This window comes from Myxine glutinosa, chromosome 4 (assembly GCF_964187855.1).
Source record: "Myxine glutinosa chromosome 4, kmMyxGlut1.1, whole genome shotgun sequence".
In the NCBI taxonomy this organism is placed as follows: Eukaryota; Metazoa; Chordata; class Myxini; order Myxiniformes; family Myxinidae; genus Myxine; species Myxine glutinosa.
In genome coordinates, this window is record NC_136264.1 from 198,077,918 (window position 1) to 198,353,316 (window position 275,399).

At 44.6% G+C, this 275,399-nt stretch overlaps 5 protein-coding genes across 13 annotated transcripts in view; 3 read left to right on the top strand and 2 right to left on the bottom strand.

Moving 5' to 3' along the window:
• The first annotated feature begins 22,903 nt into the window (after positions 1-22,903).
• KBTBD12 (kelch repeat and BTB domain containing 12) lies at positions 22,904-47,120 on the top strand. Of its 5 annotated transcripts, none has more exons than XM_068114225.2 (9): positions 22,904-22,992; positions 35,830-36,363; positions 37,983-38,174; positions 38,607-38,759; positions 39,033-39,241; positions 39,565-39,835; positions 43,409-43,559; positions 44,508-44,705; positions 45,083-47,120. In XM_068114225.2, the coding sequence occupies exons 2-9, from the start codon at positions 35,845-35,847 to the stop codon at positions 45,250-45,252; spliced, it is 1,863 nt and encodes a 620-aa protein (XP_067970326.1). In that variant the 5' UTR covers positions 22,904-22,992; positions 35,830-35,844; the 3' UTR covers positions 45,253-47,120. The 5 variants fall into 5 exon arrangements, with proteins under 5 accessions (XP_067970326.1, XP_078632986.1, XP_078632983.1 ...); XM_078776860.1 differs by having other exon boundaries at positions 37,983-38,141; XM_078776857.1 differs by having other exon boundaries at positions 22,909-22,957.
• Positions 47,121-59,840: 12,720 nt separating this feature from the next.
• On the bottom strand, positions 59,841-85,857 carry RUVBL1 (RuvB like AAA ATPase 1). Its single transcript, XM_068114223.2, has 11 exons — positions 85,385-85,857; positions 75,102-75,188; positions 74,664-74,796; positions 74,255-74,406; positions 73,613-73,702; positions 73,311-73,460; positions 71,316-71,379; positions 70,850-71,048; positions 67,617-67,719; positions 60,524-60,615; positions 59,841-60,384 (listed from the first exon to the last, which is right to left on the bottom strand). Exons 1-11 carry the CDS (start codon positions 85,523-85,525, stop codon positions 60,225-60,227), a joined length of 1,371 nt encoding a protein of 456 aa, XP_067970324.1. The 5' UTR covers positions 85,526-85,857; the 3' UTR covers positions 59,841-60,224.
• A 177-nt stretch (positions 85,858-86,034) lies between these two features.
• Positions 86,035-152,015, top strand: EEFSEC (eukaryotic elongation factor, selenocysteine-tRNA specific). 4 transcript variants are annotated; one of them, XM_068114227.2, is made up of 9 exons: positions 86,035-86,353; positions 88,885-89,175; positions 106,136-106,343; positions 106,446-106,542; positions 116,322-116,486; positions 120,919-121,296; positions 124,419-124,679; positions 137,888-138,044; positions 147,037-152,015. In XM_068114227.2, exons 2-9 carry the CDS (start codon positions 88,896-88,898, stop codon positions 147,204-147,206), a joined length of 1,716 nt encoding a protein of 571 aa, XP_067970328.2. In that variant the 5' UTR covers positions 86,035-86,353; positions 88,885-88,895; the 3' UTR covers positions 147,207-152,015. The 4 variants fall into 4 exon arrangements, with proteins under 4 accessions (XP_067970328.2, XP_067970331.2, XP_067970330.2 ...); XM_068114230.2 differs by lacking the exon at positions 147,037-152,015 and adding an exon at positions 136,911-137,025 and having other exon boundaries at positions 137,888-138,023; XM_068114229.2 differs by lacking the exon at positions 116,322-116,486.
• A 20,221-nt stretch (positions 152,016-172,236) lies between these two features.
• Positions 172,237-176,774, top strand: LOC144891671 (protein FAM200C-like). Its single transcript, XM_078775348.1, has 2 exons — positions 172,237-173,107; positions 176,722-176,774. The coding sequence occupies exons 1-2, from the start codon at positions 172,354-172,356 to the stop codon at positions 176,772-176,774; spliced, it is 807 nt and encodes a 268-aa protein (XP_078631474.1). The 5' UTR covers positions 172,237-172,353.
• Positions 176,775-267,223: 90,449 nt separating this feature from the next.
• The window catches only part of LOC137425626 (GATA-binding factor 2), a 73,719-nt gene continuing 65,543 nt past the window's right edge, over positions 267,224-275,399 (bottom strand). For both annotated transcript variants that reach the window (XM_068114232.2, XM_068114231.2), the window contains exon 6: positions 267,224-273,935. In XM_068114232.2, the coding sequence (XP_067970333.1) occupies positions 273,636-273,935 (300 nt within the window). In that variant the 3' untranslated portion in view covers positions 267,224-273,635. The remainder of the gene's footprint in view (positions 273,936-275,399) is intronic.

The following is a 275,399-nucleotide window of genomic DNA, read 5'->3' on the forward strand; positions in this document are numbered from 1 at the left end:
AGGAGAGAGAGGTGCTGGCTCTGCAGTTGTGAGCCTGCACTTTCGCTGCTTGCTGCCGGGATCGATACACCATATGGACCGCAATTTTTGTGGCCGCCCACCATGGACCGCAGTCTTTTGCGGGCAAGCACCACCCGTTGATGGACCTCTGGGTCAACGTGGCACCTATGCCATACAGGTGAACCACTTATAGTTGGCCCCCTGACGGCCACAATTCAGAAATGGACGCGATTGGCGCCTTTCTTTATTTTTGAAAGAAGCCAGAAGGCCAAGTACACCACATGAAGGCAAGACCAGCGGCAGAACATCGGCCGGCTGCGACACCACCGGTGATTATTGAACACTTTATTGGTGCACCGGATGGTGCTGACTGTATGTATGGGGTGGTGCTTTTGGTGCTTGGATGGGGTGCTCTGCACATTATTAAAGGCCGTAGGGCCACAGGGCACTCGTGGGTTGGTGTATCGATGCTGGCATGCGTGCTCTCTCTCTATGCATAACATCTGCATGTGTTCCTCAAAGAACAGGTCCTGGATCGTAGTGTAAATATCAGTGTAGTCTTGTGTAAATAATGCTCCCTACCGGCTGTATGTTTAGTTTGAGGATTCTTTCCGCGATTCGGTTATCCTGTGGGTGTGTTTCTGTGAGGAGAAGGGTGCAACGTCGCAGGGGGACATATTTACTCATTTGTGAACATCTGTAAAACTGTCGCACTCAGGGTTGAGTTAATAGTAGAGGGAACTACATCTGAGTGCCACACTAAAGTAAGTAAAAATTTATCGGGTCGGGCCGCCCCGAGGTAGAGAAGGGTGCAATGTTGCGGATATGGGATTTACATCCATCCATATCCGCTTGTAAATATTCCCCTATTTCCCCAATACTTCCCAACTATCCCCAATCCCCCATTCCCTAGTCCCATTTTCTGTAAACAACACTCTGTAGCCCCGACCTTCCCCTATTTCCCCCATTAAATGTCGCATCCAGGTCCACCGCCTCTCACGTAGACAACTATAGGACATCTTGCTAGTTATTCTTAGTCTATGTCAGTTAAGGACTCGTTTCCATTAATTCTGACTCTTCGTTGCACCAGAATGTGATTGTATGGCACCGTTAGAAAGTTTAGGACCTCCCAATACCTCCCCGCAGCTCTTCCTCATGGTACTACAACAACAACAACAACAACAACAGCGGCGGCGGCGCCGGGAGTGTGCGTCCTCACTCCGGCTTGGTTAGCCGCCATTGAACATGTGCTCCGACGGGGTTACCACGCAGGGGCTCGCTGTCAGCTCCTCGTCAAGGGCGGAGCCCGGTAACCCCCCGCACCCAATAGAAGCGGCGGACCGATTCCATCTGGGGCGGAGCTAACGAGCCGAGGGCGTGTCACTCCCCACTGGGCATGCGCAGGAAGAGGGAGGTGACGTCAGATGCGCGCTGGACTTGAAGGAAGAGAGACGCCACCAACCGAGCGCTGAAATACCTCCCCGCATCTCTGGACCGGACCGTGTTGATTCTGCCCCTGAGCCAAGGTGCACCTTGAGCTATCGACTGCCTGTCCTTCCCTGCCATCAATCCCCGTGTAAGTCAGTCTTGTCCCGTTTGTCTGTGGTCTGTCGGGGATAGATAAGACTGTGTTTAAGTGCCCATCTTTCTGTGCTTTACCTCTTACCGTGTAATCTACCCGTTTCTGCATCACCAATTATATCCTCCTCCGGAGGTCTTGAGAACTGTACCCCTTGTGTCGTTGCATTAATCCCAGCCGTTGTGTCCTTTCCTTCATTGATTTAGCATAGCGCGATTTGGTCAACGTTCGAGTGGAATCGGGTGAGTTGGGGAAGAATCGGGTAAACTGTGCGAACACGGCGGCCATTCCGCTCGGTCAAGCAACATCTTAAGTCGTGTCCGTAACAATATTGTTACAGACACGACTTTGATGTTAAAGTGGGCCGAGCGGAATGGCCGTCGTGTCCGCACAAATTACCCGACTATACTCGACGTTGACGAAGTCGCGCGATGCTGGCTCAATAAGAAAAAGAAGACACCCGGCTGGATTACAATAACACAATACGACACCAGGGGTTCAGTTCTCAAGACCTCCGGAGGAGGTTATATTAAGGCGGAAGGTTAGATTACAACTACAAGAGGGACAGCATAGAAAGACAAGCACTTAGACACAATCTTATATTATTCCCAACAGACGACAGATAAACGGGACAAAGCTGACTCACACGGGGATTGATGGAAAGGACAGGCGGGTAGCGATGGCTCCAGGTGCACCTGGGCTCAAAGGTCAGAATCGACTCGGTCCGGTCCAGAGATGCGGGGAGGTCGCAGCGCTCGGATGGCGTCTTGTCTGCTCAAGCTGGGGGCGCATCTGACGTCACATCCGGCGCGGGGCCGCGTATATCCGGCGGGGAGTGACACGCCCTCGGCTCGTTAGCTCCGCCTCGTGGAATCGGCACGTTGCTTCTCATTGGGTGCGTGCGGGGGGTTTACCAGGCTCCGCCCTTGACGAGGAGCTGACAAGGAGCCCCTTCGTGGTAACCCCGTGGAGCGCATGGTCTATGGCGCTAATCGAGCCGGTGTGAGGACGCATCCTCCCCCGCTCCGCCGCCATCTCCTCTGTTGTTGTTGTAATTGTTGGGGAAGAAGATGGAAGGAGGTATGGGAAAGGTCCTAAACTCACTACTGATGCCATATAATCACATTCTGGTGCAACGAAGAGTCATAATTAATGGAGACGAGGCCTTAACTGACATAGAATAAGAATAACTAGGAAGATGTCCGAAAGTTGTCTACGTGTGGTGCGGTGGACCTGGGCACGACATTTAATGGGGGAATAAGGGGAAGGTCGGCTCTACTGATTGTTATTTACATGCAATGGGACTAGGGAATGGGGGATCGGGGAAAGTTGGGGAGTATTGGAGAAAATAGGGAAATATTTACAAGCGGATATGGAGGCCAAATTCCATATTCGCAACATTGCACCCTTCTCTACCCTCGGGGCGTCCCGACCCGATAAATTTTTACCTACTTTAGTGTGGCACGCAATGTAGTTCCCTCTACTATTAACTCTACCCTGAGTGCGACAGTTTTACAGATATTCACAAATGAGTAAATATGTCCCCCTGCGACGTTGCACCCTTCTCCTCACAGAAACACACCCACAGGATAACCGAATCCGGAAAGAATTCTCAAACTAAACATACAGCCGGTAGGGAGCATTATTTACAAGACTACGCTGCTATTTACACTACGATCCAGGACCTGTTTTTGGAGGAACACATGCAGATGTTATGCATAGAGAGAGAGCGCGCTTGCCAACATCGATACACCAACCCACGAGTGCTCTGTGGCCGACGGCCTTTAATAACGTGCAGAGCACCCTTCCCGAGCATCAACAGCACCACCCCACCACCAATCGGTGCAGTCACCATTGTTCATTGGAATAAAAATAAATTCGACAACCCCAAACCCTGCAGGTGTCTCTTGCTCTTCTTGTGGTGCACTTGGTGGTGTTAACTATTAGTGGTTCACCTGTATGGCATAGGTGCCACGTTGATCCATAGGTCCATCCCCGGGTGGTGCTTGGCCGCAAACGAACTGCGGTCCATTGTGGGTGGCCACAAACATTGCGGTCCATATGGTGTATCGATCCCGGCAGCAAACAGCGAAAGTGCAGGCCCACAACTGCGCAGCCAGCACCTCTCTCTCCTCTCTCTCTACCCCAAAGCCAGATCCTCGGAGGTGGGAGACAAAAGAAGAAACAAGTGAGTAAGGTGGTAAGGGCGCAAAAGTGCACGCAATGTAAGGTGATGCACACTGGGGGCACATGGGAACCAGGTGAGACAGGTACGTTCCTATCGTACGCCCCCCCCCCCCCCACCAGGTAACCTACATGGCCCCTCCCTTACCCCTTACTGTATCCACACAACACAACACTACCCATAAACATCTACTTTACAAATCAACAAACATCCCTACTGTCTTCCCCGTTCCTCCCATATACCAAATTCGTCTTCTCTCCCTCCTAACCAATCAAATTTGCCATTTTCAACTCTCATCAAAATTTGCCATCTCCAACTCAACATCAAAATTTGCCATCACCAATTCATCATCAGTCCCTCCTAGGGAGGGAGAGATGGAATCACCCCAATGTCTCATCCACGTCGTGATGCGTCTCACAAATCCAACAGCAATTCTCATTTCTGCAACACAAACAAAGAAAACACAGGTGTGGAGTCATCATCATCACCACAGGTAAGTGGCTGCGTATGGTGCGACAGGTTCTTCAATCCTAACTATTTCCTAAATGACTTTAACAACTTTACACTACCCGGGGTCTTTCTCCGGCCAAACCATTGGCCCTCTTACTCTATGGGTTCTAAAAACCAATTCCCATTGGCCAACCTGTGGTGCTTTTCAATTTGGGGTCTCACTCCCCCGATTCATCTCCCGGTGCCCTCGCACAATTTCTGGGCTGCGGCGTGTACCTCTCCCAGTGGGTCTACCCACCTGCACACCTCCACCACTGCAGTTGCCTCCGAGCTTACCTGCTCCTTACCCTAACCTAACTACCTGGGGAAGGCCCTCTGGCTCTCTCCCCACTCCGTGCCCTCTCTGGCACTGGGCTGCCCGATCCACACCCGGGATCCTCAGGCACCCACTCACAACTACCGGCTCCCAGAGCCCACCTGCGGCCTCACCTGGCCGACATCCTCACAGTGGTGGAGTGCCCAACCAACTACACACACTAACAGGCTACACGCCCAGCCATTTCCACAACACTAATGCACCCATTCACAACACCATTCTGCAACCGCACCACAAATGCCAATATCCAACCACAATTTACCTGCACCCTCTACCTAACACTTACACTACCCGCCCCGGGTACTCGTGAAAGGGGTCCACTCTTCCCCCATCCACACCTTCGCACCATGCACACCACTCCGTACCACTCACTCCAACTCTCTCCACACACCTGTACCTGCACACCTGTGCTCTCACACCTGGTGCCACCTGCACCCTTCTCTCCCCAAGCGCATTCGCGCTGATCCACAACACTCACTACTCATACACTGCTCCACACACCTGTCCAGTTGCACACCTGTGCAATCACACCTGTTCAATTCTTACACACACAGCATCATCTCAGCTAACTACTCCCTTCTGAAACTTGCGCTTCCCAGTCGTCCCTTTAAACTATTGCGCTCCCACGTCATTAGCATCCATACTAATCTACCTGCGTCCCCACTACAGGTATCAGTCACTAACTAAACTTAACGTTACCTAATGTCATCTTCTCTAGATCCCTACACACAATATCCTAACCCACCCGGGCTAGTTTTCACTGCCATACACCCCATAAACTATTGCTCCTTTGCCCCCCACATGGGAAGGGTGGCAGGGATGCCACCCTCTCCCACCGGGCCTATCGCTCCTCAATCCCCCAGTCCTCTGGCACTAATAAGCCCCCCTTATTCAGAGGTACTGGGTCCCGCCTCGGCATCTAAAGCCGAGGCAATCCACGGGGGCGCCTGCTCGCCGGTGTAAGGTCTTATCCGGTCGGCGTGGACGATCCGAGGAAGGGCTCGTGGCCCCATTTTGATCTTAAAGACCACGTCACAGATTTGCGACAGGACGACTCCTGGGCCTTGCCAGGGGGAGGTGAGTTTTGGGCACCTTCCCTTCCGCCTCCGGGGATTAAAGAACCAAATCTTCATCCCCGGAGCGTATTGACTCCCCTGGCTCCGGTCGTCGTACCTGCGCTTCATCTTTTCCCCCGCCAGATGGAGTTGGCGGCGGGCGAAGGCATGGACTAGCTCCATGCCTTCCTCTAGGTGACGTGCGTACCCCTCCCTCGGCGGGTTAACCACTGTGTCTGGCACGGGACCGCATAGCAAGTCGGCGGGAGCCCGTAACTCCCGCCCATACATAAGCAACGCTGGACTGCATGCGGTGGCCCCGTGCTGGCTGGTTCGGTAGGCCATGAGCAAGTAAGGGAGATGTTCGTCCCAGTCATCCTGACGGGTGGTGGTGAACAGTGCCAGTTGTTGGATTAGAGTTCGATTGAATCTTTCCACCATCCCGTCAGATTGAGGTCTTAAAGGCGTTGTTCTGGTTTTCCGAATTGACAGGAGACTGCACACATCTTTTAGCAATTTGCTCTCAAAATTTCGTCCCTGGTCAGTGTGCAACTCCTGTGGAATCCCATGCCGGCACACAAATCCTTCCACGAAGGCCTGCGCTACCACCCCTGCTTCTTGGTTGGGGAGGGCGTAGGCCTCCGGCCACTTGGTGAAATAGTCCATTACAACGAGGATATACTTATTACCTTGGCGGGTGCGGGGCAGCGGTCCTAGAATATCCATAGCCACCCGCTCAAGGGGGGCCCCCACCTGATGTAATTGAAGGGGGGCCCTCATCCTCCGTGCTGGTCCCTTTTTGGCAGAACAGGCGTCGCATCTCCGACACCAGTCCTGTATGTCGCGCCCCATATTCACCCAATAGAACCTCCGGCGGACCCGAGATATTGTCTTTGTCCTGCCCAAATGGCCGCCGGAGCGGGTACCATGCACCTGTTGCAATATGACGTTCTTGAATTTGTCAGGGACTATCACCAGCCAGGAAGTTCGATCAGAGGGAACCTCCACCCACTTGCGATACAAGATGTTGCCTTTCAATTCCAGGGTCTGCCACTGAGCCCAATATGCCTTTGTTTGTGCCCCGAGGGGGGTGACCTCTTCCCCCTTTGGTCTTTGCCCCAATTTGACCCATTGGAACACCGGCCCCAGAACAGGATCCTCCTGCTGGGCCGTGCTCCAAGCCAACTCTCCAAATTCCTCGTCCGCGGTTAGTGGCAAAATTGGCCCTCTCACCCGGGTTGCCCGGACGACGAGAATCGGGGCGGAATCGCCCAATTGCTCCCTCTCCTCGTGTCTCGCACAAAATTTACAGTTTTCCCCCAGACAAGGACGCCGAGAGAGTGCGTCCGCATTACCATGGGCCTTCCCGGCCCTATGGGCCACATCAAAATCGTACTGCTGCAACTTTTCCAACCACCTTGCAATTTGGCCCTCCGGTTCCTTGAACCGAAGGAGCCATTGCAAGGAGGAATGGTCAGTTCTAACCAAAAATTTCCGCCCGTACAAGTACGGGTGGAAATGGTTCATGGCAGCCAGCATAGCCAATAACTCTTTGCGAGTGACGCAATAATTTCTCTCGGGCCTACTTAAGGCCCGACTATAATAACCAATCACTCTCTCCACGCCCTCCTGTGTCTGAGACAAAACTGCGCCCAATCCTTCCTGGCTCGCATCCGTGTCCAGGGTAAATGTCCCGTCACCAGTGGGGTAAGCTAGAAGGGGTGCGGATGTTAGACACCCCTTCAATTTTTGGAAGGCCTCGTGGCACTCCCGTGTCCAATTAAATCGCGTCCCCTTCTCCGTAAGCCGGTGGAGGGGACGGGCCAACTCCGCAAATTTCGCCACAAAGCGCCGGTAGTAGGAGCAGAGTCCCAAAAATCCCCGCACCTCTTTGATGGTACGTGGTGCGGGCCACTCCTCTACCGCTTTAATTTTGTCTGGGTCTGTTTTTACCCCCTCGCGGCCAATCACGTGACCTAGATAGGCCACCTCTCTTGCAAACAAAGTGCACTTACTCGGGTTCAGCTTCAACCCTGCCTGTCTGAGGCACCCGAACACCTGGTCCAAATTAGCTAGTGCCTGGGGGAACGTTTGGGCATGTACCAGGACGTCATCCAGGTACACCAGGCATGATTGCCATGGCATGCCGCCTAGTACATGCTCCATCAATCTCTCAAAGGTGGCGGGGGCGTTACACAAACCAAACGGCATCACAGTAAACTGATACAGTCCCTTACCTGTGGAAAATGCCGTTTTCTCCTTCCCTGCCCTATCCATCTCCACCTGCCAATACCCACTCTTGAGGTCCAAAGTTGTGAACCAATTTGAGCCCGCAACGGCATCGAGGGTGTCATCAATCCTTGGCAGGGGATATGAGTCCTTGAGTGTCACGTTGTTTAGCTGGCGATAGTCCACGCAGAACCGCGTGGTCCCATCCTTCTTTTTGACCAGCACAACAGGTGACATCCAAGGACTTCCCGAGGGCTCGATCACACCTGCGTCGAGCATTTTTGCAACCTGCTCGTCAGCTTCCGCCCTCTTGCTCCAAGGGAGCCGTCGGGCGGCCTGACGAATAGGCCGGGCCTCACCGGTGTGGATCTGATGTTTCACCAGGCCCGTACGTCCAATATCCTCGGTGGACAGGGAGAAGAGGTCCAAATGGGACCCAACCAGTTTGTGTAAGGCCTCCCTCTGGGTACCTCCCAACTCTACGCTGCTACGATTTACCATCTCGCAAATGGGATCGGGCCAATTCCTACTTGTTATTGAAGGCTCCCCCCGGGGTCGGCTCGGCTGGACGTTCTCGCCCCTCACTGTCGCGACTTCCTCAACGGGGGTGCAGCCAGCTACCCTCGTGCCCCTTACTATAGTGCGTGGTTCTGTACTCATATTTATTACTCGGACGGCCACTACCGGTCCGTCCGTTTTTACAAGGGTGCGGCCCACGATTAAACCCGGTATGGACTGCGCTGCCACCGGTTCGACCAGGCCGCAGGACTCCTGCCATGTTGGGCGAGCTGCCCATCGGGCCGGCACTATCGCCTCGGCCCTTGGGGGGATGGTCACGGCCTCGGAAGCCTCCAGCTCCGCTCTCTCGGCCGTGCTCACTCCCCCTAACGGCAGCTCTTCTACTCCCACCTGCAGGATCCCCCGGCACAAGTCGATTTTACAACCGCTGGCAGTCAACAGGTCCAACCCTATTAAACATGGGTCGCACACCTCCGCCACCCAAACATCTATCTCCCTCCTTACCGACCCTAACTTGAGGGTCACAGAACCACGCCCTATGATCGGGGCCGTTACCCCGGTAGCAAGCTGCAAACTATAATTTTGCAGGCGCTGGATCTTATCCCAGCCACCTGCGCTCGAATCAAGGACCACAGGGCTGATGATCGTGGCGCTAGCTCCTGTGTCCACTACGGCGTCTACCCCCACGCCGGCAATTTTGCATCTAATTGTCAGGCTACCGGTTCCAATTTGGCCACAATAAATGACCTGTCGCGTCAATGAGGGCTCTCCTCCATCCTCTGCTGCCGAACACCGCCCTACGTGCCCGACACCTTCTAGTTTCCCGGGGTCTGGCGGGGGGGTGTCTGGGGTCGGCTAACCCGCTCCCCCCTGGGCGGAGTTGAGGACCTCAACTGCCGGGGATCATCCCGGCGCGCGTTTCGACAGTGCCGCGCCAGGTGACCCAGGCGGTTGCAGGTATAGCACCTCACCTGGTAAGGTGCTTGCCTCCGGAATTCCAAATTCCCCCCCCTGTAGGTCCGAATTGGATTACCCGCTCGTGGTCCACCGCGGGCCACCTCCGGGGCCGCCTGCCATGGTCCAGGTCCTGCCAGGCGCTGGTCCACCAGCCTCCGGACCATGCCCGCCAGGTCAGGACCCACGTCGGGGGCGGGCCCCCTAAGGGGTCCGCCCTCCATCGGGGGTCCCATCTGGCGGACCGCCATTGCGAGACGCTCGCCCCCCCGGGCCAGGGGCCTCGCTGCTTCCCAACGGGCCGCAGCGTCAGCCGCCTGGCTCAGAGTCTGCGGGCGCCACATGGCGAGCTGTTGCCGGAGCTCAATATCCGGGAGGGCCTGGATAAAATGGTCCAGCGCCAGGCTTTCCCGGGAATCCGCTGCCATGCTAGCATGTGCGATCCCCACTGCGCGGCGAATGTCGTGGGCAAGTTCCCCGATGGCTTCCTGGGGCTTGCGCTTTCGCAGCGCGAGCTGAGCTTTAACAAGCTCGCTCTGCTGTTCTATTCCAAATCGATTAATTAGGGCGTCGCGGAGGGCTGGCAGGGTGAGAGCACCCGCTGGTAATGCCGTCAGCACCTCCGCCGCCGCGCCGCGCAATGCGGCCACCAGGTGTACTCCACCTTCGTCCTCACCCCAACCGTTGCCCTTACACACACAGTCGAACTGCGCCAGGTACGCGCGTAGATCACTCTTGCCGTCATACGGCGCGAGTGGGACCTTGTGGGACCACCTCATATGTGAGTCGTTGCCCGCCTGCCGGACCCCGTGCGTCGCCCCTTGCGGGGTCAGCGCGGGGCCGAACCGGCCGGGCCCCCACAGTACACTACCCCCAAGGGGCTCTCGTGCCTCCCCGGTCCCTCCAACAACTACCCCTGTTGGTGTTGATGCATGGGTCACACCTCCGCAACCCGCTACCCATTCCATACCACCACCACCACAACCTTGCTCACCCACACCTCGCACCTCTCGTTCCATACCCTCCGGACCAGCCATACACCTCACTCTTGGCCTCTCACGAACATCCGGGTCTATCTCGACCCCCAAGCTTATTAAATCACCTGGCGCATCATACGCACGACCATATTGGTCACCACTTACACCGGGTCCTCTTTCTCTTCGCTTCTCCTCCATCACCTGCGAATCCCTCATCCGGTTAATGAGCACATCATCACGATCCGAACACAGACTTTGGACCAATTCTTTTACTTCCTCCTTTATCTCTTTCTTATCCTCTCTCCGTCGCTTCTTAATTTCGCTCACCCCTTCTTCCACTTCTTCTAATTTTTGCTTCATCCCCTTCATCTCTTCATGCGCCCCTTTAAGTTCTTCCTCTAACTCCACTTTATTTTTTTCTATGTGCTCCCGCACCTCCCGCTCTTTAACCTCCATTACCTCTACCACCTTGTCCATTTTCCTCGTCAGGTCCTCATGTACCGTCTGACACTCTTTTTTAATTACCCCTACGTCCTTTTTCATCTCCTTCTGTGTCGATTTTAAACCCTCTATTACCGCTGTGTTCTTCTTTACCTGGTCCCCCAACTCCTTTTGTCCCACTGTCAGTTGTTCTACTCCCAGCGTCAACTCCTCTATACCACCTTGCAATTTTACAGTCCCCTTTCTCACCTCTTTCTCCATGCGCTCCTTACAGTGCCTCACCTCCTCGCGCACTCCTCCGACCTCCTCACTCACTCCTCTTCTGATCTCCTCTCCCATCACTTGCATCTCCTGCCCAGATGCCACCCTCATCTGCTCCATTTCCTCCCTGTGAGCATCCAGTTTGGTTTCTACCCCCATTCTGACCCCCTCTATCTGCTGCTCCATTTGTTTAACTTCCCTTTCCGCTTGGTCCCTCATGTCCCTCAATTTGCCTTCCATACTGTTTTCTAACCCCTCTAACCCATTTTTCACTCCCTCTATCTGATTCTCTTGAGCGGCCATTCTGTTTTCTACCCCCGTTAACCCCTCCTGTATTTCCCCTAATCTATCGTCTAATTTCCCAAATTTCATGTCTAATCCCTTAAAATTATTGTCTAATCCCTTAAAATTATTGTCTAATCCCTTAAAATTATTGTCTAATCCCTTAAAATTATTGTCTAATTTCCCAATTTTCTTGTCTAACTCCTCAAAATTATTGTCTAACTTCTCACCGGTACCCCTCGCTTCGTCCCTCATTACCCCCAATTGCTCACTCCGAGCCCTCGCTTCGTCCCTCATTACCCCCATTTGGTTTTCCAATCGCTCACCCTGAGCATCCATCCGGTTTCCCAACCGCTCATTATCAGCCCTCGTTTCCTCCCTCATTTTCTCGCTATTCTGGGCCATAAGGGCCTTCATTTGTATGAAAAAAAGGCCCCAATCCATCGGGGGCGCTGCCACGGTCGCTGGCGCGGTGATCAGCGAGGCGCCATTTTGCGCGCCCGCTTCTTCGTGCGTGACGGCGCTATTTTGCGAACCTGCCGCCCTCACTGCTTCGCTCTCCTCCTGTCCCTCATTTTGGTCCTGGATCGACCCTACCTCACTCTCCTTTACCGGACCCCAGCCGTCTTGACCCGCCATAGCGCGACTTTCAAAATTCGAGTTTCGTAAAACAAATACAAATTTCGCCGTTATAATTTCGCGCGGGAAACGCGCTCCGAATCGATTCTACTTGTTACCAATTTGGGCCTAATAAATTTAGTCCCGGGTTCGAATTCCACTCCTCGACACCAATTGTTACAGACACGACTTTGATGTTAAAGTGGGCCGAGCGGAATGGCCGTCGTGTCCGCACAAATTACCCGACTATACTCGACGTTGACGAAGTCGCGCGATGCTGGCTCAATAAGAAAAAGAAGACACCCGGCTGGATTACAATAACACAATACGACACCAGGGGTTCAGTTCTCAAGACCTCCGGAGGAGGTTATATTAAGGCGGAAGGTTAGATTACAACTACAAGAGGGACAGCATAGAAAGACAAGCACTTAGACACAATCTTATATTATTCCCAACAGACGACAGATAAACGGGACAAAGCTGACTCACACGGGGATTGATGGAAAGGACAGGCGGGTAGCGATGGCTCCAGGTGCACCTGGGCTCAAAGGTCAGAATCGACTCGGTCCGGTCCAGAGATGCGGGGAGGTCGCAGCGCTCGGATGGCGTCTTGTCTGCTCAAGCTGGGGGCGCATCTGACGTCACATCCGGCGCGGGGCCGCGTATATCCGGCGGGGAGTGACACGCCCTCGGCTCGTTAGCTCCGCCTCGTGGAATCGGCACGTTGCTTCTCATTGGGTGCGTGCGGGGGGTTTACCAGGCTCCGCCCTTGACGAGGAGCTGACAAGGAGCCCCTTCGTGGTAACCCCGTGGAGCGCATGGTCTATGGCGCTAATCGAGCCGGTGTGAGGACGCATCCTCCCCCGCTCCGCCGCCATCTCCTCTGTTGTTGTTGTAATTGTTGGGGAAGAAGATGGAAGGAGGTATGGGAAAGGTCCTAAACTCACTACTGATGCCATATAATCACATTCTGGTGCAACGAAGAGTCATAATTAATGGAGACGAGGCCTTAACTGACATAGAATAAGAATAACTAGGAAGATGTCCGAAAGTTGTCTACGTGTGGTGCGGTGGACCTGGGCACGACATTTAATGGGGGAATAAGGGGAAGGTCGGCTCTACTGATTGTTATTTACATGCAATGGGACTAGGGAATGGGGGATCGGGGAAAGTTGGGGAGTATTGGAGAAAATAGGGAAATATTTACAAGCGGATATGGAGGCCAAATTCCATATTCGCAACAATATGTTTAGTTTGACAAATTCCGGATTCGGTTCATTGTGGGCGTGATTCTGTTAGAGTAGCTACTCAACCCAATAGGTGGGACATATTCAGTGTTATAAAACTATCACATACACGGGTTAGAGTAAATGTTAGAGGGAACCACATCTATATGTCACATGTAAAAGTAAAAGTTAATTCCCAGATCCTTCTCAAAACCGGTTGTTCCAATTTTTGTAGGTTCGACTCGGGGACGAGTCTGACGAGGGAGAGGGGTAGTGTTGGGGTTTTGAGTTTTGGTAACAGTGAGTATAATAAAGGTTAAATTTCCCCCTCATAGTTAGTCACACAAACAACACGTAGCCTCGCGATAGTTCAGTTATCTCTTAGTATTTGTGAGAATCGTCCTTTTCCTGTGTTAGTTCTGCGTTGAGTAGAGTAAGGAGAATAGGTCCTTTCAGCGCTTCCATTGTCCGATGCCGCCTCCATCGCCTTACGTCTCTTAGTGCTGCCTTTGGCTTTTTGGCCAAATATATATATATATATACAACAACAACAACAACATGCATTTTAAAGGCCATTTTCCCTGCTAGAGCGGGGGTTAGCCTTGCGGTCCCCATGACAATCTTCTCCATTTTGCCCTATTTTCTGCATCTCTCCTTGTTAACCCCCTTGCCCGCATTTCTTCTTCCACCATCTTTAGCCAAGTCTTTCTTGGTCTTCCCCGTCCGCTACTTCCTTCTACCTTCATTTCCATCACTCTTCTCAACCAGTCACTTTCATCCTTCCTCAACACATGACCAAACCATCTCAACCTGTTTCTCTTCACAGCATCCATCACAGGCTCTATTCCCATCATCTTTCGCAATTCATCATTTGTCTTCCTCTCTCTCAACGATACTCCGCACATCCATCGAACCATTCGCATTTCCACCCTTTCCAACCTTCGTTGCTGCTCTACGTTCATTACCTATGTCTCGCTCCCATAAATCATAACACTTCTCACACATGCAGCATACACCTTTCCCTTCAGCTTCAACGACACTCCCCTCCTCATCAGCACGCCACTCAGTTCCCGAAACTTCTTCCATGCACATCTCACTCTAGAAACCATTGCCAAGTCTGATCCACCTTCTCCATTCAGCACGTCTCCGAGGTAGCAAAATGTTTTCACACCTTCCAGCTTCACGCTGTCTCCAAGATCCAACAACATTTCCTCCATCTGCAGCTCCATTTGTGCACACCTTACATTTGAATGTAGCTGCCACACTGGTTAATGATCCTCTCAGAACACTACATTTTTGATGAACCCACTCAGCGCACATTGTACATTGAATGGAGTTCACTCAGACACCCTTCCTACACACAGCACAGGGCCACTTCCCAGTTCTTTCCACCTCACCACATACTTTACCACTTGCCATCACCTTCGTCTTTCCGATATTCACCTTCAGACCTTTTGTCTCCATACATTCCTTCCACTTGTTCATCTTTTCCTTCAGTCCATCCATACTTTCCGCAATCAACACCAGATCATCTGCATGCAACAACTCCCACGGTAAACCCTCATTTATGTTCTGAGCCAGCACCTCCATCACAGCTACAAATAGTAGTGGACTTAGTACTGACCCCTGATGCACTCCCTCCTTCACCTCAAACTCACCACTGTCCCCGTCGTTCGTCCTTACAGCTGTGCGCGCTCTTTTGTACATTGCCATCACTACTCTGATCAACCATTCCTCCACTCCTAACTTCCTCAATGCCCATGTCAATACTTTGCGTGGAACCCTATCGAATGCTTTCTCCAGATCAACAAACCCAAGAAACAACTTCTTCCTCTTCTCCATGTACTTCTCCTGCAACTGCCTCACAATGAAAAGCGTGTCTGTCGTTCCTCTTCCTGGCATAAATCCAAACTGCATTTCGTCGATCTTCACCTTCTTCCTTATCGTCCTCTCCAACACCCTTTCCAATACCTTCATTCCATGCTCCAATAACTTTATCGCTCGGTACGAGCCACACTCCAGAGGGTCACCTTTGCCCTTGTATAGAGGGACGAGAGTACTCAGTTCACAATCCACTGGAATGCGGCCTTCTTTCACCACCAGATTACAGATCTCTGTCATTCTCTTCACACCCCAACTTCCTGCTGCCTTCAACATATCTCCCACAACTCCCGTCGGCCCTCCCGCTTTTCTACTCTTCATTGCTTTTATCGCTTCCTCAACTTCCTTCTCAGTTATCTTCTCTGCCGGTCCTAAAACTGGGTTACTCTCTATGTTGCCATCCCATTCATTCTCTGTATTCAACAGCATTTCCATATATCTTTTCCATCTTCCTTTAATTCCATCTGGGTCGACAACGATTTGTCCCACTTCATCCTTTAAGCAACTCACCCCCATCACATCACACCTCTCTTTCGCTATCTGCTTTGCAATCCTGAATACTGCTCTCTGACCCTCTTCCGAATCCAAGCGTTCTCCGAACATTTTCCTACATGCCTCCTGCGCCTTTGCTACCTCTTCCTTTGCAGCCTTCTTGGCTGCCTTATAACTTTCATGCTCTGCTGTTTCTGCTCCCATACCCTTCGCCCTCTGCCACTCCTTGAACTTCTTCCTCTTTCCAACTTCATCATCCCACCACCATGTTTCCGAGTGCCTCGGTGGTCCTTTTGTCCATCCACATACCTCACCAACGGCTCCCAACAGACTAGCTTTCATTGACATCCAACCACTTTCAAGCTCAACCACATCATCCTCTACCCTACTCAGCCTCTCTTTTAATGCCTCTGTCACTGTCACCTCTTTCAACCTCCACACCTTCATTCTCGGTTGGTACTTCGCCCGCCGAGCTCTCCTCGCACCTTTCACCCTTATGTCGCAGACAAGCAAGTGGTGCTGTGAAACAGCCTCCTCCCCCGGGATCACCTTTGTGTCCCGGAGGTGCTCCCTATCTCGCCTACGCACCATCAGGTAGTCAACGGTTGGCGTCGACCCACCTGACGTGTATGTAACAAGCTTATTATCCTCTTTCTGGAACTGAGTATTACAAATCAACAAATCAGCTCCATCAGCAAACTCCAAAATCCTTTCACCTTCTCCATTTCTCACACCATATCCGTAACCCCCATGAGCTCCCTCAAAACCATCCATACTCCTTCCCACATGTCCATTTAGGTCTCCTCCTACCACAACAACTTCCTTATCTTTCACGTTTTCCATCAGCTTCTCTATCGCACACCAGAACTTGTCCTTCTCTTCATCGCTCCAACCAACCTGCGGAGCATATCCCGTGATGACGTTCACCAAGAGCTTTCCAATCATCATTTTCACCATCATCAACCTATCACTCACTCTAGTCACACTCACCACACTGTCTACAAACTCCTCAGAAAACAGGACACCAACACCATTCATGCCCTCCAGGCACCCTTGCCACATAAACATCCTCAGATGTGCATATATACAGACTTGGCATTTAATATGGAATATTTTTTTGGTGGGGGTGAACTTACTTTTCAAGATGACTTAGAACCAAAAGTTCATTGGAATTATGTTGAAATTATTCTAGATTTTGTTAATGTGACCTTTTAAAGAAATAAAAACCACATTTGACATTTCGAAGCAAATAAATTGATCCTTGAAAGTGATGTAAACTGATATCAAACTCCATTCATGGACAGTACTGTGTTAAACTTCTGTACGTTTTCCAGAAGTATTTCTTTATTTTGCACATTAGCCAAAAAATTTTTAAACAAAAACAAAAGTTAAATTATGACTGGGATTACGGACAGTAAAATTACAGTTCAGTACTTCGTGTAACCCCCACGAGCATTCAGGAGAGCACGTACACGTTGAGGCATGGTGTTCACGAGATTTGCCAAGGTTTGGACAGGAATCGCCTGCCATGCAGTGACAATAGCCTGCTGCAATTCACGCACAGAGGTTGGCTGCTGGTCCAAGTGGTCGATTTGACACGTTAATTCTGCCCACAAGTTCTCTATCGGATTCATATCCAGGGACATGCCAGGCCACTCCACATGCTCCACACCATAGGCAGCAAGAAAGTGTTGGATCATGCGAGCATGATGAGGCCGTGCATTGTCATCTTGGAAGACAAAGTTTCCTCGAAAGGCTGCACGAGCCAATGGAAGCAATGTTTCTTCCAGAATGGCCCTGTACTTGAACTGGTTCAGGTTTCCATTCAGAATAACCACGTCAGTTTTTCCCCCTGCATGAAAAGAAGCCCAAACGGTCACCCCACCACCTCCAGCTTGGAATCTTGGCACTATACAATCTTCGTTGTAGGCTTCATGCACTTGTCTGCGCACTCGGATGCGGCCATCTTGACGATAGACCAGAAATCTAGACTCGTCACTGAAGATCACGTGATTCCAGTGTCCTGGCTGCCATTGACGGTGCTCTCTGGCCCACTGCAATCGGCGCTGGCCGTGTTGTCTGGTCAGGCATGGCTTTCTCAGGGGATGCCTGGCATGATAGCCTGCTTGAACCAGTCATTGGTTGACTAGCCTTCTGGATACAGGCACATTTGTCAGTTGCTGCCACTCAGCCCTAAGCCGATTAGCTGACTTGGTACGGCCATTGCGGACTAGCTCAACTGGCAATTTGGCCTCAACAGCGGTGCAGCTGGCAATCATCCCTCCTTGTGGTTCTGCGGGGACGTCCTGGCCTCGCTATTGGAGTAAGGACACCCCTCTGAGCATTTCGTTTCAGGATCTTTGACACCTGACGTTGAGTGATGCCATACTCCCGAGCAATAGCACGCTGTTTCATGCCGGAATTTCGTAAAGCCACCACTCCATTACAAACAGCATTGTCGAGTTGACGGACCATCTTTTTTTTTTTTTTTTTTTTTTTTTTTGTATACAAGATCGAGGCTCGTGAAAGAGCTAACATTAATCACACAAAAAGACAAACCAACACACAAAACACAAAAAACAAGGGGAGCGGCAGACAAGATGGGGAGAGAGGGGGAAGGACACAAAAGAGAGGGGGAAGAGGGTGAAGGACACAAACACAACATTTGAGAGCAGGGACATCGGGAGGACTTGGGGGGAGGTGGGAGAGGAATAAAACATATGAACACTGCAAGGACTCTGGGGTGAATTACCGGGGGTAGAAAAGATCAAGGTTTTCGATGGGGGAAGATAAGAGATGGTGGTGAACAGCTGTTTTAAAGACCTGGAGGGAGGAGTGGGATTGAAGGGAGTGGGGGAGTTTGTTCCAGAGGCGGGAGAAAAGGGGAATGAAAGAGTGAAGGTGAGCAGAGAGCCTACACTTTGGCAGTTTAACCATAAGAGGGTTGCAGGCAGATCTTGTGCGACCTGAAGGAATATTGGGGGGACAGAGCACAGAGAGAGCTGGGGGAGCAAGGCCGGAGAGGAGTAGGTAGAAGACAGAAAGACCACCAACCTGCCTGCGGTGAGTGAGTGAAAGGCCCTCGGTGTTGACTACATCGCAGGAGATTCCAATGATTCTGAAAGCTTTGGCCTCAACAGCGTGAAGCCAAGCAAGGTGTGAGGCAGGAGCACCAGCCCAGAGGGGGGAACAGTATTCCATTGAGCTGCGGATGAAAGCCTTGTATGTGGTGAGGAGCTCAGGTGTGCCAAGGAAGGACTTCGCACGACGGAGGATGCCCAGTCGGCGACTGGCTTTGGAGGCCAGCTTGGAAATGTGGTTTTCCCAAGAAAGATCATGGCAGATAGTGAGACCCAAAAGCTTGAGCGACAGAACTTCTTGGAGAGGATTGTTGAGAAAGTAGATGGGAGGGCTGTCCAGTCGGTCCTTTCAGAGAGACATTGTAAGAGTGTGAGATTTGTCAGGATTGAAAGACATGTTCCACTTGTTTGACCAGTCTGTGATTTTGTCCAGGTCTACAGAGAGTGAGGAGGCTGCAGACTGCCGATCTGAGGGATGAGGAATGGAGCGACAGAGAGTAGAGTCGTCAGCAAAGAGATAGAGAGGATTTTCAAGAGAGTCAGAGAGATCATTGATGAAGACCAGAAAAAGAACAGGGCCCAGAACACTACCTTGGGGAACTCCAGCCTGAACAGGAAGAGGAGATGAGAGAAACCCATTCAGGGCCTCACGTTGACTACGACCAGAGAGGAAGTCCGCCAGCCATGCGTGGAGATTTCCATGGATACCAAAGGAGGAGAGTTTGGTGAGCAGAGCAGGGTGCCAGACCGTATCGAAGGCATGTGAAATGTCAAGGGAGACAGCTCTAATTTCCTGTTTGGCGTTGAGGACCTCCATCCATTGTTGAGAAAGCAGAAGCAGCATGTCCAGAGTAGAGTGACCAGGTCTGAAACCAAATTGATGATCAGAGATCAAGCCATTGGAGAAGAAGAAAGATTTCATATCTGAAGCAATGATGGAATCCATGACTTTGCTGATAATTGGGAGAAGGCTGATTGGTCTGGAGTTGCTGGGATCTGTTTTTGCACCTTTTTTGTGCAAACCGGTGATGTTGGCTGATTTCCAAGCAGATGGCAGATGACCTTGAGCAAAAGAGAGGGTGAAGAGAACAGAAAGAGGGAGTGAAAGAGCAGAAGAACATGATTTTAGGACCCGTGGGCTGATGCCGTCAGGACCAGTTGCAGAATCAGAGTCGAGGGTTGACAGAAACTTTTCCACCTTGTCAGGAGGAAAGGGCACAGAGTCCAGGAGCAGCTGGGTACGACTGGGTACGGTGGGTACAGAGAGGGATGGGTTTGGGACACAAGATTTAGAGGCAAACACAGAGTTGAGGCATTCAGCTTTTTCACGTGCGGAGTCAGCCGTTAAGCCGTTTGAGGTGAGGGAGGGGATGGAGGGGGAACAAACACCAGAAACAGATTTGACCAGATGCCACCAGGATTTGGAAGAGGGAGACAGATAAGAGAGTTCGGTCTTGAGAATGGTGAGATATTGTTTCCTGGCTCTCCTGAGGGTGGACACACACTTGTTTTGGGCTTTGTGAAAGGAAATGAGATTTCCTTCCGTTGGATTTGCTTTCCAGGAGACGAAAGCAAGTTGTTTCAGGGCAACAGCCTCACCACAAGATTCCGTGTACCATGGACGGGAGGAAGGGGATGACAACTGAAGACGAGATGGTATAAATCTGTGCATGAGAGAGAGCAATTTACTTTGAAAGAATTCCCAGGATGAGTTGATGTCAGAGGCGGTAGAGATGGGAGACCAGTCCAGATCATTGATGGCTGCTTGAAGACCGTGCCAGTTGGCCTGAGTGAAATGGCAGACTCGTCGACGCTGAGGAGGCTCTCTGAGAATGGTCAGAGAGATGTCCACTTTGACAAGCACATGATCAGATGAGCCGATTGGAGCAGAAGAAGAGCAGCAGACATTTTCAGGGAAGTTTGTCATAACCAAATCCAGAAGCGAAGATGCTCCGTTGACTGAGATCCGGGTTGGGAAATTGACAGATTGTGTCAGTCCCAGTGAGTCGCAGAAGTCCTTTGCTGAAGAGCCATGGCTGGTGAGAGAGGTACCCACACCCAGCCAACTGGCATGGTGACAATTGAAATCACCACATATGAGGAAGAGAGAGTTGGGATGGGTAGATAGAAGTTGGTCCATATTATCAGACAGTGAGATGTAGATGGAGTCGTCGCTGTTTGGTGGACGGTACAATACACATATGAACAAAAGGTGGGAGCGAAGGGGAAGCCGTAGCCAAAGGTATTCCTGGGGGTGAGGTGGAGAGAGGGCAGTGGAGGGCGAGTGAGGAAGAGAGTTTTTTATAAAGATAGCAACCCCACCTCCAGGACGAGGCTCAGGTCTATCATACCGGAGGAGGGAGTAACCTGGGAGAGATACCAAGGCATCAGAGACATCATGAAGGAGGAAAGTTTCTGTTAAGCAGATCACATCTGGTTTGTCAGAAGCAACCTGTATGGAGAGGTCAGTCAAGTTTGAGCGAAGGCCCCGGATGTTTGAGGTCCATACCGTTAATGAAGAGGAAGGGGGAGCATCGGGTCCAGAACAGGGGGGGGGAGGGGTAGGGTAAGATGTGGAAGAGGAGGAAGAGGTAGGGAGAGCTGTTGAAGGTGTGTCAGAGATTTCAGAGATTTCAGAATAGCTTGGAGAAAGGGAAGAATGGGGCAGACAAAAGGTTTGATGGAGATTGGGTGAGGCACAGTGAGGTGTTATTTGAGGAGGGGGAAGAGCGAGGCAGAAGGTTTGGGGAGATGAAGGTGAAAGTTGGAAGGGGGAAGAAGCAGGGAGGATGCTTTGAGGAGGAGGGGTGAGAGGGGAGTCTAGGAGGGGAGGAGCGAGGGAGAGTCTCGGAGGGGAGGGGTGTGGGGGGAGTTTAGGAGGGAGGGGAGGGAAGGGGCAAGGGGGGAGATTTGAAAGGGATGGGTGATGGGGAGGATTTGGAGGGGAGGGGTGAGATTGGATTTTGAAAAGTGTACGATTCATGGGAAACGAACATTTTTTGCAAAATGAGTTTGAGACCTTCGAGTCAAAAATACGTTTGAGGACACTGGAGGAGGGGTGGAGTTTCTGGATAGTTTAGGGAATGTAGAAAGGAGGAACTGTAAGAGATGGTATTATATATATTTTTTGGAATGAATAGATTTGGTGAGCAAGACGAAAGCATCCTTTTGTAGGAAAAGAAGAAAAGGGTGTTATAATATATGAGAGAAAATAGTTGTTCAGGGGAGAGATTATACATTTCTAACCGCGTGATCGCAAACGAAGAACGAACGAACAAAAAGAACAACAAATAAACGAATAAGACCTGGGAAGGAAATATTTTTTGGGGGTTTTTTTTTTTTTTTTTTGTGAGTACAGATATTAAACAAGGAGGTACGGGGTGAACGACTGGTACGAAACAGAGAACGAAAATAATTTCAGCGCATTCGACGAATCGCTGAGAGAAAAACAAAGCCACAAGGTCGGAGACGGTACGGTAGTCTAAGCCTACGAGTACTAGGCCGCAGAATACTCGATACCATTAATCGACGATTGTGTATACATGTACGAAAAATGAGCACCGAAAATTTTCCAAAAGATACGCTTTAGGTACACACACCGAAAGATAGATACAGTCTCGACAAAAACACGATTGTGATAGATCACTTAGCTTCGAGAGCGTGAGCGCATGGAGCAGCTTCGAAAAGACGTGACCTCGCCGTCCCCCAAAAGACGTGATCTCCAGAGGAAGCGGCAATAACTTTTGTAGACATGCAGCAGTTGTTTTCCACTAATACAGAACGCAACAACCCTTATATACCCGATTGTGAAGCCAATCGTCAAATGTACCTGTCCGTACATTTTGGCATGCCACCTGTGATATAATCCTGTTATTGACTTCTTGCTGTGACAGACAATCAGTGACATGGTTCTTTTCACAAAGAAATCACCGAAGTGTAAAATAAACTCACCAGATTGATATACTGAGTTCAGAAAGTAAACCTAAGTCAAGAAAAGAAAAATATTCCATATTAAACGCCAAGTCTGTATATATATATATATATATATATATATATATATATATATATATATATATATATATATATAATATATTATAAATATATATATTATATATATTTTATACACACACACACACACACACACACACACACACACACACACACACACACACACACACACACACACACACACGTTTCTAATTCCAGTAAAAGTGCTCGGTCCTGGTTGGATATTGTCCAGCCTTGCCTCTTGGTGTCATTGACCGTTATCTGAACCACCCTTGTCGTCCAATAATAGCAGTTCAGACTACATACAGTTCGCACTGCATAGACACAGATTTCAGGCCTTACAGGTGACATGACAACATTGCCTGTCCTCTACTTTGAGGTGTGTTTTCCAAATTATCTTCTGTGACATTGGAAGGTTCATTTCTTATAAAATGCCAAACTACAACTTCCAGCTCTTCGAAATGGAAGTTGTGTTGAGTCGACAAACGTCAAATGGCTGTGCTTGTAATCTTTTAAATCGACTGAGTTGATGTGTGAAAGCATGTATGTATGTATGTATGTATGTATGTGATAATAATGGACGACTTTAATGAGACGTCTCTAACATGACCTAAGTCCCTGTATAGTTTACTTAAGTTGTTAAGTTGGTTCTGTAGTTTCACTGAAGTTGACCTACGTCCCTGTATGGTATACTTAAGTTGTTGTTAAGTTGGTTCTGTAGTTTAACTTAAGTTGATCTTAGTCCCTGTATAGAATACTTAAATTGCTGTTAAGTTGTTTCTGTAGTTTAAATTAAGTTGATATTAGTCCCTGTATAGAATACTTAAGTTGTTGTTAAGTTGGTTCTGTAGTTTCACTTAAGTTGACCTACGTCCCTGTATGGTATACTTAAGTTGCTGTTAAGTTGGTTCTGTAATTTCACTTAAGCTGAACTAGAATGGTGCACTAGAATTCATTATTCTCGTGCAGAAACGTGTGTCCTTCCTGAAATAGTGTATATTTAGCTTGTACACAGCAAAATAACACATATTTCACAAGAAACCTTTGTCGTGCAAATGCTATCTTTGTTGCCCAATAGAAGCAGTTTGGACACAAAAGTGCACATTTTTGGTTGCAAATCACTATTCTAGCACAGAAACGTGTGAGCTTCCTCAAATAGTGTATATTTACCTTGTGCACAGTATTTGGTGTTCCTCCCCGAACCCCGGTTACGGTGCACCTCAGAGTCTCGAGAGGGAACGCGGCAGAAAGATTTGTTATTTTGCGTGTTCTAATAAACCATGGTAAAACCACACCAATGCAATTGTAGAACAAAACAAGTAACTGTATTAAGAACTCTCACATACACAATAATAACACTATTAAAGAAAGTACAATGAAAATGTCACTTGCATCAAACGAACAATACATGTGATAGTACTATCATTCCCCCAATGCTCTCAAGGCAATAAACTCACGATACGACAAATGCAAATGGAATGTAACATTCCCCAAAGTCCGTGCACTAATTCTCACCCTGGTTGAAGCCGTGCAGAACGACGAGAGCAGGCAGGCATCGGCACGGCGGCGGACGAGGAGGTACGAGGTGAGAGGTTGATTTGCGAATTGAGCCGATATGTAAACCAATGGCGCTCCACACGGTGAGGATGATATGGGAATCCCAATGACAAAACAAGATGCACCAAGCAGACAGCCTCTTCGAGGACAAAATAGTGTATCAGCCTGTAATGGAGGCGCTTGATTTCTCTCCAACAATAACTCACACTTGGTGATAAAAGCTCTTACATTTAGCTCTTACACAAGCCTCGATCTTGTATACCAAAAAAAATAAAAAAGCCTGAGACGCAGGTTTCATTGCAATTGCAATATAGGACGATATCGCGGGCAATCCCTCCCCCGGGAAACCTCAACTCATTCGCGACCAATATCAAAAAAGTCGGCTCGCAGCCCCGATGCGACTTTACGGCTGTATCTCTCTCATCGCCATCTCCTCCTCTCTCTTCTCTTCTCTTATAGTTCCTTTGCCGCGTTTTCCTTTTTCCTTCACAAACATTTATTTTTACCTTTAACTCAAGTCATCTCCATTTCACACAAATATCTTAACAACAATATTACCTGAAACTAAAAATATTCTACAAGTATATAATAACAACAAAGGCGGAAGTGACGGATCCGTATCACTCCCCGCCTTCAAGGAAGAAAGTTTGAACACGGTGAAAACTTTCTTTCCATACAAAAGTATCTTTAACAACCAAAAGTAATACTCACCCCCAACAACTACAAATCAAAACTTTGGCTGATCAAGTCCCTTGAGCAACAAAAATTCCAAACAACGCACAGGAATCCTTAAGGTTAATTCAATCTGGATGAACATCCTGCTGGAGATATTTCATCTTAACAGGGTTCATCCGTTAGGGGTGTTGTTTCACGGGAATGGCCTCCCCCACATCAATATCATGACATACCAGATCGGTACGACCAGGTACATCTGTGAACAAATGCGCAAACTCAGAAATTAGGGTGGATAATAATTGTCCTTGTTGTTCCCTCGGCAAATGACCTAATTTCTGGTCTAGGTTCCTTAACACTTCGGTGTTCATCAATCTGGGGCAAACCTGGTCATCAATGGTATCAAACTTCACACTGGCCTCAAACTCTGGTTTCTCTTGCACACCCACTACAGGTATGACAGGTGAGACAGGAGCCATTTTTTCCACAGGCTTCCTCTCATAATATTTCTTGAGTCGGTTCATGTGACACAGCTGCCGCTTTTTCCGTCGGTTGAGAGTTGTCACCACATAATCCGTTTCATTGACCCTCCTTTCGATGGCAAAGGGACCAAAATACCTAGCCTGTAGCAGCTTTTTTTTTTTTTTTTTTTTTTTTTGTATACAAGATCGAGGCTCGTGAAAGAGCAAACATTAATCACACAAAAAGACAAACCGACACACAAAACACAAAAAACAAGGGGAGCGGCAGACAAGATGGGGAGAGAGGGGGGAGGACACAAAAGAGAGGGGGAAGAAGGGGAAGGACACAAACACAACATTTGAGAGCAGGGACATCGGGAGGACTTGGGGGGAGGTGGGAGAGGATTAAAACATATGAACACTGCAAGGACTCTGGGGTGAATTACCGGGGGTAGAAAAGATCAAGGTTTTCGATGGGGGAAGATAAGAGATGGTGGTGAACAGCTGTTTTAAAGACCTGGAGGGAGGAGTGGGATTGAAGGGAGTGGGGGAGTTTGTTCCAGAGGCGGGAGAAAAGGGGAATGAAAGAGTGAAGGTGAGCAGAGAGCCTAGACTTTGGCAGTTTAACCATAAGAGGGTTGCAGGCAGATCTTGTGCGACCTGAAGGAATATTGGGGGGACAGAGCACAGAGAGAGCTGGGGGAGCAAGGCCGGAGAGGAGTCGGTAGAAGACAGAAAGACCACCAACCTGCCTGCGGTGAGTGAGTGAAAGGCCCTCGGCGTTGACTACATCGCAGGAGATTCCAATGATTCTGAAAAGCTGACCTGGAACTGGAAGCAACACTAGCACTCGGTCATCAGGAGTAAAATTTCTTATCTGAGAATTATTGTCATGTCTCACTTTCATTTTGTCCTGTGCTGCTTTCTAGTTTCCTCTCGCTACTTCACAGGCCTTAGCCAATCTGTGCCTAACAGCTATCACATACTCTGACACAGTTGACTGCGACTCCTCCTGTAGCCACTGTTCCTTCACCAGTTTCAAAGGTCCTCGAACTGCGTGTCCAAACATGAGTTCAAAAGGACTGAATTCCAATGACTCCTGAGCAGACTCCCTCGTAGCAAACAGCAATACGGGTATTCCCTCGTCCCAATCCTTGTCACATTCAAAGCAGTAAGTTCCGATCATAATTCTTTAATGTCTGGTAAAACCTTTCCAAGGCCCCTTGGCTCTGGGGATGGTAAGTACTTGACCTCACTTGCTTCACTAACTCACAGATGCACCACTCGCTGAAAAAGCTTCGACATGAAGTTGGAACCCTGATCAGACTGGATGACCTTAGGTAGGCCAACCAAGGTGAAAAATTGAATCAAGGCCTTCACAATAACTGTCGTAGTAATTTTCCTCAGAGGCACCGTTTCTGGGAACCTCGTGGAAGTGCAAATGATGGTCAGCAAATACTGATGTCCAGCCTTAGTTTAAGGTAAAGGACCTACACAGTCAATAATGACCCGGCTGAAAGGTTCTTCAAAAGCTGGAATCGGTTTTAAAGGCACTGAAGGGGTTTTCTGATTAGGTTTGCCCACCAGTTGACAAGAATGACAAGATTTACAGAATTCCGCCACATCACGTCGCAATCCTAGCCAGAAAAAATGTGCCAGAATTATTTCACGTCTTGTTCACTCCAAGGTGCCCGGCTAAAGATGTTGTCTCATGTGCCAAACTCAATATATCCTTCCAGTACAGTTGTGGCACCACAATTTGGAAATGGACTTTCCACTCGTCATTCGCTGGTACCTCCGGTGGTCTCCATTTTCTCATAAGTATTTTCCCTTTCATGAAGCAACCAACAGACACCTTCATAGCCTCTTCCTCTGTAATGGCTTTCCCAATCAGACTCCGGAGTTCAGAATCTCTGTGCTGCTCTTCAACAAGTCTCTTTCAGACAAGCACCGCTTTTGCAGCCTCGTTCCCAGATGTCTCCGACAGACACTCCATTTTATCGTTTGGTCCAGATGAAACCTTATCATCAGGTTCCTTGGTGTGACTCCCTTTACTACCGTGTCTCCCAGACCTTTCCTCCAATATCTCTATGGAACCCAAATCCACATCACCTTCCTTCTCATTCTCTTCAGAGCGCTTCCTACCCAAAGCACGAGTCACCGCAAATGATGGAAAGATTCCCAGAACCTCCGGCTCCAACTGTGCTGTGTCACCTTCCACACTGGGCTTCTCAACCAACACTGGACTACCCGAAACTCGACCACCGGCCAAATCATTTCCGATAATAAAATAAATTCCCTCCACAGGAGGAGTGGCTTGTTTCCTGACACCAAGTGAAAAGAAGTCTACGGTGGCCGGTCCTGACACCAACTCAGACTTTAAATGGATCACATGAAGAGGAGCTTTAACTAAGCCACCAACCCCCTGGAAGAGGACACTAACCCCAGTTGCAGTTTTTCCAGACAATGGCAAAATGCCCTCGAGCATCAAAGATTGATGTGCTCCCATGTCCCTCAATAGCCTAACAAGTCTCTGGTTAGTTAAGTCCTTATCCAGTGACACAAACCCCTCGGAAATGAAAGGTTTGTAACCCTCTTGGACAAGGTCATTCTCTGATGCAGTAAGTTTGGCACAGGGACCTTCACAATTCACTGCCCTCCAAGGACGATTTCTCGCACTGGCCAACACATTCGGAGTTTAACAAGCCTGACTCCGATCCTGATTTCTGTCTTCTACCGACTCCTCTCCGGCCTTGCTCCCCCTGCTCTGTCTGTGCTCTGTCCCCCAAATATTCCTACAGGATGCACAATATCTGCTAGCAACCCTCTTCTGGTGAAACTGGAAAAATCAAGACTCTCTGCTCACCTTCACTCTTTCATTCCTCTTTTCTCCCACCTCTGGAACAAACTCCCTCACTCTCTTCAATCCCACTCCTCCCTCCAGGTCTTTAAAACAGCTGTTCACCACCATCTCTTATCTTCCCCCATCCAAAACCTTAATCTTTTCTACCCCCGTTAAAATACCCAAAATTCACCTCTTTCAATCCCCAACTTCTTTTCTGAAATTCCTCGAAGTGTTCATTTGCTTTACTAGTACACCCACTGATTAAAGGAGTGGCAGGGAGGGTCATTCCTCTTTGGGGTATATATATTACAGTAGATCTATGGTCGGGTCTCAAGAACATTGGGTGTGTGTTCATTTACCAAGTTTGTTGTGGAGAGATCACCAAATGGTTTAAGCATTCGAGCAAGCACTCCATTCAAAACCGTTAAGAATGGCTGGCTTGGAAAGCGCTAGCTAGCTGCTTGGTAAAGGAGCACAACCCGAGCTTCTCCCTTTCAGTTTCGTATCAAACAGCAGGAGCGAGTTTCAAAAGTTCGTGATGAAAAATGCCACGGGGGCGGCAGAATGGGCCATGTTTTTAACCCAACATTTGTGGGTTATATAGAGTACAGAAGATCTTCGCTCAGTTCTGTAAGTAAACCTTACTTCACGGATGTCGGTATTCCTCCAAATTTCTTCATTTAGTGTTATAAAGAGCATTAGCGACTGTTAAAAATGCTAAGCATACGTGTTTGTGGTTTATAATATTTTTACTTCGTGGAGAAGCCGTTGCTCCCATGGAAACGCCATTATTACTATAAGCTATTTATACATGTTATAACTGCAGGAAAAACGCCTTGGGGAAGTGGGACATTATTAGTATTAATATTGTTTTGTAATAGCATTAACAATATGCGATTATCATTAATTTTGTTATTAAATTATATCTGTGAATTTAAGTTCTTTCCTTCACTGTATTGCTTATTTCTTAGATTTTCTCTTCTCCCCCTAACTTCCCCGAACATTGACCACTTGTCTAACGTTTTAAATATCTTCACGTCTCTTCTCGTCACGTCACGTCACGCCTCTTCAAAGCTGTCCATGCGCGCACGCTTTCGAAGTTAAGTAACCTTTCAAAATTGTGTTTTTGTCGAAACTGTATCTTTCTTTCGGTGTGTGTAACTATTGGTGCGTCTTTAATAGTATTCTTGGTGTTGATTTTTCATACCTGTGTACAGAATCGTCGGTTAGTTTGTGTCACGTATTCTGAGGCCTAGTGTAGTACAAGTAGGCTACCGTGTCTGACCTTGGCTTGAGGCTTTGTTTCTGTCTCAGCGGTTCTTCGATTGCGCTCGCAATTACTTCCGGTCTCAATTTTTCACGTTTCACGTTCGGTCTCTGTCTCTGTTTTCATCTGAACTCAAAAAAAAAATAAAAAAAAATAAATATTCCCTTCGCTGTTCTTATCCGTTGTTCGTTCTTATTTGTTCGTTCGTTCTTCGACCACGTTGTTCGTGATCACGTGTTCACGTCGTTAAAAAATGTTTCAACTGTCCCCTGAAGAACTGTATTCTGTCATATACTATAACACCTTTTTCTTCTTCTTCTATAAAAGGATGCTTTCGACTTGCTCACCAAATCGATTCATTCCAAAAAAAAATTCCATCTCTTACAGTTACAGTGCCTCTTTCATACATTCCCTAAACTCTCCAGAACTCCACCCATCCTTCAGCGTCCTCAAACGTATTTTTGACTCGAAGGTCTCAAGAAACTCATTTTGCAAGAAATGTTCGTTTCCCATTAATCGTACATTTTTCAAAATCCAATCTCACCCCTCCCCTCCAAAACTTCCCTATCACCCCTTCCCTCAAAAACTTCCCCATACCCCTCCCCTACAAAACTTGCCCATCACCCCTCCCCTCCAAATCCACCCCCTTGCCCCTCCCCTCCAAATCTTCCCCATCACCCATCCCTTTCAAATCTTCCCCCTTGCCCCTCCCCTCCAAATCTTCCCCATCACCCATCCCTTTCAGATCTCCCCCCTTGCCCCTTCCCTCCTAAACTCCCCCCACACCCATCCCCTCTGAGACTCTCCCTCACTCCTCCCCTCCTAGACTCCCCTCTCACCCCTCCTCCTCAAAGCATCCTCCCCGCTTCTTCCCCCTTCCAACTTTCACCTTCATCTTCCTCAACATTCTGCCTCACTCTTCCCCCTCCTCAAATAACACCTCACTGCGCCTCACCCAATCACCATCAAACTTTTTGTCCACCCCATTCTTCCCTTTCTTCAAGCTATTCTGAAATCTCTGACACACCTTCAACAGCTCTCCCTACCTCTTCCTCCTCTTCCACATCTTACCCTACCGCCCCCCCGCCCCCTGTTCTGTATCCGATGCTCCCCCTTCCTCTTCTTCAACAGAATGGACCTCAAACATCCGGGGCCTTCGCTCAAACTTGACTGATCTCTCCATACAGGTTGCTTCTGACAAACCAGACGTGATCTGCTTAACATAAACTTTCCTCCTTCATGATGTCTCTGATTCCTTGGTATCTCTCCCAGGTTACTCCCTCCTCCGGTATGATAGACCTGAGCCTCGTCCTGGAGGGGGGGGGGGGGGGGGGGGTTGCCATCTTTATAAAAAACTCTCTTCCTCACTCGCCCTGCACTGCCCTCTCTCCACCTCACCACCAGAAATACCTTTGGCTACGGCTTCCCCTTTGCTCCCACCTTTTGTTCATATGTGTGTTGTACCGTCCACCAAACAGTGATGACTCCATCTACATCCCGCTGTCTGATAATATGGACCAACTTCTATCTACCCATCCCAACTCTCTATTCCTCATATGTGGTGATTTCAATTGTCACCATGCCAGTTGGCTGGGTGTGGGTACCTCTCTCACCAGCCATGGCTCTTCAGCAAAGGACTTCTGTGACTCACTGGGACTGACACAATCTGTCAATTTCCCGACCCGGATCTCAGTCAACGGAGCATCTTCTCTTCTGGACTTGGTTATGACTAACTTCCCTGAAAATGTCTGCTGCTCTTCTTCTGCTCCAATCGGCTCATCTGATCATGTGCTTGTTAAAGTGGACATCTCTCTGACCATTGTCAGAGAGCCTCCTCAGCGTCGACGAGTCTGGCATTTCACTCAGGCCAACTGGCACTGTCTTCAAGCAGCCATCAATCATCTGGACTGGTCTCCCATCTCTACCGCCTCTGACATCAACTCATCCTGGGAATTCTTCCAAAGTAAATTGCTCTCTCTCATGCACAGATTTATCCCATCTCGTCTTCAGTTGTCATACCCTTCCTCCCGTCCATGGTACACGGAATCTTGTGGTGAGGCTATTGCCCAGAAACAACTTGCTTTCGTCTCCTGGAAAGCAAATCCAACGGAAGGAAATCTCATTTCCTTTCACAAAGCCCGAAACAAGTGTGTGTCCACCCTCAGGAGAGCCAGGAAACAATATCTCTCCGTTCTCAGGACAGAACTCTCTTATCTGTCTCCCTCTTCCAAATCCTGGTGGCGTCTAGTCAAATCTGTTTCTGGTGTTTGTTCCCCCTCCATCCCCTCCCTCACCTCAAACGGCCACACGGCTGACTCCACACATGAAAAAGCTGAATGCCTCAACTCTGTGTTTGCCTCTAAATCTTGTGTCCCAAACCTATCCCTCTCTGTACCCACCGTACCCAGTCGTACCCAGCTGCTCCTGGACTCTGTGTCCTTTCCTCCTGACAAGGTGGAAAAGTTTCTGTCAACCCTCGACTCTGATTCTGCAACTGGACCTGACGGCATCAGCCCACGGGTCGTAAAATCCTGTTCTTCCGCTCTTTCACTCCCTCTCCCTGTTCTCTTCACCCTCTCTTTTGCTCAAGGTCATCTGCCATCTGCTTGGAAATCTGCCAACATCACCGCTTTGCACAAAAAAGTTGCAAAAACAGATCCCAGCAACTACAGACCAATCAGCCTTCTCCCAATTATCAGCAAAGTCATGGAATCCATCATTGCTTCAGATATGAAATCTTTCTTCTTCTCCAATGGCTTGATCTCTGATCATCAATTTGGTTTCAGACCTGGTCACTCTACTCTGGACATGCTGCTTCTGCTTTCTCAACAATGGATGGAGGTCCTCAATGTCAAACAGGAAATTAGAGCTGTCTCCCTCGACATATCACGTGCCTTCGATACGGTCTGACACCCCGCTCTGCTCACCAAACTCTCCTCTTTTGGTATCCATGGAAATCTCCACGCATGGCTGGCGGACTTCCTCTCTAGTCGTAGTCAACGTGTGGCCCTGAATGGGTTTCTCTCATCTCCTCTTCCTGTTCAGGCTGGAGTTCCCCAAGGCAGTGTTCTGGGCCCTGTGCTTTTTCTGGTCTTCATCAATGATCTCTCTGACTCTCTTGAAAATCCTCTCTATCTCTTTGCTGATGACTCTACTCTCTGTCGCTCCATTCTTCATCCCTCAGATCGGCAGTCTGCAGCCTCCTCACTCTCTGCAGACCTGGACAAAATCAAAGACTGGGCAAACAAGTGGAACATGTCTTTCAATCCTGACAAATCTCACACTCTTACGATGTCTCTCTGAAAAGAACGACTGGACAACCCTCCCATCCACTTTCTGAATAATCCTCTCCAAGAAGTTCTGTCACTCAAGCTTTTGGGTCTCACTATCTGCCATGATCTTTCCTGGGAAAACCACATTTCAAATCTGGCCTCCAAAGCCAGTCGCCGACTGGGCATCCTCTGTCGTGCGAAGTCCTTCCTTGGCACACCTGAGCTCCTCACCACATACAAGGCTTTCATCCGCAGCTCAATGGAATACTGCTCTCCCCTCTGGGCTGGTGCTCCTGCCTCACACCTAGCTCGTCTTCACGCTGCTGAAACGAAAGCATTCAGAATCATTGGAATCTCCCGCGATGAAGCTAACTCCAAGGGCCTCTCACTCACTCACCGCAGGCAGGTTGGTGGTCTTTCCGTCTTCTACCGACTCCTCTCTGGCCTTGCCCCCCCGGCTCTCTCTGGGCTCTGTCCCACAAATATTCCTACAGGTCGCACAAAATCTGCCTGCAACCCTCTTATGGTTAAACTGCCAAAATCAAGACTCTCTGCTCACCTTCACTCCTTCATTCCTCTTTTCTCCCACCTCTGGAACAAACTCCCTCACTCTCTTCAATCCCACTCCACCCTCTAGGTCTTTAAAACAGCTGTTCACCACGTATCTTCCCCCATCCAAAACCTTGATCTTTTCTATCCGCGCTAATTTCACCCCAATTCCACTTTTTTGAAATACCAACTTCTGTCCTGGAAGTCCTTGGTGTCCTTGTGTTTTATACTTCCCCCACCCCCCCCCCCCTTCCCACGCCTCCTCCCGCCAATCCCTCTCCCTCCCACACATCTCCCTGCTCTTAAATGTTGTGTGCTCTCAAGTGTTTGTGTGCTTCCCCTTCTCTTGTCTTCCGCTCCCTCTTTTTATATATTTTGTTTGTCTGGTTGATTTGTTTGTGAAGTAAATGTCAGCTCTTTCACGAGCCTCGATTCAGTATACAAGAAACGAAGAAAAAAGAAAAAAAAGAAGAAAAAAAAAGCGTCTTTTGAAAAACGCCACGATAAATCTTCTTCTTTGGACAAACGCCACGATAAAGCTAACTTAATATTGCTATACACCTCAACACGCAATCCATTGACGGCAATGATGGGGAAAACCCGCTCGGGGGAGAAAACCCCTTTTGGGGAGGGGGGGGGGAGGCAAATGAATGTGCTACATCCTTCATTATGTAACCCTTGGTCATCTTGTCAAGTTTGGTTGAGATTGGATAAGTAAGGACGGAATGTATTTGGCATCAAAAATTCATCAGACAGACGGACAGACACAAATGGCGTATTTTAGTATGATACCGTGTACCCCTCCCTCCTCCCCCAGCCCTCTCCCTTCCACAGATCTACCGACGTCCCTGTTCTCTGCTGTTGTTGTGCTTGTGTGCTTCCCTCTCTCTCCCCCTCTTGTCTCCCGCTCCCTTCATTGTAGGTTTATGTGTCTGTGCACGTTTTCTTGTGCAATGTGTTAGGTCTTACACGAGCCTCGACTCTGTATACAAAAAAAATAAATATCCATATACCTGTGCCACCTTCAGTCGAACTTCAGACATGGACAGCCAGTTTGTGAAGGACTTGCAGAAAAAAACTTACCCAGTCTGAATGTTTTGTTACGGGGTCCTCCCCTATCCTCTGGTCTCGGTAAACCTCCGAACCCCGAGAGGGTCCCCGGCAGAAAGATATGTTATCCTTGGTTGAAATCAATCAAATCAATAATGAAACCACACCAAGGGTTATGAACAAACAATAATATATTATAAATCACACCGGAATCACGACATAAATAATAATAACAATTCGCCCTACAATCACTATTTTAAAGATGGTACCACCTTATCTTGTCCTTTAACCCAAACTTACAGTACTCCCCCAATGTCTCTGTACCCCTCCAAGGCGAGGTCGATTTGCTCCAGCGATCGTTGGATCAATGTCCGATCACAATCAATTGAGGCGTGGATGATCGAAGCAACCCACAGGTCACGTGGTCCAACACCTAGCACAATAGCGGTGGAATAGGAAACCTCCCAAAGACGCGCTCCGACGTACACGTTTGCGGTTCAATCAGCGAGTCTCCGTATAATCCTCAAAAGCCACTTTCTTGCACAGCCGTCCCCGGAAACCCACCGGGGAATAATGCCCGGCCGACGCGACAAAAACCTGTTCACTGCAGGTTGCACGCGTGGCGAAAATGGCGGACGGTTTTCACTCGAACCGGGGCTTTGAGGCAAGGATACTCCGGAACCTCAATGGGGATACCCGACTACGCAGGCTCCACAGCACTCCGGCGATATCTCCTATCGCACGAACTTCCTTTCAAGGACGCAAGGTTCACTCGCACTGTACGCTCGACCGCTTGGTCCGGAGCTTCAACCAAAAACGTCCTTTCACGATCTCCTCCCGCCTCTTCTTCTTCGCACCCTTTCCTTCCGGGTCACGATCCGATTTCCGGCCACATTTTACCAGGAGCGTTTTAAATCTATTAACCACAATAACCCTTTCCCTTAAGCCACAGTAAGCATCATATCTAGAACCAACAATGATAACAATAACAACCATAATTAGGGCCGAATCCGTAACAGTTTCTACATCCAGTCAATGGCGAATCTGCATATGTCGAATCCGTGAATGTCACGGTTAGAAAGTAGAAACCCTTTCCTCATTCATATTTAAACTCAACATCTCTATTTTCATTCCAAACAGCATCAATCCAATAATACATTAATACTATAACAAAATACTATGTTAAATCACAATTGTATTGAGATATTATTAAACCAGCCTATTGTCGTCATCTATTCATTTCCGGATTCGGGAGCAGGTCCATGTGGATTTAATTTCAAAATCACAATTTTATTGAGGACTTATGAAAGCTCCTACCTACCTACCTTACAACATCCGCTGGGACCCCAAAACTGGATACCCAACTCACAAGTGCTGCTTAACCTCATTGACGTTTACCTAGGTCTAACAGAAACGACTTCACTGAGGAGCAATTTGTGCTCCAGCAATGGACAATCAGGAAATGAAGGCTGCAGGAGAAAGACTTCAAACATTGCACTTGATTGCTCTGTGACGAACCATTTGACGGTGTGCCCGTGTACAGGTAGCCTGATGAAGAATGACCTCCTCGGTGGGAATAGCATTCCCGAAAGGCTGCAGCCATGCGGACTGGCTACTGAAACATCTATGCAGCATGCGGGATGCCTCGGAGCTCACAGACGTCACGCTGCTCGCTGGAGAATCTTCCTTCAACTGCCACAAGCCTGTTCTCGCCGCCTTCAGCCCATACTTCCGTGCTATGTTCACGTGTGGTCTCTCTGAAAGCCACAGCAACACGGTTTCTCTGCCTGATGTTCCAGCTGAGAGTTTGAGCCTACTCTTGCACTACATGTACTCCGGATACCTGGACATTTCTGCCTGCACCGTGCAAGATGTCGCCACAGCCGCCTTCCTCTTCCAGATGGATGGGGCTTTTGAGGTGTGTATGCAGTTCGTCGTGGACAACATGGACGCCTCCAACTGCGTCGGCATTCTACACTTTGCAAGGCATATCGGGGCAGAAGACCTCGAGGACAAAGCTCGGATATTCCTCCATAGACACTTCGTTGAGGCTTGTCGGCATGATGAAATCATGGAGGTAATAATCTGAAGGCCTTGCTTAACTATGGTAAATATAGACCTACCACTACCAGTAATACTGCTTTTATACCTCATTGCTGCTATGCTTGGGGGATGACACTTGGTATTCACAATTGGTAACTCTTCCAGCGGATATTCCTCCATAGAGACTTCATGGAGGCTTGTCGGCATGATGAAATCATGGAGGTAATAATCTAAAGGCCTTGCTTAACTATGGTAAATATAGACCTACCACTACCAGTAATACTGCTTTTATACCTCATTGCTGCTGTGCTTGGGGGATGACACTTGGTATTCACAATTGGTAAGTCTTCCAGCGGATATTCCTCCATAGACACTTCATGGAGGCTTGTCGGCATGATGAAATCATGGAGGTAGTAATCTGAAGGCCTTGCTTAACTATGGTAAATATAGACCTACCACTACCAGTAATACTGCTTTTATACCTCATTGCTGCTATGCTTAGGCAATGACACTTGGTATTCACAATTGGTAACTCTTCTAGTGGATATTCCTCCATAGAGACTTCATGGAGGCTTGTCGGCATGATGAAATCATGGAAGTAATAATCTGAAGGCCTTGCTTAACTATGGTAAATATAGACCTACCACTACCAGTAATACTGCTTTTATACCTCATTGCTGCTATGCTTAGGCAATGACACTTGGTATTCACAATTGGTAACTCTTCTAGTGGATATTCCTCCATAGAGACTTCATGGAGGCTTGTCGGCATGATGAAATCATGGAGGTAATAATCTGAAGGCCTTGCTTAACTATGGTGAATATAGACTTACAACTACCAGTAATACTGCTTTTATACCTCATTGCTGCTATGCTTAGGGGATGACACTTGGCATTCACAATTGGTAAGTCTTCCAGCGGATATTCCTCCATAGAGACTTCATGGAGGCTTGTCGGCATGATGAAATCATGGAGGTAATAATCTAAAGGCCTTGCTTAACTATGGTAAATATAGACCTACCACTACCAGTAATACTGCTTTTATACCTCATTGCTGCTGTGCTTGGGGGATGACACTTGGTATTCACAATTGGTAAGTCTTCCAGCGGATATTCCTCCATAGACACTTCATGGAGGCTTGTCGGCATGATGAAATCATGGAGGTAGTAATCTGAAGGCCTTGCTTAACTATGGTAAATATAGACCTACCACTACCAGTAATACTGCGTTTATACCTCATTGCTGCTATGCTTAGGCAATGACACTTGGTATTCACAATTGGTAACTCTTCTAGTGGATATTCCTCCATAGAGACTTCATGGAGGTTTGTCGGCATGATGAAATCATGGAGGTAATAATCTGAAGGCCTTGCTTAACTATGGTGAATATAGACTTACAACTACCAGTAATACTGCTTTTATACCTCATTGCTGCTATGCTTAGGGGATGACACTTGGCATTCACAATTGGTAAGTCTTCCAGCTATGGTACAACATGCTGTAAATTTATGATGGCGGAGCGTGATGCCTGATAGCCAATTGTGGAAGAAAGATCGAAATTGAACATACCATGTGTTGCTTACCTATCAAGAGAGCACTTATAACTTTGCTCGACTGTTCGCCTAGTAGGAGAATAACCAGGTACGTGCTGCTAGGTAACAGCTGCGCAGTTGGAAAAGCTTATAAGCTGCGATGACTTAGATGTACATCGAGAGGAACCGGTGCTGGACGTCGTACTGCGCTGGGCTGCGAGAGATCACTGCAGCCGTTTACCGCATCTCCCCGGCCTACTGCGTCACGTCCGTCTTCCTCTAGTGAGTCCGGCATTCCTGAGGGAGAGCCTTAAGGTGAGTGTTCTATGTTTAAACAAACACGTATAAGCTTTTTTGATTTACCCTCAAGTTTTGTTTGCTACATTTGCTGACATTTTTATGTCTAAGGCTGACCAGACGGGTAAAGCACTTCTGGATGTTTCTTTTTGAACATTCATGTGGACTATGGGGTTAGTTTGATTTTGTGGCATGTTCACCTACCTTTGAGCTGTTTCTGCGTTCAATTCCTGTTGAATTTGGATCTTAACATACTGCCATCTATTCCAATACAGGTAAGGAGAGCTGCATAATGGAGAATAGCATCCTAAGAGGCCGACACCGTCAAGAAAACCAAATCCTGACCACTGTGCCAATTTAGGACTCCTCCTGGTGTATAACTGCATCTTTATGTATGGTGAGCCACCATTGGAGATCAGGTCCCATATGCATGCATGTGTGTATGTACAGAGAAGCACAGCGTTGCTGTGTGATGCTGAGAGCAGTAGTATGGTGGAGGAGGTGCTGGTTTCTGTAGAGAAGTCTCATGGAGAGAGAGGTCCACTGCTGCGTTACGGCATGGAGCACACGGAGGTCATATTGTGTGTTGGAAATGACCCCAGTGTAAGCTTTTACTTATTGCATTTTCATTTAACACCGACACAAAAGGTTATGTCTGAGGCTCTAGTTAAAAAAAGGAAGTTGAATGAATAAGCAGACTCAAATTCACCAAGCATTCTTCATCTGCATTAATTGGGTCAGATTTTGAACTTTCATGTCCTTCATATCAGGTCAGAACTTTCATGGCTGTACCTGTATACATCCCAGAATTGACACAAGTGTGATAAGAGCATTTGCAGGTATGGTTTGGGCTGACACGTCCCTTCTTCCAATCAGGGGATCCGAACGCGGTCAGGAAGTTTCACTGAAGCGAGTTTCTGTCTCGTACCCTCAAGTGGGAAAATCTGTTACATCCAATCTCCTCGATTTGGACGTGTTCTCACGAGCATATCCACTGGCATCGTGTGCACAGACGGCAACATCGTGCTGGCCGGACAGCGCCAAAGGAGGCACGAAGATCCTGAGCAGAACATTCATCTCGTGCGGTGAGGCTTCCATGGATGAGCATCACTTTCCTGTGATTGTGCTGTGCCAAATACATGGCCAGAGACAGAAATTAGTGGTTTCTAAAAGAAGCTTTTAAGACTGTATGGTGTCCTTTATCCAATGTTATTCCAACGGGAACAAACTTGCAAAAGCCACTCTGAGGAATTTGCTGCATGAAGGCTCCAAGATGAGATGCAATCATCCATTTCATGGAAAAAAAAAACTTTGGAGTAAATCCTGCATCACATTAAGGTTTAAAATGTTTGTAGATGAGCTAAAAGATCACTCCTAACAGATTGGCGTTCTATCGCCGAACTTCCAGGTACCAACCGAAGGCCGGCCAGGCATGGGAGCACTTCTGCACAGCTCCGTACAGAGAGTTGTATGCGCTTGCCCAACTTGCTGGCTCCCTCTACTTGCTTGGTGGTCAGGCCAAGGAAAAGCATCGTTTTGCCATCTCGGCCTCCGTGGATCGCTGGATGCCCGAGGCTGCCACCTGGCGACCGGCTATGCCACTCCCTGTGCCCTTGGCATGCCATGCTGCAGTGCGTGTGCGGGACCGTCTATTTGTAATGGGAGGATGGAAACCACAGGTGATTTTTCATGTTTAAAAACACTCAGATACCTGTGATAGAGTACCAGTTAGCGATGAGATTTTTTTTTTTTGCATTGTACATCGATTTTCAACCAGGCAGGACCAGGTTTGTTTTCACTCAAGTGCTTCTGCACTGGCTTTGGGGTGATGCATCATCATTACACCAAAGCTGGGCCATAATTACCTCCACCACCAAAGGTGAACAGAGGTTGTGTTTTCACCCCTGTTTGTCTGTCTGTGAGCATGATATCTCGGGTTGGTGTGTGTGTCAAGGACGAATTGATTAAACGTTGGTGAAGATCTCGATAAAATAATTTTTGAAGTGATTCTTCGCCATTGGGAGATAGGACCAAAACGATATACAGTGGCCTGCAAAAGTATTCACCACCTACCAAAAATGCCAAATTTAGATGAATTAGGAATTATGTAGAATTTTTTTTGCAAATGAACTTTTTTATTCACAACTGAAGAGATTAAACTAAACACTTTTATAGTTGAAGGAGGTTACATGAGGAATACCAACAAAAAACATACATGAACAAATCAAAATTCACTGGTTGCAAAAGTATTCAGCCCCACAATTAGGTGCGTACTATATTTGGTGTATCACCTTTTACAACAATGACTGCGATGAGTCTTTTCCGGTTGGTCTCAACCAGCTCTGTAAACAATGAGATGGTGAAATCTTTGTGCATTATTCATATGATAATTGCTCTGGTTCTGCCAAGGTTGATGGGGATCGTCGATGGACCGCAATCTTCAAGTCTCGCCATAAATGTTCAATTGGGTTAAAGTCAGGACTTTGATTGAGCCACTCAAGAACATTTATTTTCTTCTTATTCAGCCACTCCAGTGTGGCCTTAGCTTTATGCTTCGGATCATTGTCCTGCTGAAATGTGAATCTTCTACCCAGTTTCAGATTCATCGCTGACTCAAGCAGGTTTTCATCAACGATTTTTGTATTTTGCATCTTCCATTGTCCCTTCTATCCTGACAAGCTTGCCAGTCCCTACTGATGAAAAGCAGCCCCATAACATGATGCTGCCTCCACCATGCTTGACAGTAGGGATCGTGTTGACTGGGTGATATGCAATGTTGGGCTTACACCAGATATAACACTTTTAATTCAGACAAAAAGTTCAATTTTTGTTTCGTTTGACCACAAAACCTTTCTCCACATACCTGCTGTATCATCAAGATGCTTTTTCACAAACTCTATACGAGCTTTCAGATGCATATTTTTCAGTAATGTCTTCTTTCTTGCCACCTATCTATAGAGGCCAGCTTTGTGATGGGAACAGGATATTGTTGATTGATGAACACTGACCCCCATCTCAGATATAGAGCCTTGTAGATCTTTCAATGTCATTGTTGGATTTACAGTGACATCCCGCACCAGTTTCCTGCTTGCCCGGCTGCTGAGTTTGGATGGTCGACCTGATCTGGGTAGAGGCTGGTGGTATGAAACGTCTTCCACTTCATAATGATGAATTTCACCGTACTCAAGGGGATAATGAGTGACTTTGAAATCTTCTTATAACCCTCTCCTGAATGGTGCTTCTCCACCACTTTATGGCTGACTTCTTTGGAAAGCTTCTTGGTCTTCATGCTTGCCTTGTTGGTTGATTATACATACAGGTGAAACCTATTACACTTATTTTGTCACCTTTCAAACAAATAATTTGCTCCTGAAGTCATTTAGGGTTAATTAGACAAAGGGATTGAATACCTATGCAACTAAGAATCATCTGCTTTTCTCTATTAATCTAACTTATTCACATTGTATCTGCAATTTCTAGTTTTATAACCCTAGAGTATTCTTCAAATGTCACATAAAGGTTCAGTCGTTTGTGAAGCCTCAATATTGTCGCGTGACTCCCCTTGGTTAATACCGGGGAATCACGGATAGCAAATCGAGCGTTAATTCGAGCCGTTCGGTTCAATAGCGGATTTTATATCTACTCGCTGGAGGAAGAAAGAAGAAGCTGGAAGCTTTTACATGACGCGATCTCGCTGATGTCTTCACCCTGCGAAAAGTAAACGGGAACGGGTTAAAATGTACAGAGAAAAATAATACAAGGATTTATTTTACGGAAACCGATAACAATGAAACGTGCCGGTTAAATAAATGTCCTAAAATGGAGCGCTCCCACACCAGACTTATAACACACGAGGGGAGAATTTAAATGAAAATAAACATTGTGTGTGTGCGCGCTTAGCTCAACCACTCGGGGTCTCGTTGGCTCGTCCGGTCCATTGGTGGAAACCGCCCGGTCGTTGGCGGGAAGTAGGCCTCGGTCCACCTCGTTCGTGCGCTGCCAGGCCTCCGTTCCATCGTGTGCTCGCGGCACGTCCGCGCCCCCTCCAGGCAGGTCGCGTGAGTGAGCGAACGAGCCGCAGCTCCCCTTGTTCCGACCACAGGTCACGTCCCGCACACCCTCGCTCGCCAATGTCCGGAACCAAAAGGAGAGAGTCGATGGCAGAGGGATGCGCGAGGGCCAAGCGAGAGAGAAGGCAAGAGAGTCCAAGGCAAGGAGAAGAACGACGTCCGGGAGCGAAGGGATCCACAAAACGAGAGGGGCAAAATGCCGGCCAGCCGTGGTTTTTAAGTCCTGTCTCCTGACGTCATCGGTCCTCCCTTCCAATCAGTTCGTCGCCTCTCGATCTCTAGAATGTTCTTCCCACGTCAGTCCTTCACCATGAGCTGAGCGCTTCGCACTCTCCTCCTCATGCCATCGGTTGGTGGCCAATCAGTCCGTCACTTTCTTCTACCAAACAGCGGGTCGCTCCTTGCTCCACCCCTGGCCAATCACAAGTCCTTCCTTACTCTGACCTTTCATTGGTCAACTCCCGCCCAATAGCGAGTCCTTCTGGACGTGGCTCCCGGCCCAAACAATGTTTTATTGCCATGTTGGCACAATGCGTGGGCGCTTCCTGCCTGCACTTCTGGTGAGTTTTATTGTGGGGAGGGGGGGGGGGGGTATTAGTGTATGTAGGGTGCTGATGGGCCTACCTAAACAAAATTACATGTGGGGTTCCCCGTCACGATAATCGAAGCACACGACCTATACAGATCTACCTGACTCTATATATCACTCTACCCCAAAATTCATAACAATATATTAGGTTTTATTGGAAAGCATCATGAAATAAGCTCAGGTAGCAACAAAAGGTGAAAACTCTGGAAGGGGGTGAATACTTTTGCAGGCCACTGTGTAGCAGATCTGAAAGAGTTATGGATGCATTCGGACAAAACTTGGTGGATGAGTTGGTTAGGTGACAATAACAAGGCGATTTGATTTAGGTTCAGGTCCGGATGCAGATACGGCCTATCAGTGGGATAGAAAACATAAACTGTTCAGCCTTGTTGAAGTATGCGCTCCACCGAGTGCTGTTCAAGTTAAATGGTGTATTTCATGTATATCAGATGTGTACAATTAACCTCTATGACTCGTAATCTAATTCATTTTCGGTTCTCTCCTTTGTAAGAACATGTGAAGCAATGCTGTACTAGGCAGTAATCTAGTTACTTTTTGATATGGCTTCTGAATTCTTCCATCATTCCGTTCAGCTAGAGAGACCAGATGAAGAACCAGAAGTCCTCCACAATAAACTCTTCTGCTACGATCCCGAAAGCAACGAGTGGAGCACAAGGGCTTCGATGAATTTCTCTCGCCATCGCTTTGGAACCGCCATTCTGTTTGATGAGATTTACATTATCGGTAAGAGTTTAACAACTCAACTCTCGTCAACGGAGTGACAGTTTGACTTCCATTGAAAAGCACCTCAGCACCTAACCTGAGCCTTGACATGCATAAAGAAGAAATAAGGACAAGAAGGTGGCTGGTATCAGGTCAAGTATAACCTCACAGGGTGATATTAGTTCATAAGCAATAGTCCTTGTGCATAACCAGGACTTCACACAACAACTACATTTCATTAACACATGGATGTGCGCTTGCTGTTTAAGTAACATTCTTACCATGCCAGCTTGGAAGTCAAATCAATGACCAGCTTGATAGGAGGGCCTAGACCGAGAGTTCCGCACACCCGCTCTCAGCTGTCTAGCCTGGGTTTGAATCCCGACCCAGCTATAAACTGTGATCCTGTTGTTTCACATTAATGTGTGTGCCATCCCTCGGGTGCACGTTCAACTGGGCGTCCTGTCTGCCGGCCACAGTTGGACGATAAATATCCCATGGTGTCCTTCACAAAGAGTAGGCGAGCTATTGCCGGCACCATGAAAAAATTCGAACCTCCATCCCTCATCAATAGAGGGCACTGCATCAGCAGCACAGCCACACCCTAGCCTTGTGCTGCATGAAGGAGAAGTACAATTGCCTATATGAAATAAGCAGGAGAAACTTGCCATTTTGCATCCAGATGCATCTCGCTGCCTATTTCAGACAGTCGTCCCAACAGCTGTAAAGAAGCAGTTGATTCGCCAGATATGACTTCTTCACATTAGCTGTTACAACTCATGTTGTGCTACCACTTTACATGGTTTTCTATTATTCCACAACTTGCAATGATCTATATAATCATCAACATGGATCTTCCAGAACATCTGTACCAGCTTTGTTCAATGTGAGATGGGCATAAGTTACTTTGTGTTCCAGAAGATGCATTTTGGTTTCTGTTGACATTCCTAACTCGTCTTTAAATCCCAGGTGGCATTGGCTGCGAGGGTGAAGATTATGGACAGCCACGACGATGCCTGGATTCTGTAGAGATATACAACACTGAAGGGGATTATTGGCGCTTTGGACCAGCTCTACCACATCCGCTGCTTTCTCTTCGACCCCATGGAACCAACGCAGTGTCTGCTCATGGCAAGATCTACGTCTGTGGAGGTTTTACCTCACCTGGTACATAAATAGCATACTCTACTAATCTAGTTTGCATATTTTCACCTACGGATGGAAGGAAATCCATGTTTTTCTACTTCCCATTTTTTTTAGTATTTAAAGTGTGCATGCACATCAATTATTGCAATTTCATGACCTGAAAAGCAACATTAGAGATCTAATTTCCTAGTGCAACCTTGTATAGTCCAATCATAGATCCGAGTCGATTTGTTTATGCATCGATCTTGGTCTTAGCATCAGATCATAGTTTGGACCTTGGAATCAAGTGTATCCACGTTCCCACAGTTCTGTTGTTCTAATCAGTCAATTATTTCAAACCATAGCAATGACAAGCTGAAAGACGGTGTCTACTTGTGTCACTTAATGTCACTCCCCAGACCGTCACCAGGTGATCCAGAAGGATGTTCTCGAGTTTGACCCATGGGATGGAGTGTGGACATACATAGCACAAGGAATGCCCATGCACGATGATTATGACATTTGCTTGGTGGCCCACCTGAACCCCCGAGACCTCCTCCCACCACCTTCTGACCTTGTACCAGGCTGAGGTCTCTCAAAGATAGGAAAGTGGGAATTGGCTCAAAATTGATCAATAATTATTGATCAATAATCTACACTATTGTACAGAAAAGCTTCTTGTTTCGATGCTAACAGATGTACTCACTCATTCTCCACCATCACTCACAAGCCATGATGTATGGTCACGGTCACACAAGGCAACAGTTAGGATTTTTACCTCAATGTAACTGCACTCAAAGCACTCAAACCTAGATCTTTTCTTGTTCCTCAGATACTTTTCACCTTTCTTTTCTTGAAAATGCTTCAGCCCCACAACCTTACAAATAAAAAACTGTGATACAAATAATGGTCATATGATAACATCGATGAAATTGACAATGAGCTCGATGAAAATTACAGCTTTAAAAAATTTTTTAACTGATAAAAATTCCTCTTTGGTACAGCACACATGCATAACAAATGTACATTTACAGATATGCCAAAAAGACTTTATAAAATGGTGGGGTTGCATTGATGGGGCCCAAGCGGAAAATCAAGTGTGTCAAGTGCAAGAGTGAAATGGTGGAAATACAGTATCTATGGGAACTAGAACGGCACTCGCTAGAGCGCATACCTCGACGAGGATGAACAGTTTATGTTTTGTATCGCACGGATAGGCCGGATCTGGATTCGGACCTTAACCAAAATCTCATCAGCATGTTCTTGTCAACTACCCAACTCATCCCTCAAGTTTCATCCAAATCCGTCAAAAACGTTGATATTGTAATATCTATATATATATATATTGTTGCGGATATGAGGATTGTGTTTTTTTTATTGTGTTGTATTGTATAGTAAATTGTTGTAAATATCACCCTCTGTAAAATGTAATGATTCCTTGTAAATACCTCCGTAGTGTAAAGGTCAAAGGGCGTCCCATAATTAGTCCATAAAGCATACACGTCAGCCAATCATAGATTTCCCCCTGGTTGATAGTTATATCTTTATTATGTGTATTAGGGTAAGGCCTTGTCTCCCATTAAGATGACACTCCATTGCACCAAGTGAAATAGATAGATTCCCTTCATTCTTCATTCCCATTCCCAAAACCTCCATTTCCCCTTTCGTCATTGCCAAGCCTCGATTGCCAATTACATCCCCTCCAAAACCACCATTGAACATGTGCTCGGGTCGGGGAAGAGGGGCGTGCCCGCCCGTCGTCATCAAGGGCGGAGCCAGAGGGTCGCGCGACCAACCAGGGCCGAGGTGAGCACACCGATGGGCGTGTCCTGAAGGCCGGCGGCTTGATCGCCGGAGGCGCTATAAAGGCGCGCACGCAAGAAGCAAGGTAGTGGTCGGTGGTGAGGAGTGATTGGACCAAGAGAGAGAAAAAGAGTGGTTGGACCAAGAAAGAGGAGATCCAGAAAGAACATCCAAAGAGAGGACATCCCGGAAAGCACAAAGCCTGCTATTCGTCGCCTTGCTCGCCAAAGTTGGACTGAGCAGTAGTTAACAGCAAGAAGCCTGTTGTAAGTCCTGGCAAAGCGCGCGACGTCCACCGCAGCAGCAGCAGACAACAGCAGCAGCAGCGGCGGCCACAGCAGCAACAACAGCCGCTTGGGGCCTGGGCGGCGGTTTTGAGCAGGGCCGCGAAGGAACGGCAGCTGCTAAACGCGCCGATCGTGCGGCAGGACCCCTTGGACCTTCCTCTCCCTCCAGCCATCCACCTCCTGTCCTTCCATCCTTTTGCGTACGTGAGTTTGTTCTGTGTGTCTTGTCCCTGGGGATTTAATTAAGCTTGTATAAGGAATTTGCACTGTGTCTCTAATTCTTCTGTATATTATTTTATTATCTTTCCTTCTTCCTTGGTTATTTTGAGCCTGTATATAGTAGGAATAAATTTAGTTGTATTTTCAACCTTTTTTTCGTCTTCTTCTTCTTCTTCACATCCGTGTCGCTTTTGTCTTTTCCATATTGAATATCTGTGGCGCGATCCGGCCAGCGTTCGGGAATCGGGTTAGTCGGGGTAACTGTTAGGCCGCGGTGCCATCCGCTCGGCAAACCAACATCCTTATCCGCGGGCCGTAACAATATATATATATATATATATATATATATATATATATATATATTGTTACGGATCGCGGATTAGATGTTATTTACCGAGCGGTGGTATTGCCGCGACCTAACAGTTCCCCCGATTATTCCCCAACTCACCCGATTCCACCCGACGTTGACCAAATCGCGCTATGCTAAATCAATGATTGGAAAGGACACAACGACTGGGATAGATGAAACGACGCAAGGGGTACAGTTCTCAAGACCTCCGGAGGAGGATATAATTAGTGGTGGAGAGAAGGGGTAGATTACAAGGTAATGAGGTAAAGACACAGAAGAGATAGGCACTTAGACACAATCTTATCTATCCCAGACAGACCACAGACAAACGGAACAAGACTGACTTACACAGGGATTGATGGCAGGGAAGGACAGGCAGTCGATAGCACAAGGTGCACCTTGGCTCAGGGACAGGATAAAGCACGGTCCAGTCCAGAGATGCGGGGAGGTGTCACAGCGCTCGGAGGTGGCGTCCTTCTCTTTCCAAGCTCAGCGCGCATCTGACGTCACCTCCCTCTTCCTGCGCATGCTCAGCGGGGAGTCACACGCCCTCGGCTCGTTGGCTCCGTCCCAGATGGGACCAGTCCGCCGCTTCTATTGGGTGCGGGGGTTACCGGGCTCCGCCCTTGACGAGGAGCTGACAGCGAGCCCCTACTTGGTAACCCCGTCGAGCACATGTGCGATGGCGGCTCGTTGGAAAGGCATGGTGCCCTCCCAACACCCCCTACCAACCAAGCCGGAGTGAGGACGCGCACTCCCCGCGCCGCCGCCGTTGTTGTTGTTGTTGTTGTTGTTGTTGTTGTTGAACCGTGAGGAAGAGCTGCGGGGAGGTATTGGGAGGTCCTAAACTTCCTAACGGTGCCATACAATCACATTCTGGTGCAACGAAGAGTCAGAATTAATGGAAACGAGTCCTTAACTGACATAGACTAAGAATAACTAGCAAGATGTCCTATAGTTGTCTACGTGAGATGCGGTGGACCTGGATGCGACATTTAATGGGGGAAATAGGGGGAGGTCGGGTCTACAGAGTGTTGTTTACAGAAAATGGGACTAGGGAATGGGGGATTGGGGATAGTTGGGAAGTATGGAGGAAATAGGGGAATATTTACAAGTGGATATGGATGGATCCAAATCCCATATCCGCAACATTGCACCCTTCTCTACCTCGGGGCGTCCCGACCCGATAAATTTTTACCTACGTTAGTGTGGCACTCAGATGTAGTTCCCTCTACTATTAACTCAACCCTGAGTGCGACAGTTTTACAGATGTTCACAAATGAGTAAATATGTCCCCCTGCGACGTTGCACCCTTCTCCTCACAGAAACACACCCACAGGATAACCGAATCGCGGAAAGCATCCTCAAACTAAACATACAGCCGGTAGGGAGCATCATTTACACAAGACTACACTGATATTTACACTACGATCCAGGACCTGTTCTTTGAGGAACACATGCAGATGTTATGCATAGAGAGAGAGCACGCATGCCAGCATCGATACACCAACCCACGAGTGCCCTGTGGCCCTACGGCCTTTAATAATGTGCAGAGCACCCCATCCAAGCACCAAAAGCACCACACCATACGCACAGTCAGCACCATCCGGTGCACCAATAAAGTGTTCAGTAACAATGCACAATTAAGTGTCCATGGTCACCGGTGGTGTCGCAGCCGGCCGATGTTCTGCCGCTGGTCTTGCCTTCATGGAGTGCACTTGGCCTTCTGGCTTCTTTAGAAATAAAGAAAGGCGCCAACCGCGTCCATTTCTAAATTGTGGCCCTCAGGGGGGCCAACTAAAAGTGGTTCACCTGTATGGCATAGGTGCCACGTTGACCCAGAGGTCCATCCACGGGTGGTGCTTGCCCGCAAAAGAACTGCGGTCCATTGTGGGCGGCCACCAAAATTGCGGTCCATATGGTGTATCGATCCAGGCAGCAAGCAGCGGAAGTACAGGCCCACAACTGCGGAGCCAGCACCTCTCTCTCCTCTCTCTCTGCCCCAAAGCCAGATCCTCGGAGGTGGGAGACAAAAGAAGACAAGTGAGTAAGGTGGTAAGGGCGCAAAAGTGCATGCAATATAAGGTAATGCACACTGGGGGCACATGGGAACCAGGTGAGACAGGTACGTTCCTACCGTACGCCCCCCCCCCCCCCACCAGGTAACCTACATTGCCCCTCCCTTACCCCTTACTGTATCCACAAAACACAACACTACCCATAAACATCTACTTTACACATCAACAAACGTCCCTACTGTCTTCCCCGTTCCTCCCATAAACCAAATTCGTCTTCTCTCCCTCCTAACCAATCAAATTTGCCATTTCCAACTCTCATCAAAATTTGTCATCTCCAACTCAACATCAAAATTTGCCATCACCAATTCATCATCAGTCCCTCCTAAGGAGGGAGAGATGGAATCACCCCAATGTCTCATCCACGTCGTGATGCTTCTCACAAATCCACACAGCAATTCTCCTTTCCTGCAACATAGAACAAAGGAACACAGGTGTGGAGTCATCATCATCACCTCAGGTAAGTGGCTGCGTATGGTGCGACAGGTTCATCAATCCTAACTATTTCCTAAATGACTTTAACAACTTTACATTACCCGGGGTCTTTCCCTGCCAATCCATTGGCCAACTTACACTATGGGTTCTAAAAACCAATTCCCATTGACCAAACTGTGGTGCTTCTCAAGTTGGGGTCTCACTCCCCCGATTCATCACTCGGTGCCCCCGCACAATTTCGGTGGCTGGGTCGTGTGACGCTCCCAGCTGGTCCGCCCACCTGCACACCTCCACCACTGTTGTTGCCTACCGAGCTCACCTGCTCCTCACCCTAACCTAACTAACTGGGGAAGGCCCTCTCGCACTCTCACCCCCTCAGTGCCCTCTCTGGCACGGGCTGCCCGATCCACACCCGGGATCCTCAGGCACCCACTGACACCAACGGCTCCCAGAGCCCACCTGCGGCCTCACCTGGCCGACATCTAACAGTGGCGGAGTGCCCAACCATTCACACTCATACTAACAGGCCACACGACCAGCCAATTTCACCACACCAATGCACCCATCCACAATACCATTCTGCAACCGCACCACAAATGCCAATCTCCAACCACAATTTACCTATACCCTCTACCTAACACTTACACTACCCGCCCCGGGTACTCGTGAAAGGGGTCCACTCTTCCCCCATCCACACCTTCGCACCATGCACACCACTCCGTACCACTTACTCCATGTATTCCACACACCTGTACTTGCACACCTGTGCTCTCATACTTGGTGCCGCCTGCACCCTTCTCTCCCCCAAGCGCATTCACGCTGATCCACAACACTCACTACTCACACACCTGTCCAGTTCTCACACAGCATCATCTCATCTAACTACTCCCCTCTGAAACTTGCGCTTCCCAGTCGTCCCTTTAAACTATTGCGCTCCCTCGTCATTATCATCCATACTAATCTACCTGCGTCCCCACTACAGGTATCAGTCACTAACTAAACCTTAACGTTACCTAATGTCATCTTCGCTAGATCCCTACACACAATATCCTAACCCACCCGGGCTAGTTTTCACCGCCATACACCCCCTAATCTAGTGCGCATTTGCCCCCACTGTTTGTGAGGGATGACAGAGTTGCCATCCCACCACATCGGGCATCTCCCACTACCAATTTTGCACATCAAATTTCAACAAATCAAAAATTTGCCAATCACTACCCATCATCTGCCAATCATTACTGCCAATCCTTTGCCAATCATCAAATTTTGTTTTTCTAATTTCGGGGCCAAAACACTATCCTCGTCATTACAGTCTACTTACTAATGCCTCTCGGTGCGCCAATTAACTTCTAAAGCTCGGCTTCGTACAGCCAAGCCATGAATGCGGGTTGTTTGGTGCCAGCGGCTGGATACGTCCCGCATTCGGTGCAGGGAAGGAGGTTTACCCGGGCCGAGGTCCCACGCACCATCTCGGCACGGAGCCATCCCATGGCCCGATCTCGACCTGCCGGAATGCCTCAACAAAAAGTGGTCGCCATGACGACCCTTCCTATCGGGCTGCCAGCTCCGCCTAGTGGAGCACGGACGCGGCCGTTCAAAGCGAGGCCCAGCGTGGATCGCGTACGGCGGTCCTTTCGAACCCGCCGTGGCTCGGATCCCCGCTGGTTCTCGCGGCACGCGCAGCCCGGCACGCACCGAGGGCCCGATTCGGCTAAAAGTCGCTCTAACCGCTAACCCGGTTACCGTCGATGCCTCACCTGCATGCTTACACGCATACGCTACCCCTTTCTTGCTCATACCTCCAGCTGTTCCCATGCTCCTCGTACCTTTCCTTACACACCTCGGTACACTCATTCCACTCACAGCCTTGGTCACACACCTGACCACCGAACACTTTGGCACACATTCGTTGTTCGCACACCTCACCAACACACCTCTTCGCGCCCCTTCCTCGGTCACCTCCTCTGTGACAATCACAGGTGTGCTTTCACTCGCACACCCAACCACGTGCCTCACTACCAATTCCAGCGTGCATTCCCACACACGCTCTACCATTCCAGGTGTGCTTCCTTTCTCACCTGTCACAACCAACTCACGCTCCGTGTCACTCTTACTACTCTCACCTCCACTCTTGACAGCGCACTCACCCTTACTCTCGGCAGCGCACTCTTTCCTCATGCACCCGTCCGTTACACACCTTTCTCGCGCACACTCTCCCGTTACACCCTCTGTAACACTCACCACAGGCGTGCATTCTTCCTTACTTTTGACAGCGCACTCTTTCCCCATGCACCTGTCCGTCACACATCTTTCTCGCACACCCTCTCCCGTTACATCCTCTGTAACACTCACCACAGGCGTGCATTCTCCCTTTACACCCCCCGTAACACTCCTCACTACGCGCTTCCATGTGCTCCCTCGCACACGCGCTACGACCGACTCACTCTCGACAGCACCCTCACTCCTTGGCACACACTTTTTCCTCACACACCCCAGAGTCGGACTTTCTCGCACACCTCCTTTTTCGCACACCAGACCTGTCGCACACTTCACCAATGGCCTCTCACGAACACCCGGGTCCATCTCGACCCCCAAGCTTATTAAATCACCTGGCGCATCATACGCACGACCATATTGGTCACCACTTACACCGGGTCCTCTTTCTCTTCGCTTCTCCTCCATCACCTGCGAATCCCTCATCCGGTTAATGAGCACATCATCACGATCCGAACACAGACTTTGGACCAATTCTTTTACTTCCTCTTTTATCTCTTTCTTATCCCCTCTCCGTCGCTTCTTAATTTCGCTCACCCCTTCTTCCACTTCTTCTAATTTCTGCTTCACCTCTTTTATGTCCCGGTACGTCTCCTCAAGCTCGTCCTCGAAGGCTACCTTGACCGTTTCTATGTGCGTCCTCACCTGCCGGTCCTTCGTCTCCATTACCTCTGTCACCTCGTCCAACCTCGTTGTCAGTCCCTCACGTACCATCTGACATTGCCTCTGTGTCGCTATCAAGTCATTTTTTATGTCGTTTTGTGTCGCTTTTAACCCTCCTATTACCGCAGTGTTCCTTTGAACCTGCTCCGTTAGTTCTTTTTGTCCCTCCGTCAGCTGTTCCACTTCCAGCGTCAACTCCTCTATACCACCTTGCAATTTTACAGTCCCCTTTCTCACCTCCTTCTCCATGCGCTCCTTACAGTGCCTCACCTCCTCGCGCACTCCTCCGACCTCCTCACTCACACCTCTTCTGATCTCCTCTCCCATCACCTGCATCTCCTGCCCAGATGCCAGCCTCATCTGCTCCATTTCCTCCCTGTGAGCATCCAATTTAGTTTCTACCCCCATTCTGACCCCCTCTATCTGCTGCCCCATTTTTTTAACTTCCCTTTCCGCTTGGTCCCTCATGTCCCTCAATTTGCCTTCCATACTGTTTTCTAACCCCTCTAACCCATTTTTTACCCCCTCTAACTGATTCTCCTGGGCAGCCATTCTATTTTCCACCCCCGTTAACCCATTCTTTACCTCTTTTATGCCGTTGTCTAACCCCTCAAAATTATTGTCTAACTTCTCACCGGTACCCCTCGCTTCGTCCCTCATTACCCCCATTTGGCCCTCTAATCGCTCACTATCAGCCCTCAATTCGTCCCTCATTCGCTCACTATCAGCCCTCAATTCGTCCCTCATTACCCCCAATTGCTCACTCTGAGCATCCATCCGGTTCCCCATTCCTAAAATTTGGTTTCTCATCCCCCTGTTCTCTTCCCTCTCCTCATCCGCCTTGACCATGAAGGCCTGCATCTGCTGCATGAATAGGCCCCAGTTCATTGGTGCTGCGGCCGCTGCTACGATCACGGGCGCGGCAAAATTTGGTGCCGCTACACCCACGTGCGCGAGGACGCCACTTTGCGCGCCTGAAGCCTCGTGCGCGAGGACGCCATTTTGCGAACCTGCCGTCCTCACTGCTTCGCTCTCCTCTTGTCCCTCAATTTGGTCCTGGATCGACCCTGCCTCACTCTCCTCTACCGGAACCCAGCCATCTTGATCTGCCATAGCGCGACCTTCAAAATTCGTTTTTTGTTTTTGTAAAACAAAACAATTTCCAACTGCTTGTAATTTTGAGCGCGTTAAGCGCGCTTCGGGCCTCGTATCTCACTCCTCGACACCAATTGTTACGGATCGCGGATTAGATGTTATTTACCGAGCGGTGGTATTGCCGCGACCTAACAGTTCCCCCGATTCTTCCCCAACTCACCCGATTCCACCCGACGTTGACCAAATCGCGCTATGCTAAATCAATGATTGGAAAGGACACAACGACTGGGATAGATGAAACGACGCAAGGGGTACAGTTCTCAAGACCTCCGGAGGAGGATATAATTAGTGGTGGAGAGAAGGGGTAGATTACAAGGTAATGAGGTAAAGACACAGAAGAGATAGGCACTTAGACACAATCTTACCTATCCCAGACAGACCACAGACAAACGGAACAAGACTGACTTACACAGGGATTGATGGCAGGGAAGGACAGGCAGTCGATAGCACAAGGTGCACCTTGGCTCAGGGACAGGATAAAGCACGGTCCAGTCCAGAGATGCGGGGAGGTGTCACAGCGCTCGGAGGTGGCGTCCTTCTCTTTCCAAGCTCAGCGCGCATCTGACGTCACCTCCCTTTTCCTGCGCATGCTCAGCGGGGAGTCACACGCCCTCGGCTCGTTGGCTCCGCCCCAGATGGGACCGGTCCGCCGCTTCTATTGGGTGCGGGGGTTACCGGGCTCCGCCCTTGACGAGGAGCTAACAGCGAGCCCCTACTTGGTAACCCCGTCGAGCACATGTGCGATGGCGGCTCGTTGGAAAGGCATGGTGCCCTCCCAACACCCCCTACCAACCAAGCCGGAGTGAGGACGCGCACTCCCTGCGCCGCCGCCGTTGTTGTTGTTGTTGTTGTTGAACCGTGAGGAAGAGCTGCGGGGAGGTATTGGGAGGTCCTAAACTTCCTAACGGTGCCATACAATCACATTCTGGTGCAACGAAGAGTCAGAATTAATGGAAACGAGTCCTTAACTGACATAGACTAAGAATAACTAGCAAGATGTCCTATAGTTGTCTACGTGAGATGCGGTGGACCTGGATGCGACATTTAATGGGGGAAATAGGGGGAGGTCGGGTCTACAGAGTGTTGTTTACAGAAAATGGGACTAGGGAATGGGGGATTGGGGATAGTTGGGAAGTATGGAGGAAATAGGGGAATATTTACAAGCGGATATGGATGGATCCAAATCCCATATCCGCAACAATATATATATATATATATATATATACTGAAACGCAAAAGAAACTTACCACCTTTCAAACCTTTAAATATCAACAATAACACTGCGTGTAGTAAATGTGTGAACTTATTTGTGGACAACAGTGTCCTCACTGTCAGACAAAACGGTCACGGATGGTCACTTGAACCTTCAATGGTCACTTCATAGCACAGCTGTTGAACAGCCGTTTTGACTGTCAGTGATTAGCCAAGGGGTACGGGATGATTTTAATGAGCTGCACGTGATGTCTTGATATTGGCTTTAAAAAGGCCAGTGCAAAATGGGCATTTCAATCAACATGCCACGATTGTCAATGGATCAACGGCAGCGTGCCATGGGCATGCTGCAAGACGGACTGAGCTACCGTGAGGTGGCACGTCGCCTTGGCTGTTCACACCAGACGATATCGGCCCTGGTGGACAGAGACACCCTCCACAACTCTGCAAATGACAGACCTCGATCAGGGAGGCCAAGAGTCACCACTGCAAGGCAGGACAGGCAGATGGTCCGAAGTCACCTGCGGGATCGATTCCGTCCAGCATCCCGCACTGCGGCAGAAACTCCGGGGCGTGCAAACCCACGGATCTCCAATGATACTGCACGAAGACGACTGCATGACTATGGTCTGATTGCACGCCCCGGAGTTTCTGCCGCAGTGCAGGATGCTGGACGGAATCGATCCCGCAGGTGACTTCGGACCATCTGCCTGTCCTGCCTTGCAGTGGTGACTCTTGGCCTCCCTGATCGAGGTCTGTCATCTGCAGAGTTGGGGAGGGTGTCTCTGTCCACCAGGGCCGATATCATCTGGTGTGAACAGCCAAGGTGACGTGCCACCTCACGGTAGCTCAGTCCGCCTTGCAGCATGCCCAGGGCACGCTGCCGTTGATCCCTTGACAATCGTGGCATGTTGATTGAAATGCCCATTTTGCACTGGCCTTTTTAAAGCCAATATCAAGACATCACGTGCAGCTCATTAAAATCATCCCGTACCCCTTGGCTAATCACTGACAGTCAAAACGGCTGTTCAACAGCTGTGCTATGAAGTGACCATTGAAGGTTCAAGTGACCATCCGTGACCGTTTTGTCTGACAGTGAGGACACTATTGTCCACAAATAGGTTCACACATTTACTACACGCAGTGTTATTGTTGATATTTAAAGGTTTCAAAGGTGGTAAGTTTCTTTTGCGTTTCAGTATATATATATATATATATATATATATATATATATATATATATATATATATATATATATATATATATATATATATATATATATATATACAAAGGTGGGCGGTCCGCTTCGAAAGTCCGCTTATCCGCTTATCCGCTGCAGCGGACTAACGTTTTCGAAGCGGATAAGCGAATCGGAACAACCCCCGGAAACCGAAGCGGATAAGCGTAAGCGGACTACCGAAAAATTAAAGCGCATCGCGATTCGCCAAATCAGCTGTTAGCCTGAGCCGTTACTCTAGAATTGTGAATATTTATTTAAGTGAATAATAAGTGAAACCCTAACAACTCGGCTCTTGCGACATAACGCATTATATCATAACGTTATGTTCACGTCATGGTTTACGACATGGTTGTAACATAACGCATTACATCATGACGTTATGTTCACGTCATGGTTTACGGCATGTTCACGACACCATGACGAATAAACGGCAGTCCGTTGGCCCGCCATCTTGTTGACTTGTTTGTGTCTGAATAACCAAACGTTACAGCTCTCGCCCAATCTCTTCCCGCTCGAGTTCCGTGATGCTTGGGTAACTCTGTTTCTCAGGCATAACACGCCGCTCCCGAGCTCTGCCTCGGTCGAGCGCGTGTTCAGCTACGGGTCGGACATCCTCAGGCCTAAGAGGTCGGCCCTGGCTGCACCGAACTTCGAGGCCCTCGTCTTCATGAAGGGCAACCTCCAAATCCTCAAGAAGGCCCACGAGGTGGAGGAGGAAGACGAGGACTAGTCAACAGACTGCTAGTGCTAGTCTGTTGACTAGTAGACTCTCTTGTCAAAGAAAGGATGGGCAAATTGATTTTTCTTTAATGTAACTTGCATATATTAAAATTATATTTAAATTAACTGTAGAGTAGAGTCGAGTGGAAAGCTTTATTTCAATACATTTTGAATAAATTTTATTTAAATAAAAATGTATATTTTTGATCTTAAAAGCTTTGTTTGTCTTTGTAGTAGTTAGAAATGGCTATTTAGGCTTTAAAAGCATTAAATTCCCTTTAGAAACGTCAAAAATCGCTTTAAAAACGTCGAAGCGCTTTAAAAAAATCGAATCGAAGCGGATAAGCGGATAAGCGGTAAGCGGACTAAGATTTTCGGCCGCTGAAGCGGATAAGCGAATCGGACTACACGGGCTGGCGGAGCGGATAAGCGGTAAGCGAACTTAAAATTTTCCGAATCGCGCCCACCTATGTATATATATATATTGTTACGGAACCCAACGTCGGCCTCTGTTCCCTTTACCGAGGGGGGATTAATCCCCTCGGCTCTGACTGACCGACGGGGTCCCTGACGCTGCCCAGCTACCTCCAGAAAGGCAGGTGCACAGCCCCGTTCGTACCGCGGACAGATGTTAATTGCCGAGCGGTTTTAGCAACCGCGGCACGAACTATTAACAGAAACTAACCCGATTCCGAAACGTTGGCCAAATCGTGCCACAGGTGTTCAATGGGGAAAAGACAAAGACGAACGGATGTCACGAAGAGGAAGAGGAAGACAGCAGTAGGAAATACGAATATGATTTATTTGCTATTATTTACAACCAAAAGAAACCAAGGAGGAGGAAAGATAATAAAATAAAATACAGAAGAGGACACAGTGCAAATTAGCTTACCTACTACAGTCTTACTTAACCCCAAGGACAAGACACACAGAACAAACTCACGTACACAGAGGGATGGAATGGAGGCAGGAACGAAGGACTGGAAGGAGAGAGGAAGATTCAGCTGGAGCAGATGGTTTGGGCTTGATCCCGCACGGGCCGTCGGGCTGGACCTCGACGGCCACCGATGCCACCGATCCTGGTTCCCGCGTGGTAACGGGTCGAAGCTGCCTGGTGGAGCCAACGCTGCCTGGTGGAGCCAACGCCGCCTGGTGGAGCCAACGCCGCCTGGTGGAGCCAACGCCGCCTGGTGGAGTCAACGCTGCCTGGTACTGCTCGTGGGGCTCCGTCACTTCCCTCGCTCTGGACTCATCTGCCGCATCTCTCTCTCCCACTCCCTCAAAGGCTTCCGCGCGCGCTTTTATAGCGAGCCTCCAGATCAACCTGCGCCACGCCTGAGCTGGTCTCTCACCGGTCCTGATTGGCGGGTCGGGGCTCGCTGGCTCCACCTTGTGATGACGATCGGCGGCCAACGCCCTGGATTCGGCGGCTCCTCCCCCTTCTTCTCCGATCTGACCGCGTGTTCAATGGAGTTTTGCGGCGAAAACCACAAAGCAGCAGCGGCGAATGCAGAAAACCGCACGCGGAAAACCGCCCAATGCAGTTGGCAATTGATGACAAAAGGGGCATGCGAAGGGAATCTACCTTATTTGAATCCGGTGCAATGGAGTGTCAATTCATGGAAGACAAAGCCTTCATCTAAAACACATAATAAGGAGATAACTACTGAACAAGGAGATCTATGATTGGCTATGTGATTGTATATGGAATAACTACGGGGACGACCTTTAACCTTTACACACCAAATGGAGGAAGGAGGGTGATATTTTACACAAAAAAAACACAATTCTCATATCCACAACAATATATATATATATATATATATATATATATATATATATATATATATATATATATATATATATATATATATAGTTTTTGGCCCTGTCTCTCAATGGTGAATGACCACTTTTAAAACTTCTGGTATCCATAACTGGATATTCACCAAAGTCGAATGACTTCATCCTTGTAAGACACCCAACCTGTCCACCAAGTTTTGTCCAAATGCGTCCATAACTTTTTTTGATATGCTGCTCACAGACAGACAAACAGGAGTGAAAACATCACCTCCATCTACCTTTGGTGGCAGATGTAAAAAAAAACAGAAAAAAAAAACCCACAACAGGAATCGCAGGTACAATCGCTTCGATTGCAATTTGAAGTGAAGGCAGTGAAGCCGGGCATGCAAGGATACGGGAGGGATGACCAAACCACAAACCGTGATCCAGTAATCAAATGATCTCCAGATGTGAACCGATTGGCAACAAAACTCCTGATGCAAGATCGAATGAACTACAAATCGTGCTTCTGTCATATAAATATGTCTGCCTGCATTCCTGTCCAGGATTGGACCTAATCTTGTCACAAGTTACCATGCACCTGCCAATTTCATGATACGCCGTACATTTGGTGTTGTGGCTTTGGCCTTTACTCCATCCATACCTTAAGTCTGTCATCAGTGGATGCTGTCCACTGAATTCACCGTAAGCCAAACAGGTGTCACTTGTATCGGCAAAACAACCACCGAGAATTCCTCTCCACCTCAGGCAATCCTTATTTGTTTTTAACCATCATTTCTGACGCCAAAATCAAGTTTCATTTAATAATACATTATGAACCACTGAACCCACACGTCATTCATTCATTGCAACATCTGATTAATCACACACCGAGCCGTTAAATGTCACCAGTTTACGGTTCGGCGGATGCTTGAGGGGTCAAATCAATGTGTGTATAACAGAGAATGGTTATTAAAAAGTTATCTTTAATACAGGTATCCCGAACTCCATTATGGTGCAACAATTCTCTTGCCATGAATAAACTTGAAAATAAAAACAAAAACGTTTCAACTGCCTTTTGGTGTCTAATTCCTGTTTGGGAAAGGGGGATCTCTTGCCTTGAGAGACATCTCAACCTCATGTCAACTCCCTTCTTTAGAATTTTCTTTTTAAAACCAACAATGTGTTCAAGCAAACTGCAAAAATTATACAAGTTCATGAGGTAATGCAAAGTTACCTTGAGGCTCAAGCGAAAATGGACTTTTTCACATTACCATTGCAAATAGACCACCAACGAAAGGTTCCAAAAAACAATTCCTTCCTATCGTCGCCAAAGTCATGATGCAAAGTTCATTTCATGTAACGATCTTCCTGCTCCGCCAGGATCTTCGCTGAAGATTTGGCATCATAGAAGAGTTCGTTGATCTCTTCAACGTGCTCCTTCCCGATGACCTCTTTACCGTGCGTCTTGGCGAGGAGGTTAGCTGGAGTGAGGAGTTGCAACGCATAGCTGCAAACAATTGGGACACTGGTTATCCACTCCTAAAAATTCTGGACAGGTCATGTGCCCGCATCTTTCGTGAATAAAGGTTTATGCTAGAGCACCCACATTGCAACCATGTGATTATGTCGATAGAATAATCACTCACCGCAGAGTGGTCTTGGCACCAATTTCTCCGAGGTGTGCGAGGGGCTCATCTGCGATCTTGATGTTCTCAATCTGTGCGCGGATCTTTATTATCTACAACAAAGCACAGGTGGGATTATCCATTGCTCAGAAAAAGATATATATGTTTATATATATATATATATATATATATATATATAATATATATTAATATATATATATATATATATAAATATATATACTGTATATATATACTTTTTTTTAATTTAAATAAACAGGAATTAAATTCCTGTGTGGGGCTCGTGTGGAAAATTCCGACTCAACCCGGGACTTGAACCAGGGACCTCCATCACTTACGCGGGCAGTGTCAGCCCACTGAGCTATTGAGCCAAACGAAATCTCCTCAGAAATTTAAACGACTCGTACAAGCAAATAGGTAGGGACAATGACAGGGAGATCAGGATAAGTGGTGGAAGTATTGGTCAGAAGAAGAGTGGACATATGTTGTGTGCAGGAGACGAGATGGAAGGGAAGTGGTGTGAGAATGGTGAAGGGTAGGCAGGGACAGAAATACAAGTTTGTGTGGCAAGGGTGCCCAGAAGGCGTGCATAGTGTTGGTGTCCTGTTTTCTGAGGAGTTTGTAGACAGTGTGGTGAGTGTCACCAGGGTGAGTGAAAGGTTGATGATGGTGAAAATGATGATTGGAAAGCTCTTGGTGAACGTCATCTCGGGATATGCTCCGCAGGTCGGTCGGAGCGATGAAGAGAGGGACAAGTTCTGGTGTGTGATAGAGAAGCTGATGGAAAACGTGAAACATGAGGAAGTTGTTGTGGTAGGAGGAGACCAAAATGGACATGTGGGAACGAGTATAGACGGTTTTGAGGGAGTTCATGGGGGTTACGGATATGGTGTGAGAAATGGAGAAGGTGAAAGGATTTTGGAGTTTGCTGATGGAGCTGATTTGTTGATTTGTAATACTCAGTTCCAGAAAGAGGATAATAAGCTTGTTACATACACGTCAGGTGGGTCGACGACAACCGTTGACTACCTGATGGTGTGTAGGCGAGATAGGGGGCACCTCGGGACACAAAGGTGATCCCGGGGGAGGAGGCTGTTTCACAGCACCACTTGGTTGTCTGCGACATAAGGGTGAAAGATGCGAGGAGAGCTCGGCGGGTGAAGTACGAACCGAGAATGAAGGTGTGCGGGTTGAAAGAGGTGACAGTGATGGAGGCATTAAAAGAGAGGCTGAGTATGGTGGAGGATGATGTGGTTGAGCTTGAAAGTGGTTGGATGTCAATGAAAGATAGTTTGTTGGGAGCCATTGGTGAGGTATGTGGATGGACAAAAGGACCACCGAGGCACTCAGAAACATGGTGGTGGGATGACGAAGTTGGAAAGAAGATCGACGAGAAGAGGAAGAATTTCAAGAAGTGGCAGAAGGCAAAGGGTACGGTGGAAGAAAAGGCAGAGCATGAAAGTTATAAGGCAGCCAAGAAGGCTGCAAAGAAAGAGGTAGCAAAGGCGCAGGAGGCATGTCGGAAAATGTTCGGAGAACGCTTGGATTTGGAAGAGGGTCAGAGAGCGGTATTCAGGATTGCAAAGCAGATAGCGAAAGAGAGGTGCGATGTGATGGGGGTGAGTTGCTGGAAGGATGAAGTGGGACAAATCGTTGTGGACCCAGATGGAATTAAAGGAAGATGGAAGAGATATATGGAAATACTGTTGAATGCAGAGAATGAATGGGACGGCAACATCAAGAGTAACTCAGTTTTAGGACCGGCAGAGAAGACAACTGAGAAGGAAGTTGAGGAAGCGATAAAAGCAATGAAGGGGAGAAAAGCGGGTGGGCCGATGGGAGTTGTGGGAGATATGTTGAAGGCAGTGGGAAGTTGGGGTGTGAAGAGAATGACAGAGATCTGTAATCTGGTGGTGAAAGAAGGCCGCATTCCAGCGGATTGGGAACCGAGTACCCTCGTCCCTCTATACAAGGGGAAAGGTGACCCACTGGACTGTGGCTCGTGTCGAGCGATAAAGTTATTGGAGCATGGAATTAAGGTATTGGAAAGGGTGTTAGAGAGGAGGATAAGGAAGAAAGTGAAGATCAACGAAATGCAGTTTGGATTTATGCCAGGTAGAGGAATGACAGATGCGCTTTTCATTGTGAGGCAGTTGCAGGAGCAGCACATGGAGAAGAGGAAGAAGTTGTTTCTTGGGTTTGTTGATCTGGAGAAAGCATTCGATAGGGTTCCCCGCGAAGTAGTGACATGGGCATTGAGGAAGTTAGGAGTGGAGAAATGGTTGATCAGAGTAATGATGGCAATGTACGAGAGAGCGCGCACAGCTGTAAGGATGAAGGACGGGAACAGTGGTGAGTTTGAGGTGAAGGTGGGAGTGCATCAGGGGTCGGTACCAAGTCCACTACTATTTGTAGCTGTGATGGAGGTGCTGGCTCGGAATGTAAAGGAGGGTTTACCGTGGGAGTTGTTGTATGCAGATGATCTGGTGTTGATTGGGGAGAGTATGGACGGACTGAAGGAGAAGATGAAAAAGTGGAAGGAATGTATGGACATAAAAGGTCAAGGTGAATATCAGAAAAACGAAGGTGATGGCAAGTGGTAAAGCATGTGGTGAGGTGGAAAGAACTGGGAAGTGGCCATGTACTGTGTGCAGGAAGGGTGTCAGACTGAACTCCATTCAATGTCCAATGTGTGCTGAGTGGGTTCATCAAAAATGTGGTGGTCTAAGAGGGTCATTAATCAGTGTGGCAGCTACATTCAAGTGTAAGGTGTGCACAGAGGGAGCTGCAGATGGAGGAAATGTTGAGTTGGATCTTGGAGATGGCGTGAAGCTGGAAGGTGTGAAAACATTTTGCTACCTCGGAGAGATGCTGAATGGAGAAGGTGGATCAGACTCGGCAACGGTTGCTTGAGTGAGATGTGCATGGAAGACGTTTCGGGAACTGAGTGGCGTGCTGATGAGGAGGGGAGTGTCGTTGAAGCTGAAGGGAAAGGTGTATGCTGCATGTGTGAGAAGTGTTTTGATTTATGGGAGCGAGACATGGGTAATGAATGTAGAGCAGCAACGAAGGCTGGAAAGGGTGGAAATGCGAATGGTTCGGTGGATGTGCGGAGTATCGTTGAGAGAGAGAGGAAGACAAATGATGAATTGTGAAAGATGATGGGAATAGAGCCTGTGATTGATGCTGTGAAGAGAAACATGTTGAGATGGTTTGGTCACGTGTTGAGGAAGGATGAAAGTGACTGGTTGAGAAGAGTGATGGAAATGAATGTCGAAGGAAGTAGAGAACGGGGAAGACCGAGAAAGACTTGGCTGAAGGTGGTGGAAGAAGAAATGCGGGCAAGGGGGTTAACAAGGGGAAATGCAGAAAATAGGGCAAAATGGAGAAGATCGTCATGGGGACCGCAAGGCTAACCCCCGCTCTGGCAGGGAAAATGGCCTTAAAATGCCTGTTGTTGTACAAGCAAATACTCCAAACAACTACCCATTCTTCAAGCAAGCTTGAAGCATTCAAGCTTGAAGCACAGAATCTTGTTTCTCACACTCTGAGAGTCCTTTAGGTGCTTTTTTGCAAACTACAAGCGGGCTTTCATGTGTCTTTCGCTGAGGAGAGGCTTCCGTCTGGCCACTCTGCCATAAAGCCCAGATCGGTGGAGTGTTGCAGTGTGGTTGTCCTTCTGGAAGTTTCTCCCATCTCCACACAGGCTCTCTGGAGCTCAGCCAGAGTGACCATCGGGTTCTTCGTCACCTCTCTTACCAAGGCCCTTCTCCCACGATTGCTCAGTTTGGCCGGGCGGCCAGCTCTAGGAATAGTCCTGGTTGTTCCAAACTTCTTCCATTTAAGAATTATGGAGGCCACTGTGCTCTTGGGAACCTTCAATGCAGCAGAAATTTTTTTGTAGGCTTCCCCAGATCTGTGCCTCGACACAATCCTGTCTCTGAGCTCTGCAGGCAGTTCCTTCGACCTCATGGCTTGGTTTTTGCTCTGATATGCATTGTCAGCTGTGAGACCTCATATAGACAGGTGTGTGCCTTTCCAAATCATGTCCAATCAATTGAATTTACCATAGGTGGACTCCAATCAAGGTGTAGAAACATCTCAAAGATGATCAAGAGAAATGGGAGGAACCTGAGCTAATTTCCAGTGTCATAGCAAAGGGTATGAATACTTATGTAAATGTGATATTTCAGTTTTTTGTTTTTAATAAATTTGCAAAACTTTCTAAAATCCTGTTTTCTCTTTGTCATTATGGGGTAGTGAGTGTAGATTGATGAGGGAAAAAATGAATTTAAACGATTTCAGCATAAGGCTGCAACATAACAAAATGTGAAAACGTGAAGGGGTCTGAATACTTTCTGAATGCACTGTATATATTGTTACAGACGTGGCTTGGATGTTATTTACCGAGCGGTTTTATGGTATGACCACGTCTGCACAAGTTACCCGATTGTGCCCGAACGTTGACTAGTCGCGCGATGCTGGCTCAATAAGAAAAAGAAGACACCCGGCTGGATTACAATAACACAATACGACACCAAGGTTTCGATTCTCAAGACCTCCGGAGGAGATTATATTCGTACGGAAAGGTCAGATTACAGGGGCTAGAAGTATAATCACAGAAAGACAGGCACTTAGACACACTCTTATATTAACCCCGGACAGACGACAGACAAACGGGACAACGGCTGACTCACACGGGGGTTTGATGGCTAGGAAAGGCAGGATCGATGGCTCCAGGTCCTCCTGGGCTCGGGGCAGGGTACAGTACGGTCCGGTCCGGTCCAAAGATGCGGGGAGGTATCGTCGCGCTGGGGGTGGCGGTGGCTTCTCTCTCCAAGCTGAGGCGCATCTCACGTCACATCCGGCGCGGGGCCGCGTATATCCGGCGGGGAGTGACACGCCCTCGGCTCGTTAGCTCCGCCCCAGATGGAATCGGCACGTTGCTTCTCATTGGGTGCGTGGGGGGGTTACTGGCTCCGCCCCTGACGAGGAGCTGACAGCCAGCCCCTTCGGGGTAACGCCGTGGAGCGCATGGTCATGGCGGGTAACCGAGCCGGTGTGAGGACGCACACTCCCCGCCCCTCTGTTGTTGTAGTCGTAGTTGTAGTTGTAATTGTTGTTGTAGTTGTTGTTGTAGTTGTTGTTATTGTTGTTGTTTGGGGAAGAAGATGGGAGGAGGTATGGGAAAGGTCCTAAACTCACTACTGATGCCATATAATCACATTCTGGTGCAACGAAGAGTCATAATTAATGGAAACGAGGCCTTAACTGACATAGATTAAGAATAACTAGGAAGATGTCCGAAAGTTGTCTACGTGTGGTGCGGTGGACCTGGGCACGACATTTAATGGGGGAATAAGGGGAAGGTCGGCTCTACTGATTGTTATTTACATGCAATGGGACTAGGGAATGGGGGATTGGGGAAAGTTGGGGAGTATTGGAGAAAATAGGGGAATATTTACAAGCGGATATGGAGGCCAAATTCCATATTCGCAACAATATAAATGCACAGCTGTCCAACAAATTGTAAAAAGTACTACTCTGCTGATCAAACAGATAAGAGCAGGCTGCACCTGAGGCAACGATTAATTTGTTCCACAAACTTCCTCAAACTTATGTTCCAACTCTGACACGCAGTCGCCATATTATATCCAGTTCTCAACGTATTTCTGACCACCTGACAGGGCGGTGAGTTTCAGGAGTGCTCAGCCTTCATCACAGCATCATAACAATCATTGGACTGCTCGTTCCTTGAGAACAGATGTGTCAACCTCTGATATTTACATGGTTCCACATGAGTCGATGTGTGAACAGCTCACAAACGTCCGGAGGTGCACAGAGCAGCGCCCCCCCTCCTTTCTGAATTCCCTCGACAGCGTATCAGCGACGGCAAAGCGTTCAGGCAAGCTTGTCATGTCGTTTGTGAGAGAGCAGGTGTGAGTTCTGAGCAAGCGTGTGCGGTGTTGCAAGGTGGTGTGCCCACTAGGTGCGGTGAGGCAGCGAGCTGACATGCTGTGATTTTGTGGAGGTGCATGAGGGAATGAGTAAAGTTGTCTGCATGCCCTTCCTATCATTGCGGCGGTTGACAGAATGGCCTGGAGGTATGCACACTCACCTCCAAGCTGTCTAGCCTGAAAATGAATCCCAACTCAGCCATGAAGTGTCATCCCGGTGTTTCACAGGCAAGAAGATTCATCAATGTGTGTGCCGTCCCTCGGATGGACGTTACTCTGGGCGTGCCGTAACGTCCGACATTACTTGGTGGACGTTAAAGATCCCACAGTGTCCTTCGCTAAGAGTAGGCGAGCTATTATCGGCACCCTGAACAAATTAAAAATTCCTGCCCTTACCAGCAGAGGGCATTGCATCAGCGGCACAGCCACAGCCTCAGCCAATGATACTACCCCACAGCCTTGTGCTGCAAAAGAACGAAGAAGAAACATATTGCCATCTTGCACCATCGCGTTCTCACTATCTCCATTTGTGTTTTGTATTGCGTATGCGGTCTCAATCGCTTCACCAATTAAATCACACTCCCAGCCCTTGGCATCCCATGCCTCGAGAACCGAATAGTTTGACGTCTGTTGGATGTGTTGTTTAAGACGGGGGTTCCAGCAAGCTCAAACACAATGGAAGGTTCCACAAAATGGCACGGCACTACTAACTGCATCACCCTGCAAAAGCGTGTTGCACGAAGGTGTTATTCCCACCTCAGCTTCAAGTTCCTCCAAGTCTCACCGACGCAACATTTGGCACTACTCTTGCAAGTGCTGCAATATAACACTCCAGATTTATCACCAATTGGAATCTCATCTTTCAACTTGATAATTAAGCTACATATACCAAGGCCAGAAATGGATTATAAACTGTACATAAAATGGCCACCACATGCCAAAGCTGGAACCTGGTGTTGAGGTAGATCATCGATCTTAAAGTTCTTGGTAAAATTTGTTGCTTGGCTGTGCCTTTTTATAAACAAACAATAAATTTAAATTTTGACGTCACTCCTGAAATGCGAAACCTGCAATAAAGATTACACTGTTGAAGTTTTTTATTTCATGACAAAACGTACAATGCGAGTGCATAGGCTCACCTGGATCATCTCTTCTGGGGTGTAAAGCATGGTCCGGATGATCATAACACGATCGAGGAGGTCCAGCGGAATGCCGTGTGGGGATGAGATATCGTCCGTCCCACTGAGGAAGAGGGAAAAGGGAAAGGCAGCGTTTGTGAGAACGAGTACAAAAGGCCATCGTAAAATGAAAGTGTCTTATGTTGAGTTGAGGTACAGGTCGGATGCAGATTTATGTAACTCCTAAGATTTTCAAGATGTAAACTCTGCCGACATTAATTGTCTACCCACTGTTACGGTTGGTCTCAATCAAAAGTCACATGAAACACTAGAACGGCACTCGGTAGAGCGCATACCTCCGCCTGGTGAACGGTTTACATTTTGGGTTCCACTGATAGGCCACATCTACCTCAGGACCTGAACCAAAATGTAATCAGCTTTTTCTTGTCACCGACTCAACTCATCCATCTTGTTTTGTCATCAACCCTCCACCACCCTTTGAAATATCATCACATGCTCGATATCATTTTTGCCCTCATCTCTCAATGGTGAAGAATCACTTTAAAACATTCAAGCATCCCAATCTTCACCAACATCTCATAAATGTATCCTCGTCACACACCCAACCTGTCAAACCCAAAATGCACTCAGTTAATCTTTGCATTACATTCTAAACTTGTGCCATATTTGCTTGAAATCCCTTCAGTGGTTCACAAGTTATTGTGCGACCAAAACACCGATAACGGACAGACGCACACACAAAGACAGACAGAAACGAAAAACATGGTTACAGCCACAGGTCCGTTCCAGTTGCCTGGTTCCGAGTAACACGGGTCGTGTCAAAACATCCGCATCCGCCAACCAAGTCCACGGTCCCGAGTAAGTTCCCGGGCCTGCTTGCCATATTGCAATACTCGTGGACTGAGGAATTCGTCGGTGAAGTGCCGATAGATGCCCATGACTGTTCTAATTCATCCGAACAATCCATTGGTCACGAGCGCAGTCTAACGCGGTTTCAACCGCATTCATAACTCCACTGCAACCAGTCTAAACCACCAAACGAAGCAGCCAGAACAAGCAAATCTACCCCGGCACTAGGTGTATTTAATAAAAGAAAATGGCATGTGGGAAGGATACAAGAATGAAGCAATCACAATAATAAATGATGCAACAAACTGGTAATAAAACCAGAGAGAGAGAGAAACAGAAACAGGGCGGTCTGTGTGGGTGACTCAGCCAGTTGGCTGTTCAATCCCCTTGCAGGGTGAGTTCCATGGCCAGAGAGGGAAATGAAATTCAAGTCGACCACTGGCAAAGTGAAACCCAGCCTTCTCTCATCAAAGCACAACTTAGTCTCGTCGGAGCTCTCGCGTCTCCTGGTGCCCTGCATTATCCTGCTTCGGGCGTAAAGTCTCAGCATGAGACGAACGATAAAAAGCCACATGCACGAAAGTTCCTCCACTGACGATTTAACTGCCGTTAAAAAAAAACCGGCACCTGTTTATTCTCCCACCTGCCTCACGTGTCAAAGTTTTGGGAGTGCTTTTAAAAGAGAACATAAAAGACAGATAACAAAGGAAAGAATAGAAAATATACCGGAAGCTCATGGGGATGATAAGTCTAGATACAGGCAATGGGAGGAAGACGAACCGTCTATCTATTACATAAGCAAAGCATGTGTATTGCTCGAATAATATGTCACGCTTATACTAACCAAATACTAAGAAATAACTAAAATTTTACTAAACAGTTTTACCCAATTAGGGCCATTTCCACAACACTATAATGCCTCCAGCCTTCAGTTGTGAAAACATAAAAAGCTTACTTGAGTGAAAATTGGGACAGAGAAATCATATAAGGGAGGAAGCATAACATTACAGCATGCCCACCTCATCCTCTTTACAAACAAAAGGAAATGTAAGGGAGCTTTTACTGGTCACACCCCAATGCCACATCTTATAACAAAAGGAGACTCATGGCACACCTGTGCTAAATATATGCCCAAGGCATCGAGCAGCAATTTCAATGAGTGGATCGAGATGTGCCTTTTGTCTACTACTTTGCAACTCGCTGTTACATGCTCATGTAACACAGTAACGGCAAGTGGGGGAAGTCAAATCTTTCCATTATTATCATCATAGGGTAGGAAAACAGTAAAAAAGGGAATTCAAATCCAGTATTCGTCAAATTGTGGCGACTGGACAGTCTGGGGATGTGTACATTCGTCTTTCAGCTGTCTAATCTGGGCTCTATTCTTGACGCAGCTATAAACTGCCATCTTGGTGCCTTCAGACACAGGGTGCCACATCAACAAGGAATATACTATCATTCAGAGAGAAGTGAAGTCAGTTGTCCCATCTGCTAGCATTTGTTTGTGGAGGTTAAAGATGGCACGGTGTCTTTCACAAGAGAGGTATCCTGGTCAATCCCCAAACTCCTGCACCGACTGCTGCAGGGAAAGGCAATGGCAAACGACCCATTGTATTCCTTCCTGATGGACAGCGTCGGCAGCACCAAAGACCATGGTCATTGGATCGGATATGGTTCACCTGGAAGTGAAGTATGAATGAATGATCGTTTTAAGGCCATTTTCCCCGCTAGAGCCGGGGTTAGCCTTGCGGGCCCCATGACAATCATGGTTCCCTGTTTGAGGCAATGTTTTTATGGCCGGATGCCCTTCCTGACGCCAACCCTTAGTCGCCTCTTACGATGCGCATGGATACTGTGTACCTATTCTAAACCGGGGTACACACCGGGATCATTCATCCCAGCAAGCTGGTACTCAATTTGCCGACCTCGGAACGATGACAGGCTGAGTAGTGAGTCAACCCCCCTGGTGTTAAATTAGCGATCGACCGGGATTCGAACCCAGGATCCTAGGATCCCAAGCCAACACCAGGCTATCTTAAAAATCCAAGACATAAACAAGACAAGACAAGACAAAACAAGACAAGACAAGACATAAATCCAAAAAAACCCAAGTGAAGTATGCCGAGAACAATCGGACATTCGGCATAGAGACCTCTGCATGGAGTGCAATTGCACATTAGATGGCATCTGGTGCAACACACAACTCTTAGTGTGAATGCCACAATGCTCACGTAAAGCCAAAACGGCGAGACAGATGCTGGCCTACTAAAATATCGAATTTCCAAGAGTCCCAAAAGTTAATGTAAAATGAAATTGGCGGAGAGGCAAAGAAGATTGAAACAAAAGAACACAAAGGTGGGCACCAGCATCCACAAAGTACTTACCGCACAACACACTTGCCGCGATTTGTCGCAAAGATAACGATGGGGGCAATGGAGGACTCGAGGGCACGGTGAAGGTATGTAAAGCACTCGATGTCCAGCATATGCACCTCATCAATGAAGAGCACACCGGGGACAAGCTCAGCGATGCCCTGGTCTATGTACTTGTTCACGATCTTGTTTATTTCTGCGCGCAGCTTGTCTGCTCATCGAGAGGAAAGAGAATCGTGGGAATTTACTTCACGAATAATAAGTACGGATCGGCACGTTTGGTGCTCCCGTCGGATCATGTGCAGGAGGAAAGGTATCAAGAGACGTCAATGCACTTTGGGATAATTTGTAAGGACATAAGTAGACAATGGGTAAATGAACATCTTACAAGAGATTTGAACCTGAGATCGCAGAATCATGGAGTAAATGCTCAGAACGGTAAATGCTCTTATCTAAAATAAACAAGGGGAACTCTTACCTGTAATTTCTGTCTTTTTTGGCTTCATAAGTTGTCCCATCATTGACAGAATGTCCTGGCCTCCCTGTAGACATGCAAACAACCCAACTTCACTTCCAACAAATCATTTCAACACAAACACAATCAAAACAATCTGAGGGTCATTCCATACTACTTCAGAGATGAGCTATCACCGGCACCCTGGCCAAATTCCAAATTCTTGGACTCCCAGTGGAGTATCCTACGTCGGAGTGGCAACCAGTCCAGGATTGTAACCCAAGCTAAGAACCTGCCTCGGCAGACATATGTGACAAACAGTGGAAGGAGGATAAACACAAAGAAAACATTCTACATCACCATGGCAATTTCCTCAGCATTTCCAAATAAAGTTGGTATGTTGAAATGTGCACATTCCCAGCCAGGAAAACAGAGCTGCCCTTTCCATGTGATTGGGGAGAACAGGGTTGGGCACCCAAGTGGACCATCCTGCCTGATGCCAGCAAAGTGTGTAATGAGCTGCTACACTGCGGATATGTGTCAATATCTCCAGACCAAATAAGAGCATCATTGGTGAAGATGGTTCCCGAGATTCCCGGCTTTTTAAAGACGGCAGTATTGACTCCAGCCCTTCACTCTTCCCGTTTCATAACTACTAAAACAACTACGACCCCAATTATTCCCACCTTCTTGTGGGGTGAGTCGCGGACAGTCTTTGGCCCACATCTTTCACGAACCCACTGGCCAGACCTGAGGTTAGACGTTAGACTGAAAGTGGTTTGGACAGGGATTTGTAATTTGTTCAGGGTGCCGACGATAGCTCACCTCACTTCATGAAAGACACTGCGGGACCTTAAAATCCACAAACTAATGCTAGCAGATGGAACACCCAGCTTAACAACAACAACACACATTTTAAGGCCATTTTCCCTGCTAGAGCGGGGGTTAGCCTTGCGGTCCCCGTGACAATCTTCTCCATTTTGCCCTATTTTCTGCATCTCCCCTTGTTAACCCCCTTGCCCGCATTTCTTCTTCCACCATCTTTAACCAAGTCTTTCTCGGTCTTCCCCGTCCTCTACTTCCTTCTACATTCATTTCCATCACCCAGCTTAACATCTCCCAAAATCTAATTGAGCTAGAGAGATTTAAAAAAAAAAAATGAATGGATTGTATGTTAGGATGTCCAAAACACGAAGCAGGTGCTGCAGCCCTTTCGGGTTAGAGAACCACAAGAAGACGAAGGCCCTCCATAACATCTCAAAAGATACAGACAGACTATACATCATATCTGCACCACAGAAAGCTGAACAGACAATTTTTTTTGAATGGTAGATATTAAATCATTTAGGAAACATTCTCTCTGTTCTCAATTTGGCTACAGGGGGGAAAATGCAGGGGGGAAAAAAAGCACAATTTTCTCTTTCAAAAATAACATGATTGGTGTGGGTGTCACGCCGTGCAATCTGGAGTAAAAAAAAAAAAAAAAACACCTTAAGAGGCCATTTTTCCCCGCAAGCGGGGGTTGGCCTTTTTCGGGAACTGTGGTTGTTGTTGTTTTTCGGTCCCCTTTTTGAAGCAATGTTTTACGGCCGGATGCCCTTCCTGACGCCAACCCTTTTTGCCGCGCGCGCAATCTCCAGAATTTGCTCCAGATCAAATCTGGAGTAAAAAAAAAAAAAAGTGCACATTTTTGTGCACAGATTTTTGTGCAAAAAGCAATGTGCACAGATCAAATCTGGAGTGAAAGGCTCAATTTGATATGTGAATATAAAACATATAAAACTGGTTTGATATGTGAAAAAAGTTTTGAGTTTTGTATTTTGACATCTGCATTACACTTTATTACACCTTAAATGATTTTGATTCTTCTCGTAGAATGAACTCCTCTGCAATCAATGAATTTCTACGGATGGCTACACAGAATGATGGTTCAGGTGAGTAACCCCAAAACCATCTCATAAAAGGTTTCAGCTTATGGAGCTCATTGACAACTCAGACCCGTCCAACAGTTACGCTCACCTGCGGCCTTGCATTGGCCACATCCAGGTCATGTAATGTCACATCCTGAATGACCTCCTTCTTTTTATGCACGTCTCCCTTGGGCAGCGGAACATATTCCTCGGCCTCCAGATCAAACTCGGTGGCATATGTATCGCAGCGTCCCTGCCTCTGAGAACACCATGTATGCACGTACTCAAACACACAAACAAGCCAGCAAGGGCGCATAAACGAGGATGGTCAACTCGAGTCATTCATGTGTACCAAGAGCAGCTTCACTTTTACAAATTAAGCATACAAAATATGAACAACGCTCAACCTACCTTCACAGCACCGCTGTTCGCCTCGATATAAATTACATCACCGACTTCCACCTTCTCCTTCTGCAGGCTTTCGTATATGGAGGGATCGAGCTGCAAGAAATTTCAACAAGTTCTCACCCGATGAAGGGGAAAATAAAAATGCATCACACAAGAACTCCAAATGCAGTACAAACTTTACAAGTGCTCAGAAAGTTCATGGCCTGACATAATAAAATTATATACACATACATGTATAATTTCCCAGGGAGAAATGAGGGGGTGACCAGGAGCTGAGGTCACCAGCCAAGGATAACTCCGCAGTCCGGCGGGTTGCTGATCAACCACGGACGCCGATTGAAACTACCAAACCGAACAAGGTCCTCACTCCTTCATGAGCGTATTACCTTACCAGTGGCTTGGTGGTCCCAATTGGGGGACCGCACCTTCAATGTTCAACCATTTATTTAATATGTTCAGCAGAGCGAACCATGGATGAACGTTGGCTTGTGATATGAGCAATCAGTGGGTTGAAATGTGCCATCTACCGATTTGCACACACTATATCGAACCAATGAAGGAAACGAGACACTCGAGCAGGTTTGAAAACAATTTAAAATAATTCATGCCATGGAAACACCAACAATAACGAGGTCTCTAACTTGCCTTCAGCTGCTTTGTTCCCTTGGCAGTCTTCATACCGATGATTACATGGCTGATGGTCTTACCATAACCACCCATGGGGTTCTCAGTCTCACAAGGCGTCAGCTCTGTAACCTCACCCTCATACACCTCCTTGGTCTCCTTGATGCGGAGGCCTGCTCAAACAGATATGAAACCAAAAATAATGCTACAATTGACCAAAGAGCTGAACCTATTCAAACCCTGACATCCCACACCCCACACCACCTCCCATTACCCCCAACCCACTATCCTCCACCCCCTTTTACCGATTCTCTCCTGAAACAAAGCCTCTCCTCTCTTTGCCCCTCCCCCCCCCCCCCCACCCCTTCACCAACCCACCCCATTAATCCCCAAAACCCTCCACATAAAGTGGAATTAAAAGAGTCCTCACCAATTGACCTGCGAAAATTCTCCATGAGAACTTCAGTCTTCTTTATCTCAGTGGAGTATACCTCACTGCCCACCATGGGACAGAATGGAACTTTGCTGCCCAACTCCTGAGCAATGGCCAAAGCAAGTGCAGTCTGCAGAGCATACAAGCATGCAAGATAACACCATCCGACTCAGGACTAAGTTGCAAATTCACTGATGAAACATTACGAGGCAGGGCGACAAGGTTGACAGGCTGCTCCTCAAGTAGACAACGTTGTTCAACAAGAGTAGGTTTCATTGGGGAAGGGGAAAGGATAGAAATAGTTAAAAAATTGGAAGCTACAAGACAGACTACAATCAGTTTGAACAATAAGAATATTATCCCCCTTTTGAAGTGTCTGGCTGATCTGCGGGTTCCTCGAGAGTGTTCAGGGCGCATTACACCCGCGTCACTCACCTTCCCAGTTCCTGGAGGACCAGCCAAGAGAATTGCTCGCCCAGCCATTTTTTTGCTCCTGATCAGTTCCACGATAACCCCACATGCCTATATGGGGGGGGGGGGGGGGTGTAGGGGAGGGAGCGATGGAAGGAAAGTGCAATAATATGTCAATACATGGATGAGATCGACACATATTGCTTGATCAGGAAAGCAAATGGGAAATCTGTGTCGATGGATATTTAAAGTTTACAGAGTCTGTATGAACCTTCAGTGCACTGTTATTACCAATAGTAACACATTCAATACGGGACTTTTGGAAATTATTTAATCCTCCCTTAATGGTCGGCGCGCATGTGCAGGGCCTCTTAGCTACCTAAAGTATCTAAAGATTGTTACCTAAAGTATCTCACAAAGCTCCTCAGAGAAGCTGAAAATACTTGGAAAAGTACCTGAGAGAAAGGGAGCTCAACAAATTTCTCAGGTCATCCACAGGGAAGATATATTGCAGCTGCTCGTGATGCAAACATTCTCAACAATGTGGGCTGGTGCAAGGCCTGAAAGATCATAAATAGGTGCATTCCACCCAAAACTCTGATCATCCTGCAAGTGACTGGAACTTGAACCTTGTGGCAGTGCTTCGTGTGAAAATGGCAGGCTTAGTGATTTATTTCATGGCCGTCTGCAATAAGAAAGACGATACTGTGCGTCATGACGAACAAAGCAATGGCTACCAAATCTTTGACAAAGGACATCTTTGTAATGTGAAAATACACAAAGATCTGGACTGGTCTCCCATCTCTACTGCCTCTGACATCCACTCTTCCTGGGAATTCTTCCAAAGTAAATTGCTCTCTCTCATGCACAGATTTATCCCATCTCATCTTCAGTTGTCATACCCTTCCTCCAGTCCATGATACACTGTAAAGCTTGTGGTGAGGCAGTTGCCATGAAGCAACTTGCCTTCACCTCATGGAAGGCTAAAAAAACTGAAGGTAATCTCAGTTCCTTTCACAAAGCTCGGAGCAAGTGTGTCTACCCTCAGGAGAGCCAGGAAACAATATCTCTCTATTCTCAAGACTGAACTCTCAAACGAGTTTCCCTCCTCCAAATCCTGGTGGCGTCTGGTCAAATCTGTTTCTGGTGTTTGTTCCCCTTCCATCCCCTCCCTTACCTCAAATGGCTACACAGCTGACATCGCACGTGAAAAAGCGGGATGCCTCAACTCTGTGTTTGCCTCAAAATATTGTGTCCCGAACCCATCTCTCTCTGTACCCACCTTACCCAGTCAAATCCAGCTGCTCCTGGACTCTGCGTCCTTCTCTCCTGACAAGGTGGAGAAGTTTTTGTCAAACCTCGACTCTGATTCTGCAACTGGACCAGACGGCATCAGTCCACGAGTCCTAAAATCCTGCTCTGTCGCTGTATCTCACCCTCTCTCTCTTGCTCAAGGTCATCTGCCATCTGCTTGGAAATCAGCCAACATTACCGCTTTACACAAAAAATGTGCAAAAACAGATCCTTGCAACTACAGACCAATCATCCTGCTCCCAATAGTCAGCAAGGTCATGGAATCCATCATTGCTTCTGACATCAAATCCTTCCTCTTCTCCAATGGCTTGATCTTGGATCATTAATTTGGATTCAGACCAGGTCACTCTACTCTGGACATGCTGCTTCTGCTCTCTCAACATTAGATGGAGGTCCTTAATGCCAAACAGAAAATCAGAGCTGTCTCCCTTGACATACCATGTGCCTTCGATATGGACTGGCACCCCGCTCTGCTCACCAAACTCTCCTCCTATGGTATCCATGGAAATCTCCACGCATGGCTTGCGGACTTCCTCTCTGGTCGTAGTCAACATGTGGCCCTGAATGGTTTTCTCTCATCTCCCCTTCCTGTTCAGGTTGGAGTTCCAAAGGCAGTGTTCTGGGCCCTGTGCTTTTTCTGGTCTTCATCAATGATCTCTCTGACTCTCTGGGAAATCCTATATATCTCTTTGCTGATGACTCCACGCTCTGCCGCTCCATACCTCATATCGGCAGTCTGCAGCCTCCTCACTCTCTGCAGACCTGGACAAAATCACAGACTGGTCAAACAAGTGGAACATGTCTTTCAATCCTGACAAATCACACACTCTTACTATGTCTCTTCGAAAAGACCGCCTGGACAACCCTCCCATATACATTCCCAACAATCCTCTCCAGGAAGTTCTGTCACTCAAGCTTTTGGGTCTCACTATCTGCCATCACCTTTCCTGGAAAAACCACATTCCCAAGCTGGCCTCCAAAGCCAGTCGCCGACTGGACATTCTCTGTCATGTGAAGTCCTTCCTTGGCACACCTGAGCTCCTCACCACATACAAGGCTTTCATCCGCAGCTCAATGGAATACTGCTCTCCCTTCTGGGCTGGTGCTCCTGCCTCACACCTAGCTCGGCTTCACGCTGTTGAAACCAAAACGTTCAGAATCATTGGAATCTCCTGCGATGAAGCTAACTCCGAGGGCCTTTCACTCACTCACTCAACGCAGGCAGGTTGGTGGTCTTTCTGTCTTCTACCGACTCCTTTCTAGCCTTGCTCCCCCAGCTCAGTCTATGCTGTGTCCCCCAAATATTCCTACAGGGCGCACAAGATCTGCCTGCAACCCTCTTATGGTTAAACTGCCAAAATCAAGACTCTCTATTCACCTTCATTCCTCTTTTCTCCCGCGTCTGGAACAAACTCCCTCACTCTCTTCAATCCCACTCCTCCCTCCAGGTCTTCAAAACAGCTGTTCACCACCATCTCTTATCTTCCCCCATCCAAAACATTGATCTTTTCTACCCCTGCTAATTTCACCCCAAATCCACTTTTTTGAAATACCGACTTCATTCCTGGAAGTCCTAGCAGTGTCCATGTGTTTTATACCTTTCTAACTGTTGTTATTGTTTCAAGGTCAGTTTTTATGTTTTCTGTTTTTGTTGGTTTACCTTGTACAAATGTGCACTTGGTGCACTTGTCTAGTCCAAATTTCATTTGAATATCCTTGGAAAACCATTTTACTAGTTTTAGTTGTTCTGTCAATTTTTCATCATTCGGTACAAAGAGCTTTATATCATCCATATATGGTAGATGTGTCACCTTTCCTATTTCTTTGGATGTCCTTCTATCAGTTGTTTGGGTGTATTGATGAGGTTACGTATTGGGTCCAGAGCCAGACAAAACAGAATGGGGGAAAGACTGTCTCCCTGGAAGATCCCATACCGGATCTTCACATCTATTATTTCGATATTTCCGTGTTTGTGTGTGTGTTTGTGTGTTTGTGTGTTTGTGTGTGTGTTTTATCCACTGCCGCCACTGTTTGTATTGACAGGTAATGGTAGGAACCCGACACCTCTCATTCACAGATATTTCTCCTATTTTAGTATAATTTCTAAGAGTCCGATTTGCCTTTAGGAACACAACAATTATTGCGAACCATTTTGGAATTGCCACTTTTGCGTTTAAATCTTTATAATCATGTTTTGAAAGCTATTTCATTTACATATTTCCTCCGAACATCGGCAGGTTAAAAGTGCCCCAGTTAGTGAAAATGGGTCACAGAAAACGCACACACAGCGCATGTGCGAAAAGCCTCATTAGCATTCTTACATCATTTCAAAAGTCCTGTAATGTTGAAGAAGAGGAAAACTGAATCATTAACGTACTCAGGCTCATTCCCCCAACCGGGCATTGCCATTATTATTACGGCGTAGCCCATAGGGCAAAGCAGTCTAGAACAGTGTTTTTCCATCCATATGCATGCATGCATGTGTGTATGTATGTATGTATGTATGTATGTATGTATGTATGTATGTATGTATGTATGTACGTCCCCTCAAACATATACCAATCAGATCTGAGGATCTGGTCACATGACAGGGTGATGTGATTACGTCTGATGTCATTACGGCGTACAGCGGCTGACTCCACACTCCGGCATTTTGATAAAGGTGGGCGCGATTCGGAAAATTTTAAGTCCGCTTACCGCTTATCCGCTCCGCCAGCCCATGTAGTCCGATTCGCTTATCCGCTTCAGCGGCCGAAAATCTTAGTCCGCTTACCGGTTATCCGCTTATCCGCTTCGATTCGATTTTTTAAAAGCGCTTCGACGTTTTTAAAGCGATTTTTGACGTTTCTAAAGGGAATTTAATGCTTTTTAAGCCTAAATAGCCATTTCTAACTACTACAAAGACAAACAAAGCTTTTAAGATCAAAAATATACATTTTTATTTAAATAAAATTTATTCAAAATTTATTGAAATAAAGTTTTCCACTCGACTCTACTCTACTCTACAGTTAATTTAAATATAATTTTAATATATGCAAGTTACATTAAAGAAAAATCAATTTGCCCGTCCTTTCTTTCACAAGAGAGTCTACTAGTCAACAGACTAGCAGTCTGTTGACTAGTCCTCGTCTTCCTCCTCCACCTCGTGGGCCTTCTTGAGGATTTGGAGGTTGCCCTTCATGAAGACGAGGGCCTCGAAGTTCGGTGCAGCCAGGGCCGACCTCTTAGGCCTGAGGATGTCCGACCCGTAGCTGAACACGCGCTCGACCGAGGCAGAGCTCGGGAGCGGCGTGTTATGCCTGAGAAATAGAGTTACCCAAGCATCACGGAACTCGAGCGGGAAGAGATTGGGCGAGAGCCCCGGGTTCCCCCTCAGCGGCTTCCTCGACCAGTTGTTGACCTCTTCCCTGATCTTCTCCTCGAGGTTCTCCTCCTGCTGCCCCTCCTCCATGGCGAACAGGTAGTCCGTACTGCTCGAGCCGGGCTGGGGTCCCTGCTGGGGGGCAGGGTCCAGGTGCTCGTCAGGCAGGACGAGGGCGAGCAGGTCCCTGATGAGCTTGTCCCTCACCAGGTCGCAGATGGCGTCGTTGTTCTGCCTCCTGCAGATGGCCCTGACCGTGGCGAGCTTGTGCTGGGACTGCTGGTTTGTGTCGCTCGTGTGCCTGTCCCTGGCACTGCCGCTGGGCTGGAGAGTCAGAAATCTCTCCATCTTGACGTTATTGCCGCTCTGGCGTCCAATAAAATATTCAGTTTTCACTTATTATTCACTTAAATAAATATTCACAATTCTAGAGTAACGGCTCAGGCTAACAGCTGATTTGGCGAATCGCGCTGCGCTTTAATTTTTCGGTAGTCCGCTTACGCTTATCCGCTTCGGTTTCCGGGGGTTGTTCCGATTCGCTTATCCGCTTCGAAAACGTTAGTCCGCTGCAGCGGATAAGCGGATAAGCGGACTTTCGAAGCGGACCGCCCACCTTTGCATTTTGATTCCAATTTCGTTCAGGCCGAACATTTCATCTAACCTGTCATATATCACAATCGCCATGCTCTACCTTTACGCTTTTCATTCAGTGTGAAACACAAACAAACTGATTGTTAAAATGATCATCAAATATCAAAAGCATAGTCATCTTCAACATATAAAAGTAGCGGCAGTTTTGTGTCCAGCCGTCACGCTACGCCATTACTTCTATGATGTCATTACGATGGCCGAATCCACTGACCGAGATTTTAATTTACCAGTACACCCGCTCACGACAGGAGCGGCAGAAAGGGTCATTCCTTTTCGGTGTATATGGATTACAGTCGATATATGGTCGGGTCTCAAGAACATTGGGTGTGTCTTCATTTACCAAGTTTCTTGTGGAGAGATCGCCATTTGGTTGAAGCATTCGAGCAAGCACTCCATTCAAAACCATTCAGGAACGGCTGGCTTGGCAAGCGCTAGCGAGCTGCTTGGTAAATGAGCACACCCCGGTCTTCCTCCCTTTCACCTTTCAGTTTCGTGTTAAACAGCAGGAAAAGAGGGTTTCGTTTGTGGGTTTCAAAACAAAACCTTAATTGGTGTTTTCAAAACAAAACCTTAATTGCTGGGTTTCAAAACAAAACCTTAATTGGTGGGTTTCAAAACAAAACCTTAATTTGTGGGTTTCAAAACAAAACATTAATTGGTGGGTTTCAAAACAAAACCTTAATTGGTGGGTTTCAAAACAAAACCTTAATTTGTGGGTTTCAAAACAAAACATTAATTGGTGGGTTTCAAAACAAAACCTTAATTTGTGGGTTTCAAAACAAAACCTTAATTGGTGGGTTTCAAAACAAAGCCTTAATTGGTGGGTTTCAAAACAAAACCTTAATTGGTGTGTTTCAGAACAAAACCTTAATTGGTGGGTTTCAAAACAAAACCTTAATTGGTGGGTTTCAAAACAAAACATTAATTGGTGGGTTTCAAAACAAAACATTAATTGGTGGGTTTCAAAACAAAACATTAATTGGTGGGTTTCAAAACAAAACATTAATTGGTGGGTTTCAAAACAAAACCTTAATTTGTGGGTTTCAAAACAAAACATTAATTGGTGGGTTTCAAAACAAAACATTAATTGGTGGGTTTCAAAACAAAACATTAATTGGTGGGTTTCAAAACAAAACCTTAATTTGTGGGTTTCAAAACAAAACATTAATTGGTGGGTTTCAAAACAAAACCTTAATTTGTGGGTTTCAAAACAAAACATTAATTGGTGGGTTTCAAAACAAAACCTTAATTTGTGGGTTTCAAAACAAAACATTAATTGGTGAGTTTCAAAACAAAACCTTAATTGGTGGGTTTCAAAACAAAACCTTAATTGGTGGGTTTCAAAACAAAACCTTAATTGGTGAGTTTCAAAACAAAACCTTAATTGGTGGGTTTCAAAACAAAACCTTAATTGGTGGGTTTCAAAACAAAACCTTAATTTGTGGGTTTCAAAACAAAACATTAATTGGTGGGTTTCAAAACAAAACCTTAATTTGTGGGTTTCAAAACAAAACATTAATTGGTGGGTTTCAAAACAAAACCTTAATTTGTGGGTTTCAAAACAAAACATTAATTGGTGAGTTTCAAAACAAAACCTTAATTTGTGGATTTCAAAACAAAACATTAATTGGTGGGTTTCAAAACAAAACCTTAATTTGTGGGTTTCAAAACAAAACCTTAATTGGTGGGTTTCAAAACAAAACCTTAATTTGTGGATTTCAAAACAAAACATTAATTGGTGGGTTTCAAAACAAAACCTTAATTTGCGGGTTTCAAAACAAAACCTTAATAGGTGGGTTTCAAAACAAACCCTTAATTGGTGGGTTTCAAAACAAAACCTTAATTTGTGGGTTTCAAAACAAAACCTTAATTGGTGGGTTTCAAAACAAAACCTTAATTTGTGGATTTCAAAACAAAACATTAATTGGTGGGTTTCAAAACAAAACATTAATTGGTGGGTTTCAAAACAAAACCTTAATTGGTGGGTTTCAAAACAAAACCTTAATTTGTGGGTTTCAAAACAAAACCTTAATTGGTGGGTTTCAAAACAAAACCTTAATTTGTGGGTTTCAAAACAAAACCTTAATTTGTGGGTTTCAAAACAAAACATTAATTGGTGAGTTTCAAAACAAAACCTTAATTGGTGGGTTTCAAAACAAAACCTTAATTGGTGGGTTTCAAAACAAAACCTTAATTGGTGGGTTTCAAAACAAAACCTTAATTTGTGGGTTTCAAAACAAAACCTTAATAGGTGGGTTTAAAAACAAAACATTAATTGGTGGGTTTCAAAACAAAACCTTAATTTGTGGGTTTCAAAACAAAACATTAATTGGTGGGTTTCAAAACAAAACATTAATTGGTGGGTTTCAAAACAAAACATTAATTGGTGAGTTTCAAAACAAAACCTTAATTTGTGGATTTCAAAACAAAACATTAATTGGTGGGTTTCAAAACAAAACCTTAATTGGTGGGTTTCAAAACAAAACCTTAATTTGTGGGTTTCAAAACAAAACATTAATTGGTGGGTTTCAAAACAAAACATTAATTGGTGGGTTTCAAAACAAAACCTTAATTGGTGGGTTTCAAAACAAAACCTTAATTTGTGGGTTTCAAAACAAAACCTTAATTGGTGGGTTTCAAAACAAAACCTTAATTTGTGGGTTTCAAAACAAAACCTTAATTTGTGGGTTTCAAAACAAAACATTAATTGGTGAGTTTCAAAACAAAACCTTAATTGGTGGGTTTCAAAACAAAACCTTAATTGGTGGGTTTCAAAACAAAACCTTAATTGGTGGGTTTCAAAACAAAACCTTAATTTGTGGGTTTCAAAACAAAACCTTAATAGGTGGGTTTAAAAACAAAACATTAATTGGTGGGTTTCAAAACAAAACCTTAATAGGTGGGTTTCAAAACAAAACATTAATTTGTGGGTTTCAAAACAAAACCTTAATAGGTGGGTTTAAAAACAAAACATTAATTGGTGGGTTTCAAAACAAAACCTTAATTTATGGATTTCAAAACAAAACATTAATTGGTGGGTTTCAAAACAAAACCTTAATTTGTGGGTTTCAAAACAAAACCTTAATAGGTGGGTTTCAAAACAAAACATTAATTGGTGGGTTTAAAAACAAAACCTTAATAGGTGGGTTTCAAAACAAAACATTAATTTGTGGGTTTCAAAACAAAACCTTAATAGGTGGGTTTCAAAACAAAACCTTAATAGGTGGGTTTAAAAACAAAACCTTAATAGGTGGGTTTCAAAACAAAACATTAATTTGTGGGTTTCAAAACAAAACATTAATTTGTGGGTTTCAAAACAAAACCTTAATAGGTGGGTTTCAAAACAAAACCTTAATTGGTGGGTTTCAAAACAAAACCTTAATTGGTGGGTTTCAAAACAAAACCTTAATTGGTGGGTTTCAAAACAAAACCTTAATTGGTGGGTTTCAAAACAAAACCTTAATTGGTGGGTTTCAAAACAAAACCTTCATAGGTGGGTTTCAAAACAAAACCTTAATTGGTGGGTTTCAAAACAAAACCTTAATTGGTGGGTTTCAAAACAAAACCTTCATAGGTGGGTTTCAAAAGAAAACCTTAATTGGTGGGTTTCAAAACAAAACCTTAATTGGTGGGTTTCAAAACAAAACCTTCATAGGTGGGTTTCAAAAGAAAACCTTAATTGGTGGGTTTCAAAAGAAAACCTTAATTGGTGGGTTTCAAAACAAAACCTTAATTGGTGGGTTTCAAAACAAAACCTTAATTGGTGGGTTTCAAAACAAAACCTTCATAGGTGGGTTTCAAAAGAAAACCTTAATTGGTGGGTTTCAAAACAAAACCTTAATTGGTGGGTTTCAAAACAAAACCTTCATAGGTGGGTTTCAAAAGAAAACCTTAATTTGTGGGTTTCAAAAGAAAACCTTAATTGGTGGGTTTCAAAACAAAACCTTAATTGGTGGGTTTCAAAACAAAACCTTCATAGGTGGGTTTCAAAAGAAAACCTTAATTGGTGGGTTTCAAAACAAAACATTAATTGGTGGGTTTCAAAACAAAACCTTAATTGGTGGGTTTCAAAACAAAACCTTCATAGGTGGGTTTCAAAAGAAAACCTTAATTGGTGGGTTTCAAAACAAAACCTTAATTGGTGGGTTTCAAAACAAAACCTTCATAGGTGGGTTTCAAAAGAAAACCTTAATTTGTGGGTTTCAAAAGAAAACCTTAATTGGTGGGTTTCAAAACAAAACCTTAATTGGTGGGTTTCAAAACAAAACCTTCATAGGTGGGTTTCAAAAGAAAACCTTAATTGGTGGGTTTCAAAACAAAACATTAATTGGTGGGTTTCAAAACAAAACCTTAATTGGTGGGTTTCAAAACAAAACCTTCATAGGTGGGTTTCAAAACAAAACCTTAATTGGTGGGTTTCAAAACAAAACCTGCAGAGGTGGGTTTCGAAACAAAACAAAACCTTAATTGGTGGGTTTCAAAAGGCCGCTACGAAAAACGCCACTTTTGCGGCAGGAAGGGTCATGCTATTTACATAACTCTTGTGGGGTATATAGATTACAGTAGATCTTCGCTCAGTTCTGAAAGTAAAGGTTACCTCAGAGATGTCGGGATTCCTCCAAAGTTCTTTGTTCAATGCTATAAACAGCATTAACGACTGTTTAAAAAGCTAATCACGTGTGTGTGTTTGTGGTTTATAATATTTTACAAGCCCGGCTACGCTGCTGTTAGACTTCCGGTCTTGTTAGTGGTTCCTCGAGGGAACAGCAATACTTCATACATGTCCAGTACGATCCGTGGATGGTTGGAACTGCGTTGCTATGGGTGTAAATGATCGTTGTACAGTAAAGAAGATTCCATGACAACGGAATATAATCGCGATTAAAAGTGCGAAAGAACTGCGTAATGTTAAGTTGTGAAAGTTCAACTGCAGAACACAGCGTGATGGACAAATCACAAGGGTCACAGAGCGTGGACAAACCTCTCGCGCATTCTCCTGTCCCACCAAACCGGCGCCGGTGGGCCGCGCGTAGCCATTGTCGTCGAGACCTAAGCCTTTCACGTGGCTGTGCGCAGCGATGCGCTGTGTCTTCGTCGTGCTCTTCACCTCTTCGATTTTCATCGCTCCAGCCAGTGTCGGATCGTCGAAAGAACGTGGTGAACCAGGAAGTTAAACCTGGACAACGCACACAATAACCGCGTGGAACGACACTGAGACGAATCTGCAGCGGATAAATTTCCAATGTGGTCGGAACGACGTTGTTACCGCCTTATACACCGCCTTACTTCTCTTCTTGGATGTTTGCCATTCTTTGGGTTCGACTTCAGGCGTCTCACAAATATTCAGACAGTTTAGACGTTAGACCACATATGAAACTCGAATTTAGACTTAGGCATCGAAAAAACGAAATCCTGCCAACATGTTTACCTCATGATTCTCAATTGTTTATCTCTATCATGTATGTTGGCCATGACGGCAAAGTCAGCGGCAAATAGTTAAATTGTTTTCAACATTATTATTCCCTTTTCACTCCTTACTCTGTACCATTTAATGTCAATGCTTGCCATATTCAGTGTCGAGTATACAGTAAATCTTTTATGTCAAAATGTACCAAACGTGCCGGGCGGGTAGAGGTTTAGGCGGCGCATTCATAAATTTCAGCATTAATTTTGAATTAAATATTCCGAAGTATTGTAAAAATTGTCATGTAATGATTGTAAAAAGAAAGATTTGTTTCTCTGGTCACCGAGTAGATTCGGAAGATAATCATGTTTCCGGTACCTGGAGTGGAGTGTGGAGGTGTTCGTCTGTAAATAAAAAACAAATAACAATGATTTATTTTGAAGTAGATTTTGTTATTTTGAGGAGCTGAAGATAAACACTTCATCGGGAGAGTCACGTGGTGTTGGAAACGTTTTGTTTTGCGCTGTTTGAGGAACAAGAGCAGAGGTAAGAAACGTGTTGGGTATAATTATTATAAACGATGAGGAGGAAGAGCAGTAAGAAGGATGTTGAAACGGACATTTAAAACAGAGGAGTAAGGCAGGCCAAAAAAGAGGAAGACTAGGAATAATAATTATACTGGGGAGGATGAAGGAGGTGGATAAAAAAAAAAGATGGGGTAATAATACTAATAGTATTGTAATAGTAATACTGTAATAGTAATAGTAATAGGGTGAAGGAGGGAGTTTGAAGATAAAAAGAGGAAGATTAATAAAAGTGTGTGTGGATGTGTGAGAAAGAGGGTGTGTGTGTGTGTGTGTGTGTGTGTGTGTGTGTGTGTGTGTGTGTGTGTGTGTGTGTGTGTGTGGGTGTGTGTGTGTGTGTGTGTGTGTGTGTGTGTGTGAGAGAGAGGATGTGTGTGAGAGAGGATGTGTGTGAGAGAGGATGTGTGTGAGAGAGGATGTGTGTGAGAGAGGATGTGTGTGAGAGAGGATGTGTGTGAGAGAGGATGTGTGTGAGAGAGGATGTGTGTGAGAGAGGATGTGTGTGGGAGAGGATGTGTGTGGGAGAGGATGTGTGTGGGAGAGGATGTGTGTGGGAGAGGATGTGTGTGGGAGAGGATGTGTGTGGGAGAGGATGTGTGTGGGAGAGGATGTGTGTGGGAGAGGATGTGTGTGGGAGAGGATGTGTGTGGGAGAGGATGTGTGTGGGAGAGGATGTGTGTGGGAGAGGATGTGTGTGGGAGAGGATGTGTGTGGGAGAGGATGTGTGTGGGAGAGGATGTGTGTGGGAGAGGATGTGTGTGGGAGAGGATGTGTGTGGGAGAGGATATGTGTGGGAGAGGATGTGTGTGTGTGTGTGTGTGTGTGGGAGAGAGAGAGGATGTGTGTGTGTGTGTGTGTGTGTGTGTGTGTGTGTGTGTGTGTGTGTGTGTGTGTGTGTGTGTGTGTGTGTGTGTGTGTGTGTGTGTGTGTGTGTGCTGATGATCCATGCAGTCGGGAAACTAGTCAATTGCTTACAGGTTAAGGTTCTTGCTTTAGGGAGAGGAACTGTGTTTTGAGGTTTACAATTTAAATAAAGTTGAATATGGGATGTTGTGAAATTAACATCATTCACAGCCAATACAACAACAACAACAACAACAACAACAGGCATTTTAAGGCCATTTTCCCTGCAAGAGCGGGGTTTTGCCTTGCGGTCCCCATGACAATCTTCTACATTTAATCAATCTTCTCCATTCTCCAATCATTCACAGCAATCCTTTAAATTATTTATATTTAAGTTTAGGAACAACCAATACTGTACAATTAATTGAATGCATTTTAAAATAAGAATTGAAAAAGAGATAAGATTTGAAAATCATATGAGATAGAATTGTGAGAAACAAACGAACAAAAACGAGGTGTGTGTGTGTGTGTGTGTGTGTGTGTGTGTGTGTGTGTGTGTGTGTGTGTGTGTGTGTGTGTGTGTGTGTGTGTGTGTCCCAAAATTTTGGGTGTACGTACTTCAGAATCTGGGCACATTTTTAAGCTACCACACGTTGGACTTGATGTCTGTTTTGAGGTCACCAAAGGCTGCTATAAAGTTTATATGGAGATGTGGGATCAGGCAGTGCTGCTGCTGATCCACAAGTAAAAGGTAATAGTCAGGTTCACTATGTTAACAAATATAATTTCGTTAAAAATTTTGGGATGAGCAAAACTACATTTTTGGAATCTTCAGAGCATGGAGAATCTGAAAATCAATGTTGGCATTTGCACAGACACCTGCATGGCCGCCATTTTGGATTTTGAAAATGGCCGCCATAAAATACATATTTTGCGCGATCTCGGCTTCTAGTCAACCTAGAGACTTAATTAAATATGCTAATCCTATGTTTTCTGGGTCAAGGAATCCAATAAAGGCCTCAAAATAGTGCTCAGGATTATAGAAAAGCAACAAACAAAGGTAATTGAAAACCATTGTCTTTATATTTGTGATATAACTGTATTACATAATACATGATATTGCAAGTCCTTTGAAGTTATAGGTTGTTATAGGAAGTTATAGGTAGTATCAGATTGAACTACAAGTCCTATACACAGGATCTACGAGGTCTATACCGTTCAGGAATATGCTTTTACAGATCTTCATCACTGTCCTGAGTGTCATTTTGGCAAAGGCGTCTACGCAAATGTAAACATTAATTTTTGGATTCCTCATGCTCTGAATATTCCAAAAATGTATAGTTTTGCTAATCTACCAAAATTTTGAACGAAAAAACATAGTGAACCTGACTATAACCAACATGAGGCCAATTAGTGTAGCTTTTCAGTGTCCAACACGTCCCGAAGTCAGGAAAAGCTTGCACAGCTTCGGGTATCCCCCCTTCTCTGCCACCATGCAGCACCGCGTGGCCCCTGTTAGTAAAAAATATGGTTAATCATTTTGTTTACCAAGTAACCCTCTTCCTGTTAACTTTTTTGGGCGTTTTTTGTTTGAATATTTTTGATACGTCTTTCAAACACAATAAAAATTTTATTTTCTTGTCTTCAAAGGATTGTGCACAATGGCGAAAATGGAGAAGACCCTTAACTTCAATGTGGGCATGTTGGGACATGTGGACAGCGGAAAGACCTCTATCGCCAAGGCTTTAAGCAGCACGGCATCGACCGCTGCCTTCGACAAGAACCCACAGAGCAAGGAGCGAGGTATCACCCTGGATCTGGGATTCTCCGCTTTTTCCGTACCTTCGACACCAGCCCTGCTCCAGCACGGATACACCCGGCTCCAGTTTACCCTCGTGGATTGTCCCGGTCATGCCTCACTGATCCGTACCATCATCGGAGGCATGTCTTTGCTTTGTGTTGTTTTTCTTTGTTTTTTTTTTTTTGCCTCCAATGCCTCCAGCATTGCCTCTTTCGCATTGAGGATATACAACATTCAACCTTGATGTTCAATAATGATTTGTAATTTGCTTGGTGGACATTTACGTAGTACGTATCCAAAAAAGATTGTCATTTCTATACTTTGTGTACTTATCCGCTCTGCTCAGAAACACTAAATTGGGGGAAGAAAAGTTATTCGGCTAATCGAAGATCAACAACTGACCATTAGAGGTCAAAGCATAGCTTTTCTTTTTTAATGATGCAAATTTTTATGATATTCAAACAAAAGCGAAGAGGTGAAGTCACTAAAACTTTTGGGCCTCACCACAAGCCATGATCTTTTTTGGGTAGACCATATTTCCAATATGGCCTCCAAAGCCAGCCGTCGACTGGGTATCTATCCTTTGTTGTGCAAGGTCTTTCTTTGGCTAATCTGAACTTTTGACAACCTACAAGGCCTTAATTTGCAGCTTGAGTACTGCTCTCCCCTTTGGGCTGGCACCCCTGCCTCACACCTTGCCTTTCTTGATTCCGTGGAAAGAAATGCCCTCAAAATCATTGGGATCTCCCATGGCGAAGACGAGTGTTTAGGCCTGTTGCACTCACCTTGCAGTCAGGTTGGTGGCCTCTGTATTGTACCGCCTCCTTTTTGGTCTTGCACCCTCTACCCTCTTAGCTGTCCCTCCTCGGTTTCTGCACGGTCTGCCAGTAACCCTCTTCTTGTTAAACCCCTAAAATCCAGGCTCACTGCTCACTTCCACTCATTTATTCCTCTTTTCTCTCGCCTGTGGAACCAACTTCCCCAGTCTGTCCGGTCCCATTCCTCCTTCCAGGGGTTCAAGACACCTGTTCACTACTACCTCAGGTCCCCCAATCCACAGTCATGATTTATTCGAGGACAAATGACCCCATTCCAAAGCACTCCTTTTTTACAGGTTTTTGTACTTTCCCCCCTTCTCCCTCACTTACCCCCTTTTCATTTGTTAGTTGTTGGTTGCTTTGTTCCTTTTCTATTTCACCCCACCTTCCCCTTCCTCTTCTTGCTTTGTGCTGATTGTTCACCCCATGTCCCATTGTCTCCTTCTCCCCATTCCCTTGATCGCACTCTCACTCTTACTTCTCCTCTGCTGTTGGTGTTTTCCCCCTTTCCATTCTGTTCTAACTCTTCCACGGGCCACAATCGTGTATACAAAGGAAACCAAACTATTTTCTTTCCACATTCACTCACTGGGCGTCAGACTCATGAAACTTGTCCATGCATCGCACTCGCGGGTAGTGAGTGGTTTCAAAGCCGACTACATAGCCAGTGTCACTGTGGAAATGCCCGTTCCATGAATCCCACGTATAATTATCCAGTTTTTACCCCATGTGCATGTAGCGAAAAGCGGCATTAAGCAATTGGTACATGTCCGTCTGTCTCCGTCTTATCAGTTTATGATTGTCAGTTTATGATTGAGTAGTCCCCCCCCACCCCCATCCCCAGTCTCTCTACCCACACCGTGAGTGTCCGAATGTGATGTAGTAGCACATTATGGATGTGCCGTCTCACCAGAGCGTGTGTGTGGCGTCCCCAGATAGCACACAATGGACATGCCATGTTGAAGTGTGGTTGTATTGTGTGAAAGGACAATGGGGGTTATTTGAGAGTTTGAGGGGGTGGGCATAGTGTGGTAAGGATCTAGCTACACATCGAATTCTGGTCATTACTAATTGGGGTTACAAATTCTTATGCTAACATTTATTAAGAGATAACTGATGACTCATTAACCCTCAAGTAATTATATTTCTTAATGTGTATGATTGTACATATTGTTGCAGGTATTGACCAAAACGATGAGGCGATGTGAATTTGAGCTATCGTGCACTAAATGTGGGCCAATTTTAACTAACTCAAAGACCATGGGGAGGTATCAAAGGAAATACAGGGTTAATATTTCAATAAAAATGAGGAAGGAAAAAAAAAAACACTAAGTAAGCAAGAAATGACAGGCAACGTGACGGGTCGCTGAACTAAACAAATTTGGCTATGTCTATCTTGCTCTGAACTTAGACACACCAGCACGTGGGGCAGGAGAGACAGAGGTGGGGAAAGAGAAACTGGATGGGGGTAAGTGAACAGAGAACTTTCCTTTCAACGACATCCCGCTTTCTCGGCTCGTATGAGCCGGCATTCTCCATCGGCTCAATGTGTGGATAGAGCATGTTTGGAGGTTGTGTTTGGGCAAACTACAGTCCTTGGTAGTGTTTGGGGGCAGGGGGGGGGGGCTTTGGCTTGTGCTGTTCGCCTTCGACTGCACCACTGTGTATGATAATAATGCACAGGCCCACTTAGCAACTCCTCCTCCCAGCAGCATGATGCTCACTAACGAAATATATATATATATATGAATGAATGATCGTTTTAAGGCCATTTTCCCCGCTAGAGCGGGGGTTAGCCTTGCGGGTCCCATGACAATTCCCTGTTTGAGGCAATGTTTTTTATGGCCGGATGCCCTTCCTGGCACCAACCCTTCGTCGCCTCTTACGATGCGCAGGGATACGGTGTACCTATTCTAAACTGGGGTACACACTGGGAATATATATATATATATATATATATATATATATATATATATATATTGTTGCGGATCTCGGGTTACGGCGCTCCCCTTACCGAGGGGGGGTTAATCCCCTCGTCTATTAAGCTGGCCGTCCGAGTCCTAGAAGATATCGCGCTCCTTTGCGGGGTTGAGATTGACCAGGGTGACTGGTCAACGGGTTCCCAGATACCTTTGCCCCCCTCTCCGCAAAGCAGGGCGATACTTCTGCTCGAGCCACGGACAAGATGGAAGATTGCCGAGCGGTTTAGCAATCCGAAGCTCGTGCCGTTAGCAATAAAACTAACCCGATCCTGAGCGTTGGCCAAATCGTGCCACGTATATCAATGGAGAAATCACTAAAGCGACCGGATGAGAGGAAACCCAAAGAATAAGAAGGAAGAACACAGGTTTATTAATTATAATTATGTACAAAACCAAAACCAAGGAAGAAACGGAAGGGTATGTACAGGGAAGAAGAAGAAGCAGATACACAGGGCAAACCTTATAGTCTTATTTTATCACACGCCCAGGACAGTACAAACACACTTACATGAAAAGGTGGTGGTGGTGGTGGGAAGGAAGAGAAGGGTCCAAGCAGATGGTAGGCGTCGAGGTCCGGCCCCAGGTTCACGCTCCGCTCCGGGTGTTCCCTCGTACCGCGGCAAGCGGCCGGCAGCTTCGCTTGGCGCTTAACGTGAGCGGACAATTATAACGCGGGGGGGAAGACTGAGATGCGGCATACGCAACAAATTGTCCCTTAGCCTTCGCCAGTTGTGCGCCTCCAATAGTTCATAAACGGCAAGCAAGGACTCCTTTCGCATCGGTTCAAATCGTTCTCCCGGGCACCTCTCTTCTCTCACTCATCTCGCCTTTTTCGCGCATCTCCCGAAGTAGTCCCACGCAGCCGCTTTTATTGCCCATTCGCGTATAAAGCCGCTTGCCTTTTGGATCCGCATACCGGTGAGCTGGCCTCGGCTCCGAGTGGTCGCGAGCGCTCACCGGTCCGCCCCTTGATGGGGCGTTGAGGGGCCACGCCTTTGTTCTTGGCGCTCCGCCCTTCCTCTCCAGCTTGACCGCGTGCGTAATGGCGGCTGAGCCAGGCAGCGAACGCTACTGGCAAGCAAGGGAGCCCAATTTGGAGGAAGGCTACGCCACAATATGAATAGGATTGGAAAAAGGGGCCTAGGTTATTTGATTAATACAACGCAGATTCAACTATTGGGAACAAATCCTTACCTGAAACACAGACTAATGAAATACCTAAAGAAGAAGCCTATGGTGTGCTACGTGTTGCTCGTGGCCTAACTAGGGTGCGACCTTTGACCTTTTATACAAAAATGGGAATATTTACAGGGGATTATTTATAAGGGATTATTACAATATTTACAAAGTGGAGGGTTCTAAAAACCACAACAATATATATTATATATATATATATATAAATTTATTTATTATTATTTTTTAGATATATTTATTAAGATATATTTATTTAGATGTGTTTATATATTTATTTAGATATGTTTATATATTTATTTAGATATATTTATTTATGTTTATTTATATATATATCAGTCACTATGCGACCTTCATATCATCAGTGGAGAACCGCCAGCAAGGTGTCCCATACAGCTGCTGCTGCACCTTGCTGGGAGCGATACGCACCGCCTGCCACGCGGTGACGTTATCTCTGGTATCCACTCATCATATGGAGTCGACCTGGTTGCGGTTGGGAGTTACTAATAATGGTATCTGTAATCTGGTTCTCCAACCTAATGAGCGGACAACATGACGTCATCGCCATGCACGTCCGCCTTGCCTGCAAAGTTCCAGAGGAACCATCTAGCAGTGCGTCATTACGGATTATAAATACAGATACTGTCACAAGTGCATGCAAAACTCACAGTTACCGACCTGGTTTTGCCCTTGTTGGGGCTTCATCAGGGCAACGCAGTGAGGCTTTCCATACACTTGTAACTCTGTGACCCTTTCGGTTTTTATATCAGTCACTATGCGACCTTCATATCATCAGTGGAGAACCGCCAGCAAGGTGTCCCATACAGCTGCTGCTGCACCTTGCTGGGAGCGATACGCTCCATATGATGGAGGTCGACTGGTCGGAGGTCGTGGTCGATATGAGGTCGACTCCATATGATGAGTGGATACCAGAGATAACGTCACCGCATGGCAGGCGGTGCGTATCGCTCCCAGCAAGGTGCAGCAGCAGCTGTATGGGACACCTTGCGACCTCATACCGACCACGACCTCATATCGACCACGACCTCCGACCAGTCGACCTCCATCATAGACCAGTCGACCTCCATCATATACCGAGTCGACCTCATATCGACCACGACCTCCGACCAGTCGACCTCCATCATATGGAGCGTATCGCTCCCAGCAAGGTGCAGCAGCAGCTGTATGGGACACCTTGCTGGCGGTTCTCCACTGATGATATGAAGGTCGCATAGTGACTGATATAAAAACCGAAAGGGTCACAGAGTTACAAGTGTATGGAAAGCCTCACTGCGTTGCCCTGATGAAGCCCCAACAAGGGCGAAACCAGGTCGGTAACTGTGAGTTTTGCATGCACTTGTGACAGTATCTGTATTTATAATCCGTAATGACGCACTGCTAGATGGTTCCTCCGGAACTTTGCAGGCAAGGCGGACGTGCATGGCGATGACGTCATGTTGTCTGCTCATTAGGTTGGAGAACCAGATTACAGATACCATTATTAGTAACTCCCAACCGCAACCAGGTCGACTCCATATGATGAGTGGATACCAGAGATAACGTCACCGCGTGGCAGGCGGTGCGTATCGCTCCCAGCAAGGTGCAGCAGCAGCTGTATGGGACACCTTGCTGGCGGTTCTCCACTGATGATATGAAGGTCGCATAGTGACTGATATAAAAACCGAAAGGGTCACAGAGTTACAAGTGTATGGAAAGCCTCACTGCGTTGCCCTGATGAAGCCCCAACAAGGGCGAAACCAGGTCGGTAACTGTGAGTTTTGCATGCACTTGTGACAGTATCTGTATTTATAATCCGTAATGACGCACTGCTAGATGGTTCCTCTGGAACTTTGCAGGCAAGGCGGACGTGCATGGCGATGACGTCATGTTGTCCGCTCATTAGGTTGGAGAACCAGATTACAGATACCATTATATATATATATATATATATATATATATATATATATATATATATATATATACTAGCGGGGTCACCCGTGGGAATCCCACGGGCATGGATGTGTGTGACATTTCGACATATTGAGTTATATGCTGCACATTCATTTTTACAAAATGGTTACTGGCAAGTCATCAGATCCAGAAATGGTGTGATGAACACAATTTATTTATTTCACATAATATGTGACCCCTCACTCCTCTCCACCTGACACTCTCCTGTCTCCACCTGACACTCTCCTGTCTCCACCTGACACTCTCCTCTCTCCACCTTGCACTCCTCTCCTCTCCAAACCCTCACATCCCTCTCCTTTCCAATCTCTCACCTCTCCAATCCCTCACACTCCTCTCCTCTCCAATCCTTCACACGCCTCTCCAATCGCGCCTCACACTCCTCTCCAATCGCGCCTCACACTCCCCTCCAATCACTCCTCTCCAATCGTGCCTCACACTCCTCTCCAATCACGCCTCACACTCCTCTCCAATCGTGCCTCACACTCCTCTCCAATCGCGCCTCACACTCCTCTCCAATCGCGCCTCACTCGCCTCTCCAATCGGCTTTCCCCGTCTCGTTTCTCTCCTTTTTCTCCCGTCTCGTTCTTTTTCTTGCTCCAAATTGGCCCGTCGGAATCGGAAATCGGCCCGTCTCGCCCGTCGGCCCGTCGGAATCGGAAATCGGCCCGTCTTGCTTTTGTGCTTGTGCGTAAATAAATTGTGTTCATGACACCATTTCTGGTGTTGGGCTAGCGGCTAGGGTGCCGGCTTAGGATCCTGGGTTCGAATCTCGGTCGATCGCCGAATTAATGCCAGGGGGGTTGACTCAGCCTGTCATCCTTCCGAGGTCGGCTAATTGAGTACCAGTTCACTGGTAATTCCCTGTTTGTCGTTGAAGGCGGCAAAAAGGGTTGGCGTCAGGAAGGGCATCCGGCCGTAAAACATTGCTTCAAAAAGGGGACAAAAAAACAACAACTACCACGGTCCCCGAAAAGGCCAACCCCCGCTTTGCGGGGAAAAATGGCCTCTAAACGGTGGTTTTTACACCATTTCTGGATCTGATGACTTGCCAGTAACCATTTTGTAAAAATGAATGTGCAGCATCTAACTCAATATGTCGAAATGTCACACACATCCATGCCCGTGGGATTCCCACGGGTGACCCCGCAAGTTTGCATTGACGTTCGTCGATGGACTCGTTCGCCCGTCTCATTCGTTTTCTTGCTGCATCCTGTTCAAGTCTGCGTTCTTCATCGATCGTCTCATTCATTTTGGAAATAGAAGTTTCCACGCAGCGCATGAATTGTCACGATCCTCAAGAGGAATTTGTCTCGTAATCATCAAATGATAAATGGCAAGTAAATTATATTGTGGAAAATTAAAGATTTCAAATAAACCTATTTAAAGTGTATTCGCACATAACTAATTTTAAAAAACGAAGAAATATCTCTCGGTAATTTCCTGAAACATATTTTACTTCCGGCTAATAATGTTGAATTAAATAAAAACGAAGACATATATGTCGGCATCATTGTTGACGTTTTTGTGACGACTGTCATCAAACGAAAAAGTAATATATCTTAACGGAAAAGCAAAAGCGAATTTTTAATATATATCGACACGTTGCCGTCGGTGTCATGTTGGGCGGTGTATGATACACCATGACGCGATTTTTAAAAATAAATCTGCATTTTCCCGCGTGTGTGGAATGTTCTCAATTATTGCTGACACCGAGTCCAAAACCATCGAAAAAAATTAAATCATATGGTGAGTTAGATTGGAGATAAAGGCGTGAGAGAGACTCAATGGCCTTGAAGTTGAAGTTACAGGCGTTTGAGAATTCATTTCGTTCTATAAACGGCAACTTTCTTTGGATTTCCTTCCCGTTTTTTTTCAACCGAGTCGAAAACTATGTTAGCGACTGTGAAAAATGAAATGATATATCGAATTTTTAATATGTATCGACACGTTGCCGTCGGTGTCATGTTAGGCGGTGTATGATACACCATGACGCGATTTTAAAAAATATATCTGCATTTTCCCGCGTGTGTGGAATGTTCTCAATTATTGCTGACACCGACTCTAAAACCATCGATAAAAATGAAATCATATGGTGAGTTAGATTGGAGATAAAGGCGTGAGAGAGACTCAATGGCCTTGAAGTTACAGGCATTTGAGAATTCATTTCGTTCTATAAACGGCAACTTTCATCGGATTTTCTTCTCGTTTTTTTTCAACCGAGTCTAAAACTATGTTAGCGACTGTGAAAAATGAAATGATATATCGAATTTAAAATAGATATCGACACATTGCCGTCGGTGTCATGTTGGGCGGTGTATGATACACCATGACGCGATTTTAAAAAATATATCTCTGCATTTTCCCGCGTGTGTGGAATGTTTGTGGAAAATTAAAGATTTCAAATAAACCTATTTAAAGTGTATGCGCACATAACTAATAAAAAAAACGAAGAAATATCTCTCGGTAATTTCCTGAAACATATTTTACTTCCGGCTAATATGTTGAATGAAATAAAAACGAAGAAATATATGTCGGCATCATTGTTGACGTTTTTGTGACGACTATCATCAAACGAAATAGTAATATATCATAACGGAAAAGCAAAAGCGAATTTTTAATATATATCGACACATTGCCGGCGGTGTCATGTTGGGCGGTGTATGATACACCATGACGCGATTTTAAAAAATATATCTCTGCATTTTCCCGCGTGTGTGGATTGTTCTCAATTATTGCTGACACCGAGTCTAAAAGTAAAACCATCGATAAAAATGAAATCATATGGTGAGTTAGATTGGAGATAAAGGCGTGAGAGAGACTCAATGGCCTTGAAGTTACAGGCCTTTGAGAATTCATTTCGTTCTATAAACGGCAACTTTCATCGGATTTTCTTCCCGTTTTTTTTCAACCGAGTCTAAAACTATGTTAGCGACTGTGAAAAATGAAATGATTTATCGAATTTGATTTGAAATAAAACTGGGGGAGAGCAAGACACCACGGGCCTACAAAACAGGACTCAAAGCTATGCGAGTTAATAAAATGGTGGATATTTGTTTATAGCCACTCCCAGAATGGGTGGAGCTATGGGTGGAGCTACTCTGCAAACCGAGTAAGCCACACCCCGGACAGACACCCAACAGATAGACAGACAGACAGACAGAATCATCTACGGCTATTATAATATAGATATATATATATATATATATATATATATATAAACATATATATATACATACACGACGTCGCCAAAAGTATGCAGACACCCCTTCTAATTAGTGGATCCAGCTGTTTCAGCCACACCCATTGCTGACAGGTATATATAATCAAGCACACAGCCATGCAATCTCTATAGACAAACATTGGCAGTAGACTGGGCCATACTGAAGAGCTCAGTGACTTTCAACGTGGCACCGACATAGGATGCCACCTTTCCAACGAGTCAATTGGTCAAATTTCTGCCCTGCTAGAGCTGCCCCAGTCAACTTTATGTGCTGTTGTTGTGAAGTGGAAACGTCTAGAAGCAACAACAACTCAGTCGCGAAGTGTTAGGCCACACAAGCTCACAGAACGGGACCGCCGAGTGCTGAAGCGCGTAAAATCATCTGTCCTCAGTTGCAACACTCACTACTGAGTTCTAAACTGCCTCTGGAAGCAACGTCAGCACAACAACTGTTCGTCAGGAGCTTCATGAAATGGATTTCCATGGCCGAGCAGCCGCACGCAAGCCAAAGATCACCATGCGCAATGTCAAGCTTCGGCTGGAGTGGTGTAAAGCTTGCCGCCATTGGACTCTGGAGCAGTGGAAACGCGTTATCTGGAGTGATGAATCACGCTTCACCATCTGGCAGTCCGACGGACTAACCTGGCACATGCCAAGAGAACGCGACCTGCCCGAATGCATAGTGCCAACTGTGAAGTTTCGTGGAGGAGTAATAATCGTCTCGGGCTGTTTTTCATGGTTCAGGCTCGGCCCCTTAGTTACAGTGAAGGGAAATATTAACGCTACAGCATACAATGACATTCTAGACGATTGTGTACTTCCAACTTGGTGGCAACAGTTTGCGGAAGGCCCTTTCCTGTTTCAGCATGACAATGACCCCGTGCACAAAGTGAAGTCCATACATAAATGGTTTGTCGAGATCGGTGTGGAAGAAGTTGACTGGCCTGCACAGAGCCCTGACCTCAACCCCATCGAACACCTTTGGGATGAATTGGAATGCCAGCTGCGAGTCAGGCCTAATCGCCCAACATCAGTGCCCAACCTCACGAATGCTCTTGTTGCTGAATGGAAGCAAATCCCCGCAGCAATGTTCCAACATTCAGTGAAAACCTTCGCAGAGGAGTGGAGGCTGTTATAGCAGCAAAGGGGGGACCAACTCCATATTAATGCCCGTGATTTTGGAATGAGATGTTCGACGAGCACATACGGGTGTGATGTTCGGGTGTCCACATACTTTTGGCCATGTCGTTTGGCCATATATATATTTTAGTTTGCCCTCTGCCCATCCAACCAAATCTAAATAAATCTGCATAAGGCTACAAAAGTTAAGCTCTTTGCTATTTCAAACACTACCTGGGTTCCTCCATAGCTGGGCAAACATTTACAAGTAGCCTTTTCTTGGTTGCTTCATGCAGCCTTCTTGGCGCTAAAATTACCTTGTGTTAACTAATTTTAAGCCCAAGCCACAGCTCGGGATAATTGATTTGGTGAATGCTGATTGGTAGTTCCCTCCAACTACGGATAAGAGACGTCTTTCGGCCTTTGGTGTGTCATGTGTATATATATATATATAATATTCTAGCTTGGCTCGGTGAGCGCTGAGGAACGGGCTTATTTTAGCTGAGAATAATGATTGTACCTGAGTTGCTGTGTGTCATGATTTACACCAATCATAATACAAACAATTATTTTCCACAAATGTATTTGTTGTGTTTGTGATATTACATTTTTATAGGCAATTTAGGTTGAAGATTTAGGTTGAATGTTTTTGTTTTTTTCAAGAAAGAACCCCTCAGCACATACTTAGGGGAGGGGTAGGTGTAGACTGGACGTTTGGGACGATTACACCTCACCACCACGTAATTCAAAACACCTCACCACCAAGTAATTCAAAACACCTCACAGCCATAAAACACGTAATAAAAACACCTCACAGCCATAAAACACGTAATAAAAACACCTCACAGCCATAAAACACGTAATAAAAACACCTCACAGCCATAAAACACGTAATAAAAACACCTCACCACCACGAATTAAAAACACCTCACCACCACGAAATTGAAAGCACCTCACAGCCATAAAACACACAATAAAAACACCTCACAGCCATAAAACACATAATAAAAACACCTCACAGCCATAAAACACTTAATAAAAACACCTCACAGCCATAAAACACATAATAAAAACACCTCACAGCCATAAAACACGTAATAAAAACACCTCACAGCCATAAAACACGAAATAAAAACACCTCACAGCCATAAAACACGAAATAAAAACACCTCACAGCCATAAAACACGAAATAAAAACACCTCACAGCCATAAAACACGTAATAAAAACACCTCACAGCCATAAAACACGTAATAAAAACACCTCACAGCCATAAAACACAATAAAAACACCTCACAGCCATAAAACACGTAATAAAAACACCTCACAGCCATAAAACACGTAATAAAAACACCTCACAGCCATAAAACACGTAATAAAAACACCTCACAGCCATAAAACACGTAATAAAAACACCTCACAGCCATAAAACACGTAATAAAAACACCTCACAGCCATAAAACACGTAATAAAAACACCTCACAGCCATAAAACACGTAATAAAAACACCTCACAGCCATAAAACACGTAATAAAAACACCTCACAGCCATAAAACACGTAATAAAAACACCTCACAGCCATAAAACACGTAATAAAAACACCTCACAGCCATAAAACACGAAATAAAAACACCTCACAGCCATAAAACACGTAATAAAAACACCTCACAGCCACGAAATTAAAAACACCACCACCAAGTAATTCAAAACACCTCACCACCACGTAATTCAAAACACCTCACCACCACATAATTCAAAACACCTCACCACCACATAATTCAAAACACCTCACCACCACATAATTCAAAATACCTCACCACCACGTGATTCAAAACCACCACAACGTTATTAAAAACACTTCACATCCACGGAAACAAAAGTTTGAGGGAGTCGTTAAGTGAGAACACAGACACTGCCCAGATGTGTCGATATATAGATAAACTAGCGGGGTCACCCGTGGGAATCCCACGGGCATGGATGTGTGTGATGAATTTTTAATATGTCGACTTATTTTAGGCGGTGTATTTTCGTTTATCATTATATCTCTGCATTTTCCTCTCCAATACCTCCTCACACTTTACACACACACCGGCGAATGTTTACATATATACACACACACACACACATATACACCCACACATATACACCCACACATATACACATACACACACACACACACACACACACGTACATCGACACACATGCACACACACACACACACACGTACAGACACATATACACATATGCAAATATGTATACACATGTATCCACATATACACATATATGCACATTATACACATATATACATCTACACACACACACACACACACACACACACACACACACACACACACACACACACACACACACACACACACACACACACACACACACACACATGTCCCACATGTCCCACATGTATATATCCCACATCCCACATGTATATACATGTTTAAAGTGTCCGTGCCCTTCCCCCCTCCCCCGCCCGGCAACGCTGGGTACTTCTGCTGGTAACTAATAAAATAAAAACGAAGAAATATCTCTCGGTAATTTCATGAAACTCGGTGGAATTGGATGAAATTCGCTCGGTGAATTCACTCGGTGTATTCGGTTCGGCTCGGTTCACTCGGTTTAAAGAAAAAGCGATAATGTCGACATGTTGCCGTCTGTGTCATGTTGGGCGGTGTATGATACTTGTTAGCTGTTGGGCGGTGATATGGTGTATTTTTAAAAATATATCTGCGTTTTCCCGCGTTGCTGACACCGAGTCTAAAACCATCAATAAAAATGAAATCAGATGGTGAGTTAGATTGGAGATAAAGGCGTGCGAGAGACAAGATCCGAAGGATCGGATCGGATTTTCTTCCCGTTTTTTTTCAACCGAGTCTAAAACTATGTTAGCGACTGCGAAAAATGAAATGATATATCGAATTAGAATTGAAATAAATCTGTGTGAGAGAGAAAGACAGCACGGGCCGAACTAAACAGGCCTCAAAGCTATTCGAGAAGGAGGAGTGGGTGGAGCTACTCTGCAAACCGAGTAAGCCACACCCCCGGACAGACGTCCAACAGAATCACCGTAGCCTATTATAATATAGACTAGCGGGGTCACCCGTGGGAATCCCACGGGCATGGATGTGTGTGACATTTCGACATATTGAGTTATATGCTGCACATTCATTTTTACAAAATGGTTACTGGCAAGTCATCAGATCCAGAAATGGTGTGATGAACACAATTTATTTATTTCACATAATATGTGACCCCTCACTCCTCTCCACCTGACACTCTCCTGTCTCCACCTGACACTCTCCTGTCTCCACCTGACACTCTCCTCTCTCCACCTAGCACTCCTCTCCTCTCCAAACCCTCACATCCCTCTCCTTTCCAATCCCTCACCTCTCCAATCCCTCACACTCCTCTCCTCTCCAATCCTTCACACGCCTCTCCAATCGCGCCTCACACTCCTCTCCAATCGCGCCTCACACTCCCCTCCAATCACTCCTCTCCAATCGTGCCTCACACTCCTCTCCAATCACGCCTCACACTCCTCTCCAATCGTGCCTCACACTCCTCTCCAATCGCGCCTCACACTCCTCTCCAATCGCGCCTCACTCGCCTCTCCAATCGGCTTTCCCCGTCTCGTTTCTCTCCTTTTTCTCCCGTCTCGTTCTTTTTCTTGCTCCAAATTGGCCCGTCGGAATCGGAAATCGGCCCGTCTCGCCCGTCGGCCCGTCGGAATCGGAAATCGGCCCGTCTTGCTTTTGTGCTTGTGCGTAAATAAATTGTGTTCATGACACCATTTCTGGTGTTGGGCTAGCGGCTAGGGTGCCGGCTTAGGATCCTGGGTTCGAATCTCGGTCGATCGCCGAATTAATGCCAGGGGGGTTGACTCAGCCTGTCATCCTTCCGAGGTCGGCTAATTGAGTACCAGTTCACTGGTAATTCCCTGTTTGTCGTTGAAGGCGGCAAAAAGGGTTGGCGTCAGGAAGGGCATCCGGCCGTAAAACATTGCTTCAAAAAGGGGACAAAAAAACAACAACTACCACGGTCCCCGAAAAGGCCAACCCCCGCTTTGCGGGGAAAAATGGCCTCTAAACGGTGGTTTTTACACCATTTCTGGATCTGATGACTTGCCAGTAACCATTTTGTAAAAATGAATGTGCAGCATCTAACTCAATATGTCGAAATGTCACACACATCCATGCCCGTGGGATTCCCACGGGTGACCCCGCAAGTTTGCATTGACGTTCGTCGATGGACTCGTTCGCCCGTCTCATTCGTTTTCTTGCTGCATCCTGTTCAAGTCTGCGTTCTTCATCGATCGTCTCATTCATTTTGGAAATAGAAGTTTCCACGCAGCGCATGAATTGTCACGATCCTCAAGAGGAATTTGTCTCGTAATCATCAAATGATAAATGGCAAGTAAATTATATTGTGGAAAATTAAAGATTTCAAATAAACCTATTTAAAGTGTATTCGCACATAACTAATTTTAAAAAACGAAGAAATATCTCTCGGTAATTTCCTGAAACATATTTTACTTCCGGCTAATAATGTTGAATTAAATAAAAACGAAGACATATATGTCGGCATCATTGTTGACGTTTTTGTGACGACTGTCATCAAACGAAAAAGTAATATATCTTAACGGAAAAGCAAAAGCGAATTTTTAATATATATCGACACGTTGCCGTCGGTGTCATGTTGGGCGGTGTATGATACACCATGACGCGATTTTTAAAAATAAATCTCTGCATTTTCCCGCGTGTGTGGAATGTTCTCAATTATTGCTGACACCGAGTCCAAAACCATCGAAAAAAATTAAATCATATGGTGAGTTAGATTGGAGATAAAGGCGTGAGAGAGACTCAATGGCCTTGAAGTTGAAGTTACAGGCGTTTGAGAATTCATTTCGTTCTATAAACGGCAACTTTCTTTGGATTTCCTTCCCGTTTTTTTTCAACCGAGTCGAAAACTATGTTAGCGACTGTGAAAAATGAAATGATATATCGAATTTTTAATATGTATCGACACGTTGCCGTCGGTGTCATGTTAGGCGGTGTATGATACACCATGACGCGATTTTAAAAAATATATCTGCATTTTCCCGCGTGTGTGGAATGTTCTCAATTATTGCTGACACCGACTCTAAAACCATCGATAAAAATGAAATCATATGGTGAGTTAGATTGGAGATAAAGGCGTGAGAGAGACTCAATGGCCTTGAAGTTACAGGCATTTGAGAATTCATTTCGTTCTATAAACGGCAACTTTCATCGGATTTTCTTCTCGTTTTTTTTCAACCGAGTCTAAAACTATGTTAGCGACTGTGAAAAATGAAATGATATATCGAATTTAAAATAGATATCGACACATTGCCGTCGGTGTCATGTTGGGCGGTGTATGATACACCATGACGCGATTTTAAAAAATATATCTCTGCATTTTCCCGCGTGTGTGGAATGTTTGTGGAAAATTAAAGATTTCAAATAAACCTATTTAAAGTGTATGCGCACATAACTAATAAAAAAAACGAAGAAATATCTCGGTAATTTCCTGAAACATATTTTACTTCCGGCTAATATGTTGAATGAAATAAAAACGAAGAAATATATGTCGGCATCATTGTTGACGTTTTTGTGACGACTATCATCAAACGAAATAGTAATATATCATAACGGAAAAGCAAAAGCGAATTTTTAATATATATCGACACATTGCCGGCGGTGTCATGTTGGGCGGTGTATGATACACCATGACGCGATTTTAAAAAATATATCTCTGCATTTTCCCGCGTGTGTGGATTGTTCTCAATTATTGCTGACACCGAGTCTAAAAGTAAAACCATCGATAAAAATGAAATCATATGGTGAGTTAGATTGGAGATAAAGGCGTGAGAGAGACTCAATGGCCTTGAAGTTACAGGCCTTTGAGAATTCATTTCGTTCTATAAACGGCAACTTTCATCGGATTTTCTTCCCGTTTTTTTTCAACCGAGTCTAAAACTATGTTAGCGACTGTGAAAAATGAAATGATTTATCGAATTTGATTTGAAATAAAACTGGGGGAGAGCAAGACACCACGGGCCTACAAAACAGGACTCAAAGCTATGCGAGTTAATAAAATGGTGGATATTTGTTTATAGCCACTCCCAGAATGGGTGGAGCTATGGGTGGAGCTACTCTGCAAACCGAGTAAGCCACACCCCGGACAGACACCCAACAGATAGACAGACAGACAGACAGAATCATCTACGGCTATTATAATATAGATGACTGTACCCGAGTTGCCGTTTTGCCATGGTTTAAACCAATCATAATTCAAACAATTATTTTTGCACAAATTTTGCACAATTTTGCACAAATGTATTTGTAATATACGTGATATCACATTTTATAAACAATTGAAGTTGAAAAAGAAATTTCCCCCCCCAAAAAATTCCAAAAATAAAAAATAAAAAAATCGAATTTAAAAAAATCGAATCGAACCTTTTGCAGATGCAAAAATCTAAATTTTTGAAAATTTTTCAAAAGAAATACCCTTAGGACATACCGACGGGAGAGATATGTACATACCAGAAGTTTGATACGATTTCACAAAAGTTTGAGAAAGTAGTTCAGTGACAACACAAGACAACACAACACAGGACGACACAACACAGGACAGGACAGACACTGCACAGATATATATATATAGATGGTCCATCCTTCGTAACCCGTGCTGATGTTTTGATTGAATTTTAACATTTACTAACACTGGTGTTCAAGTCGATGAACCTTCCACTTCCTCATTGACAGGGGCTCAGATCATTGATTTGATGGTGCTGGTAATAGATGTGACAAAAGGCATGCAGACACAGTCGGCTGAATGCCTGCTCATCGGGGAGATGACCTGTCCCAAAATGGTGGTTGTACTCAATAAGACAGACCTGCTTCCAGACGTGAAGTGCCAGGCCCTCGTGGAGAAAATGACTCGCAAAATGCAGAAAACCCTGGAGAACACCAGGTGATAAATGCCACTCACTATTGCTCCTAACTTTCAGCTCCACACATTACATGATAATGCCAGGTTGTTTCTTGTAATCTTATGATCGATGATGACCTGCAGGTTTAAGGGGGCTCCCATCATTTCCATAGCTGCTAAGCCAGGTGGGACAGACGGTCCTGAAAACGAGAGTCCAGAAGGCATATCACAGCTCACTGAGGTAAATTCAGATTTATTTATTTATTTTTATGTTTATACAGATTATTTCAAAACATCTGTCTGATGACTAATATAATGAGTTCTTGCAAATTCACGAAGTAACTTTGTACATACGAGACGTAGAACTGACAGCTTGCCCTCCTCAAAAGCGCACCCACCTTTTGGCAGACCGTTAAAGCCATTGCAAACCTTACATAATTATTTTAGTCAAAAGCTTTCACAAGCTTACAATTTTATTTTGACACATTCTTGTTTTGATAGTTTTGGCCATAGTTACTTGTTCTGCCGCTTCCGGATGTGGACTTCCGCTTCCGGTCCGGTCTGGAGAGGACGATGGCGTTACTTGTTCGCCGCTTCTCCGACTGGGCCATTGTACATAGTTTGCTTTTCTGGTGGTCGTGGCGGATTTTTGACCGTTGGGTCTGCCCTCTGCTCGGTCCCGGCTCTGCTCCTGGCTTCGCCTGCCCGGCTCCTCCACTGGTTCCTCAGGCCTGCTCCCGTTGTTTGTGGCCGTTGTTTGCGGCGGTGGCTGTTTGCCGCTGTGGTCTTGATTAGCGGCTGCGGTCGTTTGCCGCTGCGTTTGCCGCTTTGCCTCCTCGACCTTGGCCTCGTACTCGTCCCTTCGCTCCTGCCTGGCATGGCTCTGAGGTACTCCGCCGCAAGGCTTCTTCTGCTCAATACTCACTCCACCCCATCATGCATCTCTGCAATCAAATCCCACGGACTCCTGCGACGACCCAGATACATTCATAGAGGCTCCGGTCATAAGTTTGTTTACTTACAAACAGGTCACTCCATTCCCGTACTCTGGTCGGCTCAGCGCACTCCCACTCATCGTTCCAGCGCACCTGGTCACAGCAACGCACACGATCGCACCTCCTGTCTGCAAACCCTGGCTAAATCACCTTAGTTCATCCCCACCGTACAAAACAACATCAAGCTCACCCTGTTCAATACCCGGTCCCTCAACAACAAAAGCCTCATCCTGAACAACTACATTCTGGATAATAAACTGGACTTTCTCTGTCTCACTGAAACCTGGCAACAACCTCTGGACTACTTCTCACTCAACCTCACTACACCCAATGGATATTCTTACATCAATAAACCACGCTCGGAGGGCCGAGGTGGTGGAATTGCCGTAATTCACCGACAAGACATCAAGACCAGCCTCATCTCCATATCATCTGCTCCATCATTTGAACACCTGGCTTTTAAACTCTCTGGTCACACACAGTCAGTCATGGCTGTCATCTACCGCCCTCCCAAACCACACCCATCATTCCTGTCTGACTTCTCCTACTTTCTGACCCAGCTCTGTTCCCTCTCCCCCTCAATCCTCCTCCTCGGTGATTTCAATATCCACATGGACTCCACTGACTCCACAATAACCACTGACTTCACTGATTTACTCACCTGCTTTAACCTCACTCAACATGTCAACTTTCCTACCCATAACCGTGGGCACATTCTGGACCTTGTCTGCTCTACTGGATTAATTTTGCACCATCTCTCTGGCTCCGACCTCACCCTCTCTGACCACTTAGCCATCACTATGACCATCAACATCCCCACCCCAGCACCAAGGAATTATCGCACTATCAACTTCCGTAAGCTAAACGCTCTTTCACCGACCTCATTCTCATCCACCCTCTCTGAAAAAATGTACACTTCTCCCTTCGTTGACCTCCACACCCCTTCTGACCTCACTGACTACTACAACCACACTCTCTCCTCCTGCCTTGACCAGCTTGCGCCTATAAAAACCAAAACAGTTTCTTTCACCCATTCTGCTCCCTGGTTTACCCCTGAACTCCGCCTGATGAAAACTCGTGCTCGCCAACTTGAAAGACTCCGCAATAAAACAGGTCTCACAATTCACTCCCAAGCCTACAAAAGGACCACCTACAACACTACAAAGATGCCCTCTTCCGCGCCCGCTCCGCCCACTACTCTCAAATTATCCACTCTGGCTCCGGAAACCCAAAAGCACTCTTCTCTACAATAAACAAACTCCTCAGCCCCCTGAACACCACCACCCAGTCATTCACAGTAGACAACTGCATCTCCTTCCTTTCATTCTTCCAATGCAAAATTGACAACATCTACAACAGCTTAACCACCACCGCACCCGCTCCCCCTCAAACCACCTGCCCCCCCTTATCCTGCCAACCCCTGCCTCAATTCTCCCCAGTCTCCCCTGCTGACCTCTCTGAACTCCTCATAGGAATGAAAACTGCCACCTGCACTCTTGACCCCATCCCCTCCAGCTTTGTCAAATAGTAAGGGCATTTTATGAGATATTTCACAAATCTGTTAACTAAATTGTTACCAAAAAATTTCTTCACCAATATGTTTGTAAAGGTGTGTAATAACATGTGTTAAAATGTTGAAGTTCAACTCCCATGGGAAACCCAGAAAAAAAGCTGTTGAATTCGGGTACCGAAAAATATTTTCGAGAATTTTTATTTTTTTTAATCGGCCCTTAAGTAACTTATGAGGGGTCAAATAAGGGTTTTTCATGATTCTGAGTTGATTGTTAACATTTATATTTTCACTTTTACATTTACACACTAAGTAGCTTTTATTTCACATACATATATAATACTCAAGAGTTATTTCTCATTCACAATGTCAGAAGTTTCAACAGTCATTGTCTATGTCTTCTTCAGACTCAACAACATCATGACTGCAGTTTCTGCATGTAATGCCATTAGACTCCACAGGCCGAGATGCACGTGACCCCATTCTTCTTGCAGCTGCATCGCCGGTTGCTGCAATCTCCATGACAATTACAGCTCGTGAACTGCAATAGCTCCTCAGGAGCCGTGGGGTCCAGTGTTGGAACTGGCTCATACCCATGCACACCTATTGTCCATCCATAGTCACTGGGGTTCAGAGACATGCTCTGTAGAAGGATCCAGTCCCGGGTCTGCAGGTAGGCACGGAGTGAATGTTGTGCAGCTGCACCCTCTGTTGGAGGTAGAGTCTCTGGTTTGATCACTCCTGCCGCTGCCTTCCTCGAGAACATGTTGTACCGAATTTCACCCAATGTAGTATCTCGTCCATGGTAAATGTTGTCCAGAAACTTTGCTCTTGGGGTCCAGTTGGACATATCCGGTCGAATCTGGAGATTACAGCAGGAATTCTTGATACGCCGGATGTGGTCGTGATCTTTTGGTGATCTGCTGTAGCCATCAAAGACCACAATGATCTTCTGGGAGCAGCGGCCCAGATATTGCACGTAGCTCAGGTAACTGTTGGCGATCTCCTGCCAGGTCTGACGTTGTTCCCACTTCACCATGTAGACAAGCCATCCGCCATCAATTACGAGGGTGCAGCAGGGTTGGTTAGTCAAGTCAAGTGGATCAGTTAATGCCTTCAGGCTTGTATTTGAAAAGTCTGCCTTGTTTGCCTTGTTCATCTTCTGATCTTTGTTGCTGAACAGGGACAATGGGAAGGGAGTCAGCTCATACTGTAAGCTTGTCTCAACTGTCATATCCCGCTGGGCGAAAATGATCAGTCGGTTGAACAACTTTAGTGAGTCAAGGTGAATCTTTTTCTCGTTGACCAAGGGAAATTTTCTTAGTGATGACGGGGCTTTTATCTTTGACTTGACATCCATGGTCGACGTCACTGACTGTCCATCCAGCTTGATCTGCATCTCCATCCCAACTTCAGCTGCTCTCTCAGCATTGACTGCGTCATCTCCAGTGCTTGTGAATCCTGTTGAGAAAGACACGAGCAACTCCTTGTCTCTATCGTTGTCGAATGGCTTGATCTCCTCAAACCATTTTAGGACAAGTTCAACTGCCTCTGCATCTCGCTTCATCTGTGTCTTGGCAAGGTCTCTGTGGACTGGAACATGTTTACTGACGTCCTCCTCCAACCGCCGGTTGACATCAGACAGGTGACTGAGGGTGAGCACCCAGCATTTGTGGCCAGAAAAACTGTTTCTCATTCTTCCTCTGCTCAGTCCACCTTGTGACTTGGCTGCCTTCATTAATGTCTGCTCAATGCAAATGTCACACCATGTGCCGGACCACTCATGACTTGAGTAACGGACAACGTGGTTCCCGTGGGCAGTGAGACGTTCTAAGGTGTCTTTGTAAGCAGGCAAAGTTTCTAGTTCCTTCATGAGTTGACAGTACAGCCGTGCGCCCTTGGCATACTGATGATGGCCTGCAGTGGCAAAGATGTGAAGCATCTTGGTAACAATGCAGGACAGATGCCCATTGTGGTCTGCAAGTCGCTCGGTTCTGATAAAGACCTTGATCACATCTACCATGTGGTGGTACTCCACCCAGAGTGCAGGTGTTCTTCCTCCTTTTGCGAGTCGTTTGAAGGTTTCTTCAAACCTTTGCTCAAACACTGGCACTACTGGGTCTGAGTGTCTGGCTCCCATCTTCCACAAAGACACTTAAATTTATTTTAGTACTTATTTAGTATTTTAGTACAAAGACACACTTATTTTTCCACAAAGGAGTGTCTGTGGTGAAATATAAATGTTAACAATCAACTCAGAATCATGAAAAACCCTTATTTGACCCCTCATAAGTTACTTAAGGGCCGATTAAAAAAAATAAAAATTCTCGAAAATAATTTTTCGGTACCCGAATTCAACAGCTTTTTTTCTGGGTTTCCCACGGGAGTTGACCTTCAACATTTTAACACATGTTATTACACACCTTTACAAACATATTGGTGAAGAAATTTTTTGGTAACAATTTAGTTAACAGATTTTCATATGTTTCCCTCACTATCTCCACTTATCACTGCAACAATAAACTCCTCCCTGTCTACAGGCATCATCCCACCATCCCTCAAAATTGCTGCTGTTACCCCCATTCTGAAAAAACCTGGACTCAACCCTGACACCCTAAATAACTTCAGACCCATCTCCAACCTACCCTTTCTGTCAAAAGTTTTGGAACGCGCTGTAGCCACTCAACTCAAACATCACCTCTCTTCCAATAACCTATATGAAACATTCCAATCCGGATTCCGCTCCAACCACAGTACTGAAACTGCTCTCCTCAAAATCACCAACGACCTTCTCCTCTCCTCTGACGCTGGCAACCTTAACATTCTCATCCTCCTCGACCTCAGCGCCGCCTTTGACACCATCAATCACACCATCCTCCTCACCTGACTTGAAACCACCTTTAACATTACCGGCACTGCCCTCTCTTGGATCAAATCATACCTCTCTGACAGACGCCAGTTCATCTCCATCAATAACTGCAAATCCCCACTGCTCCCCTCCCCCAAGGTGTCCCCCAAGGTTCAGTTCTTGGCCCCCTCCTCTTCATCCTGTACCTGTCCCCCCTTGGTCATTTAATCCGCCATCATGGTCTCCAATTCCACTGCTTCGCTGATGACATCCAGCTTTTCATCTCCACCTAGTCCATCTCCACCGCTACCCACTCTATCCTGACAAACTGCATCACTGAAATAAAATCCTGGCTTCAAATCAACTTCCTCAAACTTAACTATGATAAATCTGAAATAATCATCATTGGCCCAAAAACGCTCACCAAATCCACCCATAACTTTGCCCTCAACATCGACGGTTTCCCAGTATCCACCTCCCCTCACATCCGGAATCTTGGCATCATCTTTGACCAAACCCTCTCCTTCGACAAATACACTAAACACATCACAAAGACAGCCTTCTTTCACCTGAAAAACATCGCCCGTCTCCGTCCATCCCTCTCCTCCACGGCTGCCGAAACCCTCATCCATGCCTTCATCACCTCCCGTCTGGACTACTGCAACAGCCTCCTCTATGGTTCATGCTCAATAATCACCAATAAACTCCAATACATTCAGAACTCCACTGCCCATCTACTCACCCATTCCCGGACCCGTGACCACATCACCCCCGTCCTTTACAAGCTTCACTGGCTCCCCATCCCCCAGAGAATCCAGTACAAAATCTTCCTCTTGACCTACAAAGCCCTCCATAACCTGGCCCCATCCTACCTGGCTGACCTCCTCTCCAGACACACTCCCACCCGCAACCTCCACTCTGCTGGTACCAACCTCCTGACCCCCCCCCCCCCATCCGGACCAAATTCAGATCCTGGGGGGACAGGGCCTTCTCCATCGCTGCTCCCACCCTCTGGAACTCACTACCTCACACGATCAGAGACTCCTCACTCACCACATTCAAAACATCACTCAAGACTCACCTGTTCAACACTGCATTCAACATTAAACCCACAGCATTTAACCCCTGACTATCTCTTCTCCTTCTCCTTCCTTTTGCTTTGATTATTTACCTATTGATTTTTGTCTTTTTGCACTTGTTTTTTGTACTCTGTCAAAGCGTCTTTGGGCTTCTTGAAAAGCGCTATATAAAATAAATGTATTATTATTATTATTATTATTATTCTTATAGTTTGTCCAAAGCTCTTATCTTCTCCCTTTGCCTTTACATACAGTCGTTGCCAAAAATATTGGCACCCTTGCCTCAAATAATGCACCATTACTTCCAGAAAGTTGTTGAAATTAAAAAATATTTTCACATACACATTTGTATTTCTTTGGTTTGCAGTGGAACAAAACAAAAAATGTTGAAAAAACTACAAAATCTTTGCTTATTCCACACACAAATCTTAAAATGACCCGGACAATATTATTGGCACCTTTTAGAAGTTGTTAGAAATAATTAGATTTCAAGGAGTTTATTCTCCTTTGCTTTGGAATTGAACTCACCTGTGGTGAGTTGCAGGTGCCTGCAATCGAAAAATCCCTCATTAGACCAGCTTGAATAGAGAAAAGGAGTCATTCTGCTGTTTTGTGTCACTGTGTGTACCGCAATGAGCATGGAGAAAAGAAATAAAACCAGATAAATGTCTGAGGAGGTCAGACACACAATTGTAGCCAAGCATGGATAATCTCAAGGTTACAAGTCCATCTCCAGAGACCTTGATGTTCCCGTGTCCACCGTACGCAATGTTATCAGGAAGTTTAAGGCCCATGCCACTGTAGCTAACCTCCATGGATGTGGCTGCAAGAGAAAACTTGATCGAAGATTGCAGCGAAGGATTGTCAGAATGGTAGAGAAAGCACCTCGATCAACTACCAAACAGATTCAAGCTGGCCTTCAGACACAAGGTACAACAGTTTCAACTCACACCACCCGTCGCCAACTTAATGAAAGGGGGTTCTATGGTAGGAGACCCAGGAGGACCCCACTGCTGAGAAAGTCCGACTGGAGTTTTCCAAAACACACCTGAACAACAAAAAAACCTTCTGGGAGAATGGCCTGTGGACAGATGAGACCAAATTAGAGCTTTTCGGTAAAGCACATCATCTCTATGTTCACAGAAAACAAAATGAAGCCTTCATAGAAAGGAACACCTTCCCTTCAGTCAAACATGGAGGAGGTTCAGTGATGTTTTGGGGTTGCTGTGTGGCCTCTGGCACTGTGTGCCTTGAATGTGTGCATGGCATCATGTAATCAGGAGATTACCCAGGCATTTTGGAGCACAATGTTAAACCCAGTGTCAGAGAGCTGGGTCTCCATCAAAGGTCATGGGTCTTGCAGCAGGATAATGACCCCAAACACACTTCAAATGAGAGCATACCTCCGCCTGGTTGGCCATATCACTCAATGATGAAGAATCACTTAAACAATTCTACTAGCTGGATCCGGATCCGGATCTTCACCAAAATTGAATCGATTCTGCCTTGTCACACACACAACCTGTCCAACAACTTTCGTCCAAATCCATCCATAACTTTTTGAGATATCCCGCTATGTATAGTTTTTGCCCCATCTCACAATGGTGAAGAATAACTTTAAAAATTTAATTTTCATATACAAACAACAACAACAACAGGCATTTTAAGGCCATTTTCCCTGCAAGAGCGGGGGTTAGCCTTGCGGTCCCCATGACAATGTTCTCCATTTTGCCCTATTTTCTGCATCTCCCCTTGTTAACCCCCTTGCCCGCATTTCTTCTTCGACCAGAATTCTCATATCCGAATCCATATTCAGATCTTCACCAAAATCAAATCCAATCGTTCTTGTCAGACACCCAACCGGTTCACCAAGTTTCGTCCAAATCCGTCCACAACTTTTTGAGATATCCTGCTGTGTACAGTTGTGGCTAAAAATATTGGCACCCTTGCACTTTTTTCAAATAATGCACCATTTCTTGCAGAAAATTGTTAAAATTAAAAGATATTTTGGTATCCACATTTGTATTTCTTTGGTTTGCAGTGGAACAAAACAAAAAAAGCTTTTAAAATTACTAAATCTTGGCTTATTCCACAAAGAAATCCAAAAATTGCCCGGGCAATATTATTGGCACCTTTCAGAAGTTGTTAGAAATAATTAGATTTCAAGCAGGCGATTCTCCTTTATTTTGGAATTGAACTCACCTGTGGTGAGTTGCAGGTGCCTGCAATCTAAAAATCACTCATTCAACCAGTTTGAATGGGGGAAAAAGAGTCATTCTGCTGTTTTGTGTCACTGTGTGCACCGTAATGAGCATGGAGGAAAGAAAAAAAAACAGAGAATTGCCTGAGGAGGTCAGACACAAGATTGCAGCCAAGCATTGACAATCTCAAGGCTCCAAGTTTATTTCCAGAGTCCTTGATGTTCCTGTGTCCACCATACGCAATGTTGTCAGGAAGTTTAATGCCCATGGCACTGTGGCCAACCTCCCTGGACGTGGCCGCAAGGGAAAGTTTGATCGAAGATTGGAGTGAAGGATTGTTCAAATAGTGGAGAAAGCACCTCAATCAACTGCCAAACAGATTCAAGCTGACCTTCAGACACAAGGTATGACACTTTCAACTCTCACCATCCATCACCAACTCAATGAAAGGGGGTTCTATGGTAGGAGACCCACTGCTGAGAGAGAGACATAAGAAAGCCTGACTGGAGGTTTCCAAAACACACCTGAACAAGCCAATATCCTTCTGGGAGAATGTCTTGTGGACAGATGAGACCAAATTCAGTTTTATGGAAAAGCACATCATCTCTATGTTTGCAGAAAACAAAATGAAGCCTTCAAAGAAAAGAACACCTTCCCTACAGTCAAACATGGAGGAGGTTCAGTGATGTTTTGGGGCTGCTGTGCTTCCTCTGGCAGTGGCTGCTCTGATTGTGCGCATGGCATCATGAAATCAGGAGATTACCAATCCATTTTGGAGCGCAATGTTCAACCCAGTGTCAGAAAGCTGGGTCTCCGTCGAAGATTATATGTCTTGCAGCAGGACAATGACCCAAAATGCACTTCAAAAAGCACCCATGAATGGTTCAAGATAAAACGCTGGACTGTTCTGAAGTGGCCAGCAATGAGTCCAGATCTAATTCCCATTGAACACCTGTGGGAGATCTGAAAACAGCAGTTGGGAGAAGGCACCCTTCAAATCTGGGAGAACTGGAGCAATTTGCACAAGAAGAGTGGGCCAAACTGCCAGTAGAGAGGTGGAGGAACCTCATTCATGGCTATAGGAAGTGCTTGACTGCAGTTATTTTGTCCAAAGGCTGTGCTACCAAATATTAAGTCTCGGGTGTCAATAATTTTGTCAATGCCATTTCTTTTTATTTCCTGATTTAAACGGATATATTAAGTTCTGAATCAAAAACAAAAGTTCTGTAATATTAACAGTGAAATAAAGAATTGTGCAGACTCAATACTTTTGTCAATTTCAACTTATTTTTAGAGAAAATTGTGAGTTATTTGAAAAAAGTGCAAGGGTGGCAATGTTTTTGGCCATGGCTGTATAACCCATTGAGAACCCCCTGTACGTGTGCAGCTGCTATTAGCACAGGTGGAGCTGCCACAGCGTGATTCTAAGGGGCCCTTTCTTATGGCCGTGGACCACTGCTTCTCAGTGCGTGGCCAGGGTACAGTCATGACTGGTACGGTGCTTTCTGGAGGCCTGTCGCTTCACGATACCATTGAGATCCCAGCGCTTAAGGTGCACATGTTGTCTGTTACTGTCGGTATCATGTTTGCTTGAGTCTTTGCCACCTGAACACTCCAACATCACAATATTTCTGCTGAATAAGAAAAAAATCTTTCTTTCCGCTTTCCGCCCGATTTGAGAAAAACTTCCCTGACTCTACACGGGCATATTTCACCGTAAGAACGACTGTGTCGGAGCTGGTGCGGCCTTGCGATATATTTTCAGCACAAACTGATCTGATTAAAAATGGCTTCTCGTGCGGTACTTGCAGGAAGAAACAAATGTCAGAACAATAGCTTATTCACATTATTATAGATGAATGACAATCTTTCATGATTGTGGATGGATGACGCAAGTTCTTTATTTAAAAGTGTAATGTATAGCGCTGCTCCCAGTGTCATGTGTGTTAAAAGTAATAAAATACCCCAATTCTCTGCATGAAAACCATATGTATCGTAGAAGGGGGCATCTATCACACTGTTTGTGTGTTTGATTTTATTGGAAGCACTCCTGAACCATTAGACATATTGAATTGAAAACAGGTGCTTGTGCTTCGGGTGTACTGTACAGTGCACAAAGTGGCCACAAAGTCCCTATGCACGCAGTTAGAATTCAGTTAGAATTTATCTGTGTGCTCCCCTCCATTCTCCGCACAAATTTGAATTTTTCTCCATGTTCTTCTGGACATCTTCTTCCATGTTGAGGGTTGGAGGTCATAAAAACAGCCCTGACAGCTGTTTTGGGGTCTTCCACTGTTGTTAGGCGGAGATGAGAAATTTCCTCTTTCACAATGCCCCAAAGCGAGTTGTCACATGTTGTTAAGTCCGGACTTCGAGGAGGTGACACTATCTCAGATCCAAGTCCAATCCATTGTCCACTGAATTTGTCGTCGATATATTCTCTAACTGCAAGAGCATAATGTGCTGGTGCACCATCAAGTTGCAGGATAGCTGTTGCCTCGAGACCTCTCTCACGCAGTTGTGGAACAAACCACATCTGAAGCATGTTAAAATAAGCAGTGTGATTGACACTTGTATTGAAACAATATGGCCCTATCAAGTGATCTTCTGAAATTGCTGTCCACATAATGACATGAGGAGGATTTTTTTTTTTTTTTTTTTTTTTGCATACAAGATCTCGGCTCGTGTAAGAGCTACCATTAATCAAAAAAAGACAAACTGACACATAAAACATATGATAAAGGCAACGGGAGACATGATGGGGAGAGAGAGGGAAGCACACAAGTACAACATTTGAGAGTAGGGACATCGGGAGATCTGTGGGAGGGAGGGAGTGGATCTGGGGTGAATTAACAGGGGTAGAAAAGATCAAGGTTTTGGATGAGGGAGGAAAAGAGATGGTGGTATACAGCTGTTTTAAGGACCTGGATGGAGGAGTGGGATTGAAGAGAGTGAGGGAGTTTGTTCCAGAGGTGGGAGAAAAGAGGAATGAAAGAGTGAAGGTGAATAGACAGTCTTGATTTTGGCAGTTTAACCATAAGAGGGTTGCAGGCAGATCTTGTGTGACCTGTAGGAATATTTGAGGGACAGAGCACAGACAGAGCTGGAGGACCTCGGCCGGAGAGGAGTCTGTAGAACACAGAAAGACCAACAAACCTGCCTTCGGTGAGCGTGTGAAAGGCCCTCAGAGTTAGCTTCATCACGGGAGATTCCAATGATTGTGAAAGCTTTGGTTTCACCAGCGTGAAGCCGAGCTAGGTGTGAGGCTGGAGTACCAATCCAGAGGGGAGAACAGTATTTTATTGAGCTGCGGATGAAAGCCTTGTATGTGGTGAGGAGCTCAGGTGTGACAAGGAAGGACTTCGCACGATGGAGGATGACAATTGACCAGTCAGCGACTGGCTTTGTAGGCCAGCTTGGAAATGTGGTTTTTCCCAGGAAAGTTCATGGCAGATAGTGAGACCCAAAAGCTTGAGTGACAGAACTTCTTGGAGAGGATTGTTCAGAAAGTAGATGGGAGTCCAGTCGGTCATTTCGGAGAGACATGGTAAGAGTGTGAGATTTGTCAGGATTGAAAGACATGTTCCACTTGTTTGACCAGTCTGTGATTTTGTCCTGGTCTGCAGAGAGTGAGGAGGCTGCAGACTGCCGATCTGAGAGATGAGGTATGGAGTGGCAGAGTGGAGTCATCAGAAAAGAGATAGAGAGGATTTTCCAGAGAGTCAGAGAGATCATTGATGAAGACCAGAAAAAGCACAGGGCCCAGAACACTGCCTTGGGGAACTCCAGCCTGAACAAGAAGGGGAGATGAGAGAAATCCATTCAGGGCTACACGTTGACTATGAGCAGAGAGGAAGTCCGCAAGCCATGCGTGGAGATTTCCATGGATACCATAGGAGGAGAGTTTGGTGAGCAGAGCGGGGTGCCAGACCATATCGAAGGCATTTGATATGTCAAGTGAGACAGCTCTGATTTCCTGTTTGGCATTAAGGACCTCCATCCATTGTTGAGACAGCAGAAGCAGCATGTCCAGAGTAGAATGACCTGGTCTGAATCCAAATTGATGATCCAAGATCAATCCATTGGAGAAGAGGAAGGATTTGATGTCAGAAGCGATGATTAATTGCATGACCTTGCTGATTTTTGGAAGCAGGCTGATTGGTCTGTACAAGGATCTGTTTTTGCACCTTTTTGTGTAAAGCGGTAATGTTTGCTGATTTCCAAGCAGATGGCAGATGACCTTGAGCAAAAGAGAGGGTGAAGAGAACAGAGAGAGGGTGAGATAGAGCGGCAGAGCAGGATTTTAGGACCCGTGGGCTGATGCTGTCTGGTGCATTTGCAGAATTAGAGTCGAGGTTTGACAGAAACTTCTCCACCTTGTCAGGAGAGAAGGACACAGAGTCCAGGAGCAGCTGGGTTCGACTGGGAAAGGTGGGTACAGAGAGAGATGGGTTCGGGACACAATATTTTGAGGCAAACAGAGTTGAGGCAATCCGCTTTTTCACGTGCTGTGTCAGCTGTGTAGCCATTTGAGGTAAGGGAGGGGATGGAAGGGGAACAAACACCAGAAACAGATTTGACCAGACGCCACCAGGATTTGGAGGAGGGAGACAGGTTTGAGAGTTCAGTCTTGAGTGTCGAGAGATATTGTTTCCTGGCTCTCCCGAGGGTAGACACACACTTGTACCGAGCTTTGTGAAATCAAAAATTTCATTAAAAAAAGGATGCTGTTTAATATCCTCATAAAAATGAGAATTTTCTTTGCACCAAAAATAAACATTCCTGGATTCATTGCTGAGGTGAATAGCACACTCATCCTAAAAAAATACGCTTCGTCTTGATTTAATGGTGGGAAATCTTTGCAGAAGAGCTTTGCTCTAAATCAAGTCAAATCAAGGACACTCCCTGTTGAAAAAGCCTTCCTCTCCCATGCCCGCATCGTTTCACGCATAGGAGCTGGCTTATCGAACATCTGCGAAAATCTTGCCATTATGTCTTCAAAACTTGCTCCTCTCGTGCGGTTGTAAACCCAAACACACGTAATCAGTCTCTCTTCTATCGTGTACTCACTGGTGTCCGTCATGCTGAAGCCGTACCTGGAAAACAAATAAAACAAATAACAGGACACACTATTATACAATGGGACTGTGGCCACTCTGTACATGTATGGAAAGCTTTTAGGCAGTAAAAATATTGATACGCCCAGAAGTGGGAACATTAAGAGAACTGAACCTCTGAATGGAACAAGTTGAAAACCGGTGGTAGGCACAGGGTGTTGGATTTAGACGATTTAAAAAAAAAAAGATAGTTCAGGGTTGGGGCAACAGCCCAAATCTCTCGATCTAAATGTGTATCTTGCAGCACCACCTAGTGGAAGCCGGTATTACAACTCGTAAGTAGAGTGAGATCGGTGGCACACCATCACAAATCCCCACCCTTCCCACTGAAAGCAAAGTTGAAAGGTGGCAAAAGTTCCACCAGGAATGACCCAATATCAAATTTTGAGTTAACAAAATCTTCTGTTTTTGACCCTTGTGACTCAAGGGCATGAACTTGGGGGTCGTTACATATTTAATGTGTCCCCCAATATTGATTTCACGCACTGCAAAAATGTTTTAAAATGTGGTCGTAGTTGCATTTTTTGGTATTTGACCCGACCCCAAGGCCCCAGGGGTCGGGGCCAAAAATGATACTGCTCTTGCACCTTCTTGCCATGTGGTGGTAGCGTGACGGATGGACAGACAGACAGACAGAAAGACAGAGCCGATTACAGTATCCCCCGATTTGTTTTCTAAATGTGTGGGGATAATATAATAGGCCATAGGCATCATAAAAGTAAGGGAATTAAGCCGTCCACAAGGAGGGGTCTTCACTGTTGTAGTAAATTTCAACATTTCTTTCCCTACCCTATGATACATTCAAATTAGATTTTCTTTTAAGCCTAGCAAGCCTCTAATTGTCTTTTTGTACCTTTCTTTTGACAGGTTACCAAAAAGGTCAAATCGCTCCAGATGTTTCGGCAACCCGTGGACCATGCGATCCAAGGGGATCGGTTGGGTATCTGTGTAACGCAGTTCGACCCTGGCATGCTTGAACGCGGCCTAGTTTGCTCACCCGGATCTTTGCGTTGTGTCTACGCCGCCATTGCGACTGTACGGAGAGTCCCTTACTTCCGTGGCACCCTCCGCACACGTGCCAGCTTCCACACCACCATCGGCCATGACACGGTGCTTGCTCGTGCCACATTCTTTGCCCCTGCGCACGACCTTCCCGACCCAGATCTTAATGCTTCGGAGTTCAATTTTTCCAGCGACTATCGGTATGTCGAGGAATACGGGGAAGGAAAAGATGCATCCGATCAGGTATTTAACGACAAACTTTTAACATTCCATTTGCTTAGTAGAGATCAATGGTGATCTTTCAACTGGAAATTACTTTGCTATAGTTAATATTTGCATCTTGTGCATTGAGGCATGAGCAAAGGCCTTCCCATCTCCTCCAGAACACATTAGTTCTTTCAGGAATTCCCATATGGCAAAACTCTCAAAATTCAGGTTTACGACATACCTTCCTTGTTTATCTTGTTTAAGGAACTGCATTTTATAGGTTCATCAATCCCACCCTTCCCAATAGAGGCTGATCAATCTCAATTGCACTACAAGACTTCATATTGGTGGTGCGCCACCATCTCATGCCTACCCCCAATGCCCCCCCCCCCCCGCCACCCCTGGCCATCCCGATCCGCAATCTTTTCTACTCCCATTAACTCTTCCTCATCCAAACCTCTTGCTTCCATGTTTGTGTTTCCTCCCTTCCTCTCTTTCCTCTTTACTCGGTCCTTAATTTCCTTGTTGCATTTTTTGTTGCCCCACTGTCCGTATGGTACTTTATGACCTCTGTCACCTCGCTGTTCCAAGAGCCTAGATTTTTGTTTTTGATTTTCTTGTGAAATTATGTTTGGCAATAAGACAGTTCACCGTAAGCATGAAGACATGTCAGCTGACAAGCCTTGCACTACATTTTCAACAGCGATTGACCCGACTAAAAGTGGTGTCTTGTTTCGCGCCAACAGGAAATGCATCTCTGCTCATGCGATCCTTTGGAGGGGATGCTTTTACATTTCAAATATGTGGTTTCTTTCTGAACTGTAGGCCTTTGGACCAGTACTCTGGATATATTGTATATAAAAGTATGGGCACATGGTTTGGCCATTCATGGTGAGTTTGTTTCATTGTAAAAATGAATAGTTAATTATATCAATCTAAACTCAGTACACTCGACTTCTGATACTGCAAGTTTCCCATTACTTGTTTTGGTGTATGGGGTCATATGTTAATTACATAAGCACAGGGGAGCCAGGTGGTCAGACCATCGCTCTGCGGAACAGGAGGGATCAAAGACTCCACCATATTTGCACGAGGTGGGATCAAAAATAAATGGGCCCAAATCGATTGAAATTGTATTCCGTCATAAAACTATATTTCCGCTGCGCTGCGGTTTGGTGATGTTAGAGGTAAAAAATATTCTTGTGTATGAGTGTTGAAATGCGATCCAGATGTGTTCAACGTGCATCCTTTAATTACACCACCATATTAGTCAGCTGACTTTACCTACACACTAGGTGGCAGCATAAGCTGACAGAACAAGCAAGTAGCACTTATTCTTCTTCTCCTCCTCCTGTTCCCCTTATAAGGGGTGAGGTCCAATGGCACCAAGCTTCTGCCCTGCCTTGACCACGATACTCCTCCACTAGTCCCTTTCCTCAGCCAACTCTCTCTACTCTCCGACCACCCCCACGTTACTAATATCCCTCCGTATAAAATCCTTCCATCTCAACCATAGTCTACCTCTTTTCCTCTGACCTTGTTCACTCAACCTATTCGTTTTCTTTGCCATTCTCTCTTCCCCCATCCGCACCAAATGTCCAGCCCATCCCAGCCAGAATTTCACCAATCTCCACGTCAAGCTCATCTGCACACCAATCTCCTCCCTCAGTTCATCCATTCTCCTTCTATCCACTCTCTTCACTCCCACAATCATCCTGACCCAATTGTTCTCACAAACCGGCAGCCTCTGTTGTTGTCTCTCTGTCAGTGCCACCGTCTCCAGACCGTAAAAGTAGGGCGGCGTTACGCACGACATCAGAACCTTTCCTTTCCATCTCCTTGGTATCTTTGTGTCTGCCATTACACCCTCCACAGTCCACACCCCTCCATGCATTTGTACCAATTTAAATCCTCCTCCACACCTTTGCCTTTGAATTACCGTCCCTAGTGACTGTTTCCCCCAGATACTCCAACCTATTTCCCTGTCTGATCTCATTCCCCTCTAACCTGATATTCATTTTTTTTCTCTGCTGCCCGATCCACATCACCTCCGTCTTCTCCATGCTCATTTTCAGCCCATGTTTCTCAAATGCCTCCTTCCACTCCCCAGTACTTTTTGCGTGGCTGGTGCTTGTGCCGCCATTGATAAACCTGATACTTTTTGAAGAAAAGCTCTTTAGTGATCCTCTTTCTCACCAATTATCAAAGATAACAACTAGAGAATTCATAGAACACCTTACCCCGTGTAGTCTCGAAAAACAAGGACATTGGCAGGGTCTGCTGATTGGTCGAGATGAAGTAAAATGCCGTAATTGAACAGAAGGGTTTTGAAAGTGCCAAAAAGATGATTTGTGTTCTACAAAGTTCAAATATATAATTCAATTTAAATAAACTAAATATTTAAAAGGTTGTAGAAAAAAAAATTCTGAAGTTTACCGCCGTTTATGCAGCGTCTTATACATCACGTTATTTAACACATTACATTAGTTTGTCGTGCCTGTTGTTTGTGTCCTTTATGATGTCCCTAAAAACGGTAAGTTTCCTGTTTGGAATGATTTTCTATTTTGTTTTTCTGCCAGACAGGAAGACAGAGTAACAATATTATCTTACTCCTCTCTGCGCATGCCCGATCAGGACAAATTCAGAGCCAAAGAACTGTTAAAGTGAATCTACAAGTTAGTTTTCCGATTAGTGTTCAAAATATAACATTCTATTGAAATGAGGTTGTTTCTCAGTCGTAAACTGACATTTGCAGACAGACAAAAGTGAACCAATTGCTTAACCCAGCTGTTTGCTTCGTGTGCGTTGGGTAAAAAAACCACAGCACACTTTGCAATGAGCGATAGTTCTGTTGAAATATAAGAAGTCCATTTAATATTCTAATGATTGGTTTGGGCGACTTTCAGAATGAGTCAGATAAGATTGGTTTATCTCACGTGGACAGTTTTACAAAAGCTAGTCCCAGAGTCGTGCTATTATTTATTCGCTTCACCCTTTCTCGGTGGTATGGCAGAGGCTATTTGTAATCTGTCTGTGTGTCATCGGGTGAGTCTTCACTGCTTCTCAGATCTACAGTAATCTAAATAGGCCGACAGTACCCTGGTGCTATTCTGCATTGTTACATGCTTTGTCTTTCGTTGTTCTTGTCTTCTACTTAGGCCAGTAATGGAAGTTCTGCAACTGCTGGTCATGCCCACAAGCCGTATTGGGTCCTGCTGGAGTTTGTGCGACCAGTGGCGTGCCCTCACAGGTGTAAGGTTATTGCGTCCCGCCTAGACACAGACATCCATGCCAACGCATGTCGCCTAGCCTTTCACGGTGTGCTGCTCGTGGGGTTCGAGGAGCAGGACTATGCCACTCTGTGCCTACCGAGACTGCGAATCTACAAAGAGAAGCACAAAGAAGGAATCGCTGAAAGGGTAAATGTATGCATAACCATAAGTATTCAGTGCATTTATGCTTTTTGTTAATTGACCGATCAAGAGCTCATGCTATTAGCTCACGGGATCCGTTAGAAATTGAGACCAGGCTGGGTAGTGAACCCCCGTGCTTGGTCTGTATAAAGAATTGTAATTTTTTTATTGCAATATTGCAGTCTTGCAAAATTCAGTAGTCTCATGACAACAAAACAGATTTGAAACAATGTATCTGTAGTTTGCTTGTTGTGTTGAAACTCACTTGCCCAAGGCCCAGCCACACATCCATGATATTAATTTGATTTTAATTCCACAAATTTAACTTGAATATTGCAATCTTCAAAGGCTCTTTGGAGGTGCTTGTACTTGTATCCAGTATTACCTGCAGGGCAAGGACGTATTCCTACCAGGGGTCGAGCCTTGAAGGGAGTTGTAAGCCCAATGGAAAATTTTGCGGGGCCGGGAGGTGCTGAGCTTTAGGGAGCTTCGAGGGCACGCTTCCCCGGGGAAATGTTTAAATCTGAGATTCTCACAGATGTTTTCCTCCTTTTTTTTCTGACACTTTTCTCTATTTGGGATGCTCCTTGTGCTTCCTGTTGTATAAATGTGTAGTTATTTATTTATTTATTTGCACAGAGGCCTTTTAAGTCTATCACAAGACAGTGTAATCATTGTAATGAGTATGCCATTTCCCCCACACCAACACATGCACATTTAGTATTTCAAAATTAATACTTTTGAAGACTGAAACCAATGGAGAGCTCTTGGAAAGTTCACATGACAGGGTTTAGCATCTTTGGAGAAGAAGAACAAACGCATAAACCTTATGAAGATCGGCAAATGTGTGAACACTATGTTTGAAGCCAAATTAAATGGATGTACGTAATGTTGTGGCACAAACGCTGATTGGCTGAACAGTTGCTCTATATTAATTTGACATTTAGGATTTCAAAAATACTTGTTTTTTCTTTTATTCTCCCTCATGTTCTTCTTATCAAATATATCTGACCGAGTATGCATATTAATGAGTGTATGACATTCCAAGAAACAAACAAAAAAAATATGTATTTTCATTTGCGACTATAAGGTCGTACTTTTAAACAATTCCCGACCATGAAAGTTTCAAGTAATGTATTGGTGGCAAATTGAATAATTGTACTTCGAGAGAAAACAAAGATGGATGTCCTCATCGAGGACACTGCCCTCAACCATACCTTAAAAATGGGACGTGTACATTTTGCTTTCAAATGACTAAATAAATAAAGGTTGTTGAAAGGTGAAGGGTATATTTTAAAATAATTTAAGGTGGTATGTCTGCAGATATGATGGTAAAGTGTATACAAAGAAATAATTTAAGGTGGTATGTTGGGAGTGATGATGGTATGTTGGTATGGCATGTTTTTGCCATAACCAGGTATTTTTTATTTTTTTCGGGAGCGATTGAGGGAGCTTACAGCTGCCTATACACCACCCAAGTAAAGGTACGTGTCAGAAGAACGTGTTGCGTGCTTGGAACAAGATCGCCCAGAAGGTGGGTACTCGTACTCTACGAGTGAATATATATAATTCAAGGTGGTATGTAGGCAGCGGTGATGGTAAAGTGTATACAAATAAATAAATAATTCAAAGTTGTGAGTAGGATGTGGGATAGTAAAGTGTATATATAATTAAAGGTGGTATGTCTGTAGTGATGGTAAAAGTGAATGCATATAAATAAATAATTCAAAGTTGTGTGTTTGTTGTGGCGATTGTGGAGTGTATATATATTAATTATGGTTCTTGGATGCATATACAATCTTGTATTATTTTCTCCTTTAAGTTGCATTAAAAATTGCTGAAATTTGGAAATTAATTAGTGTCCCGTGACATTTGGCTCCGATCCCAAAATAATTTGACGTGTTTCTTGCCCAGACGTTATTGCATGCATGTTCCGAATATGAAAGAAAAACAACAACTCATTTCAGAGTGAAGGCTCCAGACTCCAGTTTCCCCGAGAGGTGCAGATGTAAAGTTATTGAATGGCAATAGGAATACTGCATCACATCAAAGGTTTTCCAAGGATGTCATCTCGGGCAGCTGGGATTGGAAAATGCAAACGAACAACTTCCAAACCTCAATTTCAGACATTTTATGGATGGACTAACTTTCTTCAAAGAAACTTTTTTTACTACAAGTCGGTTATGAACCGCTTGAAAACAACTCGTACATGAATTCCACCTACGACGAGGTCAACACACCCTCACCATCCAGCCTGGAACCAGTTCCAAGATGATGATGATGATGATGATGATGACGACAAGTCGCAGATGGTTTCTTTGTTAAACCGACCTTTTCTCTACAATTTTGTACCACATTTTGAATGAAATGTCAATGAATCAAATGCCAAGAAATGCGATTCCCTGAGCGGCCTCAAATAATATTTCCCCAATATCCGTTACCGATGCGTCACCCACCTATAATTCGATGGTGAGACTTGAGATGTCGATACGGATAATCTTTCAAGCCAGGTCAAGGCCTTAGGTGGGTGGTTCAGAAGTTCACATCCATGTATGCCACCGGGGCAGCTTTGCGGACAATGAATCAATCGTTCACCAACATTATGGAAATAATGATTTGGAGGCTACTCGGGAAAATGCTATTTCTTGGGAATCGATTGGCCAAAAGACGCGGAACACCAGCAGGGAGTTTATGAACTGCACAACAGCACATTGTCTTTTATACAATCTGTAACGTTTGGTTCTCAGAACCTTTTGATCCACTCCTCGTTCGTGTGGATTGATGCGCGTTGGTGCAACTTGGGAGTTTACAGCGTTTGGTTTGGCTTGTAACTACCGAAGGCATCCTCTTGCCTATCGCTTTGCTGCATGCACGCCATACCACTTTCAAAGGGCCAGCGTTTCTGCTGTGGTGTCTGTATCAGCATTTAAAATCTTTTGTGTGATTTCCTCATAGGAAGTCGATGCCTTTGGTCATTTGATATTTTGCTAGCTTTGCTTATTTGCTGTTTGTTTGTCACTGGCTCTTATCCTTGCAGTGAGATGTTTAAATATGGCACGAGGCCCCTTACGATGCCCAAAGTATCATTTTCTCAAATTTGAGTTTGCCTTCAAAGATTTTCACCTTTTCTCCAATTTGAGCGATATTCTTCTTCATTTTCCTTCTTCTTCCTCCTCTTCTCCATTCTTTACCTAATCCTCTTCCTTTCTACTTCCTCTTCATCCTCATTACTTTCTCAACATTACTTAATTCCTTGTCCTTCTCTTCCTCATCCTCCTACTCCTCCTTCCCTTACTCCTCCATCTCCCTATTCTTCTTCTTCTTCTCTTTACATTGGCTGCATTTTTTGGCATTTTTATATACCCCGTACTTGTTTTTTTAGAAGTCCAGGTTACTTTTCACTTCATTCCAAGCTGTATCTTTGGTTTCTCTGCATGAATTTAAAATCTTTAGCAGAGTTTGCTGTCAGGGTAGTTGAGGTGAGGTTATTTTTTAGTGACTGGGAAGTTAAAGGATGGGAGTGAATATCCAAAGGATAGGGGAAGGCTTATACCTGTTGTAGGGTTTATGTCTACAATTAGTGCCCCCAGTTTTTAATGGTACCTCAGAGTTTCTTTGACCCCAAGGAGTACCAAAGCACCACTTAGGTTTTCTTTTTTTCTGTCAATACCTGATCTGTATCTCGGATCTGGCTGGGACTTTCTGAATGAAATTTTGCATCAATAATGGGGCCACCCAATGTAGGTTGACCAATTTTTTTTTGTCTTTGACCTAATTTTAAGGTCATGACATAATTGCAGACATTTTTACATGTTTTACCACAACTTGACAGGTTTGTCGAATCGGAACGACGTTGCCCTCCCGCAAAGCACATTTACGCTTAATTTACAGTGCATTCAGAAAGTATTCAGACCCCTTTCACTTTTTTCACATTTTGTTATGTTGCAGCCTTATGCTGAAATCGTTTAAATTCATTTTTTCCCTCATTAATCTACACTCAATACCCCATAATGACAAAGAGAAAACAGGATTTTACAAAGTTTTGCAAATTTATTAAAAAGAAAAAACTGAAATATCACATTGACATAAGTATTCAGACCCTTTGCTATGACACTTGAAATTTAGCTCAGGTGCCTCCCATTTCTCTTGATCATCTTTGAGATGTTTCTACACCTTGATTGGAGTCCACCTGTGGTAAATTCAATTGATTGGACATGATTTGGAAAGGCACACACCTGTCTATATAAGGTCTCACAGCTGACAATGCATATCAGAGCAAAAACCAAGCCATGAGATCGAAGGAACTGCCTGCAGAGCTCAGAGACAGGATTGTGTCGAGGCACAGATCTGGGGAAGCCTACAAAAACATTTCTGCTGCATTGAAGATTCCCAAGAGCACAGTGGCCTCCATAATTCTTAAATGGAAGAAGTTTGGAACAACCAGGACTCTTCATAGAGCTGGCCGCCCGGCCAAACTGAGCAATCGGGGTAGAAGGGCCTTGGTAAGAGAGGTGAGCAAGAACCCGATGGTCGCTCTGGCTGCGCTCCAGAGATCCTTTTTGGAGATGGGAGAAACTTCCAGATGGACAACCATCACTGCAACACTCCACCGATCTGGGCTTGATGGCAGAGTGGCCAGACGGAAGCCAAACAGTTCAATCTTGGTTTCATCAGACCACAGAATCTTTTTTCTCACAGTCTGAGAGTCCTTCAGGAGCTTTTTTGCAAACTCCAAGCGGGCTTTCGTGTGTCTTTGACTGAGGAGAGGCTTCCGTCTGGCCACATTTTTTTGCATTGAGACACCTGTTTATTCTATGTTTTGAGTCAACAATACACAAAACAACAACAGGCATTTTATGGCCATTTTCCCTGCTAGAGCGGGGGTTAGCCTTGCGGTCCCCATGACGATCTTCTCCATTTTGCCCTATTTTCTGCATCTCCCCTTGTTAAACCCCTTGCCCGCATTTCTTCTTCCACCATCTTTGGCCAAGTCTTTCTCGGTCTTCCCCGTCCTCTACTTCCTTCAACATTCATTTCCATCACTCTTCTCAACCAGTCACTTTCATCCTTCCTCGACACATGACCAAACCATCTCAACCTGTTTCTCTTCACAGCATCAATCACAGGCTCTTTTCCCTTCTTCCTTATCCTCCTCTCCAACACCCTTTCCAATACCTTCATTCCATGCTCCAATAACTTTATCACTCGATACGAGCCACAGTCCAGAGGGTCACCATTCCCCTTGTATAGAGGGGCGAGGGTCCTCGGTTCCCAATCCACTGGAATGCGGCCTTCTTTCACCACCAAATTACAGATCTCTGTCATTCTCTTCACACCCCAACTTCCTGCTGCCTTCAACATATCTCCCACAACTCCCGTCGGCCCTCCCGCTTTTCTACCCTTCGTTGCTTTTATCGCTTCCTCAACTTCCTTCTCAGTTATCTTCTCTGCCGGTCCTAAAACTGGGTTACTCTCTATGTTGCCATCCCACTCATTCTCTGTATTCAACAGCATTTCCATATATCTTTTCCATCTTCCTTTAATTCCATTGGGTCCACAACGATTTGTCCCACTTCATCCTTCAAGCAACTCACCCCCATCACATCACACCTCTCTTTCGCTATCTGCTTTGCAATCCCGAATACTGCTCTCTGACCCTCTTCCGAATCCAAGCGTTCTCCAAACATTTTCCTACATGCCTCCTGCGCCTTTGCTACCTCTTTCTTTGCAGCCTTCTTGGCTGCCTTATAACCTTCATGCTCTGCCTTTTCTGCCCCCGTACCCTTCGCCTTCTGCCACTCCTTGAACTTCTTCCTCTTCTCGTCAATCCTCTTTCCAAATTCATCATCCCACCACCATGTTTTCGAGTGCCTTTAGTCCATCCACATACCTCACCAACGGCTCCCAAAAGACTATCTTTCATTGACATCCAACCACTTTCAAGCTCAACCACATCATCCTCTGCCATACTCAGCCTCTCTTTTAATGCCCCCCTCACTGTCACCTCTTTCAACCTCCACACCTTCATTCTCGGTTGGTACTTCACTCGCCGAGCTCTCCTCGCACCTTTCACCCTTATGTCGCAGACAACCAAGTGGTGCTGTGAAACAGCCTCCTCCCCCGGGATCACCTTTGTGTCCCGGAGGTGCCCCCTATCTCGCCTACGCACCATCAGGTAGTCAACGGTTGTCGTCGACCCACCTGACATGTATGTAACAAGCTTATTATCCTCTTTCTGGAACTGAGTATTATATATCAACAAATCAGCTCCTTCAGCAAACTCCAAAATCCTTTCACCTTGTCCATTTCTCACACCATATCCGTAACCTCCATGAACCATTTTGAGTCAACAATGAACAAACCATACACTGCTTCAATTTAGAAACTTTGCAATAACGACAAAGCGATTGCAGTGTTACGATTATATTTACTATACTAGCCGAAACCCGTGGAACATCCATGGAAGGGAGGATGTGGTGTATGGATAGAGTGTACCATTATGGATGGCATAGGGGATTTGCTTGTCCGAGTAAGAGTTAGGAAGAAAGATGAGAATGAAGAGTGCGTATATGAACAACGATCGCCGACACCGGCACAAATGTATGCTCTGGATTGTCCACTCAGTGGACGGCTTGCTTTCGCCTTCGCCTGTCCAATCAGCGGACGGCTTGCTTCGCCTTCGCCCAGCAGACGCCACTACGATGGCGTCGTAAGATGGCGTCGTATCGGCAGTTAATCGGATGCTTTTGGGCCCCAACATCGGCCAATTCAGATTTTTCGAGTATGGCTGTACGTGATAAACAAAGAGCGCGATTCGTAGATCATAAATCCATTAGTGCCGTGGGCATCGGGTCACTGGGTGCGGCGTAAAAGGGATAACAAAGTCGAGTCCTTACGCTATTATTATATAGATTATTATAATTAACACTATTATTATTATGAAAACAATACTACTGTTTTAAGAAACCTGGCCTAATTTGTCCGAAGCAGCCTGGAGGTGTGCCATGAAGGCATGAAGCCATACAGCCGATAACATACAGCTGATAACAACTTGTATTGGGCCAAAAACGATACATAGCAGGATATCTCAAAAAGTTACGGTCCAGGATTTGGACGACTCTTTGTGGACAGGTTGTGTGTGTGACAAGGACTAATCGATTCGGTTTTTGTGGACGATCTGAATATGGATTCGGATACAAAAATTGTTTTATTTTTTAGTGATTCTTCACCATTGAGAGATCGGGTGAAAAGCGATATATAGCATGATATTTAAATAAAGTTACGGACGAGTTATGACAAGTTGGTGGACGATTTGGTTTGGTGACAAGAACAGGCCGATTAGATTTTGGTTCAGGTCCGAATCCAGATCTGGCCTATCAGTGGGAAACAAAACTTAATCTGTTCAGCCTGGTGGAGGTGTGCTCTCTACCGAGTGCCGTTCTAGTTTGCACTCTATTTTAATTTATACAGTGGAGGTCATATGGTAATCCATTAAAAAAATATGACCGTCATTAGATTGCAAGTGCCATTATTAGATTGTGGAGGCTTACCCTTGGCGGTCGCTTTGTGTCACAGATATGTCGTTATGAAGTGAAGTTGTACTTTTTGTCACACGCTTCTTGAAATCCATCGTACGCATCTCAGAGATCCTCTGTTGATAAAATGACTTAAATGATTAAAATGAAAATGATTAACTTGTGAATTTTTAAAATCCTGGTATCCAGATCAGTATTTAGATCTTTACCAAAATCGAATCGATTCGTCCTGCTCACACACCCAACTTGTCCACAAAGTTTTGTCCGAATCCGTCCCTCACTTTTTGAGACATCCTACTATTAGTCAGGTTCACTATGTTTTTTCGTTCAAAATTTTTGGAGATTAGCAAAATTATACATTTTTGGAATATTCAGAGCATGAGGAATCCAAAAATTAATGTTTACATTTGCGTAGACACCTTTGCCAAAATGACACTCAGGACAGTGATGAAGATCTGTAAAAGCATATTCCTGAACGGTATAGACCTAGTAGATCCTGTGTATAGGACTTATAGTTCAATCTGATACTAACAAGGCTGCTTTCTTGCTTTATAAACCCATACCTATAACTTCAAAGGACTTGCAATATCATGTACTAGCAGAAGTACCCGGCATTGCCGGGCGGGGGAGGGGAGGGGAGGGGAGGGGAACGGGGGGGAGGGGAGAAGAGTGGGAGGGGGAGGGGGAGAGGGGAGAAGAGGGGGGGATGGGGAGGATGAGGGATGGGAGGGGGTGGGAGGGGGGAGAGGAGGGGAGGGGGGAGAGGGAAGAGGGGGGGATGGGGAGGGTGAGGGATGGGAGGGTGAGGGATGGGAGGGGGGAAGGAGTGGGAGGGGGGTGGGATGGGGGTGGGAGGGGAGGGGGAGGGGGGCCCGGCAGAAGTACCCGGCATTGCTGGGCGGGGGAGGGGAGGGGAGGGGAACGGGGGGGGGAGGGGAGAAGAGGGGGGGAGGGGAGAAGGGTGGGGGAGGGGAGGGGGAAAAGGGAGGGGGTGGGGGAGGGGAGGGGGAAAAGGGAGGGGGAGGGGAGAAGGGGAGGGGGTAGGGTGGAGGGGGAAGGGGGAAGTGAGGGGGAGGGGGGAGGGGGAAAATGGTGGAGGGGGGGGAAATGGAGGGGGAGGGGAGAAGGGGAGGGGTAGGGTGGAGGGGGAAGGGAAGGGGGGATGGAGGGGGGATGGGGGAGGGAAGGGGATGGCCAGTCAACAATGACGTTGCAGTTCTCATGGTCGGAGAGCAGCACAACAATCGGACATAGTCCTGCATATTCGCAACAGCACGAAGCGGATTTTGGAGACTCACCGATCCTGTGACATCCTCCAGTACCGGCGTTGCCGGGCGGGGGAAGGGAGACCCGTACATTCCCAACCCGTACATTCGCCCTCTCGACTCAAGCTCACTCGGACAAAAGCCTCGCACAAATTACACCGTGAAGGCCCAATGGTCATGTCTATGCCACAAATCACGGGCGCACTGAATTGAATATATATAGAACGCTCATACTCAGTGAAAAGTGAAGCCGCCATGTCGCCATCTTGGTCAGCACGACTCGACCAACTCGCTTCGCGGATCTCGTTTTGTGCGGCAAGAAACTGCTCCAATCGGTTACGGAAGGGTTGTGGAAAGACGTTTCGCAGCTGTTTCAAAGACATTTAATTCATATCGCACAAAATCGATACAAAACACGATCGCATAAAAGGTGAAGTGACGTGTGACGGGATGGAACATCACGTGATCGCTCTGAGCGAATCAGTCTGGCGGCGGGAATGGAACATCACGTGATCGCTCTGAGCGAATCAGCGAGCTGCTCTGGAACCGGCTGAGATTAGCGGGTACTTCGCTGAAATGCCCTGAGGTAAATATGAATAAAAAATATGGATCGTAAAATATTTTGAGTTCGGCCATGTTCGTCCCACGCTCAATGGCCATATCTATGTCAAATATCAAGCACGTAAGCCTCTCCGTTTAGGAGTCTATCGGTAACATTACACACACAAACTGTGTTTTATATATATAGATTATGTAATACAGTTATATCACAAATATATAGACAATGGTTTTCAATTACCTTTGTTTGTTGCTTTTCTATAATCCTGAGCACTATTTTGAGGCCTTTATTGGATTCCTTGACCCAGAAAACATAGGATTAGCATATTTAATTAAGTTTCTAGGTTGACTAGAAGCACACGAACATCCTGGTATGGATTTAAGTTTCTAGGTTGACTAGAAGCCGAGATAGCGCAAAATATTGTTATGTCGGTAGGGTAAAGCAATATCTAGTCAGGTAGATCTGAATAGGTAACATGCTTCGACTGTCCCGATAGGGAATCTACCTTTAATAAGTTCTGTATGTTTAGTCCGGTTTGTTGGGTTAAGATGTCTGCTTGTGAACATACCAGGATGTTCGTGTGCTAGGTAGTTAGGGATTAAAGATAGCCCCTGTGTGTCAAACCTGGTAGTCAAACCTTCATCCCTTATGGCAATGCACACCAACATAAACACTTAGACAGGCTCTTAGTACAACATTAAATAATTTCCTTCCCTGATAAGGACTTCGGAAGAGAACAGGCAGGAGACCAGTTCGGGACACCGCCGCATGGGCCGCAGCCAGCTACACCTCCGGCAGGCCTAGCCACATCGAGTGACACGAGCTATCACCACGCTGCAGGCCTGTGATTCAGTGGAAGGCACTGGTTGGTGGTGCGCCAAGGCTGACGTCATCGCCGCAAGGTTATATAGGGGCGCGCCGAATGACATTTTCCGTCTTGCACATCCGGCTCTTCTTGCTTGCGCAGCACGTCTGTCTCTCTTGCAGTTCGAACTATCTTGCGCAGCACGTCCCTCCCTGGCTGTCTTGTGCTCTCTGCGCTTTTCCTCTTGGTCTTGAGAGGTCCTGGTCGTCTTGGCTCGCCATCTGCGTGGTGCTTGGAGCAGTGCTTTCGGAGCGAGGGACCTCATGGTGTGCGATCGATTGGAGCTTGGAGCGAGGCCTGGTGGTGCGCGAGCGGGGCCGAACGGAGCCGTGTTTGGACGGCAGACAATACAAGACGACAGGCGAGATAAGGCTGCACCCACACCCCACATTTACAAGTACACGACGTTTCCTTTTATTAATTCATCTTCCCTTGTTCGTTTCTGAAGTGAGTTGTGGGGACATCCCAATGTAGGACTTTTATTTAGTATCGCGTTTTCCTGTCCCTACCTTTTATTACAATAAACCCTTGTATTATTTTTCATTCCCCACAAATCTGGTTTTGTTTGAGTTCGTTCGCCTTCCACAGTTATGCGCTCCCACTTGTTGTTCTTCCCTTCTTCTCTTCCCGCGTTTGATTGTACAATCCGTATTGATCGTCGCCTCCGTTGAAGCCGTTCTGGCGTTCTGGTCTTCCATGGTCCCTGGTATTAACCGGAGGCATTCGCACGACAATATGTATTTTATGGCGGCCATTTTGAAAATCCAAAATGGCGGCCATGCAGGTGTCTGTGCAAATGCCAACATTGATTTTCGGATTCTCCATGCTCTGATGATTCCAAAAATGTACAGGTTTGCTAATCTCCCAAAATTTTGAACGAAATTATATTTGTTAACATCGTGAACCTGACTATATATATCGGTTTTAGCCCAATCGCTGAAAGAAATTTTCTGATCGAGATCCGTACACGAATCTTCACCAAAATGGAATCGATTCTTCCCTGTCACACACCCAACCTGTCCACCAAGTTTTGTCCGAATCTATCCACAACTTTGAGATAACGTGCAAAATGACGTTTTTTTTGTTTTTTTTTGCACTATCTTTCAATGGTGAAGAATCGTTTAAAAATTATCGGATCCAGATCCAGGTCTTCACCAAAATCGAATCATTTTGTCCTTGTCACGTGTACCCAACATCTCCACTAAATTTCGTCCGAATCCGTCCACAACTTTTTAAGATATTTTGCCATACTGGGTCCACCACTTGTATTTGTATGGTGATTCCTGGATGACGTCCGTCTCTCGGACATAGCCTTAAAGAGCACATCTGGTGACGCCAAAATAAGCCTGCGCTATAGATCGTGTTTCCCAGAAAGCATCCGCACTGCTGGATGGGAAACTGGAGCTTTGCTCAGCACCGTAAACTTTGTTTTTGAAATGCAAAGGAGATAATGGCCCATGGTAAAGATTTGTCCTTGAACATCGTTTGGAACTGCACGAGTCGTTTTATTTATTTTATTCCTGAATCCATTTTTCCAAATGTAATGAAAAGAAGTCCGATGGATTATGTCTTCCTCTTCCTTTGTTTGTCTCGATGCAGATCCTATTTTTTGTTTCTTCTTCACTTTGTGTACATTTTGTTTACTCCGCTGATTTGTATCATTCACAGAACCTTTAGCATGTCAGGTTCACCAGGTGGTTTATTGTTGGTCTTGCTTTCATTATATCAAATCTGGGATTTAATGTGGAATCGTGTTTGTTTTTGAATGGGAAAACTGTGTGCTGTGTTGTAGTGATGCGTTTTGTACACTATGAGGAATATAGGACCGTCTGTGAATTGTCTTACTGTTCAAAACTCAATCATCAGAACCATGATGCCATGTGGGGGAAGTGGGGGAATGTGGGGGGATGCGTCAGGCAGGGAACGAGATGTGCAGCATTCCTCATTATCTCCACCAGAGAAGGTGGATGGAGATTATGTTTTCACAGCAGCTGTCGGTCTGTCTGTGAGCAGGATATCTCAAAAGGTTATGGACGGATTCGGACGAAACTTGGTGGACAAGTTGGGTGTGTGACGAGAACAAATTGATTTTGGTGAAGATTCGGATCGGTGTACTAGAATTTGTAAAGTGAGTATTCATCATTGCGACATACAGCCGATAACAATATATAGCATGAAAGCTCAAAAAGTTGTGGATGGATTATGACAATACTTGGTAGATGAGTTGGGAGAATGACGAAAGGCCGGATCTTCATCCAGACCAATCGGTGAGATGCAAAATGTAAACTGTTTAGCCTGGTGGGGGTGTGCGCTCTACCGAGTGCCATTCTAGTTAATCCCATGTTTATATCTGACATAAGACAATTAAATGAGGTTTCACCTTAAACTCATACCCCCAAGTGTGTGTGTACGTGCGTGCGCTCGTGCGCACGCACTTGTTTTCTCGTATCGTCCTCCTCCTCCCACCCCCTATCACTTTGTACATGAAGCAAAGTTGAGCATTATTGTTCTTGGTGTCGACTGATTTGATATGTGAGGATTCTCTTGAATGTGAGACAATCTTCTTCTTTCTTGCAGCTGAAATGCTCACGTCACAAAGTATTTAGCGACTCGTAATGGTCTTCAAGATTTCTCATAGACCAGGAGTCCGATACTGCATCCATCTTTAGCTTTTATCATATCAGAATGCAAACGTCTCCAAACAGGTGTTTGTCTCTTTGTTGTGTCCATGTGTTGTTTTACCTCTCCCCCTTCCGATGCCTTCTCCCTCCAAGCCCTCTCCCTCCCACAGATCTCCCGATGTTCCTGCTCTCAAATGTTGTACTTGTGTGCTTCCCCCTCTCTCCTCATCTTGTCTCCCGTTCCCTTTATTTCGTCTTATCTGTTAGTTTTTTTTTTGTCATTAATGTTAGCTCTTACACGAGCCTCGATCTTGTATACAAAAAAAAACTTAAAAAAACAAAAAACTATTCTTTCTATCTCACGCACAGGCAAATGGGGAGCATGAGGTTATCGGGCGAGCGCTGTTCAAGAAGGAAACCAACATGTCCTTGTTTATTGGGCTCCATGTCAGCCTCTCTACGGGCGAGCATGGCATCATCGAGGGAAGTTTTGGGCAAAGCGGGAAGTTCAAGATACGCATTCCTGGTGAGTCAAATCACCTCTGACTTCATCAAGCTTGCTTTTATCATGTCGGCTTACACTTGCTTTTAACATGTCGGGCTATCAAAGCTGTTTTTGGAAATGATTGAAAATTTGCTGACTGCTCAACTCCTCCGTTCTTCACTTGTTCCATCAATGGAACCGCCTTCCCGAGGCTGTTCTTTCCTCCTCTCTCCTTCAGGACATCAGGCCGGCCGTGTTCAGCCACCACGTGTCATCCCCCATCCTGACCCATGATTTTTATTATACCCCATTAACCCTTCCTAACCCAACCATCTTACTTACTCATCTCAGTGTTTCCTCTCTCTCTCTACCCCTCCCCCTTCTTCCCCCCTTCCCCACCCCCTTCCCCACCCCCCTCCTGTCTCTAGAGGTGAAAAAATGTTGTTCCTCCAAAGGTTTGTCATCGATTACAAAGTCTGAATTGGCCTTTATTTCCCTTCTGAGTACATTCCGATGGACGCTTTTACCCCAAGTTCACATCCCAGTATAATTACCTCCTCCACCAAAGGTGGATGGAGGTTATGTTTTCACCCCTGTTTGTCTGTCTGTCCGTTTGTGAACATAATATCTCAAAAAGTTGTGGACGGATTTGGACGAAATTTGGCAGATATGTAGCGTATGTGACACCGACGAAATGATTCGATTTTGGTGAAGATCCGAATTCGGATCCGGCTACTAGAATATTTTACGTGATTCTTCACCATTGGGAGATCGGGCCAAAAACCGATACATAGCAAGATATCTCAAAAGGTTGTGGACGGATTTGGACGAAACTTGGTGGATTGGTTGGGTGTCTGACAAGGAAGAATGGATTCAATTTCGGTGAAGGTCTGGATCCGGATCCAGCTAGTAGCATTTTTTAAGTGATTCGTTCACTTTGGTTCTCCTGCTTGGGCTACTTGTAAATGTCAACAGGTGTGGAAGAACTCAGGTAGCATTTCAGACAGCAAAGGGCTTACCTTGTGCAGCTTTTCTTGGTGGTTTTATGCAGCTTCCTTTGACAAGTGTGTGTGTGTGTGTGTGTGTGTGTGTGTGTGTGTGTGTGTGTGTGTGTGTGTGTGTGTGTGTGTGTGTGTGTGTGTGTGTGTATTTTTGGTAACTTCGTGTTCAGGGCGATTAACACCACCACTGCACGGATGGATCAAACAGGCTTTAACTCCCTCGGACTCCGTTCAATTTTTGCTGGTGTTATGCTCGTGCGGAACTGAAGAGAAACACGAGAACCATAAAGCTTTTAAAACCAAACGGGTTTATTCCCGAACAACAAAACCAAGAGAAAATGAATTCAACAATAACTATATACAAAATAACTTTGAACCTATGGCACCATGCACCAGACTCGAGCACAGACAGGGAAAGGGAAGAAACTGGGTGGCTTATCTCTGGTAATGGGGCAGTTGTAAACAGGCGAGAGGATATACGAACAGGCGATGAGGATGGATGAGGCGGTGATGGGCAGGATGATGAGACAACAGGACGACCAACAGGCAAATGAGCACAGCACAAGGGCCAAGGTAGGCGGCAGGACGACCTCCTCAAAGCTCTCCTCCGAGAGCTATGCTCTCCCTCGCCCAACAAATCTCCTCAGACCTCTAACAATCTCCTCACAACTCCTTCTGGTACGCTCCTGATTCTCCTCAGAATCACGATCTCCTTGCGCACCGAATCCTCCCGATCAGACTTCTCTCCCTTCTCAGAACTCCTATGATCTCTGCCTGCCCTCGTCAGCTCCTTCCCTGTCTCCCTGGGCAACGCTCTTCCCCTTGGAGGGTTCATAGCTCCACCCCCTCTCTCTCTCTCTCTCTCTCTCTCTCTCTCTCTCTCTCTCTCTCTCCCCTTTGCTTGGCAGAAGCCCCATAATCTGCCATGCTCCTCCAACTCAACAGAGCTGTCCTATTGCCACCATGTGCCACCCAGCAGATGGTTGCAGGAGGTTTGACACACATTTCATTAACTTGATCCCCTCTCTATCTACTCTCCGTTTGGTGCACATTAAAAAAAATAATCATTAAGCTGGCAAGTCCCTGCTTATTACATCAAGATTGACTACCTACTGGTACTCTTAACACACACCCCCACCCCCCCAACAAATGTAACAATACATTATATATATTTATATTACACACACAAAGCTCGGTGGTGGCTTAACCGTTAAAGTAGTTGTACTAAGATCTGAAGGCCCTGAGTTCAAGCGTCAGCCATTCATGCCAAATAACACCGCTCTGCCTGTCATCCTTCTGTGATTGGCAAAAATTAGTACTATATTGCTTGCAGTGATCCAGTCGAGTATCCTGTGTCGAAGTGGGGACCCCTCCTCTCCTCCAGGATTGTGCCGCCCTAGCCAGTGAAATTATCTCGGTAGCCTTACTTGCCTGACAGCTCGAGGAGGATCATCATCCATCTGTATTGTAACGTACTCGGTTTCCAGTCCGCTTAACTAGACAATAATGGTTTCCTCGTCTAAACTTTAAACTAAGCTTCTCATAGACAAAGTCATTTTAGGACACAGTAGAACGGAATAGTAGACAGTATGGATGGGGAAGAGGTTTGTTTGTGGTCTTCCCTTTTTCTGAAATGCCGCAAGGTGCAACAGGGTCATGTGGGCAATGCTCTCCTGCGTTCATTTGGGATGCTCCGTGTGCGGTCATGCACTGCCTCGCTATTACTCCTCCCGACTCTCGAACTCCAATTAGTCCTTTGCTCGGCAGAGGGTATTGAAGACCACATCCGCATGACAGGCAGCAGCTCATGACCCTCAGTTTACACTATGTGACTGCTGCTGACGACCACACCAACCCCTCGGTGTTGGAGCATGGTTGATTTATTTAACCACGGCACGCATTCCTCTTGGGTAAGGCTTCCCCAAAAGGTCGTGCATGCCTCCTGTGGCGACAAATTTTCTCACGTGTTACTGCCACCTCCTCCGAACATGTGCGGTGGTCTGACACATGGAATGGCCAAGGTGTGTGTGTGTGTGTGTGTGTGTGTGTGTGTGTGTGTGTGTGTGTGTGTGTGTGTGTGTGTGTGTGTGTTTTGCACACGTGGAAGAGCCATTTCCATGTGGAACATGTGGGGTATGTGAGAAAGGACAATGATAAACTATTAAGTTTGCCAATCACAGAGGCAAAAGAGACAGACACTAGGGTCTAGGCCCTAGGGTGACGTGCAGCTTCCTAGACATTCAATCCTGGTTGTTACTAACTATGGTTACAAAACTTGATGTAACATTTATTTTGAGATAACTAATTATGAATTCATTGCCAAGTTATTTTCATAATACTATATATATATATATATATATATATATATATATATATATATATATATGTATATATATACACAAAGAATTAAGTTAAGCACCCCCCCCCGTTTTTTTACAACCTCGCACATTACAAGTTTGTTGTCGTCAAAACAGTGTAATATACCCATGATATTGCTATATTTTCTGGAGAAGTGATATTATGGTCACATAAAAACATAACAATCATGCCGTTTTCAATATTTTATTCTGAATAATTTAAGGTGCAAATTTTTTGGGAATTTTAGGCATATTTTCACCTCAATTTAAGTATGGAGCTATAGGTCCATCACGGACAGTGTGGATGACGTTTATGTTTTCTAACGTACAGTCATTGTTCTGAGAAGACCTCTAGCGATCTTTGCGTCAATAACGTGTGTAGGACCCACGTGATCGGATCACTGACTCAACCAATCACTTTTTTTCACTTTGATCACTCAATTTCATCAATGGATAATTGCTAATGTCATACCAATCATTATTTGATCTCACATACCTTAGAATATATGCCAATGTATACATATACACAAAGAATATATATTAGGGGGTGCTTACCTTAATTCGTTGTGTAGGGGTGCTTAACTTAATTCTTTGTGTATATATATATATATATATATATATATATATATATATATATATATATGTACAGACTTGGCATTTAATATGGAATATTTTTTTTTTCTTGACTTGGGTTTACTTTCTGAACTCAGTGTATCAATCTGGTGAGTTTATTTTACCCTTCGGTGATGTCTTTGTTGAAAGAACCATGTCACTGATTGTCTTTCGCAGCAAGAAGGCAATAACAGGATTATATCACAGGTGGCGTGACAAAATGTAAGGACAGGTACATTTGACGATTGGCTTCACAATCGGGTATATAAGGGTTGTTGCGTTCTGTATTAGTGGAAAACAACTGCTGCACGTCTACAAAAGTTATTGCCGCTTCCTCTGGAGATGGTCCGTCAACCTGACAATGCTGTTTGTCATGGAGTGGTGGCTTTACGAAATTCTGGCATGAAAGAGCGTGCTATTGCTCGGCAGTATGGCATCACTCAAGGTCAGGTGTCAAAGATCCTGAAACGAAATGCTCAGAGCGGTGTCCCTACTCCAATACCGAGGCCAGGACGTCCATGCAGAACCACAAGGAGAGATGATCGCCAGCTGCACCGGTTAGTCTGCAATGGCCGTACCAAGTCAGCTAATCGGCTTAGGGCTGAGTGGCAGCAACTGACAAATGTGCCTGTATCCAGAAGGCTAGTCAACCAACGACTGGTTCAAGCAGGCTATCGTGCCAGGCGTCCCCTGAGAAAGCCACGCCTGACCAGACAACACAGCCATCACCGATTGCAGTGGGCCAGAGAGCACCGTCAATGGCAGCCAGGACACTGGAATCACGTGACCTTCAGTGACGAGTCTAGATTTCTGGTCTATCGTCAAGATGGCCGCGTCCGAGTGCGCAGACAAGTGCATGAAGCCACAACGAAGATTGTATAGTGCCAAGAGTCCAAGCTGGAGGTGGTGGGGTGACCGTTTGGGCTGCTTTTCATGCAGGGGGCAAAACTGACCTGGTTGTTCTGAATGGAAACCTGAAACAGTTCAAGTACAGGGTCATTCTGGAAGAAACATTGCTTCCATTTGCTCGTGCAGCCTTTCAAGGAAACTTTGTCTTCCAAGATGACAATGCACGGCCTCATCGTGCTCGCATGATCCAACACTTTCTTGCTGACCGTGGTGTAGAGCATATGGAGTGGCCTGCCATGTCCCCGGATATGAATCCGATAGAGAAATTGTGGGCAGAATTAACGTGTCAAATCGACAACTTGGACCAGCAGGCTACCTCTGTGCGTGAATTGCAGCAGACTATTGTCGCTGCATGGCAAGCGATTCCTGTCCAAACCTTGGCAAATCTCGTGAACAGCATGCCTCGACGTGTACGTGCTCTCCTGAATGCTCGTGGGGGTTACATGAAGTACTGAACTGTAATTTTACTGTCCGTAATCCCAGTCATAATTTAGCTTTTGTTTTTGTTGAAAAAAATTTTGGCTAATGTGCAAAATAAAGAGATACTTCTGGAAAACGTACAGAAGTTTAACACTACTGTCCGTGAATTGAGTTCGATATCAGTTTACATCACTTTCAAGGATCAATTTATTTGCTTCGAAATGTCAAATGTGGTTTTTGTTTCTTTTAAAGGTCACATTAACAAAATCTAGAATAATTTCAACATAATTCCAATGAACTTTTGGTTCTAAGTCATCTTGAAAAGTAAGTTCACCCCCACAAAAAAATATTCCATATTAAATGCCAAGTCTGTATGTATGTATATACAATGCCCTCCATAAGTATTGGAAAGGTGAAGTCAAATTTGTTATTATTGCTATATGCTCAAGAAATTTGCATTTGAGATCAAAAGATGAATATGAGGCGAAAGCACAGAAGGTGGTTAGTTTTATTTTTTGGTATTTCTATGCATGTTTTACCAATGTAGAACAATTACACTTTTTATGTTCAGTCTCCACATTTTAAGTAAGCACAAGTATTGAAACAGATTAACTTAAAGTAAATATATGTAGTGTAATAGTCCCTTGCATGCAATAACTGCATCGAGTCTGTGACCTATTAACATCCCCAAACTCTTGGTATTTCCTTTGAGATGCTTTGCCAAGTGCTTACTGGAGCCATTTTCAGTTGTTTGTTTTGGGGGTTTCTGACTTCTGTCTCCTCTTCAGCAAGTGGAATGCTGCTCCATTGGATTTTAATCAGGAGATTGACTTGGACAGTCTGAAACCTTCCACTTTTTTCTCTTGATGACCTCCTTGGTTGTGTTGTCGGTGTGTTTTGGGTTATTGTCTTGCTATGTGGTGAAGCGCCGCCCAATGAGTTTGGGGGCATTTTCTTGTCCATAGGCAGACAAGATAGAGTTCATTTTTACTTACGTACCATCAACCAGCCTCGCTGATCCAATCAAGATATCCATGGTGTAAATCTTGCATTAAATAGATAAAAATATAAATTAAAAAAGCGTAAAAATGAACTCTTATTTTGGATCCAAAATAAAATGAAATTCTAACACAAGGACTGTGATGCCAGGACATTTAAAATTATGCAATTTAAACTCGGATCCTTCAAGTATCATCCTTCAAGCTTAAGCCCCCAGCGATTGAAACCTTAACTACAGAGTTGGCATTTAATATGGAATATTTTTTTTGTGGGGGTGAACTTACTTTTCAAGTTGACTTAGAACCAAAAGTTCATTGGAATTATGTTGAAATTATTCTAGATTTTGTTAATGTGACCTTTAAAAGAAACAAAAACCACATTTGACATTTCGAAGCAAATAAATTGATCCTTGAAAGTGATGGAAACTGATATCGAACTCAATTCACGGACAGTACTGTGTTAAACTTCTGTACGTTTTCCAGAAGTATTTCTTTATTTTGCACATTAGCCAAATTTTTTTTAAACAAAAACAAAAGTTAAATTACAACTGGGATTACGGACAGTAAAATTACAGTTCAGTACGTCGTGTAACCCCCACGAGCATTCAGGAGAGCACGTACACGTTGAGGCATGCTGTTCACGAGATTTGCCAAGGTTTGGACAGGAATTGCTTGCCATGCAGGGACAATAGCCTGCTGCAATTCACGCACAGAGGTAGGCTGCTGGTCCAAGTTGTCGATTTGACGCGTTAATTCTGCCCACAAGTTCTCTATCGGATTCATATCCGGGGACATGGCAGGCCACTCCATATGCTCTACACCACGGGTCAGCAAGAAAGTGTTGGATCATGCGAGCACGATGAGGCCATGCATTGTCATCTTGGAAGACAAAGTTTCCTCGAAAGGCTACACGAGCAAATGGAAGCAATGTTTCTTCCAGAATGGCCCTGTACTTGAACTGGTTCAGGTTTCCATTCAGAACAACCAGGTCAGTTTTGCCCCCTGCACGAAAAGCAGCCCAAACGGTCACCCCACCAGCTCCAGCTTGGACTCTTGGCACTATACAATCTTCGTTGTCGGCTTCATGCACTTGTCTGCGCTCTCGGACATGGCCATCTCGAGGATAGACAAGAAATCAAGATTCGTCACTGAAGATCACGTGATTCCAGTGTCCTGGCTGCCATTGACGGTGCTCTCTGGCCCACTGCAATCGGCGCTGGCGGTGTTGTCTTGTCAGGCATGGCTTTCTCAAGGGACACCTGGCACGATAGCCTGCTTGAACCAGTCGTTGGTTGACTAGCCTTCTGGATACAGGCACATTTGTCAGTTGCTGCCACTCAGCCCTAAGCCGATTAGCTGACTTGGTACGGCCATTGCGGACTAACCGGTGCAGCTGGCGATCATCCCTCCTTGTGGTTCTGCGGGGACGTCCTGGCCTCGATATTGGAGGAGGGACACACCTCTGAGCATTTCGTTTCGGGATCTTTGACACCTGACCTTGAGTGATGCCATACTGCCGAGCAATAGCACACTGTTTCATGCCGGAATTTCGTAAAGCCACCACTCCATGACAAACAGCATTGTCGAGTTGACGGACCATCTCCAGAGGAAGCGGCAATAACTTTTGTAGACGTGCAGCAGTTTTTTTCCACTAATACAGAACGCAACAACCCTTATACACCCAATTGTGAAGCCAATCGTCAAATGTACCTGTCCTTACATTTTGTCACGCCACCTGTGATATAATCCTGTTATTGACTTCTTGCTGCGACAGACAATCAGTGACATGGTTCTTTTAACAAAGTAATCACCGAAGCATAAAAGAAACTCACCAGATTGATATTCAGACTCACCAGACTTTTTTTCATAAAGGAAACCCAAGTCAAGAAAAAAATATATATTCCATATTAAATGCCAAGTCTGTATTTCCAGGATAAAGACGTGCTTTGAGAATCACGCAAGATCAAAGCAAAATTTTCGGTTCATTTTCGATAAAGTAACATGACACTCGCGGCAAAAGTGAGCGAACCTTTTTGAAAGATTTACAGTATTTTTATTTTTATTGTAAGCATTTTTAATGGATCTGTAATGATGTGTATTCATGTTTATAAATTTTTTAATTTTCCCTTATGAATCATGAACCGTTGGGAACCTCCTTTTTCCTCTTTTTTTTTTTCGATCGATACTCCTTTTTCCCATTGAAACATTGGGCCAACATTCGCAAATTCGACATTCGTGGCATTTTTCAGGAACGTATCCCCCGCGAATGTCGGGGTCCGACAGTACCAATAAATAAAAGCTGACCTTCTGTACTCTCACCTCGTATTCATCTTTTGATCTCAAATCCAAGTTTCTTGAGTATATCGCAATAATAACAAATTTGACCACTGTTACAATACATATGGAGGGCACTGTACATACATATATACAGTACACACCTTTTTGCAGGGAATAACGAGTCACATCTCATTATGTGACTGCTGTAACATTATGTGCACCACAGAGGTTTACTGTGACTGCCAGAGCCTAATCAATGCCTAAGAATATCATTTATTCATGCAGCTTTTGTTGTGGTGTTTCATATTTATTTTCTGATGGTGATAGTTTTCTCAACTGCGACATTATTTGATTCCTCGTTGAAACGATTAAGTCTTCCAACAGTTCAGAAGATGTCACCACACTAAGCAGGTGTTGTCCACCACTATTTAATAACGATCTGCACCACCCTCTCCTGCAGAGGGACTCACAGCGGCGACCATGTCCATGCTCAGTAGCTGTGCTTCGAAAAAGAAAGGCAAATTGAAGAATGCTGAAGAAGAACCGAAAGGACCTCGTGCCTCCATCACCATAACTCTCGCATTCAGGAGATACATTTTTGACCCTAAAAAGCAGATGGTGCAGTCTTGACAGCAAGTTGTTTTGCTGTTGTTGTTGTTGTTGTTGTTGTTTTCCTCCTACCCCTGCTATTGGTTGTGGTAAAAGGTCACATTTGTCACACATTTCCAGTTTGTTATGATTTGCCTGAAACTTGAGAAACCATACTTTGTTTTGAAATCTGAGATATTAAGTTGCAGACGTCTTGCAGAATGGGCCTGCAAGCCTGTCTCAGCCTCTGGGGATTTTCTGCTGTTTAATTAAAAAAATTTAATTGCTAACTCGAAATGCTGAGGATCTTCCAGATGTATGTGCATCACTTTGAAAGACGCTGATAAAGGAATTTTAAAAAACTATTTCGGGCCTTTTAAAAAGGGGGTAATTTGCAAGCTGCAAAAAGGGAATTGTCCTGGTGTTTCGGTGGTTGTCGAGGTTTGTTTGACTTCAGGCAGTTGTGGCTAAGAGAATGTGAACCTTTATCCATGGGGATGGGGGAGTATGGGAGCGGTCGGGTTGGTAATATATTCTACTTTGCTCTCCTTCAGCCTCAAATCACTTGCACAACCCTTCTCCAAAGATTTCCTCTTATTATCCTTGTCATTTGACACTCGTAATAGTGTCCTTATAAATTGAGTTTTGTGATGATTACATCAAGTCCTGAGTTCTAAAGGGTACATGACAAAAAAATAATAATATGTTGTCCCATAGTATCAGAGATTAGCGGTTAGGGTGCCGGCTTGGGATCCTAGGATCCTCGGTTCGAATCCCTGTCGATCGCTGAATTAACACCAGGGGGGTTGACTCAGCCTGTCATCCTTCCGAGCTCGGCAAATTGAGTACCAGCTTGCTGGGATGAATGATCCCGGTGTGTACCCCGGTTTAGAATAGGTACACCGTATCCCTGCGCATCGTAAGAGCGTGACCAAGGGTTGGCGTCAGGAAGGGCATCCGGCCATAAAAACATTGCCTCCAAACAGGGAACCATGATTGTCATGGGGCCCGCAAGGCTAACCCCCGCTCTAGCGGGGAAAATGGCCTTAAAACGATCATTCATTCATTCATTCCATAGTATCAGAGATTGAGAACTTTATGTTCAAAACATCCAAATATACAAGCAAGGAATTAAATCTTGGATTCCTTACCTAAAATGTTGTCTTAGAATTTAGAAACCTCTCCGAGAAGTGTTTCCATTAAATAGTCACATGTAAAGTTAACCGAGCGTCATGCCTGGCTAGCCGGTTTGTGAAAGACTTGGGCCAAAAACCTCCCCGGCCAACCCCACAAGAATGTGGGAATATTTTTTGCCCATTAAAGAAGAAGAAGATGTAAAAATTATCCAGTACCAGTTTTCAGACATGAACTTAATTTTACGCATTTCACTCAAAAGGCAAATCAACGTGCCACAAAAAGGGATAAAATTAAACGGTGCTTAGGATTACACACCACTCGGTCGCATGGCATCTCGTTTCGGTGTCTATGATTTCTCGTGCACAATGTGCATATTTTCAGCCAAAAAAGACATTGGGGGTGGGAGATACAATGGTGAGGATGACGTGGATTGGTTTTAGCACCCAGGATTTATCTGCCAACTGACATCGAGCATATAAAATGTCGGCTTCATTCTCACCGTCCCTCCATCGTTCCTTGTTCTACCAGATGAAATAACATGAAGGAAATTTAACTTTGAGTGCTCCTTAATTCCGATTGAAAGACGGACATTTTTCTTTTTCCCCGTCATGCACCCATTATGCTTCCAAATGTATTACTGAATTGTTAATTCAGTTAAAATCAACTTAAAAATAGAAATTGTGAATTTGAATTTTCTTTTTCTTTTTTTTAAATTTTTTTTAATTTTTAAAAATAAATGAACCCCCAATTGCATCCTTGGCAAACGATGAGTCGAATGTAATTGATGAAATGTGTTCCGGTGTAGATTACTGTGTATAATCAAGTAACTGGACTACGCGATGTCTGTGACAATGAAAAGAAGGGCAAACCTACGGCTTTGTGAATACTGCAAAAAAAAGGCCGACCCGACCATCCCTCCACTATATGAGGCACGAGGATATATTATCAAACTCCACGAGGCATCTCACCCAGGGATGGGGTACAATCCACGAAGACGTGTTTCGGGTTACTCCGGCCTCGTCGGCACCGAGCAGACGCACACAGCCCCCACCCAAATGAGCCTGCCTGCACTAAGCCTTGATATCAAATAACACAGCTCTTGTCTTTTATACAGATATTGAGGCTCGAACAGCTGATTGACAGGCGGGCAATGGAGCAGAAGGAGTTGCCATACAGAGGAGGGTGGAGAAATAGGGAACGAAGGAACGCAGAGACGTCAACCGAGTAAGTTGAGTATAAAATGAGCATGTCAGCAAACAAAGAGCTGACACACAGGGTAAATAAGGAAAAATGTGGGTGGACAGGAGAGGAAATTCTGTGAGAATCGAAAAGATCAGGAATAGGGGATTACATGAGATTATGATAACCTGTCACTTTTACTGAGTGTAGCAAAGAGCACGATTGCACAGAATCAAGAAAGCAATTCCACAGTTGAGAGAAGAGGGGTTGAGGCTGAGCAATCCGCCTGGATTTGGTCTGGGTAATGAGGTTGAGATCGCAAGCGGAGTGAGTGCATCCTCACAGTCTCGTGAGGGGAAAATAGCCAAAAGGGCAGGTGGACCGAGGCAATAGACAACTGCTCGGCCACCGACCTGTCTACGGTGGAAGAGGAGTAGAGCATGCCTTACGGCTTACACTTTATATTTTTGTTGAGCATCACCAATTTGCTTCAGGGATTTGGATGCTAGTCTGACGAGGTCAATCCACAGAGGGTATTCACCTTTCACTTGCTACCCCTCACCACTGCTTGCCCTTGATACCCCTCACCACCACCTGCACTCGCTACCTCCTCACCACTGCCTCTCCTCACTACCCCTCATCACTGCCTAGTGCCTATCCTCACTACCCCTCACCACTGCCTAGTGCCTTTCCTCACTACCCCTCACCACTGCCTAGTGCCTTTCCTCACTACCCCTCATGACTGCCTAGTGCCTATCCTCACTACTCCTCACCACTGCCTGGCCTCGCTGCACCCTCACCACTGCCTGGCCTCACTACCTCCTCACCACTGCCTGGCCTCTCTGCACCCACACCACTGCCTGGCCTCTCTGCACCCTCACCACTGATTGTCCTCGCTACCCCCTCACCACTGCCTGGCCTCTCTGCACCCTCACCACTGCCTGGCCTCACTACTCCTCATCACTGCCTACCCTCGCTACCCCTCACCACTGCCTGGCCTCTCTGCACCCACACCACTGCCTATCCTCACTACCTCCTCACCACTGCCTGGCCTCTCTGCACCCTCACCACTGCCTGTCCTCGCTACTCCTCACCACTGCCTGTCCTCACTACTCATCATCACTGCCTACCCTCGCTGCCCCTCACCACTGCCTGGCCTCTCTGCATCCACACCACTGCCTGGCCTCTCTGCACCCTCACCACTGCCTGGCCTCACTACCTCCTCACCACTGCCTGACCTCGCTGCACCCTCGCCACTGCCTGTCTTCGCTACCCCTCATCACTGCCTACCCTCGCTACCACTTACCACTGCCTGGCCTCTCTGCATCCTCATCACTGTGTATCCTCACTACCTCCTCACCACTGCCTGGCCTCTCTGCACCCTCACCCCTGCCTGTCCTCTCTGCATCCTCACCAATGCCTGGCCTCTTGGCACCCTCACCAATGCCTGGCCTCTCTGCACCCTCACCAATGCCTGGCCTCTCTGCACCTTCACCACTGCCTGGTCTCGCTACCCCTCCCCACTGCCTATCCTCGCTACCCCTCCCCACTGCCTATCCTCGCTACTCCTCCCCACTGCCTACCCTCACTACCCCTCCCCACTGCCTACCCTCGCTACTCCTCCGCACTGCCTACCCTCGCTACCCCTCCCCACTGCCTACCCTCGCTACTCCTCCCCACTGTCTACCCTTGCTACTCCTCCCCACTGGCTACCCTTGCTATCCCCTCACCACTGCTTATCCTCACTACTGCCTGTCCTCGCTATCTCCTTACCACTGCTTGCACAGAGGGTATTCACCTCCATGACAATGTGGAAGAGATACTTTCCACGCTACGTAGCTGAGATTAGCAGTAGAATGACTTCGTGTCTCCATGCCCTGGAGGCCAGATTGCATATTATGTGATCAGCCAAGGAAAAATCATCAGATTGTTAGTTCTAGTAGCCAAAGGTTGAATACTGAAGTAAACTGAAGGGTTGTCCGATACGTTATTTTTGTATAGACAGAGTAAGTGCAGTAATGGACATGGAAGCATTGAATGACACATTCCAGTTGCTTGCCTAGCTTCGTATTTCTCCATAGCAGAGAAGGATGCAGCCTGGCTATCATTAGTGTGAGAGACGCGCAGCACGTTAGGGTGAGATGTCATTAGCGTGAGAGACGCCCAAAAAGGTAACCCTAACCGTAATCCAGCAAGAGTCATCTTCAAAGTGATAGGCAGGGTTTTCCAAAGAGGTTGGGGGATTGTTGATGTAAACCAGAAAAAGCATAACGACGTGTGCAATGAACTATGGTGAAGGATCCCGGGCCTATTACTGAAACAAATATTCTTTTGATTATTGCATGGGCTATAAACTGGATGTGGAAGAAACTTTCGTCAAAAGGAAGTTGGACAAAAATAATTAATATTTGGTACATTTACCAAAAAAGGACTCCCAACTGATCTATTACGTAAGTTTCATTGATCTTCAGAAAACAGGTAGAAAGATTAAAATTGCTGAGTTATGAATGATACAATAAATGCTTTATCTGTGGACGTCTTGTTTTTCTGGTTATTTTTTTCCAATGATGATTCATTACCTACGTCACAAAAGGTTGGCGGAGGTTATGTTTTCACCCCTGTCTGTCTGTCTGTTTGTTAACAGGATATCTCAAAAAGTTGTGGGCGGATTTGGACGACATTTGGTGGAGAAATTGGGTATGTGACAAGGATGAAATAGTTAGATTTTGGTTAAGGCCCAAATCCAGATCTGGCCTATCAGTGGGATACAAAACGTAAACTGTTTCTCCTGGTGGAGGTAGGCCTTCTGCCGAGTACCACTCTAGAATTGAAGGTGAAATTCTCAGGCTTGGATTTCCCTGCTGTTTTAATTTTCGTGGTTGTGTACAATGTTTCCTATATTCCCACCTTCGTCTGCCCATCTCCTCCCAAGCATGTTGTTTCTGGGATCGACATTTAACACACACTTTGCATTGACTTTTTCACAGGAATTTTACATGCATACAATTTATTTTACAATTTATTTTACAATTTTTACACTTTATTTTACAATTTTTACACTTTATTTTACAATTTTTACACTTTATTTTACAATTTTTACACTTTATTTTACAATTTTTACACTTTACTTTACAATTTTTACACTTCATTTTACAATTTTTACAATTTATTTTACAATTTTTACCATTTTTTTTACAATTTTTACAATTTGTTTTACAATTTTTACAATTTGTTTTACAATTGTTAAACTTTATTTTACAGTTTTTACACTTTATTTTACAATTTTTACACTTTATTTTACAATTTTTACACTTTATTTTACAATTTTTATACGTTATTTTACAATTTTTACAATTTATTTTACATACAATTTTACAATTTTATATCACTATAGCCATATTTTTACATAAAAAAAAATGCCGGCATTGCTCACATAAAGGTGATGCTGGAAAACAACGCCGGCATTTTACTGGAAGCTGGTGCGATGTGAATAGTGTCGAAGGTGGCACCAAGCCAATGCCATCAACGGGTGAAATATTTATACCCCAAAAGCAAGACTCGACATTAACGGGTGCCTGAGGCACCTGATTTTAGAATAGGGCGTCCAAATTTTATAAGTTGTTGGGTTTTGGATGTCCGGTCTTGCATGCTCAAAATCTCATAATGAACATCAATTTTTGACCCCCAATTTTTTTTATGTTGAAGGCTCCAGTCATGGACTGTATAGTCCTCATCGAGGCCAAGCATTAAATAAAGGAGCTGCATTGATAGAAAAGTGAAGAAAGAGAGAATAGTCTTTGAGTTTTTGAAGAAGTAAAAAATCTTTTTTAAAAGGGGAAGATCATAAGTGTTTAGAAATGCATGGGAAGGTAAAGAGTTCCAGAGTTTGGCAGTGGTGGGGAAAATACAAACATCATAACCCGCCACCCTTGAGTAGCTAATGGCCACACAATAATCATGTGATGCTTGTCGAGTATTCCGTGGTCTTGTTAATGGCGGAGGTACACAAACAGCAGGTTCTTGGGAGCAGAAACCGAAGTAATATCTGTAGAAAAGAAAGAGAGCCAACTTTGCGACGTAATTTGAGCGGGTCGAGTTTTGAGATCAGATTAGGAGAGTTGATAAGTCGGATTACTTTGGATTCAATTCTGTCCAGTAAATATGTGGAGCTGGAACCTCCCCAGATGTGAGAGCAGTTCTCTATACAAGGATGAATCAATCCTTTATATCGTTGAAGCAACTGTTGAGAGGAGAAGAATCTTCGACATCTTAACAGGACTCCTAGTTTCTTTGAGGCAGACTTACCTATTTGTGTAATATGTGGATTTTAGGATAAATTTGATGTTGGGGTAATACCTAGTAGGTTTGTTGTATCACATTGTGTAATTGTGGAGCTTTTAAAGGAGATTGGAGAGTTGAGAGGAGTTTTAGAGAGACAGATGGCAAGAATGTACATCATGATTGGTGTGACAAGGTTTCTGAAATCCAGTACTGTAATATAAACACAATGATGGGCTCACATATTTCTCTCATTTTGGTCTTGCGCAGCTTCCTGGTCAAGATTATTTCTTCCAAATATGCAAAATTGCTTTTGTAGGTATTCCATGTAAGATAGGGGTTAAAATGAAGCATACCAGCTGCAAATATTTTGTAGGCCATTGGTCTGTGGCTCGTTATTAAACTTAATTTAATCATAATAACAGTGAAATGAAACTTTTCTTAAAGTCAACTTTCAGGGAGATATTAAAAATACAATGATATCGAATAATACACGTGCCACCCACCTCCAAGAGGAAAGTGCACCCAAATAAGGCCATACTTGACCGATTGAGATCAATCGGACGAATGAGTCAGAAAGGACTCTCAATTCAGCGTTGCACCTGCGAAAAGACCAAATGTTGAGATTTGGGCAGAAAGTCGAGAGGAGAGCCATCCCAGGTACATGACCTCTCAAGTCATATTCGGCCGGCACATCAGCAAGCTCGAATGGTGCCTCTACCAGTAACGTTGCGGTTACGGGGTCCAATGGTGGGACTTCCCACCCCAATAAGCAGAGTGATTATGAGACGAGAACTACCTTTAGAGGCCATTTTTCCCCACAGAGCAGGGGTTGGCCTTTTTCGGGCACCTTGGTCCCCTTTCTGAAGCAATGTTTTAGGGCCGGATGCCCTTCCTGTCACCAACCCTGTTAGTCGCCTCTTGCGACACACAGGGAATTACCAGTGAGCTGGTACTCAATTTGCCGACCTCGGAAGGATGACAGGCTGAGTCAACCCCCCTGGCGCTAATTCAGTGATCAACCGGGATTCGAACCCAGGATCCCAAGCCAGCACCCTAACCACTAAGCCAACAAGCTCATTCTGTCTCAAACCCTAACCTAACAAAAGCTGTTTTAATATCGTGCATGGGGTGGCCTGTATCGTGCCTGGGATGGCTCGTCCTGCAGCTGAGATAGCTCGAACTGGGCTGACTGCGGGACTGAGGACGGAACCGACCTCAACCCTTCTTGCCTTGGCATTCACTGTGGTTCTTCTATTACTATGCCTCCAATGTTTTCTTTCTCCCTTCAGCGCTTATCCATTATCGGTTTATAAACTACCACTGCATGGTCCCCATGGTGAGGCTTTCCCCCCACTCTACAAGAGTCCACACACACTCCTGCAGTGACGAAAAGATTCTCACATGGAACCGCCATTTTGATGCAGTTGTGTGGGGAGGTGAGAAATTACAATGGGAAACGAGAAAAAGAGCAGAGATTGCAAACCCTCACCAAGATGTATTTTCAGTGTTTTTTAAGGCTTTTGTGTGAAAACAAATATGGCGGCCGAACCACGTGACCGATGACGTCATCATTATTTTTTTTCTAAACTAATTTATTCCGAGATTATGCTCAAGAAATTTCATCTTGATCGGATGAAGTTTTGTACTTGTCGAATTATGACGTCATAATGGAGGCACCAATGACATCATCATTAACATATTTTATTCCCCATGGAGAGTTCTTTACAATGAGCCATGTCTCAATTTTTTTCTATTCAGCACTTTAGGAGATATGGAGGTGCAAAGTTTTTCGGTTTTTCCAAGATGGCGGCCGAACCACGTGACAGATGACGCCATCGTTATTTTTTTTCTCAACCAATTTATGCCGACATGGCGCTCAAGAAATTTCATCTTGATTGGATGAAGTTTTCTACTTGTCGAATTATGACGTCATAATGGAGGCACCTATGACATCATCATTAACATATTTTATTCCCCATGGAGAGTTCTTTACAATGAGCCATGTCTCAATTTTTTCTATTCAGTGCTTTCCGAGATATAGAGGTGCAAAATTTTTATATTACTCTCCTCTGGCGAGGGTAATGATTAAGAACGTTAACTCGCAAGGGGCAATGGCGACAAGGAGCTTCCTCGACATCCGATCCTGGTCGTTTCTAACTGGGGTTACAAAGCACTTATTCTAACATCAATTAGAAAATTAATCCTTCATGAACCCCAAAGTCGTTTTTGTAACACTGCTCCGTCCTTCCCCTCAGACGACTCATCCCAAGTCTCACCTGATGCTGGACCTGGACAGGACGGAAATGACTATTGAACAACAACATTTCTGCCCTACTCTAATCCCCAAACATTTGTAGTGCAGTAGATGTGGCTGGGGGTCGTATACCTATTATGTCGGCCAGGATCCTTTCCCTCACAGTTAGATGCATCTGTCCATAAGCACATACTTATCAATCAAGATAGAATTCACATTGTAACAAAAAAATTAATAAACGTGGCTCCAGGGCACTTTCATCTCAGCAACATAGCAAATAAATAAATAATCAAAAGTTCAGGGTCCATGGAAGAGGGGGCAACAATTATTTGAGGACTGCAAAATAGTTAATTGGCAGCAAAATGCTTCATAGGCCAGAAGCCAGCAAGTGAAAGTCAAAGATCAAGCAACAACAGTTTATTAGGCAGCAATGGTGGCAGGCAGGCAGATTGCCTTTGGGGGCTGGCTACAGATGATGGCAGGTGCTTTGGCAGCAGGGTAGGGGATGGCCAGCTCTCTTCTATCTGAGAAGGAAATTATGGTGTGCTCGGAAGCTTGATGGGTGTGTTGTTGGTTGTTAATTTTCATAATTTGAGCTTTAGAAGGTGGAACGGAGCCCTCCCAGGACTCAAAGTATCCACCCCCACTTCAGTGAAGGATTGCGATTCATGAGTAAAGTTGTGAAGTTTTGTTGTTCTCAGAGTTTTGTTCCAAGGACTCTTTTCAGGATCGCCACAGAGTCCCATACAGCCTCCAACTGTAGTTTGTTTATGGTAAAGTTTCCAGGGATGGTTTTTAAGTTCTCCATAAGTCTTCTTTATCATTCCTGTTGCCTTAATTATCACTGGTACAATTTTGGTGCTCTTCAGCTTCCAGGATCTTTTCACTTCATTCTTGAGGTCTTGGTGGGGGGTTGACTCAGCCTGTCATCCTTCCGAGGTCGGCAAATTGAGTACCAGTTCACTGGTAATTCCCTGTGTGTCGCAAGGGGCGACTAACAGGGTTGGCGGCAGGAAGGGCATCCGGCCATAAAACATTGCTTCAAAAAGGGGCCATGGTGCCTGAAAAAGGCCAACCCCTGCTCTGCGGGGAAAAATGGCCTCTAAAGGTGGTTCTTTTTTCTTCTTCTTGAGGTCTTGGTATTTGGTCATTTTCTTGATTTCTGCATTATTTAGACCAAACTCTCTGGGTACTGACATCTCAAACAGCAATGCTGTCTTTTCCTTTTTGTTCCTGAGTATAATGTCCGGTCACAGTGCTTTGTTTCCCATGTTCACGCTGGATGAGATCATCAGGTCATATGTGAGCATTATGTCCTTGTTTTCAATGATTGCTTTTCGTTTATGTTTCCATGAGTTTTGTGGAACTGGAATATTGTAATTTCTGCAGATGTGCCAGCGGATTACTCTACATACCTTGTTGTGCCTTTGGATGTACAGCTGCTCTGACATGAGTTTTTTACATCCCGATAGGAGGTGACTCGTACTTTCTGTTTTTACCTTGCAGAACCTGCACTTGTCCGATTGACTCAGTCCTGCCATCTTATTAAAGCCATTCGTATAGTGTCCTTGGTCTTTGGCATTAATAATGATTTGTTCTCCATCCCAGTTGAGCTGAACTCTTCTTAGCCATTCCAGCGATCCTTCTTTGTCTATCATAATCTGTCCAAATGTAAGAGCTTTTGAGGAAGTGGAAAACCTGTCTTTGGAAAAGGGTGAGATCATAACTGTTTGGAAAGACCTGAGAAGGTAAAGAATTCCAGAGCTTAGCAGTGAAGGTAAAGAAACAAACAATCATAACGGCCCACCCTTGAGTTGCTGATGGCCACACAATAATCATGTGACACAGTGGCTTGCAGAGTATATTTTTTGTGGAGAAAATTTGGACTTCTAAACTACTCACCCTTCTGGCATCGATGACGGGGCTTCACCACTCAGGAGGCCCTTATGGGACAGTGCTTTCAATAATTACCCCCCTCTATCTCTCAGGGCAACACTCACAACCCACAAACTACACGCTTACACTTCTAAAACTGATTCCCATTAACAATTCGCCATGTCCAATGACCTGCAGCTTCCATTTCCCCAAATTTCGAACCCCTCTATCCGGCCCACCACTAACTGGAGGCTCCCTCCAGTAGGAGGCGTTGCTCCTCAAACAACGACATACATTACTCAGTACTCACCTCTTACACCGTGCACACCTAAACTTTAGCCACTTTTACTTCCAAACCAAAGTACTTCCACTCACTCCACTTCAGCACACTCCACTCACTTTACACTCATCCCCAATCCTGCCAAAGCAAGATAAAGGAACTGGAGGAAGGTGCACCCCTCATACTACAGTCATCCATGTAATGCAATTTCAATCCATTTACAATTTCCCTACTAAACTTGGCAAAAATTTTCTAGATTTTTCAAAAACTTACATTTTCCCCAATTATGATCTTTCACTTAATTTAACAGATCAAATTTCCTTTGGGCATTTGCTTCTATTGCCCATCAGTTTTGCTACTCCTGCCCTACCTTGCTACCTAACTGTCACCAAAAAGGTCTCAATAACTCTCTCGGCTCCTCTGGTTCCTGTGCTGTATCCGGCTGCTCTGTAGACCCTGGGCCTGAAATGTTCACCCGCATGGGCCCTTACCTTTTGTCCATGATTCTTGGAGCCAACATGGTTGCCCACGCTGACCCCTGCCTTTCTTCCAAGGCTCATGGGCACGGCATCGCCACCTACAGTGCCGCAGATGTTGGCATGAGCCCGCTCCTTTCCTTCTCGGGCATGAGCCTCTGACAATGTGGGTTTATTCCCCGCCAAACCACTCATCAGCTCATCAGTCCTTGATGTGACTGGAGGCATTCCTCCTTCTTCCTTCTGCTCAGCCCTAACCACTGTAATGCTCACACTGCACTCACTCAACTCCTACGGGTACACACACACACACACACACACACACACACACACACACACACACACACACACACACACACACACACACACATACACACACACACACACACACACACACCACCCCACTTGGAGGAGTCTCATGCCAGGAACCTTTTATGTGGTTCATCTCCTCCTCTGCATCATGCATATGTCAAGATTTGTGAAGTGCTGCAGAGACTGTTGTCCTTCCGGCAGGTTCTCCCATCTCAGCCAAAGAACCCTGTATTTCTGTCAGAGTGGTCATTGCGTTCTTAGACACCTCCCTAACCAAGGTCCTTCTTGCTCGGTTGCTCAGTTTGGTCGGGTGACCATTTTGAGGAAAAGTCTGGGTAGTTCCATATTCTTTCCATTTCCTAGTGATGGAGTTCACTGTGCTCTTAGGAACTTTCAACACTAGAAATTGTTTTATACCCTTCCCCAGATCTGTGTCTCCTCACAATTCTATCTCGTAGTTCTACAGACATTTCTTTGGATTTCATGGTAGAGTTTCGGCTCCGACATGCACCGTCAACATTGGGACCTTACATAGAAAGGTGTGTTTCTTTCTAAATCATGTCCAATCAATTGAATTGGCCACAGGTGGACTTGTTGTCCACCTTGTCTCAAGTTGTAGAGACATTTGAAGGAAGATCAAAGGAAATAGGATGCACCTGAGCTCAATTTGGAGTATCATAACAAAGGGGTTGAATACTTATTGGCACAAGACATTTCAGCTTTTCATTTTTAATTATTTTGTAAAAAATTAAAAAATAATTTTAAAAATTCCACTTTCAATTTATGGGGTATGATGTGTAGATCCGTGACAAAAAACATTCTCAATTTAATCCATTTTAAATTCAGCCTGTAACACAACAAAATGTGAAAAAAATCAAGGGGTGTCAATACTTTCTGAAGGCACAGTATATATATATATATATATATATATTTATTTATATACAATATGAGGCTATGAGCCAGACCTCCCAAATTGACCGGCCGGTACCATACAGATGGAGTAAGGCTCATTGTGATTTTTAGCAAGATATATGTCCCTAGATATGAAAAAAAAGTGATAGCAGTGTATAACTCTCGGCCATCTCTGTGTTATCACCCGAAATATTATTATACGCCCGCTTCGCTTTGCCAAAAAATGTGATATTTGCTAAAATTTGAATAAATATGTTTTTAAGGACCACAGAGTGCCAATAATTTGCATACTGGATGCCAACTAATATAGTAATAGAAATATAGAACATTTGTGGGGGTTATTTATCAAATTTTTGATATAATGACAAAAAATATGTTAAATTTAGTGAAAAAGTGGTCGAAATCGCTTCGAGTTCAGAATTCACATTGTACATTTTTGTCAATATTTCAAAAATGAAAACTCCCAAAGTAACATTTGACCCCTCAAAATCTTCGCAAGGAACCACTGCATTGGAATATATCATTACTTTGTAATATGGTGATTGTTTGGGGCACATATTTTGGTAAAGTTCAAAATATGTTCAACCATACCCCCTAATTTTGATATTATAGGCGCTAAAGGGTTAAACATTACTGTATTTGCATCTGTATTACCCAACTAAATTGTTATTTCCTTTTGTCATTCCAGGTAATGTGGTGGTGGTGGTGTTAGTGCTTGCCCAGTATTGCTAGTACAATCGCAATGGAAGAACAAACCAGAGATGAGGCCGAAGTGCCAACTGGCAGACATTGTATCATTCACAAGGAATCACTGAGTATTGATCCAAATGAACAACTTACCAGTCCACAAAGTTTTGAATCATGGAAAACCCTAATAAATGCTGCTCAAGTAAGAGATCACTCCTCTATACTTGACATCGCTAAATCGGTGACAGACAAGGAGATTCCAGTGATCTTCTACCATAGGAAATGTAGAAGCATTTTCACGATGAAGAGAGATCTGGAAGCCCTTAAACGTAAAACAGATTCAAGCTCAACAGAGGAAGCTGTTGCTGGGTGTTCCAATGCTAAGCGACCGGCATGACGATCCTCATCAGAATCACGCATCTATGACTACACATGCATTTTCTGCGAAAATGTCAAGAGATACAAGGGAACGTCAACTCGGGAAAAACTAGTCCAATCTGTGGAGTTGAGATCGGACCAAAATTACACTGAGATACCAAAAGTAGTAGATGAATAAACCTAAAATGTTCAAAAGCTATGTTTCGTTCCAAAATATCAAAATTAGGGGGTATGGTTGAACATATTTTGAACTTTGCCAAAATATGTGCCCCAAACAACCACCATATTACAAAGTAATGATATATTCCAATGCAGTGGTTCCATGCGAAGATTTTGAGGGGTCAAATGTTACTCTGGGAGTTTTCATTTTTGAAATATTGACAAAAATGTACAATGTGAATTCTGAACTCGAAGCGATTTCGACCACTTTTTCACTAAATTTAACATATTTTTTGTCATTATATCAATATTTTGATAAATAACCCCCACAAATGTTCTATTTTCTATTACTATATTAGTTGGCATCCAGTATGCAAATTATTGGCACTCTGTGGTCCTTAAAAACATATTTATTCCAATTTTAGCAAATATCACATTTTTTGGCGAAGCGAAGCGGGCGTATAATAATATTTCGGGTGATAACACAGAGATGGCCGAGAGTTATACACTGCTGTCACTTTTTTTCATATCTAGGGACATATATCTTGCTAAAAATCACAATGAGCCTTACTCCATCTGTATGGTACCGACCAACCCCTTTGGCTCATCGCCTATATGTTATATGTGTCTTTTTAAATGTACATATTGTATTATATTATAACTTGTTTGCAGTTCTGTGAAATTTTCATTCAACTTTATTTGGAAGTACTGAGTTTACCAGGTCGAAACACCAGTGGATGGATGGCTTCACCTCAGATGCTGCACCTGCCGACAGTTGCCTGGCACCACAGGTAGACGCAGCCAGCGAAAGTAACCGACCGGCATTCCTTTGCTGAGGACGGAGCGACAAGTCGTTGGCCCTCAAAGCGCACTCTCCTTTGACAGAGGATAGTGACAAATCACCTGTAACTGCAGTAGGCCGATTTGTTTTCTGCAGCCATGTTTGCCAGGAGATTATCCTCCGAACTTCGTTGCCTCACTCCGACAAACAGTGTCCGGTGCTTGTGATTGGCTCTCCGAGCACTGATCTCGACATTCAATCGGGATTTGGTGAAGACGCGTAAAATGCTGCACGACAGCAGCACCGTTCGGGTTAGCCATGATGTCTAATTTCTCAAGTGTTGGGTGATTTATCTCTCTCTCTAGTGTACCATACTCTTCGTGTGTATATATGTATGTATGTATGTATGTATGTATGTATATAGTCACGTGAAAAAGTAAGTAACTCCCAATAAAAAGTAACTCCCAATGGTGAACAATCACTTTAAAAATTCTACTAACCGGATCCGAATGCGGATCTTCATCAAAATCTAATCATTTCGTTCTTGTCACAAACGCTACATCTCTGCCAAATTTCGTCCGAATCCGTCCACAACTTTTTGATGTATCTTGTTCACAAACTGACAGACAGGGGTGAAAACATAACCTCCATCCACCTTTGGTGGCGCATGTAAAAAAAAACCCCGACTTGAGCCCTGTTTGAGGTAAGGAAAAAAAACACTCGAGATTCTGAAACCATGTGGCAAAAAGTTTTGTGGTCTGATGAAACCAAGATGGAACTTTGTGGCCTAATTGCAAAACGCTACGTTTGGATCAAACTCCGCAGCACATTACCCAAAGAACACCATCCCTACTGTGAATCATGGTAGTGGCAGCATCATGTTATGGGGATGTTTCTCATCAGCAGGGACTGCGGCACTTGTCTGGATAGAAGGTAAAATGGATGGAGCAAAATACAAAAACATCCCAGAGGAAAATCTGCTGCCCTTTGCGAGAAAACTGAAATTGGGACCGAAGTTCACCTTTCAGCATCAAACGATCCGAAGCACGCAGACAAAGCTACACTGGAGTGTCTAAGGGACATAACGATAAATGTCCTTAAGTGGCCCAGTCAGAGCCCCGACCTAATTCCAATCGTAATTCTGTTGCATGACTTGAATATCTCTGTCTATCAACGCTCCCGACTCAACTTGACTGAGCATGAACAGTTTTGTCCAGAAGAAAGGGCCAATATTGCCCAATCAAGGTGTGTAAAGTTGGTAGAGACCTATTCCATCAAACTCACAGTCATAATTGTTGCCAACGGTGCCTCCACCAACTATTAACTCGGGGGGGGGGGGGGGGGGGGGTGGACACATCAAACCAAGATATTCTTGTTTTGTATTTATTTATTTTTTTCAAATTTGTCGAATTTGTTTTTCATTGATGTGGGTGTGGGTTATGATGTGTAAATAAAGGTGGAAAAAGTCTGATTTAATGTAATTTAATTCCAGGCTATAAGGCAACAAAAGGTGAAAATTTTGAAAGGGGGTGTAGACTTTCTATAGGCGATGTATTTATGTGTAAATGAGTATATAGTATCTATACATATATACATATATATATATATAATATATTCTGTATATATTTGTATACAGTATGTAAGATTATATGTATTGTACTTTTACTTTGGGTTGGAAATCATCTTTGTACCATTTGACTTTGCCCATTAAAAAAGGAAGAGAGCAAAAGAAGATAAAAATTAATTTTTTTTTTATTTTTTTTTTTCCTTAAATGAACCAAAACATGTTTCATGTATTCGCACAAATAATGTTCTTGCATGTCTTTTATGCGTTTATGTTTGTGGTTTCATGATTATGTCAAATTCTCATCTGTCAAGTGCAAAGCTTTTGCCAACACCTGTAAACCCTGCAAATGCTCTTAAATTTCGCCTTTTGTACCTTGCACTAACATTGCTGACACTGAATGCTCAAAGAATAGTGTTTGGAATGACAGGCTGAACATCTGGAGTTTCAAGTTTGATTTTTGCTTTGTTCAAAGAACTCGAGAACCTGCTTGGATTTCTTCAAAAGTACTTCTGACTTACTTTTGTCAAAACATATAGAACATATAGAAAACAAAACAGAAGGCAGAGCCTTCCGAAACAACAAGGCCGAAGGAAAATCTTTTAATCCAATAATTGTCGAAACATAAATGCAATGACATAACTGATACAAATAGCAGTAACAATGGCTATAAGGGGGAATATAATTACCACCAACAATAGCTATGCATTCGTGACGTGTTGAGATTTTCAATTGGCAATGAAAGAAGTGATTACAGGATAATCTGGAACTACAAAGTGTTTGAAACCGCTTTTTCTAGATATTTAATCTCGGCCTAAACAACGTTCTCCCATAAGGCGCTTTATTTTCCAACAGATTACAGCAACGGAAATGCATCGGTTTGCAATATGTAGGAGGTTTTCACGTCAATGTGGAAACTTTGAATTGGAGCATGAATTATCTGGGATTTAATAGTAATAAAAAAAATTCGACTCAAGTGGACAAATAGTGTAGCAGCATAGCAAACCTGTTGTGCATTTTGTGATACAAGCACCAAATTTGGCACAAATGTACATTAATATGTTGCGAACATTTTCAGATATTGGGCCACTTGAAATTCCGTAATTTTTTTTCTTCAAATTTCGTAATTTCAAATTTTTCGGGTGACACCGTCACAATTTCGGTCTTCGAGGCCGGCCGATATAGTGGGGCGGCTTAGCCCAAATATTCAAAAGAATTGTGCATTTTGTGATACAAGCACCAAATTTGGCACAAATGTACATTAATATGTTGCGAACATTGTGTGGTCAGCAATGAAGACGAGAGTCTGAATTACATGTATGCAAAAGACCTTGTGAACCAGTGAAGCAAATACATGGGTAAGCATGAATTAAATCTAGGGCATGATATAATTTCCATGATGTTTACCTCTACACTCAATGGTGGAAGGAGGTAATGTTTTGATCCCAGCTTGTCTGTATGTCTGTTTGTCTGTTAGTCCACAAAATTCCAGACAAAGCTTGTAGTAGTGGTAGTTGTAGTGGTAGTGGTGATAACAGAAATTGTTATATAGAACTGAACTTATATTATTATTATATGCAGAAAATAACTTCATTTCTATATGCCCTGCAGTGGACAGGTTAATTGGTTTATGCACTGAAGGGGTCACCCTGGTGTGCACTGCTGTGTTCTGCCTCACTGAGTTGTTCAGGTATGATGTACTCAGCACAAGCTTCCGGTCGGCCCGGAGGTGGGGGTGCGGGGCCCGTCACGGAACGTCAAAACAAACGGCCTGCCGGGGCCGCCCAAAAGTCGGGCGTGAGGGGCGCGTCCACTAATGGAACGCCTCTCGCTTCCCAGATCGAGGGCCACGTGGTCAGGAGAACCTCGTCCCTTCCGGTCACACTTTGCCTATCGACCGGCCTCGAAGACCGAAATTGTGACGGTGTCACCCGAAAAATTTGAAATTACGAAATTTGAAAAAATTTGAAAAAAAAAATTACGGAATTTCAAGTGGCCCAATATCTGAAAATGTTCGCAACATATTAATGTACATTTGTGCCAAATTTGGTGCTTGTATCACAAAATGCACAATTCTTTTGAATATTTGGGCTAAGCCGCCCCACTAATACAGTATTGCACTTTTTTTTCTTTTTTTTGTATACAAGATCAAGGCTCATGTAAGAGCTAACATTAATCACAAAAAAAGATATAACGGACACACAAAAGATAGAATAAAGGGAGCGGGAGACAAGATGGGGAGAGAGAGGGAAGCACACAAGTACAACAGCAGAGAACAGGGAGATCTGTGGGAGGGAGGGGGCTTGGAGGGAGTAGGCATGGGAAGTGTATAAATCACATGGACACTGCTAGGACTTCCAGGAAAGAAGTCGGTATTTCAAAAAAGTGGATCTGGGATGAATTTAATTCACTTGAGCGAATTCCAAAGTTAATGAAGTGAATGAAACTATGACTGCATGAAATGACTAAAACGATACAAGATGTCATTCCCAGCAACACACACCTGATATTGCTGGTCTCATACCTGAACGATGTCCAATAATGATGTCTCCCAATGGCAGGAGGGTGATTCTTCTCCTTCTGCTGAGCTTGTTACTCTACGCGTGTGCTTCCTTCGAGGTAGATTGATTTGACGGTATTACCTGCTCGGTTGTGTGTGCCCTTGTTTGATGACGTTGTCTTAATCGTTAATCTTGATGAGATAAAAAAAAATGGCTGTCTGCATCTTGTTTTGTGCCAAGAAACCAGGCCACTGAAAAATGGCAAAGACAAAAGGTCGGAGCTTGAAGAGTTCCCGCCTCATTTTTCTCAGTGAAGTTTGACTTTATATGATGCAATAATACATTTTGATAAATATTTTTATTAAATTAAATTATTATTAAGTTATTATTATTATTATTTATTAAATTATTTTTTATTAAATTAAATATAATGAATTTTGATAAATATTTTTATTAAATTAAATCATTATTAATTTATTATTATTATTTATTAAATTATTTTTTATTAAATGAAATATGAATTTTGATAAATAATAAATTTTGATAAATATTTTTATTAAATTAAAGATTTGTTAGACCTGTGCTCATTGAACAATGTATGAAATCAATAGGATGTTGGACCAGGTATGCTTACCGCCATGGGAAGCAAGGAGAATCTGACGTTTCGGAGGATAACCCTTTATCGATTGTGAAAGTCCCAAGTTCCCACAGTGGTTAACATACCTCAATCAACGTCCTGTCGATGTTATCCATCGTTCTACATGTCCACGACATAGATCGACACTAACCTTCACCAGCAAGACTTGTTATTCATTCTATACTCACGTGGCTCAAGGTGCGTGACCAGGCACAAGGGACGTACCTATGATTAATACAACCAACACAACAGATTGAAATAATTTTGCTAAATAATAAATTTTGATAAATATTTTTATTAAATTAAATTATTATTAATTTATTATTATTATTATTTATTAAATTATTTTTTATTAAATGAAATATGAATTTTGATAAATAATAAATTTTGATAAATATTTTTATTAAATTAAATTATTATTAATTTATTATTATTATTATTTATTAAATTCTTTTTTATTAAATTAAATATAATGAATTTTGATAAATAATAACTTTTGATAAATATTTTTATTAGATTAAATTATTATTAATTTATTATTATTATTATTTATTAAATTATTTTTTATGAAATGAAATATGAATTTTGATAAATAAGAAATTTTGATAAATATTTTTATTAAATTAAATTATTATTAATTTATTATTATTATTATTTATTAAATTATTTTTTATTAAATGAAATATGAATTTTGATAAATAATAAATTTTGATAAATATTTTTATTAAATTTAATTATTATTGTTATTATTATTATATATTAAATTCTTTTTTATTAAATATAATGAATTTAGATAAATATTTTTATTAAATTATATTATTATTAATTTATTATTATTGTTATTATTTATTAAATTCTTTTTTATTAAATTAAATATAATGAATTTTGATAAATAATAAATTTTGATAAATATTTTTATTAAATTAAATTATTATTAATTTATTATTATTATTATTATTATTTATTAAATTATTATAAAAAAAATTTTATTAAATGAAATATAATCAATTTTGATAAATAATAAATTTTGATAAATATTTTTATTAAATTAAATTATTATTAAATTATTATTAATTCATTATTATTATTATTTATTAAATTATTATTAAATTACTTTTTATTAAATATAATAAATTTTGATAAATAATAAAGATTAAATAATTTCCTAACCTTCGGCTGGACATTTATGGCATTCTTTCTCCAAAAATATAAAAAATCACTCGAGTGGGAATATCACAAATATTGTTCTTGGAAAAAGGAGTAATTTATAATTTCAGTGTTTCAGATGTACTTTACAAACGTTCATCCGACACGGAATAATGCAATGGCAGAAAGTATCATGGAAGTTCGACTCCTGTGCCCATTTGGTGCCCATTTCTAGAAATCTTGCGTGATTCACGATACGGCGAACCTGAGTCGGGCTCTTTTGCTCAAGATTGCAGGTCTGTTTTCTGGCTGTCGCTAAATATCCGGGCACTACCAGCCTTCTGTATGTTTTTCCAACCACAACAAAATCCTTGGAACCTCTAATGATTTCAGTGAATATCGAGAAACAATTATCCCATAATTAGGTGACCATTGGTACCCTTTTGAAATTGTTCAGATTATTATTATTATTATTCTGATTCCATGAAATTTGTTGGTGACCTACAGGTCAAACCGTCCATCATAGGAGCTTGAAACCTTGACTATATATGGTATACCACTTCACTTGATGCATATGCTAAGTATGACGGCATAGGTCACGTGACACGGCGGCCATATTGGATTTCTTGAAAATCTTTAAAATGCATCTCCGCCTTCATTTTTCGATCGGTTGAGTTGAAACTTTGAACACTTATAGTACGCCATGTGATTAGATGCATATCCTAAATATTACGTAATAAGTCAAGTGACATGGCGGCCATATTGGATTTCATGAAAACCTTTAAAATGCATCTCTGCCTTAATTTTGAGTTAAGTTGAAACATTCGATTGAGTTGAAACTTTAAACAATCGGATCCGGGCTGCCGTTGTCAATGACTGGCGCACATTTGTCCAATTTGGGTGGGACGTCTTGGTCCCCAGATAATCACTGCTCGCAGTTTTAATTGTACTTTGTTATTGCACAATCAGACAGCGTGTTATGATGTATTATGCAAGCTTCAAACTTTGGAATGTTAAGCAACCCTGTCATTAAGTCAGTCAGTGCATTAACCACCAAAGAAAATCAAATGCCAAAGTCATGAAAAGTCGGCATGTCTGCTTTTTGTTTTTCCTATTCTTTTCCTTCAAAGTACAGAGCCTCGAAAGTTCATTCTGCCAAGTTTAAAGCCCGCCATGGGGCGAAATTCTCAGCTTATGCTTTAAGTCTGAATTTCTATTCTATAGACCTGTGTCAATAAAATTCCAGTATTACGTGCGCTAAAGGACACGAGCCTTCCCCCCCCCCCCCCCCCCGCCATATTTAAGGTCAGGTCGCGCGCCAACGATATGCAGAGCTGCCTGCCGGGTTTCGCCCGCGGAACCGGAGCCTGGACGGGGGTCGACTGGAGCCTGGATCATCTACCTGGACCTTCCACCATACCCACTACAATCCCGTGTGTGTGTATGTTTGTCCTGGGGTGTTAAGTTAAGACTGTGTAGTTAAGCCTGCCCTGTGTCCTGCTTCTTCCTCTTCCTTTCTTGTACATCCTTTTGTTTCCTCTTTTCTTGTATATTTGTAATAAACCAATATTTGTTCTTCCTACCTTCTGGTTTCCTCTCTAATCCGATCGCATTCGTCTTTTCCCAATTGAGTACCTGTGGCACGATTAAGAACCGCTCAGAATCGGGTTTAGTCTTATTGTTAATAGCTCGGATCGCGGATCGCTAACCGCTCGGCACTTTCCATCTTATCCGTGGTTCGAGCGGGAGTTATTTCCCTGCTCGCGGTCGGTGTTGGTAATTATGTATTTGGGACCCAAATTGACCAATCACCCTACCCAGGACCGACCGGGAGGAGCGTTGTAGCTTCCAGGACTCGGGACGGCCAGCTTAAAAGGACAAGGGGATTAACCCCCCCTTGATAAGGGGAGAGCCGACCCCCCGAATCCGCAACAATTGGTGTCTGGGAGTGGGATTTGGACCCGAACCAAATTTTTATATTTTTGGACAAAAATTTGGTCAAAATTTCGAGCGGCCGAAATTTTTACAACATCCAAATTGAATCGTGCCATGGATAACCAAGGTGGTCGGATGCCGGTGGGAGTAATGAATAAGGAAAAATTGATAACCCAGGGCCAAGAGGGACAGTTGGTAATGGAGGTTGGAAAGGGTACAGCAGTGGAGGTAGCTGGCAAAGAAAATGGCGGCCTCCCGTACGTGACGGCGATAGCCGGGCCCGCAGTGCCAATGGACTGGGGCCTTTTGATGGTGCATTTCAGTGCATCTATGAGGGGTGACAGTACGGGATTTGATGCAATGATGGCTACCCAGGGGATCGACATGGAAAAAGTGAGGCACGAAGCAAGGTACAACCCGGATGGATTTCAGGAGCAAATAAACGCCACGGTGAAAAGAATAGAGAAAGACATAGACCGCGGGTCGAGCGGAAGGGTCCCATTTCTGCACGACGAGGTAGCGCGACTTGAGGAGCACAGGGGAAGCGAGCCAGAGCGAGGCGCAGGTAACTGGACGGGAATATAAATCGCGACTCGGGGTGTGAAAAACCCGACGGCCGCCGAATTGGACAAGGCAAATTCATATGCGCCGGCGGTTGTCGGAGGAAAAGAATTAATTCAGAATGGAATGGTTATAGTTGAAATTGGGATTGGAGAGACGGCAGAGATAGGAATGGAATCGGAGATTGAGATGGAATGTACTCAAAGTCTGAATTCACATCGTGATGTCGTGCTGCATAACCAGATGGAAAGTTTGCAGGTGGTGGAGCGAAGAGGAGGAAGCGCCAAGGTGAGAAGGGTAAAATCTGGCGCGAAAAGATTTGGCGCGAGAGGGTTCTTCGCGCGCTTGGGATCCAGACGTCACCCGGGCGCTCCTAGGAGGTCCGTGGTGCGCTGTGTGAGTAGAAATGGCGCGCGTGTGCGAATGGCGCCAGAGCGCGAGTGTATTACAGAGTGCGAGGAAGGATGCATGACAGAGTCAGAGAGTGAGAATGGATGCACATCGGAGTGTATGTGTGAGGGTGAGGGTGACACGGAGAGTGAGATGGACGAGGAGCGTGTGCGAGGATGCACACCTGAGTTGGTTGTGGAGCGCGTGATTGGGTGTGCAAAAGAGTGCACACCCGTGGGTAGTTGTGCGCTGAGTGGGTGTGTACCGAGAGAGTGCACACCCGTGGGGAGTGTTACAGAGGATGTAACCGAGGAGTGTGCGCCAAGGTGTGCGAGGAGGTGTGCGGTGGTCAAGTCGGTAATGAAGTCTGTGAGCGAAATGAGTGTGCCTGGGTGGTGTGCACGAGAGTGTGCGGTGATCGAATGCGTGGAGTGTATGAGAGGCATTGGAGCGCCGGGATGTGTGAATAAGAAAAGGAACGAGTGCATGCGAGGCGAGCATCGACGTTAACCGGGGCAGCGTTTAGGCCGACTTATAGCCGACGCGAGCTCTCTGGGCGTGGTGCGCCTTGTGTGCTGCGGGGGCCGGCCGGGATCGTTGCCGCGTCGCTCCTGCACGGAGCGCCGTGCACGATTCGGGCCGGGCTCTGCCCTGTATGGTCGGAGCCGCGCTGTAGCGAGTTTTAGAGCACGAGTTTTAGAGGGGAAATAGATAGCCAGATGATGCAGTGTGTTTGTGGTATAGTTTAAATTATAGGTTCTCAAAGTGGTCCCTACCACCCCCCAGTGGGCGCTGGGAACTTTCAGGGGGGCGCTCGAGAGTCCACGGGCAGTAGGGGGGCGCTGGCAATGATTTGGGGCGCACTGGCGATTTAGAGGAGCAGCGGCGATTTGGAGCGCTCATTGGGCTTCCTGCAGTCTGAACAGGTTACCTGGCGCCATTCGGCAAATTGGCCATCCAATCAACGACCACATTCTTTCCCCCTTCGCATGTTTTTTATGATCACATATTCGCTGATGTCGTGTAGGTATTTTCTTGTCCATACATGCTCACGCAACAAACATGATAGTGTATGACACCAGCGAAATACTATTGGCCGCGTACAACATTAATTTTTGTCACGTGGTGCCATTTCAACCAATCGGCTTGCAAGAATCTTTTTATGCGGGATATAATATTCTATTCGTGCTGGACTATTCAACGTGCCTGGTTCAACTTTACAACCTGGCCTTGCCAGCACAGACATTGGGCAAGGTATGAACAGTCAGTGTTAGCGCTGGTGTTAGTATTTCAACATTTTGGCGTGTTGATTTCGTTATTCAAAAAAGCTTCACGTCCGGTCGGCCTCAAGATGTCGGCCTCAAAGAAAAAGTGTCGTCAGTATTCCGTTGAAAACATAAAGTATGGATTCATTCCATCTCCGACGAAAAAACAGTTACCGATGTGTTTGTTGTGTGGTATCATGCTGTCCAATGAAGCAATGAAACCATCTCGACTGAGCGAGCACCTGGGTAAAAAGCACAGTGATAAGGCTCGTGCAGAGGTCAGCTATTTCCAATCGCCGAAAGAGAAATTTGAGAAGCGGTCCACGGTAACGACGATGTTCAAAGCCAGCCAAAAGCTCGTGGATAAAGGACTGGAAGCGTCGTATAAGCTGTCATTGCTCATCGCCAGATCTGGAAAACCGTATTCAATCGGCGAACAGTTGATCAAACCAGCTGTTGGGGAAGTGATAAAAACCGTTATGGGCCAGGATCCGAATCCAGTTCTCTCGTCGATTGCGCTCAGCAATGATTCCGTGGCCAGGCGGATTGATGAAATGTCATCGGATGTAGAAGATAAGCTGTGTCGTGAGCTGAGAAGCACACACTTCGCCATCCAGCTGGATGAGTCCACTTTGCGTGACAGTGAAGCTCTGTTACTCTGCTACGTTCGCTTCATCCGTGATCAGGAAATGGTGGAAGAAATGTTGTTTGCCCGCTCTCTCCAGGCCGATACGAAGGGTTCTTCCATCTTCCAAACGTTGGAGAAGTACTTTACTGATAAGAACATACCGACGGAGAACATTCTCGCTTGCGCGATGGACGGGGCACCAGCGATGGTTGGTCGCCAGCGTGGTTTTATTGCGCTTCTGAAGAAGAAGGTACCGTCCGTGTTCGCCATTCACTGTGTCGTGCACCGCCAGCATCTTGTAGCAAAAGCTCTCAGCACCAGACTTCATACATCACTCCAAACAGTAATCAAAGCAGTGAATAAAATCAAGGTGTCATCTCTGCATGATCGGCTGTTTCGTCAGCTTTGCCAGGAGAACGATGAGGCATTCGAGCGGCTCCTGTTGCATACCGAAGTTCAATGGTTGTCCAAAGGCGCTTGTTTGACCCGTTTCCATGCCCTCTTCTCAACAGTGGTCGAGTTTATGTCGGAAATTGATACGGAGCTATCGGAGAACGTGAATGTGATTGAGTATGATGATGTGGCTTACCTCATGGACATATTCAGTATACTGAATGATGTCAACAAACAACTCCAGGGTGACCATATGACGCTGATTAAAGCAAAGAAAGTGATCGGCGTGTTCGTAACCAAGGCGACTCTGCACAGGGAAACCCTCGGCCGCAGAGATATGTACCACTTTCCCGGTTGGCAAAGGAAACTGCTGTTTCTGATGAAGAGCTGCTCGTTTATTGCAATCACCTTGAGAAGATTCGTGGAGATATGGAGCAGCGTTTCAGAAACATGCTAGAACTGTCGGTGCCAGCATGGGTGATCAACCCATTCAAATGTGACATTCAAGATGTGAAGCACGAATTACAGGACGAAATTATCAACCTCCACAATGATGACGAGGTGAAGGCAAGATTCTCGCAGCATGAATACGGCAAATTCTGGATTCTGGAGCGGGGCGAATACCCCGCAATGTGGACTGAGGCAGAACTGCTGCTGATGGCGTTCCCCACATCATACCTCGTTGAAAGAGGGTTCAGCGCCGTGATGGTGCTGCTGACCAAGTATCGAAACCGCCTTGACATTACCAAGAGGGGCGATCTGCATCTCTACCTCACTGAGATGGAGCCAGACGTTCGTAATCTCGCAGCGAGTCAGCAGGCCCACCCTTCACACTAACGGTATTTGGGCCTGTGGTAACAGAGTCCCAGTTTGCCTCACCTGGACCTGTTCTGCTGAAACATTGTAGGTCGTGCAAAATAAAATAAAAAGGAAAGTAAAATATTATTCAGAAAATATTTGGCTTCTGTTATTTTTGCTTCCTATCTACATAAATTCTAGGTGTCTGACCACAAACGATAGGACAAGGGGGGAATTTGGCCGGTCCAAGAGGGCAGAAGGGGGCGGTAGTCCAAAAAAGTTTGAGAACCACTGGTTTAAATGAAAAAATGAATGAGATTCCTTGTAGTGCTGATGAGGAAATGAGGAATTGGAATGAGATTCCCTGTGAGCTTATTGAAATGAGGCAATGCTCGAGAAAGATGTGTGTGTGTGTTGAGTGATTGACTTGCATGATATGCAAGTGAAGTACAGGTGTGTGGAATGAATGGTGTGGAGTGGGAGTGTGGAATACGTGGAGTGGAGTGTATGGTGCAAAGGAGTGGATGGGGGAAGGATGGACCCCTTCACGAGTACCCGGGGAGGGTAGTTTAAAAGTAGGTAGAGGGAGTAGGTAAATTGTGGTTGGAGATTGACATCTGTGGTGCGGGTAGTAGGAAGAAGTGTTTTGTTGGGTGCATGAGTGTATGGAATGGCTGGGCGTGTGGCCTGTTAGTGAGTATGGTTAAATGGGCACTCCGCCACTGGTAGTCTGTCGGCCAGGTGAGGCCGCAGGTAGGCTCTGGGAGCCAAGTAGAGTTCAATGGGGCCCGAGGATCTCAAGGAGAGGACCCGGGTAGCCCGATGCCAGAGGGGGCATTAGTGGGGTAAGGGAGCCAGGGGGCCTTCCCCAGGTTAGGATAGGAAGTAGCTAGGTAAGCTCGGGTGGTAACTGCAGTGGCGGAGGTGTGCAGGTGAGCGGACCTGCTGGTGAGCCACACGACCCAGTCCTGAAATTGTGCGAGGGCACAGTATAGAAGAATCGGGGGAGTGAGACCCCAAATTGGTGAGCGCCACAGTATGTTCAATGGGAATTGGTTTTTAGAACCACATAGTTTAATGATGGCCAATGGATTGGCAGGGTAAGACCCCGGGTAGAGTTAAAATGGTTAATGTCATTTAGAGGATAGATAGGGGGAAATCTCTTCGCACCATCCGCATCCCACTCACCAAGGTGACAGAACTCCACACCTGGTTTTGTGAACGATTTGGAATGAAAGACACATCTTGACGTGGGTGGGACATTGTTTGTATTCCATCTCTTCCTCCTAAGGAGGGATTGATGATTAATTTGGTTTAGAGGAGATGGGAAAGACAAGACGTAGAGACGGATTTGTAAAGTGTGCAAATACGGGTTAGGGGCAAGGGTAGAGTAGATGACATGGGGGGTGACGAACGGTTAGGGACGAGCTTTCTCAGCTTGCTCTCCCGCGCCCTTCATGTCTGCATTACCTGGTTTTGATGTGTACCCTTGCGCCCCTGCCCGCTGATCTGCTTGTCCTTCCTTCCCCACTCATGGGCCTTGTTCTTTTGTGCCCGAGGGAAGTGTGCAGGTACCGCAGTTGTGCGCCCGCACCGTTGCTGCCTCCAGCCTGCACTGACGCACCATATGGACCACACGTTCTGTGGCCTAGCACCACATATGGACCACACGTTCTGTGGCCTAGCACCACCTTATGGACCACACGTTCTGTGGCCTGGCGTCTCTGCTGGGACCGACCATGGTTGCCAGCTGTATCTGGATGCGGACCACTGTTTTTTAAGTGGCATCCATGCCATGCAGGTGAACCACTTGAGTTGGCCCTGCTGGCCATGAGTAATAAAAAAGCGGACGCGGTGTGTGCCCTTTTAATAAATAACAACATCAAGAAGAAGATGAAGACAACCAGAAACAGTGGCCCAGCAGAGCCGAGAAGCAGAAGACATCATTGCTTATTTTTAAAATGTTTGTTTTGTGCATTTTGTTGATGGTGCTTTTATGGTGCTTTTGGTGCATTTTTCTTTATTGGTGCATATTGGTACATATGGTATGGTGTATCGGTGCAGTGCATGGCAGTGGTATTTTTCCTCTTACCAAAAATATCTTTTTTCCCCACAAAAGACAGGTCCTGGGTGTAGTTGTAAATAATCAAAATAGTCGTGTTTTTGTAAATAATGCTCCCCACCGGCTAAATGTTTAGTTTCAGGACCATTCCGCAATTCGGTTAATTGTGGGTGTGAGTCGGTTAGATAGGATGCAACACAGCAGGCGGGACATATTTAGTGTTAAAACTGTCGCACTCAGGGTGAGGTTAAAAGTAGAGGGTAACCACACCTAAGTGTCACATTAAGTTAAAAGATAGCCTTGTGTTTCGGCTCGGGACGAGACTGGAAAAAGGGAGGGTGCAGTGTTGCGGTTTTAGAACCCACACTTTTGTAAATAATAATCACTTGTAAATATGACATTTAAGGTTAAAGGTTGCACCCTTAGTTAGGCCACAGCAACACGTAGGCCACCTTAGAAATTCCAGTTATTTCCTTATTATGTGTTTTAGTTAAGACCGTGTTCTCAATAGTTGAATCTGCGTTGCATCAATCAAATAAGGAGTAGGCCCCTTTCGTCCATTTTGCGACCTCTCTCCAATTCTGTTACGCGCCTTGGTCAGCGCTCGTTCAAGCCGCCATTGACCACGCGGTCAGCTCGAGGAAGAAGGGGGCGGAGCGCCAGGAACAAGGTGTGGCCACGTCAACTAGCCATCAAAGGCGGAGCCGGTAAGCCCTTACCAGCCAACCAGGGCTGAGGTGAGCTCGATGGCGGGTGTGGTTTTTAAGCGCGCGGAGTGATCTTGAAGTACGATATATAAGCGCGAGCGCAAAGCCCTTTTACGGTCTTGTGGGAGAGCACGCATGGTAAAGAACCTATTCAGCGGCGCTCATTGTAAATGGACTCCTTTTGAAAGACCTGCGTGCAATGGACTCGTTGGGAGAGAGGGCTGATAACGGACTTGTGGGTATATGCGCTTATTGAAAGGACTGATCCAGGAGCGCACATTTGCGAAGGACCTGGAGGCACGCGCATTGTGAGGACCTTTGGGAGAGGGCTCGTTTGGCGCAGCCATTCCAGTATTACAATGCGCTAAAGGACACGAGCCTTCCCCCCCGCCATATGTAAGGTCCGGTCACGCCCCAACGATACGCAGAGCTGCCTGCCGGGTTTCGCCCGCGGAACCGGAGCCTGGACGGGGGTCGACTGGAGCCTGGATCATCTACCTGGACCTTCCACCCTACCCACTACAATCCCATGTGAGTGTGTATGTTTGTCCTGGGGTGTTAAGTTAAGACTGCGTAGTTAAGCCTGCCCTGTGTCCTGCTTCTTCCTCTTCCTTTCTTGTACATCCTTTTGTTTCCTCTTTTCTTGTATATTTGTAATAAACCAATATTTGTTCTTCCTACCTTCTGGTTTCCTCTCTAATCCGATCGCATTCGTCTTTTCCCAATTGAGTACCTGTGGCACGATTAAGAACCGCTCAGAATCGGGTTTAGTCTTATTGTTAATAGCTCGGATCGCGGATCGCTAACCGCTCGGCACTTTCCATCTTATCTGTGGTTCGTGCGGGAGTTACTTCTCTGCTCGCGGTTGGTGTTGGTAATTAGGTATTTGGGACCCAAATTGACCAATCACCCTACCCAGGACCGACCGGGAGGAGCGTTGTAGCTTCCAGGACTCGGGACGGCCAGATTAAAAGGACAAGGGGATTAACCCCCCCTTGATAAGGGGAGAGCCGACCGCCGAATCCCCAACAATATGTATATATATATATAATTATGTATATGCACATACATAGTTGTTTGTTGTATATGTGCTCAGGGTTCTGGACCACCCTATATAAATGTATATATGTCTACAAATGTATAACTCAGGTGCATCCTCCAAAATAAACTCAGGGGCATCCTCCAATACAAACTCAGGGGCATCCTCCAAAACAAGCTCAGGGGCATCCTCCTATACAAACTCGGGCACATCCTCCAATACAAACTCAGGGGCATCCTCCAATACAAGCTCAGGGGCATCCTCCTATACAAACTCGGGCACATCCTCCAATACAAACTCAGGGGCATCCTCCAATACAAACTCAGGGGCATCCTCCAATACAAACTCGGGCGCATCCTCCAATATAAACTCGGGCACATCCTCCAATGTAAACTCACGGGCATCCTCCAATATAAACGCACGGGCATCCTCCAATATAAACACAGGCACATCCTCCAATATAAACTCAGGCACATCCTCCAATATAAACTCAGGCACATCCTCCAATATAAACTTCGGGGCATCCTCCAATATAAACTCAGGGGCATCCTCCAATATAAACTCACGGAACGAATTTGTTCGTTCGTTCTTCGTTCACGTTGTTCGTGATCACGCGATCACGTGGATAGAAATGTTTAATCTCTCCCCTGAAGAACTGTATTCTGTCATATATTATCACACCTTTTTCTTCTTCTCCCATAAAAGGATGCTTTTGTCTTGCTCACCAAATCTATTCATTCCAAAAAAATAAAATAATACCATCTCTTACAGTTCCTCTTTTATACATTCCCGAAACTCTCCAGCCCTCCACCCCTCCTTCAGCGTTCTCAAACGTATTTTTGACTCGAAGGTCTCAAACTCATTTTGCAAAAAATGTTCGTTTCCCATGAATCGTACACTTTTCAAAATCCAATCTCACCCCTCCCCTCCAAATCTTCCCCATCCCCCCTTCCCTCCAAAACTTCCCCATCACCCCTCCCCTCCAAATCTACCCCCTTACCCCTCCCCTTGAAATCTTCCCCATCACCCATCTCTTTCAAATATTCCCCCCTGCCCCTCCCCTCCAAATCTTCCCCATCACCCATCCCTTCCAATACTTCCCCCTTGCCCCTCCCCTCCAAATCTTCCCCATCACCCCTTCCCTCCAAAACTTCCCCATCACCCCTCCCCTCCAAAACTTCCCCATCACCCCTCCCCTCCAAATCTACCCCCTTGCCCCTCCCCTCCAAATCTTCCCCATCACCCATCCCTTTCAAATCTCCCCCCTTGCCCCTTCCCTCCCCTCCCTCCTAAACTCCCCCCACACCCCTCCCTTCCGAGACTCTCCCTCGCAACTCCCCTCCGAGACTCCCCTCTCACCCCTCCTCCTCAAAGCGTCCTCCCTGCTTCTTCCCCCTTCCAACTTTCACCTTCATCTCCCCCAACCTTCGGCCTCACTCTTCCCCTCCTCAAATAACACCTCACTGTGCCTCGCACAATCTCCATCAAACCTTTTGTCCGCCCCATTCTTCCCTTTCTCCAAGCTATTCTGAAATCTCTGAAATCTCTGACACACCTTCAACAGCTCTCCCTACCTCTTCCTCCTCTTCCACATCTTACCCTACCCCTCCCGCCCCCTATTCTGTATCCGATGCTCCCCCTTCCTCTTCATTAACGGTATGGACCTCAAACATCCGGGGCCTTCGCTCAACCTTGACTGATCTCTCCATACAGGTTGCTTCTGACAAACCAGATGTGATCTGCTTAACAGAAACTTTCCTCCTTCATGATGTCTCTGATGCCTTGGTATCTCTCCCAGGTTACTCCCTCCTCCGGTATGATAGACCTGAGCCTCGTCCTGGAGGTGGGGTTGCTATCTTTATAAAACCACTCTCTTCCTCACTCGCCCTCCACTGCCCTCTCTCCACCTCACCCCCAGGAATACCTTTGGCTACGGCTTCCCCTTCACTCCCACCTTTTGTTCATATGTGTGTTGTACCGTCCACCAAACAGTGATGACTCCATCTACATCTCGCTGTCTGATAATATGGACCAACTTCTATCTACCCATCCCAACTCTCTCTTCCTCATATGTGGTGATTTCAATTGTCACCATGCCAGTTGGCTGGGTGTGTGTACCTCTCTCACCAGCCATGGCTCTTCAGCGAAGGACTTCTGTGACTCACTGGGACTGATACAATCTGTCAATTTCCCGACCCGGATCTCAGTCAACGGAGCATCTTCTCTTCTGGACTTGGTTATGACTAACTTCCCTGAAAATGTCTGCTGCTCTTCTTCTGCTCCAATCGGCTCATCTGATCATATGCTTGTTAAAGTGGACATCTCTCTGACCATTCTCAGAGAGCCTCCTCAGCGTCAACGAGTTTGGCATTTCACTCAGGCCAACTGGCACGGTCTTCAAGCAGCCATCAATCATCTGGACTGGTCTCCCATCTCGACCGCCTCTGACATCAACTCATCCTGGGAATTCTTTCAAAGTAAATTGCTCTCTCTCATGCACAGATTTATCCCATCTCGTCTTCAGTTGTCATACCCTTCCTCCCGTCCATGGTACACGGAATATTGTGGTGAGGCTGTTGCCCAGAAACAACTTGCTTTCGTCTCCTGGAAAGCAAATCCCACGGAAGGAAATCTCATTTCCTTTCACAAAGCCCGAAACAAGTGTGTGTCCACCCTCAGGAGAGCCAGGAAACAATATCTCTCCGTTCTCAAGACCGAACTCTCTTATCTGTCTCCCTCTTCCGAATCTTGGTGGTGTCTGGTCAAATCTGTTTCTGGTGTTTGTTCCCCCTCCATCCCCTCCCTCACCTCAAACGGCTACACGGCTGACTCTGCACGTGAAAAAGCTGAATGCCTCAACTCTGTGTTTGCCTCTAAATCTTGTGTCCCAAACCCATCCCTCTCTGTACCCACCATACCCACCATACCCAGTCGTACCCAGCTGCTCCTGGACTCTGTGTCCTTTCCTCCTGACAAGGTGGAAAAGTTTCTGTCAACCCTCGACTCTGATTCTGCAACTGGTCCTGACGGCATCAGCCCACGGGTCCTAAAATCATGTTCTTCCGCTCTTTCACTCCCTCTCTCTGTTCTCTTCACCCTCTCTTTTGCTCAAGGTCATCTGCCATCTGCTTGGAAATCGGCCAACATCACCGCTTTGCACAAAAAAGGTGCAAAAACAGATCCTAGCAACTCCAGACCAATCAGCCTTCTCCCAATTATCAGCAAAGTCATGGAATCCATCATTGCTTCAGATATGAAATCTTTCCTCTTCTCCAATGGCTTGATCTCTGACCATCAATTTGGTTTCAGACCTGGTCACTCTACTCTGGACATGCTGCTTCTGCTTTCTCAACAATGGATGGAGGTCCTCAACGCCAAACAGGAAATTAGAGCTGTCTCCTTTGACATTTCACGTGCCTTCGATACGGTCTGGCACCCCGCTCTGCTCACCAAACCCTCCTCCTTTGTTATCCATGGAAATCTCCACGCATGGCTGGTGGACTTCCTCTCTAGTCGTAGTCAATGTGTGGCCCTGAATGGGTTTCTCTCATCTCCTCTTCCTGTTCAGGCTGGAGTTCCCCAAGGCAGTGTTCTGGGCCCTGTGCTTTTTCTAGTCTTCGTCAATGATCTCTCTGACTCTCTTGAAAATCCTCTCTATCTCTTTGCTGACGACTCTACTCTCTGTCGCTCCATTCCTCATCCCTCAGATCGGCAGTCTGCAGCCTCTTCACTCTCTGCAGACCTGGACAAAATCACAGACTGGGCAAACAAGTGGAACATGTCTTTCAATCCTGACAAATCTCACACTCTTACGATGTCTCTCCGAAAAGACCGACTGGACAACCCTCCCATCCACTTTCTGAATTTTCCTCTCCAAGAAGTTCTGTCACTCAAGCTTTTGGGTCTCACTATCTGCCATGATCTTTCCTGGGAAAACCACATTTCAAATCTGGCCTCCAAAGCCAGTCGCCGACTGGGCATCCTCCGTCGTGCGAAGTCCTTCCTTGGTACACCTGAGCTCCTTACCACTTACAAGGCTTTCATCCACAGCTCTATGGAATACTGCTCTCCCATCTGGTCTGGTGCTCCTGCCTCACACCTGGCTCGTCTTCACGCTGTTGAAACCAAAGCATTCAGAATCATTGGAATCTCCCGAGATGAAGCTAACTCCAAGGGCCTTGCACTCATTCACCGCAGGCAGGTTGGTGGTCTTTCCGTCTTCTACCGACTCCTCTCTGGCCTTGCCCCCCCCAGCTCTCTCTGGGCTCTGTCCCCCAAATATTCCTGCAGGTCGCACAAGATCTGCCTGCAACCCTCTTATGGTTAAACTGACAAAATCAAGACTTTCTGCTCACCTTCACTCCTTCATTCCTCTTTTCTCCCGCCTCTGGAACAAACTCCCTCACTCTCTTCAATCCCACTCCACCCTCCAGGTCTTTAAAACGGCTGTTCACCACTATCTCTTATCTTCCCCCATCCAAAACCTTGATCTTTTCTACCCCTGCTAATTTCACCCAAAATCCGACACTTTTTTTTTTTTTTAATTCCAACTTCTGTCCTGGAAGTCTTTGGTCCCCTTGTGTTTTATACCTCCCCCCTCCCCCCTTCCCACGCCCCTTCCCCCAGGCCCTCTCCCTCCCGTGCTTCTCCCTGCTCTCAGATGTTGTGTTTGTGTGCTTCCCCTCCTCTCCCCATTTTGTCTTCCGCTCCCACTTTTTGTATGTTTTGTTTGTCTGGTTGATTTGTTTGTGAAATAAATGTTAGCTCTTTCACGAGCCTCGATTCAGTATCCAAAAAAAAACAAAAAAAAAAACTCGGGCGCATCCTCCAATATAAACTCGGGCACATCCTCCAATATAAACTCGGGCACATCCTCCAATATAAACTCGGGCACATCCTCCAATATAAACTCGGGCACATCCTCCAATATAAACTCGGGCACATCCTCCAATATAAACTCAGGCGCATCCTTCAATACAAACTCAGGCGCATCCTCCATTATAAACTCAGGCGCATTCTCCAATATAAACTCGTGCACATCCTCCAATATAAACTCAGGTGCATCCTCCATAATAAACTCGGGCACATCCTCCAATATAAACTCGGGCACATCCTCCAATATAAACTCGGGCACATCCTCCAATAAAAACTCAGGCACATCCTTCAATACAAACTCAGGCGCATCCTCCATTATAATCTCAGGCGCATTCTCCAATATAAACTCGGGCACATCCTCCAATATAAACTCGGGCACATCCTCCAATATAAACTCGGGCACATCCTCCAATATAAACTCGGGCACATCCTCCAATATAAACTCGGGCACATCCTCCAATAAAAAGTCAGGCGCATCCTTCAATACAAACTCAGGCGCATCCTCCATTATAAACTCAGGCGCATTCTCCAATATAAACTCGGGCACATCCTCCAATATAAACTCGGGCACATCCTCCAATATAAACTCGGGCACATCCTCCAATATAAACTCGGGCACATCCTCCAATATAAACTCGGGTACATCCTCCAATAAAAACTCAGGCGCATCCTTCAATACAAACTCAGGCGCATCCTACATTATAAACTCAGGCGCATTCTCCAATATAAACTCGGGCACATCCTCCAATATAAACTCAGGTGCATCCTCCAATATAAACTCAGGCGCATCCTCCAATATAAACTCAGGCGCATCCTCCAATATAAACTCGGGCACATCCTCCAATAAAATCTCAGGCGCATCCTTCGATACATACTCAGGCGCATCCTCCATTATAAACTCAGGGTCATCCTCCAATACAAACTCAGGCACATCCTCCAATATAAACTCGGGCACATCTTCCAATATAAACTCGGGCACATCCTCCAATATAAACTCAGGCGCATCTTAGTATGCAAATTCAAGCGCATCCTCCAATAAAAGCTCAGGCGCATCTTTCAATGCAAACCTTTTGACCAATATAAATTCAGGGGCATCCTCCAATATAAACTCAGGCACATCCTCCAATACAAACTCGGGCGCATCCTCCAATATAAACTCAGGGTCAGCCTCCAATACAAACTCAGGGGCATCTTCCAATATAAACTCAGAGGCATCCTCCAATATAAACTCAGGGTCATCCTCCAATACAAACTCAGGCACATCCTCCAATATAAACTCGGGCACATCCTCCAATAAAAACTCAGGCGCATCCTTCAATACAAACTCAGGCGCATCCTCCATTATAAACTCAGGCGCATCCTCCAATATAAACTCGGGCACATCCTCCAATATAAACTCAGGTGCATCCTCCAATATAAACTCAGGCGCATCCTCCAATATAAACTCAGGCGCATCCTCCAATATAAACTCAGGCACATCCTCCAATAAAATCTCAGGCGCATCCTTCAATACATACTCAGGCGCATCCTCCATTATAAACTCAGGGTCATCCTCCAATACAAACTCAGGCACACCCTCCAATATAAACTCGGGCGCGTCCTCCAATATAAATTCAGGGGCAACCTCCAATATAAACTCGGGCGCATCCTCCAATACAAACTCAGGGGCATCCTCCAATACAAACTCATGGGCATCCTCCTATACAAACTCAGGCGCATCCTCCAATACAAACTCAGGGGAATCCTCCAATACAAACTCGGGCGCATCCTCCAATACAAACACGGGCGCATCCTCCAATATAAACTCGAGCACGTCCTCCAATATAAACTCGGGCACATCCTCTAATACAAACTCGGGCGCGTCCTCCAATATAAATTCAGGGGCATCCTCAAATATAAACTCGGGCGCATCCTCCAAAACATTCTCGGGCGCATCCTCCAATATAAACTCGGGCACATCCTCCAATATAAACTCGGGCACATCCTCCAATACAAACTCCGGCGCATCCTCCAATAAAAATTCAGGCGCATCCTCCAATATAAATTTAGGCACATCCTCCAATACAAACTCGGGCGCATCCTCCAATATAAACCCAAGGTCATCCTCCAATACAAACTCAGGCACATCCTCCAATATAAACTCGGGCACGTCCTCCAATATAAACTCAGGGTCATCCTCTAATACAAACTCAGGCGCATCCTCCAATATAAACTCAGGGTCATCCTCCAATACAAACTCAGGCACATCCTCAAATATAAACTCTGGCGCATCCTCCAATATAAACTCGGGCACATCCTCCAATATAAACTCAGGCGCATCCTTCAATACAAACTCGGGCACATCCTCCAATATAAACTCAGGCGCATCTTCCAATATAAACTCGGGCGCATCCTCCAATATAAACTCGGGCACATCAACAACAACAACAACAACATGCATTTTAAGGCCATTTTCCATGCTAGAGCGGGGGTTAGCCTTGCGGTCCCCATGACAATCTTCTCCATTTTGCCCTATTTTCTGCATCTCTCCTTGTTAACCCCCTTGCCCGCATTTCTTCTTCCACCATATTTAGCCAAGTCTTTCTAGGTCTTCCCCGTCCTCTACTTCCTTCCACATTAACTTCCATCACTCTTATCAACCAGTCACTTTCATCCTTCCTCAACACATGACCAAACCATCTCAACCTGTTCCTCTTCACAGCATCAATCACAGGCAATATTCCCATCATCTTTCGCAATTCATCATTTGTCTTCCTCTCTCTCAACGATACTCCACACATCCATCGAACCATTCGCATTTCCACTCTTTCCAGCCTTCTTTGCTGCTCTACGTTCATTACCCATGTCTCGCTCCCATAAATCATAACACTTCTCACACATGGAGCATACACCTTTCCCTTCAGCTTCAGCGACACTCTCCTCCTCATCAGCACGCCACTCAGTTCCCGAAACTTCCTCCATGCACATCTCACTCGAGCAACCGTTGCCGAGTCTGATCCACCTTCTCCATTCAGCATGTCTCCGAGGTAGCAAAATGTTTTCACACCTTCCAGCTTCACGCTGTCTCCAAGATCCAACTCAACATTTCCTCCATCTGCAGCTCCCTCTGTGCACACCTCACATTTGAATGTAGCTGCCACACTGGTAAATGACCCTCTCAGACCACTACATTTTAGATGAACCCACTCAGCGCACATTGTACATTGAATGGAGTTCACTCCGACACCCTTCCTGCACACAGCACACGGCCACTTCCCAGTTCTTTCCACCTCACCACATGCTTTACCACTTGCCATCACCTTCGTCTTTCCGATATTCACCTTCAGACCTTTTGTCTCCATACATTCCTTCCACTTGTTCATCTTTTCCTTCAGTCCATCCAAACTTTCCGCAATCAACACCAGATCATCTGCATACAACAACTCCCACGGTAAACCCTCCTTTACATTCTGAGCCAGCACCTCCATCACAGCTACAAATAGTAGTGGACTTAGTACCGACCCCTGATGCACTCCCACCTTCACCTCAAACTCACCACTGTTCCCGTCCTTCGTCCTTACAGCTGTGCGTGCTCTTTCGTACATTGCCATCACTACTCTGATCAACCATTCCTCCACTCCTAACTTCCTCAATGCCCATGTCAATACTTTGCGTGGAACCCTATCGAATGCTTTCTCCAGATCAACAAACCCAAAAAACAACTTCTTCCTCTTATCCATGTACTTCTCCTGCAACTGCCTCACAATGAAAAGCGCATCTGTCGTTCCTCTTCCTGGCATAAATCCAAACTGCATTTCGTCGATCTTCACTTTCTTCCTTATCCTCCTCTCCAACACCCTTTCCAATACCTTCATTCCATGCTCCAATAACTTTATCGCTCGGTATGAGCCACACTCCAGAGGGTCACCTTTCCCCTTGTATAGAGGGACGAGGGTACTCAGTTCCCAAGCCACTGGAATGCGGCCTTCTTTCACCACCAGATTACAGATCTCTGTCATTCTCTTCACACCCCAACTTCCTGCTGCCTTCAACATATCTCCCACAACTCCCGTCGGCCCTCCCGCTTTTCCACTCTTCATTGCTTTTATCGCTTCCTCAACTTCCTTCTCAGTTATCTTCTCTGCCGGTCCTAAAACTGGGTTACTCTCTATGTTGCCATCCCATTCATTCTCTGTATTCAACAGCATTTCCATATATCTTTTCCATCTTCCTTTAATTCCATCTGGGTCGACAACGATTTGTCCGACTTCATCCTTCAAGCAACTCACCCCCATCACATCACACCTCTCTTTCGCTATGTGCTTTGCAATCCTGAATACTGCTTTCTGACCCTCTTCCGAATCCAAGCGTTCCCCGAACATTTTCCTACATGGCTCCTGCACCTTTGCTACCTCTTTCTTTGCAGCCTTCCTGGCTGCCTTATAACTTTCATGCTCTGCTGTTTCTGCTCCCGTACCCTTCGCCTTCTTCCACTCCTTGAACTTCTTCCTCTTCTCGTCAATGCTCTTTCCAACTTCAACATCCCACCACCATGTTTCCGAGTGCCTCGGTGGTCCTTTTGTCCATCCACATACCTCACCAACGGCTCCCAACAGACTAGCTTTCATTGACATCCAACCACTTTCAGGGCTCAACCACATCATCCTCTACCCTACTCAGCCTCTCTTTTAATGCCTCCCTTACTGTCACCTCTTTCAACCTCCACACCTTCATTCTCGGTTGGTACTTCACCCGCCGAGCTCTCCTCGCACCTTTCACCCTTATGTCACAGACAACCAAGTGGTGCTGTGAAACAGCCTCCTCCCCCGGGATCAACTTTGTGTCCCAGAGGTGCCCCCTATCTCGCCTACGCACCATCAGGTAGTCAACGGTTGTCGTCGACCCACCTGACGTGTATGTAACAAGCTTATTATCCTCTTTCTGGAGCTGAGTATTACAAATCAACAAATCAGCTCCATCAGCAAACTCCAAAATCCTTTCACCTTCTCCATTTCTCACACCATATCCGTAACCCCCTGAACTCCCTCAAAACCATCCATACTCGGACACATCCTCCAATACAAACTCGGGCGCATCCTCCAATATAAACTCACGGTCATCCTCCAATAGAAACTCAGGCACATCCTCCAATATAAACTCGGGCACATCCTCCAATATAAACTCAGGCGCATCTTTCAATACAAACTCAGGCGCATCCTCCAATATATACGCAGGGTCATCCTCCAATATACAAACTCAGGCACACCCTCCAATATAAACTCGGGCGCATCCTCCAATATAAACTCAGGCGCATCTTATAATGCAAATTCAAGCGCATCCTCCAATAAAAGCTCAGGCGCATCTTTCAATGCAAACTTTTTGACCAACATAAATTCAGGGGCATCCTCCAATATAAACTCAGGCACATCCTCCAATACAAACACGGGCGCGTCCTCCAATACAAACTCAGGCGCATCCTCCAATATAAACTCAGACGCTTCCTCCAATATAAAATCAGGGTCATCCTCCAATACAAACTCGGGCGCATCCTCCAATATAAACTCAGGGTCATCCTCCAATACAAACTCAGGGGCATCCTCCAATATAAACTCAGGGGCATCCTCCAATATAAACTCGGGCACATCCTCCAATACAAACTCGGGCGCATCCTCCAATATAAACTCAGGGTCATCCTCCAATACAAACTCAGGGGCATCCTCCAATATAAACTCAGGTGCATCCTCCAATATAAACTCAGGGTCATCCTCCAATACAAACTCAGGCGCATCCTCCAATATAAACTCGGGCACATCCTCCAATATAAACTCAGGCGCATCCTGAGTCACATATCACATCTTAACTGTGATAAATCTGAAATAATCATCATTGGCCCAAAAACGCTCACAAAATCCACCCATAACTTTGCCCTCAACATCGACGGTATCCCATTATCCACCTCCCCTCACATCCGGAATCTTGGCGTCATCTTTGACCAAACCCTCTCCTTCGACAAATACACTAAACAGATCACAAAGTCAGCCTTCTTTCACCTGAAAATCATTGCCCGTCTCCGCTCATCCCTCTCCTCCACGGCTGCAGAAACCCTCATCCACGCCTTCATCACCTCCCGTCTGGACTACTGCAACAGCCTCCTCTATGGTCACCCTCAAAAATCATCAATAAACTCCAATACATTCAGAACTCCGCTGCCCGTCTACTCACTCATTCCCGGACCCGTGACCACATCACCCCCGTCCTTTACAAGCTTCACTGGCTCCCCATCCCCCAGAGAATCCAGTACAAAATCCTCCTCTTGACAAACAAAGCCCTCCATAACCTGGCCCCATCCTACCTGGCTGACCTCCTCTCCAGACACACTCCCACCCGCAACCTCCGCTCTGCTGGTACCAACCTCCTGATCCCCTCCATCCGGACCAAATTCCGATCCTGGGGGGACAGGGCCTTCTCCATCGCTGCTCCCACCCTCTGGAACTCACTACCTCACACCATCAGAGACTCCTCCTCACTCACCACATTCAAAACATCACTAAAGACCCACCTGTTCAACACTGCATTCAACATTCAACCCACAGCATTTAACCCCTGACTATCACTTCTCCTTCTCCCTCCTTTTGCTTTAAATATTTCCCTATTGATTCTTGTCTTTTTGCAATTGTTGTTTTCATGTATTGTTATGCATTATGTTTTCCACTCTGTCAAAGCGCCTTTGGGCTTCTTGAAAAGCGCTATACAAAATAAATGAATTATTATTATTATTATTATCCTTCAATACAAACTCGGGCACATCCTCCAATATAAACTCAGGCGCATCTTCCAATATAAACTCGAGCGCATCCTCCAATATAAACTCGGGCACATCCTCCAATACAAACTCGGGCACATCCTCCAATATAAACTCAGGGTCATCCTCCAATACAAACTCGGGCACATCCTCCAATACAAACTCAGGCACATCCTCCAATATAAACCCAGGCACATCCTCCAATACAAACTCGGGCACATCCTCCAATATAAAATCAGGGTCATCCTCCAATACAAACTCAGGCACATCCTCCAATACAAACTCAGGCACATCCTCCAATATAAACCCAGGCACATCCTCCAATACAAACTCGGGCACATCCTCCAATACAAACTCAGGCACATCCTCCAATATAAACCCAGGCACATCCTCCAATATAAACCCAGGCACATCCTCCAATATAAAATCAGGGTCATCCTCCAATACAAACTCAGGCACATCCTCCAATACAAACTCAGGCACATCCTCCAATATAAACTCAGGCACATCCTCCAATATAAACTCGGGCACATCCTCCAATATAAACTCAGGCACATCCTGCAATATAAACTCAGGGTCATCCTCCAATAAAATCTCAGGCGCATCCTTCAATACAAACTCAGGCACATCCTCCAATATAAACTCGGGCACATCCTCCAATAAAATCTCAGGCGCATCCTCCATTACAAACTCAGGCACATCCTCCAATATAAACTCGGGCACATCCTCCAATATAAACTCAGGGTCATCCTCCAATACAAACTCGGGCACATCCTCCAATATAAACTCAGGGTCATCCTCCAATAAAATCTCAGGCGCATCCTTCAATACAAACTCAGGCGCATCCTCCATTATAAACTCAGGGTCATCCTCCAATACAAACTCAGGCACATCCTCCAATGTAAACTCGGGCGCATCCTCCATTATAAACTTGGGCACATCCTCCATTAGAAACTCAGGGTCATCCTCCAATACAAACTCAGGGTCATCCTCCAATACAAACTCAGGCACATCCTCCAATATAAACCCAGGCGCATCCTCCATTATAAACTCAGGGTCATCCTCCAATATAAACTCAGGCGCATCTTATAATGCAAATTCAAGCGCATCCTCCAATAAATGCTCAGGCGCGTCTTTCAATGCAAACCTTTTGACCAATACAAACACAGGTGCATCCTTCAATACAAACTCAGGTGCATCCTTCAATACAAACTCAGGTGCATCTTATAATGCAAATTCAAGCGCATCCTCCAATAAATGCTCAGGCGCGTCTTTCAATGCAAACCTTTTGACCAATACAAACACAGGTGCATCCTCCAATTCAAATTCAAGCGCATCTTACAATACAAATTCAGGTGCATCCTCCAATTCAAACTTGGACGCATCTTCCGATGCAAACTTTTTGACCAATACAAACTCAGGTGCATCCTTCAATACAAACTCAGGTGCATCCTTCAATACAAACTCAGGCATGATACATGACAACATGACATGAAGTAATTACATGACAAGTTGGTAACAGAAAAGAAAAAAAGTAATTTTGAGGTTGTCCAGGTCGCAGTGGCTACCTTTCCCTCTGTCGCAGTCTTATCTCTCGCATGACAAGTTGGTAACAGAAAAGAAAAAAGTAATCGCATGACAAGTTGGTAACATTTATATGAAAGGAACTCACCCTCGAGTGGGTGAGATGTGTTTAGGTAAAGGTGTCGCAAATAAAACCACTTATAATGTTGTTATAAAACTACCTACAAACATCATTCCAATCTATTCTTGAAATGAAGATCTCCACTTGACCGTTTTGAGTTGCTCGCATTCTTCTTGGAATTTTGTTGACCAGGAAGAATGTAGTGAAAGAAGAAGAGTTTACATGAGGTTCGGATGTGGTGAGATAAGTGGAGTAAGATTAGGCCTTCGATTTCTAAAAGTATTCCCAGATGAACATGTGTAACAATTCCGTGGGAGGTTGTCCAGGTCGCAGTGGCTACCTTTCCCTCTGTAGCAGTCTTATCTCTAGCATGTGTGTGCTATCGACAGGAATCCTGAACCCTGGTTTCCTCCTGTTTACAACATTGCTACCCAGAGGAAAATGAGTGTCAGCAGCTGGCATGTTGAACCACTGCTACCACAGAGAACCAAGGAGGGAAAGAGGAGGTGGACGAGGAGCTGCCATTGAGGAAGTAAGGAGTATCAAGAGAAAAGGGGAATATGAGAAAGAGGTACCTCGTAGTTGGGGAGGATGAGGAGGAAGAGCAGTGGCGAAAGGAAGAAGAGAAAGATGAGGAATTTTGAGGGCGGGAGTATGAAGTGTTGTAGGCCCGAGGGTCGCGGAATCGAGGGCGGGATGCTGTGGCTCACTGAGACTACTCTCGCAGATTGGGAAGGCATGCGGGCAGTGCGGCCGCTAATCTGTGGGACTCCAGGCCTGGGGTCACACACAGATATTGATATGGCCACGTGAGTTGAGCAGTGGCCTCGCCATTCTGACCAGAATCTTCCCCTGCTTTTTCCTGCTTCATTCTCCCCCCCCCACCACACCCTCTAACATCTCCCCCACCATAACCCCACAATACCCCTCCACCCTTCCCCACTGCATACACTTTTGAGTTTCCTTAAAATCTAACATAATGCGTCACCTTCCAGTGTATGCATCCATGCACCCTCAAATTTCTGCAACACAACTGTGAAGAAAAATGAGATCGACCATTTACATTTTACACGAGCATAGGAAGGCAGGGGTCAAGGTTCATCATATTGACCAACATTTGGACGACGCACCGTTTCCTTCAAACTAGGGGGTCCGATGTAACTCGGACCTGCAACACCGCGTTGTTACACGAAACAAATTGCCAAACGGGGTGAAGCAATAGCTCAACAGTTATGTAATCTGGGATTCTATTTCCCACCGAGTCAGATCTAATCGCTGATCATAAAAATAAGGATAGTGCTTGCACACTGATCTGGCTGATGCCAATCTGGACACCATCTTGCTATTCCCAAGAATACCAAATTAACAATAAATTGTGAGTACCATAGCCATTCCTCCTGACCTTTCCTTTCAAGGAAAACTAGGCTGTAGTGTTGAAAACAACTTCAGTTTCATTTGTAAGTTCATTTTATCATGGCCCATAGGTGTTATTTTTCTTTATTTTTGTGATCGGCAAATGATAAAGCAAGTTGACTCCATGGTATGAATAATACTTTATTTGAAACTGGTGGGTCATGGCTTTGTGGTTGTGTAATTTAGCAGAAATTTCTGAGCAAATAAGTACACCATGACATGGTCACATCAATATTTTCACATGGAAGGTCTTTCCCCTGACGACACGGTCACTGGTGTTACCTCCGCCACCCAAGGTGGATGGAGGTTATGTTTTCACCCCTGACCTGTGTCTGTCTGTTTGTCTGTCTGTTTGGGAACAGGATATCTCAAAAAGTTGTGGACTGATTCGGACAAACATTGGTGGAAAGATTGAGTATGTGACAAGGACGAAATGATTTGATTTTGGTAAATATCTGAATCTGGATCTGGATCCGAGAAATTTTAAAGTGATTCGTCACCATTGAGAAATATTACAAAAACAATATGTAGCACGATATCTCAAATGGTTGTGGACGGATTCGGACGAAACTTGGTGGACAGGTTGGGTGTGTGACAAGGACGAAATTATTCGATTTTGGTGAAGATCCGAATCCAGATATGGATACGAGAAAATTTTTAGTGATTCTTCACCATTGAGAAATATTGCAAAAAGCGATAAATAGCACGATATCTCAAAAAGTTGTGGACGGATTTGGACGAAACTTGGTGGACAGGTTGGGTGTGTGACAAGGACGAAATTATTCGATTTTGGTGAAGATCTAGATCTGGATCCGAGAAAAATTTTCGTGATTCTTCACCATTGAGAAATATTGCAAAAAGCGATAACACGACATCTAAAAAGGTTGTGGACGGATTCGGGCGAAACTTGGTGGACAGATTGGGTATGTGACAAGAACGAAATGATTCGATTTTGGTAAATATCCGAATGTGGATCTGGATCAGAGCAATTTTTAAGTGATTTTTCACCATTGAGAAATATTGCAAAAAACGATATGTAGCACGATATCTCAAAAGGTTGTGGACGGATTCGGTCGAATCTTGGTGGACAGGTTTGGTGGGCGACAATGAAGAATCGATTCGATTTTGGTAAATATCTGAATCTGGATCTGGATCGGAGAAATTTTAAAGTGATTCTTCACCATTGAGAAATATTACAAAAAACGATATGTAGTACGATATCTCAAAAAGTTGTGGACGGATTCGGACGAAACTTGGTGGACAGGTTGGGTGTGTGACAATGAAGAATCGATTCGATTTCAGTTAAGATCCGAATCCGGATCTGGATACGAGAATTTTTGGAAATTTCTAAGTGATTCTTCACCATTGAGAAATATTGCAAAATGCGATACATCGTACGATATCTCAAAAAGGTTGTGGACGGATTTGGACGAAACTTGGTGGACAGGTTGGGTGTGTGAACAGGACGAAATTATTCGATTTTGGTGAAGATCTAGATCTGGATCCGAGAAATTTTAAAGTGATTCTTCACCATTGAGAAATATTGCAAAAAGCGATAACACGACATCTAAAAAGGTTGTGGACGGATTCGGACGAAACTTGGTGAAAAGATTGAGTATGTGACAAGGACGAAATGATTCGATTTTGGTAAATATCTGAATCTGGATCTGGATCCGAGAAATTTTAAAGTGATTCTTCACCATTGACAAATATTACAAAAAACGATATGTAGTACGATATCTCAAATGGTTGTGGACGGATTCGGACGAAACTTGGTGGAAAGATTGAGTATGTGACAAGGACGAAATGATTTGATTTTGGTAAATATCTGAATCTGGATCTGGATCCGAGAAATTTTAAAGTGATTCGTCACCATTGAGAAATATTACAAAAACAATATGTAGCACGATATCTCAAATGGTTGTGGACGGATTCGGACGAAACTTGGTGGACAGGTTTGGTGGGTGACAATGAAGAATCGATTCGATTTCAGTTAAGATCCGAATCCGGATCTGGATACAAGAGTTTTTTGAAATTTTAAAGTAATTCTTCACCATTGAGAAATAGTACAAAAAGCGATAAATAGCACGATATCTCAAAAAGTTGTGGACGGATTTGGACGAAACTTGGTGGACAGGTTGGGTGTGTGAACAGGACGAAATGATTTGATTTTGCTAAATATCTGAATCTGGATCTGGATCGGAGAAATTTTTAAGTGATTCTTCACCATTGAGAAATATTACAAAAAACGATATGTAGCACGATATCTCAAATGGTTGTGGACGGATTCGGACGAAACTTGGTGGAAAGATTGAGTATGTGAACAGGACGAAATGATTTGATTTTGCTAAATATCTGAATCTGGATCTGGATCGGAGAAATTTTTAAGTGATTCTTCACCATTGAGAAATATTACATAAACAATATGTAGCACGATATCTCAAATGGTTGTGGACGGATTCGGACGAAACTTGGTGGACAGGTTTGGTGGGTGACAATGAAGAATCGATTCGATTTTGGTAAATATCTGAATCTGGATCTGGATCGGAGAAATTTTAAAGTGATTCTTCACCATTGAGAAATATTACAAAAAGCGATACATCGCACGATATCTCAAAAGGTTGTGGACGGATTCGGACGAAACTTGGTGGACAGGTTTGGTGGGTGACAATGAAGAATCGATTCGATTTTGGTAAATATCTGAATCTGGATCTGGATCGGAGAAATTTTTAAGTGATTCTTCACCATTGAGAAATATTACAAAAAACGATATGTAGTACGATATCTCAAAAGGTTGTGGACATATTCGGACGAAACTTGGTGGAAAGATTGAGTATGTGACAAGGACGAAATGATTTGATTTTGGTAAATATCTGAATCTGGATCTGGATCCGAGAAATTTTTAAGTGATTCTTCACCATTGAGAAATATTACAAAAAACGATATGTAGTACGATATCTCAAAAGGTTGTGGACGGATTCGGACGAAACTTGGTGGACAGGTTGAGTATGTGACAAGGACGAAATGATTTGATTTTGGTAAATATCCGAATGTGGATCTGGATTCGAGAAATTTTAAAGTGATTCGTCACCATTGAGAAATATTACAAAAACAATATGTAGCACGATATCTCAAATGGTTGTGGACGGATTCGGACGAAACTTGGTGGACAGGTTTGGTGGGTGACAATGAAGAATCGATTCGATTTTGGTAAATATCTGAATCTGGATCTGGATCGGAGAAATTTTTAAGTGATTCTTCACCATTGAGAAATATTACAAAAAACGATATGTAGCACGATATCTCAAATGGTTGTGGACGGATTCGGACGAAACTTGGTGGAAAGATTGAGTATGTGACAAGGACGAAATGATTTGATTTTGGTAAATATCTGAATCTGGATCTGGATCCGAGAAATTTTAAAGTGATTCGTCACCATTGAGAAATATTACAAAAACAATATGTAGCACGATATCTCAAATGGTTGTGGACGGATTCGGACGAAACTTGGTGGACAGGTTTGGTGGGTGACAATGAAGAATCGATTCGATTTTGGTAAATATCTGAATCTGGATCTGGATCGGAGAAATTTTTAAGTGATTCTTCACCATTGAGAAATATTACAAAAAGCGATACATCGCACGATATCTCAAAAGGTTGTGGACGGATTCGGACGAAACTTGGTGGACAGGTTTGGTGGGTGACAATGAAGAATCGATTCGATTTTGGTAAATATCTGAATCTGGATCTGGATCGGAGAAATTTTTAAGTGATTCTTCACCATTGAGAAATATTACAAAAAACGATATGTAGTACGATATCTCAAAAGGTTGTGGACAGATTCGGACGAAACTTGGTGGAAAGATTGAGTATGTGACAAGGACGAAATGATTTGATTTTGGTAAATATCTGAATCTGGATCTGGATCGGAGAAATTTTTAAGTGATTCTTCACCATTGAGAAATATTACAAAAAACGATATGTAGCACGATATCTCAAATGGTTGTGGACGGATTCGGACGAAACTTGGTGAAAAGATTGAGTATGTGACAAGGACGAAATGATTTGATTTTGGTAAATATCTGAATCTGGATCTGGATCCGAGAAATTTTAAAGTGATTCTTCACCATTGAGAAATATTACAAAAAACGATATGTAGTACGATATCTCAAAAGGTTGTGGACGGATTCGGACGAAACTTGGTGAAAAGATTGAGTATGTGACAAGGACGAAATGAATCGATTTTGGTAAATATCTGAATCTGGATCTGGATCCGAGAAATTTTAAAGTGATTCTTCACCATTGAGAAATATTACAAAAAACGATATGTAGCACGATATCTCAAATGGTTGTGGACGGATTCGGACGAAACTTGGTGGAAAGGTTGGGTGTGTGACAATGAAGAATCGATTCGATTTTAGTTAAGATCCGAATCAGAATCTGGATACGAGAGTTTTTTGAAATTTTAAAGTAATTCTTCACCATTGAGAAATAGTACAAAAAGCGATAAATAGCACGATATCTCAAAAAGTTGTGGACGGATTTGGACGAAACTTGGTGGACAGGTTGGGTAAGTGACAAGGACGAAATGATTCGATATTGGTGAATATCCGAATCTGAATCCGAGAATTTTAAAAGTAATTCTTCACCATTGAAAAATATTGCAAAAAGCGATAAATAGCACGATATCTCAAATAGTTGTGGACGGATTCGGACGAAACTTGGTGGACAGGTTGGGTATGTGACAAGGACGAAATGATTCGATTTTGGTGAATATCCGAATCTGGATCCGAGAAATTTTTGAAAAATTTAAGTGATTCATTGAGTGATTGTGATTGGGCCAATATGTATATGTATACTGTATATTGAGTGATTGTATATGTATATATTGAGTGTATATATTGAGTGATTGTATATGTATATATTGAGTGATTGTATATGTATATATTGAGTGATTGTATATGTATATATTGAGTGATTGTATTTGTATATATTGAGTGATTGTATATGTATATATTGAGTGATTGTATATGTATATATTGAGTGATTGTATATGTGTATATTGAGTGATTGTATATGTATATATTGAGTGATTGTATATGTATATATTGAGTGTATATATTGAGTGATTGTATATGTATATATTGAGTGATTGTATATGTATATATTGAGTGATTGTATATGTATATATTGAGTGATTGTATATGTGTATATTGAGTGATTGTATATGTATATATTGAGTGATTGTATATGTATATATTGAGTGATTGTATATGTATATATTGAGTGATTGTATATGTATATATTGAGTGATTGTATATGTGTATATTGAGTGATTGTATATGTATATATTGAGTGATTGTATATGTATATATTGAGTGATTGTATATGTATATATTGAGTGATTGTATATGTATATATTGAGTGATTGTATATGTGTATATTGAGTGATTGTATATGTGTATATTGAGTGATTGTATATGTATATATTGAGTGATTGTATATGTATATATTGAGTGATTGTATATGTATATATTGAGTGATTGTATATGTATATATTGAGTGATTGTATATGTATATATTGAGTGATTGTATATGTATATATTGAGTGATTGTATATGTGTATATTGAGTGATTGTATATGTATATATTGAGTGATTGTATATGTATATATTGAGTGATTGTATATGTATATATTGAGTGATTGTATATGTATATATTGAGTGATTGTATATGTATATATTGAGTGATTGTATATGCATATATTGAGTGATTGTATATGTATATATTGAGTGATTGTATTTGTGTATATTGAGTGATTGTATTTGTGTATATTGAGTGATTGTATATGTATATATTGAGTGATTGTATATGTATATATTGAGTGATTGTATATGTATATATTGAGTGATTGTATATGTATATATTGAGTGATTGTATATGTATATATTGAGTGATTGTATATGTATATATTGAGTGATTGTATATGTGTATATTGAGTGATTGTATATGTATATATTGAGTGATTGTATATGTATATATTGAGTGATTGTATATGTATATATTGAGTGATTGTATATGTATATATTGAGGCCATTGAGTGATTGGGCCAATATGATATATCAAGCATAATATTTCAAAAAGTTGTGGACGGAATGGGACGAAACTTGGTGGACAGGTTGGGTGTGTGACAAGGACGAAATGATTCGATTTTGGTGAAGATCCGAATCCGAATCAGGATACTAGATTTAAAAAAATTTTAAAGTGATTCTCACCATTGAGTGGTTGGGCCAGCACGACATATAAAGCATAATATTTCAAAAAGTTGTGGATGTCACGTAACAAAACTTGATGAATGAGTTGGTTAGGCGACAAGAGCAAGCAGATTAGCTTTTGGTGCAGGTCCAGATCGGATCTATCAGTGAGATACATGATGTAAAGTGTTGAGCCTGGCGGAGGTGTGCCCTCTACCTCGTACCTTCATAGTGTATTGTTGTGCTCGATGGCATCAAGTGAAGATTTCTAAAGAACTCTACACTTCAGCAGATTTCCTTTTATTTATTTATACTATAATATCAGTGAAGTCCATTGGAACGATGACTGTCTACACATCTCGTTACAATAACGGTGCTTTCACTTCTGGTCGTTTCAACCATCCATGTCTATGAATTGTTATTACTTTGATCGTTAATGAAATAAATAATTAATGAGTTATTTCAAGTGGGGGAGTCTGATGGTAAACGGTATTGGGAGCGTCAATTCAGGGTCCCACATGGTGGAACAAGCTTCATAACGGACAGCCTTTACTGTCCTGGACATTGTCGACACGAAGCTTCAGGTGCTCATGTTGTCTGTCTCGTGCTTTCGTACCTGTTACATAGGACCTACAAGAAGGTGAAAGCAAGCGCGTTTTTTTTCTGGGTTATCAGTTTGAACAGCAGCAACAGCGTTCAGATCACGTGCGATAGCGAAACAACCAGGACCGTAGTGGAGGCATTTTAGACATTTTAATGTTAGGAATACAAAGGAATCGGCGAGACAACTTCGTGATTTGAGAGTTGTTTGAAGAGGACAAACATGGCGTGTGGGTAATAATTTCAGACCATCAAGCACCAAGTTGGAAACGATCTTGTTTATTAGAATATTTTATTCTGATTCAGTGTTGAGCCGAGCGACGGGAATATGCATTTGCCAAAAGCGTCTTCAGCAACTCCAAATAGTCGTGCCAGTTTAACTTCCCTTCTGACCATTTCATCGGAATTACGAACACCATTGAATGGAAGAGTCCACTCCCTTGAACCGCTGAAACCCTCGCTCTGTCTTTGCTGTGAGATTCTTGCACAGTTTATTGTACTAAAAAATACCGATACGACTCAATGTGCATTATCTATACCTATAAAAGGCAAAAATCTCTCCCTCTCCCTCTCTCCCTGTCCACCTCCCTCTCCCTCTCCCTGTCCACCTCCCACTCCCTCTCCCTGTCAACCTCCCTCGCCCTCTCCCTGTCCACCTCCCTCTCCATCTCCCTCTCCCTGTCCATCTCCCTCTCCCTCTCCCTGTCCACCTCCCACTCCCTCTCCCTCTCCCTCTCCCTCTCCAGCTCCCTCTCCCTCTCCAACTCCATGTCCACCTCCCACTCCCTCTCCCTCTCCCTGTCCACCTCCCACTCCCTCTCCCTCTCCCTGTCCACCTCCCACTCCCTCTCCCTGTCCACCTCCCTCTCCCTGTCCATCTCCCTCTCCCTCTCCCTCTCCATCTCCCTCTCCCTCTCCCTGTCCAACTCCCTCTCCCTCTCCCTGTCAACCTCCCTCTCCCTCTCCCTGTCCACCTCCTTCTCCCTCTCCCTGTCAACCTCCCTCTCCCTCTCCCTGTCAACCTCCCTCTCCCTCTCCCTCTCACTCTCCCTCTCCCTCTCCCTGTCCACCTCCCTCTCCCTCTCCCTGTCAACCTCCCTCTCACTCTCCCTCTCCCTCTCCCTGTCCACCTCCCTCTCCCTGTCCACCTCCCTCTCCCTCTCCCTGTCCATCTCCCTCTCCCTCTCCCTTTCCCTCTCCCTTTCCCTCTCCCTCACCCTGTCCACCCCTCCTCCCCTTATCTTTCCCCCTCCCACTTTCTCCCTCCCTCTCGCTCTTTGTTTGTATGTGTTCTATTCACGGCCACATCTTTTAAGTTAGAAACTCCAAACTTGGGGTACAAATACAACTTTGTGTGTGGGGTAACATCGGATATGTGGCCGTGGCCTCATGCGTGAGTGTGGGGGGGTCTGGTGAGCATCAATTCTCTATGTAAATGTGTACCGTGTAGTGCCACCTGGTGGTGGAAGCAGAGGGTATTTCAAATCCCTTTTGTACCTGGGCAACACTGAGGTTAAAGCACTCTTTGCACAGGTAAATTTGTCCTCTTCCCTTCTCCCTCCCCCCACCGCCTCCATCCCCCTTCCCCTCCCTCCCTTCCCCTCCCTATCTTCCCTCCCTCTCCTTGCACCCACCCCCTTCCCAACCCCTCCCCCTTCCCTGGGCAACGTCGAGTACTTCAGCTGGTCTACAATAATTAAAGCATGTGTGGCTAGCAGGTAGCTATCGCTGACATCCTGAACAAATGTAATATTCCTGCCCGAATGCACCTGGAGGCATTGCGTCATCACGCCACCCATGCCTAAGTAATGATGTGAGCAGCCGGCTGAACTCAGAGTTCAATCCCAGTCCAATACACATTGGTGATTGGTGGACAGCAGCACGTGCTTCATTAAGAATGATATTCACGAAAGACAAACTTGTGAGTGACATAATGGCGAATGTGATGGACTGAGAGGCAGGTGTAGCTATCCATGTACGTTTGGAATGGTGCTTGGAATAACCCAGCGACGCCATGAACTACAGACTAAAGTCTCTCCCCCAGTGTTTGATTAGCTTTGAGAAAAAGTGAAACTCTACACCGAGAAGTGTGGCGCACAGGTGAGAGTTTTGCTGTATGGCGACTTTTGCAAATACTCTGCTCCAGTCTTTTACCTTCGTCACTGGAGGTGGGCGGAGCTTATGTTTTCAGCCCTGTCTGTTTGTCTGTCCGTCTTCGAACAGGATATCAATTGTCACCTTTTGTTGCCTTATAGCCTTGAATTAAAATGCATTACGTATATCAGACTTCCATCTTTATTTCCACATCGTAACCCACAACTTCCATGTGAAAAACAAATTCGACAAATTTCAGAAAATTAATTTTAAAATACAAAACTGGACTATCCTGGTTGTATAAGGTTGTCCACCCCCCTTATAATAGCAATTGTAGATGAGCTCAGATGTAACCAATAACCTTCAAAATCACACACCAAGTTAATTGGCCTCCACCTTTATGATAAGGGGTGTGGTGCCAAAGTCTGGGCCCAGTGTCAGGTGTGCTTATATCATCTTTATTTAATAGACATCATACAGACGTACTCTGGGCTTCCGTACATTCAGAATATTCAGAATAATTCAGAATACATACATTCAGAAAGTATTCAGACCCCTTCACTTTTTTCACATTTTGTTATGTTGCAGCATTATGCTGAAATCATTTAAATTCATTTTTTCCCTCATCAATCTACACTCAATACCCCATAATGACAAAGAGAAAACAGGATTTTAGAAAGTTTTGCTAATTTATTAAAAAGAAAAAACTGAAATATCACATTTACATAAGTATTCAGACCCTTTGCTATGACACTTGAAATTTGGCTCAGGTGCCTCCCATTTGTCTTGATCATCTTTGAGATGTTTCTGCACCTTGATTGGAGTCCACCTGTGGTAAATTCAATTGATTGGACATGATTTGGAAAGGCACACACCTGTCTATATAAGGTCTCACAGCTGACAATGCATATCAGAGCAAAAACCAAGCCATGAGGTCGAAGGAACTGCCTGCAGAGCTCAGAGACAGGATTGTGTCGAGGCACAGATCTGGGGAAGCCTACAAAAAAATTTCTGCTGCATTGAAGGTTCCCAAGAGCACAGTGGCCTCCATCATTCTTAAATGGATGAAGTTTGGAACAACCAGGACTCTTCCTCGAGCTGGCCGCCCGGCCAAACTGAGCAATCGGGGGAGAAGGGCCTTGGTAAGAGAGGTGACCAAGAACCCGATGGTCACTCTGGCTGAGCTCCAGAGATCCTGTGTGGAGATGGGAGAAACTTCCAGAAGGACAACCATCACTGCAACACTCCACCATCCTGGGCTTCATGGCAGAGTGGCCAGACGGAAGCCGCTCCTCAGTGAAAGACACATGAAAGCCCACAGAATCTTGTTTCTCACAGTCTGAGAGTCCTTTCGGTGCGTTTTGGCAAATTCCATGCGGGCTTTCATTTGTCTTTCACTGAGCTCAGGTTTCACTGAGCACAAAAACATTCATGTCGACGCTCTTTTGCATCCTTGTGATCTTATGGTTCATTTGGGTCTTCGGGATCTTTCAGGTCATTTGAGTCCTTTGGGTCCTCTGCCTCTTTGGGGTCCTTGGGTCTTTTCAATGATCTCGGTATTTTGGGTCTTTGGGGGTATTTTGGGTCTTCGGGGTATTTTGGGTCTTCAGAGTCCTTGGGGTATTCTGGGTCCTTGGGGTCTTCTAGTTCTTCATCATCTTTTAATAGTCTACAGGGTATTTTGGGTCTTTGGGTAGTTGGAGTGTTTGGGGTCCATTGGGTCTTTGGGGTGTTCAGGTGTCTGTGGGTGGGTGTGTGTATGTGTGGGTCCTTGGGGTCTTTTGGGTCCTCAGTCTTTTCGGTCTTAAAAACCGGTGGATACACAGTCGTGTTCAAAGATTGCCCCTTAAACCCACCCCCCCCCCCCAACTCAAATCCCTCCTAAAGCTCTACTCAAAGCCTTTACAACCTAGCCTTATGAAGGGGGACAGACACACAAACACACACACATTGTGTTTTTTACAGTATGGTAAAAAAAAACACCTTTAGAGGCCATTTTTCCCCGCAAGCGGGGGTTGGCCTTTTTGGGGCACCGTGGTTGTTGTTGTTTTTTGTCCCCTTTTTGAAGCAATGTTTTACGGCCGGATGCCCTTCCTGCCGCCAACCCTGTTTGTCGCCTTTTACGACAAACAGGGAATTACCAGTGAACTGGTACTCAATTAGCCGACCTAGGAGGTATGGTAGATACTGTATAATATGTGTGTGTGTGTGTGTGTGTGTGTGTGTGTGTGTGTGTGTGTGTGTGTGTGTGTGTGTGTGTGTGTGTGTGTGTGTGTGTGTGTGTGTGTTGTAACACCAACGTGAAGTTGTGGGAAGTACCAAATGATTATAAAATAGTTATTATACTTACTCACAATCGATTTGAGTGAAGCGAATATACTTTATGGACCATGAAGTTAAACATTATTTGGTTTGGGTCTGGGGACAATAAAATGGGCTCCGACCGACCAATTGATCATCCGTCCATGTACTTTTGTGTATGCGGTATTTCAGACCATATGCTAAAAGAACTCCTGTTTGCCCTCGACTGTGCTCTCATAACATTCACGATGGAGGACATCCAGCTGATTGTTGACCGCTTTGCTCAAACTTAAGAATTACGTCTTGTAATATGAATCAACCAGCACCTGGACATCCATGACAATAACCCAGTCACGATTGATATTATAATTTAACCCGAAACTCAGTGCAGAAATTCTGCTACCTACGTGTGTCATATCCATGGGAATAAGGGGGTGAAAGGCAACCCAACACCCAAGTACGGTTCCACGTTTACTCCATGTCGGTCATACCCGCACATGCGCATAGGATAACGGTCTTTATAGAACATGTCAACATTCTCCTCCTCCCCCCCCCCCAAAAAAAAACAACAACAACTACACAGCAATGCAAGGTACAATTACTACAAGTTCAACTGCTCAGGTGCCTTACGCCTGCGAACAGAGCATCGAAAATGACTCAAGAGGAGAAGTGGAAGGAGGAGAAGGAGGAGGAACAGGGTCCACTACTCTACTATAGGGTTCAGATACATTGGGTACTTGGTTCAGATTGGTTCGGATACTGGGCTCACAACTGGAATAGATACCAAGGGTTCACTTTCAATGGGTTCAACAGTTCATCATGGTTTGGAGGATTGGGGTCACAATGCCTTAGACGGAGCTGCTCAATATGTTTGCATACTGGATATCCATTGGACAGTTCCAAAATAAATAAAGAGTTGCCAATCCTATCGATAACATGACCAGTGAGCATGATCGATCCATGACTGGGATTCAGCACGAAAACAGGATCGAACATATTGATGACACGTGGAACTGAGGTTCTGTCAAGGTACCACTTCTGTCTAAACTGGTGGTCAGTAACTCTGGATGAATCATTAGGATGGATCCGGTCTCAGTGACTCTTCAGCCATCGACCAACATCATTTCTGTGGGTGTGCATCCAGTGGTTGGGCGTTTCCCATATGTAAATAACACGTGACAACCTGGTCTGCAGGGAAGAGCTGTCTTTCGTCTTTTTGAGACACTCTTGATCACCTGGACAGCTCACTCAGCCTGACCTTTCCAAGCGATACCATTTTGTTTCATGAAATCCAGAAACACAGGGCCGGTGAAACATGAGCCATTATCACGAACTACACAACCGGGTAAATGGTCTTGATGTCGCCAGTACAGGATGATGAGGCAAAACATTCAATCCACTTTGAATGAGCATCGAATACAACCAAAAACATCTTCCCTAAGGTTGGTCCAGCATAATCTGTGTGAAATGTAGACCATGGTCAAAAAGGCCAGGACCACATGTGAAGCGGCGCCTCAGGTGAGTTTCGGGTGGTAGTCTGGCACACGGAACAATGGCAAACGTAGCTCTCTAGGCTTTCGTCTCTACCTGGCCACCAAGCATGGCTCCTGGCAATTGATTTCATCTTACTATAATTCACCAAATGTCTGTCCGTCTGTCTGTCTGTCTGTCTGTCCATCCGTCTGTTCCCAGGTACCGCAAAAACGGCTGAACCGATCGCAACGATATTTTGGGTGGGTAATCCTGGGAACCCCTGGAGTAAAATAGGCTATATTGTTTTCCCAATTTTCCAATTTTCAAATTTTCCAGTTTTTCCAAACACGATGGAATAATATTGTTACGGACACGACTTAGATGTTATGGTGGGCCGAGCGGAATGGCCGCCGTGTTCGCACAAGTTACCCGATTACACTCGAACGTTGGCCGAATCGCGCTACGCTAGATCAATGAAGGAAAGGACACAACGGCTGGGTTAAATGACACGACACAAGGGGTACAGTTCTCAAGACCTCCGGAGGAGGATATAATATGGGTTATGCAGAACGTTTAGATTACACGGCACAGAGGTACAGCACAGAAAGATGGGCACTTATACACGGTCTTATCTTAGCCCCGACAGACCACAGACAAACGGGACAAGACTGACTTACACGGGGATTGATGGCAGGGGAGGGCAGGCAGTCGATAGCTCAAGGTGCACCTTGAGCTCAGGGGCAGAATCGACCCGGTCCGGTCCAGAGATGCGGGAGGTATCTCTCAGCGCTAGGAGGTGGCGTCCTTTCTTCTTCGTAGCTGAGGCGCATCTGACGTCACCTCCGTCTTCCTGCGCATGTCCAGCGGGGAGTGACACGCCCTCGGCTCGTTAGCTCCGCCCCAGATGGAATCGGTCCGCCGCTTCTTATTGGGTGCGGGGGGTTACCGGGCTCCGCCCTTGACGAGGAGCTGACAGTGAGCCCCTGCGTGGTAACCCCGTCGGAGCACATGGTCAATGGCGGCTAACCAAGCCGGAGTGAGGACGCGCACTCCCCGCGCCGCTGTTGTTGTTGTTGGTGTTGTTGTTTGGTATTCATGAGGAAGAGATGCGGGGAGGTATTGGGAGGTCCTAAACTTACTACTGGTGCCATACAATCACATTCTGGTGCAACGAAGAGTCAGAATTAATGGAAACGAGTCTTTAACTGACATAGACTAAGAATAACTAGCAAGATGTCCTATAGTTGTCTACGTGAGATGCGGTGAACCTGGGCACGACATTTAATGGGGGAAAAAGGGGAAGGTCGGGGCTACAGAGTGTTGTTTACAGACAATGGGACTAGGGAATGGGGGATTGGGGATAGTTGGGGAGTATTGGGGAAATAGGGGAATATTTACAAGCGGATATGGATGGAGGCCAAATCCCATATCCGCAACAATATTTACCGATATGAACAGTGATGTGGCTTTTGTTGAAATTCTACAAATACTGTTTAGATTTTGATGATTTGCGTGTAATATGATTTAACGGATGTTTATATAAATCGTTTAAAATAAAAAAAAGCCTTAATTTTCTGATATTTTGCCTTTTCATTTGGGCCTCCCGATTGGAGCCCCGCCCATAGGGTGGGTACCGTTGCGAGTGGTTATAATACCTGGATGCGATGCATGTAGCTCAAAACACACCTTGGTCCAACCTTGAGGGGGGTACAATGACCTTGTTGCCACACAGCAGGTAACCGGAATGTAAGGCATGCTCATCTTTATGAGCAAGGTATGGCCTCAATTTATCGTGGAATTCATAGGGTACGGTTGACCATATGCCACTGATAACACATTGTTCGACCATAGATAGCATCGGGTCCACACTTGTCCATGATTCAATTTGTTTGGAAGTGATTTGAGCATTATCACAGGCAAACACAGTCATTGCCATAAAAAATCTCTCCCAGAAGAGCTACTTTACCTGGGTTAACAGGTTGCGGTAACCTACTCAAGGCATCAGCACAGAAATTCTCACTGCCAGGATGATACCTTATAGAATAGTCATCGGCTGCCAACTTCGCAGCCCAGTGACAAAATGTCTACAAAAGAGATACTGATGGATCTTTGTTAGACCAAAATTCCATGCGAGAGTTTCTCTTTCAAACATGGAAAAGTTTGCCTCCGCAGCTGATGATACATACGCTAAGGCAGTAGAATACGGTCATCGTTTCGTTGCTGTAACACACAACCATTGCCATAAGCAGCCATTGACAAGGCATCACAACTGAAAACAAGTGGCCTAACAGTATCGTAGTACACCTTTGCCATTCAACACCTTTACGAAGGAGTTTGTGGAGAGGTTCAACAACGGTACTTAGATCCGGAAGAGAGTTACAGTAAGAGTTCAACATCCCCAGGAAATCTTTGAGGTCAGTTGTGTTTCTAGCAGTAGGAGCATCCCTGATAGCCTCAGTCTGGACTTGCTGGGCCTTATGCCATCAGCACTGACAATACGACCAATAAATTCCACTTCCGGTAACATAAACCTACATTTGTCACATTTCACCTTAACATTTTGACTTCAAGGTTACCCAAGGGTTCAGGCTCAGTGCGGCCGGTGATCAAAACATCATCCTGAAAGACTACAACATTCGGAATTGCTCTTCGCAGATATTCCACATTGCGTTGAAATACAGCAGCGGCCAATTTGATGCCGGAAGCACAGCGATTATACTCAAAGAACCCATTGTGAGTGTTACAGCACGTACAGTTCTTGGAGTCCTCATCAAGCAACATCTGGGTGTAAGCAGATTCCAAATCCAGGTGGCTGAATGTCTTCCCACCAGAAAGTGTAGCGAACAAGTCACCTGCCATGGGCAGGGGGTAGTGGTCCTGCTTGTAAAACCTGTTGAGTGTTGTTTCATATTCACCACAAATCCGAGCATTACCGTCAGGCTTTAATACAGGGGCAATTGGACATACCCAATCACTGAACTCAACAGGACTGACAACACCTTCCTCCTGCAGGTGGATGAGCTCTGACTCGGCTTTCGGGCGCATCTGTGAGGTACACACCTACATTAGCTTTGCAGAAAACTGGCCGAGCACTCTCATCCACATAGATCCACATAGACATCATAAACCATCGATTTGATCTCAGGCCAATCAGGTTTGATGGATTCAAGCCAATTACATCCAAATAATGCAGGCCTATTTCTCCGTATGATCCACCAGGGTGGTTTCCACGACGCCTCATTGCAGGTGACCTTCATAGCAGCACTACCAATCGCAGGTATCAGTTCATTGGTATAGATTCGCAACGCAGGTCTGGGTACCGGCCTCATTGTTGTCTTTCTTTTCCTTTTTCTTTTTTGTATACAAGATCGAGGCTCGTGTAAGAGCTAACATTAATCACAAAAAAAAAAACGAACACACAAAACTTACAATAAAGGGAGCGGGAGACAAGATGGGGAGAGAGAGGGAAGCACACAAGTACAACAGCAGAGAACAGGGACATCGGGAGATCTGTGGGAGGGAGAGGGCTTGGGGGGACGAGGCATGGGAAGGGGAGGGAGGGATAGGAGAGGGAAAAAACAAAAACACATGGACACTACTAGGACTTCCAGGAAAGAAGTCAGAATTTCAAAAAGTGGATCTGGGGTGAATTAACAGGGGTAGAAAAGTTTAAGGTTTTGGATGGGGGAAGATAAGAGATGGTGGTGAACAGCTGTTTTAAAGACCTGGAGGGAGGAGAGGGATTGAAGGGAGTGGGGGAGTTTGTTCAACAGGCGGGAGAAAAGAGGAGTGAAGGTGAGCAGAGAGTCTTGATTTTGGCAGTTTAACCTTAAGAGGGTTGCTGGCAGATCTTGTGCGACCTGTAGGAATATTTGTGGGACAGAGCACAGAGAGAGCTGGGGGAGCAAGGCCGGAGAGGAGTCGGTAGAAGACAGAAAGACCACCAACCTGCCTGCGGTGAGTGAGTGAGAGCCGAGAGGCCCTTGGAGTTAGCTTCATCGCGGGAGATTCCAATGATTCTGAAAGCAAAAGTTTTTTCTGACTTTTCTGGCTTTCCAATCAGTCTTCTGGCTAAAGGGCCTTTAGAAAGTTTCTGAGCTCATGATGGAGACATTGTGATATACATCGTTTTTAGCTCCATCTCTCAACGGTGAAAAAACCACAAGCAAAATGATCAGATCCAGATCTTCACTAAAATCTAAGCACTTGGTCCTTGTCGCAAACTCAACATCTCCACCAAATTTCGTCCAAATACGTCCACAACTTTTTGAGATATCCTGTTCACAAACAAACAAACAAACATTTAGGGGTGAAAACACCTTTGCTGACGGAGGTAATTAAGCACCTGAAAATGAAGAACAGCTCTTTAATCCCATTTGAGACGACACCAATGAAGAAACTGATTTGCTGAACTTTGTGCTGAATTATTGCTAAACACTCTCATCCATCGAAACAACGGGAGAATCTATTGTTAAACGACAAACGTTGTTCGTGAAAACGTAAACAACGTTATTTCATTAGTAGAAGCGTTGTTGACACCACAACGTCTCATGAACGCGTCATCGTCGCATTGGAAGGGAATTCGCCGACTCTTCGTGAGAGAGCGTGGGATCTTCAATGTCCACGGACGACCGCCGCTGGCGTTCATGTGAAACACCTGGGTCGCCATTCGATCCCGAAGCCAGGTTAGACGGCTCACAGGTAGGTGCGCACTCATTTTGCGCTTTAACAAACCGTAGGTGAAACGCGAGCAGACGTTGTCGGCCATTTCAAACGTGTGTCACACTCCGACAGATTACACGTCCCAAGAATTTGATGCAGTCATCGTATCCAAGGTTCGAGTTAACGTTCCATACCGAATGTCAGATTTGTGGGTTTTATTGTAATTACGTTGTCCGTCGCACGTGAAATGCAATATTTCACGTTAAATCACTTTCCGAGAACAGGTGCCCACCCTGATAAGGCGACAGCGATAAATGAATTATTTATTATCTTTAAACATTTAACATGCTTAATGATCTCGAACTTAACTCCTTTATGTACTGATGATTCGTCCACGACATTCTAATTTCATCCTCGTCTTATCCAGGTCACTGAGACGTACAAACTCCTCCAGGAGCCTTCGACATTAGAAAATTAATAAATCGATAATTAAACAATGAATAATGTATTATTAGCAATCAAGGGCTGGTAAAACATTATCTGAAATTAATAATAATTTATATTAATTGATGTTCAGTAACTGATTAATGCGAGGTCATCGACGTACAAACTCCTCCAGGAGACTTCGACATTAGCAAATTAATAAATCGATGATGAAACAATGAATAATGTATTATTAGCAATCAAGGGCTGGTAAAATATTATCTGAAATTAATAATAATTAATAATAATTTATATTAATTGATGTTCAGTAACTGATTAATGGGAGGTCATCGATGTACAAACTCCTCCAGGAGACTTCGACATTAGAAAATTAACAAACCGATAATTAAACAATGAATAATGTATTATTAGCAATCAAGGGCTGGTAAAATATTATCTGAAATTAATAATAATTTATATTAATTGATGTTCAGTAACTGATTAATGCGAGGTCGTCGACATACAAACTCCTCCAGGAGACTTCGACATTAGAAAATTAATAAATCGATAATTAAACAATGAATAATGTTTTATTAGCAATCAAGGGCTGGTACGATATTATCTGAAATTAATAATAATTAATAATAATTTATATTAATTGATGTTCAGTAACTGATTAATGGGAGGTCGTCCATGTACAAACTCCTCCAGGAGACTTCGACATTAGAAAATTAACAAACCGATAATTAAACAATGAATAATGTATTATTAGCAATCAAGGGCTGGTAAAATATTATCTGAAATTAATAATAATTTATATTAATTGATGTTCAGTAACTGATTAATGCGAGGTCGTCGACATACAAACTCCTCCAGGAGACTTCGACATTAGAAAATTAATAAATCGATAATTAAACAATGAATAATGTTTTATTAGCAATCAAGGGCTGGTACGATATTATCTGAAATTAATAATAATTAATAATAATTTATATTAATTGATGTTCAGTAACTGATTAATGGGAGGTCGTCCATGTACAAACTCCTCCAGGAGACTTCGACATTAGAAAATTAACAAACCGATAATTAAACAATGAATAATGTATTATTAGCAATCAAGGGCTGGTAAAATATTATCTGAAATTAATAATAATTTATATTAATTGATGTTCAGTAACTGATTAATGCGAGGTCGTCGACATACAAACTCCTCCAGGAGACTTCGACATTAGAAAATTAATAAATCGATAATTAAACAATAAATAATGTTTTATTAGCAATCAAGGGCTGGTACGATATTATCTTAAATTAATAATAATTAATAATAATTTATATTAATTGATGTTCAGTAACTGATTAATGGGAGGTCGTCGACGTACAAACTCCTCCAGGAGCCTTCGACATTAGAAAATTAATAGATCGATGATTAAACAATGAATAATATATTATTAGCAATCAAGGGCTGATAAAATATTATCTGAAATTAATAATAATTTATATTAATTGATGTTCAGTAACTGATTAATGCGAGGTCGTCGACATACAAACTCCTCCAGGAGACTTCGACATTAGAAAATTAATAAATCGATAATTAAACAATGAATAATGTTTTATTAGCAATCAAGGGCTGGTACGATATTATCTGAAATTAATAATAATTTATAATAATTTATATTAATTGATGTTCAGTAACTGATTAATGGGAGGTCGTCGACGTACAAACTCCTCCAGGAGCCTTCGACATTAGAAAATTAATAGATCGATGATTAAACAATGAATAATATATTATTAGCAATCAAGGGCTGGTAAAATATTATCTGAAATTAATAATAATTTATATTAATTGATGTTCAATAACTGATTAATGGGAGGTCATCGATGTACAAACTCCTCCAGGAGACTTCGACGCTAGAAAATTAATAGATCGATGATTAAACAATGAATAATATATTATTAGCAATCAAGGGCTGGTAAAATATTATCTGAAATTAATAATAATTTATATTAATTGATGTTCAATAACTGATTAATGGGAGGTCATCGATGTACAAACTCCTCCAGGAGACTTCGACGCTAGAAAATTAATAGATCGATGATTAAACAATGAATAATATATTATTAGCAATCAAGGGCTGGTACGATATTATCTGAAATTAATAATAATTTATATTAATTGATGTTCAGCACCTGATAATGGAATGTTACCCCGAAAATGCAGATTAATAGGAAATTGTTATATTTTATCATGGTAGTGTATTTTAAATCTTATTTATCATCTATCCATTGGTTGGTATTTTCTCTTAATCTAAAACTATGCAGTGGAAAGTGTAGATATCGTTTATGTAAAGCCAGGATGATTTATTTAAAATAAAAAAATATTTATAATAATTAATAAAATGATTGTCATTTTTTCAAAGAAATTCAAGAGGGGACAAGGTTATGGCATATGAGGGAGGATAGGGGTTATGTGGTTTCATTGATGCTGTTGATAAATGACGAACCTTTAAAACACAGCGATCGATCGTTATAATTTAAATTGATAATAAATTAATAACAATAATAATACAATAATGTAGCTATGGCGTATGTTTGTATGCATGTACGTAGGCCGTGGCCGAAACTCCAGGGATTGCATTTTTCATAAATTAAATTGTGTACATGACTTTTTGTGGGAAACTAAAGCTAGAATAAAATTGTAAAGATATAAAATGTGCACAAAAATAATTTAATTTGAAACTAATTAAATAATTCAACTACCACAGAACATGTTTATGTGTTGTTTGAGAATATTTGCGACATTTATGGAGACCAGTCATTGATGGGCACTTCAGCTAGTAATAACGATAATAATAATTATAATAATGATAATAATAATGATAATAATAATAATGGTTTGCATTGCTTAGTTGCAGAGAAATTTATTGTCATAGCATGGTCACAATATATTAATAATAATAATAATAATAATAATAATAATAATAATGGCCTGTATTGCCTACTGACTGAACAACTCACAGAATGTTAATAATTTTATTATTATTTGTAATAGTAATTTGTGATAATAATACTGGTTTGTATTCTTTAATTGCTGAACAACCCATGCAACATAATAGCAAATTAATAATTTTGATAATAATAATAATCATAGTAATAATAACAATGTTTTTTATTGGTGGGTTGCTGTACAATTTTCGCAATATGTCAGCATCGTTTTACAAAATAATAATAATAATAATAATAATATCGGACAAACTAAATGTTTCAATATTTAACAATAAAGTATCGCATGTATCCCGTTATGTGCAAGCAACACTTGCACATTGTCATGTATGACCAAAGTTTCATTCTGTACCCATGACATCCGGTAAGTTCAGCAAATATTTCCTAAATGCCCTTATTGCTGTCATTCTTCAAGCAATCTCTATTACCATTCAAGTAGTTAACGAGGTTAACTATCTCTTGGCTGATTCTTATCGAAAGCTGTCAGAAAATCTAAATCTTTTAAATTTACTGTAAAACTCATCGTCAACAAAGTTCAACTTACAAGTTAAAACTTCTGTAAACCTGATGCACAAACCTGAGAGACCACATTTGCCATTTTCACAAACCTTTTTGGGATTTGAATCAAATTAATTTTTTCATTGTTCGTCATTGTGGGAGGGTCTGAGGACAAACATCTAATCACAGTTTCTGTTGGTTAATATCATATTTATCCATATAAATAATTCCATTTAAACCGGTTAAATAAGGATCAGCAACTAAAGCAGAAAGTTGGGTGGAAGAATTCTGATATTTCATTTGGTTTTCAGAGGAAGAGCACGTGCCACGGAGCAGCACCACCCATTCCCTCCCAAGCACTGCCTTTCCAGGAGAAGTGACATGGAGTTCTTCAACTGCTGCTGGAAAAAGGCATTATATTTGTGCTGAGGCCTAAGCATAAATTCAAGCTGCATTGTCAGAAATGCGAGTTTAAAAAGAAGATATTTATTTGAAACTACAAACATTATGATAAAATTCTTATGCGATAACATTTATTTCTTTTTTCTAATTCAATACTGTGCAATGAGTGAAAACAAGTAACAGAAAGCTGATGCCACGTGATCCCTGAGATTGATTGCGACTGTCGTGACAAAGACGCAATATTACACACAATCGTGCAAGGACTGATGTCATAAACAGAGGCAATGAATCATGGTACAAAGTCAGTGTCTTTTTTGATTAAACGAACATGAATTGTTGTTTCAAGTAAATTAATTATCAGGTTTCCAACCAAGTAAATCGATTATTTATCTTTCCAACCTTACTATGGTAATGATTCCTTTCAAATTGCTGGTTGATAGTGAAGACACTCAGCTAAACAAACGAAATCCACTTCACTCCATGGTCTTGGTGGTGTAGAATAAAAGTTGCTATTGAATATTGATGTGTTGAGTGACTCTTGAATAAAAATGAGAAAGCCTTGCACGGAAAAGCGCACTTCGAGTAACGAACGTGTCATGGACGAGCTCTCGGTGAATGTAACCCTCCGTATCCACCATGCCAATTGGCTCTCTGAAGGGGCTTCAGCGATTGGCTAATAATGTTCACACACTTGCTTTCTTACCGCTATTAGCAAAACGTAAAGAAAAATTAACGAGTCACTACAGGTACTATGTAATTAGCCAAACGTCAAAATGTGTATGTATGTTTCATTAAAACCATTTGTTGGACAGCTGGCCTGACTCCATGAAAAAATTAATCATATGTCCACCATTTTTCTGCTCCATTAGGCCCAAGACATATTCAGAATTGTTATATTTACAATTGCCATGCCTTCCCTATAAGTTTTCTCCTCAGTGTGAAAAAAGACCAAAAGCGACTGTTAAAAGCATAGGTTGCAGCCAAATGTCGTTGGATTGTAGCCATCGGCATCACAGGCATTCTGAGGTACACCGTTTATGTAGGCTCCGAGCTTCAAGCCTTCCGGCCTTTAAGATCATTCCTTCATGGTCAAGTGGAATTGGAATCTATCTAAGCTATAGGAACACGATGTATTATATTTGTCCATAAGCAATAGCCATGTTTTGGCTTCATTAAATAACTTCATTAAATGTTTTTTTACAAGACACAGAGCAATCAAGCCAGCGTTTTGTGCCTATACCACATTTGTGACTCTACCACTATACCGCCCACATTTTTTATTTATTTCAGAAGCAAAGAGGCTGTGCTTATACACCACACACGTTATTTTTTATTTCGGTAGCAATTGCGGCTGTGATTATACACGGTCATGTTTGTGCATTTCACGTTAATGCCTGAAGCACATCAAAGAAACCCCGCCTGACGCTTTGACCCGTTCATGTTTAGACTCCTGCTTCGACCCGTTCCTGTTTCCCATTCTCTTATTGCAAATAATTCATTGGTCGTAATCTATAACTTTGTATGTGTTGTAATCCTCTGTGTTATGTTGAATTTTGTCCACCCATCATTTTCATGGGCTTTTACCCTACTTTTTATTATTCTATGACAACAGGAACATTTGAATGCCTGGAACATGATGTGCGGAACCCAGGTTCATATCCCATTTATTTATCGGTGTTTGTCCATTGTTTACTAATTTCCTTGGAATTTCTGTGCATTATTAGGCTAAACGGTTCATTATACTTCGGGCGAAATCCATCCAAGCCAAGGGTTATTGTTGTTTTATAAATAAAAATTAACATTTTATTAAAATTATATAAAAAAATTAACAATATCACAAATTTCAACCTTTTTGTGGGGTATAATTACAAAATTTTTTGATGAGGGTCATGAAGACAATAACCAATGTCAATTTGACTGGTTGGAATCCGGTTATGTAATGACAGACCTATTCCGATAAAAGTAAACCATTGAGTTCATCAGCTAGTTTTTGGACATATTCATCATATTCATTCTAATTTTAGAGTTGATCTTTCTTTTGTTGTTTATCAGAGTATTTATTAACAGAGCAAGTTGACTTTATTTCTGATTTATATTGAAGGAATGTATTTTTATAATTCAAATATTTCTTAATGACCATTTGTCTCAACAACTGGGAACCATCCATGATAAAGTTTTCAACCCTTTGTGTGCAGAACCTCTCCGAACTGCAATCCACAACCGACCAAACGTTTTGGAAGTGTTTCAATAAATTACCTCTGCCACTGAAGGTGGACGGAGGTGATGTATTTACCCCTGTAAGTTTGTTACTTGTGAAAATCGAAGATTTTTCAAGTATATTGGTTGGCCTTGTGCATTATTACTTGCCAGAAGAGATTCCGGCAAGTATGTTGATCTGTTAGTTTGTTACTTGCCGGAAAAGATTCCGGCAAGTATGTTGATCTGTTCGTTACTTGCCGGAAAAAATTCCGGCAAGTATGTTGATCTGTTCGTTACTTGCCGGAAAAGATTCCGGCAAGTATGTTGATCTGTTCGTTTGTCTGTTTGTCTGTTTGTCTGTTTGCAGCACAACGTCTACACCGTTGCACGTAGAATCGCCAAACTTGGCACACATATTGGTCTTGCCCTCTAATATACTGTGCCCAAATGATGACGTCATCAGTCACGTGGTTCGGCCGCCATCTTGGAAAAACCGAAAAACCTAGCACCTCCACATCTCCAAAAGTCCTGAATAGAAAAAATTGAGGCATGGCTCATTGTAAAGAACTCTCCATGGGGAATAAAATATGTTAATGATGACGTCATCGGTCACGTGGTTCGGCCGCCATCTTGGTAAAACCGAAAAACTTTGCACCTCTGTATCTCTGAAAGTCCTGAATAGAAAAAATTGAGGCATGGCTCATTGTAAAGAACTCTCCATGGGGAATAAAATATGTTAATGATGACGTCATCAGTCACGTGGTTCGGCCGCCATCTTGGTAAAACCGAAAAACTTTGCACCTCTGTATCTCCGAAAGTGCTGAAGAGAAAAAATTGAGACGTGGCTCATTGTGAAGAACTCTCCATGGGGAATAAAAAATTTTCATGATGACGTCATCGGTCACGTGGTTCGGCCGCCATCTTGGAAAAACCGAAAAAAATTGCACCTCCATATCTCTGAAGGTGCTGAATAGAAAAAATTGAGACATGGCTCATTGTAAAGAACTCTCCATGGGGAATAGAATATGTTAATGATGACGTCATAGGTAACGTGGTTCGGCCGCCATCTTTGAAAAACAGAAAAACTTAGCACCTCCATATCTCCAAAAGTGCTGAATAGAAAAAATTGACATGGCTCATTGGAAAGATCTCTCCATGGGTCTCTCCACTCCCTCCTCTCCCAAAGAACTCTCCACTCCCTCCCCTCCCCTGCCCTCCCCCTCCCCCTCCCCCTCCCCTCCCTCTCCCCTTCCCTCCTCCCCCTCCCTCCCGCTCCCCCTCCCTTTCCCCCCTCCCCCTCCCCCTACCCTTCCCACTCCCTTCTCCCTCCACCCTACCCTCTCCCCTTCCCCACTCCCCTTTCCCCTCCTCTACCCTTCCCCTCCCCTCCCCCTCCCTTTCCCCCATGCCCCCCTTTCCCCCCTACCCCTTCCTTTCTGCCCTACCCCTTCCCCATCCCCCTCCACCCTCCCCTCCCCCTCCCTTTCCCCCATGCTCCTCCCTTTCCCCCCTACCCCTTCCTTTCTGCCCTCCCCTCCCCCCTGTTCCCCTCCCCTTGCCCCTTCCCTCCCCTCCCCCGCCCGGCAATGCCGGGTACTTCTGCTAGTGGGGAATAAAATATGTTAATGATGACGTCATCGGTCACGTGGTTTGGCCGCCATATTTTTCCTAAATGGCCAATAAAAAAGTACATTCCAGCAGGTCCTCGGTCTCTGACCGATTTTTCATCTGTCTGTCTGTCTGTCTGTCAGTTTGTCTGTCTGTTTGCAGCACTACGTCTACACCGTTGCACATAGAATCGCCAAACTTTGCACACATATTGGTCTTGCCCTGGAATAGACTGCGCCCAATTGATGACGTCATCGGTCACGTGGTTCGGCCGCCATCTTGGAAAAACCAAAAAACTTTGCACCTCCATATCTCCGAAAGTACTGAACAGAAAAATTGAGACCTAGCTCATTGTAAAGAACTCTCCATGGGAAATAAAATATGTTAATGCTGATGTCATCGGTCACGTGGTTCGGCCGCCATCTTGGAAAAACCGCAAAAGTTTGCACCGCTATATCTCCGAAAGTGCTGAACAGAAAAAATTGAGAGATGGCTCATTGTAAAGAACTCTCCATGTGGAAAAAAATATGTTAATGATGACGTCATAGGTCACGTGGTTCGGCCGCCATCTTGGAAAAACCGAAAAAATTTGCACCTCCATATCTCCGAAAGTACTGAATAGAAAAAATTGAGACATGGCTCATTTTAAAGAACTCTCCATGGGAAATAAAATATGTTAATGATGACGTCATAGGTCACGTGGTTCGGCCGCCATCTTGGAAAAACCGAAAAGCTTAGCACCTCCATATCTCCAAAAGTTCTGAATAGAAAAAATTGAGACATGGCTCATTGTAAAGAACTTTCCATGGGGAATAAAATATATTAATGATGACGTCATCGGTCACATGGTTCGGCCGCCATCTTGGAAAAACCGAAAAACTTTGCACCGCTATATCTCCGGAAGCGCTGAATAGAAAAAATAGAGACATGGCTCATTGTAAAGAACTCTCCATGTGGAATAAAATATGTTAATTATGACGTCATAGGTCACGTGGTTCGGCCGCCATCTTGGAAAAACCGAAAAACTTTGCACCTTCATATCTCCGAAAGTACTGAATAGAAAAAATTGAGATATGGCTCATTGTAAAGAACTCTCCATGGGAAATAAAATGTGTTAATGATGACGTCATAGGTCACGTGGTTCGGCCGCCATCCTGGAAAAACCGAAAAGCTTAGTACCTCCATATCTCCAAAAGTTCTGAATAGAAAAAATTGAGACATGGCTCATTGTAAAGAACTCTCCATGGGGAATAAAATATGTTAATGATGACGTCATCGGTCACATGGTTCGGCCGCCATCTTGGAAAAACCGAAAAACTTTGCACCGCTATATCTCCGAAAGCGCTGAATAGAAAAAATTGTGACATGGCTCATTGTAAAGAACTCTCCATGGAGAATAAAATATGTTAATGATGACGTCATCGGTCACGTGGTTCGGCCGCCATATTTGTCCTAAATGGCCGATAAAAAGTAAATTCCAGCAAGTCGTCGGTCTCTGACCGATTTTTCATTCTGTCTGTTTGTTTGTTACTTGGCCAAAAAATGTTTTTACAAGTCTGTTGATCATTCCGGTTTGTGTGTGTGTTTATGTGTGTGTTTCTGTGTTTTGTGTGTTTGTTTGTGTGTTTGTCTGTCTGCTCACTTATGCATGCCTACAGGTCACAATTTTAAACCGATCTTCACGAAACCTCACCAAATGGTAACGTTAGTGGTCTGACAGATACTATTTATTTTTGAGGTCAAAAGGTCAACATAGGCTAAATGTCAACCACTTTTTTCGAAACTCAATTTTCATTCGATTGACTTAAAATTTGAATAGGATTTGCATATCTGCTAACTGCATTCAACCACCAACTATTTTTGAGATCAACATAGGCCAAAAGTTCAACATAGGCCGAATTTCTAAAATTGTTAATTTTCATCCGATTGACCTTAAATTTGTACAGGATTTGCATGTCAGATCACTGAATTCAACCACTCTTTATTTTTGAGGTCAACATAGGCCAAAGGTCAACAACTTATTTTGGGGAATTTGCAAGTATCATGCCATGCACGACATATTTCTTGTTTGTTTGTCTGTTTGTGAGCACGATATCTCAAAAGGTTGTGGACGGATTCGGACTAAATTTGGTGGATGACTTTGGGAATGTGACAAGGATGTATTGATTCGATTTTGGTGAAGATCTGAAACCGGATCTGGATCTGATAATTTTTTCAGTGATTCTTCACCATTGAAAGATAGAGCCAAAAATGATATGTAGCACAATATCTCAAAAAGTTGTGGACGGATTATGACAACACTTGGTGGATGAGTTGGTTGGATGATAAGAGCAAGCCGATTCGATTTTGGTTCAGGTCAAAATCCAGATCCGGCCTATCGGTGGGATACAAAGCGTAAACTGTTCAGCCTGGCGGAGGCATGCACTCTACCGAGTGTCGTTCTAGTTTCATTTTTAAATAGCATTTCAACAAAAAGGGGGAAAGCCTTGTATAAAATTTAGAAAAGGAAGCTTGTATACAAATTATATACAGGACATTGACATTTGTTGTCATCAATGTACCTTTACTTGAATTGAAAGGACATCATTAGACATTGGACAAACGCACATATGGTATGTGGGGTTTTAACATGGGTTCCTTGCACTATGAGTCAAGGGTGCAGCTAGGAATGCTAACAGACCAACACAACCTGTTATATTGCTATTCGAATCTAGGAAATCTTTTAACAGGAAAATCTTATATCGCGCTTAAATCACATCTGGAATTTCTCGTGCAGCCTCAACCGAGCCATGGGCCCAGGGCGTCCTCGATAAGCCAAATGGTCTGCGTTAAGGAGGCCATTCAAGCCTTCGGTCTTATAAAGATAAACTAGCTGTACCTCGGCGTGACACACAATCGTGTTAGCAATTTGTTCTTGAAAAATAAATGTGCATATAATCGATATGATCACGACCATTTTGCACAATGGAATGGTCCACCCACCGCATCACAATCCCAAGTATTTCCAAAGAGTTTGAATTTCCCAAAAGGTACAGGTTCGACTCCATGTGTCCTTCATGAGTTGTTAAAGTAACAAATCCTGGCTGCTAGGATATGGAGGGATCTAGCCTTGGTTCAAATCTCAACCAGGCTTCGAGCCTGGGTTCAAATTCGAACTGCCACCCTGGTGCTTCAATTGCAGGACCAGGTGCAGGAATTGCAGGTGCAGGAATTGCTAAATGCAGTTTTACATCAACCAGTTTCCGATTGGAGGATAAGTCCAGGAAATGGATGTTGTAAATCTAGACTTTCAGAAGGCATTTCATAAATCATAACATACCAAGTAGATGGAAGGCTGTTGGCATAGATTATGGCTTGTGGGATGGCTGCTAGCTAATTGGATTGAACACTGGCTAATTACTGGTAGAAAGTAATGATTGGCTGTGAGTGGCAGGATGTCTGGCCGGAAGGTTGTAAGTAGTAGGGTACCACAAGTATCAGTAATAAGATCATTATTACTCCCGCCAGGGAGTAATGCATTCGATCATGTCCGTGTGTGTGTGTGTGTGTGTGTGTTCGTGTGTTTGTGAACAAGATTGGAGGTCAAGGTCAAATTGGAGGTCGAGATTGGAGGTCAAGCTCTTTCGAAGCTGTCCATGCGCTCACGCTTTCGAAGTTAAGTAATTTTTTCACAATTGTGTTTTTGTCATAACTGTATCTATCTTTCGGTGTGTATACTTGTAGTGTGTCTTTAGTAAGATTCTCGGTGTTAATTTTTCATACCTGCATACAAAATCGTCGGTTAATTCGTGTCGCGTATTCTGAGGCTTAGAAGGCTTCTGTGTCCAACCTTGAGGCTTTGTTTTTCTCTCAGCGGTTCGTCAATTGCGCTGCAACTACTTTCGTTCCCTGTTTTTTGTCCCAGTCTTTCACCCCATACTTCCTTGTTTAAATTCTCAACTCAGAAAAAAAAACAAAAAAAATATTTCCTTCTCTGCTCTTATTCGTTGATTCGTTGTTCATATTTGTTCGTTCGTTCTTCGAACACGTTGTTTGTGATCACGTGATCACGTTGTTAAAAATGTTTAAACTTTCCCCTGAAGAACTGTATTCTGTCGTATATTATAACACCTTTTTCTTCTTCTTATATAAAAGGATGCTTTCGACTTGCTCACCAAATCTATTCATTCCAAAAAAAAATTCCATCTCTTACAGTTCCTCTTTTCTACATTCCCGAAACTCTCCTGCACTCCACCCCTCCTTCAGCTTCCTCAAACGTATTTTTGACTCGAAGGTCTCAAGAAACTCATTTTGCAATAAATGTTCGTTTACCATTAATCGTACACTTTTCAAAATCCAATCTCACCCCTCCCCTCCAAATCTTCCCCATCGCCCCTTCCCTCCAAAACTTCCCCATCACCCCTCCCCTCCAAAACTTCCCCATCACCCCTCCCCTCCAAATCTACCCCCTTGCCCCATCTCTCCAAATCTTCCCCATCACCCATCTCTTTCAAATATTCCCCCTTGCCCCTCCCCTCCAAATCGTCCCCATCACCCATCCCTTTCAAATCTTCCCCCTTGCCCCTCCCCTCCAAATCTTCCCCATCACCCCTTCCCTCCAAAACTTCCCCATCACCCCTCCCCTCCAAAACCTCCCCATCACCCCTCCCCTCCAAATCTACCCCCTTGCCCCTCCCCTCCAAATCTTCCCCATCCCCCATCTCTTTCAAATATTCCCCCTTGCCCCTCCCTTCCGAATCTTCCCCATCACCTATCCCTTTCAAATCTTCCCCCTTGCCCCTCCCCCCCAAATCTTCCCCATCACCCCTTCCCTCCAAAACTTCCCCATCACCCCTCCCCTCCAAAACTTCCCCATCACCCCTCCCCTCCAAATCTACTCCCTTGCCCCTCCCCTCCAAATCTTCCCCATCACCCATCTCTTTCAAATCTTTCCCCTTGCCCTTCGCCTCCAAATCTCCCCAGCACCCATCCCTTTCAAATCTCCCCCCTTGCCCCTTCCCTCCTAAACTGCCCCCACACACCTCCCCTCCGAGACTCTCCCTCGCTCCTCCCCTCCTGGACTCCCCTCTCACCCCTCCTCCTCAAAGCGTCCTCCCCGCTTCTTCCCCCTTCCAACTTTCACCTTCATCTCCCCCAACCTTCTGCCTCGCTCTTCCCCCTCCTCAAATAACACCTCACTGTGCCTCACCCAATCACCATCAAACCTTTTGTCCACCCAATTCTTCCCTTTCTCCAAGCTATTCTGAAATCTCTGACACACCTTCAACAGCTCTCCCTACCTCTTCCTCCTCTTCCACATCTTACCCTACCCCTCCCACCCCCTGTTCTGTATCCGATTCTCCCCCTTCCTCTTCATTAACGGTATGGACCTCAAACATCCGGGGCCTTCGCTCAAACGTGACTGATCTCTCCATACAGGTTGCTTCTGACAAACCAGACGTGATCTGCTTAACAGAAACTTTCCTCCTTCATGATGTCTCTGATTCCTTGGTATCTCTCCCAGGTTACTCCCTCCTCTGGTATGATAGACCTGAGCCTCGTCCTGAAGGTGGGGTCGCTATCTTGATTAAAAAAAACTCTCTTCCTCACTCGCCCTGCCTTCTCTCCACCTCACCCCCAGGAATATCTTTGGCTACGGCTGCCCCTTCGCTCCCACCTTTTGTTCATATGTGTGTTGTACCGTCCACCAAACAGTGAAGACTCCATCTACATCTCGCTGTCTGATAATATTGACCAACTTCTATCTACCCATCCCAACTCTCTCTTCCTCATATGTGGTGATTTCAATTGTCACCATGCCAGTTGGCTGGGTGTGGGTACCTCTCTCACCAGCCATGGCTCTTCAGCAAAGGACTTTTGCGACTCACTGGGACTGACACAATCTGTCAATTTCCCGACCCGGATCTCAGTCAACGGAGCATCTTCTCTTCTGGACTTGGTTATGACTAACTTCCCTGCAAATGTCTGCTGCTCTTCTTCTGCTCCAATCGGTTCATCTGATCGTGTGCTTGTTAAAGTGGACATCTCTCTGACCATTCTCAGAGAGCCTCCTCAGCGTCGACGAGTCTGGCATTTCACTCAGGCCAACTGGCATGGTCTTCAAGCAGCCATCAATCATCTTTTTTTTTTATATACTGAATCGAGGCTCGTGAAAGAGCTAACATTTATTTCACAAACAAATCAACCAGACAAACAAAATATATAAAAAGAGGGAGCGGAAGACAAGATGGGGAGAGAAGGGGAAGCACACAAACACAACATTTGAGAGCAGGGAGAAGTGTGGGAGGGAGAGGGCTTGGGGGGAGGAGGCGTGGGAAGGGGGGGGGGTGGGAGAAGTATAAAACACAAGGACACCAAGGATTTCCAGGACAGAAGTTGGTATTTCAAAAAAGTGGAATTGGGGACTGGTCTCCCATCTCCACGTCCCACAACACGTCACTCTGACATCAACTCATCCTGGGAATTCTTCCAAAGTAAATTGCTCTCTCTCATGCACAGATTTATCCCATTTCGTCTTCAGTTGTCATACCCTTCCTCCCGTCCATGGTACACGGAATCTTGTGGTCAGGCTGTTGCCCAGAAGCAACTTGCTTTCGTCTCCTGGAAAGCAAATGAGACGACGTCACAAATTTTTCGAACCTCCACGCTTTCAAAGTTAAGTCTGTTCACAATTGTATTTTGTCGTAACTGTATTTTATCTTTCGGCGTGTGAACTTATAGTGAGTCCCTTGGATGTTTCTCGGTATTTATCTTTAATAAATTAATCGTTTGTTTGCCACGCGGGGTGTGAGGCCTTGCAGCCTCAGGCTTCCCCCGTCGAAGTTAGTTTCTTCCCTCGCTGGTTTTGCTAGGTTTTTTGATTTTCCCTTCTCCCCCAAACTTTCACCGAACAGCTACTATTTGTCTAACGTTGTAACCCCCACCACCCCCCCCCCCCAAAAAAAAACAAAAAAAACAACAACTTTCATTTCCCTTTCTCCTCGTGTGCTTTTGCCTCTGCCCACGTGCGCTGTCTCGCCCCGCCCCCATTTTCCCCTTGCCTTCCACCTTTTGCCCTGTTCAAGTGACTCGTGGTCGTCACTCTAGGCTTCCTCTCCCCATTGATATTTTTGTGAATATAAGATTGTTCTTCACAGTTCTGTTTAAATATGTTTAAACTTTCCCCTTCAGTGTTTTATTCAGTGGTTTATTACAACACGCTGTTTTTCTTCTTATTTAAAAGGCTCCTTTCAATTTCCTCTTCAACTCATCCCGTTTCAAAAAAATATTCAATCTCTTATGATTCCAAATCACTCCATGCTCTAAATTCTGATTCATTCCATCCCTCCTCCATCGTTCTTAAACGAATCGCTAACTTGAAAATCACAACAAACCCAATTTGTTATATATGTTCATCTTTCATTAATCATCCACTTTCTAAACTCCCCCCTTGCCCCTCCCCTCCGAATCTCCCCCCTTGCCCCTCCCCTCCTAAACTCCCCCTTGCCCCTCCCCTCCTAAACTCCCCCCTTGCCCCTCCCCTCCAAATGTCCCCCCTTGCCCCTCCCCTCCCAATCTCCCCCCTTGCCCCTCCCCTCCTAAACTCCCCCCTTGCCCCTTCCCTCCTAAACTCCCCCCTTGCCCTTCCCCTCCTAAACTCCCCCCTTGCCCCTCCCATTCAAAACTCTCCCCCAACCCCTCCCCTTTAAATCTCCCCCCCAACCATCCCACCCAAATTCTCCCTCCTCCCACCTCCTTCTCAAAGCTGCCTCCTCCCCACTTCGTCTCCCTTCTATGTCATACCTCCACCTCCCCCAACGTTCTACTTTCCTCTGCCCCCCCCTCAAACAACCCCTCACTGTGCCTCATTCCATCACCATCAAACCTTTTGTCCTCCTCATCCTTCCCTTTCTTGTAACTCTTCTGTAATCTCTGACACACTATCAACTGCTCTTCCTACATCTCCCTCTCACCCTTCATCTGACCCTACCCCTCCCCTCCCCTGTCCTGCACCCGATGCTCCCCCTCTCTCCTCATTAACGGTATGGACCTCAAACATCCGGGGCCTTCGCTCAAACCTGATTGATCTCTCCATTCAGGTTGCTTCTGACAATCTACACTTGATCTGCATAACAGAAACTTTCCTCCTTCACGATGTCTCTGATTCCTTAATATCTCTTCCTCGTTACTCCCTCCTCCGGTACGATAGACCTGAGCCTCGTCCTGGTGGTGGGGTGGCCATCTTTATCAAAAACTCTCTTCCTCACTCTCCCTGCACTGCCCTCCCTCCACCCCACCCCCCGGAGTACCTCTGGCTACGGCTTCCTCTCCGCTCCCACCTTTTGTTCATATGTGTTCTGTACCGTCCTCCAAACCGTGATGACTCCATTTACATTTCGCTGTCGGACAACATGGACCAACTTCTATCAACTCATCCAAACTCTCTCTTCCTCATATGTGGCCACTTCAACTGTCATCATGCCAGCTGGCTGGGTGTGGGTTCATCCCTCACCAGCCATGGCACCTCAGCAAAGGACTTCTGCGACTCATTGGGACTGACACAATCTGTCAATTTCCCGACCCGGATCTTAGTCAATGGAGTATCTTCTCTTCTGGACTTGTTATGACTAACTTCCCTGCAAATGTCTGCTGCTCTTCTTCTGCTCCAATCGGTTCTTCTGATCAAGTGCTTGTTAAAGTGGACATCTCTCTGGCCATTCTCAGAGAGACTCCTCAGCGCCGACGAGTCTGGCATTTCACTCAGGCTGACTGGCACGGTCTGCAAGCAGCCATCAATCATCTGGACTGGTCTCCCATCTCTAATGCCTCTGACATCAATTCTTCCTGGGAATTCTTCCAAAGCAAACTGCTCTCTCTCATGCACAGATTTATCCCATCTCGTCTTCAGTTGTACCCTTCCTCCCGTCCATGGTACACTGAATCTTGTGGTGAGGCAGTTGCCCTGAAACAACTTGCCTTTGCCTCTTGGAAGGCAAATCCAACTGAAGGGAATCTCAGTTCCTTCCACCAAGCTCGAAACAAGTGTGTGTCTACCCACAGGAGTGCCATGAAGCACTATCTCTCCACACTCCACACTCAACACTCACTCTCAAACCTGTCTCCTTCCTCCAAATCCTGGTGGCATCTGGTCAAATCCGTTTCTGGTGTTTGTTCCCCCTCCATCCCCTCCCTTACCTCAAATGGCTACACAGTTGACACCGCACGTGACAAAGCCGAATGCCTCAACTCTGTGTTTGCCTCAAAATCTTGTGTCCCAAACCCATCTCTCTCTGTTCTCACCTTTCCCAGTCGAACCCAACTGCTCCTGGACTCTGTGTCCTTCTATCCTGACAAGGTGGAGAAGTTTTTATCAAACCTCGACTCTGATTCTGCAACTGGACCAGATGGCATCAGCCCACGGGTCCTAAAATCCTGCTCTGCCGCTCTATCTCACCCTCTTGCTGTTCTTTTCACCCTCTCTTTTGCTCAAGGTCATCTGCCAGCATCTTGGAAATCAGCAAACATTCCCGCTTTACACAAAAAATGTGCATAAACAGATCCTTGCAACTACAGACCAATCAGCCTGCTTCCAATTATCAGCAAAGTCATGGAATCCATCATTGCTTCGGATATCAAATCCTTCCTCTTCTCCAATGGCTTGATCTCTGATCATCAATTTGGATTCAGACCAGGTCATTCTACTCTGGACATGTTGCTTCTGCTGTCTCAACAATGGATGGAGGTCCTCAATGCCAAACAGGAAACAGGAATCTGTCTCACTTGACATATCACGTGCCTTCGATACGGTCTGGCACCCAGCTCTGCTCACCAAACTCTCCTCCTATGGTATTCATGGAAATCTCCATGCATGGCTTGCGGACGTCCTCTCTGGTCGTAGGCAACGTGTGGCCCTGAATGGATTTCTCTCATCTCCCCTTCCTGTTCTGGCTGGAGTTCCCCAAGGTAGTGTTCTGGGCCCTGTCCTATTTCTGGTCTTCATCAATGATCTCTCCGACTCTCTGGAAAATCCTCTCTATCTCTTTTCTGATGACTCCACTCTCTGCCGCTCCATTCCTCATCCCTCAAATCGGCGGTCTGCAGCCTCCTCACTCTCTGCAGACCTGGACAAAATCACAGACTGGTCAAACAAGTGGAACATGTCTTTCAATCCTGACAAATCTCACACTCTTACAATGTCTCTCCGAAAGGACCGACTGGAAAACCCTCCCATCTACTTTCTCAACAATCCTCTCCAATAAGTTCTGTCACTCAAGCTTTTGGGTCTCACTATCTGCCATGGTCTTTCTTGAGAAAACCACATTTCCAAGCTGGCCTCCAAAGCCAGTCGCCAAATGGGCATCCTCCGCCGTGCGAAGTCCTTCCATGGCACACCTGAGCTCCTCACCACAGACAAGGCTTTCATCCGCAGCTCAATGGAATACTGTTCCCCCCTCTGGGCTGGAGCTCCTGCCTCACACCTAGCTCGGCTTCACGCTGTTGAGGCTAAAGCTTTCAGAATCATTGGAATCTCCTGCGATGAAGTCAACTCCGAGGGCCTTTCACTCACTCACCGCAGGCAGGTAGGTGGTCTTTCTGTCTTCTACCGACTCCTCTCTGGCCTTGCTCCCCCAGTTCTCTCTGTGCTCTTTTCCCCCAATATTCCTTCAGGTCGCACAAGATCTGCCTGCAACCCTCTTATGGTTAAACTGCCAAAATCTAGGCTCTCTGCTCACCTTCACTCTTTCATTCCCCTTTTCTCCCGCCTCTGGAACAAACTCCCCCACTCCCTTCAATCCCACTCCTCCCTCCAGGTCTTTAAAACAGCTGATCACCACCACCTCTTATCTTCCCCCATCCAAAACCTTGATCTTTTCTAACCCCAGTAATTCACCCCAGAGTCCTTGCAGTGTTCATATGTTTTATACCTCTCCCACCTCCCCCCAAGTCCTCCTGATGTCCCTGTTCTCAAATGTTGTGTTTGTGTCCTTCCCCCTCTCTCCCCATCTTGTCTGCCACTCCCCTTGTTTTTTGTGTCTTGTGTATTGGTTTGACTTTTTGTGTGATTAATGTTAGCTCTTTCACGAGCCTCGATCTTGTATCCAAAAAAAAAAAAAAAAATCCAACGGAAGGAAATCTTATTTCCTTTCACAAAGCCCGAAACAAGTGTGTGTCCACCCTCAGGAGAGCCAGGAAACAATATCTCTCCGTTCTCAAGACCGAACTCTCTTATCTGTCTCCCTCTACCAAATCCTGGTGGCATCTGGTCAAATCTGTTTCTGGTGTTTGTTCCCCCTCCATCCCCTCCCTCACTTCAAACGGCTACACGGCTGACTCCGCACATGAAAAAGCTGAATGCCTCAACTCTGTGTTTGCCTCTAAATCTTGTGTCCCAAACCCATCCCTCTCTGTACCCACCGTACCCAGTCATACCCAGATGCTCCTGGACTCTGTGTCCTTTCCTCCTGACAAGTTGGAAAAGTTTCTGTCAACCCTCGCCTCTGATTCTGCAACTGGACCTGATGGCATCAGCCCACGGGTCCTAAAATCTTGTTCTTCCGCTCTTTCACTCCCTCTCTCTGTTCTCTTCACCCTCTCTTTTGCTCAAGGTCATCTGTCATCTGCTTGGAAATCAGCCAACTTCACCGCTTTGCACAAAAAAGGTGCAAAAACAGATCCTAGCAACTACAGACCAATCAGCCTTCTCCCAATTATCAGCAAAGTCATGGAATTCCATCATTGCTTCAGATATGAAATCTTTCCTCTTCTCCAATGGCTTGATCTCTGATCATCAATTTGATTTCAGACCTGGTCACTCTACTCTGGACATGCTGCTTTTGCTTTCTCATCAATGGATGGAGGTCCTCAATGCCAAACAGGAAATTAGAGCTGTCTCCCTTGACATATCACGTGCCTTCTATACGGTCTGGCACCCCGCTCTGCTCACCAAACTCTCCTCCTTTGGTATCCATGGAAATCTCCACGCATGGCTGGTGGACTTCCTCTCTAGTCGTAGTCAACGTGTGGCGCTGAATGGGTTTCTCTCATCTCCTCTTCCTGTTCAGGCTGGAGTTCCCCAAGGCAGTGTTCTAGGCCCTGTGCTTTTTCTGGTCTTCATCAATGATCTCTCTGACTCTCTTGAAAATCCTCTCTATCTCTTTGCTGATGACCAAAGGTGGGCGGTCCGCTTCGAAAGTCCGCTTATCCGCTTATCCGCTGCAGCGGACTAACGTTTTCGAAGCGGATAAGCGAATCGGAACAACCCCCGGAAACCGAAGCGGATAAGCGTACGCGGACTACCGAAAAATTAAAGCGCATCGCGATTCGCCAAATCAGCTGTTAGCCTGAGCCGTTACTCTAGAATTGTGAATATTTATTTAAGTGAATAATAAGTGAAACCCTAACAACTCGGCTCTCGCCCAATCTCTTCCCGCTCGAGTTCCGTGATGCTTGGGTAACTCTATTTCTCAGGCATAACACGCCGCTCCCGAGCTCTGCCTCGGTCGAGCGCGTGTTCAGCTACGGGTCGGACATCCTCAGGCCTAAGAGGTCGGCCCTGGCTGCACCGAACTTCGAGGCCCTCGTCTTCATGAAGGGCAACCTCCAAATCCTCAAGAAGGCCCACGAGGTGGAGGAGGAAGACGAGGACTAGTCAACAGACTGCTAGTCTGTTGACTAGTAGACTCTCTTGTCAAAGAAAGGACGGGCAAATTGATTTTTCTTTAATGTAACTTGCATATATTAAAATTATATTTAAATTAACTGTAGAGTAGAGTAGAGTCGAGTGGAAAACTTTATTTCAATAAATTTTGAATAAATTTTATTTAAATAAAAATGTATATTTTTGATCTTAAAAGCTTTGTTTGTCTTTGTAGTCGTTAGAAATGGCTATTTAGGCTTAAAAAGCATTAAATTCCCTTTAGAAACGTCAAAAATCGCTTTAAAAACGTCGAAGCGCTTTAAAAAAATCGAATCGAAGCGGATAAGCGGTAAGCGGACTAAGATTTTCGGCCGCTGAAGCGGATAAGCGAATCGGACTACACGGGCTGGCGGAGCGGATAAGCGGTAAGCGGACTTAAAATTTTCCGAATCGCGCCCACCTTTACTGATGACTCTACTTTCTGTCGCTCCATTCCTCATCCCTCAGATCGGCAGTCTGCAGCCTCCTCACTCTCTGCAGACCTGGACAAAATCACAGACTGGGTAAACAAGTGGAACATGTCTTTCAATCCTGACAAATCTCACACTTTTACGATGTCTCTCCGAAAAGACCGACTGGACAACCCTCCCATCCACTTTCTGAATAATCCTCTCCAAGAAGTTCTGTCACTCAAGCTTTTGGATCTCACTATCTGCCATGATCTTTCCTGGGAAAACCACATTTCAAATCTGGCCTCCAAAGCCAGTCGCCGACTGGGCATCCTCAGTCGTGCGAAGTCCTTCCTTGGCACACCTGAGCTCCTCACCACATACAAGGCTTTCATCCGCAACTCAATGGAATACTGCTCTCCCCTCTGGGCTGGTGCTACTGCCTCACACGTAGCTCGTCCTCACGCTGTTGAAACCAAAGCGTTCAGAATCTTCCACGATGAAGTCAACTCCAAAGGCCTTTCACTCACTCACCGCAGGCAGGTTGGTGGTCTTTCCGTCTTCTACCGACTCCTCTCTGGCCTTGCCCCCCCAGCTCTCTCTGGGCTCTGTCCCCCAAATATTCCTGCAGGTCGCACAAGATCTGCCTGCAACCCTCTTATGGTTAAACTGCCAAAATCAAGACTCGCTGCTCACCTTCACTCCTTCATTCCTCTTTTCTCCCGCCTCTGGAACAAACTCCCTCACTCTCTTCAATCCCACTCCACCCTCCAGGTCTTTAAAACAGCTGTTCACCACCATCTCTTATCTTCCCCCCTCCAAAACCTTGACCTTTTCTACCCCCGCTAATTTCACCCCAAATCCACTTTTTTGAAATACCAACTTCTGTCCGGGAAGTCCTTGGTGTCCTTGTGTTTTATGCTTCCCCCCGCCCCCTCCCCCCCTTCCCACGCCTCCTCCCCCAAGCCCTCTCCCTCCCACACATCTCCCTGCTCTCAAATGTTATGTTTGTGTGCTTCCCCTTCTCTCCCCATCGTCTTCCGCTCCCTCTTTTTATCTATTTTGTTTGTCTGGTTGATTTGTTTGTGAAATAAATGTTAGCTCTATCACGAGCCTCGATTCAGTATACAAAAACAAAACAAAAAAAACCCCCAAAAAATCAAGATATCTGGAAAAGTTCTGAACGGATTTGGATGAAAGTTGGTGGGATGATTGCCCTTGGGATAAGGAAGAATTGTTTAGTTTTTGGTGAAGCTCAGGATATTATTCCGGATCCAGGAATTTTATTTGTAAATTTTTTTGGGGAATTTTTTTGGGGAAGATTTTTTCTGTTTTACTGCATTAAAGCTTTTATTCTTATTCTTAAATTATGTTTTTCTCCTCTAATTCCGAGATATATCAAAATAAATTCCCTGACAGTTCGGGCTTACTTTCTTTTTCATTTATTGTTTTGGGGAGAGGGGATGTTAAACAAAACGTATTATTCCAACTAAACCCACGGCGGGAGTATGCGCTCTACTGAGTGGCGTTCTAGTTATTATTAATTGACATTATTTTTGTGTTAAGTATCATCATTCGAAATTTTCAGATGACACAATGATTGGAGGTAAGGTACTCAGTGAAGTTCAGATGCTGGTGGTGGTAATAGATAAGGGCTGGGATGGGTTAAGTAAACCCCACAATGCCAGACAGGTCTATGCAAAGATAATATGGTTTTCGTTGTATTCCAGGGAGGGTAAATTATAAACCTAAAAAGATGGGGTTAACAATGTATATGAATCGAGTGAGGTATATGCATCTGAGGGAGGACATGGCAGTCACAGAGAGGATTCCGTGTGGAGCGATGACATTGAGTTTAAAGTGCTGTGTTCTTCAGCTGCTCCTTGTAGCTTAGGCTATCAGACGAAGCGATGAGGAGGAGACAACACGTTATACATTACAAAGGAGGAGATTATGAGGGGATCTGATTGAGATGTTTAAGATAATGAAGGATGTCGACCAATTAAATACAGAAGTTTTTCACCATGATGGGCAGTGACAGGACCCCTGTGCGTGCGTCACAAGTGTTCATGATCATACAATTATCACCTCTTAAATTGAATGGTGAAGAACCCATGTGATTTATTTTTGCATTTTTTTTCTATAAAAAAGACATCTGTCAATGACAAAAAAAGGTCAGTGGTTCCAAAACAGAAAAAGTTTGAGTATGACAATACATTTTAGGCCTGTGTGCTATGATTTATGCATATTTGTATGACCATTACAGTAGCTTTGGGATTTTTTTTATTTTTTTTGTATACAGAGTCGAGGCTCGTGAAAGAGCTAACATTTATCAAACAAACAAATCAAACAAACAAGCAAACAAAGTATATAAAAAGGGGAGTGGTCGACAAGATGGGGAGAGAAGGGGACGAAGCACACAAACACAACATTTGAGAGCAGGGACATCGGGAGATGTGTGGGAGGGAGAGGGCCTGGGGGAGGCAGGATAGGTATAAAACGCAAGGACATCAAGGACTTCCAGGAAAGAAGTCAAAAGTCACCTCAAAAAAGTGGATTTGGGGTGAAATTAGCGGGGGTAGAAAAGATCAAGGTTTTGGATGGGGGAAGATAAGAGATGGTGGTGAACAGCTGTTTTAAAGACCTGGAGGGAGGAGTGGGATTGAAGAGAGTGAGGGAGTTTGTTCCAGAGGCGGGAGAAAAGAGGAATGAAGGAGTGAAGGTGAGCAGAGAGTCTTGATTTTGGCAGTTTAACCATAAGAGGGTTGCAGGCAGATCTTGTGCGACCTGCAGGAATATTTGGGGGACGGAGCCCAGAGAGAGCTGGGGGAGCAAGGCCGGAGAGGAGTTGGTAGAAGACGGAAAGACCATCAACCTGCCTGCGGTGATTAAGTGAAAGGCCCTCGGAGATGGCGTCATCGCGGGAGATTCCAATGATTCTGAACGCTTTGGTTTCAACAGCGTGAAGACGAGATCCCGCCGGAAGGTCATGTTTATTTGTTTGACAAGACTTGTTTGACCATCTTGGTGCTGAAGGTTGCGAACTTAGCTTTGTTGTAATGTTTATCCCTCCCTCACTTCCCTCCAATTTTCTTTTTTTAAGAAGGTGTATCTCAACAGAGGTGATGGTCAGGGAGCCGGAAACGCGTCTGTGGATTTATTCCCAATTTCCCCAAGGGGTGGGCTGGTGATAGTTCAACAGATTAGGCTTCTAAAGCCTATGCAGGCAAACTGATGCTGCGGTTAGCAGTGCAACAGCTGACACTGCTTTATGCCGTGAGCGGTTCTTTTTTTCACAGACTGCAACTGATTACAATATAGTCAGGTTCACTATGTTTTTTCGTTCAAAATTTTTGAAGGTTAGCAAAACTATACATTTTTGGAATATTCAGAGCATGAGGAATCCAAAAATTAATGTTTACATTTGCGTAGACACCTTTGCGAAAATGACAATTAGGACAGTGATGAAGATCTCTAAAAGCATATTCCTGAACGGTATAGACCTAGTAGATCTTGTGTATAGGACTTAGAGTTCAATCTGATATTAACAAGGCTGCTTTCTTGCTTTATAAACCCATACCTATAACTTCAAAGGACGTGCAATATCATGTATTGTGTAATACAGTTATATCACAAATATAAAGACAATGGCTTTCAATTACCTTTGTTTGTTGCTTTTCTATCATCCTGAGCACTATTTTGAATCCTTTATTGGATTCCTTGACCCAGAAAACATAGGATTAGCATATTTAATTAAGTTTCGAGGTTGACGAGAAGCCAATTGTTACGGATCTCGAACGTCGGCTCTCCCCTTATCAAGGGGGGGTTAATCCCCTAGTCTTGTTATCTGGCCGACCCGAGTCCTGGGGGTTATAACGTTCCTTCCGGTCGGTGGTAAGTAGGGTTGTTGGTCGAGTCTTAGTCCAATTACCTAAGTACTACCACCGGCCGTAAATCAAGGAGATAACTCCCGATCGAACCACGGATATTGGTGGAAACGCCGAGCGGATAGCGATCCGCGATCCGAGCCGTTAACAATGTGACTAAACCCAATTCTGAGCGGTTTCTAATCGTGCCACGTTTACCCAATTAGAGAAAAGACGAATGCGATTGGATAAAGAGGAAACCCAGAAAATAGGAAGAACAAAGATTGGTTTATTAATTATTTACACGAAGGAGAAGAGGAAACGAAAGAATGTACAGGATAGGAAGAGGAGGAAGCAGCACACAAGGCAGTCTTAGACAGTCTTACTCTTAGTATCCAGGACAAACGTACACACTCACACGGGGATTGTAGATGGTGGATGGTCACCGGCGCGTCCAGACTCCAGTCGGCTCCAATCCAGGCTCCGGTCCAGCGGCGAAACCCGGCAGGCAGCTCCGCATGTAGTTGAACGTGACCGGACAATTTATATAATGGGGGGAAGCTGGTACGCTGCGTACGTAATATGTGCACTATACAAAGGCGCCAAATGCCCCCTCTCCAATGTACTCCTTTGATAAGGTCCTCCTTTCATAAGCGCCACTGCATCAGTCCCGTCAATGCAACACGCGTTCTCCCAGTAAGGCAGTGAAGGCGAGCTCTCTCATGCAGTAAGTCTTTAAAAAGGTGCGCTCTCCCGATCAGTAAGTTCTTTCAATGCAACGCGCGCTCTGGTAAGTAAGTCCTGTCGGTAAATGTGCTCGCTGGCAAGTCCTGTGAAAGGGCTTTGCGTTCGCGCTTATATAACTCGACCAAGTGATCACTCCGCGGGCCCCAAAGCCACGCCTGTCGGTGATGTCACTTCAGCCCTGGTTGGCTGGTTAGGGCTCACCGGCTCCACCTTTGAAGGCTGGGTGACGTGGCCACACCCTTTTCCTGGTGCTCCGCCCCCTTTTTCCGGTTTTACCTCATGGCTTATGGCGGCGTTTGGACGGAAGCCCAGCGAGGCAGCGAACGCTGCTGGCAGAGGCGCGTAACAATTTGGAGGGGCCATGGGCAGACTGGAGGGCGCGTAATGGCGTTGCTTGGAGAGGGAAGCTGTAAAAATGAACGGAATGGGCCTAATTCTTATTTGATTGACACAAAGCAGATTCAACTATTGGAAACACGGCCTTACCTATACACATACTAATGAAATAACTGAATTCCTATGATGACCTACGTGTTGCTTGTGGTCTAACTATGGGGTGCAACCTTTAACCCTTTAATGTCATATTTATTTACAAGAGTGTGGGTTCTCAAAACCGCAACACTATTTTATGGCGGCCATTTTGAAAATCCAAAATGGCGGCCATGCAGGTGTCTGTGCAAATGCCAACATTGATTTTCAGATTCTCCATGCTCTGATGATTCCAAAAATGTACAGGTTTGCTAATCTCCCAAAATTTTGAACGAAATTATATTTGTTAACATAGTGAACCTGACTAATATATGCATAGTGGGTGAATATATATATATATATATATATATATATATATATATATATATATATATATATATATATATATATTGTTGCGGATCTCGGCGCCAGCCTTCTCCCCTTACCAAGGGGGGATTAGTCCCCTTGTCTTTGACTGGCCGACGGGACCCGGGACCTATGACATCCTTCCCAGACAGCGCGAAATAGGGTCTTAGGACTAGAATCACTATTACCTAATTACTCGCGCTGCCCTGAAACGAGGAAATAAGCCCCGCACGAATCACGCGTGCTGAGACGCTGAGTGGTGCATACACGCGATCCGTGCCGTTTATATGGTGACCCCGGTTCTAGCGATCTCGTTCGTACCACGCTTAGCCAATGGAGAAATCACAAAGGCGATCAAATTGGGAAGAAAGGAATAACAAGATTTATTTACACTATACAGGGATTCCAGAAAAAGGGGACACAGTGCAGCCTTAAATCAGTCTTAACTTACTCCCCAGGACAAACGGGCCCATCTCACACACAGACACACTCACACGGGGCTTGCAGCTGCGAGATGATGTTCACCACATCCAAGGATGGCTCTCGTGCAGCTCCCTCCGGTCTCCGGCTCGTCCCATGTAGATGGTAAGTAGAGGGGCAGGAGCTCTCCGCATGTCGTTTGGTGCACAAAGGTTAATACGGGGCGAACGGTAGGGTCTGGGCTCTGGCGGTTGGTTGTTATCACTGGCGGCGACCTTTGCGTCCTTTCCTTGGCTAACTGTGCTTTGTCTTCCTCCCCACACATGGACCCATTTTTGGAGGGGAGTGTGCAGGAACCCTGAACTGTGCTGCAGCACGTTGCTACACCTGTGCGGCACGCCTGCTACCTTTTGCTGCACCAATACACCTTATGGACCACACGTTCTGTGGCCTGGCATCTTTGCTGAGCAGACATTTGCTGCAAACATTACCTTGCACCTGCGGACCACTGGTTCTAAGTGGCGTCGATGTCACGCAGTCGGACCACCTAAGATTGGCCCTGCTAAAACTAAAGCTAAAAACGAACACGATTTGTACATTATCTTCTGGTGTGTCAGGAAAGAAGACCTGTAAGTTTTTATTATGGCACACCGAAGACGAAGCAGGAAGCAAGAAGATGCAGCCAAGCAGCAGCCAAGCAGCATAATGTAACATTTTAAATATGACATTTGAAATGGTGAACTGTGCATTTTTGTGTATTGGTGTATTGGTGCATTGGTGCATTGTTGTTTCTCTCCTTCAAATTTATTTCCACAAAAGAACAGGTCCTGGGTTATAGAGATGTAAATAATTCGTTTAGTGTTGTAAATAACATGCTCCCTGTTGTGGAAAACCAATCGAGTCCACAACATCAGTCCATCTGTTGGTTTAATTCCATTAAGACCTTTGACATCATTCTGTAAATACAGGAAATGCAATAGGAATAAGGTTTGGCATCACATAGGTCAATCCATAACATTCAATGCAAGCAAGCTTAATATTCTATGCAGGCGTACCGTTAGCGAGTCTAAGAGGTGTAACATGTCACAGGAGAAGTCCCCTGAGCACCGGCCGCAGCGGGTCTTATAGCCGCACCTCTAGCGGTGTCAGCGAGCAACGAGCATCACCTGGGATCAGCATTAATACGAATACGATTTCACTACATTCTCCCCACCGTTAGAATTACACTGCAGAGCGGCTAGAATCGAGCGAGCATCAGCATTAACAGGGTGTGGAATATGGTATCAGTTGACCCAACCGTACCGGTCCGGGCGGCGAATTTCTCTGCCAGTACGCGTCCGAAATTCCCCGGGTACGGTATCACGTATCCCAGAGACCCCGGCGTCGGAGGAGCTACCGGAGTCAGGGGACGAAGGGGGTACCGCCAAGCCTTTGGACACTGGTAGATGTGGCGAAGGGAGGGTCGGCAGACTGTCAGCGACGGAAGCGTCGGAAGAGTCCATAGTCTCATAGATTGGTTCGATCGGTGCGTCCGATTCCCTACAAGGGTCGGCGACCCCACATGGGGCAAGATGACGTACGGAGACAGTGGTCTCACGTCCATCAGCCGTCATCACACGAGCATGCTCAGGATTAGCCTGGAGTATATGCACTTTGTCCACTAAGGGGTCATACTTGCTCGTGCGAACCGCCCGTTTGAGGTAGGCCGGCCCGGGCTCAGCGAGCCAACTGGGTAAAGACCGTATACACCCCGTGCTCCTTGGGTGGTGGAAAAGTCTCTCGTGGGGAGTCTGGTTGGTGGCCGTACACAGTAGAGCCCTGATCGAGTTCAATGCTGCAGGTAGCGACCAAGCCCATTTATCGAGGCCCCGGCCGAGGGTCCGGAGGTTGAGCATGACGGCCCTCCATATAATCCCGTTGAAGCGTTCGATCTGCCCATTTGCCTGGGGTCTGTACGGCGTGGTGTAACTAGAAGCAATGTTATTTTGGAGCAGATAGCCTTGCACTTCCTGAGACAAGAAGACCGCACCCCGATCAGTATGCACATAGGCCGGGTACCCGAACATAGAGAACAAATTCTGTAAGCATCGCATTACCGTGGCAGCAGTCATGTCCACGCACGTATAAGCGAAGGGAAATCGCGAGTACTCATCGACGATAGTGAGCAGATAGCGAGAGTTACTCGACACCGGCAATGGGCCCTTGAAATCCATCGCCAAGCGTTCCCACGGCCTCATAGCCCTAACCAGAGTCCCCATGGGTGGGTTATAGAAACGCGGTTTGATTTCCGCGCATATAGCGCAGTCGCGACAGATACCGCGGATATTGTCAATCGAGTATGGTAGATTGCCGCGCCGCACAAAATGAGCGAAACGCGTTACGCCTGGATGCCCCGCAGTGGCATGCAGCGCGCGTAGGCCCTCCAAAGCAGCGATACCCGCGCACGTAACCGGTCTCGATAAGGCGTCGGTGGCCTGGTTATCCTTCCCCGGGCGGTATTTGATAGTGTAGCAGAAGTCGGCAAGCTCTATACACCAGCGAGTGATTTTCTCATTCTTAATGCGCTGGGCGTGTAATGTGTCATACATGAACGCAACACTTTGCTGGTCCGTGATGATTTGGAAACATCGCCCAAGTAAGTACGGGCGCCATCGCCGAATAGACTCGACGATCGCATACGCTTCCTTTTCGACAGACGAATGTCTCCGCTCAGCGGAGGTAAGAGTCCGTGAAAAGAAAGCCACCGGACGCCCTCCTTGGGAGAGGGTCGCCGCGATGGCCTGATCCGAGGCATCACTTTCGAGGACGAAAGATCCGCTCTCGTCGATCGTTGCCACAGCAGCACTGGCGATGTCGGCCTTAAGGCCTCCAAAGGCCGCCAATGCGGCCGGACGCAGAGGGAATGTGTCGCAGGCCACAAGGGGGCGACGTTTCGCGGAGAAATTTTGGACCCATTTTGAGTAATGGGCGAATAGCCCGAGGCCGCGCTTCAGGGACGCCCGATCGCTGGGAGGGGCCATGTCGAGCAAAGGTCGCAGACGCTCCTTATCCGGAGCGACAGAGCCATGGGTCACGGTGTACCCCAGAAGATCTATCTTGCGTAGAGAGTATTGACACTTAGCCTCGTTCATGGTTAAGTGATACCTCTGCGCGACCTCGAGGAAGCGCTCCAGATTAGCATCATGGTGCCCTTGGTCATACCCACAAACCGTAAGATTGTCTAGGTAGACGAAAACATCGGTTAAGTTCTCCCTTGCAATGAGGTCATCCATGGCCCTCTGGAAACAGGAGGACCCCGTTCGTCACCCCAAAAGGCAAGCGAGTAAACTGGTACAACCGTTGCTCTGACTCAAACGCGGTATAGATACGATCTGCCCTAGAGATGGGGATCTGATGGTACGCACTACGGAGATCGAGAGTGCTGTAGACCGAGTACTGGGCCACCTGTTGCACCAGCGCGTCCATCCCCAGAAGGGGGGTAGGCATCCAGCTGTGTAAAGCGGTTAATCGTTTGGGAATAGTCAATTACCATGCGTCTGCGGTGTGCATCGCTTCGCACCACCAAGACCTGGGCTCGCCACGGTGACCGGCTAGGTTCTATGATACCGTCTTTCAAGAGCTGTGCCGTTTCGTCCGCAATGAATTGCATGTCTGCTTGAGAGTAGCGCCGTGATTTTACCGCTACAGGGGTACAGTCGGAGGTTAGATTGGGGAACAGCGAAAGCGGCTGGATTTCCATTTTCGCTAGGGCACACACAGCAAGCGCGTCAGCCCCCACAACAAGCATGTCAGGCCCACCAAACTCCATTTCCAGATGTCCATGTCGCTTAAGAAAATCGTGTCCTAACAGAATATCAGCACATAAAGCAGGTAAGACCATAAGGTGTACATCTGGGAAAACCCGTCCCTTTATCACGAGTTTCAATCGGCATTCCCCCTTCGTGCTGAGTCGAAGTCCCTGGGAAGCCATGAAGATCCGTCTCGTAGACCTCAAGACCTGCCAACCATGCCTGTGCACTAGTCGCTGGTCGATAAAACTATCCGTAGACCCTGTATCCACCAAGGCACGCACACAATGACCCTCGACCATGAGGGGAATAAGGGCTTGAGCCAGGCCGGACGAGCCTGCTGGGAGTGGGACCAAACCTCCCGAGTGGGTCGGCCTCGCCTCGCGGGTGGATCCTATGCCAGCGGCAGTTGTCCGGGCATCAGAGGGTGCCCGTGGAGTCTCGTATAAGTTGTCAGGGTGTGTTCCCATGCAATCTGCAGTTTTGCGGTCGTTGCCGGAGTATTCGTTGTTCATGGGGAATCCGTTAAAGCCATCAGAGAGCTTTCCCATGCATTCCGTTGCTTTGCGATTCAAAATCGCCGTTTGATGAGTATGGGCCTCCGTAGTATTCGAAATCGCCGTTTGATGATTCAAAATCGCCGTTTGATGAGTATGGGCCGCCGTAGTATTCGAAATCGCCGTTTGACGATTCAAAATCGCCGTTTGATGAGTATGGGCCGCCGTAGTATTCGAAATCGCCGTTTGACGAGTATGGGCCTCCGTAGTATTCGAAATCGCCGTTTGACGAGTGTGGGCCACCGTAGTTGGTACCGAACTCGTGTCGCCGCCAGTGGACGCTGTACGCTCTTGAGAGACACGACGAGAATGTACCGCTGGGGCTTGGTGAGGCTCCAAAGCCCCTCGCGTGGCCCGGAGTCTGGTCAAGGATGCATGTGCCATCCCCGATTGAGGATGAGACTGTTGTGGCTGTTCGGTGTCTCTCGCCAAGGTCGATTGAGCGACCAGGGGCCCGCGAGGAGGGACCCTGTTCATCAAAGCCGGGTAAGGTGCCGTGTTCCGAGCTCGGCTCGTAGGCTCTGCAATGAGCCCATTCAAGGTCGCGCGCGGCCGCCAGCCGCGTGCGGTTTTCCGGCACACTTTTGCGTAGTGCCCCTTTTGCGAGCACAAATGGCATATGGCGTCCCGAGCCGGACACACGGTCCGGAGATGTCGTTGTCCCCCACAGAAGTAGCATGTGGCTCCACGTAAGGCCTTGGGTCTGGTCGTAGCGGCAGCCATCAGGACCGGATCCTCCTCCGGAGCATCCTGGAGTTCCCGAGCAGTTCCGCTCCCTCGGCGGTAGCACTCTCTGGCCGTGCGTGTAGCGAGGTTCCCGCCAAGAGGCGCGTGCGATCATAGGCGTTCGACTGCAACCATGCTTCAGTGTGTACCTTTCCTTGCTCGAGTGCCGCCGTGAAGGTCAGGTCGGTCTTCTCCAGGAGTTTGAGCCTTAGGTCCTGAGAGGAGACCCCGGCGACGAAAGCGTCAAGGAGAAGGTCATCCTGAGCCTGCTCGTGAGTCCGTGGCTCCCGGGTGCTGTCCAGCAGTAGTTGCCGGAGCTCCTGGGCATAGTGATCCATCGGCTCGTTGGGTTGCTGGCGTCGTGATAAGAGCAAATGCCGAGCGTACACCGGGCTCTTTTCCTTTATGTACAATCGTTTGAGCTCCGCAATAGCGAGGTCGTACATCGCACATTGTGCAATACTGTTGTACACCTTGTCGTCGACTTTGGAGTGCAGCATTGCTAGCTTCGAGGCAGCCGCCGGCTCGGTCTCAGGCTCAGCGAAATGGTTCTCCAACGTTTTCAGCCAGTGCTTCAGTTGCAATCCACCATCCGAGGCTTGCGGGTCCGCGCAGAATTGTGTGACCAACAGCGTCTTGTTGCCAGCCATGTCCGTAGATCGTTAATGGAATTAAGTGTTGTGGAAAACCAATCGAGTCCACAACATTAGTCCATCTGTTGGTTTAATTCCATTAAGACCTTTGACATCATTCTGTAAATACAGGAAATGCAATAGGAATAAGGTTTGGCATCACATAGGTCAATCCATAACATTCAATGCAAGCAAGCTTAATATTCTATGCAGGCGTACCGTTAGCGAGTCTACGAGGTGTAACATGTCACAGGAGAAGTCCCCTGAGCACCGGCCGCAGCGGGTCTTATAGCCGCGCCCCTAGCGGTGTCAGCGAGCAACGAGCATCACCTGGGATCAGCATTAATACGAATACGATTTCACTACACTCCCCACCGGCTTTGTGTTTAGTTTGAGAATTCATTCCGCAATTCGGTTAGCTGTGGGTGTGAGTCTGTTAGTTAGTACACAACGCAGTAGTTGGGACATATCTAGTGTTGTAAAACCGTCACATACAGGGTGTTAGATTAAATGTAGAGGGAAACCACATCTCAGTGTCAAACGTAATTTAAAGAGTCGTCCCGAACCTTTCTCAAAACCGGTCGTTCTCACCTGTGTGGGTTCGACTCGGGAACGAGTCTGGCAAGGGAGGGGGGCAGTGCTTTTGGTTTTGAGAATTGCACATATTGGTCATTAAAGGTTAAAGGGTTGCCCCCCATAGTTAGTCCACGAGCAACTCATAGGCCACCTTGTAGTATTAGTTATGTCATAGTATGTGTAAGTATAGGCCATTTCCCCTAGTAATATCTGCGTTGTGTAAAGACATGAGTTTAGGTCCTCCTTCATTTTTGCGGCACCCTCCAATTCCACCTCTATGGGCATAAGTGATCCCGCGCCTCATTTGGCTGCCCGCAGCATTTGTTACGCTTTGGCTGCCCACAGCATTTGCTGCCCTTTGCTCGCTCACTAGTCGAGTAACACGAGGTAGGTCTGAGAAGGAGGAGGAGCGCAGGGTCGGGGTGGGGTGGCGTCAAGGCGGAGCGTCAGAGGCGATGACGGTAAGAGCCACCAGCCAACCAGGGCTCTAACGGCATGGCATGAGGGGGGCGTGGAGAGGCGCGTCTGGTAAGTGCTAGAAGGTTCGCGGGGCGTGGCTATAAAAGTATTTGCACAAAGCCCTTGCACAGGACTGCCCTTAAAAGGACTGCAGAGCTTTTGCGGAGAAGAGGACTCGCAAGGGGAGAGCGCATGCGAGAGGACTTGTTAATCAAGAGGACTGTGAAGAACTTGATTCGCATCACTCGCTTTGGAGGCATTACACTATATCCCGAGTATACCGTACGCGCCAGAGGAAAGGCAGCCAGACACGCCGGTGGCAAAGAGCGCTTACTTCAGCCATGCAAGTGAACGCGGCAATAGCCACCATTGATAACTGCCAACCGCCAGAGCCCAGATCCTACTATTCGCCCCGTATTAACCCTTGTGCGCCAAACGACACGGGGAGAGCTCCTGCCCCTCTACTTACCATCTGCATGGGATGAACCGGAGACCGGAGGGAGCTGCACGAGAGCCATCCCTGGACGTGGTGAACATCATCCTGCAGCTGCAAGCCCCGTGTGAGTGTGTCTGTGTGTGAGACGGGCCCGTTTGTCCTGGGGATTAAGTTAAGACTGTTTTAAGGCTGCACTGTGTCCCCTTTTTCTGGAATCCCTGTATAGTGTAAATAAATCTTGTCATTCCTTTCTTCCCAATTCGATCGCCTTTGTGATTTCTCCATTGGCTAAGCGTGGTACGAACAAGATCGCTAGAACCGGGGTCACCATATAAACGGCACAGATCGCGTGTACGCATTGCTCGGTGTCTCAGCATGCATGATTCATGCGGAACTTATTTCCTCGTTTCAGGGCAGCGTGAGTAATTAGGTAATAGTGATTCTAGTCCTAAGACCCTATTTCACGCTGTCCGGGAAGGACGTCATAGGTCCCGGGTCCCGTCGGCCAGTCAAAGACAAGGGGACTAATATCCCCCCTTGGTAAAGGGAGAAGGCCAGCGTCGAGATCCACAACAATATATATATATATATTATATTATATATATATATTATATATATATATATATATATATATATGTATATATATATATATATATATATATATATATATATATATATATATATATATATATATATATATATATATATACATACAGACATACATACATATATATATATATATATATATATATACAGGAGGCTGCAAAAGTCGGTATACAGTCATGAAAAACAAAACGTGCGCACAAAACGTATTTTATTGATTATACAAGCATATCAATAATAACATATCAATAATAAACATATCAATAATAAACATATTAATCCCTCAAATGTTCAAACTGTTTGCCCCCGGCATTCACACACTCCACTAGTCGAGTGTGGACACCCATGCACAATCTGGCACAAAGGTCTTTATCAGCATCAATTTCCTGGCAAGCCTCCCGTATGAACTGAATCATGGCATCAAGAGAACGTGGCTTGCATGCGAAAACCCTGTCTTTTACACATCCCCAGAAAAAGAAGTCCATAGGGGTGAGATCCGGCGAACGTGGTGGCCAGTCAACGGCTCCCCGACGTCCAATCCACCTGTTGGGAAATTCTTTGTCAAGTAGTGCACGCACCCAAGTAGCCATCGTTAAATTTCCACTTCACCTGCAAATAATAGATGTATTATAGACAAAATTACGAAAATAAAAATATTTAAAATGGTAATAATGATTTTAATGAATTAAATGAATTCTAGTATTAAATGAATCCTAGCACCACTATTATAATACTGGTAATACTGGTATAATCCTTACTGTATACCTACTTTTGCAGCCCCCTGTGTATGTATATATATATATATATATATATATATATATATATATATATATATATATATATATATATATTTATAGGTTGGGAGTGAATATATATTGCCACGTATGAAGCTCCCATTAAAACAGGAACTTCAGCGCCGAGTTAGATTCAATGGATGGGCTGAACGATCTTTTATTAGTTATTGCACTATTTAAATAATTCGAACTTTACTGTTCTCTAAGGAGCTTCAATTGGCCAAAAAAAAAAATTCAAGGTGCAAAAACAGATCCTTGCAACTACAGACCAATCAGCCTGATCCCAATTATCAGCAAAGTCTCGCGAGATCTTGCGGGGGAAGTCACGGTTTTTCGAAGCTGTTCCGACCTTCACGCACGCTCGAAGTTAAGTCATTGTTCACAATTGTATTTTTGTCGAAACTGTATTTATCTTACGTGTGTGTACCTATAGTGCGTCCCTTGGAAGATTATCGTTGTTAATCTTTCATACCTGTATAGAGTGGTCGAGTATTTCGTGCCGCGATATATTGCGGCGCTGTTGTTGTTCTTTAAGCTTCCTACCTGGAGGCTTTGCTTTCTTTCAGCGGTCGATTGTGGTCCTGCTACTCTCGTTCTCTCAGTTTTTCCCAGTCTTTTCACCCCATACTTCCTTGTTTAAAATCTTAACCAAAAAAACCCCAAAAAACCAAAAACATTTCCTTCTTTGTTCTTTTCGTTCGTTTGTTCTTCGACCACGTGTTTCACCCCCATTTCACTGTTCACGTGACTCGTAGTTGTCCCTCTGGGCTCCCTCTCCCCGTTGGTATTTTTGTGAATATTAGATTGTTCTTCACGGTTCTGTTTAAATATGTTTAAACTTTCCCTTGCAGTGTTTTATTCAGTGGTTTATTACAACACGCTGTTTTTCTTCATATTTAAAAGGCTTTTTTCAATTTCCTCTCCAACTCATTCTACTTCAAAAAATATTCAATCATATAATTCTAAATCACTACATGCTCTAAATTCATATTCATTCCACCCCTCCTCTATCGTTCTTAAACGGATCGCTAACTTGAAAATCACAACAAACCCAATTTGTTATAAATGTTCGTCTTTCATTAATCAGCCACTTTCTAAACTCTCCCCTTTCCCCTCCCCTCAAAATCTCCCCCCTTGCCCCTCCCCTCCTAAACTCCCCCTTTGTCCCTCCCCTCATAAACTCCCCCCTAACCCCTCCCCCTTCAAAACGCCCCCCCAACCCCTCCCCTTCAAATCTCACCCCCTACCATCCCTCTCCAATTCTCCCCCCTCTCACCCTTTCTCAAAGCTGCCTCCTCCCGACTTCATCTCCCTTCTATCTCATACCTCTACCTCCCCCAACCCTCTACTTTCCTCTGCCACTCCTCAAAGAACTCCTCACTGTGCCTCATCCCATCACCATCAAACCATTCTTCCTCATCCTTCCCTTTCTTGTAACTCTTCTGTAATCTCTGACACGCGATTAACTGCTCTTCCTACCTCCCCCGCCCATCCTTCATCTGCCCCTACCCCACCCCTCCCCTCTCCTGCACCCGATGCTCCCCCTCTCTCCTCATTGACGATATGGACCTCAAACATCTGGGGCCTTCGCTCAAACCTGATTGATCTCTCCATTCAGGTTGCTTCTGACAATCCAGACTTGATCTGCTTAACAAAAACTTTCCCCCTTCAAGATGTCTCTGATTCCTTAATATCTCTTCCTGGTTACTCCCTCCTCCGGTATGATAGACCTCAGCCTCATCCTGGTGGTGGGGTTGCTATCTTTATCAAAAACTCTCTTCCTCACTCTCCTTGCACTGCCCTCTCTCCACCTCACCCCCAGGAGTACCTCTGGCTGCGGCTTCCTCCCCGCTCCCACCTTTTGTTCATTTGTGTTCTGTACCGTCCTCCGAACAGTGATGACTCCATTTACATTTACCTGTCTGACAACATGGACCAACTTCTATCAACTCATCCCAACTCTCTCTTCCTCATATGTGGCGACTTCAACTGTCATCATGCCAGCTGGCTGGGTGTGGGTACCTCTCTCACCAGCCATGGCACCTCAGCAAAGGACTTCTGTGACTCATTGAGACTGACACAATCTGTCAATTTCCCGACCCGGATCTCAGTCAATGGAGTATCTTCTCTTCTAGACTTGATTATGACAAACTTCCCAGCAAATGTTTGCTGCTCTTCTTCTGCTCCAATCAGTTCTTCTGATCATCTGCTTGTTAAAGTGGACATCTCTCTGGTCATTCTCAGAGAGCCTCCTCAGCGTCGACGAGTCTGGCATTTCACTCAGGCTGACTGGCATGGGCTGCAAGTAGCCATCAATCATCTGGACTGGACTCCCATCTCAACTGCCTCTGACATCAATTCTTCCTGGGAATTCTTCCAAAGCAAACTGCTCTCTCTCTCTCATGCACAGATTTATCCCATCTCGTCTTCAGTTGTCTTACCCTTCCTCCCGTCCATGGTACACTGAATCTTGTGGTGAGGCAGTTGCTCTGAAACAACTTGCCTTTGCCTCTTGGAAGGCAAATCCAACTGAAGGTAATCTCAGTTCCTTCCACCAAGTTCGGAACAAGTGTGAGTCCACACTCAGGAGTGCCAGGAAGCACTATCTCTCCACACTCAAGAAGGAACTCTCAAACCTGTCTCCTTCCTCCAAATCCTGGTGGCGTCTGGTCAAATCCGTTTCTGGTGTTTGTTCCCCCTCCATCCCCTCCCTCACCTCAAATGGCTACACAGTTGACGCCGCACGTGACAAAGCCGAATGCCTAAACTCTGTGTTTGCCTCAAAATCTTGTGTCCCACACCTATCTCTCTCTGTTCCCACCTTTCCCAGTCGAACTCAACTGCTACTGGACTCTGTGTCCTTCTCTCCTGACAAGGTGGAGAAGTTTTTGTGAAACCTCGACTCTGATTCTGCAACTGGACCAGACGGCAGCAGCCCACGGGTCCTAAAATCCTGCTCTGCCGCTCTATCTCACCCTCTCTCTGTTCTTTTCACCCTCTCTTTTGCTTAAGGTCACCTGCCAGCATCTTGGAAATCAGCAAACATTACCGCTTTACACAAAAGGTGCAAAAACAGATCCTTGCAAATAGAGACCAATCAGCCTGCTCCCAATTATCAGCTAAGTCATGGAGTCCATCATTGCTTCAGATATCAATATCCTTCCTCTTCTCCAATAGCAGGATTGATCTCCGATCATCAATTTGGATTCAGACCAGGTCATTCTACTCTGGACATGTTGCTTCTGCTGTCTCAACAATGGATGGAGGTCCTCAATGCCAAACAGGAAATCAGAGCTGTCTCCCTTGACATATCACGTGCCTTCGATATGGTCTGGCACCCAGCTCTGCTCACCAAACTCTCCTCCTATGGTATCCATGGAAATCTCCACGCTTGGCTTGCGGACTTCCTCTCTGGTCGTAGTCAACGTGTGGCCCTGAATGGATTTCTCTCATCGCCCCTTCCTGTTCTGGCTGGAGTTCCCCAAGGTAGTGTTCTGCGCCCTGTGCTTTTTCTGGTCTTCATCAATGATCTCTCCGACTCTCTGGAAAATCCTCTCAATCTCTTTGCTGATGACGCCACTCTCTGCCGCTCCATTCCTCATCCCTCAGATCGGCAGCCTACAGCCTCCTCACTCTCTGCAGACCATGACAAAATCACAGACTGGTCATACAAGTGGAACATGTCTTTCAATCCTGACAAATCTCCCACTCTTACTATGTCTCTCCGAAAAGACCGACTGGAAAACCCTCCCATCTACTTTCTCAACAATCCTCTCCAAGAAGTTCTGTCACTCAAGCTTTTGGGTCTCACTATCTGCCATGATCTTTCTTGGGAAAACCACATTTCCAAGCTGGCCTCCAAAGCCAGTCGCCGACTGGGCATCCTTCGTCGTGCGAAGTCCTTCCTTGGCACACCTGAGCTCCTCGCCACATACAAGGCTTTCATCCGCTGCTCAATGGAATACTGTTCACCCCTCTGGGCCGGTGCTCCTGCCTCACACCTAGCTCAGCTTCATGCTGTTGAAGCCAAAGTTTTCAGAATCATTGGAATCTCCTGCAATGAAGCTAATTCCGAGGGCCTTTCACTCACTCACCGCAGGCAGGTTGGTGGTCTTTCTGTCTTCTACCGACTCCTCTCCGGCCTTGCTCCCCCAGCTTTCTCTGTGCTATGTTCCACACATATTCCTACAGGTCGCACAAGATCTGCCAGCAACCCTCTTATGGTTAAACTGCCAAAATCAAGACTCTCTGCTCACCTTCACTCTTTCGTTCCCTTTTTCTCCCGCCTCTGGAACAAACTCCCCCACTCCCTTCAATCCCACTCCTCGATCCAAGTCTTAAAAACAGCTGTTCACCACCATCTCTTATCTTCCCCCATCCAATACCTTGATCTTTTCTACCCCCGCAAATTCACCCCAGATACACTTTTTCGAAATTCCACCCTCTTTCCTGGAAGTCCTTGCAGTGTCCATATGTTTTATGCCTCTCCCACCTCCCCCCCAAGCCCTCTCCCTCTCACAGATCTCCCGATGTCCCTGTTCTCTACTGTTGTACTTGTGTGCTTCCCTCTCTCTCTCTCTCCCCATCTTGTCTCCTGCTCCCTTTATGATGTTTTATGTGTCCGTTTTTTAATTTTTTTGTTATTAATGTTAGCTGCGTTGCTCTTACAGTTGCTCTTTCATGAGCCTCGACCTTGTATACAAAAAAAATTAAATATAACAATAATAATAATAATGATGGCGGCTCAAGGATACATAAACAGATAGCTGAAACAGGTTTTCTTAACTTTTAAAGGATTTATTTGTAAAGTCAATGGAGAAGAGGGTAACAAGGCACTATAAACAAAAAATGGAACGAACCAAGTGAGGAAAATGGACACATAGAGGTAAATGGGAATATTCAAACTTATATGTAGAATGATTGAAAAGAAACAATTCCTAACCCACTAGGCACCACAGATCACACTTATACAACAAAACAATTGTCGGTGAGGCTTCCCTTTCTCTGATGGACAAGGTGGATGCCAGGCTAAAAATAGATCACTTCGGGATCCAGGTGCAGGCCAATAGTTCCCAGGAGCCAAAACGAGCACAGTGAAGATGGTATTTGATGTGGAATGCCAACGATGATCCACCTCCTCCACCAGGCCTCGTGGGCCCATTGTCTTTTAAGCAAGACCTCCTAGGGATGCCCTTGGTCCTCCTCCTCCACACTCCTCCAATCCTCCAACACAGGATGAACCCAGCTTGGGTCAATCTAAGACAAAGCCACACTTACTCCACAATATATATATATATATACATACATACATGTAATGGATGAAAAACAAAGACCCACCCACATCTCTCACATGTGTGTGGAGGGAAAAATCAATCAGCTCTCACCTAATCAATTACTCCAGGTGGCTCGGATTATATAAATATATCGACTCCTCCCATGCTCTTCTAGCTGAAGAAAGCTGCATAACTGCAACCATGAAAGGTGACACAAGGTAAGCCCTTTGCTGTTTCAAACTCTTCCCAGTAAATATATATTCTGTACATCATATATTATAAGAAATAAATTCCCCCATTGTTTAACTCTCTTTCCGATCTGTCTGTGTCCATCCTTTCCTACATTGGTTCAGCACCATCCATACCTCGTATTAGTCTGGGAGATTATCATTCCTCAATCAATTGGCTTTCGTCCAAGTCAAGAGCAGTTGCTCGGCCTCCCCAAGTTAGATTGAATTAAGATAAACTTAGTGCACAACCGTGGGTGCGTCCCCCGGTTGGGAGACCATGTGACCTCCAAGGTAAATGGTAATTAGATGGATGACCCTGGACCATGTAGTCAACTAATTGGTGTTTGTGGTTGCCTCGCAACTCACTCAGGTCTGGAGTTATCCGCACCGAGCAGCTTCAGGTCCGGTAGTTTGGGATGGATCAAGGCAACCCCCCTCGTAGTGGACTCAAAACCCATGGCCACAACAATACATATACATATATGTATATTGTTGTATACAGTATATATAAATCATCATCATCATGTAATATGCCCCATACAGAGCATTGATGATGTCGAAGCAGTTACTAGGGCACAATCCTGTTGGGTCGTCACTCCGACACAGGAAGTCAGAGCAGAAATTAAAAATTTGTTCATGTGCCGGTGACAGCTCACCTATTCTTTGTGTAGGACACCGTGAGATCTTTCACGTCCACCAATTGATGCCACTCCTGAAATGCCCCTCCTCCCCTCGACCATTCCCTTCACCACCCCCTCCCCCATGCGTACCTAATCAATAAGTGGAATGTAATCAATAGATAATCCTGATTAACCTCGTCCCTCAAATATACAACTAATAACCGAGGGTTTGGTTATTTATCAATGAGTGCAAAGTCTTTTTAAAAGTGTAAAGTGTAAAGTCTGACCTTAAAGATTGCACAAGTCTTATAAGTACTTAAAGCACAATGATGGTGTGAGATTCCTGTTTTCATTCGATTTCAGTTTTGGTCACCTTTGACATCATTACCCAGAACTGTAACCTTTGGAGAGGCGTTTGTGGGTCACAAAGGTTCACACTGATTTGACACACCTTTTGAAACAATCCTGTAGTGTCGTCACGAGATTCACAAAAACAAGGTCGAAATGCTTCATAAATTAATTGAGATAAACTTTTCTCTCTCTCTCCTTCTCTCATGGACTCATGAATCATTTTTCGATGCAGAAGAAGTATATGAAATGGAGAACGTGCGAATATATTTCATTACGTTCCATTAATTGTGCTGTCGCGCTGCCTTCTGTTAGACTACGGTCGGAGCCGCTCTTAAGTAACACACGTGGAGCTATCGAATACTTTGGCTATTATATCATGTGTCCCGAGCACATAAGGTGCACTTTATACCTTATATTTGACATGTTAAGTAAATTAATTGTTCGACGCTGATTAACTACTGCCCTCGACAATGAACAAGAGCGTTAGTGCGCACTCCGACAGCACATTCGTCTACATATTACGATTGTCTTGGTAGACACAAAATGGCTGCTCTTCAATATGTAGTCCTGATAAGGCCTTTGCAAAAGTTGTCCTTTTACATCGCTCCCATTCTTCGAATTTAAAGATCGATACAAAGGCCACCGTGGTACAAGAAAAAGCAGGGGACCATTTGGCCCACCATGCCTATGTATGTCGGTCGCTCCGATACCTGCCTGAACACCTCACGTCATTTACAGAATACAGGTGCAAACGATAACGGGCACTCGGGAGAGCGCATATCTCCACCAGGCTGAACAGGTTACATTTTGTATCCCACCGGTAGGCCGGATCTGGATTCGAACATGAACCAAAATCAAATCGCTTTGTCATTGTTACCTATACAACCTGTCCACCAAGTTTCATCCAAATCCATCCATAACGTTTTGAGATATCCTGCTATATGTTGGTTTAGCCCGATAACTCAATGGTGAAAAATTACTTTAAAAATAAATAATTCTCGTATCTGAATCCATATTCAGAACTTCACCAAAATCGAATCGATTAGTCCGTGTCACACACACAACCTCTCCACCAAGTTTCGTCCAAATCTGTCCACAACTTTTTGAGATATCTTGCTATGTATCGGTTTTTGGCCCGATCTCCCAATGGTGAACAATTACTTTAAAAATTCTAGTAGCCGGATCCGAATCCGGATATTCACCAAAATCTAATAATTTCGTCCTTGTCACATACGCTACATCTCTGCCAAATTTTGTCCGAATCCGTCCACAACATTTTGAAATGTTTTGTTCACAAACCGACAGACAAACAAACAGACAGAAAGACAGACAGACAGGGTTGAAAACATAACCTCCATGCCCCTTCGGTGGCGGAGTTAATAAAGTGTTTTGAGATTATGATTCGAAATGAAATAAGATTAAAGGAATGGATTAAAATAATTGGGAGAACCAACAGTTCGGGAAATAATTACATCAAACAACTAGATGGTATTCATAGAATACTTACCCTGCGCAGTCAACTTATTGCGAGCCAACTCTTCTGTTTTTGAACATTTTTTTCCTTTGATTCAATATGGCTGCCAGACCACGTGAGCGATGACATCATAAATTTATATTCTCTAAATAATTGTTGCATAGATCACACTCAATACATTTCAAACTGATCAGACTAAGCGTTGTCCCTGTCGAATTATGACATCATAATTATGGCACCAATGACATCATCGTTAAAAATACCTATTCCCCATATGGAGTTCTTTACAATGAGCCACGTTTCAATTTTTCCCATGCAGCGGTTTTGGAAATATCGAGGTGCAACATTTTTCGTTTTTTTCCAAGATGGCGCCTGTACCACGTAACCTATGACATCATAATAATCATTAAAAATCAACAGGAGGAGGCACTCATATGGTGAAAATTTCATGTCAATCGGTCCAAGAATTGCAGAGAAAAAAATTCATACTGATGAAATCAAGCGTTGTACTTGCCAAATTATGACGCCATTATTACGGTACTGATGACGTCATCATGAACATATCTTATTCCCCAAGGGGAGTGCTTGACATTGAGCCATATTGACATTGACCCCTTCTCTTGTCTTCCGCTCCCTCTTTTTATACATTTTGTTTGTCTGGTTGATTTGTTTGTGAAGTAAATGTCAGCTCTTTCACGAGCCTCGATTCAGTATACAAAAAATATTTCAATGTTTTTTCCATGGAGTGGTTTTTGAGATATAAAAATGAAACGTTTTTCGATTTTTCCAAGGTGGCGCCTGTACCACGTGACCAATGACGTCATAATTATCATTAGAACAATTCTACAGGAGGAGCCGCTCATATTCTGAAAATTTCGTGTTTATCGGACTAACAGTTGCAGATGAATTTTTTTTTCATGCTGATCAGATCAAGCGTTGTACTTGTCGAATTATGACGTCATAATGGAGGCACCTATGACATCATCATTAACATATCTTATTCCCCATGGCATGTTCTTGACAACTAGCCATGTTTAAATTTTTTCCATTAAGTGGTTTGGCAAATATCGAGGTGTAATGTTTTTGCAAGATGGCGTCCGTACCACGTGACCTATGACGTCATAATTATAAATCAGCAAAAAATTATACAGGCAGACGCGCTCCTACGGTAAAATTTCATGTCAATCGGACCAACGGTTGCCGAGAAAATGAATTTTTTTAATGCAGACACGGTTCACATACGGCACACGTACGCAGCCGAATGCCTGACCCTGTTTTCGCTTCGCGAGCACAGGGTAACAACCTACCTCCTACCTGCACACTCTCCGCAGCTTGCGCACCACTCTTTGTGTGTCCGAATTCACTTTCCACAAGCCCTTCGCTCCTCCCGTCAACTTTTGCCTTTCACGTTAATTGCTCAAAACAACTAAATCGGATAACGATAGTTATCGTGGTCTACTATATGGAATGGGTCCAACCCCGGCAGGTCTTCGTGAATGTTGGAGTCCTCGTGTTAATGGGTCGCGACGCGAAGAACCATTTCATTAACCGCCTCAACTTGAATTTCAGGGTCTGCTCTTCGGCCGCTTGCGAAGCAAAACAAACAATTAATTTCACTAAAAGCTTGCACTCTTGTGTGGGGCTCCGATGGATCTTCTTTCACCCAGGCTCTGATGTTCAGCGACGCTCTTTCGTGCTTTGAATTACACGATTACGCAGTTAAGGACGCCCGCGCCATGACGCTGGAACACCATGTATTGTAAGGATAGGAGCGAAGGAATAATGACTTCATATACAGTACAGTACGTGTGTGTGTGTGTGTGTGTGTGTGTGTGTGTGTGTGTGTGTGTGTGTGTGTGTGTGTGTGTGTGTGTGTACAGTCGTGGCCAAAAATATTGGCACCCTTGCACTTTTTTCCAATAATGCAGCATTTCTTCCAGAAAATTGTTGAAATAAAATAATATTTTTGTATCCACATTTGTATTTATTTGGTTTGCAGAGGAAAAAAAAACAAAAAAAGGTGAAAAAATGACAAAATCTTCGCTTATTCCACACAGAAATCTTGAAATGGCCCGAACAATATTATTGGCACCTTTTAGAAGTTGTTAGAAATAATTAGATTTCAAGCAGGTGATTCTCCTTTGCTTAGGAATTGAACTCACCTGTGGCGAGTTGCAGGTGCCTGCAATATAAAAATCCCTCATTCAACCAATTTGAACAGAGAAAAGGAGTCATTCTGCTGTTTTGTGTCACTGTGTGTACCGCAATGAGCATGGCGAAAAGAAAGAAAACCAGAGAATTGTCTGAGGAGGTCAGACACAAGATTGTAGCCAAGCATGGACAATCTCAAGGCTACAACTCCATCTCCAGAGACCTTGATGTTCCTGTGTCCACCGTACGCAATGTTATCAGGAAGTTTAAGACCCATGGCACTGTAGCCAACCTCCCTGGACGTGGCCGTAAGAGAAAACTTGATCGAAGATTGCAGTGAAGGATTGTCCGAATGGTGGAGAAAGCATCTCAATCAACTGCCAAACAGATTCGAACTTACCTTCAGACACCACGTACCACAGTTTCAACTCGCACCATCCGTCGGTAACTCAATGAAAGGGGATTCTATGGTAGGAGACACAGGAGGACCCCACTGCTCAGAAAGCCCGACTGGAGTTGCCAAAACACACCTGAACAAACCAAAATCCTTCTGTGGACAGATGAGACCAAATTAGAGCTTTTGGTAAAGCACATCAACTACATGTTTACAGATGACGTTATAATGATCATTTAAAAATTCTACAGGAGGAGCCGCACATGTTCTGAAAATTTCGTGTTCATCGGACTAAGTTGCAGAGGATTTTTTTTTTTTCATACTGATCAGATCAAGCGTTGTATTTGTCGAATTATGACGTCAAACCCAGCTCTTCCTCACCATGTTGGCAACCACCGCAGACACCGGGGAGCCCATCGCAGTGCCGAACACCTGTTTGTAAAATGTGCTGTCAAAGACGAAATAGGTGGAAGAAAGACGTGCTGAGGAGGTCACATGCGTCATCAACATTCAACTTGTCGGCGGCCTGTTTCCAGCAATCATCCACAACACACTCGGTGAACACCCTCGTAAAAAGGGCAAGGAATATATTTTGAAGAAACTATTGGAGACAAAATTAGTGATGGAAACACTTTCGGGGGAATTATGGAGCCTTCTCGTTTTAAGCCTTATGCGAGCGATTCAGACAAACATGGTGACAGTGGAGGTGTTCGTGAAGACGAAAATGCCGGTCGCATGTTGACTACAAATTTGTCGGTTTTGTTTTTCCGTTCAATTGACAATTGATCAGGGATTTTGTATTACTTGATCAGTTATTTTACTCCAGAAGAAATACGACACAACACAGCACGGACACGGCACAGCACGGACACGGCATGACAAAACATGGACATGCCACAGCATGGACACGGCATGACAAAACATGGACATGACACAGCATGGAAATGGCATGACACAACATGGACATGACACAGCATGGACACGGCATGACAAAACATGGACACGGAATGGCACAGCATGGACACGGCATGATGCAGCATGGACATGACACAGCATGGACATGGCATGACGCAACATGGACATGACAGCATGGGCACGGCGTGACGCAACATGGACACGGCATGACACAGCATGGACATGGCATGATGCAGCATGGACATGACACAGCATGGACATGGCATGATGCAACATGGACATGACACAGCATGGGCACGGCATGACACAACATGGACATGGCATGACACAGCATGGACACGGCATGATGCAGCATGGACATGATACAGCATGGACATGGCATGATGCCTCATGGACATGACACAGCATGGACACGGCATGACGCAACATGGACATGGCATGACACATCATGGGCACGGCATGATGCAGCATGGACATGACACAGCACGGAGACAAACGCAACACAGCATGGACACGGCATGACGCAGCATGGACACGGCATGATGCAGCATGGACAGGACACAGCATGGACACTGCCCAGGCACACTCGGGCACAGCCATCAAAAATGGGCGACAAATGTTTTCTCCCGTTGTCGCAGGCTGACCCGGCGACTTGTATGTTACAGGATCATCCCGTTTAATACTTTCCTGGGAAGCCATTTGTGTCTATGGTCTTGCTCTGTCATGCCATGTCCATGTTGTGTCCATTTCCTGACAAGGCAAGATGTCCATGCTGTGTCCGGCAAGATCGGTCACCGACAAGCCAACACAGGTATTCAATTCACGCTCAAATTGCCCATGTACATGTGCTGGTAGCTCGGTAGCGATGGTGTTACCATTTCGAGCAACGGCTGTTTCTTCCGTTTAACATTTAACTGTGGGGATGGCATCCTCTCTCAATCGTGTCGGATAACCACAAGATATATCGATACATTGCTCTGTAAAATGTTCCGAGTACAAAAGCAAACATTTTGTGGGTCAGATAAACACTCGGGTGTTTCGGACAAACCCCATCCAATATCTAGCAAACTTAGAGTGTTTTCAGCAATTGGTGTAGCATGAAACCATCTCGGTTTGTACTAATACAACCACCAAGGACATATCGACAAGGCATATTTGTGGAAAATCGAAAATTATTAACAATTTGTACAGATATGTAACCTGTAGACAATGTGGATGTGGCGGTCGACTTCTGAGTGGTTAAAGATTTTGACTTTTAAATCGCATAATTACTTCTTCATAAACCATTACATAAATTACCCGCTTCATAAACCACAAGTCTGAATAAACCACAAGTCTGAACAAGACGCATGATATCTATTTTGTATGGTATCAAGGGATAGATTAGCGTCGAGGTGGTCTGAGCAAGGGTTCCCCTTTAAGCACGTTTGGGAAAAATAAATAATTAAAATAAAACGGGATTTCCATAATTTCCATTCCGACCAACCCGCATTTTGGCGTTGCCACGTGTGGAAATCTGTCCCCCTGAGGGATAAATTCATCGATATGGTCAAGAGAAGTCATTGTGTAGATGTTTACCCTCATTGCCATGTATTGAATCTGGGTTGTGTTCAGTTACCAAGTTTATTGTGGAGTAGATCATCTTTCCAAAGCAAGGCACGTTTGAATAGGCCAAAATAAAATGGCGACTAAGAGCCCTGTGAGCTGAAGTTAGGCTGACCAAGGATACAATCTTTCATGAAGGTAAGCCAGTAATGCCTATATGAAGAACACAATAAACATTTAAGCATTACACCATGTAAAGTCACTCGACGCGGTAAAGCACTGAGTCGTTATCTTTCTTAGCGACTACCAGAAATTAGATCAGAAATCGAATCGGAGTTGAAATGAGGGCGTGAAGCCGTTTGAAGCAAAAACCACGTTTTCACCAAAGGAAATCCTTACGACGATGTTCGATTCGATGTTGGTTTTTTTAATAGGTATATTTTTATAGGTATATTAATATGACCATATTTATATGACTATATAAATTTATATGACTATATTATATTAAAGCGCGGCGTTACGCGCGCTGCTTGTGAGCAAGGAGGAAGCGGCCAAGCGGTAACATATAAACGTCTTTATTGTAAGAGCTCACTGTAACACTCAACTCAACCGCTCCGGGCTGGGTGCCCGGTGTATATCATGAGGCCACGCCTACCCCTCGGGCGTGGCCACCGCCCACTTGGTGCGCGGAATGATGTCACCACGCCAGTGGGTTTTTGTGTCCGCCACAATATGGCTTTATATGACACTGATATGACTATATTAATATAACGAGAGTATACCTCACAAAAATGTGTAACAATGCAATCTCGTGTTATAAAAAACTGTGTCGTATAAAAAGGCGCACTGTGTATTGTATCGTCATGGCTTGCAAAAGCAGCCTGTAGAGAGCACCCCCGTTAAATATCTTCAAAAAAGGGGTGTTTACAACGCAAACTTCCAGTTTTCATTCCTTCGCCCCTTTGGAGTTCCCCCCATATGCCTATAATTTTTTGGGCCACTAGGTTTCATGGTTTTGGAGTTATGGAAGAGACACACACACATTCTCTTTTATTTTTATTATTTATTTATATATATACTATATACATACACACACATACAGATATTTGACAAAAATGTAAGCATCAATGTAAAGTCACTTAACAGAGCATTGGGCGACCATGTGTGCTCTGTTGTTATTATAGGTAGGACATTAAATTGTTTTTGTTGTTTGAAAGCTTTTTTATTACTCCCGCCAGGGGGTAATGCATTCGATCGTGTCCGTGTGTGTGTGTGTTCGTGTGTTTGTGAACAAGATATCTGGAAAAGTTCTGAACGGATTTGGATGAAAGTTGGTGGGATGATTGCCCTTGGGATAAGGAAGAATTGATTAGTTTTTGGTGAAGCTCAGGATATTATTCTGGATCCAGGAATTTTTTGAAGGATTGTTTACCATTGGAAATAGGGCTCATTTTTTTTTTAACATTATCTTCTATATATTCTATATTTAACATTGTGATATGAAAATAGTTTTCATATTTGTTGTAAATGTAGTTTAAACTCATGGTTATGCGTTAGAGCGGTGTATTTTGTTAGCAGCGTCGTCTTCAAGGTTCTTTTTTTTTCTATTAAAGACATATTCTGTCATTTTAAAACCACCAAAGTGTGTATTAGGTTTCCCCGTTTCATAAAATGTGTCGTTTGATACGTATAATGCTTTAAAACTGTTTTTTTTTGTTGTTTTTTAAACCTCAGAAGAGATAACATTTACCTCAGCGAATGTCAATCGCGGTGTCAGTATTTGATGAACTTATAAAGACTTAGGTGACATAAGTGTGACCAGCATGTGCACGGGATTCTTCCCAGAAGAATGAGTGGTCGCATTAGCTTGTACGACTTAAAATGAGCGAATTTTGTTTTGACGTTTGGGCCAGTTTTACATGTTGTACCCCTAAGGAATGAAACGAACGTTTTTCCTGGTTTACAATTTTATTTGAAGTCACACATGCCTCAAAATACACTCACTTATATAGAATTGAACGCTGAATCCGAAAATGTAAGTGGAATTGCCTTGTTTTTTTTTAAACATTATCTTCTGTATATTCTAAATATATATCTGTGCAGTGTCTGTCTTGTGTTGTCTTGTCTTGTGTTGTCACTGAACTACTCCCTCAAACTTTTGTGAAATCGTACTATTCCAAGTTGACCCACAGCGGGAGTATGCGCTCTACTGAGTGGCGTTCTAGTTGCCATTAATATTTTCTTTTCTTTGCTTTAAGATTGATCCATTATTCGATTATGGCCGAGAGATTCACTGTTGCTCAAAGAGTGTGACTTGCTGCATGGTATGAAGTTTGGCCATCTGTCATTGCAGTTCAAAGATGGTGGCGGCAAAACATGGGACGACAAGCCACTTTGGATCCAAAAATAATTAAAAACTGTCACCAAAAGCTTATAACAAGATCTGCTTATAACTGCTTCAGTCAAGTATGTAACAAGATCAGGAAGACATCCCACAGCGATGTCATCAGAAAAGATTGTTGAACAAAAATGTTGTGGAACGACTGAAGAGAATGTGCTGAGAATGCACGAGATTATGTTGAAATGCGATGTCATTAAAACAACAATAAATGTCCTTTCAGGGGGAAAAAATACTTTGGTGTTTTATTTAAAACTAGCAAAGGTACCCAGAATTGCTGGGCAACACAGAGTTGCTTTGTTTTATTTTTATGTGTATTTTTTTTTATGGGATATTGCCCACCACAAAGCATGAAGGCCACTCGAGGTGGGGGCTACACAAAGAAAACAAAAGCAGAACAACCAACCCCTTGGATTGAAACAAGACAAATGTAAAAAGTTGTCTTCACAGAACAAAAATGGCTGGGAGGGTTTAACTAGTCTGCTTCGAGACAGCAATGCCTCTACCCCCATTTTTGTGATGGGAATATTAAGAGTTTGTAGGTAAAAGAGGAGGGGGAGTGGAGGGAGAGGAGTGAGAGGAGGGGATGGAGACAGGGTGAGGGGGATGGGGTGGAGGGTGGAGGAGGGGAAAGAAGGAGGAAGGGGAAAAAGTATGGAGGAGGGGAGGGGTAGGGGGAAGGGTAGGAGGCAAGGCCTATTCGAAGAGCACGAGGAACTTTTAAGCAATGCACCATGTAAAGTCAATCGACGTGTTAAATCAAACTGGAGTGAACAGATTTTCACACCGTTTGTTTTCACCGAGTCTTTGTCTATATTGGCAGCCACTGCAAGTGATGGCGGAAGTCAAATCGGAGTTGGGGTGAGGGTGTGAGGCCGTTTAAAGGAAAAACAACGCTTTCACCAAAGGCAATCCTTGACAGGGTCATGAAATGCAATTTCTGGGCCATGCAGCTACAATCCTTATATGGTATGGTGACTCCAGTGGCTTATGACTTCGGGCATGTGATGATGTGCAAAACTTTGGACAAAAGATTCATTTAGACAACTTTATGGGCAGAAGATGGCACGGCCTAACAGTAGGCAAGGCCCACAACATGCACCATGTAAGATCACTCCACACCGTAAATTAATCAGAGCTGGAAGGATTTCACAGAATTTGTTTTCACCGAGTCTCGGTCTACCTTTACAACTGCCACAAGTGGGGGCGGAGATTGGGTCAGAGTTGAAGTGAGGGTGTGAGGTCATCAGGAAGACAAACTACGTTTTCACGGGGGGAATTCTCCACAAAGTCATCCAACGCGATTTCTCCAAAAGCGATGTGTGCAGCGTTTTGTAGGTACGAACATCAAACATTCGATGATATGAGCGAAGAAATGAAAAAATTAATGTTGAGCACTTAATCGTGCAGGAACCCGTTGCAGCCTGTTCCATGGCAATGCATTTTTAGCAGGCTGAAAAAGCTGAAGACCACTGCGAATGACGGCGGGCTGACCAAGGATAAACGCCTGTTTTTGTTTTAATTAAATAATCCAGTTAATGATCTTCAAAAGGGGTGCTTAAACACACCCAAACACCCATTTTTCATTCGTGCGCTCCTTTGGAGTTCAATAAGGATGCATGCAAAGTTTAGAGCCGCAAGTTTCATGGTTTTGGAGTTCGATAAGCATACATGCAAAGTTTGGAGCCACTAGGTTTCATGGTTTTGGAGTTCGATAAGGATGCATGCAAAGTTTGGAGCCGCTAGGTTTCATGGTTTTTGAGTTCGATAAGGATGCAAGCAAAGTTTGGAGCTGCTAGGTTTCATGGTTTTGGAGTTTGATAAGGATGCATGCAAAGTTTGGAGCCGCTAGGTTTCATGGTTTTGGAGTTCGATAAGGACACATGCAAAGTTTGGAGCCGCTAGGTTTCATGGTTTTGGAGTTTGATAAGGATGCATGCAAAGTTTGGAGCCGCTAGGTTTCATGGTTTTGGAGTTTGATGATTCATGCAAAGTTTGGAGCCGCTAGGTTTCATGGTTTTGGAGTTCAATAGGGATGCATACAAAGTTTGGAGCCGCTAGGCTTTATGGTTTTGAAGTTCGATAAGGATACATGCAAAGCTTGGAGCCACTAGGTTTCATGGTTTTGGAGTTTGATAAGGATACATACAAAGTTTGGAGCCGCCAGGTTTCATGGTTTTGGAGTTCGATAAGGATGCATACAAAGTTTGGAGCCGCTAGGTTTCATGGTTTTGGAGTTTGATAAGGATGCATGCAAAGTTTGGAGCCGCTAGGTTTCATGGTTTTGGAGTTCGATAAGGATACATGCAAAGTTTGGAGCCGCTAGGTTTCATGGTTTTGGAGTTCGATAAGGATGCATGCAAAGTTTGGAGCCACTAGGTTTCATGGTTTTGGAGTTTGATAAGGATGCATGCAAAGTTTGGAGCCGCTAGGTTTCATGGTTTTGGAGTTCGATAAGGATACATGCAAAGTTTGGAGCCGCTAGGTTTCATGGTTTTGGAGTTCGATAAGGATGCATGCAAAGTTTGGAGCCGCTAGGTTTCATGGTTTTGGAGTTCGATAAGGATGCATGCAAAGTTTGGAGCCGCTAGGTTTCATGGTTTTGGAGTTCGATAAGGATGCATGCAAAGTTTGGAGCCACTAGGTTTCATCGTTTTGGAGTTCAATAAGGATGCATACAAAGTTTGGAGCCGCTAGGTTTTATGGTTTTGGAGTTCGATAAGGATACATGCAAAGCTTGGAGCCGCTAGGTTTCATGGTTTTGGAGTTTGATAAGGATGCATGCAAAGGTTGGAGCCGCTAGGTTTCATGGTTTTGGAGTTCGATAAGGATGCATGCAAAGTTTGGAGCCGCTAGGTTTCATGGTTTTGGAGTTCAATAAGGATGCATGCAAAGATTGGAGCCACTAGGTTTCATGGTTTTGGAGTTCGATAAGGATACATGCAAAGTTTGAAGCCGCTAGGTTTCATGGTTTTGGAGTTCGATAAGGATGCATGCAAAGTTTGGAGCCACTATGTTTCATGGTTTTGGAGTTCGATAAGGATACATGCAAAGTTTGAAGCCGCTAGGTTTCATGGTTTTGGAGTTCGATAAGGATGCATGCAAAGTTTGGAGCCGCAAGGTTTCATGGTTTTGGAGTTCGATAAGGATGCATGCAAAGTTTGGAGCCACTAGGTTTCATGGTTTTGGAGTTCGATAAGGATACATGCAAAGTTTGAAGCCGCTAGGTTTCATGGTTTTGGAGTTCGATAAGGATGCATGCAAAGTTTGGAGCCGCTCGGTTTCATGGTTTTGGAGTTTGATAAGGATGCATGCAAAGTTTGGAGCCGCACGGTTTCATGGTTTTGGAGTTCGATAAGGATGCATGCAAAGTTTGGAGCCGATTGGTTTCATGGTTTTGGAGTTCGATAAGGATGCATGCAAAGTTTGGAGTTGCTAGGTTTCATGGTTTTGGAGTTCGATAAGGATGCATGCAAAGTTTGGAGCCACTAGGTTTCATCGTTTTAGAGTTCAATAAGGATGCATACAAAGTTTGGAGCCGCTAGGTTTTATGGTTTTGGAGTTCGATAAGGATGCATGCAAAGTTTGGAGCCGATTGGTTTCATCGTTTTAGAGTTCGATAAGGATGCATGCAAAGTTTGGAGCCGATTGGTTTCATCGTTTTAGAGTTCGATAAGGATGCATGCAAAGTTTGGAGCCGCTATGTTTCATGGTTTTGGAGTTCGATAAGGATGCATGCAAAGTTTGGAGCCGCTCAGTTTCATGGTTTTGGAGTTCGATAAGGATGCATGCAAAGTTTGGAGCCTCTAGGTTTCATGGTTTTGGAGTTCGATAAGGATGCATGCAAAGTTTGGAGCCGCTAGGTTTCATGGTTTTGGACTTCGATAAGGATGCATACAAAGTTTGGAGCCGCTAGGTTTCATCGTTTTGGAGTTCAATAAGGATGCATGCAAAGTTTGGAGCCGCTAGGTTTTATGGTTTTGGAGTTCGATAAGGATGCATGCAAAGTTTGGAGCCGCTAGGTTTCATGGTTTTGGAGTTCGATAAGGATGCATGCAAAGTTTGGAGCCGCTAGGTTTCATGGTTTTGGAGTTCGATAAGGATGCATGCAAAGTTTGGAGCCGCTAGGTTTCATGGTTTTGGAATTCGATAAGGATGCATGCAAAGTTTGGAGCCGCTAGGTTTCATGGTTTTGGAGTTCGATAAGGATGCATGCAAAGTTTGGAGCCGCTTGGTTTCATGGTTTTGGAGTTCGATAAGGATGCATGCAAAGTTTGGAGCCACTAGGTTTCATGGTTTTGGAGTTCGATAAGGATGCATGCAAAGTTTGGAGCCGCTAGGTTTCATGGTTTTGGAGTTCGATAAGGATGCATGCAAAGTTTGGAGCCGCTAGGTTTCATGGTTTGGGAGTTCGATAAGGATGCATGCAATGTTTGGAGCCGCTAGGTTTCATGGTTTTGGAGTTCGATAAGGATGAATGCAAAGTTTGGAGCCGCTAGGTTTCATGGTTTTGGAGTTCGATAAGGATGCATGCAAAGTTTGGAGGCGCTAGGTTTCATGGTTTTGGAGTTTGATAAGGATGCATGCAAAGTTTGGAGCCGCAAGGTTTCATGGTTTTGGAGTTCGATAAGGATGCATGCAAAGTTTGGAGCCGCTCGGTTTCATGGTTTTTGGAGTTATTGAGGGAAACTACATAATAAATATATTATCTTATCGTTGATAGTAGTCATAAATAAATGTAAATTACTAACCATTTACTTGTATAAGGAGCTAAAGCCACACTCTTTATTTTTTTTACTAAGATTTAGAGACGAGTTCTCTCATATTATTTTGTCTCATATTTTCTATTAACTTTTCTGAGGTTCATTTTTGGTTCTTCATAATTGTACACCGCACCTTTCCTATGCCATCTCCAGGCATTGCAAATCGTCATTGCTGGGCACCGAAGGGGGCTCGGCAGTGACGCACGCTGAAAGAGAGTACTCAGTTTTCACTCTGGTTGTTTGTTTGTTTTCTTGTTTTCTTGTTTTCTTGGTTGTCCGGGCGATATCTCAGCCATCCTTTGAGCTAGGAAGCTGAAATTTCGGCACAGTAGTGAGCAAGTCCTTTGTCAAAAACAGTATTTTTTTGTTTTTTGATTAATCAATTAATTGAGGAGTTATTTAATTATTAGCGATTAATTAAGTACTTATTTATTTAATCAAATTTCATTTCTCTTCTGACCATTAACTCAGGCACCTTTTGAGTTAGGAAGCTGATATTTGGACATGCCAATGACCAGGTGATTTGGCTGCAAAGGCTATTTTTGATTTATTAATTAATCAATTAATCGATTAATTATTTAATTATTTGATTAATGACAAAAAGTTTTTTTTTTTTAAAGTTACAGATTCTGATGAAATGGTGGTGGTTTATGTGTTCTCTGACCGAATTGATTAATAAATAAAATTTTTAATGATTATTATTTATTTATTTTCATTATTAATCATTTATTTATTTTCTTTCTCATTTGGCCAATATCTCAGGCACCTTTTGAGCTGGGAAGCTAATATTTGGACATGACAGTGACCAAGTGATGTGGCTATCAAGGATATTTTTGATTTATTGATTAATCATTTAATCGATTAATTATTTATTGGTGAATCAATTAATTATTTAATTTTTTATTAATGACTTATTTAATTACATTTCTAAAAGATACATCTTCGGATGAAGCACGAGTGGTTTAGTTATGCTATTAGCCAATATTGATTAAGAAAATATTTTGTGATAATCTTTTATTGATTTTAATTATACAATTAATCAATCAATTAGTGTACACCTCTCCTTCCCAATGCAGCCTCTATGAGCTGCACTGCGGTATTGCCGGGCGCCGAAGGCGCCCCGGCAATGCCGCGCTGTAGCATATTTAATTATTTGGCATGGGGGCGGTGTACTTTGAATGTATCTGTACTTGTATAAAGTACTTTTTTTTTAAATTCCTCATCAGCTTTTCTTACCTAGATGGTATATTCATAGTTCAATGGAATATGCTTCCCCTCCTTGAAGTGGAGCTCTGGTCAACTGACCTGGACTGGACAACTGGAGCATCTGTCAACAATTGAGTCCATTGGATCCAAAAAAAAAACCACCTTTAGAGGCCATTTTTCCCCTTTCCCCGCAAGCAGGGGTTGGCCTTTTTCGGGAACTGTGGTTGTTGTTGTTTTTCGGTCCCCTTTTTGAAGCAATGTTTTACGGCCGGATGCCCTTCCTGACGCCAACCCTTTTTGCCGCCTTTAACGACAAGCAGGGAATTACCAGTGAACTGGTACTCAATTTGCCGACCTCGGAAGGTATGACAGGCTGAGTCAACCCCCCTGGTGTTAATTCAGCGATTAACCGGGATTACGAACCCAGGATCCTAGGTTATCCTAAGCCGGCACCCTAGCCGCTAGCCCAACACCAGGGATTCCATTGGATCCAAAGCACAGCCATTATTGATTCTCAGGAAACCATAAGAAAGGTTTTCTTTCGGGATATTGAGGAGGAGTTGTAGGCCTGGAACAAGTTCCTTCTTTTGCTTGGAGTACGACAACGCACTCGTGTGATTCCCGGAACTCACTTCAAATCATACTCAACAAAGAAAACTATTAAAAAAAAATAAAGTTTACTTCAAACTTTATTAGTTATTGAAAACGTTTCAACACAGAGAAGCGATATTCAAAGGCAATGCAGTTAAATGTACAAACAACCAACAACGCAGGAAACAAAACAATAAGTTAACGTGGCTCGACAAAAGGCACAAGAATCTATGCTGTATATAAAAGGAGCCGTTCGAGTGTACCTGTGTGCGAGTTCCAAACCCCTCGATACCTTTAGACCCCTTGACATGCCAAGGACCCAAAGACCGTTTTGAACCTTAAGACCACCAAGTCCCCTAATACTCCCAAGACCCCCAAGACCCTCTAAAACTCCAAAGACCATTAAGACCCTCAAGTTCCTTAATACCCCGAAGACCCTTAAGATACTCTGCTAGTATAATTTAAAAAGACAACAGTTGTGTCATTCTCTACGAAATGAAAAACATTAATTGTTAAATTGTCTAACAACCACTTAAACTAGGCGGTTAAACTAGGCGGTTAAACTTAAACTAAGTGGTTGTTAAATATGAAGCTTTCTGCAATCCTTTGTTTCATGTGTTCTTATGAATAATCCTATTTTTATTTCCCTTCTGGACACCTTCCAAAAGTTCTTATTATTGGAGACGAATAACAATGACGGCTTATTCTTCACTGCAGCTTCCTTCAAAATCAATACGCTTGCACTACTTAACTTCCAGGAGATCAATGTGTGAAAAGGATCATTTTTGTGCCATGCAAAACGTGTTTGTAGCAATTTCGGAGATTTCCTAGTTCTCTAATCACCGATTACATTATATTTAAAAAACTACCTTTAGAGGCCATTCCGCAAAGTGGGGGTTGGCCTTTTTCAGGAACCGTGGTTGTTGTTGTTTTTCGGTCCTCTTTTTGAAGCAATGTTTTACAGCCAGATGCCCTTCCTGACGCCAACCCTTTTTGCCGCCTTTAACGACAAACAGGGAATTGCCAGTGAACTGGTGCTCAATTAGCCGACCTCGGAAGGTATGTATCAGGCTGAGTCAATCCCCCTGGCGTTAATTCAGCGATCGACCGGGATTCGAACGACCGGGATTCGAACGACCGGGATTCGAACGACCAGGATCGTAGAATCCTAAGCCGGCACCCTAGCCGCTAGCCCAACACCAGGGACTACATTGTCTGATACATTGCACTCCGATGCATAATCACCGATTACATTGCACTATAATATTTGTTTTCCTGGCCATCCTTTGGGCCCTCGACTAGAGCCGATACGCACAAGGTGAATATCACAAAGAGAGGGATAAAAATACAAATAACATGAGCTTAGACCAATCATATGGTTGAAACAAGTTTGCATCGGTAGCACAAACATTCTTTCTCACTTGAATTCCCAGTGTGTAAGTAAAAGCCAAATACTGTACATAAATGTTTCAAGCGTGAAAATAGGCCTAAAACAAACAAAATGGCTTTTCCCCTATACTTACCCGTTATACCTTTAACTTTTGAGTCCAAAAGACTTCTTGCCATAGAAATTGATTTCACGGTTGTTTCGTTAGGCCGTGCGATAATGAGGATGGGGGTGCGAGGATTTACAGAGATGTCAAAGGTTAATAACCTTGACCCTAAACGAACACAACACAAGGATGAATATTACTATTGCACTTTAAGTGGCTTTTACCGCTTCCCGAAGGATAATGGGAGAGAAAAGGCGAGGTCACCAATCGATGCAGACATGCCCAAGTAGGCCGTGGATGTGACGACACCGACATCTGCACTTTTTTCTGCATTCAGGACGGCTTTGACTGTACATCATCAAATGTTTCACTTAAGTAGCAAAATAATGCAATTCCTACAATATAAAATCACAGGCAATTGTAATGAAGCCACTTATCTTACCTTGAAGCTTTCCACCTGCCCCACAAATATTGCCATGTCAAAATTTCCCGGCAAAAAACAAATAAAATACATACTTTTGACACTTTTGACATGGCAATATTTGTGGGGCAGGTGGAAAGCTTCAAGGTAAGATAAGTGGCTTCATTACAATTGCCTGTGATTTTATATTGTAGGAATTGCATTATTTTGCTACTTAAGTGAAACATTTGATGATGTACAGTCAAAGCCGTCCTGAATGCAGAAAAAAGTAATCAGAGATTCAAGAAATCAATCAACCAATCAAGAAAGAGCAATCAAGGATGTATTTTCAGTGGTTTTTAAGGCTTTTGTGTTAAAACAAATATGGCGGCGGAACCACGTGACCGATGACGTCATCATTAACTAATTTATTCCTAGATTATGCTCAAGAAATTTCATCTTGACTGGATGAAGTTTTGTACTTGTCGAATTATGACGTCATAATGGAGGCACCTATGACGTCATAATTAACATATTTTATTCCCCATGGAGAGTTCTTTGCAATGAGCCATGTCAATTTTTTCAATTTGGCGCTTTCGGAGATATAGAGGTGCAAAGTTTTTCGGTTTTTCCAAGATGGCGGCCAAACTGCGTGACCTATGACGTCATAATTATCATTAAAAAATTCTTATTATTACTACAGCTCCTTCGTACAATTTTTTTTTTCCATTCTATCCTTGAACTGGAAATGGAATATTTATTTTTCTACTTTGATGTCAACATGGGACTTTTCAGATGCACAAAAGTAACGCCTTGACACTTGTTTTAGGAGTTTGCTCATAAATTTGATGGTTTTCTCAAATGCGTCTGTGCAACACTTTTTCTGCGGATTTATTTATTCCTCTTATCCTTTCCTTTGTAATGTTGATGCCTTTGCAAAAATAATAGAAGTAAACATCCCCTGTTTTGTCGATGGGAGGATCCATGATCACCAACGCTGTGCATTCATGTTTCCCGCTCTTTTGTTTTCACAACCCATGATCACGGAGACATTTTTGATCATAGACCCCTTCCCAGGGGAGCTCTTTTGTTTTCACAACCCATGATCACGGAGACATTTTTGATCATAGACCCCTTCCCAGGGGAGCTCTTTTGTTTTTGTCCATATCAATTCGGTCATGTACAATACAGATATAGCCAAAGGTACTTTGCAGTTTCTGGGGATGTTGCATCATCCCTTTTCGCTCTATTTGCTCTTGTTTTTAATATTAATAAAAATGGTACTTTCCGATTGCAAAATTAGCATAAATAATACAATGTGTATACTTTAAGGCAAAACGATCTCAAAAAACCCAAATCTCAGGAAAGAAAAGTGGATTAAACTCTTCATTTTCAATAACTTCATCAACTTCATCTGAATGAAGCTAGGTTACGATCCTTAAGTCGTTTTATATGCTTTAATCAGGATTCAAAGAAAATCTTTCTTTTCCGATGATTGCATGATGCAACTCAACTTTAATGCTATCACTTGCTTCCCAGATGCCATTGATGCAGGCCTATTGCACTGATAAAAGTTGCATTAAAAAAAAAAAGACAACACAAAACGATTGAGTACCGCTTCGCTCGGATGATGATGAGCCGTCTTCACAGAGGTTACACGGAATCGAGAGGAGAACCAAAATTTCCAAATAATCATACAACGATTTATCATATTACTGTTGCACCGATTCCCGATACCCTGTGCGATTGCGAGGTTAGGGCTACAATTAGGGTTAGGAAACAGGTGGCGGAAGATGTGTGAGTATTGGACAGTTCATTCATCCCAGATCCACTTTTTTTTGAAATACCGATTTCTTTCTTGGAAGTCCTAGCAGTGTCCATGTGTTTTATACCTCTCCCACCTCCCCATGCCTCCTCTGCCCAAGCCCCCTCCCTCCCACAGATCTCCCGATGTCCCTGTTCTCTGCTGTTGTACTCGTGTGCTTCCCTCTCTCTCCCCATCTTGTCTCCCGCTCCCTTTATTGTATGTTCTGTGTGTCCGTTTGTTGTTGTTTTTTGTGATTGATATTAGCTCTTAAACGAGACTCGATCTTGTATACAAAAAGTATATAAAAACATGACAATATATAGACAGAAAAAAAATGGTCTTCATTCGTTTTTTTTAAAACTTCATACCTGATTCGCCATTCTTGAACTCATAAAAGCCTCATTATATGTACAATACAAGTGGTGTAGGCAACTATTTTTTGACGAATAAATTAGGCTGAAAAATGCTGAAAAAGTGATTTTTATTTTTTAGTTTTTTCGCTGTGCGTAACAACTGTGGTATGAAACAAGTACCGCTCCCTAGAGCTGTAGTCTTCTTCAATACTAAGTGCTCTCCCAGGTAGGAATTGCATTTTGGAAAATATCAATTCAATATCCCAGAACGTCAATGCAATTCAGCAATTACTTGCGATCATCGCCGCTTAACAAAACCGACTACGCATCGTCATGTAAAAAGGTAACAAACTTAGATTAACAATAAATCTCATCATAGAACCTATCTTTATGGTAACGAAAGGAAATTCAAAATCGAAGGAGCAACACAACAACAAAACAAAAACAAGGAAAAAGTCTTTAAACTATCATCCATGAATTTAAAAAAAAATTAATTGCTGACATTATATCATATAAGTCACAAGTGCATAAGTTATAGGTTTAGTAGAAGTTAAAGGAGTTATGGTACATTTGATGTAATGCCAAACTTTACACTGCAGCAATGCTGCAACAAGCTATCTATAAGTTAGTACAAAATAGCCAAATGCTACCGGGATTAAAATATGCAACACGTGTAAGTGTGATGCACACACGACATGAGCAATTACATATACATATACACAACACACCGACGAAGATCCTTTAAATGAGCATTTTTCATTTCAAATATATTATGGCTCAGTTCCAAATGCACGTTCATACATATCTTGCCGTTTCTGGCAGATGTAAATAAAACTGCACATTGTGAACACTATTTATTCCGCCCTGTGTGTGGCTATCCCCAGTGCAAGTCTTAAAAACAAGGCATTTTCTTAAATCAATGGTACGGTGGTCTATCCTGAAGTGAGCGGATCATTTTTTGCATGTGTGAGCAAGTTTGAAGTTTCATTTCACTGCATTCTGCAAAAAACATTTAGTCTACAAAGAGTTGTCTGCAGGCAAAAAGAAAGTGAAATAAATAATCACTTATTGTTCAGGGGGTAGTGCAGTGGTCTTTGAGCCGAATGCGACTTTAACATTGTCTCCTTGGCAGGTTATGGTGATGCGTCGATGAGTACGCCGTCCTGCACATGGACGTTGAGCCGGCTGTCCCATCTGTTAGTATTGGATGCTGGTGGACACGAAAGGTCCCTCCACGGTGTCATTCACAAAGAGTAGGCAATTGTGTGCCTGATGAAATTTCAACTTCCTGCCCTGACTACCACTCATGGGAAGGCAATGCAAAACTACCCAATATGATTGTATTCCTTACCAAGAAAACATCCATGCCATGGAAAAGGTGTGGCTTTGAGCAACAACAACATGGATAATGACAATAGAATGTTCCAGTGCACAAGACGGTGTAAGTAATAACAATGTTTAAATACAATCTTCATTGTTTGCTTTAAAAAAAAAATAAAGAGGTATAAATTTAAGGAGCTCTAAAAGTACATCAATTCACTACGTAGGTATGATCACTAACCAGGTGTTTTACCTTTCAGTGAACAAACTCCGTAAGCAAAACGAGCACCCGAAGCTGTGAGAAGTGGCATAGGGAAACCATCAAACGACTAGGCCAACCTTTCAGTTACAAACAGCCTCCATATGGTCAACAACAAAGATAAAATGAAGGCTCGATGTAATAACACCCGAAATATCAACTATCTTGATAACGTCACTCAAGGTCGACAGTTGGAGTATCAAACACGAATTGTAAGTGAAGGCAAGCACCATCTATTTGTCTATTTGCCAATGGCCGAGTACTCTTATTAATTATTTCGTATTATTATTATTATATACATATATATATATATATACACACACACACACACACACACACATATATATATATGTTTGTGTGTATAGATATACACCTTTGGCACGTTGCTGGTTTGATTGTTGAATTGCTCAAGGTTTACCTGAGGATGTAAATATACGGATTGTGAGGTTTTACAACCACGAGGACTCTTCATTCAAAGGCATTTTGCAACGGGAAAGCGCTGAAAGCTTGTACAGTAATTAGCTTTCAAATTATTTGTAGTTTCACCAACAATCCATAACTATTTTAGACACCATAGTGCTGTATCAATAACTTTGATGAAAAAATTGAGCATTCATTGTGAGACACAAATGAACCACAGGACTAAAAGGAGTTTCAAACAGTTTGGCACAAACACCGAACACAATGAAGTTTGTAAGTTCACCAAAAGTTGATTCTTACCTGTACACAAAACTCTCCTGTTTCAAAAATGATCCCCACTCAAAACTGATTATTAATTTCCTCCTGTGACTTTACCCAAATAAATATTTTTTGGGAATTACATGTTTTGTTGCAAATTTGACTTTTCTCTTGACTTTCCCCTAGCACATGGCTGTCAGCATGCTCGAGTGATGTGTGGAGGAAAATGAAAGGCTGGAGGCTGGGTGCATGGCTGTGGGTGAGGAAAGAACATGAGCACCGTACGGGCCGAGTACGCAGTGTGGGGGGTGTTGATACGATGTCTGGTTGAATGACGACGGACAGAAAGCGCTGGATGGCTCCAGAGGCAGGGCGGAGGCCTCGATGCTTTCCGAAACCTTGCGATTTCGCTTTGACTTGTTGGATATTTTGCGGTTTCTCGTCTGAATTCCATCTTTCTTCATTGTGAGAGGCCGGTTAATCTGCGGAGAGCACATGAAGGATGGATGGTAATTAATTGAGAAGGTCATGATGGTTGTGAAGGAGAGCAAATGAAGATCACTGATCAGGTTGTGCCCGATACCATCAGAAATAGTAAATTAAGCGGTAATGTATTTTTTATGTATAAATCCATCTGAACTGGGGTCGAGGACATGGGATCTACATTCATAACATTTAAATTGAGAAAAGGAAGAGAAGTGAGGATGATGTAGAAGAAAAAGAAAAGGTAACGATGGTGGAAAGTGTGGGGAGAGAAGGGCAAGACTTTTTACAGAAGGTAGGAGTAACGGAGTTGAAAACAAAAGCATTTATGGAGACATGCGGAGAGAGTGGTCAAAACATGCATGTATATATATATATATATATATATATATATATGTATATATATATATATATATAATCGGGAGATTAAATCAGACGCGGACGTAGCTTCAGGACTTCGATCTTTAATTTGACAAGCTTTCGACCAACAAAGGTCTTCTTCTGAGTCGGCCCCAAGTTCAACTGAAGGGCCGACTTGGGGCCGACTCAGAAGAAGACCTTTGTTGGTCGAAGGCTTGTCAAATTAAAGATCGAAGTCCTGAAGCTACGTCCGCGTCTGATTTAATCTCCCGATTATTTATTCAATGCAAATGAGACGCCCTGCTCGTACTGTGGAGTTTCTACTATTTCTCACAGATATATATATATTATATATATATATATATATATATATATATATATATATATATATATATATATATATATATATATATATATATATATATATATATATATATATATATATATATAATATATATATATATATATATATATATATATATATATATATATATATATATATATATATATATATATATATATATATAATATATATATATATATATATATATAATATATATATATATATATATATATATATATATATATATATATATATATATATATATATATATATATATATATATATATATATATATATATATATATATATATATATATATATACTATATATATTATATATAATATATATATATATATATATATATATATATATATATATATATATATATTATATATATATATATATATATATATATATATATATATATATATATAATATATATATATATTATATATATATTATATATATATATATATATATATATATATATATATATATATATATATTATATATATAATATATATATATATATATATATATATATATATATATATATATATATATAATATATATATATATATATATATATATATATATATATATATATATATATATATATATATATATATATATATATATAATTATATATATATATATATATATATATATATATATATATATATAATATATATATATATATATATAATATATATATTATATATATTAATATATATATATATATATATATATATATATATAT

Excerpts from the sequence above, each read along its gene's own strand:
- KBTBD12 (XM_068114225.2), top strand. The coding sequence starts at position 35,845 with ATGACCTCCTCGGTGGGAATAGCATTCCCGAAAGGCTGCAGCCATGCG. Across the intron at positions 39,242-39,564 it reads CAGAACATTCATCTCGTGCG|GTACCAACCGAAGGCCGGCC; the intron begins GTGAGGCTTCCA and ends CCGAACTTCCAG. Across the intron at positions 43,560-44,507 it reads TGATGAGATTTACATTATCG|GTGGCATTGGCTGCGAGGGT; the intron begins GTAAGAGTTTAA and ends TTTAAATCCCAG.
- RUVBL1 (XM_068114223.2), bottom strand. The coding sequence starts at position 85,525 with ATGAAAATCGAAGAGGTGAAGAGCACGACGAAGACACAGCGCATCGCT. Across the intron at positions 75,189-85,384 it reads GACAGGAGAATGCGCGAGAG|GCATGTGGGGTTATCGTGGA; the intron begins GTTTGTCCACGC and ends CCCCCCATATAG. Across the intron at positions 74,407-74,663 it reads GAATTTTCGCAGGTCAATTG|GCCTCCGCATCAAGGAGACC; the intron begins GTGAGGACTCTT and ends CTGTTTGAGCAG.
- EEFSEC (XM_068114227.2), top strand. The coding sequence starts at position 88,896 with ATGGCGAAAATGGAGAAGACCCTTAACTTCAATGTGGGCATGTTGGGA. Across the intron at positions 116,487-120,918 it reads TTGAGATCCCAGCGCTTAAG|GTTACCAAAAAGGTCAAATC; the intron begins GTGCACATGTTG and ends TTCTTTTGACAG. Across the intron at positions 124,680-137,887 it reads AAGAAGGAATCGCTGAAAGG|GCAAATGGGGAGCATGAGGT; the intron begins GTAAATGTATGC and ends TCTCACGCACAG.
- LOC144891671 (XM_078775348.1), top strand. The coding sequence starts at position 172,354 with ATGGGCCAGGATCCGAATCCAGTTCTCTCGTCGATTGCGCTCAGCAAT. Across the intron at positions 173,108-176,721 it reads TTACCTCATGGACATATTCA|GACTGATCCAGGAGCGCACA; the intron begins GTATACTGAATG and ends GCTTATTGAAAG.